This window comes from Diabrotica virgifera, chromosome 1, assembly GCF_917563875.1.
Source record: "Diabrotica virgifera virgifera chromosome 1, PGI_DIABVI_V3a".
Taxonomy (NCBI): domain Eukaryota; kingdom Metazoa; phylum Arthropoda; class Insecta; order Coleoptera; family Chrysomelidae; genus Diabrotica; species Diabrotica virgifera.
The window spans coordinates 256,410,631-256,698,988 of NC_065443.1; the positions used below are offsets into that span (position 1 = coordinate 256,410,631).

Genomic DNA, 288,358 nt, shown 5'->3' on the forward strand with positions numbered 1-288,358 from the left:
AACTGTATTTTGAGCGTAACTTGCTCACACTTGATGCCAGAATATTTTTTTATAGAAATGGACATAAAGATTTTTAAACTCTTTAAAAAAGTTGTAATGAGTTTTTTCCAAAAAGTGCTGCATTTTTTGGTTATTTTACGTTGAAATATATTTATTTGAAGTTTGGCGAATATGAACCTATTTTTCTTTAGCTATTACTTTGCTTCTACTAGGTCTATAGACTTCATGTATACACCATTTTTTTCACTTTTTTACAAGCTATACTGTTGCTAACAACAATTTTTTCCATAAAATACTTACTTTTTGAATTATTTCACTCTTATATATTTATAAGATTTATATATTTCAATTTCTTATATATTTCTTATATTTCTGATATATTTATATATTTCAATTTTATATTCACTCGCAAATAACTCAAAAAGTATTAACTTGGTGAAAAAACTGTATAGAATAAGTTGCTTAGAATTAGGCGTTTTATCGAATTTCGGACTTATTTTGAACGTATGTTTTTCACCCCCGAGAAGGGGTGAAACTCACACCCCTAGGACAAAAGCACACATCGGCACAATATCACTTGTTTTCTTTGACATGTTGGCTATGCGTATGCCAAATTTTATGTCAATCCAAACGGTTCTTTAAAATTTACAGCAAAAACCGTCAAATAATGTACTATTATCAGATTTGCAATTCTGGTATCACAAAACTTTTGTTTGCCTGTTTGTCCCAGCCAACTGTACTTTAAAGCTTGCTCATTGCTAATAATAAATTTTCCAACTCTTGATACAAAGTCTTAGGCTTTTGATCCTCCTACTTTAACAAGCTCCGATACCTAAAAAATATATTTTTAAGAGCATATTGTTAAGGTAAGCTGTTGAATTAGGTGACATGCACTTACTCTTGATAGCAAAGTTAATTTTTTTACTTTAATAATATAACAATCTAAATCTAAACCTACTGCATTATTAAAATCTGTGGAGTCTTCTAAATATCCCTCAAATAAAACCATATCTTCATCACAAGATATGGGAAATACCACTGAAGTCACTGATGTGAAAAAGCTTTTGTTTGGAGTTTGTCTTTTAGCTACCAGCTCTTGTCTTAATTGTTTTACTAACCTAACCTAACTTTTAAATTCGTAATTATAACCTATTTTTAAGAAAAATATTTTAAAGATGATGTTTAAAAGATATCTTAAATTTGGCGTTTTAAAGATATCTTAAATTTGGTGTTTTAAAGATATCTTTTAAAAGTCTCAAGACATTAAGACCATATTTGGTTGTAAATAAGATATCTTAAAGATGACCAATCTGTGCTGTATGGGCACAAGCTTAAAGATCTTCCTTACGATTTTTCTTTCCCAAACACGGTTCTTACGGTTCTCTTCTGCAATAATAATTTTGTGTATGTCCCTTTTCTTGACACTGACCCGAGAGTGCCTGGACTATTGATAGAGTAAATAGTAATACAATTTATTTGTGAATGTAAAATTTGTCTGCCTTATCACAATAGGATTTTAATTTTGCTTAATATTAATGGGTTTTAACTATCACCGTAAATATGGGTAATTGCATTAAATGCAATCGTAGCAAATTTTGCTATTGATACGATGTTTACTTGTCGAAAGTCAAATGCATACGTTAATAAGGTAAATCAATTTTTAGGTTCATCAAATTATATTTCGTATATGAATTTATATTTTGAGTTAAGAGGCTAAATCAGCGCGTCATCAATATTTTTTTTTCGAAAGTTCTGCGCACTTTCGACAGTGCGGCAACAGTGCGTCGGCAGTACGACAGTGACAGTGACACTATACTATCAAAAGCTAAGGCACAATAATATTGTGATAATAATTATTATATGTACTTATAGGCGCGCTAAATGTTGCCAAGTCAGTCAAGTTCGATTTCTACACTCACCGGCACAAAATTCCGCCACAAAAAATTTTTGATTAAGTTTGACAATTTATAACTTTATTATTTGTGCTCCGATTTTCAAGATTCTTGCACTAGTTTGTAGGTACATGTATTGATATCCTTTGTTATTATTCCGGTAACAAAAAAAAAATTTGCTTGTATGGCATAATACAGGGATGAATGAAGGCGTTGTATTTTCTCCTAACTTTAAAAAAGTCTGTGGAAAAATGGAAGAGCTGATTTTGTTTCATAATCCTGTTATATTATCCCGGAGTCATCACTAAAATTTTGTATTTTGTAGAATTATCCGAATCTTTTCCTGTAAGAGCTGTACCATTTTTTGTAAATAAAAACCCTGATTACTCATAAAATAGACGTTGGATTGATAAGATTAGAATGGCCCGCAGGCAGCTCAGATCTCAATCCTATTGAGCATTTATGAGATGAATTAAAAAAAGCTCTTCGCCGTCATCCTAGGCCTTTAGAAAATTTGGTACAGTTATGGTCCTGGTAGAGGAATATCGGGCTATTTCCCAGGCAAGGATAGCACATCTTTATTCGATGCCAAACAGACTGTGAGCATTCCTGGCTGCAAGAAGTGGACATACCCGCTATTAAATTGTTTTGTTTTGTTGTTAATTTTGTTTTGTTTGGTTAATTTTAGTGAGCTTGATCATTTTAATTAAATAAACCTTCAAAGCAAGTTTTTATTTACAGCTCTTACAATAAAAGAGATATTAGAATAATTCAAAAAACAAAATCTTAGTGATACCTCCAGGATAACACAAAAAGAGTATAGATTAAGAGAATAACAACAAACAACAGCAATACATGTATCTCCAAACTAATGCAAGAATCTTGAAAATCGGAGTACAAATAAAAGAGTTATAGATTGTCAAACTTAATCACAAAGGGTGACGGAATTTTGTGCCGGTGAGTGTAGTGTTACAGATGATCGTATTTTTTTGTTCTTTTAATGCTGGTACAGTTTCGTTTTGTAATATTTAGTTAATTATAGAGTAATTTGCACATACTAAAATATTTCTCAAATTTGGCTGTGTACCATCATTATTTACTATATTACGGATATAATATGTATGTACCAAATAACTTAACAAAATATTCAAAATCAAAGCGGCAATCTTGGAACGAGTTTTCCATGCGCTGATGTTGCCTTTTAAGTTCAAAACCCTATGAAATGGCTCAGACTTGCGTATTATAAATATACAGTTTAGTCCGCGAATCTTTACCCGTGCGTCATCATTGAAAGCATACGAAATAAGTCGATGAGAAGTCGAAAATTGAAATTTACTTAACTCAACAGCAAGTGACAGTAAGTGACTGGAACGAAAACTTGGTCTCGATACTCAGTCAGGAGTAAAACTAATACAGAAGAATTCGCCGTAAAACGAAAAAAAAACAATCCGTTCTACTTCAACCTTCAATGCAGCTCTTAATTATTATTGTATATTATTTTCGATGACATAAAGAACACGCATAGACACATATGTCGATGTCGAGAAAATGTTAAGTGGGTCACCACCGCTCGATGCTTATCATTCGACATTACGTCTAAAGGCTGTATGACACTATGCATTTTCTTGTATCATTTCTAATATCGGTTCTGATATTAGAAAGTTATATACATTTTCTTGTATCGTTTCTTGTACGTAGAATTGTGCCCTGTATGACACTATGCAAGTTCTTGTATCGAGATTTGTTTGTAATTCGGCACGTGATTGGTATCCATGGCCCCACAAGGGTGGGGCTGGTGCAACTCTGGTCACAGGGCCCGGGCTCCTGGGGGGCCCAGGCCTAGCCCTGTTTTTTTTTAATTGCAGAATATTTACAGGGGATCATAGATTAAAAACTCAAATAGGCCTATATAATTATTACAAAGTCAGAGTGTTGTGAAATAATTATTAATTCTAGGTTATTGGTTATTTACGATATAATTAGGAATTAGGTGCGTACCGTACATGCTAGTTACTGTTGTTTGTATATTAGTGTACAACAGCCTGCTCGGGCCCCACACACTCTCTCTACCTTCCCCTTCCCCCAGGCGCCTAGCTGCCCCGCCCCCACTTCCGCGGCCAGTCCATCTTTGTCTCTCCGCTTTGTTCTAAAAATAAACACTTCTCATCAGTTCGTCAGTTCGTCTGTTGACTCCGTTTGATATGGGCGGAATTGTTTAATTGTTGTGCTCTGCTCTACTATTACTATTGACAGGTTATATAGTTGAATGTATCTTTGTTTAAAATGTTCTTAAACAGTAAAATTGTGTTTGTTTACAATTAAAGCCGTCTTGGTTTTTATACCAGAATTCTCTCTCAAAAGAAAATCTAGTGTTGAAAATACGCCCGAGCAACTTCAGCAACAAGCTTCACAGGACTTCAAATCTTTTGTGGTCTTTCCTGTTTTGGATTTCATCATGACTGATTTGAAAACCAGATTTGCAAGCTGTGAAGAAATTTGTAACCTGTTTGCTCCAGTGTTAGGTTTCATGGATCTGGACAACGAGGAACTGAAACTTAAAACTGCCAATCTCGTTGCATATTACCCTTCAGACTTTGCTGATCCAGAAGCCCTATTTGAAGAAACTCTTCATATGAAGAATGTATTTGTAACAGTGTTCCAGTCAGAAAAGGACCCATTGAAGCTTCTAAACTCAATATATGAGAAAAACATCCAGCCCATTTTCTTGAACCTGTGCACAGCTATACGACTTTTCTGTACAATCCCAGTGACAGTTTCAACGGCTGAAAGGTCTTTTAGTAGGTTGTCTAATTCACTTAAAACTTGGCAACGAAGCACAACTGGCCAAACTCGTCTGAACCATCTGGCAATGTTGGCAATTGAGAATGAATTGGCCAAAACTGTTGACTTTTCTGATGTTATAAATGATTTTAGTGAAAAGAAAGCTAGGAAATCTATGATTAAATAGACTATCAAACATCAAAGTAAGCGTTTTCTTGTCAGTGTATTAAACACTTAAAAAACATTTTAATTGTTTAGCTCCTCACTTTCTTATAATCTCATTCTTAGTATTTTGTCAACTTGAATTTTATTCTTGGTCAGTAAGGGAAATCAATCTCAAAATGGAAATGTACTGTACTTTCAGTAAAATATAAATGATTTACTTTATGTTTGCAACAATTTTGTCAATAAAGTTTGGTTTTTAGATTAAAATAATAGCCTTAATTATTCCTTAATATCAATAATATCATCAGTTTAAATAACATTTGTAAACTAAAAAATTACCATGTAAATTGTTGAAACATAGCATAGCACGCGAACATAGGGGGGCCCGAGCCTGATCCTGGTTACAGGGCCCGCAATGGAATGTGGGGGCCATGTTGGTATCGCATTTTGTTTGCCACCCTGTGTCACGTTACAATTTGGTATGATAGTAATGCGTCTACAGCTGATTTTAAGGATTTTATAAAATTTATAAACTTTAAAAAACTTATAAATTTAACATTTTAATGTTAACCAGAATTTTCACGTTGACTGTTTGAGGTTGATTATTTGTGTTTTTATTTTGTTTTGATATTTCTGCTAAAATAGTTGCATTATAATTATCTTCAGTTTGATCCAAATTAGGAACTATTGTATTTTCCTCTATTAAAAAATTATGCAACACAATGAAAGCCAAAATTATAGGTTATAGTTTGAGCTTTACTAGAAACTAAATATATGGTTATTAGTAGAACAGTAGTCCATATATTAGGTATCAATAAAAGATTTATAAATAATACCTACAAAAACACAAATAAATTCATCTGGACATAAATCATTTACCATTTTCAGCCGCTATTATGACATTTAGATGTTTTACCAGCAGGTTTTACGTTTTTGCTCTTTGCGCAGAAATTGGCGCAGTTCTTGTACAAGAATCTGTGTCTGACACAAATTCTTGTATCGTTTTTGATATCGTTTCTTGTATATGTGTATGACACTATGCATTTTTTACATATCAGAAACGATACAAGAAAATGCATAGTGTCATATAGCCTTAACAAGGAATTTCGAGAATAGCAATCTCGATTACAAGGCCAAAAAATCGAGATAAATATGTAGAATGCAAGCTATGTCGAGTGAACTCGAGAATAAAGCCCAAGGTCATGATTTTAAAATGTGTGTATTTAGGAAATTTATTTGCAATAAATGTAAAAAGTAGGACATACTACAGCAGCATGTAAAGTTAGGAGAAATAATTTTGTAGAATAGGTACGTAGAAACCGATGATATCAATGCTGAAGACAATACCTCAGAGGTAGATGGTATGGTAGAGATGTTACACGTGGATGTTAATAGTGTTCCAGTGGTATTACCAAAAGGTAAAATTGAGGAACAAAAGGGAACAAAAGTCTATATAGGAAATCATGAATTAAGTTTTAGTAATTTTACCCAAATTAATGAACAATGTATAAATGAAATTGACTTTAAATCACAATTAAATGTTTTATTAAAAAAATAAAGATAACTACTAAAAATATGCTGGTTCGATTGAGTGAGAAATGAGGAGGTCCTTACAAAGTCGATATCAATTGGTCAAAGAAAGCAAGCTGGAATACTTCGGTCACGTTATAACACACCCTGAAAAATATATGAATTTTTACATCTGATCATTTAGGGAAACGTCCAACATAAACGTGGTCCTAGTAGTAGAAGAATATCATGAAAAATCTAAGACAATGGTACGTAAAATCGACTACATCGTTATTCAGAGATACCGTCGATAAACCAGGCTAGCGTATACTGTAGCCAAGAGCCAGGGCATGGAATTAGAAGAGGAAGATTTCAAACAGAGTTTTGCCTTAACTTCATTATCTAGCCAAATCAACTTATGCTATTGGAATCTATTTGAGATTTAGAAGTAAAATAAAGTAATCAGTTTTATTCGTATAGTCTTAAAATATGATATAAATATTTTTTATAATATAAAAATATAATAACATGTATTTCTGAGAGTTGTTGCAAACAAATTTAATATTTAGCTGTCAGTGGATTACACTGGTAAAGCTCATTCCAAATTTTCATCCTGTCAGCGTCTGGATTCACATCCATCTTTAGTTGTTTTCCAATATCTAAGAAATTCAACTGACCATTCTGTATCGGCTTCCATTCAATGTTTAGATTATTTCCTGGTGGTGTTGGATTTCCATATTTGGCAAAGTTTGTCCATAGTGTTACCATTCGATGTATATAAGTTTTATCTTCATCTCCAATGTCTGTTGTCAAAAGGTTTTTAAATAGGTATCCCAGTTCATCCCCGTGACAAGCTCCTAAAATGTGTATTGAATTTTCAGAATATTAGAACTAGATAAATACAAAAAAAGGAAAAAATTAAGAAATGAACAAAATATTTGCTTTATATGGTGGGTCAATAATAGTACGGGATCCGAATCTAGGTCGACACTCACCCATCTGTTTAGGGGATGAAACTTTTTTTAATTAAAGGACCCCCAACACTCCTTATGGAGAAGTGATTCCGGTCAAATTTAACGAAACTTTGGTCAATGATAGTCCTCAGTGAATAGATTAAAAAAGTCCATGGCACCTAGGTCTGAAAAACTATTATTCTCGAGATACAGCCTTCTGAAGTTCTTAAATTCAGGAGCTCGGTTTACGTTAAGTGACCCTAATTCACGGTCAAGTGAATAAAAGTATCTGTTACTGAACGAACACAGACTCCTTTTCTTCATACATATTTGCGTGTTGCATATGAATTCGTGGTCAAAAATAGATTCATTGTATTTCAGTCTTCAGAAAACCTCCGAAAAGTCCTCAGAAAACAGAAGAAGTGCGATGGAAAATGTGCTGCTAGAATGACATAACAATTATCATGTTTTCATGAATGCTTCTTCACACTTATCCAATAGCAGTATAGCTGCAGTTTCACCTTATCTTTGGAAAACTAGTGAACAGTGGCATATTTAGGGGGGAATAGGGGAATTCCTCCCGTAACACGGTACAGAATTAAAGAAAAACTTGTTGAGACATAATTATTACACGTTGAAATATGTTAGCATTCATACAACTTGCTACAGATAGAAAAATTCAACCGAATTAAGTCGACAGTTAGGAAAATAAAGGGAACTTATTGCACATGTTATTACTTATGTATTTTATGTAGGTTGAGTTTATCTATTTTATATATTTTGAGGTTGGTGTTTTACTGGAAGTCGCCCCCCTCTCCCAAGGCAAATTTTCTGCCACTGCTACTGAAGTATCCTGATAGGTGGTTAGTTAACAGGACAAATGATGCATCTAACCGAAATCGGCCAAATCTTAACGTACAGATAGTCGAAGATGACATAAACCCGAGCATTCAATAGAAAATTGTAATTAATATTTCGCTTTTACCTACTACCATGTATGTACTTTGTTCCTTCTTTTAATATTGAGATCAAATCCATTTTCTCTACTCATATCTGATATGCCGGAGATTATTCTTTGCAAATGATCTAAGCTATTTGCAAATACTACTTCTTCGTCGGCATATCTAACGATTTTTAGAGGAACTCTATTCTGCATGCGTGAAAACATGAGATGTCTTGTTCTCCTCTAGCAGCACTTATTGTGGTTGTTCCTCAATTTTCTGTAGGCGCTTCAGTAGCAGTGGCCGAACATTTGTATTGGGAGAAGGGGCGACTTCCAATAGAACACTAACCCCTAAATACATTTTTTTCTATTTAACCTCCCAATTTATTTACAATCTGTAAAACAAGTTACAATGAGTAAATGTTGTGACCACTAGTGTAGGTGACTTGGAGAAAATGATTCATTAATCATTTTCTTTACAAATATTTTACATGGATATAAAACTGTTTGTCTCTGGGAATTGCGGCACATATAAATAACTAAAATCGCGAGGGTAAATCACTAGGTGTATTTCGTCTAAGTCTTCGTCTGACTGGTTGTCTCATCAGGTTTCTGGCTAGTACATTTGGATGTTGTGTCAGTCGGTCTTCGTATTTCTGTGCAAAGTTAGTAATTTCTTCTTTTACTGTTGCAATTTCTAGATCGCGTCTAATAATATTATTTGCAACATACCATGGGGCATTTGTGATTATTCGAAGAACCTTCGACTGGAACCTCTCCAAGATTTCGATATTGGAGTTTGATGAGTACCCCAAAGTTAGATCCCGTAACTCCATATTGGCTTCAAAATTGCTTTGTAGACAAGTACTTTATTTTTCATCGAAAGTGATGATTTGTGACCAATCAGCCAGTAAAGGTTGTGTAATTTGAGACCAAGTTGTTTACGCTTCATAAAAATGTGTGTTCTCCAGTTTAACCTTGTGTGTTTAACCAGGTGCATTCCAAGGTATTTGACTGTTGCTTGCTGTTTTAGTTGATGGTTGTTGATATATACAGGCGGGCAGTGACATTTATGGTTTGTGAAGGTAATATGAACCGACTTTGTTTCATTTGTTTGAAAACGCCACCGTTTTAGCCAAGTTTGCATTTTGTTGAGGCTGGTTTGCAAAAGTTGAGAAGCTATCCGTGGGTCCTGATGTACTGACATCACTGCTGTGTCATCTGCGTATGTAGCTTTTGTGGTTTGAAAGTTTGTTGGTAAGTCCACTGTGTACAATAGGTATAACACTGGCCCCAGAACACTGCCCTGTGGAACTCCGGATTCAACTGGAAATAAAGACGTGCGCTCATCTCTATGTTGTACAAAAAAGTAACGGTTATGGAGGTAGAATTTAACAATTAGGAAGTAAGTGAGAGGAAGCATTTTTTTTAATTTGTATAGAAGGCCTGTGTGCCAGACTTTATCGAATGCTTGCGAGATGTCTAGAAAGGCGGCAGTGTAGTACATGTTGTCTTCCAATGCTCGATTAACAGTTCTGCATATCCGATGAACCTGTTCTATGGTTGCGTGTTGGGATCTGAATCCAAACTGGTGTGCAGGGATTAGTTCTCCTTAGGTACACCATTATTTCCTGGGTAGTTGTTTAATAATTTTACTGGTTATAAGATCGAAGCCTGGGGACTTTTTCGATTTAAGATTTTGTATTATTTTGATCACTTCATTTACCTTAAACTTTTCCGGTGGAAGTTCTAACTGGTATGGAAATCTAAAAATTGTTGGATGGATGCTTTAAAGTTTTGATTAATGTGAGCAAGGAAAGGTTGAGAGACGTCTGTGAGATATTTTGCAAACACTTCTGATTTTTCTTTATTGCTTTTGGCCCATTCGCCGTTTTCTGCGCGAATAGGAGGGTTGGTTGATTGAGTACGTTTAAACTTTTTCGTAGCCTTCCATAGAGAATAATCTGTACTTTTTTTTTGCTGATAGATTGCTAAGATATTCTTTAATCCCATCGTTTTTTTAGTTATTTCGGAGAGTTTTGAATTGAAGTGTAGCGTGGTTGAGTCTGGTTTTGTCCTGAGGCGCGTGCGTTCTTTGCCATGTTTTTCTTAAATTTCGTTTTTCTATGATTTTTTTTCTGATTATGCTTGGTAGCTCTTGTTTCATGAGCGTCGTGTTTTTTAGGGGTGTTGTTTGCCAGATTGCTTCCTGTATAATATCGTTAAAGTTTTGTACGGCTTCATCTATTTCATAGTTTGTTTTTAAAGGTATGTTTAGGTTTAGGCTGTCCTCAATCACCCGCCTAAACCTTTCCCAATCCGTATATTTGTTGTCCAGTTTCGGTGGTAGCTGTATCTCAACAAGTTCAGTACTTATCGTAATCAATACAGGCGAGTGATCCGAGGAAAGGTCAAAGCAAGATTCAATTTTTTGCGATCTTTTTGGAATTCCTTTTGTTACGCAAAAGTCAAGTGGATCTGGTATTTTGTTCATGTCGGTTGGCCAATAAGTAGCTTCACCACTGGAAATATATGAGTAGTTGTTACTATTCATAGCCGCTAGAAGCTGTCGTCCTTTTGGGGTGATTAATCTTGATCCCCAATATGTATGTTTAGAGTTGTAATCTCCTCCAGCCAGGAATGTGTTACCCAACGTTTTAAAAAATTCTTCAAATTGTTCTTTTTTTATCTTGTGTATTGGTGGGCAATAGACTGCAGAGATTGTTAGTGAGCCATGCCAATCTTTAATAACTATGTTAGTATCCTGCAAGTAGTCTTTTTTAAAGACATTAGTCTCGTAGTGTTTAATATTGTTTTTGATTATAATAGCAGGTCCACCATGGGCTGTACCATCTAGGTGTCTAGTATTGTAAGTTGTGTAGTTAGGTATTTTAAAGTAGCTTCTACTTGTGAAGTGAGTTTCTGATATTGAAATTATATCAATTTCGTGACTAATGATGAAGGTTTTTACCTCCAGACAATGTTTGGCAAGCCCGTTGGTGTTCCAAAGTACAATTTTTAATAACTTATTCATTTTGTTAAATTATTGACGACTATCGTTAGGATGTTTAGCAAGTGTGGACAGTTGTTCCGCAAATCCTTTAAACATCGATTTTAGTTCAGACAGGTCGTTAGCAGGAGTAGTGTGTTAAATTTGGTGCTTGTAAAGTATTCTGAGATGTGCTTGCTTGAGGTAGTTAGTTTGTTACTGCTTGTGAGTAGCTAATGCCGGGATTGATGGTTCTTCCAATATTACTCGTTAGTAGGGTTGTAGGTTGTTTTTGCCGTAGGGTTGGATATGTTTTTTTCTGCAGTTCCTTATATAATATAGTACATCTTTTATAATTTGCCGGATGGTTTCCTTCGCAAAGAATACACTGAACATCGTCAGATCTTTATTTTCTTGTACAGTGTTCAGTAGCATTATCTCCGGTGCATTTTACGCATCTGGGCCTATGTTGACAGTATTTTTTTGTATGCGCATATCTTTGACATCTACTGCACTGTGGGATTTCCCTCCTTGTGTATGGTGGTTCAAATTTAATTTTGTAGTTTAGGAAGTGTTCAACGTCGTAAATTGTTTTATTATTTTCTGCTGATTTTAAGTCAATGAAGAACATTGATAAAAGTTGCTTAGTTTTGTAATTTTTAATGTTCCACATATTTACTACTGAATGCCCCAGCTTTTCGATTTCTTCTTTTAATTCTGACAGATTGGCTGAGTAGTGCATGTTTTTTAATACGACTCTGAAGCTGTGTTCGTCACGAGGCCTAAATGTATGGAATTCTCTTTTTTTATCAGTTTAAGCTTTAGTTATTGTACTATAATTTTCTTTTTCTTTAGGTTGTATTTTAAGTTGATCGTGATTTAAAACTTTTATCCCTAAAAACATAATCAGAATCAGTTCCATCAGACTTATTTACTCATGAACATACCATGGGATACAAAATAGACGTCGGATTTTCCAAACACATCAAAGCTATCCCACACTACATGAGTAAAACAAAATTAAGGTATGTAAATAAATAGAAATACAAGTACTACAGTATTTGATGGAAAACATAAACACTCATACCAATAAGTATGGTCTAAAACTGAACATCAAAAAGACTAAATTCATGATTGTTACAAAGAAGCTATACACCAATATGAATTTAACCATAAATAATCAGCCAGTTGAAAGAGTTACGTCCTACAAATATTTAGGGGTTTGTTTCACTGATACTAATGACCATACAAGAGAAATCAAGGAGCGAATTGAGATAGCGAGACACTCGTTTGTCAAAATGAAAAAGTTTCTATGCAGCCGGGACATAAATATAAACTTAAGAACGAGAATGTTAAGGTGCTATGTTTTCTCCGTTCTGCTGTACGGCATGGAAGCTTGGACTCTGAAAAAGATAAACATCAAAAACATTGAGGCATTCGAGATGTGGTGTTACAGAAGAATGTGGAAAATACCATGGACAGAAAGAGTAACAAATCAAGATGTTTTGCTGAAGATGGGGAAGGAATGCGAAGTCATAAAAACCATACAAACGAAAAAACTGGAGTATCTAGGCCACATAATGAGAGGAGAAAAGTACTCTCTGCTAAGACTCGTAATCCAAGGAAAAATCTCGGGAAAAAGAAATGTGGGACGTAGGAGGATTTCTTGGTTGCGAAATTTAAGGGAGTGGTATGGGTGCAGCTCAATACAGTTGTTCAGAGCTGCGGCCAACAAAGTTAAGATTGCTGTGATGGTAGCCAACCTCCGATAGGAGACGGTACTGCAAGAAGAAGAAGAAATACATGGGAGCCTAGATACTAGAAGTGAAAATATTTCTACATTTAATATCGAAATCGTTATTAAAAAAAAACATTGAAATTTTCAGCAAAAAAACATATTTCAAAAAACTGAACAAAGTAGGTACATATAGGACTGAGTAGAAAAGTAAAATGTAGACATTTTTTTAAATCTCGATACCCTCTCTGTGACACAGTGGTAAGAGAGCCTACCTTTGGAGTCAGGGGTCGTGAGTTCGAATCTCATCAGGGTAATGAAATTTTTCATTTATTTAGCGAGTGAAAATAATTTCTATTCTTGTGGGATCGGTACTCACTGAAGGAACCGCAGACGTTCGGATACAATTAGCGTCTCTTTGTAAAGACCATGCCCCGCTAACTCTAATAAAAAACATGTAATCGTATTTATTTTCCTTCCGTTTAGTCAGAGGCGCTGATGTCGGCATTGTGATTGGTGGAACATGATTTTTGACAAATCCTGCGCTATCTGTATCTTTGTTCGTGTTCGTGTTCGTTCGTTCGTTGTCGTTCACTTATTTTATATGGTCGGTTATGTGATGTGTTTGGTGTTTGTGTTTAGTTTGTCACCACAAAAAGCTGATATTCAGTCGTGTTTTTTGATATTTTTGTTATTTCATAATCTAGTACCTTTTTAAAGGTAAGTTTTTCTGATTGTAGGTACTGTTTATCCAACAGTTTTAAAATACACATTTTATTTCGCGTTTTGTTGTTGGGTCTAATGGCCGATCAGCTGTTGTGTGCAGCCGATAAATTCAACAAGTAAACATATATTTAATCGAAATTAAATACTCATATTTCTATGTAAAATGTCAAATTATTGTATAAATAAATAATTAAGAAACAAAAGTTGTTTGTGTTTTACCTTTATTGTCCACTTGAATAAAATAATATTAAATATTGGAAGTACCGTATGGAGGCTATGGTGTACCTAACGTGGAGGCTAGATAACGCTACCCTTCCTATCCAATCAACAGCAAGAACGTTTAAAATTTCACACCTATCATGTCGAAGCTACAGACCACTTATGTGGAGGCCAGATTTGTAGTATCCTTCCAATTTCCCAGGTGCTGAAATACGTGACATATTTTTTGAAGGGTAAGATCGCATTCTACCAAATCACACAACACTTTTTTCTATGGTAAAGACCATAAAGTCGATTTTTCAAAGTACACACTACACTTGGTATGTGATTGCAAAATCTACTGTGCCATACTAATGGCCATTAAATATCGAGGCAATAAGCTAAATAAAAAATCTTGATATTTACGATAAAATACATTACCTGGACGTGTATCATTCACCATTTTCTTCAGCATGTTAAGGCCTGCGTCCAATGAAAATCTATAAAAATATACAGGGTTCTTTGACACTTTCGCTTGATTTTTTGCAGAAGTGATTATTCCAGCCGCAAACAAGGCATCCGTAGATAACTAAAAAATATAGTTGGTGTTATATTTTCTTCGGAGTAAGGTAAGCTATTTATTTTGTTTTTCTTTGTCATGATTATTATTATTATAGGAAAATGGAAGAAAAAACTACAACTTGCTAAAAAATGGGCTTTGTATGACAGAAGGCTCCCTCTTGCGGAAAAAGAACTTAAAACGTATATATGTTACAGTTTAAGTTGATTCTCAGTTAGAGTTGACTATTCCTAATTCGAGTCAACTCCAACTAAAACGACCAGTAAAAGTTGATTTGAAAAATTTAATTCAACTTTTACTATAGTGGAGTCAATGAAGGTGGATATGAGTTATTACCTCAGATTTCGTTGAACCTCCATCGATTTTCATAAAAATTGGTGAGTGGTTAAAGGATACCTCAAGGAACAAAGGTGACATAGTGCCAACTTGCGCTTTTTGCATTTTAGGGGTGAAATACACCCCTTTTTTTAAATTATTTTTTAGATTTCTGAAAGTGCAGTCACTGTAGTTTTCACTTCCTATTTTGTTGAACCTTCATCGATTTTCATGAAAATCGGTAAGTAGTTATAGGATACCTCAAGCAATAAATGATATATAGCATCAACTTGCGCTTTTGCATTTTAGGGGTGTAATACACCCCTACTTTTTAAATTGTAAAAAATGCAGATTTCCGCATTATGGCGCAAGTAATCTCGTTTAATTAAGAAAAATAAATATTTTTTTTTATATTTATGTGCATGAATTACATTTTTTTTTTATTTTTCAAACCTTATAGCAACCAAAAATCCGAAAATTAACAAGTCGAAAATCACGAAAACCTTATTCTTCTATATTTCTGAAAGTGTAGTCACTGAATGTTTTCACCCACGATTTCTTTGAACCTTCATCGATTTTCATGAAAATTGTTGATTAGTTAGAGGATACTTCAAAAAACAAAAGTGATATGGCACCAAGTTGCGCTTTCTGCATTTTAGGGGTGAAATCCACCTTTTTTTTTAATGATAAAAATGCAGATTTCAGCATTCTGGCTCAAGCAATCTCGTTTAATTAAGTAACATAAATATTTTTTTACATTTATGTGCATGATTTATAATTTTTATTAATTTTTTAAACCTTATAGCAACCAAAAATCAGAAAATTAGCAAATCGACAATCACGAAAAAAATTAATCTTTTATATTTCCAAAAAGGCAGTCACTGAAGGTTTTCACCCCTGATTTCGTTGAACCTCCATCAATTTTCATGAAAATTGGTAAGTAGTTAGAGGATACCTCAAGAAACAAAAATGATGTGGTACCAACTTGCGCTTTTATCCTGGGGGTGGATGTTACCCCTTCTCATGGGTGAACACTATTTTATTAAAAATAACCCCATAATTAGATAGAGGAGTAAATTCTAAGCAAACTTTCTTTTATCAAGTTTATAAATTTTTTATTTAAATAATATTTCATAATTTAATAAAATATTATTGGTACAGTAAAACCTGACAATAACGGCCACTAAAAATAGAAAACAATTGGCCGTTATAGAAATGTGGCCGCTAATGCTAGGTTTCCTTTTCCACAAATACATAAAATATAATTGAAAATTTATTTATTTTAGTAATTAAAGCAAATCTAATTAAATATAATTCTACAAACAAACGGAACATACTAAAACAAAATTCAATTTACTACAATATAAAACAATATCTATACGAAAAAACAACTACAAGAAAAACAGAATTTTTGTTTGTTTTACATTTTTTTAGATAAACGAAACATACTAAAACTAATTTAATATAGGTAATACATAATATAAAACAACATACTATAGCTGCTATGAAAAATACGCTTATCACTAAAGTATCGTCGTGTTTCCATGCTATATTCAACAAAACCAACTTGGTAGGGCCTTTAATTAGATATCGCAAATCACTTTGGCTGATTTTGTCTGCATATATATTATGTTTGAGGAATCCCTTTTTTTTTTGTGAGACTGGATATAGGACATTTCTCAAGTATGAATTCACATTCATGGTATATCGTTGCTATACAGGGATCATAATCTGTGCAATGTTATGGTACAGGCTACGTTAAATATGAAGTAAATGTGGAAGATATACACTGGTTATTCATTTCAATTTAATTTGATTGTTTTTTAATCGTTTACAATATTTAAAATAATTAAAAACATAAAGTTAGGGATTTCAAAAATAAATTCTAATGCTAAACTGCTAAAATTCTAAATGCTCACTGGCAGGGTGGGAAATAATAAAGTGCCATACAATAGCACTTCATTACAATGCTCATTACAGGCATTACAGGCCGCTCCGTTTGAGAAAACTCATACTCTCAAACTTTGAGAAAACACTCATTCAGTTTCGACCAACCCTGTATTAGCTAAAATTAAACGTTTTGCTAGATTACTAATTTTTAACAATAATAGATTATATTAAAAATCACTTGAACATAAATTGATTTTCTGATGTCAAATCACTACAATTATACAGGGGGTGAATATTGCTATGAAATTTGAAAATAAAAACGTAGTTATCTTTTAAACTACTTCGTATAACATCACAAAACCTGATATTTTAAGAAATAAAACATAGAGGAGAATCCAAAAATGTAAAAATATACAGGGTGTTCCATTAAACAAAAGATAATTTTGTTTGACCCTGTCAATATGGGTGGCACTGTATATTTGGAAATGTATTTAAATTCTGATATTATCTATGCCCCAATGTCACCTAAATAAACTTTTTTCGTATCTCCTACAACAAACGACTAATTGGACTTCCCACAACCTGTATACATAAAAAATCTCCGCTATAAAATTTTTTCAAAGAAAATGTTATTGGTTTTTTTAAAATAACTCCGTTAAATTTTGAAATATGAGATTTATTCAAAAACCATTACAAAGCTAAGTAAAAGTTCTATAACACTGTATTAAACATAATTTTCTAAATCCTTTATTTTTTTTAAATACAAGGTGAAAGGGCCCCGGTTACATGGTTCTCGTAGTAAAATTTAGGTTTTAAATGTTTCTATCTCGGTTATTTTTTGTCGTAAAAAAATATTAAAAAAAGAAAAAGCTTAAATAAAGTTAAAACTAAAATTTTGTTCCCTACCATTTTTTAAGTATATTGAGTATTTTTGGAGTTATTATCAAAATAAAATGAAATTCACTAAAATTTGATAAGTTCTAATTTTTTTTAATCGTATTTTTTTTTCAAAAATATGCATTCTAAACCGGTCAAAATTGTTGAAGTTATTACTCATGTTAAAATAAATAAAGTTTTTAATGGGTTACTATAAATTTTAATTTTTGTGGAAATGACGTATGTTTCATTTTTCATTCTTCCCTAAAAAATCTGAAAGGGTCCTCTTATTTCCATCATAACTTGCTTAATTTTGATGCTATCGACTTCTTATATAGCTTTTTGATAGTTACCTTTAAGTACTTTATTAAAATGTTTAATATCTATATTTAACAAAGTGCATCGTTTTCCTGTTATTTAAGCTTGAATACTAAGATTTGAGTACTCGCGGAAAAAAAAATATACATTCAATTGCATATAACTCACTTTGTATACGTAATAAAGGATTTTTCGAATAAGGAGCTTATTTATTTTTATATTATCTTTGATTTTGGTAATAACAACTTTTTTGAAGAAACTTATGGTTTTTGAGTTTTTTGTGAAAAACTGCTTTAAAACATGGATTTTTTTCAGGAAAAATCAAAACTTTTGATCTTTAATAACTCAAAAACTATTGATTTATTGAAATAACTTTATATAACAAATTTTACTTATAATTTGTCCCTCTATCGATTAGTGGTATTATTTTTAATAAAATAATTTCCACCCCCGAGAAGGGGTGGCATCCTCCCCCAGGGTAAAAGCGCAAGTTGGCACCATGTCACCTTTGTTTCTTGAGGTATCCTCTACATACTTACCAATTTTCATGAAAATCTATGGAGGTTCAACGAAATCGGAGGTGAAAACCTTCATTGACTCCACTACTAGTTTGAGTTAACTATTCCTGAATCGATTCAGTAAATGTTGATTATACGAGTATAATCTCACGTGCTTTTTTGATGACTGTGCTTCTCTTTGTTTTGACGTTGCAACTTCTTCGCATGATTTAAACATATTGGCCAGGAAATGAAGCTAAAAAAATGGCAAAAGCTCGCAATTTTTTCGTCCAGCATCGATTTGTACAAAAAATTTGGGATTAGGCTCATTTTACCCTCTAGTTCATTTTCTATATTGAGCCGTTGTACGCTTTTGGTTTTTTAAGGGTGATAACTTCCCCTAATTGTAAAAAAAATATGAAATAACATTTTAAACTTTAATATGGTCAACATTTGGTTTTTATTAGTTAAATAATGATTATTTATGCTTTAGAATATAATATCATATTTCAACTTTTAAAATCACCCTTGTTGGAGCTACATAATATAAAAAGTTTATTTATCCTAAAAAAATGATTTCGGGTTGCACCGATTTGCAAAAAAATTTGGGTGTAGGATCATCTCATCCCGTACTTTGTATGCTATATCATGCTCAAGGGCGTTTATTATTTTTAGGGGTGTAAAGTACCCCTTATGTTCAAAAATTATATAAAAACATTGTAAACTTTAATATGGGCATTAAAGTCTGATTCCGTTTTCAAAATGGGAAAAATGCAAAGTTTTTCCGTTATTTGGCATTGAATATTTCAAATTAGGCATTTGTCGAAAAAGCTAACCTTTAACATGCCATATCTCAGTTTGTATTGGTTGCAGAAAAATTATAAAACTGGATTTTGTTTGTGTTTTTAAAAGATAAAATGTTTAAAGCTACAGTTTTTTGATTAAATGTATATTTTTGAGTTATTCTCACCCCCTAAAAAGTCGATCTCTTCGTCGAAAAACTGTTACCTTCAACCGCGAATAACTCGAAAAATATTAGTTTTACGAGGAAAACGTAAAGATCATTTTTTTCTTAGAATTGCATTTTTTATGGATTTCCATGGTCAAAATGTAATGAAAAATTTCCGCCCCCGAGATGGGGGGCAACCACCCCTAAACTTTTAGCGTACAGAGACATGATATAGAAACTGATCCTTGGGCTATTCCCTACCTTCTGTGAAAATTTCAAGTAACTCCATGCTGGACGAAAAAATTCCAAAATGCTTCATTTCCTGGCCTTATATCCAATAACATTATTTAATTTCTAAAATCGGTTGTTTGTGTGAATCAACTTTTCCTAAATGGCATTGGGAAGAGTATACTTTAACTAGTTGTAGTCTATCTATTTTTACTAGTAAATGTTGAATAAAAATCTTAATTTTGTGTTTATAATAATCAACTTTTACTGAAACCAGCCGTTTGAGTTGACTCGAACTAGAAATAGTCAACTCCAACTGGATAATCAACTTGAACTGTAACATATACATATACAAAGACGAATCGAGTGAAGAGTGGCCAGGTGATTTTAGATGAAGGAAATATTGAAGCTGAGGATGGCTGTTTAGTCAACGGTTCTATATCTTATGAATAAATATTACAAGAAGTACAGAAGGAGATAGAAAGCAACGGGGAATTTAATCGACACAGAACCTACCGAGACACCTACAGAAAATCGTCATGCAATGCATGCAGTTTCACAAATTATTTTAAATCGATCCCTTTCTTTATCTTCAAGATACTTTGCAAAAGTATGGATGGCCCACATAGTCGGCGACTTTTACTGTTCCGACATTTTCTGATGGAAAGCGATTGTATAATGAGTCTTTCCATGTTTTCTGCGTTTGCTATCATAACATGTCCAAAGTATTCTAGTTGTTGGAGATGGACTTTACTGGAGAGTCTTTAACTAACTTTTAGCTCTTTTAAAATTGAATTATTTGTCCTACGATCTGTCCAAGGAATTCGTAACATTCGTCTCCATCAGAACATTTCAGTGGCGTCTATCTTTCTTCTTTTCGATTGTCTCAGGGTCCAAGATTCCCATCCGTAGATCAGTATTGGGAATATTAAGCAGTTGATCAACCTTATTTTTTAAAGCTTTTGAAATTCGACAGGTGTTCATTTTTACTTTATCGTACTACATACGTAGTATGAGTATAATAAATAAAGTTATAGGATGGTGCAAAAAAAAAATTTCAGGTTTCACTTTTTTTCGACGTTTTGAGTCCCCCTGAGTCTAAAAAGCAATTTAAAAAAACATGTCGGAAGTATGTACGTACGTACGTATGTCGCCACCGCCCAGCAAAAACTACTGGACCGATTTCGATGAAATTCGGTATGAGTAAGTTTAAGAGAATTTTGTCGAAAAACTAAGCCTTCGAAAAAAATCTCTCAAAGGGGGGCCGAAATAGGGGGGTTATTTGGGGCCCATTTTTGCAAATTTTGACCGAAACGAATGAAATTTAACTTAAAGTTAGCTCATCGACAGGTAAATAGAAATACGGAATTTGACATTTCCAAATTCAAAATGGCGGCCAGCATGGCTGGCCGCCCACCCGACACACAATCTAAAAACTTGTTTAAGGTAAATTTAATTTGAAAAAATATTTATATAGCCTAAAGATGGGGATATAACAAGAATATTATCGTTTTTCAGAAAAAGTTATGGGTTGCCTATATTTAAGGAGTCAAAATTTGACATAATTTTGAACTAGATTTTCTCAAAAATGGCTCAAAGGAATTTATTTATTTTTTGTCATATTTTTGATATCCTGTCGGTAAATTGAATAACATTAGTATGATTTCTTAACTCCTCATAGGAGGGGAGTTATGAATTTTTTATAAAGAAATATTCGAGTGCCCGTAACTTCCTCTGTAATAGAAACTAAAATTTGAAATTTGGCAGACATATATAGTACTTTATTGTCTATTATAACAATAAATTTTACCCACAATATGGCTTCCGGTTGAACCGGAAATGAAAAAAAAATCTTAAACCTTTAGATATTTTTACATATTTTGAAAGAATGCAAAATTACCTTTGTAATGATATAAAACTCTTTGCTGTAACTCAAAAACTCGAAAAGTTACAGAAAATAGAAATTTTGCTAGAATCTTTTGTGTGTCCTCTCTCACGCGATCATAGCAGAGAATAAAATGATTATTATAGGGCAGTCAATGAGAGTATTTGGCTCCGAATTTCATCCTACTACATCGATGTACTTGATATTTTCACAGTTAGTAGGGAATAGCTCAAGAGACAAAATCTACCCTATATATTATGGAGCTTTTATCTTGGAGCAATTCCCACCCCTTCAAGGGGGTGGAAAATTTGTTGGTCAAAATAAGCATGGAAGTGGCTAGAGAACCTATTTTTAAGTAAAAATTGATCTATACTTTTTTTTGAGAACTCAATACTTTTTGAGTTATGCGTAGTTAAAAATTGGCCATTTTCATTTAAAAATGACACGTTTTCGGACGGTTTTTTGTGAATACCTTAAAAACTATGCATCAAACTAAAAACACTATATAAATTTTTTTTAGATTATAAATAACAAAGAGATTCGTTCCTTCGTAAATTTTCTATAATACAAAAAGAGATATGGTAGGTAAAAAGAGTTTGTTTTTTGGTGCATGCTCAAAGTGCTCATGCTTTTGTAGTGTTTGAAAAGGCCTTTAAAACGAGCACCGTTAAATGTCTGTTACATTCAAACTAAGCGAGATATGGTGCAAAAAAATATATGAATAATGTACTTTAAGGAAAAATGAGAAGTACATACATTTAACCTCTCATCCACCAGAATTTAAAATGCATTGTTTTTCTTTTGCAATACCTCTTAATATAGTGTTATTTCTACTTTCAAAAAGTTGGACGGGTTTAAAATGAAAGGTTTTTGGAAAAAATAAGAACAAATTATAGAGGGCATTTTTAAATTCTCTTAAAATTCTTCCTTTTGCTCCATGCAATTCGAAAATAAAAATGTTCTATCCACGAGAAGTGGTGGGAACCGCCCCCATGGTAAAAGCGCCATAGTATATAGTATATAGGATAGACTTTGAATTAGGAGATTGGGCTACTCCCAAAATTTCATTAAAATCCATGCAGTAAAATGCAAATATTTTAAACTATTAATTTCTCAGAAAAACGAACTAATTTGAAATGAAAGTATGACTAATATTCTATTGATTTATGCAATAATCTATAGTGTGTCCCCGAAATATGGCATCGAACATTTTCTCAAATGCAGGAATTAATGATGCGTAGAACCATAAAATATTTTCAGGTATACAAGGTGTTTCTAAAATATCAAAATAACGAGTAACTTTGTTATTTTTTAGAATGCCAGTATCTAGTACGATAACGATAATAGATCGGTACGATAAAGTTCTCGGGCGGCCCTTCCGTCCAGCGTTTTTTGATTTTTCATTATCACATCTACGTTTAATCTCTACCTGTAATGGCCCTATGTGTGTGATCAATGATTTCAAATATAAATATGAGGTTACAACCTTAAACAGGTCAATTGTGGTTATGTGTGAATTATTGTTATGTAGACTATCCAATAGCATGATGTTTGTCTTTGATATGTTTAATTGCAGACCAAATATTTGACTTTCGTTTTCGACTGGGCGTATAAGATCAATCACCTCTGCTTGATTATTTGCAAGAACGGCTCTGTCTTCTGCGAAACATAGGTTGTTTCGCCTTTTATATCTTTGCCTTTTTCATCAAGATAGTATACAATACTTGTCTGACACCCCATTCTGGAAGAAATTCGTTTGAAAGTGTGTCAAGAACTTTAACTGATTCAGTAGTAGTAGTGTGTTCATATAGTTCAGTATGTTCATAGTGGTACGCCTACGAACTGGAAAGACTTGGATAAAATTAGTTTCCAAGCATACATTGGTCTTTTATTTTTAGCTCGAGTTTTTAAATCCCATGGTGAATCAACTGAAAGTTTGTGGAATAAAGAAACGAGTCATAGTATATTTCGATCAATACCGTCCCTTGAGGTATTTACAAAAAGTTCGCCAGTAATACGTTTTGATAACAAAACTACTAGACAGCATAGGAGACGTTATGATAAGCTTCTGCAATACGTGAAGTTTGGGAAAAATGAGTAGAAAATGTACCAAAATTTTTTACCTCTGATGAAAATGTTACCGTCGATGAGCAACTAGTTGCCTTTAGAGGCCGCTATCCCTTCAAGTATATTCAAGGCAAACCAGCGAAATACGGCACAAAAATTTAGGCTTTATGTACCTACTTATGAACAGTAAAACTTCTTATGCTCTAAAATTACAGATCTATACAGTAAAGCAGGTGCCGATCGAGAACGAAATCTGGAAATGCGTGTGGTGTGTGATTTGAGTAGTAGATTTGAAAGGCCACAATATTACTTTTGATAATTTTTTTACATCATAAAATTTAGGACAATTTCTTCTAAATAAAGTATAATGTCGGGGACTATAAGAAAAAATAAACCGGAGCATTCAGCAGAAATCGCGAATAAAGAAGTTCATAGTTCGTCTTTTTGCTTCACGCAAGATACCACCGTTGTTGACAATATTACTCAACATAAAAAAATGTTGTTCTTATGAGTACTCTGCATCATGCATCACTTTCATCAAATGAAAAAAGTATTGCATACTGATGCAATTTATTTGAAATTACGATTCCAATAAGGGAGCAGTGGATACTCTAGATTAGCTTGTTGGCACATATAAATGTAAGAAGAAGATAAATCGGTGGCCAATAAATGTTTTTTATAATGTGTTGGACATTTCTGCCTACAACGCGTTCGTTTTATGGACATCAATAAATCTCCAGTGGAATACCAATAAACTGGCAAAACGGCGAATTTTTCTTGAGGAATTGGGAAAAAGACTGGTGAAATCAGCCAGCGTTTCCAGAAAAAATATATACCAATAACTAAAGGTTCGTAAGAACTGGTAAAAATGACACGAGCAGTAACGAGTAGACAAGATGGAAATGCTAGTGAACCGTCTATCTGTATCTGTAAACGAGCACGCTCTAAAAACGATATCATGACTAATTTTTGATGTTATATTGATATATCATAAACATTTTGTAAAACCCATTCGTTGTATTACTGTCCCAGTTGTAAACTGAATTAAATTTTTGTAGATATTTGTTACTAGGCTTTTTTGTTAATGAAGGAAAAAAATACCTTTTAGTTTTGTTAATAAGGTTTAATTTACATTAAGAGGATCGGTACGTATTGTCGGCTGCAATGCTATTCAAGTGGGGATTCATTTTTTTCGAATCCTGAGAAAACTAATAAGTATTTTTGAAAAATTTAAACGCAGAATGAAAGATTACGTTATTAGCGAGGGCCGAAAGTCCCTGAGAACTTCTATAATGTTTATTTTAATAAGTTACAGTTTAATATCATTCAAAATAAACTTTTTATTTATTCTAAGGGACTTTCGGCCCTCGGTAATAATTTAGTCTTTCGTTCTGCGTTTAAATTTTTCAAAAATATTTATTGGTTTTTCGAAGGATTCGAAAAAAATGAACACAATGCCGTGGCAATATTTTCCAAATCTATCTTTGTCTTACAACGCACTCAGCCGAATATAATATTGTCAGCATATATTGTCAGTCAGACACTGACAATCAGTGACAATTTTAAATATTTGACATTGCATCGGGAATATGTTGAGTTATTGATTAAATATTATTGATATTGTGTATTTGATAAATAATTGATTTAAGACGTTAATAAAAAGTTATTTATTGTGTATTATTTGTGGAAGATCCAAGCGAAGAATACATCAGGATAATATATTCTGTGATCCAAGTATTTTGTTGTTAAAGATGTTCAAAATTGTAAGCGTTCCATAACAATATATTATTAAAAAATCACTTTAACACTTTTCCTCTTTTCTCGATTGAGTATTAGTCTTTGTTGTACAAATAAATTATTACAATCAATGAATACATAGTTAGTGAAAAAATTGTCACATTTATTAACTGAATTAATAATTTGCAATTATAAAAATAACAGTTATCCAAGAACATTCAAAATCCATCTCTATAAATGAATGATGACATTTTCAAGTATAATAGACTGACATTCTAGTAATGTTTACATATCCATACCAGTGTGAATTTTACTACCGTAATTTGCCGTGTAAAGACAGAAAAAGTAGGGATACACGTAAAATATTTGCGAATTATATACCCATAGCCTTAACAACATAATTGTTGTTTAATTAACCATAATTTTCTTCTTCTTCTTCTTCCTTTATTGGGTTATATCCCTCAGGATAATTCGCCCAGCTTACACCAGGGAAATACTCTTGTCTTGCTCTGGGCAGTCGAATATTTCCAAATATATATGTTAAAGCCTCAATTTTTTTTTTTTTAAATATATATTAGCAGGAACATCTTCGTATAGGGCCAGACAGTCCCTACAGGAAAGGCAATATTATACCATAAGGGTTAAGGCTTTTATCATTTGGAGGTCCAATATCTTTTTATATCTTTATCTTCTTAATTTTTTTAATTCAAATTTGGGAATTGATTAATTTATAAATTAAGTTTGGCTAAGTTAAGGAATTTAAGGATCAGGTTAATCCTACGTGGATTAAGGTTGGACATAAGTAGGCAAATTTCAATGGGAGTAGGGATATTTGTCTTGGCTAATTCTTTATATAGGTCAAAATTGGGTGACATATTTATAGGGCACTCAAAAATCAGATGATTTAAGGACCCAACTCGGCCACAGTCACAATATGGGTCATCTTTTACTCCTATCCTGAATAGGTGAACTGGAGTAGCACAATGACCTGTCCTCATTCTAATAATGGTGGTTATATGTCTTCTGTCTTGGTATGCAAAATTGTGGTACCAGGGGAGTTTATCTATCTGACCTACAATTTTAGAGTAAAATGAATTATTTCGATTTTTCCCCTGCCATTCTTGCTTCCACCGATTCCAGATGGAATGCTTGATATCTGGTAGAAAGTTGGAATAGTGAAGAGTGATACCAGCAGCTACATTTAAGGTTCTACCTATATTAGCTAGTTTATCAGCCACCATGTTCCCTTTAATATTCGAGTGTCCTGGAATCCATGCCAGACTAATATTAACGTTATTTTCTTTCGCTTCAATGATGCCTCTCTTGGTCATGAACGATGAATGTTCTGTTTCCATAGAATAGGTTGATCTGCCTATTTTCTGTAAGGCACTTTTAGAGTCCGAGCAGATGATTGCTTGTTTAATCCCATTTTTCAAAATAATTTGGAGGGCATGATTAATTGCGACAATCTCAGCCGTACATATTTGGGTATACTTAGGTAGTTTACTGGTATAAGAATAGTTGATCTCTCGGCTAAAGACACCAAAGCCTGCTGATCCTTCATCATCAACCGAGCCGTCCGTGAAGAATTTGGTGTGACTAGGTTTATTTAGAATTATTTTTTGGAGTTGAACTGAGGCAAGTTCATCTGAACGATTAGATTGGATATTTATGATTGGAATTGTTGATAATTGATGGTCTAGTTGAAAGTTATGGCATGGGTATAAGTCACTTAAATATAAGTTGGGATAAGTACTTTTAAATTTGTTTTTTAAAAGCACTAGAAATGGAATACTTCTGTTTTTCCAATGATTTTGGTTCCTTTGAATTGCCAAGTCTAACAGGTCGAGAGCGGAAATAATTGGGTTGCCAATTAACATTAAATTTTTTAATATAAATTTAGAGCTAAGCCATTCCCATCTAGATTTAAGCGAGATCTGACCACTTTCATTTAAGAGAGCATGAATTGGGGTAGATTTCATGCATCCAGTTATAATTCGGATACTTTTGTATTTTAGTTTCTCCAATCTTTTAATTAAGGAAGTTGGACAATCGAAAATTACCTGGCAGCCAAAGTCCAGATGGCTCTGAATCAGACCATTGTGTACAATTTGTAAGGTTTTTGGATCACTTCCCCAATAAGTCCCACAAAGAGCTCTCATCACATTCAGGCCACGATTTACTTTTAGTTCTATTGAGTTTACATATGAATTCCACTTTAAGTTTTTTTGAATATTTACCCCCAGGTATTTGACTGAATCCACCCAACCAATATTCTGGTTACAAAATATTACGTTAGGGGGAGAGATTTTCGTGTTTCCTTTTGTAAATAATATTGCAGAAGATTTGTTCTTAGACAGATTTAAATTGTGGTCTAGCAACCATGATTCCATCTGAATCAATAATTTATTTACATTAATTACCAATTCATTAATATCACTCCCTCTAATCAGAAGAACCAAATCGTCTGCATACTGAATTAGTTTGCATGAAGAGGGGATTAAATTATACAGGGAAAGACAATATAGGTTGAAGAGGATAGGGCTTAATGGGGAACCTTGGGGTAGTCCCAGACTTGATTTTCTTGGGCCATGGGTTTGTCCCAGTTTGTCTTTGACAAATAGCTCTCTATCATTTAGAAGGCAGAAAATCAAATTAGCCAGTTGGGTTGGAAGGTTATACTTTAATAATTTGGAATACAAGAGTGATATATTGACATTATCATAAGCAGAAGAGATATCTAGAAATATGCCAACAGTGTATTGATTTTGAGCGAAGCCTATTTGAATTGTTGAGGTGAGGTATGTAAGGCATTCCGTACAACCTCTACCCCTTCTAAATCCTAGTTGTAGTGGATTAAAAATCTTATTATGTTCCACAATCCACTCTATTCTATTCTTTATAAGAGTTTCGAGCATTTTGCCTACACATGAAGAAAGAGCTATTGGTCTAAAGTTTAACGGATTATTACAATCTTTATCTTTTTTGATTATAGGTAAAATTACTGATTGTTTCCACTGAACAGGAACTATATCCGTTCTAAGACTTTCATTGAAAAGTTGAATTAATAACAAAGATCCAACAACGGGAAGATTTTTTAACATTGAGTAGGAAATCTGATCCAAACCAGGAGCCGAGTCAGATTTAATTGGGAGGGAGTTCTGATACTCGTCGAGAGCAAATGGCGGTTCTAGGGCTTGAGGAGATCTAACCAATACTTTATTGACAGCGGAAAGGGGGGTTAAGCAACATAGAATTTCGTGGGATATAGGAGTAGAGGGCAATTGTGTATATATTGAAGGTTTCGAAGCCGATACCTTATTAATTTTCTCCCACACAACTTTTAGAGGAGTGTTTCTATTTAATTTACTGCAAAATAGTCTGAAACTATTTTTACGTTTTGATTTTAGGAATTTTCTTGATTTGGCTATATTCTTTTTAGCCTCGATATAGTTTTCCATTGAGGGGATATTTTTAAATTTTTTTAAGGCAGACACTCACGCAGAGACGACTTCAGCACATGAGTCATCCCACCATGGAATGTGGTATTTGGAATTATTAGGAGGGTGAAGCCAAAACCATAATTTTTTTTGTTAATAAAGTTTTATTGATCACCATTAGCTTAGTTTATTTCGATTAAGGAGCGTAAACCATAGTTGGGTCATATTGATCCGAACAGTACATTTGCATAGTTGACTCGAACGGGACAGCAGGGTTAAAGCAGAGCAATAATATTATTAATTAATGTATTTTTTGTATGGAAAAACAATGATGTATTTTGAATAGTTTTTTGACAGTTACATGACAGGGATGAAAGTCACATCTGAGAAAGGATCGTGTTAGCCCATAAGCAAAGCAATTAGGTACCTACCCATGTATCTAGTAGGGTGGCGCTGACTGTATATAAAATACTTACATTAATTCGTCCAACCGGATCAGCTTCTGGACGATAAAAATTTCTTAACTTTTCAACTAATCGTTTGACTTGTTGTGCATCTGTTAAATTTGTCTCGTATGGTAGTATCTGCTCAATAGGTATATCTTCTCCCTCTTTTGCCCCGTTCATTCCAAGTGCCGACAAGAAGTCTAGAAGAAGACCTTCACTGTCGGTGTAACCCATTATCACTGGCACATTGTTGTATTTCCCTGACTGGATGATGTCGATAGGTTTCTCTGTCAAAAATGCTGTTGGGTTGGGTTTTTCTATCACTGGGGTTATTAGACCGAAATCTACAAATAGCTTCTTAGACTAAAACATAAACTAAAAGTAAATTTAATAAAACTCATAATCAAACTATATCAAAAAGTAAGAAATTATCTACCTAGATACAATACAGTTAGTGAAATCAATAACTAATGCTCCACTCGAGTCAGATTCGACTTGGAAAATTAAGCTGCATATTTAAATCTAAAAGTTGCAATCTCAAATTTATGTGTTTTAGTGAGTCGCTCATTTAACGAGCATTGCCACACTATTGCCACCCATTACCTGCCTTGCCACACTAGGTGAAATACGGTATCCGCCAAAATAAACAGTACCGAAATTAAGATGGCTGTGAAATTGCGCATGCAAGTTGGATTTATCATTATTGGTATACTTGTCATTCTGTCTACTTGACATTACGTTACTGTTAAAGTCTTTATTATATATGGTTCCATCTACCGAAGAAACACTTTTTTCAGTAGAACATCATTTTCGCTCATACGTAGTTGGTGGACGGAATAAAGGCCCTTGTTTAAAACAACTGTCAGAAAGATATCAACAACATTATAACAAGGAATCCCTTAGTAAAGCTGTAATGCTAGCGGTTGATGAATAGCTTTAATGCTGGGAACGCCTTGTTAAAATTTTGTTGATATCTTTTGACACTTGTTTTAAACATGGGCCATTATTCCGTCCAACTCCGTATGAGCTAAAATAATGTTTTACTAAAAAAAAATTTTCTTCGGCAGAAAGAACCATAATGACAAAGATTTTAACAGTAACGTAATGATAAGTTGAGAGCTAATGACAATTATACCAAATATGATAAATGCAACTTGCATGGGCAATTTTATAGCAATCTTAATTTCGGTACTGTTTATTTTGGCGGATATCGTATATGAGTATTTAGCATGCTGGCCTAGAATATCTGCTTCATCAGACTATTCTACCATGTGATGAGCTGACAGCATTACGTTTCAGAATTCGTAGGGACAAAATGGACACGGACACAAGCAGGCATGTTCCAAGAGAGGACTCGGCACCGAGTAACTTTTCCTCAAATAGAACACACCAGCAGAGAGCAAGCCATGGTCCTGGACACTGTTTCTGCCCAAATGGGTCTTAATGATCAAAATCATGATCGTACAGCTGAAGCTTCAGCACAGCAAAGTAGCTTTTTGTAAAATTTACTCTTGCTGTGGAAAGATTTAGATTAAAAAGCTTCCAGAGAATACGATGAAAAATCGCAGTCAAAATCTCACCGTATGATGAGTCAGTTGTGGTGCAGCTGTCTGGTGATTTGCTGATTCAGTCAGTTGTAAATGAGTTAATGACAGAGCTGCAGCAGCTATGTCAAGTTCTTAGTTGATCTGAGTTTATTTATTTAGTGGAATCTTATTAACACGTGTCCTTCTTCTTCTTATTGTGCCGTCTTCTAAAGAAGGTTAGCGACCACATCTTTAAACGCTTTCCTATCCTTTGCTACGTGAAATATCTGTTCAACACTTCTTCTTTTTCTGCAAGTGCCATCTTCATTCCGAAGGTTGGCGATCATCAGGGCTATACGTATTTTTGAAACTGCTGACCGAAACAATTCGTTGTTGCTACAGTTATACCATTCCCGTAGATTCTTTAGCCAGGAGTTTCGTCTTCTTCCTATGTACCTCTTTTCTGCTATTTTCCCCTGCATAATTATCCGAAGCAGTTCATATCTTTCGCCCCTTGTAATGTGTCCCAAGTATTGCAGTTTTCGTTTTTTGATCGTAAATATGACTTCCTTTTCTTTATTCATTCTTCTCAAGACCTCGACGTTTGTGACTCTCTGCGTCCATGATATTCTCAAGATTCTGCGATACATCACAGTTCAAATGCCTCTAATTTTTTGGTATCAATCTTTTTCAGCGTCCGTGACTCCATTCCATAGAACAGCACAGAAAGAACGTAACATCTCATCAGGCGAAGTTTCATTTCAAGGCTCAAATCTCTTTCACAGAACACTCTCTTCATTTTAGTGAATATGGATCTGGCTTTTCTCTTCTTATTTTAATTTCTGCTGAGCTATCGCTGAGGTATCTTATATCTGATATGAGGTCTTATATCTGATATTACTCAGGCAAGATTTTTTCTTTCCTCCCAAGCCATTCCTTCCCCCTACTCTTTCTTCCATAATGACGTGTAGCAGAAAGCATTTATCATCATCATCATTTGACTCTACAACTCTATGTGAGTCTGGGCCGCGTTTACTATTTTCCTCCATTGTTGTCGGTGCTGAGTGGCTATTTCCCATTACTGTACTCCCATTCCCGTAGATTACTGGCTACTACGTCCTTATATCTCTTTCTTGGGCGAGCAACTGATCTTTTGCCATCGGGCCTTTTCCAGAATGAGGCGTGCAGAAGTATTTCATCACTCGATCTTAGCAAGTGGCCCGCTTATCTTATTCGGTTTGTTTATCATTATGTCTTCCTTTCCATTTTCCTGTTGTCTCTTCTCTGCAAGACGCATAAATAGTCCGCAGTATCTTTCTTTCAAGTACCAGTAGTTTTGTCGTTTCCCGCTGGTTCAGAGTCCATGTCTCGCTTCCATACGTTATTGTGGGACGAATCATTGTCTTATATACTTTTATTTTTGCTGGTCTCGAGAGTATTTTTAATTTAAGTATAGTCATTAATGAGTAATAGGTATGCCCCCTTTTCTGCAATGATCCTGGCTGCCAAGTCCTTTTCATATTTATTTTCAGATGTTATGATCAGGTACTTGAATTCTTTGACGACTTCAAAGTTGTGTTCATTAATTGTTACGTTTTGTCTAATCCTAATTTTGTCACAGAAAACATGGAAAGGCTCATTATACAATGAAAGGTGGAAGGCAGAAGATCACGAGGAAGATCTCCAACAAGATGGATCGATCAAATTACAGGAATATGCAAAAAACCTATGCATGAGTTAAAATAAGCGACCAGAGACAGAGATCTTTGGAGACGGACAATACACGACATCACGTCGACCACTACACTCCCTCCAGGGGGTCAGGATTGAAGAGATAGAGTCTAACCCTTGGGCTTGGGTTCTTCATAACCACCATGTACTTGGTCTTGTCCTCGTTTACCTTAAGACCAACTTCCTTAGCTCCGTCCTCGAATAGGGCAAAAACTTCTTTTGTATCTCTGGTGGATTGTGTAGTTGTGTCCACGTCATCCACAAAGGCCAATAGTATTTTTGATCCTTGGGCGGCAAACTCGTTTGTCAGTTGTGGTTGAGCTCTCCTTACTGCTTTACAGTGCGAAGTTAAACAGGAGGGGGGCGAGAGAATCTCCTTGTCTACGCCCGGTGTCAATGAGGAATTCCTCCGACGTGGTGCCGCCAATTCTGATCCGGGCGGAAGCGTTCTACGTGCTCAACTGTGCTAATCGTACCAGCTTTCCAGGTAATCCCATTTCTAACATGGTCTGCCACAATATTTCTCTGCTAACAGAATCGTAATCTTGTTTTTAAAGTTCACGAAGATTTGGTGTATGTCGCGGTTGAATTGCCAGTTTTTTTCCGACACCTGGCGTAGATCGAAGATCTGGTATAGGGTCGACCTTCCCGGTCTGAATCCGCTTTGGTAGTCGCCTATTGTTTCCTCTGCGTATGGAGTTAGTATTATAAACAGTATTTTGGATATAATTTTACGCAACGCAAGAGAGCATATTTATCATTTCGTATTGGGCTCAGATACGACGTTTTTCTTATTTTAATTATGCTCATAAGCTTTCTGCCATATCCAATTAATCTTAACACTTCTTTGTTTGAGACTTTTGGACACGAATGCTATGGTCCCATTTATATCTACAAAAAATTCCTTATTAACCCTTTGAAACGCTCCATGTAGGGAATGAGAAAATCCCCCCACAGCCTTTAATACCGCAGCCTGTAAACCACAGCTTATAGATAAAGAGTGTGACTTAGTAAAAAATAAAGACGTAAGCAAAGCCTTCGATAGAGTGTGGCATGAATGTCTGACAAAAAAAAATTCTGGATACAGCACAGCAGGGCCATGACGAAACTCATCTTCTCGTACCTAAGCGACCGGAGGTTCACAGTGTTGCATTTAAGATAAACTAAACTAACTAATGATATCAAAAAAACGGTAAATCGGGCAACATTGTAAGCATTCAATTTGAAATTTCCATATTGCAGGCTAGGCGTATCCCAGTTTTTGTGCAATTCGGACCATCCATTTAAGAGATAATTAGGGATTCCACACTTTTTTGTCTACTCTGTACAAGAATAAAAAACCGCTAAACGCCGTAAAAATGAGTGGCGCATAAAATATTCCATCTACAAAATATCTGATATGAATGTTACGTGGCGCGAAAATGGATTTTCATTTGATGCAAAACAAAATTCTAGTTTTATTTTAAAAGATTTTTCCATAATATTTGCTAAATTTGAAGTAAACGCGCCACAAAAGAGTAACTTTGATACAGTTTGAATTTTGAAACTCTTTTGTGGCGCGTTTACTTCAAATTTAGCAAATATTATGGAAAAATATTTTAAAATAAAACTAGAATTTTGTTTTGCATCAAATGAAAATCCATTTTCGCGCCACGTAACATTCATATCAGATATTTTGTAGATGGAATATTTTATGCGCCACTCATTTTTACGGCGTTTAGCGATTTTTTATTCTTGTATCAGGAGTTTTTCAAAGTTATTTATAAATTAAATGTATGAAGTTGAATGCAATGTTCCTCTATTACACGTCAAGCTTTATAAATGGTCACCTTTGTTGCATTATCTCCCAAATGATCTAGTGTCCATCGAATGTACACTAGATTTTTTTCTATTCGAAATACAGTACAACCTGCCATATCCGGATCAATGTGGCGACAGACCGATCTGGATATGAAAAAATCCGGATATCAAGACCACTACTTCTTTTACAGTCTCTGAAACGTTTTCTCCTTCATACATTCCAGTAATCAGCGCCGTCAGTAACTTTCGTCGATAGACACGTTTTATAGATTCTATAATACATTATTTTGCCATCTTTTAGTTCTTCTTTTAGTGCGTTGTCCAACAACAGGACTGCCTTTCTCGGTAGATTTCGGTAGATCCGGACGGCGCAGAACCGTCCGGATATGGGGAGGTCCGGATATGACAGGTCCGGATATGGCAGGTTGTACTGTAAATTGAAAAAAAATATATTGAGATGGCCGGTAAATGAAGTCGGATTGCCCGTTGCCAGATCAAATTTAGCGTCGTAACCACTACAACTACATAAACCATTTGGGGAATAATCGTTAATTGGATTATACATTTGTATCTTAATAACTTCTAAACGGCTTAACCGATTTTGATCAGTAAACATGAGTTTGAAACGTATTGACCAGTAGTATCTGATGGATCTAAGGTCAAGTATGATAACTGAAGCCATTACAGGAATTATTGAGCTTCAGAAACCGTTTTTCCTACAAGAAATAGATTTTATCATATTTATGAAGCGTATAACCTAAAAATTCGAATTTTCCCGGATATGAGGTATACACCGTTCGATTCGTCTTGAGTCCGTTCGAAGTTATTGGCGCAATTCGTAGGTTGATATGCTGAGTAATTGTCGAAAAACCCAAAGTTTAGTTTTTCAGTTTTTCGGCTATACTGAGCCGTGTGTATGTCTGATCCTGACGGCTTAAACACCATTTGAAAGCTTAAGTCAACACGATTGATTTGATGTATTTGCGGTTCTCCTACCTCTTCTTGATTCGAATATATATACCCCCAAAAAATATGCCGTTCTGTACCTACCAAGTCCTATTTATAGCTGGCTTATGGGTGGTCAAAAGTCACAAACTACACCGGTTCTAAATCGGCCCTGACCCCCTCTTTAAACACAGAGAAAAAATATCAAATCGGTTTAACTTTCAAACACACATACATACATATCCACAAACATTTTCCCTTTTTTAAATACAAATTGAGTAACATTTCTAAGCTCTATAACTTTTGAATGGCATAACCGATTTTCAAAATTAGACATGCGTTGGAAAGGTAATGATCAGTTCTATTAGAAGCCATAAAGGTTGGACTTAAATTTTTAAACTTTTTGGGAGTTTTGGGGACGAGAACGAAAAACAGACTCTAAATATGAAGGGCCTTAAAATCTACACCCTTGGACCAAAATGGATGGTTGACATATGAATGTGTGAATGGCACCCATTCATATGAATGACATATGAATGGGTGAGTCTTTTTCTGAACTTGAAGATGTGAGTTGGCACAATTTTCAATTCAGTCAGATTTAGAAAATTGAAAATTTCGTGTATATAATAGTGTCACGTGTAGGGGGGCGTATTTCTGCGCCACTGGCGAGAACTGCCGTTATCTGGTAATCTTTTCGATATAAAACTAACAGCTTCGATAACTAATAAATCGAAAACTATTAATTTTATCAAACAAATTTATAATGAACATTTTTTGCTTATAATTAATATTTTTACCAGCATTTGCGGTCAAAATATAAAAAAAAATTCCACCCTCGAGATGAGGTGGCAACCACCCCATGGTAAAAGCGTCTTTCGGCATCATATAAATTTTGATCCTTGGACTATCCACTACTTATTGTCAAATTTTCAAGCAAATCTATCCATTCTGTAAAAATTGCGAAGTGAAAAATTTCAGTTCCTGGACTAATTATTATACTTTTGGATCTCTATAACTTCTGAACGGCTTACCTGATGTTGATCACTAAACATGAATTTGAAACGTATTGACAAGTAGCATCTGATGCGTCCAAGATCGAGTATGATAACTGAACGTATTAGAGGAATTATTGAGCTTGAAAAACCGTTTTTCCCATAAGAAATAGATTTGATCATACTTATAAAGCCTATAACTTAAAAATTCGAATTCTGAATCGGCCCTCACACCCTCTTGAAACACAGAAAAACAAATTCAGATCGGTTTAACTTTTCCACACACATACATACATACATACATACATACATATCCACAAACATTTTCCATTTTTTAAATAAAAATTGAGTCATATTTCTGAGCTCGATAACTTTTGAATGGTATAACCAATTTTCAAAATTAAACATGCGTTGGAAAGGTAATGATCTGTGCTATCAGAAGCCGCAAAGATTGGGCTTAAACTTTTGAAATTTTTGGGAGTTTTGGGGACGAGAACGAAAAACAGGCTTTAAATGGGAAGGGCCGTAAAATCCACACCCTTGGACCAAAATGGAGAAGTAACATATGGATGGACGAGTCTTTTCCTAAACTTTAAGATGGGATTTGGCCCAATTTTTAATTCAGTCAGGTTTAGAAAATCGAAAATTTCGTGTATATATAGTGTCGCATGTAGGGGTGTTGTGCGCCACTGGTGAGAACTGCCGTTCTCTGTGGATATACATACTTACCTTAATATATTGATTTTGTTGATCGTACAGCTCCCTAACAGTCATACGCCTCAAGCTTTTCAAAATGTCAATATCAGGCAAGTTATGTAGTTTGGTAAACTCAGCAAACTCAGTTGCTGGGGAGTTTTTAAGAGTCCATGGATTTAAAGTCGACCCGCTCTGAAGTATGGCTTTATGAAATAAACCTTTGGCTGAAGGAGATAACAGCAAAAATTCAACAGATGCCCCTCCCGCACTTTCTCCAAATATGGTAATGTTATTGGGATCTCCATTGAAATTTCTTATGTTTCGCTGGACCCACTTTAAAGCCAGTACTTGATCTTTTAGACCTGCATTTCCAGGAACGTCCAGTGATTCGTCTTCTATACTAAGAAAACCCAGTAGACCAACTCGGTAAGTGATGCTTACGAGAACTATGTCTTCAGTCATAAGGTATTCTGGACCATACATCGTAGTTTCGTGAGATCCCATTATAAAACCTCCTCCATGAATGTACACCATCACAGGTTTCAGTTTGGATTCTTCATGGGGAAGCTAAAACAGAAAATATCAGATTTGTTAGAATTCAAAAATTTTGCAGTGATTAAATTAGCTAAAAAGTGTTGTTAAAGAGTTCTACAACTGATTCTCCAAGGGAAGTTAAATGATAAAAGTGGACCGGGAAGAAGACGCATTTCCTGGCTTCAAAATTTACGAAAGTGGTACAATACGACTACCACTGAACTGTTCCGGGCTGCGGTAAACAAAGTCAAGATAGCCATGATGATCGCCAACATCCGGAACGGATAGGCACTTTAAGAAGGAGAAAGAGTGCTTAGAAATATTTCTTGCTAACGTTGTCTCTACAGCTGTGGCAAAAATTATTAAACGCGATACTGCAAGTGACAGAGGCTTCGTCTTTTGACTGAGCCTGCTTTAGTCATCGATGTAATATGAAGTACATCTATTTTAAGTTAGTATTTAACAGTATAAGTAGAGATTTTTTATGATTATACAAACGTCATTTAAAAAAATTTGTGTGTGATATGCCTGGTTTGCGAATAATTGTAAAACAATGGAAGCTCAATAGAATAGAATGAAGGACAACTTACAGAACCTACATAATATATACAAGTATGGAACTGATTAAGACAGGGTCACTTATTGACCCCTATTCTCTTCAATTTATTCATGGATGAAATCATCAAAGTGTTAACAAAGGAAGAAGATACAGAACGAGAAACAAAGAATTATAAAATACTCTGTTACGCAGACGAAGCAATATTAGTTGCCTAAGATGAAATAGTCTGCAAACGGACTAGTTCACAGGTTTAACATAAGAGCAAAAGAATCTAATATGACAATCTTAACTCAGAAACTTTAAACAAAAGTAGTCAACAAAGAACCAATCAGATAAAATAGAGGCCTGGACAAAGGAATGAGAGATCAAGTACAAAAGGTAAATGGACTAGCAGGATGCCTTAATAACACTATATACCGAAAATGACATATTAACACTATGTAAATACTTACTTTCTTTGTAAATACATGAAGAGACAAGCAATCTTCTTCTCCAGTATATTCCTTCAGAACAATGTTCTTCTGGAATGGCGTTTTGTCTTCTGTGATAACTTGTTTTACCCCTTCCCATGGATCAACAGGTAATGGCGCCTAATAAAACAATAAAAAAATGTTAAACAATTAGGCTCAAACTTACCTTTTTGATGTGAAACATTTCTTGGGTGCTGTGAAGATGAAAAGAACGACTCGGCAAATATCATACGTAGAATGTAGAGTGTAGAGAAACCCGCCAGTTGTATTAATGTGCCTCTCATAATGTTCTATTTGCATCTTGTTTTGTTAAACAATGGCCTGTCCGCTTTCTAATGATGGTGGTAGCAACGAATATACTTACAGCTCCGAATATACAACGAATATCAGAGTATATATTCGTTGGTGGTAGTGTGTCTTCCATTTTTCTTTGTACTCTTTTGTAATTTTTCCTCTAATGACGGATTCTGGGAATCCAGGTGTACTTCCATTGGTACTCTTATTTATTAATTTAACAGCTTTGCTGGATTTAACTTCTTCTTCTTTTTTTTTATGTATCTGTATACGACTGTGTTTTTTAATGTTCCTCCAGTAAGCTGTCATTGAAACGCATTCGTGTTCTTACCAATGATCGTCTTCCTGTCAAGGAACCGCATTACACCGTCTTTAAAAACACCGCAATAAGAAGTTATTTATGCAATAAGCTTTCTTAGGACATATTTTCCATCCTATGTTAAGTGTATGCACCAAATAAAGATTTTATCAGTAATATTTTTGATCTTTTTACTGTTTATTTAGATTTTATCTCAAAACATTGTTTCTGGCGCTCTAGCCCTTTCTAATTTCCACTATTCAATTCATATATTTAATTTTCCGTATTTATTAAACTACAAATAAATACTTTTATCTACTCTATCTCATATTATGTATAAGTTTTTATTTTGTGAAAACTGTCATTATAGATAGCAGTGCGTGAAGGATTTGAAATGTGCGTGAAGTAACAATGTATTTTAAATGGGATTTACGTTTTCGCACTGTTTTTTGGCACACTCTTATATATTCAAATATCCTTAACTTTCGCGTTGTCATGGTGATGACATGTGAGCAATAAATTACAACAAAAGTTTTGACAGTTTTGTGGTTTGAAAGAAGTTAAAATTTTTAAATGTCAAAGTTCTAAAAATTGTGGAATAAAAATGAATTCCAGTGACAAAGAGTTACAGTTTTTTTATTTATTTATCGTAGATAAAATATTGTATGAAACTGTGCGTGAAGTATACCTAGCACTCGCTACGCTGTCGCTCGTGCTCTAAACATCGCGTGCGTTCGCAAAAAGCATACTTCACGAACTCTTTCATAAATAAATATTATCTACTCTATCTCATATTATGTATAAGTTTTTAGTTTGTGAAAACTGTCATTATAGATAACAGTACGTGAAGAGTGTGTGTGAAGTAACAATGTATTTTAAATGGGATATACTTTTTCTCACTGTTTTTTGGCATACTTTCATATAATCAAATATCCTTAACTTTCGCGTTGTCATGGTGATGACATGTGAGCAATAAATTACAACAAAATTTTGATAGTTTTGTGGTTTAAATTCAAGAAGTTTCAATTTTTAAATGTCAAAGTTCTAAAAATTGTAGAATAGAAATGTATTAAAGTGACGAAGAGTTGCAGTTTTCATTTGTTTATCGTGGATAAAATATTGTATGAAACTGTTCGTGAAGTACTTTTTGCGCATTTACGCGATGTATAGCACTCACACCGCTCATGCTTTAAACATCGCGTGCGTGCGCAAAAAGGATACTTCACGAACTGTTTCATAAATAACTATTTTCCTATAAATTTTTCATTTTAAAACCTAATACGACCTATGAATGAATTTCTCGACTATTACCAGTTTGTAGATGAAGCAAGGTCTCAAGCAGTAGACATAGTTACCTTATCTTTAAATCAAATCGCCCTTTATATTTATAACTGTTGTTACTGCCATTTTAAATACTTATTGAGTTATCTAAAGGACATTGATATTCTAAACAAATCGTAGATAAGTCTAATGTTTGATAGATCGTAGTATTAAGTTACAGATAATATATTTCAGTTTGTAGCAGATACACAATTATCCAATATAATTTAATTTATAATTGTACTATATGCACTTGTTGAATTGTAATTTACTTATTAGATCACCTCACTTTAATACTCCATTGAGTTTAACACTAGAAAGTCGCTGGGGCCAATTTGGCCCCTGTTGCGAGTTGAAGTTATTGTAGTTTTTTTATTTGATGCAATAATAATTTAGTATTTTATGACTTTTAATATTGTGATACAAAGCCTTATTTAACACAAAAAAATATTGTTTACTAAATTTATTAAATGGTGTTTCTAACAAATCTACCATAGGAGTCTGAAGGGGCCAAATTAGCCCTGTTTAATTATTATTGTTTTCTCGGAAATTCGGCGAGTCTTTCTTTTAAATTCCTGTCGGATGGGTAAAATTATATTTATTTATGTTTGTTGTTTGTTTATTGTAAATGGTTACCATTATATGGTACTAATCATCTACACAATAAAGATACAATTGTTGGTGAACATGTTGTTTTGCGGATAATGGAACATCAACTGGAAAAGGACAAACATGTTATGACAGATAACTACTTCACTTCGTTGACATTGGCCAAGTCATTCCAAAAGAAATCAACAAGTCTTGTGGGTACTTTGAATCGCAACAGAAAGAAAGATTTTTTAGCGTAAAGTGTGAAAATATATAATTGTATGTTAGGTACCCTTTACTTATATTCCAGAGCGACGAAAAAATAACACTTACTTAATACCAAGGAAAGAGTGACAAAAATGTCATGTTGTTGAGTTCATACATCAATCAGTGGGTGTTGCTGTCTATGGAAAAAAACTTCCTGAAACAGTAAGTTTTTATAAACAAACCATATAATATGGGGTTGGTGTAGTCAAATGACGCTTTTTTATACATACTACAAAAGTTGCTTCAAGACGATGGCCTATTCACATGTTTTATAACACTCTTGACTTAGGAGCAATAAATGCATGGATTATTTATAAAAAAGTTGCTGAAAGTAGAGTCTTCGTAAGTTTATTCGTCGGCGTGACGTGTGAAGAATTATGGGCTCCATACCTTGCCTCCCGAAATCTGGTACTACACCCAGCAACACCGGTTTTGCCAACAACCAGCACTGTTACTATCCAAAAACGAAAAAAATATCAGTTGACAATAATTATTTGGTAAAGGAAATCATACTTCCAATAAGTGCCAGGACAATGTGTGGCAAATGTCAAAAACTGCAAATTGTATGGCGTTCTAAATGTTTTTGATAGGCATCAAATGTGTTAAACAATGAAACTAAAACATAAAATCAGATTCTGTCGTCTAGAGTTGATATGATTTGTTTAAACTGAGTTTTTGCCGATTTAAAAACTTGGGGCCAAAATGATCCCTTCGGGCTTTGTAGGTAGATATGCTAAGCCAGACTTTCTAGTGTTAATTCTTATTTTCGGTATGTTCTCGGACCATGGTATTTTGACAAAAATAAATCGATTTTTAATCACAGCACCTAGAAACTTATAAGTTTTTGCATTATGTTCGACGACAGGAAAAAAGTGTACAATAGAAAAATGGGTGGAAATGCATAATTGCATTTTAAGGTGCATAAAATGCCTCTAAAAATGTATAAACATGCCAAAATCCGTTTATTAATGCCAGATTTTGTTACTTGAAGGTTTTTGGGATCGCTGAAAATGAATACGCCATCAGAATTGACCCCTGGACCCAGGGCCGTGCCGTGCTATGATGCGGTGAGGCAGTCGCATCAGGCGGCATCACAAGGGGGCGGCATAATCAGTAAAATCAAAATACAAATTGAGCCATTCAATAATTAAAAATACATATTGGACCAAGTGACAGCCGAAAATATTCAACCGCTTCTGACCTTATTTTGACAAATTTGTAAAATTTTTATTTAAAACTGCTAAGAGGACAATGATAGCGGGGTCAATATGAGAGGAATAAGAAAGGGTGTGCAAAACAGGATACTTGAAAAATATCCGAGAGCGTTTTACGTGCCTTGCGCATGCCGCTCTTTAAACTTAGTCATAAATGACTGCCTGCTTCTACAGAAACAACATTTTATATTATACAAGAACTGTACACTTTTTTCTGGCTCTACAAAGCGTTGGGAGATTCTAAAAAAACATGTTTAACAACTAACTCTAATAAAACCGTTGAGTGCTATTGAAAACTTTTTGATTTCAATTTTGTGAAAAATTATATGATGCCTTATTCGAAACAATAGAAGACGTAAACAAAGATTCAGAAACTAAAGTCAATGAGAATTAGTAAAAAGTATTAAAAATTATAATGCATTTGCCGTGTAGGTAGTTCTTTGGCATGATATTTTATTTAGTCTCAAAGATGTTGCACCATGTAGCAACATGTTGCAACTATACATTTTTCAGATTGTGTAAAAATATTGTCAGAAACTATAGAAAAAATGAAAAGTTACAGACATTCTGGCTATGACCAAATGAAAATTACTGCTACTGAAATTGCAGAAAATCTTGATACCTGTAAGTTCCGAATTTCCAGCTGAAAATTAAATTTGAGTTAGGAGAAAAAAGCGTCAATTTGATTACGAAAAATCTGTGGATCAGTGTTCAACAGAAGAAGATAAACTTAAAATAAATTTTTTCATCTATATTTTATATATTGCCATTAATTCTTTGATTGATCGATTTTCGCTTCTAGAAACTCATAATAAAATTTTTAAATTTTTATATATTTTCAAATTGAGGGAAATATATGATAAAATACTAGAAAAATATTGTATAAATTTTCATTCAATATTTTCAATAGAAAAATATATAATCGGATATAGAGGCAGATTATCTTTTAGCCCGGCCGCACATCAAAGAAACATGAAACGTAAATTACGTTTCATGGAAATAAACCACTGCTAAACAAATATATATCCGGCCATTTATGAGACTCTCCGAAAATAAAAATGTGTCATGAGCATGAATCACACTCGTTTCATTAGTAGGCGGACTTTGAGATTTTTTTAGCAGTGTTTTCTTTTCATGAAACATGTTTTTCGTTTCATGTTTCATGTTTTTCGTTTCATGTTTCTTTGGTGTGCGGCTTGGCTTAGAAGAATTTCATGGTATGTCCCAAATGATACCATACTCCATGAAACCTTTAGATGTTTCGAGCTATTTGTGCCAAAACAACCTAATTTTTTATACCTAAATGTAGTTATATCACTAAGAATTTTATTATTACTCTCTGTCTCGGTAGTTAGTGTGGAAAGGAGTTTTTCAAAATTAAAAATGATTAAACATTATTTACGAAGCTGCATAAGACAAACAAAACTAAAAATAAGCACTCATTTCTATTTCAATAGAGTCCTCTCTAGCTGCTACTTTAGACTACACCAATCTGATTGACGAATTTGCCAAAATTAAAGTCAGAAGGGTAAAATTCTAATTTTTGTAAATGTTAATTAAAGTTAACACATATTTCATTTAATTTAAAGTACCTTTGTTTTGTTTTTAACATAAAAGTTTACGTTCATTTTGTGTAGTTTCATTTAATAAAAATAAAATTTAAATTTCAATAATATTTAGGGGGCGGCATTTCGAAGACTTGCATCACATTGAAAAGATCTACCGCACGGCTCTGCCTGGACCACCTGGTGCCCAGGATAACCACTGCTAAGGTACATCATTTGGAGGTTCGAGTTTTATTGGTACTAAATTGATGCAAACATATTACTTGTAGGTTTTTAGAGTCGCTGAACACGAATACATCATAACCGACACCCAGAGCACTTGGTCGTGTCACTACTAAGGTATGTCATCTTCTGAAATGTCGAGGGTTTTCAGCATTATATTGATGCACATAGATTACTCGGGGCGTTTTTGAGGTTGCTGAAAACATTATGCCATCAGAGCCGACACCCGAAGCACCCGATGCAGGCGTGCATGTGAATAAAACGCGCTAGAAGTCACAGCAGTGTGAAAAAGTTTATTCATATCATATTTAGTCATATATATTTAGTCATATTTGTAAGTCCCCAGTTGTTTAACACCTGACGGAAATGGATGGATACTAAATATGGGTAAATTGGATTTTATTTGGTTTGAGAGAGATTGTTTGCAGCAATCAGTTTATGGTGCTATAGTTCATCAGCGAACCAAAGAGAATTTCAGAGATATTGCTGAAGATAAGCTTACATGTTCTTTTTATAACTGAAATATATTTTTTAGTTAATTCAATCTTCTGCTTCTTTGTGTGCCTCATCCGTTCAGGACAATGGCGATCATCACGGCCCATCTGAAGAGTTCTATTGTTGTTTTTACACTCCAGTACTTTAAATTTTTCAACCAGGATATGCATCATCTTCCCGGTTCTCTTCTTTCTTGCACTTTTCCTTATGGAACCAATCTCATCACGTTTTCTATTTCTTAGTATGTGACCAAAGTAGCTCATTTTTCTTTCCTTCATAGTGTTGAGTATTTCTTTTGCCTTTTTCATCTTTCTTAATGTCTCCGTGTTGTGTCCATGATATTTTTTACATTCTTCGATAACACCACATCTCAAAAATAGCAAGTTTTCTTCAGATGCGCCCGTGATTGTCCAGGCTTTGACTTCGTATAAAAGGACAGAGAATACGTAGCAACTCAATTAATTAATTACTTATTAATTTTTAAATAATTCTAAACACATATTACAACTATTTTCAGATCATATAGAAGAGGAATCTGAGTCTCGAGGGGAGTCTGACGAAGAAGAAAAAAATTAATATTTTAGCTCACATGAAGAGTTTGAAAAAGAAGTACAAGATTAGGACACAGAATTAATTTAGCTTATATTTTTTTACCTTTCTACCTATATATTTATAATAATATCTTTTTCTATCATATTTGCAAAATCTATCGTATAGTAGGTATTAGTTTCCTTTCATTAATAAAAAGTGATTAAAAAATCTAAAATATATAATAATTACTCCAACATTTTGAGGCACAACAACATGGGTATCGACAGGTCACGTGATTTGTCTCGAGCGAACGGACTCACTGTGATAGAGGACGCAAAAACTATCGGTATGCTTCTTTTCATGAGCATTTTTCAGTGCGTCACAAATGATAGAAAAAAAGGTAAGTCCGTGATAATTTACATTTTAGTGACATGACATTTTAGTTAAATCTGACAGTTGTCAAATTTTATTTGCAATTTGGCATAAAAACAAATCAATTGTCTTTATTGCATTTATAAAATGGTATTTTCTTTTATTTGTATAGTATTTTAAATTGTTCAGATTATATTCGTAGATGTATTATATAATTCGCTAATTATTTTATTTTCGATTATGGCGCCATCTATTGACAACTAGAATAAATGTTATAAATGTCACCGACGAAATATCACATACAATTTAATGCGTTAGAAAGAAATCGAAAAACTGTGACGCACTGGAAGATCCTCATGAGAAAAAGCATATACGCTCTTTCTCATACTGCTGCTTACCTATAGTGCGTTTCATTCTCATGCACGCGTAATTTGTTTGATCACCTGGCAGTTAGAAAATTTCACCAAAAAAAACCTGTCTTTTTTAGGATATTTATTTTAATTATTAAAATATACTCTGTCAAAATAACAATTGCACCCCCCTGTCCGGAAATAAAGTAAATAGTTCTGCATGTATAGTTAACTACTTTATACTGGTTAACCCTTAAACGCCCAAGGGTGGGTAAAAAATGTCCACCTAATGCGTATTCCCTTGTAACATATTTATTACGTGTTTAAAATTTTTTTAAAAATTATTGTTAAAAAGACAACGCTTTATCGAATATTAATTTGGTTCTACCGATATTTTTGAAAATAAAAGTAGCATCTTGAGTTTAATATGGGTGGGCATAAAAAGTACACCCTTGGTAGAACTTGTTACTAAAGGTTTCTATATAATTTCTCGTTGGTAGGAAGATAACCCATATAATTATCGACGTATAATTACATAATCTACATAATTATCCGCCAATGAGGAGGTTGAAAGGAAAAATGTGGAGAAAATCTGAATTACTGGCTTTTACTGGTATGTTAATTTTGATGTACCTTGTAATTTTGTTGTAAGGCTTGTAAATTGTTTATATTAATATTTTAGAAGATGCTGTGTTTATTAAGCATAAGTTTCTTAAATTTAATCCATTTCCAACAACTCTCAATAAATATATTAGCTATTTTCGAGGTGGACATTTTTTACCCGCCCTTGGGCGTACATGGAACCTAAAAAAGGTTGGGCGTTTAAGGGTTAATAGTATGTATTGCAAACTTATTTTTTGTACTTATACCGGGTGGAAGAAAAGAAATGTTTGTCTAATGTTAAATTTGAGACACACTGTAGGAAGGACAAGGTACAAGTGTGAGTATACATCGAAATCGTATTGTAGTCTTATGATTTGTGAATATTCTGTTTTTTGAATGTCCCTGATATCTTAAAATAGATATCCCTGATATCTTAGAAACAAAAAAATATACGGTTTTATTCTTTAGCATGTGTTTTAACTGAAACAAAAGTTTGAAACACTCTGTAGGGAGGAAATGATACAAAGGTTTTATTTTTTTAGTTTCTCTGGTATCTATAATAAATAACAAAAAAACTAGACCTTTATACTGTTTAATATGTGTTTTAACTGACGGTATGCGATACGTGAGCCATGTCGTATCATAGGCTAAGATGAAATTATTTGTTATATGCATATACAGTGGAACCCCGATAAGTCGGCCTCCGATAACCCGGAAGTCCGGATAACCCGGACCGATTTTCATCAGACAAAATAAACATTTTCTCAGTTTGACTCAGTTTTTTTACCAAGAAATGAACAATACTGTATACAACTGTACGTAATTTAGATGTATTGTCCATATTATGTATTTCATGTTTTCGCATTTATAATGGAGTTTACCTGTACGTATCCAGTATTTTATTAATTTTTACCATATTCTCCGACTAACTCGGGTTTTCCATAACCCGGATCGGTCGTGGTCCCGATTAATCCGACTTATCGAGGTTCCACTGTACTTAGTGAGAAAGGAACAAAGTGTTCAAATAAAGAAAATATGTGCAATGTATCTCTCACTATCTAAAGAGTGTCTACATAGACACCAAACCCGTACTTACTTTTAAGGAAACTCCACCCGAAACTATGACAGAGTTTCCATTAAACACTCTCGTCTCTCTTATTGCGCTGTGCATATCGCCCAATTGGTCGATAAATAACTCTTAAGGTGTCTACCAGAATTGTTAACGTTATATGCCTTTCTGTTTAAAGTTTTGTTAACTGTTTTTTTAATGTTAATTTAGTTTTGTTTCGGTTAAAACACGGCAGGTTAAAGAATAAAACCGTCTATTTTATTTGTTTCTAATTCTAACGATATTAGGGACATTTAAAAAATAAAATGTTCGCAAAATGTAAGACTACAATATTATTTCGATGTATATCCATACTTATACCTTGTCTTCCCTACAGGGGATCTCTTATCTTTTCTTATCTTTGACCCGGTATAAATTCACAAAAGAAGTTTTAGTAAACCTTTGCCCAACTGTGTAAATACCTACCAAAATAAAATCTACAATATTAAAAAAAAATGACGAAATCGGTTATACCGTTCACGAAAAAATTAACTATGAAAATGAGCATAATTTTCGGTGATGCATAACTTTTGAAACTATGAGTATTTAACTTACCTTAAACCGTAGGTCGCCTACTGGAGCTTTTCCGTATGGGATACATAAAAACGAATGAAACTTATCCCCATTGAGATCTGTCCTAGTGCCTCCAGAAATTTTTCCTTCCGCTAGTTGCACCACATGAGCCATGGTTCTGTAAGAATTAGATACTTCAATACAATTACTATTATATTTTGTTATGTAACCGCAGTCAAGGTTAAATAAATTGACAAAAACGTTTCTATTACTGTATTTAAAATTGATATGGCTGTTATTTGATTATTTTGTTTTGTTTTTATTTTACAAACACAGTCGCATCAACCTCTGCGGTTATTAGTCCATTTACTCACGGTAAAATATTGCAAAATCTCTGAATTTTAAGTAACTACTTGGATTGACATGAAATTTTGCATACACTTACTTAACATGTCAAATAAAAAAGTATATTGTACCGATGTGTGCTTTTGCCCTCGTGGTGAGGTTCACCCCTTCTCGGTGGTGAAAAAACATACGTTCAAAATGTGCTCGGAAATAGATACAATGCCTAATTCTAAGCAACTTTTCTACAGAGTTTTTTCATTAAGTCAATAGGTTTTGAGTTATTTGCGAGCGAATATGTTCACTATTAAACAAAAAAAAACACATTTTTAGATGGTTTTTATTGAAAAAAAATATTCTTAGCGAAGATATAGCTTATAAAAAAGTGAAAAAAATGGTGTAGGCCTAGTAGAAGCAGAGCTGCAGCTAATTAAAAATAGCTTATTATTCGTCAAATCTAAAATCAGATGAAGCAATTTTCGGGGAAAACTCAACAACTTTTTAAACGTGTTTAAAACATTTTTTACTTTCTTTTAAGGTTAGGTACACCATCAAAAATAAGCAAGTTAGGCTCAAAATAAAGATGGCCTCTTTTTTTGTTGAAAAAATCTTGAAAATCACCCCCTAATTAGCATCCCAGATGAAATCAATGGTTAGCGCTTTACAAGCTACTTTACTAAGTATAGTTTATAATAATATCTATGAGTTTCACCGATTCAAAGTGCTTATTCTTGAAGAGGCTGTAGTTAAAAGGGCTTGAACGAGTCATTTATCACGAGTGAATGCAAATTTTGAACAGCCATATCTTAACAAATTTTTGTCTTACAGAAAAAAAAAAGAAACAAAATATTCAGAAAAGCAAAGCGTACGTTTTTTTACTCCTTGAGATTTTTAGTATTACTAAAAATTTTTAAGGTATTTTGAAGAATAGGGAATTTTTTTCAAAATTAAAAAAAATACTTTAAAACCAATTTATTGTAATGAGCACTTTGAACCGATGAAACTTACAGACCATATAAAAAATACATAAGTAAAATAATTTGTGAAGCGGTAACGATTAATTATTTCATTTGGGATGCTAATCTTTACGATTATTTTTTACCAAAAGAAAAACTTTATTTTGAGCGTAACTTATTTACTTTTGATGCTAAAAACTTTTTTTGAAAACACAAATAAACTTTTTAAACAGTTTAAAAAGTCTGTGATGAGTTTTCCCAGAAATGCGCTTCATTTTTTGGCGATTTCACGTTGAAATATTCGATTTGGAATTTTTCATTAGGTACAACGCTGCTTCTACTAGGTCTACAATTAGTTTATCGAATTCCGGACTTCTTTTAAACGCATGTTTTTTCACCCCCGAGAAAACGTTAAAATAGCCCTCAGGACAAATGTACACATTAGCACAATATCATATTTTTTTTGACATGTTAGATATCTATATGCCAAATTTAATGTCAATTCAAGCGGTTCGTTAAAATTTACAGCAAAAACCCTGTGTAAATGGTCTATATTAGCGGCATGTTTACGTATACGTGAGATAATTTACTTAAAAATGATAAATTTTGTTTATAGTCTAAGATATGATAATAAGGTCGACGTGCACCGATCTGTTTTAGATAAAAATTATTTGATATGTAATTTAGCATGATAAAAATTACAAAAAACAAGGGGTGTCCGATTGGTCCAGTAAATGAACGAGAAATGCGGCAAAACCGTGTAATTTTAAGGGTCGACTCTGAATTGCATAAAAATTTGACTTTAGGTTCTACTTACCCTCACTTCAAAGTTGAACTTGTGCTGTTGGTTGCTTTTACTTAGGGGGTGAGTGCCACCCGTTCTCGGGGGTGAAAAAACGGGTGCGTTTAAAATAAGTCCGGAAATTGATAAATTGACTAATTCTAAACAACTTTTATTCTATATATTTTTTTATTTAAGTCAATACTTTTCGAGGTATTATTTTTCAACAAAATAAAACACGTTTTCAAGCGGTTTTTCGTCAATAACTCAAAAACTAAGTATTTTATCGAAAAAAAAAAAATTCCCATAAAAAATGTAGCATATAAACCAACGAAAAAGTTGTGTATTCCTAAAGTCCATAGACACAGCACAGGCAGAGTTGTAGCTCATGAAAAATAAGTTTTTATTCGTCAAACTCAAAAACTAAAAAACTTTTATTTTTCATAAAAGTTTATAACAATAAAACTAAGCGAGTATCGCTCAAAATAAAGTTGGCCCCCTTTTTTGTTAAACAAAAATTTTGAAAATATCTCCCTGTTTAACCCACCAAATATAATTATTCGTTATCAGTTAACAAAAACTTTATTTACCTATGTATTTTTTATATGATATGTAAGTTTTACTGGTTTAAAGTACTTATTTTTGAAAGGGTTATAGTTTAAAGTGCTTGAACGAGTCACTAATCACGAGTGTATGCTAATTTTGAACAGCCATACCTTAACCAATTTTTGTCTTACAGAAAAAGAAAATGAAACGATCATATTTATAGAAGCAAGACCTATATTTTTATTTTTTTATATTTTTCGTATCACTAGTACTTTTTAAATTATTTTGAAAAAAGAATTTTTTACTATAAAACCAAATTTCTTCAAAAATAAGCCCTTCTAACCAGTCAAAGTTACAAATCGTATAAACAATATACATATATACATAAAGTAAAAGGTAAAGCGGTAATGATTAATTTTATTTAGGGTGCTAAACTGGGGGATATTTTCACGATTTTTTTAACCAACAAAATGGGCCATTTTTATTTTGAGCGTAACTAGTTTAGTTTGGCTGCTAGAAATTTGATAAAAATAGTAATAAATCTGTTTTTACACTTTTAAATATTTTCATTAGTTTATTTCGAAAATTACTAAATTTTTGGGTTATTTCACGTTTAAACATTCGATTTGTAATTTGACGAATGCAAACGTATATTTGATGAGCTACAACTTTGCTATTGCTGGGTTTATAGACTTAATTAGTACACCATTTTTTCGTTTTTTATAGGCTACATTTTTGATAGGAATATTTTTTTCGATAAAATATTTACTTTTTTGAGTTATTTGCGAAAAACTGCCTGAAAATGTTTTATTTTGTCGAAAAATTAAAATTTTCAATTATATACGGCCATATATACGGAAACTAGGAAGTACCTAAATTTAAGTTCAAAGTTTATTATATCAGTTCTTGATACCTAAGTGTTTTGGACTTATTTCGTTTTATGTAAAATGTTGTTTTTTAGGTGTTAATGTCCGTCTTCCCATAATAGTCTGGGCAAATTATCGGAGAAAAGGCCATTTTTGGGAAAAGTTATTTACCAGCAATTTTGTTGCTGGAACCGAATCTTATGATTGTATATACTAATTATAGGTATACAAAGTCCGCAGATATTGTGCTGCTTTTTTTATAAACAAAATGGCGCCCGAAAATCGTGTTTTTTCATTTTTTGCTCTATGACTCCAAACATTTTAAGTTTACACCAAAAGCACCCAAATAAAAATTCAACGTAATTAAATTCTATATAGATACGTGTTTTTCCCGATTTAATTTGACGAAAATTTTCCTCGGAAAATGCGTATTTTTCCAACAAAATCTTTAATTTTCAACTAAAATATTAGATAAGTAATTGTTTATCATTAATTAAATAACTTGGTAATATAAAATTGGTGAATTTTTATTTGGGTGTTTTTGGTGTGTAAAGTTAAAATCTTTAAAGTTATAGAGCAAAAACTGAAAAAACACGATTTTCGGTCCCCATTTTGTTTTTAAAAAAAGTAGCACACTATTTGCGGACTTTGCATACCTATATTATTAATACATACAATCATAAGATTCGATTCCAGCAATAAAATTGCTTGCAAATAACTTTTCCTTGTATTTTGCTAATTAGCCCAAAGTATAAGGAACCTGCCTCATTAACGATTAAAAGATATATTTTAGAATAAAACATGGCAAAAATTCTTATCGCTGATAGACGAAGGTCTTTTGAGTCTTGATTTATATAAAAAACTATAGAACGAAAGGTGCTTAGAATTAGTCAATTATCCATTTCCAGACTTACTTTCAACGCGCGTTTTTCACCCCCTACAGGGGGTGAATGTAAAAGTAACCCCCCAAGTAAAAGCAACCAACGGCACAAATTCAACTTTGAAGTGGAGGGTAAGCAAATTTTCATGCAATTCGGAGTTGACCCTGAAAATTATACTCCAAAATCGTGCAAGCCGTTTCCGAGATAATTGAGGGTTTCCATACATAAAACTCACTCTGTATGTATTTAATTATGTAATTTAAATGTCTTTTGACCCATTGTGTGGCTAGGTCCATCTACTGATGCATAAATGCTCTCACTGATGATATTCCAATTTAAAAAAATAATAATAAAAAATATGTACCGTTTTACATTGGAAGTGTTTACTTCAATCGTAAGCTTTAATTACTATGGTGTACAGCCGATTTTAGGGATTTCCCATTTAAATTTTAATTCTTTAATTAATTGGATTGCATTCGAGTTTCTAAAGGCATTGTCGATTTTATGTTTTTGGGTTTCCATTGAACATACTTTCTCACTAGCTATATCTCAAAAGATGGTGTTATTGCCTCAGATATAGTTCGTTAGAAGAACGATGTAGATGTTAATGTAGAATTCCTCGTTGGACATACAAATTTCTCGTGGTATTTGATATTATCTATTTTCATTAAGTGGCTACACCAGCGCGTCATCAATATTTCATTTTCGAAAGTTCTGCGAACTTTCAACATTGTGCCAACAGTGCTTCGGCAGTACGACAGTGACAATGACAGTGACACTATACTATCAAAACCAAGGCACATTATTGTGATAACAATAAACAATAATTATTATACTCATAGGCGCGGTAAATGTTGCCAAGTCAGTCAAGTGCGTTTTCTTGTTATAGACAATCGATTTTTAGTAATTATTCCAATGTGACACAAAATCTAGGCATGGGATCAAAAAGTTTATTTAAAGAAAAGGTATTTTCTTGTTCTTCTTAATGGCGGTACAGGCTCGTTTTTGTAATATTTTATTTAATTATAGAGTAATTTCCACATATTGACATATTTTTAAATTGGGCTCTATGCCGCCATTCTTGATGAAAAAAGAATATGTTTTGGACCGACGAAAGAATTTTTAATCACCATTTGTTTATCCTTAACCGTGTAAGCGCGTTTGTTGCTCTCAAGCAACGTTGACCTTAAACTGCTAAATTTCCATATAAGTCGAATTTTACCACAGTAGGACGGTGTGGTATGCAAGCGACAAACGTTCGTCTGTGATTTGAGCAAGTGCGCCACCTGTATTAAAATAGTTTAACTTAGGAAACATAATTTCGAGTGTGAGATTTCAACAGCAGTGTCGTAGTGCCGACGTTGATAGTTAAATATAAACAAATCGGTATCTAAAAACATGTATTTTGCTGTAATATTTTCAGACTACATTTAGGAAAGGTTTATTTATGATCAACAAGATAAAGTTACTTTCTATATTGAGAAGTTTTAGCAAAAACTTCAACCAAAAAGTATGTTGCTTAGAATCAACGTTGAGGCTAAGTGGTAATGGTAAAAACATTAATTTTCTTTTCATAAATATGGATATTTCTCTTCTTACGTGTTATTAAAAAATAACGAGCTACGTAGTTCTTGTTAGGGCAGATGTATTAGATACAGAAAGTATATCCGATGATGGGGACATCGAAAGTAAGCATTTTGATAAGTGTTTAGTTGCAGATTGGGGAGTTGAATATTAAGAAATGCAAATAGGTAGAACTAAATATATGCAGTTGTTAATAGAAGAATCTGATATTGAGCAGGAAGAAATAGCTTTGGAAGAGCCACAACCCAAGAAAATGAAAATACCTTATGAATATTATACGAATATTTTAAAAAAAGTTTAAAATGGACATAGCTGAATCTTTTTACCAAACAGGTAAAATAATAAAGAAGGCGGCCTTCACTGAACAAGATGATCGAAAAAATTCTAACTTCTACGGATAGTAGACCATATATGACATCACGTAGAAAAGACAACGAAAGGACATTGATTTATCTATAGACTAAAAGGAAGATGCCGCTTTTGCAAGAATGGCTACGCGAGTTTACAAGAGTTTACAAAGTTACAAGAACTTTGTAAGTATTAAAGTTCAAGTTTGCTCATTTCTGTAGTTTTTCTTACATCTTGTAAACCCTAAAAAATTACTTTTGTTAGTGGTGATCCCTCGTTTGCACAATACAAAAATTTTAACCCCAAACTCTTAGTGTTGCTTTGGAGCAACGTTTCCATTATACTACTAATGGATAATGTTACTTGAGAGCAACATTTTCAAACTCCACTTTTTATACAAAAATTGCATATACCAACCCGACTGATGCTTCATAGTCGCCTAAAAAAAAGCACACACACGAATTTTTTGAATTTTATTTTAATGAATTTAAAATGTGAGGGTTACAGGGTGTACGGATCTCCTCCGCTTCAGGTTTTGCTAATTGCCTTCGATGACAAAGACTGGTGTTCATAAATGATTGGTATAATAATTTATTTACTGTGTATCTGAAATACTGCAGTTACTACAGTATTTACTGATTACTTTATTATTAATAATTACTTTGTTTATTATTAATAAAATATATACTCACAGATTTTGTCTCTTCGAGGCACAATAAACTAAAAACACTACAACATTGTGACCGATCAAAGATCAAATTATAGCGTGAATGATTATTCGAGATCAGTACCGGACCCCAATCTTATCTTATGACTCACTTTTTCTATTTACAAAATTATAATAATTTATAAGCTTGGCTATCATTGGCAATACACAAATAATACAGTCATGAAGAGTACTTAGAATGAAAAGTAATTATGTGAGAATAATTAAAGATAAGCTAAATGATGATTTTAAACACACATTGCAGAAGCTACTTCAAAGATCACAGAATTCCAACATTACCTTCTTTATATATTTTAGAAACTGTTTGCTTAATTCGTAAACATCTACATGTTTTTCCAGAAAGACGTAGACATGACTATTCCACCAGAAATTCTACTTTTGACATCTATTTACCGATCCCGTCCAGTGAGTTAATAAAGAAATCTATATTATATTCTGCAAAAAACTATACAACCATCTCCCTCTACAACTTAAATCTGCAACATCTTTCCCCAAGTTCCGTAAAATGACTAAAGCCTATTTATCTGAAAGACCATATTATTCAATAGCAGAGTTTCTTAACCAATAACTAAGAAATTACAGTATTGTTATGTATAAGTAGAATCTTAATCTATATTTGAGTGTCATATGCAGCAGCATAACTTATTAAATTTCTTATTAAATTTTTTAAGGTAGATTACGCAATTTGCAATTTTTTTTTAATTTTGCAATAGATTGTTACTGATTTTTATTTGACTTTATTATGTTTTATTTATATTGACGATTTGTATAATTTTAGTAAATTGTATTTGTTATTGTTTTTATTTATGATTCTTGTAAGCTTTGTCTATAAAATTGTTAAATTTTTCATGACAATAAAGCATATTTCTATTCTATTCTATTCTAAAAACAAACACTCCTAAGGTCAAGTATGTATAAGAGCGTAGGCGCAAAATTCCCGGCCAATGCTTTTTAAATTCATTCATTTTTTTTCGAATCATGAGGAAACTAATAAGTACTTTTGAAAAATTTAAACGCATAATGAAAGTTTACGTTATTACCGAGGGCCGAAAGTCCCTGAAAACTTCTATAATGTTAATTTTAATAAGTTACAGGTGTGAAAAAGAAGAGAATATTGAGTGTGATTTTTAATTTCAAATATATCATTCCAATGAAAATTTTCCCTTTTCCGAGGGACTTTCGGACCCCGGTAATAACGTAATCTCTCATTCTGAGTTTAAATATTTCAAAATTATTTATTAGTTTTTTCAGGATTCGACAAAAAACTAATGCATGTAAAAAGCATTGGCCCGAAATTTTGACCTACCCTCTTAACAAGTAATATACAATTAATATAGAGAGGTTCAAAGTTATGGAATAAATACATTTTTTCGAGAATAGACCACAGATAAAAATCCCGAATATTATTATTTTTAAAATATTCGATAATTATTTTAAATGGAAATAGGGGTCGTGTGGTAGCTCATTTGAAAGGTTTTTCATTTCTGTATTCAGTAATATAAACAATAACAACATTATTTACACAGTCTGGCCCAAAAAATATTTTTTGAATTAAATTAATTAACGCAAGAAAAAGAATGTATGTATTTAATTTAACTCATAATACATTTTACTGCTGGCAGAAAATATAAAAAAAAATTATTTCAAAATTTAACATTATTCTTCTTCTTGTGCTCCTCCTGTCGGAGATTATAAATCATCAAGGTTCTCCTGACCTTTGTGTTGGGATACACAGCATCTCAGTAAACATCTTCTTAAGACAAACTCTTTAATAATTAAATGCCCGTGGTAAAAACAAATATGTTTGTCTCCTGTTATCCTGGCAGGGTCGCCATATGGTGGCTCCTGGCTTCTGAGCCACCTTAGATAATTAGGGGTTGGTTACCCCCGACCATAAGGGTTGATGTAGTAAATAACTCTCACAGTTAATACATTTATTTATACGTGGAGTATTTAACGGTAAGTAGCTGGTGGTATATTATTTGCTTAATGTGATGTTACTCGCTGGAATCTCAACTACTAATTGATTTATCTGTTCCCCGTGAAAGTATAATTAAAGGTCGATTGTTTTGTTTTATGTTTTGGTAAGCAAAAGTGAGAGTGATTCAAAACTGCTGACTGCTAACAAACCTACATTGATTATTATTGCAACTTGACCTTGTATCAAATACTAGCATGTATCGATGTGGTAATCTAGGTTAATCGTATTTATTAAAAACAAACATATTTGTTTTTACCACGGGCATTTAATTATTAAAGAGTTTGTCTTAAGAAGATGTTTAGTGAGATGCTGTGTATCCCAACACACCTTGTTTACAGCTGATCTAAAGAGTTCATTAGTGGTGCAGCCACTCTCTCAAATTTCGCAATCATGACATTCTTCTACGGTCTGTATTCCGTTTTGCTTCTATTTTCCTTGTATTATATTTTGAAGAAATGCGTATTTATTTATGTCCTCTCATCAGGTGACCAAAATATTCGAGTTTTTTCATATCCTTCTTCTTCTTTACGTGTCATCTCCGCGACGAAGGTTGGCAAGAATCATCGCTATTCTCACTTTTGATACTACAGCCCGAAATGGTTCAGTTGAGCTGCATCCAAACCATTCTCTGAGATTTCTCACCCAGGACATTTTCCTCCTACCTGAATCTTTCCTTGGATAATTAATTTTAGGAGTTCATATCTGTCACCAAGTGTTATATGACCCAAGTACAGTGGAACCCCGATAAGTCGGCCCCCGATAACCCGGAACTCCGGCTAACCCGGACCGATTTTTATCAGACAAACATTTCAACAATAAAAATGTATTCATTCATTCATAATGCATTCATTTGGTGACGTCAATATACGAACGAAACGATTGATGAATCCGACATTACTGAAAATATCAGGGTGCAGATGGGACCCTGTCGCGCAATTCGCAGCAAATAAAATAGTCCTATGTTTTTGGCTTCATTTTATTTCGGTTATACATACGCATTTTCAAGGTTCACGAGGTTTTGTACCAACTCATATAATATAATATTTGAGAGATAATGGAACCGGATTGAACTACATATACCATAGTAAAAATGATTCATGGTAAATACACCACATTCATTGTCGAAAACAACAGGCATCTGTATTATCCTTTATTTTTTGAAACTGTCTGTGTTAGCATTGTTTAGAAAAGACTATTAAAATTCTTTTTTTAACAATGGGCTTAGTCATCACTGTTATTAAATAACATAACATCAGAGACGGTATTGTGTGTAGTAAAGTCGTATTATTGTTCGCTTCCGTTTTGTAATCGTTCGTAAATTTATTCAGATTTTGTGTTTGCGTGTCTTTTGTCTATAAGGGCAACAAAACGTAAAAATGTTGTAGTGACAATGGAAAAGAAACTAGAAGCATTAAGTAGAATTGATAAAGGTGAATCTTGCAGCATTATATTATGGTGTCGGTACATCTACAGTATCGGATTGGAAGAAAAATAGAACTAAAATCGAAGAATTTTTTTTTTTTAAATGATAACAAAAGACCGTTTAATCGGTGCAAAGCTAATAAAGCTAAGAATGAGACTTTTGACGACGCTTTGTATGTGTGGTTTTGTGTGGAATGCGAACGTGGTTTACCAGTGTATGTGTGACAATTATAACGGAATTTATCTGTAAGCATACCATATTTTATTAATTTTTACCATTTTCTCCGGCTAACCCGGATTTTCGATAACCCGGATCGGCCGCGGTCCCAATTAATCCGAGTTAACGGGGTTCCACTGTATTGAAGTTTTCTTAGTTTGATGGAATCCAGTATCTCCCTGCTGTTCTGTATTCGCCTTAGTACTTCCTCATTGGTTATTCTGTCTGTCCAGGAGATTCTCAGCATTCTTAGATACGTCTACATCTCAAATGCTTCCAATCTATTGAGGCATTGTTTATTGAGAGTTCATGTCTCCACACCATACAAAAGAACAGAAAATACATAACACTTTAATACTCGCTTTCTAAGATTTAGGCTGAGGTCTCTACTACATAATATCTGTTTCATATTAGTGAATGCACTTCTAGCCTTTTCTATTCTAATTCGGATTTCTTTGGTATAATCGTTTGCTTCACTAATTTTTGTCCCTAAATAGTTATAATTCTGAACTAGTTCTCTCGTCTTATTATTTACGTGTAGATGTATGTTTCTAATATTTTTCTTTGATATAACCATGAATTTCGTTTTCTTTATGTTTAGTAACAGACCAAATTCTTTACTCGTTGCAACAACTTTATCTAAAATTCTTTGTAGATCTGTAATAGTTTCTGCTATTAGTATTGTGTCATCGGCGTATCTAATTTCACATATGGGTCGGCCATTTATTTGTATGCCTGCTACTTCATCGTCTAATGCTTTTTTGACTTTTGATTTTTATTTTATTGGTGTTTAAATTATTTATTCTTATGACAGCTTCTTGTTCATAATACAGATTATTTATTATTCTTATATCCCGTGTGTCACTATTCTTGGTTCTCAGTAATTTATTAACGGATTATGTTTCACCGTATCGAATGCCTTGTTATAATCTAGGAAGCAGACATAGATGTCCTGGTTTACATCTAAACATCTCTGTATTAGCACATTTACTGCAAATAATGCTTATCTTAGTCTAAGATACGTTATAAGGTCGATTTCACCGATCTGTTTAATGGATAAAAATTATTGGATATGTAATTTAGCATGTTAACAGTTACAAAATACAAGGGTTGCCCGATCTAATCTTGTTCTAACTATAATTAATTAATATTTAAAAAATTACATTTTTTTTTATAAATTAAAAAAAGTTGATCTGGGCAGATATTATTTCAGATTTTTTAGGTCATTCTAAACAAAAAAAGTCTTTTGTAATTTTTCTCTGAAGTTGATCGTTTTCTAGTTATAAACAATTTAAAACTGAAAAAAGAACGAAATATGATGATTTTCCAGGCTCAAAAACGTAAGTATAAAATATCATTTTTGAAATTATGAAGTACCTAAATTCAAGTTTAAACCTTATTATATCAGTTCTTCATAAATCTTTTGGACTTATTTCATTCTGAAACATTGTTTTTTAGTTGTTAATGCCCGTCTCCCCATAAGAAACCTTCCTCATTAATAATTAAACAAATATGTTTTAGGACAGCGATTCTCAATCTGTGGTACATGTACACTTCGCGTCATATAAAACTGGTACACTTTTTTTTCCCAATGTAAACCTGTGTTCAGACTGACAATTATTGTTCGTGAATCACGTCGTTGTTGCCATCACAGATAACGGAATTGCACTAAATCTAAATACAAAAAAATATCGTTTACAATGTATATTTCGAATTGTAATACATATATTTAAATTCCACACTTGTTCACTGTAAAAGTTATTCATTTTGTATTAATTTCAAATTAAATTTTTAATTTTTCCAGTGTGTTTTATTTATTCTACACAACTTAATGCAATTTTGTCATACAATTTACGAGAAACCAATCACACCTCTCGATTTGACGTTAAACATAATAATTTAAAGTCGTGTCAAGATTTATTATCTATCAATATTTTTGAATTGAAATATTTTCATAAATTATAATGAAACACGAATCAATGTATGGATACTTAATTGAGATGACGGAAAATTACAATTGTTTTAATTTTTAGTACCACTGGTGGTACATTTCATTACTTGCGGTGGTAGGGTAGCAGCACAATTTTTGGCCACTTCACCGTTAGTGGCCACCTAAACCAATAATCTAATATAATAAGGTCCGAGTTTACCGCCTTTACGGAAATCGGAAGAATTTCGACTATGTTCGTTCTAACACGATGGCTCTACAATTTGCGACTTATTCTGATTTACAGGTTAGTTTCTACTTATTCTTGAAGTAGGTGACACTGTGTATTAGACCTTCTGTTAACGATATACGTAAGAAAACAGGTAAGTTTATTTAAGCTGTATTTAAGCCAAATATTAAAATTTTGTGATCAACGTATGATTTTAAGTTTTGGGTATGATTTCTATACGATTTCATCTGTTTTTAAACTCCTTATTTTATCTCGATACATTATTAAATTGGGTGGCCACAAATGGAACACTTATTTTTGTATTCACACCATTAATGGCCATTTGCTGGCTACTATTAGAACACTTCTGACCTATTTGTGGCCACAGCAACTGTTTAATAGTGGCTACTAATGGAACAGTTAAATCCAATTTTGGTCATATGACATAATTTACTGACTACTTTAAAAACACGCGTGTTCCCATAGTAGCCAGTTATACTCTACAGGGTGTTTTACTCGCAACGGACCGTTCGTTAACAAAATGATTTAAAAATATTTTGTAATAATCAAGGTATCCCAAAATGGGGTTGTAAAACAAAAATATAATTTTTTTATGGAGAACCCTGGAGTATGCATTTACTATACATTGACATTTATTTAAAACAAATAAGAAACCATACCGTTACCGGTAAAACATCATGTACATAAAAATATAACTAATAATTTATTTATAAATGTTTGTTATTATTACAGATAATGGCACGGAGTAAAAAGAAAATTGAAATCAAGAAAAAAAATAATAATGTACGACAACGACCAAAACGAACATTTTTTCAATACGAACCTCAGCAAGTAAAGAATGCATTGGAAGCTATTCGAGGTGGAATGAAAGTAAGTACAGCATGTAATTTGTATGAAGTACCCCGTTCCACAATACGCAATAAGTTAAGTGGAAGAGCTCCAGAAACATCAGGCAAAGTCGGAAGAAGTCCAGTTTTAGGGAAGATCATAGAAGATCGGCTGGTACACTGGATCAAAACTACAGCTAAAATGGGTTTTCCTATTTGTCGAGAAGGCCTTTATTTTTCAATAAAAAAATTGGTAGAAGACAGTCAACTAAAAACCCCTTTTAAATCAAATACTCCTGGGAGGAAGTGGTTTCATCTATTTATGCGTAGATTTCCAGAACTCTCATTAAGGCAGTCTGAATACATAAATAGAGCCAGATCATTAATTACTGAAGAAAAAATCCGAAACTGGTTCAAAGAAACTTTGGATTTACTTGGAGATGATAAGCATGTTTTGGATGATCCGGCAAGAATCTGTAATATGGATGAGACGTCTTTCTATTTATGTCCAAAAGGCGGTTTAATTTTAGCGGAGAAAGGTCTTCCAGTTTACAATACTTCATCCTGCTCGGACAAAGAAAATATAACCACTTTAATAACAGCAAATGCTTTAGGGAAAATGGCACCACCCCTTACACTTTTTAAATATGATCGGCTTCCTGAGAAGATCTGCAAAAATATTCCAAGAGACTGGGGAGTTGGAAAATCACCCAAAGGATGGATGACATCAAAGTGTTTTTACGAATACTTTTCAAATGTGTTTATTCCTTTTATTCACGAAAGTAATATTGCGTTGCCGATTATAGTTTTTTTGGACGGACATTCCTCGCATTTAAGTTTGCCTTTAAGTCGATTGTGCATTGAGAATAAAATTATAGTTGTGTGTTTACATCCAAATACGACACACATCCTTCAGCCGTTGGATGTCAGTTTCTTTTTTCCGTTAAAAAGTAAGTGGAAAACTGAAGTAAAAATGTACAGATTTCACAACGGCAGAGATGTCAAAAAACATGACATTCCACAACTCCTTCAAAAAATTATGGATGAAACTGATTTTACTAAATCTCTACAAAATGGGTTTAAAACATGTGGACTTTTTCCGTTTTCTGCTAATAACGTAGATTATTCTAAAATCACATTAAAGAAAGAACCCATAGTAGTCTCTAGCAAAACGAAAACTTGTCTGACACATTTAAAATATTTGGAGTCTAAAATTCATCCCGACGTTTTAAAACAATTCAAACAGTCCAAATACAATGCTTTTGATGAATCATTGTACAATAGATGGGTACAGTTTAAAAACGAAGAAGATTTATTACATGACCCTATTGAGAGTGTCAGCAAATTGTCGGCTGAGGAAATTCCTAACCATTATATGGTAGACAATTCCATTGTAATTGAAGTGGAAGATAATAATGTACTAACATCAACTCCAACAGTCTCTAATATTGTAGAATTTGACTTTCCAGAGTATAATAATCCTTCCTTTAAAGAAAGCAGTTTCATAGACAATGCTACAGAAATGTTAATAGATAAAGAGTTAGCAAAAAATTCTGATGTGGTTATGGACAATGAATCGATGGATCTATTGGAAAATAGCAGTGTTATTAATAAATTGACGGACTCGCCTATACCTTCAAATGTTGACTTAATGACTTTATCTGTTGGTACTAACATTGTCTATACTCCGAAAAGAAGGCCTGTAGACCTATTAAGTAACATTCTAATTTATCCCAGTGACGAAAACATTTCCAAGAAAACCAGAAAGCGTGAAATCTTACCTTCTGTGCTAACATGTAATACATGGTTGGAACTTGCGGTGGCTAAAGAAAAAGAAAAAGAACTTGAAATGGAAAAAAAAGAAAAAAAGAAGCAAGACAAAGAGGCGAAAAGAGCCTGTAAAGAAGAGAATCTAAAAAAAACTTCTAGGAAAAATGGAATTAAGATAAAATCTAAAGAGACTAAAAAAAACGAACTAATAAACAAAACAGTTTCCGTGAGTAATGTAAAGGCCCCTGAAGAAGTAAAACAAGTAATTGGAAACGGGTTAGAAAAGACCAATCTCACACAAGAATCAGGGGAGGAACCTGTCTGTGAGGAGGCCAAAAATATACAGAATGTAGTTGAAGAGAACCCTCTTGACATATGTACTGCGGAAAAAGTATCTACATACGTAATTGTACAGTACGAAAGTAAGTTTTTCCCAGGAATAATTACTGACGAAAAAAATGGCAAGGTTTTAATCAGCACAATGGAAAACTATGGGAATGATTGGAAGTGGCCACAAAAAAAGGATGAAATTTGGTATGAAAAGGATGAGGTAATGGAAGAAAATGTAAAAATTTAAAAAATGTAAAAATGTAAAGGATGAGGTAATAAAAATTTCTAAAACTTTTTGAAAAATTTCATTTTTTCAAAATAACATAAAAAGTATTAGTGATAAGAAAAATCTTAAATAGTAAAAAAATGTAGGTTTTGCTATTATAAATATGCTAGTTTCATTTTGTTTCTCCGTAAGACAAAAATTGGTTAAGATATGGCTGTTCAAAATTTGCATACACTCGTAATTAGTGACCCATTCAAGCTTTCTCAATTATAACCCTTTCAAAAATAAACCCTTTAAACCAGTGAGACTGATAGATCATATAAAAAATAGATAGGTAAGTAAATTGTTTGTAAAGCGGTAGCGATTAATTTCATTTGGGGAGCTAAACACGGCGAGATTTTCATGATTTTTTACAAAAAAAAGAGGGCCAACTTTATTTTGAGCGTAACTCGCTTATTTTTAATGGTAAAACTTTTGTTAACAAATTAAACAACGCTTTTTATAAACACTTTAAAAAAGTTTAAATGGGTTTTTCCCGAAAAATGCTTAATTTTTCGGTGATTTCACCTTAAATGATTCGATTTGGAATTAGACGAATAAGACCGTATTTTTCATGAGCTACAACTTTGTTTCTATTTGATTGATAGACTTTACTGATACACCATTTTTTTTGGGTTTTTTATAAGATACACTTTTGCTGAGGATATTTTTTTCGATAAAATATTTACTTTTTGAGTTATTTGCGAAAAACCGTCTGAAAACGTAGTATTTTTGTCGAAAAATCAACATTTTCAATGGCAAATAACTCGAAAAGTACTGACTTACGTAAAAAACTCTATAGCACAAAAGTTGCTTAAAATCAGTCAATTTATACATTTCCGGTCTTATCTTGAACGTATGTTTTTTCATCCCCGAGAAGGGGTGACTGTCACCCCCCAAGGTAAAAGCAACCAACGGCACAATTTCAACTTTGAAGTGAAGGGTAAGTAGAACCTAAATCCAAATTTTCATGCAATTCGTAGTTGCCCCTGAAAATTACACGGTATCGCCCAATTTCCTGTTCATTTACTGGGCTAATTCTCATGATTTGGGATTTACAATGTAGGTATATGTTACCGGCCAAACCCGATTTCAGTTTAAACTAGTTTGTCCTACGCTCGTAGGCCAAACTAGTTTATCCTGATATAATAAAGACTCACACTTCAGGATAAACTAGTACGGCCTAGTCTAAGCCAATTTAACCTAGTCGAAAGTAATTTAGCGAACATGTAAGGACTTTTACATGCGGGGAATTCCCAAATCACGTCCCAACAGGGATGGCAAAAAAAATTATACATCGATATATTGTATCATATCGTCACTCTCATTAGCAAAACTCGTAACTCCAAAACGACAAATTGTTCAGGAGGCGCAAAAATTTGAATATTGAATAAATTTTGCGATTCTGTCAAAACTAATTGAATATTTTAAAATAAAATAGTTTACCTGATTGTGGAGAATCATTTTTAAAATTTTCAAAAATTTGGTCAAAAGACAGATAAATTAATTTACAAACATATGGAGCATAATATTCACAAATTGAGTAAAAATGGAGTTACGAGTTTTGCTAATTAGGGTGACGATATGATACATCGAATGAAGATATTGATATATGCTATAAATCAATATATTCTTGTATAATTAAATAATATAAAAAATAATAAATAAAAGGATGAGGTTTTCAAAAAATTAAAAGAAAAGATACATTTACGAATAAAATGAAGTACGAATTAATATTGTTTTCGCCAATTTTAAAAAAATGTGAAAACGTTGAATTATCCACGTCTGTCTGTCTGTCCGTGAAATCAACTCCTCCGTCATTATACCAGGTAGAATGACAAATGAGGTATCAACTGAAAGCTTATAATCCAAGGATGGTACTAAAAGTGAGAAATTTGACCTAGGCTGTCTGTCCGTCCGACCGGGAATATAACTCAATATTATTGTTTGTTTGTTAATTTTAATAAAAATGATTATTTTTCCAAGAACAAAGTATTTTATTCAATTTATTATTTATATTAAGCCGTACCAGTTCGCTGAATTACATTCTTCTTCCTGGCTTTTTCCCATTATGAATTTGCCGTTTTCGTCTTACATAGCACTCTATTCTCCCAGTTGCCATTTCTGATTCTGAGGTCTCTATCTATCATAGCATTTCCTATGTGAGTTTTCCAACTCACAGCAAGTCTTCCTCTCCGTCTTCCTCCCAGCGGGTCCCAGTCTCGTAATCTTTTCGGTTACCTCTGCTCCGGCATTCTTTGTACATGTCCGTACCATTTCAGTGCCCTACTTTTACTACCACAACTTTTTTGTAATTGAGCTTCTTCTCTACGTGCTATCTCCGCGACGAAGGTTGGCAATCATCATTGCTATTCTCACTTTTGTCACTACAGCCCGAAAGAGTTCAGTTGAGCTGCATCCAAATCATTTTCTGAGATTTCAGAACAGGACATTTTTCTCCTAACTATGCTGCGCCTTCCTTGAATCTTTCCCTGCATAATTAATTTTAGGAGTTCATATCTGTCACCACGTGTTATATGACCCAAGTATTGAAGTTTTCGTATTTTGATGGAATCCAGTATCTCCCATCTGTTCTGTATTCTCCTTAGTGCTTCCTCATTGGTTATTCTGTCTGTCCAGGAGATTCTCAGCATTCTTTGATACGTCCACGTCTCAAATGCTTCCAATCTATTGAGGCATTTTTATTGAGAGTCCATGTCTCCACACCATACAAAAGAACAGAAAATACATAACATTTTAGTACTCGCTTTCTAAGATTTAGTCTGAGGTCTCTACTACATACTATTTGTTTCATATTAGTGAATGCACTTCTAGCCTTTTCTATTCTAATTCTAATTTCTTTGGTATAATCGTTTGTTTCACTAATGTTTGTCCCTAAATAGTAATAATTCTGAACTAGTTCTATCGTTTTATTATTTACGTGTAGATTAATGTTTCTAATATTTTTCTTTGATATGACCATGAATTTCGTTTTCTTTATGTTTAGTGAAAGACCAAATTCTTCGCTCGTTGCAACAACCTTATCTAAAATTCTTTGTAGATCTGTAATAGTTTCTGCTATTAGTATTGTGTCATCGGCGTATCTAATTTCACATATGGGTAGGCCATTTATTTTATTTTTTTTATCATTCTACTTCCATTCTGTTTTATATTTCCTCTGTTCTTATTCTATCTTACCTGGTAATTTGTAGACACCTTCTCATAAACTAAAATTCAACTGTTCGTATTCGATTTCGTATTATTGTTGTCACTGGCCATTCTTCCGCTCTTGTAGGGTAATATTCAGCAATATGGCCTGAAAAATCCTTTTTTGTTTTCCTTAGTTAAAGTCTTCCATATCACTCCATGGAGTTCTTTCGTGGCTTGTTTTCCCCGTACTATTTTCATTTCTATATCTTTTATACAAGTTTCATCTCGGTTTATCATTTACCCTAAATACCTAAAAGTCTAACAACTCTTAAAAATGTCTTCTAGACTTACATCTAAATCAGCAACCAATCCGCAATCAATTACTTTCGACTAGATTAAGTTGGTTTAGACTAGGCTAAACTAATTTATCCTGATATAAAAACATACACTTTAGGATTAACTAGTTTGGCCTAAAGTGTGTGTATTTATATCAGGATTATTGAACGTTGTTCATCTCTCTCTTAAGCCGGTTTTCTTGTGAAGGGGTTGTAGCTCAATAATCGAAATGCGCATGATTTAGGAGTTTATTCTGAGAATATACAAGGTATAGGAATTATGTCAGCGATACGATATATTTAAATTTTTTCAGCATGTTTTTGTTAAGTAAAATCAATTAAAGGGTTGTTTGGGGGTGAAGGGGATGAGGTCATCATTTTAAGAGCTCATGAATAGCTCGTAATTCTGCCGCAAAAATCGATTCAATATCCCTATTTTTAAGAATGCTGCCCCCCCCCCCCCACTAAAATATTAAATTCCTGGTCAGTGTAACGAGCTCAAAATTTTTATTTTGCGGAATATTAAAGCTCATAAATAGCTCATAAATCAGCGCTATTTGTTTTTTAATTTTTGCAAGTGGGGGGCAACAGGGGTATGCAAATGTAAAGCTGCTGGAAATATTTATAATTCCAAATGTCACAGCAGCTTGTCTGATTTTAACAAAGATTAAAATTTTTATTTCTGCAGTATTTGTAGTTTGTTTTACTTTCCTTACTTTTGTAAAATGCGTTTTTTTCTTAAATTGGAATAAGGTAGGTTCGCCAAATAAAGCCCGGTTCCTAATAAAGCCCACTCGCCCTTAATCCTCAGGATGGACAAATAATGGCAGTATGCTGCAATGTACAGACGCAGTAGAGGCATCTAGGTGCAAATTGTTACACTAAGTTGAGCAGCGACGCGAACTGTCGCTTTTATATGATCATTCGTTTACAGTGGTCAATGGGTAAATATTCAATCTAATATTGAGGTTAGTATGCTTTTGTAATTCAATACGATTATGAGTGCGATTTTTTTTATTCTGCATGACATTTGTGTACTTATTAGTTGTACTTTCATAGTACCTGAATTACCTTATGTTTATTAAAACGTAAATAATGGTAATGTCTAAAAAAGTTTGATCACCTACAGTATTCCTAATAAGGCCCGGGTGGGCCTTATTAAGACTACGGGTGAGTCTTGTTAAGACCACTACAATAACACGTTTTATAAGTTTTTAACTTTGTTTCAGAAAGAATACTAAAAAGCTTAAGATGCCTAGAGCTTTATGGACTGAAAAACAAATGGCTTTGGCCTTGCAAGCAGTTAAAAATGGGATGTCAGTAAGAACAGCCGCCATAGAATTTAATATTGCCCGTCGAACACTTAGGAATCATTTGCTTAGTGGACAAGCGGAAAAGAAACTTGGGCGCCCTTCATGTTTAACCCCCCAACAAGAATCTGAGTTGTGTGGAAGGATTTTTAGGCTAGCTGACGTTGGAATGCCTCTGACATCAACAGTGATAAGACGTTCTGTCCATGAATATTGCCAAAGAAATGGCATATCTGCACCTTTTATCGATAAAAACTTAGCTGGTCGAAAATGGCTCAAACTTTGTTTAAATCGACATCCCGAAATAGTTAAAAGAAAATCTCAATTCATGAATCCAGCTAGAGCCGCCAAATTAAACAGATTCATAGTCAATGACTATTTTGAAAAGCTACGCGAAGTTATGTTGAAGTTTGATATCCTGCAAAGCCCTCAACGCATTTTTAATATTGATGAGAAAGGTTGCCGCCTAAACCTTCATAAATCACAACAGGTATATGCTCGTAAAGGTGTCAAACGAGTTCATTTGATTTCGCAAGAGCACGCTGAGAATGTGTCAATCGTCGGTTGTGGAAATTCTATAGGACAAATAGTTCCACCTATGATCTTGTTCAAAGGAAAAAGAAAGAAGAATGAATGGTATGACAATCTTCCTGCTGGAACAGTTATTGAAATGACCGAGAAAGGAAGTATGACTACGCCAGTTTTCATTATGTGGGTACAACATTCTGCTAAGTACAAGCCAATAGGAAGAGTACTGCTTGTTTTTGATGGAGCATCGTCCCATTTGGATGCAGGTATTGTTGATGAAGCCGAGTCGCATGAAATTACGCTTTTTTGCCTGCCAAGTAATTGCACACATGAACTGCAACCTATGGACAAGGCGGTATTTAAAGCCTTCGAATTTTACTGGGACGACGAAGTTATCACCTACTGGACAAATAAACCAGATCGAACGATCAATAAATTTTCGTTTGGCACAATTTTCTCAAAAGTATGGCCAAAAGCAACTGCAGCATCAAATGTTATTTCAGGTTTTCGTGCTACGGGAATAGACCCGTATGATCCGAGTGTCATTCCTGACATAGCTTTTTGCCCATCAGAAATAAGAGAAAATAAATTATTCTCAGAAGATTCTGCTATTCCATCAGCTTCGACTTCCGCAACGAATAATCCTATTGGCAGCTCCACTCCAGACAGAAAAAAGAAAATAAAAACTCTAAAGGAAAAAAATACGCAAGATAGCTCTGAGAGTTCTTACGGTTCTGACAATGAATTTTCAGACAGCTCAGAAGAAGAAAACGAAATTTCAGTAAGTTTCAACGCAGTGTTAATAACACCAGAATTGGAAACTGGAAAACGCAAAGTTGCTAGAAAGAAATCCCTGAACTATCGAGCACAGGAAGTTACAAAATCATTGTTTGATGAAGCTGGTTTAAATGACCCTAAAAACCAATCAAGAAAAGGAAAAAACTTGGCAAACGGAAAAATAGTCAAAAAACAACTAAAAAAAGGAGAAGAGAAAAATAAACACTGCTCACTTGAAACCTCAAAAAACAAAGAAGAACGAAAAGATAGTTGGTATTGTTTCGTCTGCAATGAGGATGTCGTTAAGGATATGAGACTTTGTGACAGCTGCAAACGATATATTCATGAAGAGTGTGTAGGACTTTCAGCAGATGATAAAGTCTTAGTTTTCATATGTCCAGAGTGTTTGCAATAATTATTTTAAGTACCTATTATTTTTTACAAAATAAATGTCCTACATGTCACCTTTGTTTAATTTGATTAATGTATAGTTGCACCAATAGACCTTAAGCTTAAGACGTGGAACGTCAATGCGACATAAGCTGAACTGGGCTAAACTGGAGCTGAAGATCTGTTGGTGCAACCAGGCATAATTGTCACATTTAAAAAGTGGGCCTTATTAAGAACATGAAGTGGGCCTTAAACCCTTTCAGCACCAGTGGACGTACGACGTACGTCCACTTACTATACTTCAGGACGTACGACGTACGTCAAATTTATTTTATTACGTTTCAACTGTTTTTATTTGGATTTTTTGCTTACACTGAAAAAAACGTTTCAAAATAAATACTGTGGAACCTCGATAAGTCGGATTAATCGGGACCGCGGCCGATCCGGGTTAATGAAAATCCGGGTTAGCCGGAGAATATGGTAAAAATTAATAAAATACGGTACTCTTACACATAAACTTAATTATAATTGCCAAAAAAATGAAATACTTATGTCCAGTACATCTAAATTACGTACAGTTGTATACATTATTGTTTATTTCTTGGTAAAAAAACTCAGTCAAAGTGAAAACATTTTTATTTTATCTGATGAAAATCGATCCAGGTTAGCCGGACTTCCGGGTTATCGGAGGCCGATTTATCGGGGTTCCACTGTAAATAAATATTGAAAATTAGTATCTGTGTTCAATTATTTAGTTCAGTCACAGTTTAGTATATCGTGGGCCGACCCCTTTTCAAACAAACAATTTTGTCCAAAGATTAGACAGGTAGAAAAGACCGTTATATTTAGTAATAGTTAACCAGAATTAGTAAGTACATTTTGGGAAAACCTATTTTATGATTGATAAATACTGTGTCATTAGATTTCAGGTATATTTACCCAAAATTTGAAAAAAAAGTAAATAAACTTTCCAACAGGTAAACACTGAATTAGTTCCAGATAAGAATGTATATTTTGCAGGTACACAGTTTCTTGAGGATTAAATTAATAATCCGGAGGAAGGTTTATGTGTCTCTGCTGATAGGCTACTTATGGTTAAAATAAATAAATGAAATCGCAAAGATATTAGTTTTCGATTTAGTTTCAAACGGTAGTTCGAAGTGCAGTCTTCTTTGAAATTATTTTACATTATCTCGAAATATATTTCTCCTCATGAGTGACAGTGATTCAGACCCCGATTTTTTGTTCGACAATATTACGTCCGGCACTGAAAGTGAATATTTTGATAGTAGTGATGATGAGTTTTTATCAGACAATAGTGATGCTTCATCTGTTGGTAACAATCCACCTGCGTGGAATATGATAGGTGATCCATTTGGAGATATTCGACCTAATAATGTGCCAGAATTCCTTGGGATTCCAGGTCCAAATCCAGATGTGTTTCCTGACGAAGATGTATCTTTTACAAGGTGTGTAGATGCCTTTTTACCAGTTGACTTGTTTCATTTTATTGTGCAATGCACAAATTCTAAAGCACAATTATATTTTGCAAATCATCCGGAAGTCAATTTTAAAATTCATGGACTACAATGGCGCGATGTAACAGTAGAAGAAATGAAATTTTTTTTTGGATATATCCTAAATATGGGTTTGAATAAAAAAGCGCAGATATCAATGTATTGGAGTACGCGCGCTAATCTAAATACTCCGTGGTTTCGAGAGAAAGGTCTCAGTCGAAACCGATTTTTATCAATTTTAAAATTTTTACGATTTGCTGATCCAAATAACCTACAAGCAAATGATAGATTATGCCGTATTAGACCATTTCTAGAACGTTTAGAAAGACTATTTCAACATAACTACCAACCAAAGAAGAATGTTGTAGTCGACGAATCATTGATGTTGTACAAAGGCCGTTTACATTTTCGGCAATATATTAAATCAAAGCGGTCCAGATTCGGAGTAAAAGTTTTTAGCCTTTGTTCCTCAGATGGATACATGTACAGCTTTGAAATTTATACTGGCCAAGGCCAGCAGCAGTTTGCTCTTCCTGACGATATTGCTAATGCTAGATTATCCCTTTCAGAAAGAATTGTAGTTCATCTTGGTAGAAATTTGCTGAACTTGGGTTATTCTTTCTATACAGATAATTGGTACAGTAGCACTCGACTTGCTGAATATTTATTAGAAAGAGAAACGCTACTTACTGGTACAATACGTTCAGATAGAGGGGTTCCACATATTCTAAAAAATTCTCTACTCAATAGACACCAATCAGCATTTTCAAGAAAAAATAATATACTTATTTTAAAATATTTTGACACAAGGGATGTTTATGTTTTATCGACAGAGTTCACTGCAGAACTTACGGAAAGAGAGAGATATGTTGCAGGTGGGCAACGAGAATTTTTCATGAAACCCGCAGCAATTCAACAATACACTCACTGCATGCGAGGCGTCGATAAAATAGATCAATTACTTCATTCTTATAATTGCTGCCGAAAATCTTACGCCTGGTTTAAGAAATTAGGATTACATTTCCTTCAACGTGCAGTATTAAATTCACATTATGTTTACAAAGAATTAAGCGGCAGAAATATGTCATTATTGACCTATTTAAATTTTGTGATCGTGTATTTCGTGGAAGGGCGTTCAGAAGAGATTGAAAGATTGGACGCAAATGAGCCACTCTGTAGACGACGTCGAAGACAACATATTGTAGTTCCAGATGGACCTGTCGTTCATACTCCTTCGACATTTCTACCTACTGCTCGTCGTCAGCGTCCACAACGAAGATGCGTTTTATGTGTTTTTCAAATAGAATACGACGCGATACTAGATACTTTTGCAATTTGTGCCCTACTAAACCTGCTTTGTGCATGCCAAACTGTTTTAATAATTATAATCATGTTTTGTAAATGTCAAATAAAAGAAATTATGTATCACAAAAGTATAAATTATGTATCATATCAATAAAAAACTGTATTTCCCTTTCTGTGTTATTTTTACACCCCTGATATTGTTCAATAAAAAGTTACATCATTTTGAGCGTCCGGTTTGGGGTGAGATGGGGAGAAGTCGGTAAATTAGTAGTTTTTTACGTTTTTCGTCAATATTTCTAAAATTATGCTTTAGCGTATCTATATAAAAATGTTCTACATAAAATATAAAACAAAAAAGGTCCTATTCATAATTTTTATAAAATCAGGGTTTCCAGAGTTACGGAGGGTGAAAAGTGGAGGTTTTCGATACTTTTTATTTTTTTTGGGCAATTTATAATATTATTACTGATGAAAGGAATTTTCTTTAACACGATTTTGTTTTGTAAATAAAATTTGCTATTTCAGTGGCCGATGGTGATAAGCCCTTGAAGAAACGTCAACCTCACCACCTAAAATCATCATCAATTGCCAAAAAAATATAAAAAGTATCGAAAACCTCCACTTTTCACCCTCCGTAACTCTGGAACCGTTGATTTTATAACATTTATGCATAGGATCTTTTTTGTTTTAAAATTCATGTAGAACATTTTTGTATAGAACATTGTTTACGCTAAAGCGTAGTTTTAGAAATATTGACTAAAACGTAAAAAAACTACTAATTTACCGACTTCTCCCCCATCTTCCCCCCCCCATCTTCCCCCCCCCCTAAACCGGACGCTCAAAATGGTGTAACTTTTTACTGAACAATATGTGGACCATATAGAACAATTTGGTTTTGGAGGAAAAATTTTACTTTGGATGTCTGGGTTTGGCCTCTTTTTGGACCAATAATTATACCATACTACCTCCGTAACTTTGGAACTGTTCATTTTAGAAGGATTATGCAGAGAACCTTTTTTATTTCAAATTTAATGTGGAACATTTTTGTATAGAAGGTTGTTCATGCTAAACCGCATAGTTTTAGAAATATTGACGAAAACGTAAAAAAACTACTAATTTACCGACTTCTCCCCCATCTTCCCCCCCCCCCCCCTAAACCGGACGCTCAAAATGGTGTAACTTTTTACTGAACAATATATGGACCATATAGAACAATTTGGTGTTGGAGGATAACTTTCACTTTGGATGTCTGGGTTATGCCATCTTTTGAATCAATTGTATCATACTATTATAAAACAATACGCAATACGCCACTGAATCTCTAATCCAAATAAGTAAAACGTATGGGAAATCCTGGAGAATCCTGTACAGGTGCCATCTATCCGTGAGAAAAATTTGGCACAAATTAGTACATTTGGTTGCGTCTCTTTATACTTTTCACTCAACGGTATCATGCATTTTAATAGAAAATATCTTTTTTTGTACAAGTTAATACATTTTTCAGTGTAGGTTCGTTCCTATGACGTACAACGTACGGCCGTTGGTATACAAGCATGGAAACTTATGCCGTTTGTCCAAACTTAAAATCGCTGGGATTATTGACCTCAAAAAAATTAGTAGCTGGGGGTGAAAGGGTTAAGAACATGGTGTTCCTAATTAGGCCCAGAAGCAACCATTTTTTAAAGACTAAAAAGTAACAACTCATAAAACATTTGACAAAATGTAACAATCTTATATTAAATTTAAATATGTGATTTATCTTCTCTGTGGTTTTCAGATTTATATCGTGATTTTATTTATCAAAAAACAACTAACAAACATTAAGTGGGCCTTATTTGGTCAACTTACCTTATCTTTGAATCAGTTACGGCCTTGTCATTACCCAATTAAGCATTTAACCACGAGGCAGCAGGTAGAATGCGTTTTATGCGAGTAAAGCCCGAAATTTAAACTGCATATATATTTAAATTTTTGGGACTTACTATCGGATATTACCGATAACTCGCAGGTACTTCATACTTTACCCGGGTAATCCTAGGATTACCCGTTTACCTAACTTTACCCGTAACATATACATTGTAAATCATGATTTAGGAGTGTTCCTCGTAACACTTAACGTGTCTTGGTTTGTTTATTTCTAGTGCATCTTTATTGTGATTTTAGTATATTACACTAATAGGCCTGGATCCCGCGTACCATAAAAAAGTTGATTAATAGCAAGCTGAAAATTTGTTAATAGTTTAACGGTGTCTAGTCGGACAAACTTTGATGTACGGGAACATTGTAACAGGGGAAGTTTTAATTGTGGAACAGGTGAAAAATTTGGAACGTCAGACTACGAAAACGTCCCATGTATTTTGTCGGACAGAACATCCAATTGATTTGTTACCTTTCATTAAACTCTCATGCAAAAATAAGACTGCTACGTATCACCAACATAATTCCTGTCAATTGATATGTTCTACGTGTCGGACTTACTAAAATGCCCAGTTGCTGACAAATACCTGTCTGATTTTTGCATGAGAGTTTAGTAAAAGGGTAACAAATCAATTGGAAGTTATGTCTGACAAAATACATGGGACGTTTTCGTAGTCTGACGTTCCAAATGTTTAACCTGTTCCACAATTAAAACTTCCCCTGTTCCAAAGTTACCATACATCATAGTTTGTTCGACTAGATACCGTTAAGCTATTAACAAATTTTCAGCTTGCCATTAATCAACTTCTTTGGTACGCGGGATCCAGGCCTATAAATAAACAACTAGCAAATATTGGAAGGGTATTGTCAAATTCAGTTTTATCATGGTTTTATTTAACAAATTAAAAATTAAAAGAACAAGTTTTCAATCTAATAGCACACAAAATAACATCAAAAAGATTACTCAGCATCTCACCAGATTGAAAACAATGGACTAATAAAACTCAGTAAAACTCAAACTCAAGACTCAGTAAAAATTAAAAGTTTTTTACTGCTATTAGCAAAATTGGTTGCCTATATTAGGATCTAACAAAAAATAAAACTTACCTATCTTAGATATTATTTTTGGACGAAACCCGACAGTATTTTTTATTGCCAAACTTAATTATGACAAGAAAAATATTTATTACGACAGTTGTTAAAATTATAGTTAAAAATATTAAAGATAACAGCCAATGTGTAAAAACTTGTTTGGATATTCCTATTCTTCTCCACTATTTCGTTGCTGAAGACGTCAGTTGGACCATTTTTTAGATAAATCCATCTTGTATACAGAGTGGTTTAAATAAGTCCAAAGTAAATAGAACACTGAGAAGGATGAAAATTGAAAATTACATGATATAGTCCAGTAAATGACCGTTTTCGAGTGTAATTTTCAGGGTTAACTATGAATTGCATGAAAGACTAAAAGAAAGCACTATGCTTTCGTTTCAGGTAAGTGCCAGGAAAGTCTGTGAGCAAAAGTTATAGTGGTAAATTGAAAATTGCATTATGTGCCCAAGAAAAGTGCATCTGCAAAGTGAATAGAAAATGAAAAATTTGGAACTCCGAAGAGTTTTGAAGTCACTGAACATAAATTTAATAACGACGATTGTCCTTAGACTACTCGGTAGGGGATATATGCCTGAGACGGCATACTTTTTTAAATGTTTTGTAATCGATAATCGATAGAGTTAGACTTGTAATATAAATCAAAGTCAGTACTAGGAACATTTACATAAATATAACATTATTTTTGAACAAGGTACATAATATTATAGTTTTTTTTTTCTGAAGAAATAAATTTTAAAGTATTACATGTGCCATCTCACCCACATACATGTGGATGAGATGGCATACCCTTGAAATAAAGGCACTAATCTCGACATAAGTCACAAATAAATTTTTTGCAGTCTTGGTTATTTACACCGGCACATTCGGAATATGACCACTTGCCACAAATTTGGCATCTTAGTCAAGTTTCTCGAGAACGAGATAATGAAAAGAGACCATTCCAAAAAATGCAAGCAGCATCTTCCTCGTCACTTGTCTCAACATCGACGGAATTGATTTTGTCGGTTCGAATTCCTCTTAAAACGACCCATAACTGTAAAAGCAGCTTTAAATCAAGGCTATGCATGCAAGTCTCATGCTATGCAAGTCCGTCTTGCATGGCATACCTCTTGCCTCAAGGTGACCTTTTTACATCAAAGCTATTTCTGTGCAAATTTTGATACCACTTTCATTATTGTCAACAAAAGAAATATACTAAAACATTAACTTTAGATATTTCACTAGGAAATTTCAATCCAACATTAAATGTATTCAGGTATAAATCACAAATTATTATTACATCTAATCAATAACATTTAAATTTACACAATAAGGTTAAGTTTTCTTCTAAATTGTAAATTTTGTTATATAGGGCTTTTCATTCACAGTCATTTGTTTCGAGCTTCTGTCACATGTCGTATAATCCGTGTATATTAATATCATAAACAGATTATACAACCTATGACAGAAGCTCGAAACAAATGACAATCGATGAAAAGCCCTATTGGCAACATAAAATTTGACAACTTGCATCAAAATAGCATGAAAAATAGAACATGTTTTAATTTTTCGTCTAGCACAGGAATTGCATGGAAATAGCACGTGGGCATGCGCAGTTGCATGATCTCTCTTGCCTAGCATGAAAATAGCATAATGTAAAACTCTCTTAACGATAAACTCCAATCATATAACAAAATTAATGGAGTGTAAAAACGCATAAGGGTGAGATGGCATACCTATGCCATCTAATCCACCTACTTACAATGCCATCTCAGGCAACATTGCAATCAGACCGTTTTTTTAAACTAATTTGTCTTAATCCCATTTTTAAGATATAAATATATACAGACGTGCATCATCATCTCATTGTTTGATTTGCGTGTATAGATTAAATGCTATGTGGAAATGCTATCAATGAGAGTCCCCGTTTAGGATTTTGTCCTCTTCAGGGTTTGTAGTGAATGTATTGAGTTGAACAACGAAAAAGTGGCCGCAAAAGCAAACAGTCCGAAAACACACTGGGGCATGTGTCGTATCCTGGTGTTCCTGGGTTATGCCGGACGGTGGTGTCCAGAAGGCCAAAAAGACAACAGAGAAGAAAGTTTGATGGAGTTGTTGTTGGTTCCATAGATATTTACGTGTACTGTCCGTGCTTTGCCCTCGACCACCCCTCTAGAAACCATTGTACGCCAACTGGTAGAACCAGCGGCCCTCGTCGGCGGTCAAGAGGTGGTTTTTGAGCGCAGCGTGGACAGTGAGCGTTCGAGTGAAGAAAATAGTTGCGGCTATTTTCTTGGGACGAACAGGTATAATTGTGCAATGAAGTTGGGAAACCGCAAAAAACCAACTTCTCCCTGTTCGGGGTAGGGAAGAGGATGTGTTATAGGTGGGTGCGGTAGGCTAACGGGGTAACCTCGAGGATGTTTTCGTATTCTACCGGGAGTTCGTCAATGCATGTTTGCATTAGAGCGGATGGTGGATGAATCTTTTTGCGTTTGGGCTTTGCGCGGTAGAATACGTGGCCGGAAGATGAACAGGAACATTTGAGAGATTCTTGTGTGTCGGAGGGGGGGCCGTTGATTACTTTGGTTGTGAAGTTCCTGTTCAGAGAGTTTATTCTCTCACTGATTTTGGGGATGTTTGAGATGTTATGGATTTCGTTTGAGGGATATCTCCAGTGCTCGTAGTTGCATCTACGCAAGATTCTTCGTTCCACTCGCAACAACCTCTCTTTTTGTGCTCTAGCGCAAAGAGAGTAGAGGCATGATTTGTACTCAATGACGGGTCGAATATAGGTCTTGTAAGTGTGTCAGAGAGTCTTCTTGTGTGTCTTGCCAATTCGTCCAGAGAGAGGGTTGAGAAGTCTGGCTCTGTTCCTTACCCTATCTAAAGTTGCCTTTAGATCTGCGTCCCAGTTAAGGGTCCTGGTGAACAGTACTCCCAGGTAGGTCGCAGTCGGGCTAAGAACAAGCCTTTCTCCCAACAATCTCAGTGGATATTGGTCGTCTTCATTTCTTATGATTCTTCGTGACACAGAAGGGGCGCGAAACACAATTGTTGTTGTTTAGTTCGCGTTCAGCGTGACTCTCCACTTACAACACCAATCCCCGACCCCGTCCAACAGAGCCTGGGCTCTTCTGTGGATGAGTAATGGGTTGTATCGAGAGGTTGTCGTGAGTAGAGCCGTGTCGTCTGCATAGAGAAACAGCCGAGTGCCTGGGATATTTTGGTTTGTGATATCGCTGTTGTAGATGATGTACAACAATGGTACTAGGACTGAACCCTGGGGAACTTCAGCTTGTGGAGTGAAGGGGGTGGACTTTTGATCGCTTATTTTCACTCTGACAGTTCGGTTGTGGAGGTATGAGTGTACAATTTTGGTAAATTGTAATGGTAGCCCGATATCCAGAAGTTTCCGAACAAGTCCGTCGTGCCAGACCTGATCGAAAGCCTTCTGCACATCCAGGAATGTGGCTATGGCGAATGAACCATCGTTGATGGTTTGAGTAACTTTAGTTGTGAAATCTATTAATGCATGTTTAGTAGATTTACCAGACTGGAATCCGTATTGGAATTTTGGGATGATGTTGTGGTTTTCGAGAAAGTTATTGAGCCTTTCTTTTAGGATTAGCTCAAGAACTTTACCCAGAGTGTTTATTAAAGAGATTGGTCTGTAGGATTCCACGTCGGTTGGGGGTTTGCCTTTTTTCAAAAGCATGATGGTATTGGCCACTTTCCAAGGAGTAGGGAAGTGGCTGTTTTTGAGACATGCATTGAATATTTTAGTTAGAAGAGGGATGATACTCTCTGGAAGTTTTTTGAGGCACCTTCGGTTGATGCCATCAGGTCCGGGAGCGCTGTTTTTACCCATTTGGCAAAAGCTCTCCGTTTCCCTGTTTGTGAGGGGGTCCATGATAGGATCATAGACTGGAACGCGGTAGTTGAGGGTAACATTTACTATGTATTCTGTGTGGAGTTTAAATAAGCGATCAAAGTTCGGGTTGTCTGGAGTTTGAAAGTTGTTTTGAAGCGAATTTCTGAATGCTTCAGCTTTCCCGTCTGGGGAATTGACTATGTGATTGTTGACCAACAGATGATATGGTTGAGATAGTTTTTGTTTTGTTAGGACTTTGAATTTGTGCCAGAATTTACTTCCGTCTCTGTAGTCCAGTTTTGAGGTAGCATCTTCCCACCGGCGAGCCGTTAGGTCAGATATCTCTCTCTTTATCCTGGCGCAGATTCGGTTGTATTCTGTTTTGATTAGTGGATTTCTGTTGGCCTTGTATTGACGTAGAAGACGTCTTTTTTGTTGGATTTTGGCTATGATGTATTGTAGAAGTGCCGGAGATGTATGGGTTATTTGTTTAAGTGGGATTGCGTGCGTGATCGCCTCGGTGATGAGGTTCTCAATTTCTGTTGCAATGGTGTCGATACTATCGTTAGTATCGAGTTCGCCTAACATAGGGAGATTTTGCGTGATGAAATTTTGGAATTCAGTCCAGTTAGCGTGACGATAGTCTCTTATAGTTCTTGGAGGGTTGGGTTGTTTTGGAATTAGTATGTCGGTTTTGACAAGAATTGGTACGTGGTCTGACGTTATTGAGTCGCCTATGTGGCATCTATCCTCGAACCGATCCAGAATGTTACTGGTAACTAGGATGTGGTAGACAATAGAGGCCCCAGTGGCGTTCAGAAACGTGTATTCAGTGTTGGTGATTCGTGAGATAGGAAGGTCTAGTATAAAATCCGTGAGGCGGATGCCTTCTGGGTTTTGTCGGTGATCATATACAGACGTGATAGGCATAAGGTAAAAGAACATCACAAAATTTAAAAACTTAACTTAGGTGTAAAGACAGGCGAATTATAATGTGATACAAAAAAAAACCAATAAATATTTGGTCCTACTTGTTAAACATTCCAAAGGCTTCTGCTGTCAAAATAAAACTAGCATGCATCATAAGTTTAGCAATGTTGACAAATTCTAACTTGAGGAACTGAAAACTGTCACACTAGGCACCAAATTTGAAATAGTTTACGAAAAACGCGTGATATGCCGTCTCAGGAATATCTCCCCTATCCAGAGTGGACCTCGCCTCCTGGAGTTTCATGTTAATTTCAATCTAAATCAGATGACAGTCATTACTCGGAAGTAGGGATGGGAAAAACCTACCGGTTATAACCTAAAACCGGTTTTTTGGGTGAAGTCGAGTTCGCTCCGCTTCGTTCAGTTATAGGTTTGTTCGTAGAACGATCAGCAACCGTTGCCAACCATCAGACGCATGCGCGTTCGTAGTCTACGAACGCTAACTGTTAACTGCGCAACGCTAACTGTTCACTGCGCATGCGTCTGATGGTTGGCAACGGTTGCTGATCGATTGGATCGTACTACGAACAAACCTTATATTTTAGAATGGTACGAATTGGCTCCCGCATGAATGCGGGTAGTCTCTCATATAATCGCGTAAACATTAGACATTGTTGCCAAATCGTGTAATATTTATACTGCTTAGGAAATTTACATAGTGATATAGACTTTTTATAGGAAAATTATACTTTTAGACGAATACTTTTAGAGTTTGTTTTAGTTCAACATTGGCATATGTGGCAATTTTAACACAAATTATCGGTGTCGGCCGGTATGCGCTCGACCGTTTTGCGCTCTTACCTGAAATCGGCCGGTTTGCGCTCTACACTCTAATACCCGAAAGTTAAGTTAGGACCGAAGGGTTAGGTCTTCCTCCTTTCCCATAGATATTGCTAGGAAGGTACCTGTTTCTAACAAAAAGAGAAAATTTGAAAGAAGTGACAACGCTGGGTGATATTTTCGACATGTTTAGGTAAAATAAATTTTGTCTATGGGAGCCAATTCGGACTCTACCTTTTTTAGTTCAGGTAAAATTCTTACCATTGGGAGCGAACTCGACCCCGTCCGGTTTTTTACTTTGCAATAACCGGTTTTGTCGGTTGTTTTTTTGTCACGGTTATAACCGGTTGTGCAGAATGTGAAGTCATAGTTGTATTATTTATAATAAATGCTATACCTACACAAACAACCCTGTGGGATCACTTAAAAAAATGAAAAAAATAAAATAGTTTTGTGTATCTTGTATAAAATGTGACTTTTTTTTTGAAAGACAACAAAGGACCCCGCAGAAACCTTATGGGAAATGGCTCTCTGTCAAATGCTCTGAAATTTGGGTTGTGGTAGTCCTTGATGTGTAGAACAAAAGACTCAATGAGCGCGTAGCTCCAAAAAATCATGGTTTTAAGATATAAGCCTCTGAAATTATAGGTACAGTGAGGACGTTTGAGTTGGAATGAATTCATTTTCTCGAGAATGGGCGACTTTGGAGGTAAATTACGAATCAAGTGGATTTTTATTTTTAAATTATAAGTTTTTGACATATATCATTCTAGTGACGTCATCCATCTGGGCGTGATGACACGATCGATGATTTTTTTAAATAAGAATAGGGGTCGTGTGATAGCTCATTTGAAAGGTTATACAATTCTCTATTCACTAATATAAACATTAACATAATTATTTATACAGGGTGCCCAAAATTTTTTTTGAATTAAATTAATTGAAACAAAAAGAAGTATGTACATAATTTATTTAATTCGAAATGCATTTTACTGCTGTCGGAAAACAGAAAAAAATGTTAATTTGAAAAATAAACATTGTTTTTCGCATTAAATGGGAACATTAAATGTTCAAAATGCTAAGAGGCAGGTGGGTGGCAGCTTTAATATTGAATTTAACCGAAAAACTATATTTATTTATCCAATAAACATTTTTTTATGTTTTCGGACAACAGTAAAATGTATTTCGAATTAAATAAATTATAAACATTATTCTTTTTGTCTCAATTAATTTAATTCAAAAAAATTTTTGGGGCACCCTGTATAAATAATTATGTTAATGTTTATATTAGTGAATAGAGAATTGAATATCCTTTCAAATGAGCTATCACACGACAATTGCGTCATCACGCCCAGATGGATGACGTCACTAGTATGATATATGCCAAAAAATTATATTTTAAAAATAAAAAACGACCCGATTCGTAATTTACCTCCAGAGTCGCCCATTCTCGAGAAAATGAATTTATTCCAACTCAAACGTCCTCACTGTACCTATAACTTCAGCGGCCTATATCTTAAGACCATGACTTTTTGGAGCTACGCGCCCATTGAGTCTTTTGTTCTACACATCAAGGACTACCAGAACCCAAAGTTTTAGAGCATTTAACAGGGAGCCATTTCCCATAATAGACTAAGAGCCGCTATAGGTGAAATTTCTTAACCATTTTAGGCACGATGGGACCCTATAATTTAAATAGTAGAACCTAAAAGAAAACGTTTGAACACTGTGCCGTCACTTTTCAGTGGCACATGCGTCGACAGTGGCGCATCAAACTTTCCACTTATGGACGGGATACATAAATTAAAAGTTACCCTCCCTTACTAACAGAATTAATTTTTTTTTTATTTTTTTAAGTATTATGTGATTAACACATAAGAATCAGCGTAATTTTAAGCCACCACTCCCTTCTCTCTGCCCCCACCATCAAAAACTTTATTTTTCGATTTATTTTTTTTTGGTGGGATGCAATCAATTTTAAAATTTCAAAAAATTCACACGCATAGTTAAGGCTTTTATAAAACACGTCTATTTTTTATAGACCTGTAGGTTGAGTGTACATAACCTCAAAAATTTAAACATTTTTTTTTTTTTTTGAAAAAAGTATATAACTTTTTTTTTTGGGGATAGCTGCAGATCTAATTTTTTCTTAATCTTGTGTATTTTATCAAACACTATATTTTTATTTTTTTTTAGATTGTTCTGTAACGCCGGTCACCTTCAAAAATCCAAAAAACTGTTTTTAAGGGGGATTTTGGGGGGTTTTCCCTATTTTATAGACTTCATAATATATCAAATCAATTTCGATTGTATAGGTTATATGTAACTTAAAGTAAATAAGTCCTTTAGAATATTTAAAAATGGGAGAAACGCGTTCAAATCCAGTCCAAACAGTTTCTAAAATACAAAAGATGGAAGGGTTAAAATTCCGTGATCTTTGGAGTAACTTCTGCAATGTGTTATTCTTTTGAGGTCAACAAGATATCGTATTGCTCTTTTTTGTAATTTGAAAATAACATCGAATTGGGCAGCTGCACCAGAACCCCAAAAAGTAAGGCCATATCGAAGATGAGACTCGAACAAAGAAAAATATTGTTATTTTGGAAGATGCTAAATTGAGTTCATTCGAAACAGATCTTATGGCATAGCAAGCTGAAGATAGTTTCTTCCTTTACAAATCGATATATTCAAGGTTGCTGTCAAAAAAATACCAAGAAATTTTACAGAGAAGCAACAGTACTGATCTGGCTGTTAGAAGGTAGATGTTGAAGAGCTCCTTTATAAGATACTGCTACTGTTTTATCTACGTTAAACGAGAGTAAATTAGAGTCAGACCAGGTTTTAATTGTAAGTAGATCAGAAGTTATAGTAGCATGAAGAGTTGCAATATTTGAGTTGATCCAAGTGATAATGGTATCATCAGAAAAAAGAAAGATTTTTCCTTGGATTTTTAAACTAGTGATGTTATTAATAAAGATCATAAGCCTATCTGAACTTGAACCATATTCAATTAAAAGCCTGTTAAAAACACTCGAGTAATGAAAATAACATGAAAGTTCACGAAACGAGTTCCACCCATTTTTTGCCAAATAAAATGGCCGAAAAAATCTCTGCATTCTCTTGCTGAATACATTTTGATTTTTATTTTGACTGTTTACTTATTTTCGTTTGTCATTTTATTTAAATGGTCTCATGTAAATTTAAAAATATATACCGCTCTGTACAATAACAACTTATTAATCTTAACATCACAAACATCTACTTTTTATGATGTTTTTATTGGATTACCGACTACCGGGACCTATTTATTGGTAATGTAGTGTCATAAATCATAATCTCATTTTTTGTATAGTTATGCGATATTTGATTCATAACTATATAATGCAAAGGTTAACCACCAGCCATAAATAAAAATAAGTGTTGAGAGAGTCATCAATTCTCATTAAAAATTGCAAGTTTAATATGATTCTTAAGTTCAGATTATCATTTTTTGCCAATTTGTTTATCTTCATACAGGTTTTTCTTCGCAATGTCTAATTTTTAACAAGATTAACAAGCGAGATAGCTTATAATACACGATAAAAAAAACGAAGGTATTTAAAAGAATTTCAATATACCTTCAAAAATAAAGTAAGTTTCCCTGTCATGGTTAGTATATTCATAAACTTTTGAGTCTTTAGTTCTGGAATCTGCCCTCGCGGTCAAAACATCTTCCTTCTCAATATGTTGACCAGACAATATCCAAGAACACTTAACAATAAAAGTAGAAAATAGTTGTTCGGACAAATAATTCCCGAACAAATAATCCCGGCAAAAAGTCCCAAGAAAAAGAATTCCGGACAAAAAATCCCCACAAAAAATCCTCACCAATAATCCCCAGATAAATAATCCCCGGACAAAAAATCCCCACAAAAAATTTTGAAAAAATATTCCCCACAAATTTTTTTGAACACAATATCCCCACAAAAAATCCCGGACAAAAAATCCTAAATAAATATTGGCTGCCGAATAATTCTCTAAAAGTTTTCTCGACGCAAATGCTTTTCAGCCTCAGTGCAATAAAAGTAAAAAATAGGGGTTCGGCCAAATATTCCTCGGACAAAAAATCCCCACAAATTATCCCTGGAGATAAAATCCCCAGACAAAAAATCCCCACAAAAAATCCCCAAAAATAATCTCCCCAAATAATCCCCGGACAAATAACCCCCGAACAAACTCTCAAGAAAAAATTCCGGACAAATAACCCCCACAAATTTTTTGGACAAAATATCCTCACAAAAATTCCTGGACAAAAATCTCCAATAAATATTCTCCCGTCTTAGAAGTTTTCCCGTGAATGCAATCGACGCAAATGTTTTTCGGCCACTAGTCCATTCTTTCACGGTTTTTGCTCCAAATTTTAAAGAACCACTTGGATTGACATGAAATTTGGTATACGCATAGCTTACATGTCAAAGAAAAAAAGTGATATTGTGCCGACGTGTGCTTTTGCCCTGGGGGTGACTTTCACCCCCTCTTGGGGGTGAAAAAATATATGTCCAAAACAACTCCGGAAATGGGTAAACTGACTAATTCTAAGTAACTTTTGTTCTATAGAGCTTTTTCGCCAAGTCAACACTTTTCGAGTTATTTGCGAGTGAATATGTTCATTTTTCAACAAAATAACCACATTTTTAGACGGTTTTTCGCAAATAACTCAAAAAGTAAGTATTTTGTCGAAAAAACCGTTCTTAGCAAAAATATAGCCTATAAAAAAGTAAAAAAAATGGTGTACGCGTTAGGTCTCTGGATCTCGTAGAACCAGAGTTATAGCCAATGAAATATAGATTCATATTCACCAAATTTCAAATAGAATATTTCGACGTGAAATATCCAAAAAATTAAGCACTTTTTGGGGAAAATCCATTTTAACTTTTTTAAAGTGTTTAAAAAAAGCTTTATTTCTGTTTTCACGAAAAGTTCCTAGCATTAAATTTGAGCAAGTTACGCTCAAATTAAAGTTGGTCCCTTTTGTTTTTGCAAAAAAAAAATCGGGAAGACCACCCCCTAATTAGCAACTTAAATGAAATTAATCGTTGCCGCTCGATAAATTATTTTACTTATATTGTGTTTATATGATCTGTAAGTTTCATCGATTCAAAGTGTTTATTTTTGAAAAAATTTGGTTTCAAAGTAAAATTTTTAAAAATTTAAATTTTGAAAAATATGCTTTTTTTTCAAAATAACTTAAAAATTGTAGAGATACCAAAAGTCTCGAAATACAAAACAAGTCAGATTTGCTTTTCTGAATATCATGTATTTTTTTGTTTTTCTGTTAGACAAAAATTGATCAAGATTTGGTGTTTCTAAATTTGCATACATTCGTGATCAGTGACTCGTTCAACCCCTTTTAACTACAGCCGTTTCAATAATAAGGACTTTGAACCGATGAAACTTACAGATCATACAATATATACACAAGTCAAGAAACTTGTGAAGTCGTTACGATTAAGTTCATTTAAGATACTAATTAGGGGGTGATTTTCTCGATTTTTTTACCAAAACCAAAAGGGACTAACTTTATTTTGAGCGTAACTTGTTTTTTGATGCTAGAAATTTTTTTTATAAAACAAAAATGAAGCTTTTTTTAAACACTTTAAATAAGTTTAAATGAGTTTTCCCCGAAATGTGCTTCATTGTTGGTTATTTCACGTTAAAGTATTCCACTTGGAATTTGACGAATATGAACCTATATTTCATTAGCTATAACTGTGCTTCTACTAAATAAAAAAACGTGATATATTCACTATTTTTTTAAATTTTTTATAGGCTACATTTTTGCTAAGAATGGTTTTTCGACGAAATACTTACAATTTGAGTTATTTGCGAAAAACCGTCTAAAAGCGTGGTTATTTTGTTGAAAAAATGAACTATTCACTGCCAAATAACTCGAAAAGTATTGACTTAGTGAAAAAACTCTATAGAACAAAAGTTACTTTAAATTAGCCAGTTTACCCATTTCCTTTGGAAAGTTTTGTTTGGACGAATATTTTTTAACCCCCAAGAGGGGGTGATAACAGGAGCGTCATTTGAAATTTTGTTTGGGGGGGGGCAAGCACTATATATACAATGCATTATATATGATATTATGATGAATATTGATGTATTTTCTGTAAATTTCAGTCATTTTCAGGGCCAGGGGGGGGCAAATGCCCCCCCCCCCTGGAAGCCCAAATGACGCCCCTGGGTTATAACCACCCCCAGGGCAAAAGCACATATCGGCACAATATCACTTTTTTTCTTTGACTTGTTAGCTGTGTGTATGTCAAATTTCATGTCAATCCAAGCGGTTCTTTAAAATTTAAAGGTTTTGCAATATTTTACCGTTAATGAATGGACTACACAGTGTATGAAAGTTATAACAATTCCCATGAAACCGATTTTTGGCACGAAAATAAAGACTAGCAATGAAAATTTAAAAAAACATCATGGAGGATCTGTGTGCATCCATAAGAAATCTTTACAAGAATGTTTAGCTTTGTTAAAAAGACCAAGACAACAGGTTTTTGACCTATCTTTTGATAGTATTTAACGCAGGTTTTTGAAATGTTGCTTGCGTTGAATCGACGCTGATGACTAAAATATTTTTGACGTTCAATTTGCAAAAAGGAATTGGCTTTTTTCTTTACAATCAATATCATTTTCTGAACCAGCAGTTATTATCACGAATAGGTAATGTTTTGAACAGATGCACTTTTAGGCTATTGATTATGTTCAAAATAAGATAGCTGAAAGCAACTACAATGTTAACGGGATTTTATTGTCTCATGGTCAATGGACCTCTAGATTCGAAAAAACCGCGGAGTGCTACCATTTAAATGGGTGCGTTTTTGAGAAAGGGGTGAATTAGTCCCTATGCACAGAATGAATTAGGGTGAGTTCTATACACTTTTGGTACAAACACGTCTACAGAAAAATTGTTTCAGGTTAAATTTACTATTGAAATATCACATTTTAAAGTCAAAAATATTTTTTTTACAAAAATACAGGGTGTAACGAAAATAAAGGTCATAAATTTAATCACATATTCTGGGACCAAAAATAGTTTGATTGAACCTAACTTACCTTAGTACAAATGTGCATATAAAAAAAATTACAACCCTTTGAAGTTACAAAATGAAAATCGATTTTTTCCAATATATCGAAAACTATTAAAGATTTTTTATTGAAAATGGACATATGGCATTTTTCTGACAGTAGCATCTTAAGAAAAAATTATAGTGAAATTTGGACACCCTATAAAAATTTTATGGGGGTTTAGTTCCTTTAAACCCCCCCAAACTTTTGTGTACGTTCCAATTAAATTGTTATTGTAGTACCATTACTTAAACACAATATTTTTAAAACTTTTTTGGCTCTTAGTACTTTTTCGAAAATTCAGTTTTTATCGAGATATTTTGAATATTTGTCAAATCCACCACATATTTGTATATGGTTAAGTACGATTATGGAGACTAGGTAAAAATATGAAAATTTATGTATGATTTACATTTTTAGGTATATTTTGAACCGTATTAAAAAAGAAGCCATATCTCGATAAAAGTTGCCTTCTAGAAAAAATACAAAGAGGCAAAAAAGTTTTAAAAACATTTTGTTTAACTAATGGTATCGCAGTAATAGTTTAATTGGAGCGTACACAAACATTTGGGGGGTTTAAAGGAACAAAACCCCATAAAATTTTTATGTAAACATATTAAAAAAGAAGCCGCAACTCGATAAAAACTGCCTTATCGAAAAAATACTAAGAGCCAAAAAAGTTTTAAAAATATTAAATTTAACTAATGGTACCACAATAATAATTTAATTGGAACGTACAGAAAAGTTTGGGGGGGTTTAAGGGAACAAAACCCCCATAAAATTTTTATGGGGAGCACAAATTTCACTATAATTTTTCTTTAAGATGCTCCTGCCGTAAGAATGCCACATATCTATTTTCAATAAAAAATCTTTAATAGTTTTCGATATATTCGAAAAAATCGATTTTCATTTTGTAACTTCAAAGGGCTATAACTTTTTTTATGTGCATATTTATACTAAGGTAAGTTAAGTTAATTCGAACTATTTTTGGTCCCAGAATATGCGATTTAATTTATGACCTGTATTTTTGTTACACCCTGTATATTCAACAGAAAAGCAAGAAAAAAACACGACAGAAAGCAATTTTGTTTTTTGCCCCATAACTTTTTTTCACAGGGATGTAGGTATAGGCATTGCTTCAGCGAATAATAATTTCCATCCTTTCTCTTTAAAATGAAGTTTAGTAAAAGACTCTAGGATTTATAGTTTCCGAAATAGGATTTTCCAAAATTCGCCGATCGCAGCATTTTTGGCCCATTTTTCCCATTATTTCGCAAACATTGTTCTGTAACCTTTTTCTACGAATTTCTATTATGACTTTTTTTCTTGTACATTTAGATATATACATTGTGGAATAAAAAAAACTTATTTTCTTTACTTTAAAATGGTGTATTGCAAAAAGTTCTAATACTATTTTTAAACTAGATATCCGTAGGATATCCAAGGGTGTCCTTAGTTTAAAACAATTTTAAAATTTTTTAATTTTTTTTCAACAAGAAGAATATAATTACATATTATAACATAATTTTTAATTCCACATAACTTTTCTTAATAACACTTTTCGATATTGTGAAATATAAAAGTACTTTACTCTGAGCGAATTTCATATTTTTTAACATACCTCGTACACTATTATATTGACAAAATTTTATATCTGGTGATTGCATCTTAACTTTTAGACTATGCAGAGCTTATAAAGAATCATTTTTTTATTAAGTTAATATTAAAAAGTTTTCCATATGGTGGCCACAGAAAACAGTGGAGGCATGTTGTGAGTCGGTTAAAACCCACGAAGGGTTGTAACGCCACGGAGTAAGTAAGTAGGTAAGAGAAAACTTAGTGGGACCTATCGCATGGTATTTAGTCTAGGCGCCAAATAGAGGTCACCGTGTCCTTTTCAATTCTGATGGACAAACTCAACGGTTTCTTATGGATTTTTGGCTGCTGATTACGAATTTCGAGGGTGGATTTCAATCCGAGTGGTCAAAAAATTGTTAAAAACAATTTAATTATTTATAAATTGTTTATAAGGCTCTGGCTCATAAACTAAAAGAGATACAAAAGAATGTTTCAAATAAAATTTGTTCGTTAATAAAAAACGAAGAAAAAAACGTTTACTTAATTTAAATCCAATAATTAGAACTCAAGATATTTAAAAATTAGTGCATAATGCAAATTGCAAATTACAAAATAAGAATTTTTCGAAGCTTTATCGAACGTAACTCGGCTTCTGTGCATGCAAATGAGCCTTAGAAGGTATCATTTTAAAGCTTCATTAATAGGCTTCTAAACAGAGTTTGTTAAATTATTTAATCTTCATTTGCTTTAAAGTTATACCCATTTGAAGTAATAATTTTCTTAAAAAAATTGTACATTAATTTGTTTATAAGGGTTTCAAGCAAATTTAAGCTATAAACATTTATACTTTAATTATTAATAATGATAGAATAACTCAAAAGGGACATTTTGAGCTTACGAAAATGTTTGTAAGTTTATTTTTGGCCAAGATATCGATATTTTAATAGTGCGCTCTGAGGCGCAAGATCGGCTCACCGCGTAAAGGTTCACGCGCTAACTTCTCGATGCAAATTATAATTTCTATGTATATATACGTTATCTTCATTTTTCAATTTTGAAGATCCTAATAAAATTTTATCATATAATTCTTATAATTAAATCATACTGTACCTCGTATCACCTTTCATTCTACATATTTACTTTGTCTCCTATTTTTTGTACTAAATGAGAAAAAAAAAAACATTGAAAACTAATATTTCAGAAATAGAACTAAAAAGTAATTTGATATTATTTATTAATACTATTTCTACAAATTTTTTGTTTCATGCATCTGAATCGAGATATACAGGGCATCTCAGCTTTTTTACATCTGCGTAAATTCTTAGAGCAATTTTTACAGTTACATGTTGGTACTAAGCCTGTTTTTGTATGCAGTAAAACTAAAACTTTCTGGGGCTTCGGAGTCTAATTATCTATATGATATAGATATAATCTATGTCATATAGATACCGAGTGTATAGCGGATAGTGGATAGTATTCATATAAAGTGGATCTAGTTCTTTTGCAGCATCATCAAGGCACGTCAATTGTTTGTATGCCGCCACAACATAAATGCTCGTTTTATATGCAATGATGATACTGCAAAATAACTCGATCCATTTTTATATGGATATCACATATTGGCTCATTTGCATGCGTAGAAGCCGAGTTACGATCGATAAAGCGTCGAAAATTACTTGACTGTGAGCCGATGTTGCGCCTCATAGCCCAGCATTAAAATATCGATATCTTGACCAAAAATAAACATACGAACATTTTCTTAAGCTCAAATTATTTCTTATGAGTTGTTTCATCGTTATTGTTAATTAAAGTATAAATGTTTACAGCTCAAATTTACTTGAAACCCTTGTAAACAAATTAATGTACAATTTTTTTAAGAAAATTATATCTTCAAACGGGTATAACTTTAAAACAAATTAAGATAAAGTAATTTAACAAACTTTGTTTGGAAGCGTATTAATGAAGTTTTAAAATAAGACATTCTCAGGCTCATTTCCATGCGTAGAAGCCGAGTTACGATCGATAAAGCATCGAAAAATACTTATTTTGCAATTTGCAATTTGCATTGTGCACTAATTTTACAATATCTTGAGTTATACTTGTTGGATTTAAGTTTAGTAAAGGTTTTTTTTTTCGTTTTTTATCAACGAACAAATTTTATTTGAAACATTCTTTTTTATCTCTTTTAGTTTATGAGCCAGAGCCTTATAAACAATTTATAAACAATTAAATTATTTATAACAATTTTTTGACCACTCATATTGTAATTCACCCTCGAAATTCGTAATCAGCCGCCAAAAGTCCATAAGAAACCGTTGAGTTTGTCCATCAGAATTACACTTTTTGAAGAAAAATCATTACAACTTTTTTAAAGTATCTGTTTTTAAAAAAAAGTTTATAACATCAAAAGTAAGCAAGTTACGCTGAAAATAAAGTTGATCTCCTTTTAAAGTCCCCCTAATTAGCATCAAAAATGAAATTAATCCATTTTACTTCACTGTTGTTTTACTCGTGTATGTGTTGTTTATGTCTGTAAGTTTCATCGGTTCGAAGTGCTTATTTTTGAAGGGGCTGTAGTTAAAAGGACTTGAACTAGTCAATAATCACGAGTGTATGCAAATTTAGAACAGCCATATCTTAACAAATTTTTGCCTTCCAAAAAGACGCAAAAAATCCAAAATATTCATAACAGCAAAAACTACATTTTTTTAGAGTTGAGACTTCTGAGCTTCACCGATGAGGCATAAGGATGCTGAAATAGCTATATGAAGATGGTGGTCCAACTCTGAATTAAATATAAACAAAACCTGCCTTGATCTTTTTTATCTTTTACATTTTTTTACTCTTTGTGATTTTTGGTCACACTAATAAATTTTAAGTTATTTTAAAAAATATTTTTTTCAAAATTAAAAATTAAAACAGATTAATTTAAAACCATTTTTTTTTTTTAAATAAGCCCTTTGATGATACTTACAGATCATATAAACAATACATGAGCAAAGTAACTTGTGAAGCGGTAATGATTAATTTGATTTAAGATGGTAATTAGGGGGTGACTTTCCCGAGGTTTTGACCAAAAAAAAAGATCAACTTTATTTTTAGCGTAACTTGCTTACTTTTAATGCTATAAACTTTGTTTAATAACCGGTATACATATTTTTTTACTTTACTTTTTTATACTTTAAAAAAGTTGTAATGATTTTTCTCTAAAAAAAGCATGATTTTTTGATTACTTCACGTTGAAATAATTCACTTTGAAATATGACGGATCTGAACCTATTTTTTATTAGCTAGAACTTTGTTTCTACTGGGTCTAGAGATTTCATGCATACATCATTCGTTTCAATTTTTAATTTGCTATATTTTTGTTAAAATTCTTTTTTTTTTCAATAAAATACTTACTTTTTGAGTTATTTGTCAAAAACCGCCTAAAAACGTGTTTTTTTGTTGTTGAAAAATGAAGGTATTAACTCGAAAATAACTCGAAAGGTATTAACTTGGTGAAAAAATGCTATAGAACAAAAGGTACTTAGAATTAGACGTTTTATCCATTTCCGAACATATTTTAAACATATATTTTTTCACCCCTTATAAGGGGTGAAACTCACCCCAGGACAAAAGCACACAGAGGCCCAATATCATTTTTATTCTTTAACATGTTATCTATGTGTTTGCCAAATTTCATGTCAATCCAAGCGGTATGTTAAAATTTAAAGCAAAAACCGTGATTCAATGTATTATAAATTGCTAGCCGTTGCTAAGGGCAACCGACACAATAAATCATATTCGTAACGAAAATAAATCTCCACTACACTTTAAAAATAATTTTTAATGATTAAATGTAACTTTCGGTTAAAATAATTTTTATTTTAAGATAATATAAGTCTTTCTTTAGTCAATGATTGTGAAATAATTTCTTAATTGTTATAAATAAAGTCACTAAGATTTAAGAAAACAAAAACAATTATCTCGGCTTCAGTTGGTCGTAGAAAATTTTATTTGGTTTTTAATCTTTATTTTGTCTTTAGCAACAATAACCTGCGAGTTAGAAACTCATAGGATATACAGGGGCGGCTTCAGTTCTAAATGTTTATAACGAAATTTGCCCCCTTATTTTTAAACCCGAAATAAGAGGTTGAAAAATGTTGAAAAATACGCATTTATTTACATCAGAATGTGAAAATATAAGTCTTTAGAAGGAGAGTGGATTTTGGATTAACTCTGTACGATTTTTTTTTTCAAAAAGTTATAGCCTTGGACATTTGACCTCTTGGGATAAACAAATTATAATATCTAAGCAACAAGTTCACCAATCGGGCACTACAAATTTTGTTTAGGTTTAGTATTGAAAGATCTTCATTTTAAAGCCTTAAAAAATACATAAAAGTTATTTTTACAATAAATAAGGCAATTGCAAAAAACGGCACACTTGGACTTTCTCAGGATGTTTTTCAATAACGTATTAACTGAATTAAACATGCCATAGCTCAAATTGTAGGTTTTTTAATTTTCTACAATTTTCGATTTAAAAGTTTTTCTCTAAAATGAATATCCCAAGCTGCAAAATTAAAAATCTTTAAAAATTGCAAATTTAACAAATGAAAATCGTCATAAATAAAAAACCGCACAACATTTTTGGTTACATTTTAGTATAAGTTATTCCTGGCATCGTCCTTTACAACACCTGATAGGTTTCAAAAATTCCTGAATTATATCCTGAAATCGACCTATTTTTCACCCACAGCTTGAACTATCAGAGGTGTTCATTATAGCCCCACTGAAGACGTCTGGAGAAACAGAAACGTACGTATCGGGATGGTGCATCACCTCTAAACCGACATAAAACGTAAGCTGTTTTTAATAGTCTTTATTTTAAATACGATGGGTCATATTGTCCCTACGCGACTATTTATGTATTTTTTTTTGACTCGACTAGTTATGTGTTTTTTTTTATTTAATGTAATTATTTATTATTTAGACTGCTTTTTAAGTATATGCCAATTATTTTGGAACTTTTCTCGAATTATTTTTTAATGACTTGTTAATTGTTATTTTTATAGATGATGATTCATTTATAATAAAAAATATATCGTTTTAAATTATTAATTTTTTCCCAACTGTATTGTATGCATTCTGATATGTTGTAGACAGCTAAATAATTATCACTAAAATAAGTACAAGGATTTATTAACATGACTGACAGGTATTTTAGTACTTCTAATTAAGAATAAGACACATGAATAGGGTCTTTCGATCTTTAAGCAAAAATTTTAATAACAAATTAACAACATTTTTGTTTTTTTTGCTGATGTATATTTGATACAGCTTTTTATAAAGTATTGTTTCTAAATGCTAAACTAGAAAACCCGGCAATACCAATGGCCATGAACATGGAAAAGGGAAAGAGAGTTCGAAAAATATATAAAGAGGTAGGTACTATGAGGGAAATATAATATATTCAGGGTTATTACACCAAACCAGCAAAACTAAAACTAAATTACAAATTAAAGCAAAATCAGAATCAATTAGGGTTGCTTCCTGGTCCAGCACTTTCAGTTTCTTTAGGATTTCATATCATATCATGTCCCATCTAATCTTATTGATATCTAAATTTGCTAATCTAAATTTAAAATTTCTTCATCATCATCATCATACAACCTCTTCTGTCCACTGTTGGACATAGGTCTGTCCCATTCTTCGCCACTCTTCACGGTTCTGTGCTTCTTGTTGTCATTTCTTGGATATTCGGTTAATGTCGTCCATCCAGCGTGTTGGTGGTCGTCCTCTGCTGCGTTTGTCTTCTCTTGGGTAAAATTTCTTACTTTATTACAAATTGTTGTCTACAGATTGGTATGGTTATGGTGCTTAATTTGGCTGTTCCTTTGCTATTCTTTTTAAGATTATTTATAAATTTCAATGATTAAGATACTGAGGTTTTACCCATATATTTTTCAGTTGCTTTGCATTTTATATTCCCGTTTCATTTTTTCTCTTTGTCACAGTTTCCTTAACTTTGCTATTCCAGTAAATATACATTCTCCAATCTTTTGCAGTTGTAAAAAACCAGCTTTTGTAAGCTCTTTTTTAATACATGCATTTTTAATGCAAGATAATGCCAGACCATACACGGCTAGGATTGTATCACAGTATCTTGAAGATGTTGGTATTGAAAAAATGGACTGGCCTGCCCAAATTCCTGACCTGAATCCGATTGAGCATATATGGAGCCTTTTGAAAAGGCGTGTAAGACAACATACACCTTCTCCAACAACACGAAGAGCTTCGAATGGCCCTCATTGAGGAATGGGCTACTTTTCTCCAAATGTACATCCAAAATGTAATGAATTCTATGCCACACCGAATGATGAGTGTCATCCGGAACCGAGGTGGTAACACTCGTTATTGAAACTAGTGAAACTAGTGAAACTTGCCTTTTTTACTATTCAATTATTGTAATAACTGTAATTGTAGTGGTAAATCAAAAATTTTCAATACATTTATTATTTTCTTAAAATTTTCCTTGTTTTCCCTTTGTTACTAATAGGCTATTGATTATGTTCAAAATAAGAGAGCTAAAAGGACCTACAACGTTAACGAGATTTTATTGTCTCATATGGTCAACGTAACTCTAAATATGAAAAAACCGCGGAGTGCTACCATTTAAATGGGTGCGTTTTTGGGAAAGGGGTGAATTAGTCCCTAGGCACAAGGTGAATTAGGGTGAGTTCTACGCACTTTTGGTACAAACACGTCTACAAGAAAATTGTTCCGGATTATATTTACTATCGAAATGCCATATTTCAAATTCCAAAATATTTTTTTTTACAAAAATATACTCAAAAGAAAAGCAAGAAAAAACCACGAAAGGAAGAAATTTTGTTTTTTGCCCCATAACTTTTTTCCACAGAAATATATGTAGGTATAGGCATTGCTTCAGCGAAAAATAACTTCCATCCTTTCTATTTAAAATAACGTTTGGTAGAAGTCTCTAGGAGCTACAGTTTCCGAAACTGGATTTTTCAAAGTTCGCCGCTCACAGCATTTTTGGGCCATTTTCTCCATTATTTCGCAAACATTTATCTGTAACTTTTTTCTACGCATCTCTAGGTATATACAATGGTACATTTAGTAGGAAGAGAAGTCAATTGTCTTTAAAATGGTCTATTGTGAAAGGCCGTATGACTACTTTTAGGCAAGTTATGCTTTTTCAAGGATTTATACTTTTAATGATTATTGATATTTTTTATAATTATTTTTAAAAATTTTTATTATGACTCTTTTTCTTGTACATTTAGGTATATTCATTGTGAAATAAAAAAGCATATTTTCTTTACAAAATGCTGTATTGCAAAAAATTCTTATTTTTAAACAAGATAACCGTAGGATATCCAAGAGTATCCGTAAATTGAAAAAAAAATTAAAAGTTTTAATTTTTTTCAATTAGAAGAATACAACTGCATATTATAACTTAATTTTTAACTGCAAATAACTTTTCTTAATAACACTTTTCGATATTGTGAAATATAAAGTTACTTTACTCTTGAGCGAAACTCATATTTATTAACATACCTCGTACACTATTGATAAAATTTTATATCTAATTATTGCGTCTTAAGTTTTAGACTCTTTAGAGAATTTTATAAAGAATAACTTTTTTTTCATAAAGTTTATAATAAAAAAGTTTTCCATATGGTTCCAACTTAGTGGCACCTATTGCATAGGTCACATTTTGAAAAAGCATATCTTGTTTACAAATAGTCCTAGAATTGTTTGCAATACACCATTTTAAAGTAAAGAAAATAAGCTTTATTTTCTATTGCACAAAGTATATACCTAAATATACAATAAAAAAAGTTACAATGAGAAATTTAAAAATAATCGTAAAATATATCAAAAATTATTAAAAGTATAAAAACTTGAAAAACCATATCTTGTTCAAAAATAGTTATACAGCATTCTACGATCGACCATTTTAAAGGGTAATTGATTTCCCTTTCTATTAAATGTAACATTGAATATGCCTAAATCTGCGTAAAAAAAGTTACAGAACGATGTTTGCGAAGTAACAAAAAAAAAACTCCCAAAATCGCTCTGAATGGTGAATTTTGAAAAATTATATTTTGGAAACTGTATATCACAGAGACTTCTACTACCTATACGTCATTTTAAAGAGAAAGGATGCAAGTTTTTTTTCTCGTAAATAATTCCTACACCTATCTTCCCGTGGAAAAAAGTTATGGAGCAAAAAACAAAATTGCTATCTTTGGTGTTTTTTTCTTGCTTTTCTTTTGAATATATTCTTGTAAAAAAAAAAAGTATTTTTGACGTTGAAATGTGATACTTCGATAGTAAATTTAACCATTAACAATTTTCCTGTAGACATGCTTGCACCAAAAGTTCATAGAACACACCCCTATTCGCCCTGTGCCTAAGGACTAATTCACCTCTTTCTCAAAAACGCACCCGTGTAAATGGTAGCACTCCGCGGTTTTTTCATACTTAGGAGTCCACTGACTATATGAAACAATAAAACCGCGTTAACGTTGTAGACCAGGGCGCATCTGTAAAAATATTAGTACATTTGGACGTTGAGAGGTGACTCATATTTTTTTTGCAGAAGTTGCGTGAAAATGACTCATATAATAATATTTGAGTTATCCTCCCACTCAAAAAGGTCCGGAACATTGTTTAAATAATCAAAATGTCAAAAAATGAAGGAAAAATTCGATTGTTTTCTTCGTTTTTGATTATAACTTTGGAAGTATTCATTTCTGAGAAAAGTTGTATTGACCCAAAAGTTGCACAATTAAATTTTCTACAATATAGAATTCGTTAAAGATTTTAAAGATTGTCACCCTTGTTGCAAAATAGCAATAATTGCGAAAAAACCATAAAATAATAAGTATTCGCATTTTACGTTTTTCAACCATTTGTGCTATATTTAGGACCTTCATATTTTACCTAGAAAAATTTTATGACATAAGAAAACAATAACGTGAATTTGATTCAAATCGGTTAAATAGGTTTTGCAAAATAAATTATGCAATCCAGCTTTCGCAAAAATAATTAATTTTTTCAAAATATTGCACGACTGAATATAAAGCAGACAGCAAGTATAATTTTTTTTGCATATAGAACAATACGGTACCTTTCATTTGCAATTGGCAAAATTAAAATCGGTTAACCAATACGGCGTCAGGAATTTTTTTAAATCCACACTCTTTTGGGTGCTACGCGCAGGACAGTGGATAGTTTGCTCTGATTGGGCATTCCAATGACCTTTGATAATGATTGACAAATTTCTTTCAAAAACTTTCTTTGTTCATATTATATTTTAAGTTAGAGAATAAAAGTTTTATATTTTTAAACATATGCAACTGTTTAAACAATATTTCACAAACAATAATCAAATTAGTTTGATTTTTGCGGAATTAAAATATTAAAATACAACAAAATATAGTGTAAGAAAATAATATATTAGATAAAGATTGGCAGAAATTTTGGTAGAAATCAACTTGTGTGAATCGAACACCGTTGTCCTGCGCGTAGCACCAAAAATTAATGTATATTTAAAAAATTCCTGACGCCGTGGTAGTTAATGGATTTTAATTTTAAAAATTGCGAATGCAACGTACGGTATTCTTCTATACGTAAAACAAATTTCAACTTGCTATCTGCTTTATTTTCAGTCCTGCAACATTTTGAAAAAATAATTTTTTTTGCGAAAGCTGGATTGCAAAATTTATTTTGCAAAATCTATTGCACCTATATTAATGAAATTTACGGTATTGTTTTACTATATTATATAGTTTTTCTGGGTAAAATATAAAGGTCCTAAGTGTAGCACAAATGGTTAAAAAACGTAAAATTCAAATACTTATTTTTTTATGGTTTCTTTCGCAATCATTGCTATTTTGCAACAAGGGTGACAATTTTTAAAATTTTTAACCAATCCTATATTGTAGGAAATTTAATTATGCAACTTTTATATTAGTACAACTTTTCTCGACAGTGAATACTTTGAAAGTTATAATCAAAAAACCAAGAAAATAATCGAGTTTTTCCTTCATTTTTTGACATTTTGATTATTTAAACAATGTTCCGGACATTTTTGAGTAGGAGGATAACCCAATTATTATTACAGGAGTTAATCCCAAGAAATTTCTGCAAAAAAATATGAGTCACCTCCAAACGTCCATCTCAAAACAGATGCGCCCTGGACTATTGTAGTTCCTTTTTAAAATACATAATCAATAGCCTATAATGATATTGCTGGATTACGTTGGTTAATAAATATGTGTTTTTTATTTGGCAACAGCGCTGTCCTGCCAAACTTGACGGTAGCGAAAAACTAATACGGGGTGAGTCATGAGGAACTGTACATACTCCTACCTCGTATAGAGGCTCCTATGTGGAATATCAAATGACCATTAAAAAGTGTCTGCTCCCATTGTTTAATAATATACAGGGCGAGTTTCGCATTTTGACAGAAATTTGTATTCGTCATAATTTTTGAACGGTCAGATCGATGTGTCTCTTATTTTGGCCAATCGTTACACTATTACCACCTAATCAACTAATTTATTCAAACTAGAAAAAAATCAGGTCCGGCTTTAAAAAAATTAGTTCGTTTGGGCCTTAGAAAAAATTTCACCCTGTATACGCTTTTTGAAAACTCTAATATGAATTTTACAAAATTAGACAAATAGGCAATTAAAATGGCCTATTTATTTTTTTCCGCACACGATTACTTAATTTTTTATAAAAAAACAAATTTCACTATGAATTAAAAGTTTGGTAAAGTGAACCATAGATTTAAAAAAAAATAACTTTTATTACAAAAATTAATTTTTTTTGCACAAATAGGTAATTTATGTTACCATCCAATTAACTGATTTATTCAAACTAGAGAAAAATCAAGTCCGGATTTAAAAAATTAGTTCGTTTTGGTCTTAGAAAAAATTTCACCCTGTATACGCTTTTTGAAAACTCTAATATGAATTTTACAAATAAAACAAATAGGGAATTAAAATGGCATATTTATTTTTCCCCACACGATTACTTAATTTTTTATTAAAAAATCAAATTTGTTAAAATCGGAATTTTAACCTAAAAATGAAAAAAAATGAACTCACGGTTTAACTCGCTACAACTCTGTTCCATTTTAATATTTTTTTTTCTGAAATTTTTACAGCACATACCTCTTACCATTGTGAAGACTCTGAAAATTGTTGTAGACTTTCAGTCTTCTTCTTGTAAAAGTTGCAAACTTGTAAATCGCAAAAATTAGGTGGAAAAATTTAAAATTTATCGATTTGATCACGTCTATGTTAAACTATAGAGTCCAAAAGAAGTGTTATGGGAAGTTTTAGATCTAGACGTGTTATAGAAAAAAAAATTATGAAACTTTTAATTTTAAGAAAAACGTTGTTTTTGAAATTAATTTTTGTAAAAAAAGTTAATTTTTTTAAATCTATGCAAAAACCTTGCCAAACTTTTTATGCATAGTCAAATTTGATTTTTTAATAAAAAAATAAGTAATCGTGTGGGGAAAAAATAAATATGCCATTTTAATTGCCTATTTGTCTTATTTGTAAAATTCATATTAGAGTTTTCAAAAAACGTATACAAGGTGAAATTTTTTCCAAGACCCAAACAAACTAATTTTTTAAATCCGGGCCTGATTTTTTTCTAGTTTGAATAAATCAGTTGATTGGGTGATAAAATAAATTAAATATTTGTTCAAAAAAAATTCATTTTTGTAATAAAAGTTATTTTTTTTTAAATCTATGGTTCACTTTACCAAACTTTTAATTACTCATAGTCAAATTTGATTTTTTTTATAAAAAATTAAGTAATCGAGTGGATAAAAAGACAAATATGCCATTTTAATTTCCTATTTGTCTAATTTGTAAAAATCATATTAGAGTCTTCAAAAAGCGTATACAGGGTGAAATTTTTTCTAAGACCAAAACGAACTTATTTTTTAAATCCGGGCCTGATTTTTTTCTTGTTTGAATAAATCAGTTGATTGGTGGTAACATAAATTAAATATTTGTTCAAAAAAAATTAATTTTGGTAATTAAAGTTAATTTTGTTAAATATATGGTTCATTTTACCAAACTTTTAATTCATAATCAAAATTGATTTTTTTATAAAAAATTAAGCAATCGTGTGCGGAAAAAAATAAATATTTTGTTTTAATTGCCTATTTGTCTAATTTTTAAAATTCATATTAGAGTTTTCAAAAAGCTTATACAGGGTGAAATTTTTTCTAAGACCCAAACGAACCAATTCTTTTAAAGCCGGACCTGATTTTTTTCTAGTTTGAATAAATCAGTTGATTAGGTGACAATAGTGTAACGATTGACCAAAATAAGAGACACATCGATCTGACCGTTCAGAAATTATGACGAATACAAATTTCTGTCAAAATGCGAAACTCGCCCTGTATATTATTAAACAATGGGAGCAGACACTTTTTAACGGTCATTTGTTATTCCCCATAGGGGCCTCTATACGAGGTAGGAGTATGTACAGTTCCTCATGACTCACCCTGTATATGAGGAAAATTTTGTTGAATTTGTTTGCCGTTAAGTTTGTACCGGTGGGTTATGATGTCATTAAATCTATGACGTGCATTCCCAATTGTTTTACTTCTAGAATCACGATATTTTAAGTTTTATTTTGTTAGAATCCTACTTTTTGTGATACTGTACAATTTCGACCTTTTTCTTTAATTATTTGTCCAGAAAATTAGGAGAAATTTCTCAAATGACAGCATTCTAATAAAAATTAAAGTTTCGGAATGTAAAAAGTGGGTTTTGCAGAGACCGAAAAATTGCCAATTTTCAACTCGCACTTTAGACCGAACGGTTCGTCTGAAAAAAATTTAAATAGTGATGTTTGTAGAGAATTTTATTTATTTATTAAGCGCAACAGGCCTTGTACCCCTAGGGCTAAAATGTTTACATTTCTCATTTCATAAATAATAGAATAAATAACTTAATATAACTTACATAACTTATAAACTTATACATTTTATTTAATAACACTTCAGTCTTTTTATACACTCCTTCACCACCTCTCTTCATCTCCTTCTGTCCAATGCTAGTTCTTTCCATCTCTCAATGTTACTTTTCTTCAAGTCTTCATACACACTGTCCTTCCATCTTTTCCTTGGCCTGCCTTTCCTCCTCTTTTTTATTGGTCTTCGTGAGAGTACCATTTTTGGCATTCGTTTACTTCCCATTCTCTCGATGTGCCCCAAGTATCGTATTCTCTGTGCTTTGATCGTCGTCGTGATCGTTGACTCTTGATATAGTTCTTCCAATTCTTTATTGGTTCTTCTTCTCCACTGACCTTCTATTTTCACACCTCCATATATTGCTCTTTGCATTTTTCTCTCCCATCTTTCTAAAATGTCTGTTTCTGACTTTTTGGGCACCATGTTTCGCATGCGTATGTTACTGTAGGTCTGATAACAGTCTTATAAATTCTTATTTTTGTTTTTCTTGATACGTATTTGGATTTCAATAATGTGCGTAATGCTCCATATTTTTTATTTCCTTTAGCTATTCTTGCCTTTATCTCCCCTTCTTCATGACCATTTTCATCTATTTTGGCTCCCAGATAAATAATTTCTTTGGCTCTTTTGAACGAGTATGTTTTTTCTCCATCTATTTGTACTATGATGTTATTCTCTTTTTCTTTTTGGATCTCTCCCATTATCATATATTTTGTCTTTTCTTTATTTAGTTTAAGTCCGAATTTATTTTTGGCTTCTGTTATTTTGTTTTTCATTAACTTTTGTAGTTCTTTTTTTCTTGTTGCTAATAGCGTCAGATCATCTGCAAATGCTATGCATTGGTGGCCATTTTTAAATATCGTTTCTTGCATGTTTATTCTGCTTTTCCTGATTATTCCTTCCAATGTTAGATTTAATGACGTTGTTGATGGTGGGTCTCCTTGTCGTAATGCTTCCTTGGTTTCAAACTTTTTGGATGTATACCCTTTCCAAGCTATTTCGTTTGTTGTGTTTTCCATCGTCATCTTTATCATCCTGACAATTTTACTTGGTATCCCCAATTCTTTCATCAGCTCTTACATCTGCTGTCTATTTACTGTGTCGTAAGAATGCTTAAAGTCTATGAACAAAGCATATAGTATTGTTTTATGTTCGTAACAGGTAGTCTGTATTTCTTTTAAGGCAACTATTTGGTCAGTCGTTGATCTGTTGTTTCTAAAACCTGCCCGATATTCTCCCAGTATTTTTTCCAAATATTGACTTGCCTTTTTCTTATACTTTGTGCCAAGATTTTGTAAACTATTTCTAATAGTGCGATGCCTCTGTAGTTTTCGCATAGCATTCTATCACCTTTTTTATGCATAGTGCATATCCTTGCTATGCTCCACTCTTCTGGCATTTTTGCTGCTTCTCATATTCTTTTTATCAGGTCATATATCTCTTTCTGTAGTCTTTTCCCTCCTGATTTTATCATTTCGGCCGATATTTCTGTTATTCCTGGGCTTTTGTTATTTTTCAAGCTCTTTATTTCGTTCTTTATTTCTTGTTCTGTGGGTATTTCTATTGCTATCTGATCATCTTCAATTTCATGGTTTGTTTCCTTTTGTACTTCGCTCTTATTTAGCAGTTCTATGAAATAGTTTTTCCAGTTTCCCATTATTTTTTCCGGCTCATTTAGCAACATCCCTTTATCATCTCTCATATATGGGTTGTTTTTTTGATATCCTCTCTCCATTTTTTTTGCTTCCTTGTAGAATGATCTTATTTCTTTTTTTTTAATTTTTCTTCTATTTCTTTCAGTTTGTTTTCGTTGTATTCCCTCTTTTTGCTTCTACATTTTCTTTTCATGATTTTTCTCAATTCTCTGTATTCTTCTCTAGTGCTTTCTTCGTCATTTGTGAGATTTTTGAGTCTTACCTTTCTTATTTCTTCTGCTACACTTCTTGACATTCTTTATCATATCAATCTTTTGTTTTGTGTTTTCTTTTGATTTTCGCTAGGATTGCTTTACTTGTGTTCAAGATTGCTTCTTGTATATTTTCCCATTATTTGTCTGGGTTTGACGTTTCTTGTTCCCTGATTAGTCTGTTGGTTATTCCTTGTTCATACTTCTTCTGTGTGTTGTTATCTTTTAGTAGTCCTATGTTGAATTGTTTTCCAATTTTTTCTTTTGTTTTATTATTTTTCTTTATGTTATGCTCGATTTTGTATTCTGCTCCCACCAAGTAGTGGTCCGAGTTACAGTCCGCTCCTCTCATGCTCTTTACATTTATTACATTGTTTGCGTGTTTCTTCTCTATTAAAATATGGTCTATCTGATTTACTGTCTTTTTATCAGGGGAAATCCAAGTTCCTTTGTATATATCTTTTCGGCGTAATTGTGTGCTTCTTATCACCATTTGACTTTCTGTTGCAAAGCCTATTATTCTTTGGCCATTATCATTCGACACCTCATGCTTACTTTATTTCCCTATTATGTGCTCGTATATATTCTCTCTTCCGACTTGCAGTCTCCCATTATTATTTTGATGTCAAACCCTGGTAATTTATCATCATATTCTCTTTTAAATTGCTCGTAGAATTTATCTTTTTCTTCTTCTGTGGCATCTTCAATCGGTGCGTGTACATTTATTATACTTATGTTTCGTTTGACCCCTTTTAATCTTATTGTGCATAATCTATCTGATATTGGTTGGAATGCCATTACTCTTTCCTTCCATTTTCGCTGTATTATAAAACCTGTTCCTGACCTTCTGGTTTCTAACCCGCTTTTAAAAAATACCACGTCTTCTATTTCTACTATTTCTGTCTCCAATTGTTTTGTCTCTTGTAAAGATATTATTTCTACAGTATATCTTTTAATTCCTCTAATTAATTCTTTGAGTTTTCCTGTTTCGTATGTGCCTCTTCCATTCCATGTACCAAAGTTGACTTTAGTTTTCTTTTTGTTATTTTTACTTATTGCCTTGTCCATTGCCTGCGTCGTTTCCGTCTCATTTTTCTGTGTTGCAAACTGTATCTTGTAATTTTTCGGCTTTTCTTTTTTATTGCTGTCTTGATTTGTTTTATTTCCATAGTTCGTAATCCTCTTCTTTGCATTTTTCGTCGTCCTTTTTTTCCTTTCATTGCTGTTGCTTAGTTTTTTTGCTTTGGTCTCTACCACCAACGTTTGGTTCTTTCCATCCCAGCGCCATATTTCATGATCGGCATATATTTTTTTATACCCTACTTTCACTTTTCTCCCTTCCCGTCCTAGTTCTTGCGCTTTTTGTCTGACACTTTTCTGTACAATTCTGTCGTTCTTTTACCTTCTCGATTTCTCAATTTGGTTTTGTTTCGCATGATTTTCCTTTTTTCTTCTTCCTTTTCAAGCTCCACCAAACAAACTTTTTCTCCTAACTTCAGAGCCTTCTCTATTTGTACATCTACTTCTAATTCTGTCTGCATAAAATTTTTCATTGCATGCTTTAGGATATCTGGGCCATTTGTATCTATGTTCAAACCCTTTATAATTATATTTTTTCGCCTTTTTTGATTTTCTAAAATTTCAAGCTTTCCTTCTATTTGATAAATTGCTTGTTTTAGTTTCGTGTTTTCTTCTCTTAATGTTATATTCTCCTGTCGTAGCTCTCTTATTTCATCTCTATATTCTTTCTGCTCTCTACGCATCTCGCTAAGTTTTCTTGATTGTTCCTCGATTTTGAAACTTACTCCTGCCATCATTTCCATATTTTTTTGTACATTCTCCTCCATTTTCTCATTTCTGTTGGAGGGAGCTCTGCCTATTTTTCGACTTTTGTTAAAAGCCCGTTCCAATTCATCCTCTTTTCGTTTCTTGTCATTTTCGTCTGTCGTAGTACCGTCACTTTCCATTCGAAATAGCTCTTCGTATTTTTTATCTTCTCTGCTCATTGCAACTGGTTCGTTTCACTGCGATAAAGGTCTCGTTCGGACTATCTCCTCAGAAACTTAACCTTTTCCAGTGTAGAGAATTTTACGTACTTTAATTTTTAGAGCTACCCGCAATTACCCCGATTTGTTACCCTTAGAAAAATCGATGGTAAGACACTGTGGGACAGAGCTAAAACGACGGAGATGCAAGATGGAGAACATTGAGGACTGAGTAAGAAACAGAAAGGTACAATGGAACAATATACAATGGAATGATCACATAAGTCGAATAACAACAAATATAAGTAGCAAAGACGGCAAAAGGAGGTTCCCCAATAGAAAGGTCATTCAAAACACCATGAAAACTGTAGAACCACATCTAACTGGAGGCACATTGAATAATAGACAGTCATTTCTAGACAAAAAGAAGAAGTATAATGTAGGCTTTCACGGCCAGTATCTTGTAATTAACGTTCTTCAAGACCATGTTGTCCCATTTGCCCATTGTATTGGCGAAATTGTTTTTCTAATTCACCATAATGCACGACCGCACGTTGCAAAAATTATCTAGAGGAAGTTGAAATCGATGTTATATGATGGCCAACGAATACTGCCGATCTCTATCATATAGAGAATGTTTGGGAATTCCTTGGTAGACGTCTGCCGAATTCTCCTAATCAAACAGTCGACAGAAACTCTAAAGGCCGAACGCTTCAATTGGTAATAGTCCAGGGTTTAAGGTTTTTTCAATGACACTCGAGCAGCCAGGGTACTGAAGCGTTTTTTCGAAAGGTTATACCTATAAGAGCAAATTGTAACTATTTCCTGCGTAGGATCTGGCGGCCATTTTTATTTATAAACAATTAAGTGTCAAAAGTGGCATTCTTCCCTTTTTTTTCAAATTAAAAGGAAAACAGTGAAACTTATGGTTTTTTTAGTACACATATCTTTGAGATTATGGAAAAAGCTTTAAAATGACGTATTACAAAGACGTTATCATTTATTGTTAATATAATTACAAAGAAAGTTCGGAATTGAAAAAAAAATATTTTCGAATATCTATTGTAAAAATTAGTGTACAGCTTTGAAATTTCTGTCATATAAGGGTTCTTTGGTGCTTAATATGTGAGAAAAATTTCAAAGCGATTCATTCAATTGTTTAAATTTTATTCAAATTGTTTATCCCAGAAAGCTTTTTGTTTTCAATAACATAAGTCAGAAAAAAATGACGTTAGAACCATTCTACAGATGTCAAATGAAAGAGCATGAGCTATATTTTCAATTTGGTTTAAAAAAAAAACGAATAAAAAATGCATTTATTAGTAATAAATAATTATGCAAAATTATGGTAAATCTTTCCTTATAAACTTTTTATTTTGTTATATAAGAAATTATATATATTTATTACAATTTTTTATCAATTATGATATAAATAACATTACTTGGTAGTTGTGCACTTAAAACAGGGTAAAAAAGTTAATTTTTTTGGAAAAAGTTATTCAAAAATTTATAAGGAAAGATTTACGATACTTTTGCATAATTATTTATTATTAAGAAATACATGTTTTATTCGCTTTTTTTAAACCAAGTTGAAAATATAACTCATGCTCTTCCATTTGATACCTGTGTAATGTTTCTAACGTCTTTTTTTCTGACTTATGTTATTGCAAGAAAAGTGCTCTCTGAAATAAACAATTCGAATAAAATTTAAACAATTGAATGAATCGCTTTTAAATTTTTATCACATATTAAGCACCAAAGAACCCTCAATTGACAAAAATTTTAAACCTGTACACTAATTTTTGCAATAGTTATTGCGAACAAATTTTTTTTTGCAATTCCGACCTTTTTTCGCAATTATATTAACAATAAATGAGTATATCAAACTTTGTAATATGTCATTATAAAGCTTTTTCCATAATCTCAAAGATATTTGTACTAAAAAAATCATAAGTTTCACTGTTTTCCATTGATTTGAGAAAAAAGGGAAAAATGCCATTTGTTGACAGTTAATTGTGTATAAATAAAAATGGCCGCCAGATCCTACGCAGGAAATAGTTAAAATTTGTTCCTATAGGTAATACTTGTCGAAAAAACGCTTCAGTACCCTGGCTGCTGAAGTGTCACGAACAGGGTATATTTTTGTCTTATTACCCTGGCCTATAAGATAAGTAGGCCAGGGTAATAAGACAAAAATATACCCTGTTCGTGACACTTCAACAGCCAGGGTACTGAAGCGTTTGTTCGACAGGTAATACCTATAAGGACAAAAATAATAAGGTATTACTTCAAAGCGATTCATTCAATTATTTCAATTTTATTCAAATTGTTTATCCCAGATAGCTTTTTTGCAATAAGATAAGTCAGAAAAAAATAATGTTAAAACCATTCTCCAGGTGTCAAATTAAAGAGCATGAACTAAACTTTCAAACTGATTTAAAAAAGTGAATAAAAAATGCATTTATTAGTAATAAATAATTATGAAAAAGTATCGTCAATTTTTCTTTTTGTGAATCCTTTAAACTTTTTGAATAACTTTTTTCAAAAAAATCTATTTTTTACCGTTTTTGAGTGCATAACTACCAAGTACTGTTATTTATATGATAATTGATGAAAAATTTTAATAAATTTAAATAATTTATTGCATAAAAAAATATAAAGTTTATAAGGAAAAATAAACATACTTTTGCATAATTATTTATTACTAATAAATGCATTTTTTTTAAGTTTAGCTTATGCTCTTTCATTTGACACCTGTAGAATGGTTCTAATATTATTTTTTTTTACTCATGTTATTGCAAAATAAAGCTCTCTCGGATAAACAATTTGAATAAAATTTAAACAATTTAATAGATCGCTTTGAAATTTTTGTCTCAAGCACCAAAGAACCCTCATTTGACAAAAATTTCAAAGTCCTATACTAATTTTTACAATAGTTATTGCGAAATTAATTTATTTGAAATTTCGACCTTTGTTCGCAATTATATCAACAATAAATGAGTGTATTAAACTTTGTAATACGCCATTTTAAAGCTTTTTCCATATTTTCTCGAAGATGTTTGTACTAAGAAAACCATAAATCTTACTGTTTTCCATTACTTAGCAAAAAAAGGAAAAAAGACCGTTTTTGGCACTAAATTGTTTATAAATAAAAATGGCCGCCAGATCCTACGCAGGAAGTAGTTACAATTTGTTCTTATAGGTATTAGCTATCGAAAAAACGCTTCAGTACCCTGGCTGTTGAAGTGTCATGGAAAAAATCATATTACCCTGGACTAAAGTGTTGTATGAGCTTAATAATAATTTCAAGTCAGTTACATATATTTGATAATTATATAATTGATACTAATTATTTAATTATTAACGTTTAGGATCAGAAGTATCAATAATATAAATATTTCACGCATGTAATTTTTCAAATTACCATGCAAATGAAATTATATCCGGCATCATGACTTCGGCTTGATAGTTTTCAAGAATAAAAACAATTTTGACACTTGTTTACTACTTTTTATCTATTAGAATATGGAATCAGCTACAACAAAATAGTTATTTGGCAATGGCCTCCAAATTGACACTTCATTATTACAATAATAAGTATCTATTTGGAATTTGGCCCTGGAAGAAAACCCGGTAAACAAAGGCAGGCTATTCTATGTATATGTAATATTTCACTACTAGGTACTCACTACACTACCGTAGTAAGCCCTAAGGAAAACACCAGAGATAATGTCGAAAATTGATTAACAATTAGATACAATTATAACATTGAAATAATATGTAGGTAGTGCATTAAAATGTTACATTTAGGTTGCATTTCTTAGAGGAGTCAATTTTATTTTTTTAATGTATAGGGGGGTTCAGTAGAATAAGCTTAATTTCAAGTTTTTGGGGTCGCCACCCTTGTCCCCCGGCCGCCATATTGGAAAAAGGGGTGCAAAGGGTTTTCGCGCTGTATCTTCTAAACTAGCAATCCTACAGAAAATTTAAAAATCTACATTTATAGATATAAAATTTGTAGAAAATTAAATTTTCTACAATTTTATTTCTATTACTTTTTATCGTCAAGTGACCAACAAAAAAGTTATAAATAAAAATATGAGAAAATTTTGTAAGAAGTTTCCTTTTGGAAGTTATAACTTTTTTTCCGTTCATTTCACAATAAAATAACATCATCGCGATTTTGTAGAGAATTTTTCAATGAACAATTTTCGCTATAAAGTTGTTTAATTTTATTTATTATCTAGGTTTTACAGCGCTCCAATCTTGACCAGATTCTCGAATTTTCATAGGAATACAATAAAAAAATAGTATATTTTACAATAAGAGAGAAAAAAGACATATTTCTCACGAGCGCAGAAGTTTATTAGCACGAGCCGAGGTACGAGGCGAGTGCCGCAAATCAAGCGAGGGAGAAATATGTCGTTTTCTCACGTGTTGCACACTGTACTTTTTCTATGGATGCGTTTTTGTCAAGAGTTCAATCTTCAAAATTAAATAATTTAGGTGCTATTATGTAGATTATATGCCAAAATTGAAATAAAATACATATTATACACATATATAGGTATTTAATATTCTTAAAATTTATATATAAATTTATTTATTTAAAATTATAGTTACCAGTTACATTTGAACAGTTTTGAAAGTTAATTCCTCGTAAGTTTTGATTTGACACATTTTATTTGACAAAAATATTTGTGTTTGTATTGTGCATATTACCATGGAAACCGCGATTCTACGTATGGAACCCGTGAGAAAAAATATTTCTCACTGCAATGGTCGACTTTTCTCACACCCTGAGAAATTGTTCGTTTTGAATGTATGTAAGTAGTGAGAGAAGTTGCACATTGTATTGCATCCATATTCTATCTATATGTTATAGTCAAAGCCCGAATTTCAGGCACTCCTAGGTTTGACTAGGCAATCCTCAGGTCTGACTGACGGTCTTAGTCAAAGCCCGAAATAAATTACATTTCGGCCTTTGACTAGTCAAACCTAGGAGTGACTAAGTTGATCAGGCAAAGGTCGAAATTTAATTTTATGAAATCGGGGTTTGACTAGTCAAACCCCGATCAGCTATTGAAATGTAATTTGTTAGATTAGGTTTAATAAAACGTCATTTTTTAATATTAATGTTAATTATTTTTATATTGTCATAATTACAATAAAAAAAAATAGTATTTATTCTCACATGTTGAGGCATTATGGGCATTTAGAGAGTTGCACAATACGTTTGACCTTTTTCACTTACATAATTTTGAAGAGCATTTTTTATTGCAGTAGAATTTATAAAGCATTGTCCTCCAAATTTATAATCTTTTGTACCTACTAATTTCTCTTAAGACACAGCTTAACGTCTGGAGCATCTTAGAAATTAAGAAAATTCTCTTTGCATTCTCTTTTTTGATTTCTTGGAAAAAGTGTGTTTATTGTTCCGTATTTCATATCATCTCTATATAAGCCGTCAATTATTTTATTTTGTATGATACCCAAAATATTTCGAGCACCTCCTTTGGCTCTATCAAAGCTGGGGATAAGTAGGTGTTGTTAGAGTTTTTCCGATCGAAATTGGAGGAAACTTTTTTCACCTAATTGTTTCATAGCATTAGTTTGGGCATGAAGACCTTCAATCGCCTTTCCTTTATTTATTTAGATAGAACCAAAGGAGATGCTCGAAATATTTTGGGTATCATACAAGATAAAACAATTGACGGTTTGTATAGAGTTGGTATGAAATACGGAACAATGCACACAATTTTTTCAAGAAATAAAATAAGGGAATGCAAAGAGAATTTTCTTAATTTCGAAGATGTTCCAGACGTTAAGCTGTCTCTAAGAGAAATTCTTACAAAAGATCCTAAATTTGGAGGTCAAGGTTTTATAAAACGCTACTGCACTAAGAAATGCTCTTCAAAATTATGTAAGTGTAAAAGGTCTAACGTATTGAGCAACTCTAAATGCCATAATGCCTTAACATGTGAGAATAAACACAAATTTTTTAATTTTATTTACAACAACATAAAAATAATAAACACTAAAATTAAAAAATGACGTTTAATTAAACCTAATCTAACAAATTACGCCATTTTAATAGCTAATCGGGGTTTGACTAGTCAAACCCCGATTTCATACAACTAAATTTCTACCTTTGCCTGACCAACTTAGTCTCTCCTAGGTTTGACTAGTCAAAGGCCAAAACTGTAATTTACTTCGGGCTTTGACTAAGACCGTCAGTCAGACCTGAGGATTGCCTAGTCAAACCTAGGAGTGCCTGAAATTCGGGCTTTGACAATAACATATATATTAGTCGAGCGGCAGCAATCTGTATGCCGACCACGAAATTCAAATTTAAGGTGAATGACAAATTTCGGTCTATTTTTATGTTTTAGAGGTCGCTGAATCCGAATATGAACTTTATTTTTATCTAGATTTGGTGGAACATGTTCAAAAATCAAATTTTATACAAAAATGCCGAAAATCAGTTTTGATGATTTGTCAAATTTACCTCGCTGTATCTTTGGTCTCTAAATATTTCCTTTTAAAAATTTTACTGTTTAATCTCTGAAGTATGTAGATAACAATGGGATTTGTCCTAAATATTTAAACACATTAAAAAAGGAGTTGTTAGTTTTTAAACATTTTGTCATCATATTTCGTTAGTTTCATGTTTACTTAAAAAAGTTGAGTGACAAACTTTTTAGTTTATAATTTTAACCAACATAACAATAAAATATAATTCATGAAGAAGTTTTTTGGAAAATTTTAAGTCAAAATATACAATAGGAAAAAAGTTATGTTACTTCATAAACAAGCGGCACACCCCAAAAAACGCTTATATCTCGAGATCCTGACCACGGTGTGGTGAATGGCTAATTTTTATCATACTTTATGATTTTGATAACAAAAATTCGTTTTTTGCTCTTCTTAAGAATTTTGCAATATGCGGTTGCGTCATTCTTCTTCTGAACCGGCGAATTTGTCCTCAAACAACTCCTTGGGCCGTTTCTATATATGCTTCGGATTATAAGTTTTGTAGTCGGGAGAAAGGTCAAAACAGATTAATATTAGCATAGGAATGTTAAAATCATAATAAATTGTATCAATAAAAAATATATATAGATAGAAAAGTAAGCCTAACTTTCTTTTATTGTATCCCTATAAGCATTCGAGAATCTGGTCAAGTTTGGAGCGCTGTAACACCTATATAAATAAATAGAATTAAACAAATTTATAGTGGAAATTGTTCATTGATTTCCAAGATGGCGGCCGGAGGACAAGGGTGGCGACCGCAAAAACTTGATTAAGCTTCTACTGATCCCCCCTACACATTAAAGAAATAAAATTGACTCATCTAACAAATGCAAGGTACGGCTTAAAAAATGTAACATTTTAATGGAGTAATGATATATTCTAATATAAAGCAAAGTGTCTTCGAAACACACATAGTTTTCACTAGCGCTAAGAGGACACTGAGAGATATATTTTTTTCAACATGTTGTGCTAAAGAGCCAACAAGTCTATTATCGAACCAGCTCTTAAGAGGCTACAGTAGCGCGTCATCAAAACCGGAAAACGCAGTCCAAGATTGCAGCTTTTTGAATATTTTGTCAAGATTATTTGGCACACATATTCCTAATATAGTAAAGAATGGCGGTACAGAGCCCAATTTGAGAAATACACTCACCGGCACAAAATTCCGCCACCCAAAATTTTTGATTAAGTTTGAAAATCTGTAACTTTATTATTTGTACTCCGATTTTCAAAATTCTTGCATCAGTTTATAGGTACATATATTAGTGATGTTTTGTATTATTCCGGTAACAAAATTTTTTTGCTTAGATGTCATTATACGGGGGTGAATGGAAGCGTTGTATTTTCTCCTAACTTTAAAACATTCTGTGGAAAAATTGGAGGGCTGATTTTATTTCATGCTCCTTTTGTATTATCCTGGAAGTATCGCTAAGGTTTTGTTTTTTGAATTATCCGAATATCTCTTTTTCTTGTAAGAGTTGTAAGTAAAAATACTGCTTTGAAGTTTCTTTTAATTAAAAATATCAAACGCACTGAAATTAACAAAAGAAAACAAAATTAACAACAAAACAAAACAGTTCAATAGCGGGTATGTCTACCTCTTGCAGCAACGACTGCTCGCAATCTGTTTGGAATCGAATAAGAACGTGTTTGTCGAATAGCCCGATATTCCACTACTAAGGCCATAACTGCACCAAATTTTCTGGAGGCCTAGGATGACGGCGAATAGCATTTTTTAATTCATCTCATAAATACTCAATATGATTCAGATCTGGGCAGCATGCGGGCCATTCTAATTTATCAATCCAACCTATATTTTATGAGTAAATCAGTGTTTTTAGTTACAACAAATGGTACAGCTCTTACAAGAAAAGACCTTCTACCTATTGGTGTCGGGATTACAATAATAACTTAGATATTGTGTACAAATTTACGCCACTGTCTTCTATTTTGTGCCAATACTTTTGCTCCTTTCCAGGATTTGCCTCTCTTTTGTAGAACTTTTCCAATAGCTTGGTCCCATGTTTCTCTTGGTCTTCCTCTCTTCCTCTTGATATTTACTTTCGCTTCCCAAATCATTTTTACCGGTCTTCTATCGTCTAGTCTTTGTAAATGTCCCCACCAGCTGATTTGTCTTTTTTCTATGAATTCTAAGATTGATGCCACCTCCAGATCCTCCCTTATCTGCTCATTTCTTACCCTGTCAAGTCTTGTGACTCCTCTTGCTCTTCTTAGGTACTTCATTTCCGTCGCTTGTATTCTGCTCTTCTGCCTCTCTGTTAATGTCCACGATTCACAACCGAAGGTGAGTATGGGTCTATATATTGCCTTAAAAACTTTCATTTTTGTACTTTGCGCTATTTCCTTTTTTCCTATAAAAGTTGTGTTCATTGCATAATATGAATTTATTGCATTCCCTATACGTTTATCGATTTCTAAACCTTGTTGACCTGAATCTTCAATTTTTACACCCAGGTATTCGAAGCATTCAACTTGTTGTATATGTATACCATTGATCTGTATACTCACGTTTCCTTTAGTTTCTGCTACTACCATCACTTTTGTTTTTGTTATGTTTAGTTTCATGCCACTTTCTTCTAATATTTCACTCCACGTTTGTAAGTTTTCTTGTAGGTCCTTTTCTTTTGCTGCCATTATAACGATGTCATCTGCAAAAGCACACTCTGATATTTCGATCGGTTGTAAGTTTTTGTATCCTACAAATAGGTGTTTTGTTCTCTGACTACATTTTTTAATTATTTCGTCCATAAACAACGTAAACAATGTTGGACTTAGTCCTCCTCCCTGTCTTAGACCATCTTTTGTTATAAAATTTTCTGACTTGAGGTTTCTAGTTATAACACAATTCATCGTATTTTTATATAGACATTCAATATTTTTCTTTAGTTTGGTTGCTATTCCTCTTTGTTCTAGGAGCGACCATACTTTTTGCCGAGGAACAAGATCAAACGCTTTTTGTAAGTCGATAAACGCAAAATATGCTTTTCCTCTTCTGAGTTTCGTTTTCTCAATGATCTGTTTAATAGTGAAGATGTGATCTTGCACACTTCTTCCTTTTCTAAAGCCACTTTGAGTTGCTGCTAATGTTGTATCGATTATCTTTGTCAGCTTTTCTTACAATATCTAACATTTGTTCGTACAGTTTCATCGCCGAGCATAAGAGCATTATGCCTCTGTAGTTTTTGCATTCTTTTATATCTCCAGATTTAAATATGGGTAGTATCAACGAGATCTTCCATTCTTCTGGTATTCTTTCAGCTTTCCATATCTTGTTTATTAATTGTAATAATATGTGTTGTCCTTGTACTCCCATATATTTGAGCATCTCAGTTGTTATTTTATCATGCCCTGGTGACTTTCCATTTTTCATTTTTGCCAATCCTTGTGTAAATTCTTCCCATGTTATTGCAGTGTCTTGCGTTTCTTCTATGGTTTCTTCGGTATTTTTCACGTTAATGGTATAATGTGGTGTTTCGTTTTCAGTTGATAATAGTTCTCGACTAGTTAGGATAAACTAGTATGGCCTAGGCCAAACTAGTTTGTCCTATCGCGCGTATGCCAAACTAGTTTGTCCTAGGCCAAACTAGTTTATCCTGATATACAGACGCACACTTCAGGCCAAACTAGTTTATCCTGAAGTGTATGTTTTTATATCAGGATAAACTAGTTTAGCCTAGTCCAAACCAATTTAATCTGGTCGAAAGTAATTGATTACAGATTGGTTGGTGATTTAAACGTAAGTTTAGAAGACACTATTAAGAGTTGTAAGACTTTTAAGTATTTAGGGTAAATGATAAACCGAGATGGCACTAGTATGAAAGATATAGAAATGAAAATAGTACGGGGAAAACAAGCCACGAAAGCACTCCATGGAGTGATATTGAAGAACAATCTAACTAAAGAAAACAAAAAAGGATTTTTCAGGGCATAGTGCTGAATATTACCCTACAAGAGCGGAAGAATGACCAGTGACAACAATAATACGAAATAAAATACGAACAGTTGAATTGGAGTTTATGAGAAGCAGTCTACAAATTACCAGGTAGGATATAATAAGAACAGAGGAAATATGAAACAGAATAGAAGTAGAATGCTCAATTACAAAAAAGTTGTGGTAGTAAAAGTAGAGCTCTGAAATGGTACGGGCATGTACAAAGAATGTCGGAGCACAGGTGACCGAAAAGATTACTGGACTTGGACCCGCGGTGAGGAAGATGGAGAGGAAGACTTGCTGTGAGATGGAAAACTCACATAGGAAATGCTATGATAGATAGAGACCTCAGAGATGGCGACTGGGAGAATAGAGTGCTATGGAAGACGAAAACGGCAAACTCATAATGGGAAAAAGCCAAGAAGAAAGTAATTCAGCGAACTAGTACGGCTTAATATAAATAATAAATTAATTAAAATACTTTGTTCTTGTAAAAATAATCATTTTTATTAAAATTATAATTATTCGTAACAAACAACAATAATATTGAGTTATATTCGCGGCCGGACGGATAGACAGCCTACGTCAAATTTCTCACCTTTAGTACCATCCTTGCGTTATAAGCTTTCATTTGACACCTCATTTGTCATTCTACCTGGTATAATGTCGGAGGGGTGGAGTTTGCGGACAGACAGACGGACGGACGGACGGACGGACGGACAGACGGACGTGGATAGTTCAACGTTTTCACATTTGTTCAAAATTGGTGAGAACAATATTAATTCGTACTCGATTTTATTCGTAAGTGTATGTTTTCTTTTATTTTTGGAGAAAACCTTATCCTTCTATTTACTATTTTTTATATTATGTAATTATACAAGAATATATCGATTTATAGCATGTATCAATATCTTCATTCGATGTATCATATGATACAATATATCGATGTATAATTTTTTTGCCATCCCTGTTGTTGGGACGTGATTTGGGAATTTCCCGCATGTAAAAGTCCTTACATGTTCGCTAAATTACTTTCGACTAGGCTAAATTGGTTTAGACTACACCGAGAGAACAATTTATTTTCTCCTAAAACACCGATTTCTTTGAGCAATATTTCTTAAAAGTTAACATATCCTATTAACTTAAACATACCGGTTCACATATAAAGAAACGAGTCTTTTAAACACAACTCAATAATTTCTTACAGATAATTTCTTCAATACTAAGAAATGCATTAATGGCTACATTTAATTTTCTTATCCTAAAGTTTTTATTTCTTAAATTGAAAACTACAAATATTTTGCAGTATAAGAAATATAATGTTAAGTTAATGCATATTTATATTTGTGAACAAGAAATTTTCTTGCAATTAAATAAACATTTTAAACCACAAGAAATAATTCTTCAGAAATACCCTCTGTAGTAACTGTGGTTATAAAATAAAAACTTTGTCATTAATGCCGAAATTTTACTTGCAAAGAGATTTTCTTCCACAAAAGAATTGCGCAGATTAACTATTTATGATTTAGTCGTCAGTGTTTGTCAAGATGGCGTGATATGTTCATGTTCATATAGATGGATGTTGGATTTATTGGTGTTCTTTAAAAATTAACGGATATTTTGAAGGTACGTACATATATAGGTATTAAATAAAAGTAAATTGAGTAATTTAAGATGTAATAATAATATTGTTGCGTATCCGAATGGTTAAAAAAGAAATATAATAGTATCTTTATATGCTTTTTAGGTATAATGATGGACGACTCTGAAATAAAGGAGCTTATTATTCTAACTGGGAAATATGCCACAATTTAAAGCTGGGACAGAATGATATAATATATAGCTTCAGAACAATATTAAGAAAGGAGTTATTAACCAACTGCGGGACCTTCCAGAACTTCATACATGTAAGTACCTTTTTAAAAATGTGTATACTTATGTATCAACTATAATAGGTTTCTTGAATGTATCGTCTGCTATAAAAATATACAATATAACGCTATATCAAACATGGCGGGTGCAACGCTGAGGATTTTTTCTGTTAATTTATTTGAGATAAAGAAATCAGTTAGTCTAAAAGAAATATATGTTTATGGTTAAGAAATGTTATTGCCGAAAACCGTGAATTAGTTAATATGTATTAAATGACTTAGATGTAAACTAATAATACTTTCCCGTAATAAAATTTCTTAATGATTAGGTATGATGTGTCTTTTAGATTATAAAAATTAAGAAAATTACATATTATTATGTCTGCTTCAATGCTTTACATTGGTTGTATTTTCCCTCTTGTTTTAGCTAACAATGTTTATTGTGTGACTTAATATTATACAGATAAATAATTAATATTTCATTAACAAAAAGAAAAAAATAAACAAATATATGTAGGTTAAATAATGCCATACGTTTGAACTAAATATGATTGATTATTATTAGTATTAATAGTTCTTACGTGGGGCCGTGTATTTTTTTTTTTTGTATTTCCTAAATTTGTCAAAATAAATATCTTTATCTTTATAAAAAAATTTTTATTAAAGTAAGTTTACTCTTTCTACATAACGATTTTGTTTTAGTGAATTGCTGATATACAAAGTGCTATTAACAAAAGAAGGAACATTTGAGGAAGTTGGATTTGCCTCTCCATCCTTTTATTGTTGTGTAGAAGCCAGTTGTTTAAGGGTGGAGAAAATATTTGTATGTAATAATAACGTTTTATATCTTGTTTTATTAATAAATAATGATTTTACCTTAACACAACGATTTATTTCGCCGTATGTAATATCACTTTATTTTCAAGAAATATTAACTTAACTCTAAATATACGTTTATCTCTGCGAAATATATTTCTTAACATTAAATAAATAAATTATTAATAGTAAAATAATAATATTCCTTACTAAGAAATATTATTGCTCAGAAAGAACAGTTTGCTAATGTGTAGAAAATATATTTTTATGACTAATAAAATTAATTAACATCAAGTGTAATTTCTTTCTGATAAATGGGTTTGAAGTTTGCCAGAAAGTGATAGTTCAATAATGTTTAAGATATATTTCTTTGGCTCTAGTAGAATTTATTTGAAATATTTTAGAAAATTATATCTTACATACAAAGATATATTTCTTAGGCAATATGCCAAGTCGATCTTTCTTAAATATTAATAAAGTTTCTTTATGTCAAGAATTTTTTCTCTCGGTGTAGGCCGTACTAGTTTATCCTGAAGTGTGAGTCTTTATTATATCAGGATAAACTAGTTTGGCCTAGGCCAAGCTAGTAAGGCCTGAAGTGTGTGTATTTATATCAGCATAAACTAGTTTGGCCTACGTACGATAGGACAAACTAGTTTGGCCTAGGCCATACTAGTTTATCCTAACGCGGGATTTGGCCGGTAACATATATAGGTATATCGATATCTGTTCAGTGCAGTAGTGTATTATTTTAAGAATTCGTTAGTGTTTATTTATAATTAATTTTTTATATTTTTGTGTAATAGAACTAAGTTGTTGGACTATTTGAAAAAATAGATTATTGTTAATTATTGTGAGTTTTACTTATAGGTAAGTATATTTTACGTAAAAATATTTCGAATTCTAATGCGAGTATATAAAGTTTTAAGAGGATTTTTTAGTCTAAAAATATCATGAATAGTTTAAAAGTTAAATTTTAAAGGTCACCGCACACATCTTATGGAAAATATAATATCAGTCAAATGAAATAAAATTTATATGAATAGATGCATCCTGAAATTTCAATAATTTGATACCATTGCGCCAACTCTGTATTTTGATTAAAAAGAGCGTAAATTGATAAAAATAAATCTAAAATCAAATAGGAATGTACGTGTGTCAAAGAGAGAAAAAGATCTTGTGATTCGCTTACTCCATAAATCTTTCTGAGAGATTAAGGCACTGGCTTACTGTTATCTTTTCCTATTATTATTGATAATAAAGTAGGTATAATTTGGTTAGTTTTATCGCGTCTAATCGGCTTAAGCTAGTGGTGAATAGACTGTTTTCAATAGCATCTAGACTAATGTTATTTATGAATGCCAGTTTTATGGACTTCAAAATGCGATTTCGATAAACTTTAATTACAATTAACGCCCTAATTAAGCAAAATTCAGAGTTGGCGCAATGGTGTCAAATTATTGAAATTTCAGGACGCATCTATTCATGTAAATTTTATTTCATTTGAGTGACATTATATTTTCCATAAGGTGTGTGCGGTGTCCTTTAAATTTGGCTTTACAGAAGCGTACAGATTCACATGGAGATTATGGCAATGGTGTCAAATTATTGAAATTTCAGGACGCATCTATTCATGTAAATTTTATTTCGTTTGAGTGACATTATATTTTCCATAAGGTGTGTGCGGTGTCCTTTAAATTTTGTTTTACAGAAGCGTACAGATTCACATGGAGATTATGGCAAACCCACTGGAGTTCCTTAAATACATCTTTACGTGCAATCCAGCCCTCAGTATATAAGCCACTTTACACTGGCCCCACAGGACTCTCTAGACAAGACCTTAGAATTATAAGAAGAATCCGTATAGGCCACACCAAACTTACTCACGCCTTCCTGATGTCATCAGATATCCGGCCTATCTGTTTAACATGCCAGTGCCAACTTACCGTGAACCACATTATTACCGAATGTCATCAGTTCAGTGTAGTAAGACAACAGCTCAAACTCAAACCGCAGCTATGTGACATTCTAAGTGATACCAACCAGTTAGACAGAGTTCTTCAGTTTTTAAAAAAAATATCATTGTATCATAAACTTTAATTTTTTTTATGACATAACTTGTTAATGCTCTTTATTTATACCTCTTGTAATCTTGTTTGTAATCGTCCCGTGCGAGTGGCCATAGTTGCCGAGCACGTTAATGTAAATAAAAAAATTTTGCTTTGATCCGGCATTGGTCGCTAGGTAAGTTTGTACGCAGGTGGTCGCGCGTGAGATTTTCTCTCACATATCCAACTTTTGCCTTTCTTTTCAAAATAGAATCTTTAAAACAGGTTTTAAACTTTTTTTTATTAACTAATAATAAGAACATAATAATATAACATAATATACATAATAATATGAAAAGATACAAAAACAAGATTAACATTGAAAAATTATTTCAGGTTTTAAGTGGAAAAATAAAATTAATTTTTATACACAGTAGGTGGCGTCGGTGGTCGCGCGATGAGAGAATCTCTCACATGAAGCGCACTGACTCAACAATCTGGTGATACTAAGTCAACTGAGCTACTATATAATCGGACCAGTCTATTAGATTGTCGAAGGAGGATAGTTAGGAGACTAGAAGGAACTACAGCGCGTATAATTGTTCAGAAAAAAAGTTGTAACCAATTTTCTAAAACCGTGAGAAAAATCTCATATAGCGACCACTGTCGGGTTAATAAACCTTTCACCTATTTTCGGTTTATTTTTATAAATATTTATTTACTAATAATAAAATTGTTTTGTATTACTTCCATTTAGCGCGCCTATGAGATAATGCCACAATATTAGTTATGTCAAATAATCCCGACGCACTGTTGCCAAAGTTTCGCAGAACTTTCGAAAGAAGGTGTGCAACTATCTCCCGAAGTTATATTGATGACGCGGTACTGTTGGCTCTTAAGTATTTTGCTATTACCAGAGAACGGCAGTTCTCGCCAGTGGCGCACACCTACATCACCTACACACGACGCTATATATTATACACGAAATTTTCGATTGTCTAAATCTGACTGAATTGAAAATTGGGCCAACTCCCATCTTAAGAGGATGGGTACGTATTTTCGGCTGCAATTCTATTCAAATGGGGATTCATTTTTTTCGAATCCTGAGAAAACTAATAAGAATTTTTGAAAATTTTAAACGCAGAATGAAAGATTATGTTATTGGCGAGGGCCGAAAGTCCCTGAGAACTTCTATAATGTTTATTTTAATAAGTTACAGGGGTAAAAAACTAAGAGAAAATTTAGTGTGATATTTAATTTAAAATATCTCATTCAAAATAAAATTATTTTTTCTAAGGGACTTTCGGCCCTCGGTAATAATATAGTCTTTCATTCTGCGTTTAAATTTTTCAAAAATATTTATTGGTTTTTTCAGGATTCGAAAAAAATGAACACAATGTCCGTAGTAATATTTCCAAATCTATCTTTGTCATACAACGCACTCAGTCGAATAGAATATTGTCAGCATACTGTCAGTCAGACAGTGACAATCAGTGACAATTTTAAATATTTGACATGGCATCGGGAATATTTTGAGTTGTTAATTAAATAATAGTGATATATACGCTGTGAGCTCGTACGTAGAGGGGATATTTACAAATTCGCGAGCGCCAGTAGTGGCAAGTCTGTAAACCTTTACCGGAAATTTGACATAAATGTCAAAGTGATTAATTTAAAATTAAAAGTAAAAACATTAATTATAAAAAATATTAGTTGGTCAAAGCTGTGGTATATATTTTTACCTTAAATATAGACCAGGGTAGAAAAATAAAAACGGGAAAAAAATCAATACAGGTATTTGAAGGTGCTAAATCGTAGGGAGTATATAGTTAATTAAAAATACATACAGAGGTACTCGTAAATCGACCTCATTTTTTTATAAAAAAATGCCAAAGTCAGAAAATATTGTTTTTTGCCTATAGCATTTTTAGTATCATATTTACAGCAAAAGTTGTATTATGAAAGTTGTGTATCACAAAAAAACGATTAATTTAAATTTTTACAAGTTAAAATCCATCAAGAATTAACCGAGATAATTGCAAAAAACCACGTTTTTTGCACTATTTTGGAAATGTTAATAACTTTTACTAAATAGGTTGTAAGGAACTTATTGTACCTTAATCATAAGGCAATTAAGTGCCTTTATTAGTTTACAAAATCTCAAGAAGATCTGTTTGTTAGTTTACAAGTTATGTTAAATGTTTATCCCAGACATCGAATGTTTAAACAATCATTGTTGCCCAAGGAGTGTTTTCAGAGCTTTTTGGCAAAGTGCAATGACTACTTAAAGACTCAAAGTAATAAGAAAATTAAAAAAAATAATATATTTGTTTTTTAAATGTTGTTAAACAAGTCGATAAAAAAATGGTAGGTTTTTTCTTAATAAACAATTAGAATATCTTTGCCATTTTTTCTGATAAATAATTATAATTGGTTGTGTCAAAAATCTGGTAAAAAAATGCACATTAAAATGAAAAAAATAACTTTCTAGGACCAATAATAGCCAAGTTATACTTTTTTTTTTGAAAAATCACATCTCTATTGTTTATAAATATTAAGAGTTGAAATTTTTACAGCATGGTAATAAATATCTATATTTTATATGACAATTGATAAGTACCAAATATCTTCTATTTAAAACGAGTAATAACCCTGTAAAATCAAGTTATTCACGCTGACTGAGCTGGGACCGTGTGATATGGAAGAATGTCGGAGTTCAGTTTCTCTAGTCGAGATTTTGCTATAGCAAGTTCAATTTGGAGCGCTTGAAAATTTTTATAATATCTCAGCTTCCAGAGAACGTAGAGCCTTCAATTTTTTTTTAAATAGGGGTAACTCGACGAAAGAATAACAACTAGCTAATTTTCATTGACCGGAAAAATCGGAAAATTCTGGAAAATGGATTTTTTTATTCAACCTTCTATTTACAACGTTAACAGTAATATATTTTGATAAACATTTTCATAGAATATTATAAATTTGTGAATAAATATTAAAATATAATTATGGTATGTACCTATATATTTATTTATATACAGGGTTGTTCATTTTATTCGCCTCAGTGTTTGTACGGAAAACGACTTGATTTAAAAAAAATCTTCATAGAAATATACAAACACTACAATCTAAAAATAATATGAATTATACAGGGTGCTTCAAAAAAGAGTGGTATGTCAAAGATATATTTTTTATGGAACACCCTACACCTGATGAAATTTTTGAACTGCTCAAATTGAAACAATATGCTAGCTGCTAGCTAGACTATACCTAAGTACAGGGTGTTTTAATTCATTTAAATTTTTAGAAAAACGTAAAATTTTAGAGAAAAATAAATATTTACGAATCTAAGAATCGTTGACAATTATTTCTTGGATCTTCATAATTGACTATTTCGCATATTTAAACAGATGTTTATTGTAACAAAATTTATAATTACTTAGGTCCAATTTCACCAACAACAAATAAATCAATGAATGCTATTCGTCCAATAAAATGTATTAGATGTTTAAGTTTATATTTTGTTTCAATATAATTTTAATAATTTAACCCATTAACCGCCAAGCAAAGAAATACTGCAATAATATGTAATATATTTGATTAACTAGAGTAAAATAAACTTAAACATTCGTAAAAAAAATTTTTTACACTTTGATAATGGCAGGTGTCACAACAACAAAATGGTTCGTTTTCGAACCTTTGGCGGAAATGAGATATAAAAATTGAAATACACAATTTTATTTGTTGTGAAAAGTCTCAAAATATTTAGAGTGTAAATGGACCTGGAAGTTTTCATAAACAAAAATAATATGGTTAGAACATTGCCTACACCTTCTTCAGCTTCTTTGTCAAAAATGAAGTCGAACGGCCCTCTATCCTTTTTAGAAATGTTTTTAGATATTTGAAGTTTACACTTTCCAATCCTGTATCTTGCACTGTGCCAGTTGCATAAATTCGACGAATCGACATATTGTCTACTGTCTACAACACTACACATCCTCCCTTATGGAGCCCCCTCCTCCCCCACGCTAGATTATAACAAAACTGAATACCAGAATACCCGTCTTTCTAAAGGTACGTATCCACTATGTTCGTAATATTGGACCACCGAGGCACTGCCGCACGGTCTTTGGCGCACTGTTGCACGGTCCGGGAGCGCCAACCATCCACTATGTTCACGAACCTCTTGCACTCCGCGCTCCCTGCAACTGCTCCAATCGATACGGTATGCGTTCCTCTACATATAAACCGACACCAATTGGAACGCCGAGACGGAGCGCGCACTGTTGCACGGTCCGGGAGTGCCTACCATTCACTATGTTTACAAACCACTTGCGCTCCGCGCTCCCTGCAACTGTTCCCATCTACATGCATGCGCTCCTCTACATATAAACCGCCACCTATTGGACCGTTGAGGCGGAGCGCACACTGTTGCATCGTCCGAGAGCGCCAACCATCCACTATGTTCACGAACTTCTTGCGCTCCGCGCTCCTTGCAACTGCTCCAATCGATACGGTATGCGCTCCCTTACATATAAACCGCCCCAGATTGGAGCGCCTAGGCAGAGTGCGCAAAATTGCACAGCCCGGGAGCGCCAAACGTGTCCACTATGTGGAGCAGTTGCAGGAGCTCGGAGTGAAAGCATAGTGGATACGTGTTTTTACACATAATAAAGAAATATCCCAACAAATTACTGCCTGTGCATCACCTTGAACTTATTCCTGATCAGACAGGAATATATGTCGACTTCCGCCAATGGTTCGTTATCGAACCATTATTTTCAAACACGAGATTTGATGACTCAGAAATTATTTTTTTTGTATTTTTATAACAATTGGTGTACAAATAGGTTAAAAAAATAATGTTTTAATTTATTTGACCACAAAAGTGTTATGCCGATAAAATTACTACAGTAAAAATAAAGTTGCGTCGAAGGATTGAAAATGTCGGACATTTAGAAAATATTTTTGTGATGAAAGCATGAGTTTGGAAATTAAACAAAATTAAATTTAGTTACACTTATATCTTCTGGTTGCTTAAAAAATACAAAGATTTAAAAAAAATTAACGAATTGCCAAAAAAAATTCTACAAAAAAATGGTGCGTTTTCGCACCTTTGGCGCTAAATGGGTTAAAGTGAAACTGGCGAATTTACTTTCTTCTAAATATTTACAGTCAGATTAACTTGCCAATTTAGTCAAAGAGTAAGTATTTTTTTGATAAATAAATAAAATAAGTCTTATTTGACGTTAGTAAAATGGAGATATGTCAGTTTATTGGTCGAATAACTTTAATCATAGAATAAACTACTATTCGTCGTTGGTGAAACCGGCCATTGATCGTACATTTTAAGATTTAAAAACTAATTGGAAACAAAAACATTCTCAAATTAAGAAAAAATGTATATGTATAGATTATAATTATTGATCTTCGTTAATTATACACAGTTTATGTACAGATTTATTAATTTCTTAAACATTATCCCTAATTTTTTTAAACAAATCTTCTTCAACTTCACTTTTGTCATCTATAATATCTGTCAAAAGGTTGTAGCATCTTTTTTCATTAGTATCATATTTGCAATTTATGCAAAGCTCGGTACAATTGATTTATTTTAAGAAATTATGGATAATGTGGAAGAAATTGATGAACCTGTACAAAAACTGTGTAGAATTAACGAAGATCAATAATTATAATCTATACATTTTTTTTTCAATTTGAGAACGTTTTTGTTTTCAATTAATTTTTAAACCTGAAATTGTACGATCATGTAATTATAAATTTTGTTACAATAAAAATCTGCTTAAATATGCTAAATAGTCTATTATGAAGATCCAAAAAAAATTTGTCACCGATTCTTAGATTCGTAAATACCTGTTTATTTTTTTTTTCTAAAACATTACATTTTTTTTAAATTGAAATAAATCAAAACACCCTGCTCTTAGATATAGTCTAGCTTATTGTTTAAGGGCAAATTCAAAAATTTCATCAGGTGTAGGGTGTTCCATAGAAAATATGTCTTTGATATACCACTCTTTTTTAAAGCACCCTGTATAATTCATATTATTTTTAAATTGTAGTGTTAATGGCCCTGTATATTTCTATGAAGAATTTTTTTTAAATCAATTCGTTTTCCGTACAGACACCGAGGCGAATAAAATGAACAACCCTGTATATATACTATAATTATATTTTAATATTTATTCACAAATTTATAATTTTTTATGAAAATATTTATCAAAATGTATTAGTGCTAACGTTGTAAATGAATGTTGAATAAAAAATACATTTTCCAGAATTTTCCGATTTTTTCGGCCAATGAAAATTAGCTAGTTGGTATACTTTCGTCGAGTTACCCCAAAAAAAATTAAAGGCTCTACGTTGTCTGGAAGGTGAGATATTGTAAAATTTTTCAAGCGCTCCAAATTGAACTTTTTATAGCAAAATCTCAACGCGAGAAACTGGACTCCGACATTCTTCCATATCACACGGTCCCAGCTCAGTCAGCGTGAGTAACTTGAATTTAAAGGGTTATTACTCGTTTTATATAGAAGATAGTTCGTACTTATCAATTGTCATAAAATATAGATATTTATTACCATGCTCTAAAAATTTCAACTCTTAATATTTATAAACAATAGAGATGTGATTTTTCAAAAAAAAAGTATAACTTGGCTATTATAGGTCCTAGAAAGTTTTTTTTTTTTCATTTTAATGTACATTTTTTTACCAGCTTTTTGACACAACCAATTATAATTATTTATCAGAAAAAATGACAAAGATATTCTAATTGTTTATAAGGAAAAAACTTACCATTTTTGTATCGACTTATTTAACAAAATTTAAAAAATAAATATATTATTTTTTTTAACTTACTTAGTACTTTGAGTTTTTAAGTAGTCATTGCACTTTGCCAAAAAGCTCTGAAAACACTCCTTGGGCAACAATGATTGTTTAAATATTCGATGTCTGGGATAAACATTTAATATAACTTGTAAACTAACAAACAGATCTTCTTGAGATTTTGTAAACTATGCTAAACTAATATTTTCTGACTTTGGTCTTTGTTTATAAAAAAATGAGGTCGATTTACGAGTACCTCTGTATGTATTATTAATAAACTATATCCCCCTACGATTTAGCACCTTCAAATACCTGTATTGATTTTTACCCTGAAATCGCTCATATTTATTTTTCTACCCTGGTGTATTGTGGAGAAACACAAAACACAAAAACACATACTTAATATGTGTTTTTGTAGATACACATTAAAACTAGTTTTGGCCCTATAATGAGTTATGTTTTTGTTTATGTTTTCAGTTTTGTTGAATGTTTTTGTTTTTAATTAATTTTTAAATCTAAAAATGTACGATTAAATAATTATAAATATTATTACAATAAATATCTGTTCCAATATGCTGAATAGTCTATTATAAAGATCCAAGAAAAAATTTGTCACGGATTCTTAAATTCGTAGATATTCATTTTTTTTTCTTAAACCTTACATTCTTATAAAAATTGAAATAAATCAAAACACCATGTATTTACGTGTAGGAAACCCTTATAAAAATATAGCTTATTTTTTTAAGGAAAATTCAAAAATGGCTCACGAGTAGGGTGTTCCATAAGAGAAAATATAACTTTAATATACCCCTCTTTTTTGAAGCACCCTGTATAATTTTCATTAGTTTTAGATTGTAGTGTTAATTGCCCTGTAAATTGCTGTCAAGAATATTTTTTTAAATATCAAGTCGTTTTCCGTACAGAGACCGAGGCAAATACGATGAACCACCCTGTATATATATATAAAGATATATATACTGTACATTTATTATTTATTTACAAATTTATAATATGCTATGAAAATATTTATTGAAATATATTAGTGTTAACGTTGTAAATGAATGTTGAATAAAAAAGTCCATTTTCCAGAATTTCCCGATTTTTCCGGTGAATGGAAATTAGCTAGTCGTTATTATTTCGTCCAGTTACCCCAATTTAAAAAAAAATGAAGGCTCTACGTTCTCTGGAAGCGGAGTTATTGTAAAAATTTTCAAGTGCTCCAATTTGAACTTTCAATACCAAAATCTCGAAGCGCGAAAGCGGACTCAGAGATCCTTCCCCCATCACACGGTCCCAGTTAAGTCAGCTCGAGTACCTTCATTTTAAAGGGTTATTGTAATAATGTTTAAAATCTTATGAATTGTTGTAGTACTTTATTCAATAATCATACTTTATAATTATAAGTCATTGCTCTATTATCGTTACTTGACCTAACCCCTGCCATCAGGCCTCATGTCCCTTGTCCTGTGTCATCGCTCTGTCAACAATCACTTCAAGTGATCTATGATCACAGGACTTTACATTTGTGAGCTATTCAGTCTCATGACATCTTTCCCTTCCTATAAAGCAGAGAACTTACAACAATAAACTCAGAATAAAATATTATAAAATACTAATACTACCTACGACTAACAATAATATTAAGTGATTACAAAACTAGTACATCTCGAAATCATTATATCGAGTTGGGGGTTTAATTACTCTTTTACCTCTGGTAGGAAACTGATTCGGTACTTCACTCTCACAGGCCATTGATGTTGAAGGTTTGTTACTCTGATTATCATCAAGATCATCTTCTAATTTAATGTGATGTTTAGGCGTATTACTAGATGGTCTCAAGTGATATTTATTTCTTCTTACCAATGTTCCATTTTCTTTCTCAATAACATATGATCTTGGCTCTTGTAAACATTGCCTGACCACAGCAGGTTTCCATTGCCCATCTTCCCTTATAACAACGTTATCGCCTTCACTTAATTCTTCTCTTGCAGCTGTATTTCTATCATAGTAGTGCTTGTACAATTTTCTTTTGTCATCCAATTTATTCTTTTCACTTGTTAGGTCTACTTGTTCTGGTAAATATTTTTCATGTAAGACTGGAAGTTTGCTTCTAAGTCTACGACTATTCAAGAGTTGTGCTGGGGACTTGTCTGATCCTAACAGTGGTGTGTTCCTATATTCTAATAAAGCTAACTGAAGATCACCACACTTTCTGAGAATATTTTTAGCTATCTGAACAGCTCGTTCCGCCTGCCCATTTGATCTAGGATATCTAGGGCTAGATGTCACAAATTTAAAATTCCATTCTCTAGAGAATTCTCTACATTCCTTAGAGCCAAAAGGCATATTGTCAGATACAATTTCCAAAGGAATCCCATGAGTGGCAAACATGGTCTTAAATGATTTTATTATTGACTGGGATGTTTTGGACGGCAACAGAACAATTTCAATCCACTTTGTGAGATAATCCATTACAATTAAATAAGATGCTCCTCCGAACTCACAAATATCAGCCGCTAGCATTTGAAATGGAAGTTCTGGAATTTCTCTTAGTATTAATGGCTCTTTAACATTACTTCTGTGATATTTCTCACAATCAACACAATTTCTAACCAAATCCACTATGTCCTTATTCATATTTGGCCAGAACAACACTTGCCTTGCTCTTTGCTGTGTCTTTGTAACTCCAAAGTGTGTTTCATGAAGAAACTTTAACATCCTAGGCCTTAAAGAATCCGGAACTATAACTCTGTCCATATAAAATATCAAATCATTCAATATGTAGATGTCATGCCTAATACTAAAATAGTCTTTTACTACATAAGGTACCCTCGAAGAGCATGACGGCCACCCTTTTTCACAAAATTCTTTGATCAATTGAAGTTTTTTATCCTGTTTAGTTTCAGCTATAAATTCCTCTCTCCTTTCATCTGTTATATTTATTGTATGCACTATTTCTGTTACAAAAGCATCATCCTCTACCTTTTCCTTCACAAAATTACGAGATAACAAATCAGCTATTAGCATTTCCTTGCCTGGCATATATTCCACAGTTAAGTCATATTTTAATAATTTTACCTTCATACGTTGTAGTCTAGGAGAATCTACTTCAGCTATGCCTTTCTTCATTATCGAAATCAATGGCTTATGATCTGTGAATACCTTAACTTCTCTACCATAAATATAATTATGAAATTTAGTACAAGAAAATAGGATTGCATTTAGTTCCTTTTCAATCTGGCTAAATCTAGTTTCACAATCAGTTAAAGACCTAGAAGCAAAAGATACCGGTTTATGATTCTGCAGTAATACACATCCCACGCCATTTTGACTTGAATCTGTTTGAATTATTATTGACTTATTTTCATCAAAATTTGCAAGAACTGGTGGTGAGCAAATTAACTTTTTTATTAAATTTAATGCGTCTGTGTGACTTTTAGTCCACACCCAAAGTGTATTCTTTTTTAACAATTCTCTTAATGGGGCTGATACATCCGATAAGTTTGGTATAAAACTGCGATGATAATTGATCATGCCCAATATTTTTTGTAACTCTTTTTTATTATTGGGTTCTTTTAAATTAATAATAGCTTTTATTTTATCTAAGTCAGGTCTCATACCATTTTTATCAAATGTATTTCCCAAATATTTTACTTCAGACATTCTATATTGTATCTTATTAGAATTAAATTTTACCCCAATATTTCTAGCACGTTCCAATACTTCATTAAGGATTCTATCATGTTCTTTAAGACTATCAGCAAATATCAAAAGATCATCAAAATATATAAGACAGCCCTCAATATCACCAAAATTCTCTAAGTTAATTCTTTGAAAAAATTCGGGGGCAATATTTAGTCCAAATGGAAGTCTATCAAATTTCCAAATTCCAAAGGGAGTTCCAAATGCACAAACTCTACTGGACTCCTCATCTAGCTGAACTTGATAGAATCCCTCTTTAAAGTCTAAAACAGAAAAATAGCATTTGTTTTTTAACTTATTGCATATCTCTTCAATAGTAGGTATTAAGCAATATTCCTTTTCAAGCGCTTGGTTTAAATCTTTAGGATCCAAACAGATTCTTAACGTTTTATCAGGCTTTTCAACGATAACTAAATTGCTCAACCACTCAGTAGGACCCTCACATTTAGATATGATGCCACGTTTTTCTAAATCTAAAAGTGTGTTTTCTAATCTTTTTTTAATGGCTAAAGGGACCCTTCGTGGTGGTTTAGCTACAGGAACACAATTATCTTTAAGTTTTAGTTTACATTTTTGAGGACATTTGCCTAATCCAATGAATACATCACTATTTTGTTTAATAAAGGCACTTTTTGTTATGTTTAAATCTATGTTATCTACTCTTCGTATCAAATCTAAATCTAAGCATGATTTTAACCCTAAAATTGGTGTAAGGCTATCTTTAACTACAACAAATTCTAATAAATAATCAATATTTTTATATTTACAGACAAGTTTTATTGTACCAATAGGAACGACCTTAAAACCACCATATGTTTCAAGTATGACTTTAGTTTCTTTTAAATCATTAATTTTGCAAACTTTTTGAACAAAACCATTAGGCAAAATGTTAACCTGTGCCCCTGTATCTATTTTAAAAGGTATATCAACATTACTAATTTTTAAATTTTCGATCCAGTCTTTATTATTTTTATTCTTGATTTCATTAACAGTGATTGATGATATCATAAAATCACCTACCTCGTTATTTTCACTTTCTTCCACTTGTACTTCTCTCACTAACCTGCTATGATAACACACTTTATCGAAATGGTTATTTTTACCGCACTTTCTGCACTTTTTTCCATATGCTGGACACCTCCTTGGCCCATGGACTCTCCCACAGTTTCTGCAGCTATATTCATCTCTAGAATTTGCACTCCTGAATGTTTGGACTGAATTTTGCCCCTGCTTGGCTTTACTCCCAATTGATTCAATTTTAACCTTCTCCAAGCTGTTCTGAACTTCTTTTATTTGAGCTTGGGATATTTCATGCATTTTACATATTTCAATAGCTTTAGCCAGATCTAAATTAATGGTCTTTAACATGTTTTGTTGTGCATCCCTACTATTAGTGCCTAATACTATTCTATCTCTTACCATTGAAGATGCTTCTGCTCCAAACTCACAATTTTTTACTTTGTTTTTTAAATCTGTTAAAAAGTGGTCAAACGGCTCTCTTTCTTCTTGAATGCGGTTGTAAAACACATATCTTTCATAGACCACGTTTTTTCTAGGCGTGACATAAGACTCAAATGCTTCCAATACATCTGCTAGCTTGCCTTTTTGGGCCTCCGTTAATTCCAAAGTGTTATAGATTTCAATGCCTTCTTCTCCAATTAGATTGAGTAAAATTGCTACCTTAACGTCATCACTTTTACCACTTTTTCCAGAGGCCATCAGATATATTTCAAAACTTTGTCTGAATCTTTTAAAATTTTCGGCCACATTTCCTTCAAATGACAATGTATTTGGTAACCTCACTTCCATGATTTTGGTTTATTTTCCACTAGACTGCGCCATGTAATAATGTTTAAAATCTTATGAATTGTTGTAGTACTTTATTCAATAATCATACTTTATAATTATAAGTCATTGCTCTATTATCGTTACTTGACCTAACCCCTGCCATCAGGCCTCATGTCCCTTGTCCTGTGTCATCGCTCTGTCAACAATCACTTCAAGTGATCTATGATCACAGGACTTTACATTTGTGAGCTATTCAGTCTCATGACAGTTATTACTCATTTTAAATACAAGATATACTGTAGTTATTAATTGCAATGTAAAATATAGATGTCTATTATGATTTTTTGCAAATTTCGACTCTTAATATTTATAAACAATACAGATATGATTTTTCAAAAAAAAAGTATAAGTTGGGTATTATTGGTCATAGAAAGTTTATTTTTAGTTTTTAATGTGTGTTTTTTTACCACTTTTCTGATACAACTAATTATAATTATTTGTCGTGAAAAATAACAAAGTTATTCTAAATGTTTATAAGGAAAAAACTCGCTATTTATTAAACGACTTGTTTAAGAGCATTTAAATAATAAATGTATCATTTTTTTTTAATTTCTTAGTAGTTTGAGTTTTTAAAAACTCATTCCACTTGGCTGAAAAGCTCTGAAAATACCCATTGGGCAACAATAGATGTTTAAACATTCAATGTTTTGGATAAACAATTAACGTAACTCGTAAACTAACAAAACGATCTTCTTGATACTTTGCGCTCTAGTAAGGGCACATAATATCCTCATAATTAAGGTACAATATGTTCCTTAGGTCATATTTAGTAAAAGTTATTAACATTTACAAAATAGTGCAAAAAATGTGGTTTTTTGCAATTATCTCGGTTAATTATTTATCAATTTTAACTAATCAAAATTAAAATTAATTGTTTTTTTATGATACACAACTTTCATAATACAACTTTTGCTGTAAACATGATACAAAAAATGCTACAGGCAAAAAACCATATTTTCTGACTTTAGCCTTTGTTTATAAAAAACTGAGGTTGATTTGCGAGTACCTCTGTATGTATTTTTAATTAACTATGTCCCCCCTACGATTTAGCACCTTCAAATACCTGTATTGATTTTTACCCTGAAATCGCTCATTTTTATTTATCTGCCCTGGCGTAATATACTTACGTTTTAAATACTGAATTTAAGTTTTTTAATGTTCCGTAACATGTAATTATAAATTAATCTTAGCGCCATCTACACGATAATTGTGAAAGTATCAGATGTAAGAAATTCATATTTTATCAATAGAACGTCAAAATGATTAGCAAAATCTTAAAAAAATCGATTACAATTTAATTAATTTTTTGCGTTGTAAATATTAAGCGATAACAATTAAATAATAAATTTAAAAATTACCGGTAAAAGTTGAATTAGTAATCCGCCAGGAGCGCCACCAGCGAAGCTCAGGGCGTATAGCGTATTTGATAAATAATTGATTTAAGACGTGAACTTAATAAAAAGTTATTTATTGTGTATTATTTGTGAAAGATCCAAGCAGAGAATACATCAGGATAATATATTCTGTGATGCAAGTATTTTGTTGTTAAAGATGTTCAAAATTGTAAGCGTTTCATAGTAACAATATATTACTAAAAAATCACTTTAACACTTTTCCTTTTTTCTCGATTGAGTAGGTATTAGTTTTTGCTCTACATATAAATTATTACAATCACTGAATACATAGTTAGTGAAAAAATTATCACATTTATTAACTGAATTAATAATTTGCAATTATAAAAATAACAGTTATCTAAGAACATTCAAAAGCCTTCTCTTTAAATTAATGATGACATTTTCAAGTAGAATGGCATTCTAGTAATGTTTACATATCCATACCAGTGTGAATTTTACTACACGTAATTTGCCGTGTAAAGGCAGAAAAAGTAGGGATACCCGTAAAATATTTGCGAATTATGTACCGATGGCCTTAAAGTTCAGAAAAAGACTCACCCATTCATATGTCAACCATCCATTTTGGTCCAAGGGTGTGGATTTTACGGCCCTTCCTATTTAGGGTCTGTTTTTCGTTCTCGTCCCCAAAACTCCCAAAAACTTCGAAAATTTAACTCCGACCTTTGCGGCTTCTAATAGAAGCGATTATTACCTTTCCAACGCATGTCTAATTTTGAAAATCGGTTATATCGTTCAAAAGTTACCGAACTCAGAAATATGAGTCAATTTTTATTTAAAAAAGGGAACATTTTTGTGGATATGTATGTATGTATGTGTGTGGAAAAGTTAAACCGATCTGAATTTTTTTTCTAAGTTTGAAGAGGGGGTGAGGGCCGATTCAGAACCGGTGTAGTTTGTGAGTTTTGACTACCCATAAGCCAGCTATAGGACTTGGTAGGTACAAAACGGCATATTATTTGGCGGTGTATATCTTCGGCATGTTTTTCTGAGGGTATATATCTTCGGGTGAAGAAGAGACAGGAGAACAGTAAATACACCAGATCAATAGCGTTGATCTAAGCTTTCAAATGGTGTCTAAGCTGTCAGGATCAGACATACACACGGCTCAGTATAGCCGAAAAACTGAAAAACTAACCTTTGAAAATTTTGGTTTTTTCGACAATTACTCAAAATTTCGACTCTAGACGAATCCAACGGTGTATACCTTATATCCGGGAAAATTCGAATTTTTAAGTTATAGGCTTCATAAATATGATCAAATCTATTTATTATGGGAAAAACGGTTTTTAAAGCTCAATAGTTCCTGTAATAGTTTCAGTTATCATACTTGGCCTTAGATGCATAAGATAATACTTGTCAATACGTTTCAAACTCATGTTTAGTGAACAAAATCGGTTAAGCCGTTTAGAAGTTATTAAGCTACAAAAGTATAATCCAATTAACGATTATTCCCTAAATGGTTTGTTGTTGTAGTGGTTACGACGCTAATTTGATCTGGCAAAGGGCAATCCGAGTGCATTTACCGGCCATCCCAATATATTTTTCAATCTATTTCGAATAGAAAAAAATCTAGTGTACATAATTTGATGGACACTAGATCATTTGGGAGATAATGCAACAAAAGGCGACCATTTATAAAGCTTAATGTGTAATCGAGAAACATTGCATTCAACTTTATACATTTAATTTATAAATAACTTTGTAAATCTCCTGATACAAGAATAAAAACCGCTAAACGCCGTAAAAATGAGTGGCGCATACAATATTCCAGCTACAAAAGATCTGATATAAATATTACGTTGCACGAAAATGTATTTTCATTTTGATGCAAAACAAAATTCTAGTTTTATTTTAAAAGATTTTTTCATAATATTTGCTTTTGAAGTAAACGCGTCACAAAAGAGTTTCAAAATTCAAACTGTATCAAAGTTACTTTTTTGTGGCGCGTTTTACTTCAAATTGGGCAAATATTATGAAAAAATCTTTTAAAATAAAACTAGAATGTTGTTTTGCATCAAAATGAAAATACATTTTCGCGCCAGGTAATATTCATATCAGATCTTTTGTAGCTGGAATATTGTATGCGCCACTCATTTTTACGGCGTTTAGCCGTTTTTTATTCTTGTATTTATAATCGTAATATATTGTATGTTTTGAAATTAATTGAAACCATGGTTTTATTGATGTGATACATTTCGAGAAATAATCGTTTCATGTAGTTATTTTCTGTATCTAAATTTTGATATCAGATAAATTAAATGCGTAAAAATTTTTGGCTATTTTTATTTTGAGAATTCCTCTAAGCAGCTTGATTATATTCTTACTTAAGCCATTTACGTAAGGTAAAATCGAAAAGCCAAAAATATGTGTAAATATTTTAGTTGAAACGATAAGAAGAAGAGTCGCCGTGCCCAAGGACTATATAGCAGGAGGAAGTTACGGCATCCCTATTAACTAGGAACATAATATTGATGAAGTGAATTGGTGTCTTCAACTGGAAAATTATTGTGCTATTTTCAAACGAAAGTAGGATGTGTAAAATCAGATGATTAACGAATTCATTCGTGTACTTAGAGGGTGAGGAAGATAAGCAAGAACGGAAACTGCCAGATTTATTCATAAATATAAAAGAGAAAGGGTCATGTTCTGGGGACTAATTATGATCGGTAAAAAAAATCCTTTATTTTTCATCGAACCAACTTTAATAGCTCGCAGGTATGTTGATTTGGTTCTACAGGGTGTCTCATTAATAATTGTCCCTATAGTAACTGGAGAAATCTTAGTACAAAATACGAAGATTTAACCTAAAACACTTAAATAAAATGTGGTGCCTTACTGAGTTACAGGGTGTTTTATCTAAAAATTTAAAAATTATTTTTGCTCAGCATTTTAAAACTATTCGACGTATCTTTTTCATACTTGGCAGGAAATATAGGTACTGTACAGACTACTAAATTATGTTAAACAAACGTTTCTGGCTATTACCACAGGCGTACGACGAGGGAAAGTGAATGGTTGACCCTTTCCAAATTCTACACCACTGGCGAAATTGCTATTTTAGTTCAATTTTTGGATTCTCCAATACTTTCGGTAAAAATAATATACTCTTCATTCGTAACGATAAAGTTATTCGTTTTCGAGATCTTTGAAGTTAAAAATGAAACGACATGGTTATTTTGATTAATGTACTGTGTCGCTTCATTTTTAATTTCAAATATCTCGAAAACTAATCATTTTATCGTTACGAATACAGAGTATATTATTTGCATAAAAAGTATTGCAAAATCAAAAAATTGCACTAAAACAGCAATTACGTCAGTGGCGTAGAATTTGGGAAGGGTCAACCAGCCACTATCCCCTGTCGTACGCCTCTGGTAGAAGCTAGAAACGTTTATTTACCTTAATTTAGTACGGTGTACAGTACCTACACTTTCTGCCAAGTATGATAAGGATACGCCAAATAGTTTTAAAGTACTGGGTTCAAATAATTTTTAAATTTTAATCATATGAATCATACCATAAATTAATCAAAATAACTGCCCCGTTTCATATTTAACTTCAAATATCTCGAAAACTAATGACTTTATCGTTACCAATGAAGAGTATATTATTTACGTAGAAAGTATTGGAGAATCTAAAAATGGTACTAAAATAGTAATTCCTCCAGTGGCGTAGAATTTGAGAAGGGTCAACCATTCACCATCCCCTGTCGTACGCCTCTGGTAGTAGCTAGAAACGTTTGTTTATCATAATTTAGTAGGGTGTCAAGTAGTTGCACTTGCTGTCAAGTATGAAAAGGATACGTCGAATAGTTTTAAAATGCTGAGCAAAAATACTTTTTAAATTTTTAGATAAAACACCCTGTAACTCAGTAAGAAACCACATTTTATTTAAGTGTTTTAGGTTAAATCTTCGTATTTTGTGCTAAGGTTTCTCCAGTTACTATATGGACAATTATTAATGAAACACCCTGTATAACCTGTAGTTAGGCTCCTGAAAGATGCGATGGAAAAAAATTTAATTTAGCATTAATTAGCTTAAAATAATAAAAAATATCAGATGATTCCAGATAAGTTTGGTTGAGTATACAGGGTGTTTCATTGGGAAACGTAAATACTTTAATGGTGAATAGAGGTCACCGAGCCGAGTGTTTTATCGATTTTGCCCATTTATTTCCTAAGCCATAACTTTAGAATCACCTTGTATATTTTTTTGGTATTTGGTACACATATGTCTCATTCAAAACCCAAACGAACGACATACTAACCATAAGAAAAATCCAGGTCCGGATTAACAAAAAATTATAAAGTAATTGTGACCTTAAAAAAACACCCTGTATATTGAAATTTTGAAAATCTGTTTGCATATTTGAAAAGGGCACAAAAATGTAAGTTTGATGGTTCCCTTCAATTTTTCGGCCAGACAATTTTATGACTTTAATTTTGAAATTATATTGAATTTTTTAAGAACTTTGACATTAAAAAGCAGATATTATTAACTTTTAGTTATAAATTATTAAAGTTCATGAATAAATACTAATTTTAAAATTAATCAATACTTATTTACCACATTGGAACGACCCAATTACTAATTACAAGAAAAATTCAGGTCCGGATTAAGAAAAAAATATAAAGTAATTGTGACCTTGAAACAACACCCTGTATATTGAAATTTTGAAAATTTGTTTGTATATTTTAAAAGAGCATAAAAACTGCGTTAAAAGGTGCATGTCAAATTTTTGCACAGATAATTTAATTACGGCAATTTTGAAATGATATTAATTAATTCTGTCAAGCCCACAAGAAGCTACCAGAAAAATGAAGAACAATCCAAATGTACTTAGAAAATCGATTCGAAATATTTTAAAACGAGCAAGGAAATGCATCGAACAAAATGGCGGACATTTTGAGCAACTGTTATAGTTCAAATATTTTTAATTTATGTTAAATTGTTGAATTGTAACGAATTTTTGTTTTATTAGATATAGCAGTTTTTTTAATTCTTTACTAAATCATTAAAATATCCCAATTCTCGCAATTCTAATTTTTAAGATGTGCATATAGCTACAAATCCAGAGAATCTATGAAGCCAGCGTAGTAAATAAGTATTAAGTATTTTTAAAATAAGTATTGATTTATTAACATTAAATTATTATTAAAAGTTAACAATACCTGGTTTTTAATCTCAGAGTTCTTTAAAATTTCAATATAATTTCAAAATTAATGTAATTAAATTAACGGCGAAAAAATTAAAATAAGCTTTTAATCACAGTTTTCCATGCTCTTTTAAAATGCGCAGACAAATTTTTAAAATTTCAATATACAGGGTGTTGGCTCAAGGTCACAATTACTTTGTATTTTTTTCTTAATCCGGACCTGGATTTTTCTTGTCATTAGTAATTGGGTCGTTCCAATGTGGTAAATAAGTATTGATTATTTTTAGAATGAGTATTTATTCATTAACTTTAATAATTTATAACTAAAAGTTAATAATATCTGCTTTTTAATGTCAAAATTCTTAAAAAATTCAATATAATTTCAAAATTAAAGTCATAAAATTGTCTGGGCGAAAAATTGAAGCGAACCATTAAACTTACTTTTTTGTGCTCTTTTGAAATATCCAAACAGATTTTCAAAATTTCAATATACAGGGTGTTGTTTTAAGGTCACAATTACTTTATAATTTTTTGTTAATCCGGAACTGGATTTTTTTTGGTTAGTATGTCGGTCGTTTATGTTTTTAGTGAGACATATGTATACCAAATATCAAAAAAAATATACAGGGTGGTTCTAACGTTATGGCTTAGAAAAGAAATGGGAAAAATCGATAAAACACCCTGTAACTCGGTTATAAAAGTAGATAGGGCAAAAAATGTACTATATCTAGAACCGGCTCGGTGACCTCTATTCACCATTAAAGTATTTCCGTTTCCCAATGAAACACCCTGTATATGTTTTTATTATATTTCATTGCAAATATGCAAATCAGTTGTACAAGGTATTATTTTTTTAGTGGAATTATACAGGCGTATTTGCAAGGTATCTAAAACAACTGTTGAATCAGTCTACATCTTTTAACCATCGTTCAATATTTTTTAATTAAGACCTAAAAAAAATAAAATAGCAAGTAATCTTTTTATATTAAATTTTCGATTAGAATTTAATATATTCTACATTGTAAGTACAGTCCTAGACAAAAATTGTGGATGGATATTAATCAGACGTGACTTTTTTCTGTATACTGCTACTATTGGCTGTGAGTTTCGACGGTAGTGTTCTCTCGCGGTTTGAAACTTGTACTTTTCTGATGAAATTGGTTGATGAGAAAAACACAAATGTGAACTGAAGAAAATGTATGAACTGAAATATTATTGTAACCTGAACGAATACACAGAATTAATAGTAAAAGTAATTACAAGACTCCATTGAAAAAAAGAAGAAGTTTATATGAAATTTAGAGGTTACCTATGTTTTTATTGGCTCTGGGTTTCGTCGGTAGCGCTCGCTCGCGGTTTGAAACTTGTGCTTTTCTGATAAAATTGTTCAAATTCAATACACAAAACTGCCACTAACAGCGCTGGCGAAAACTGTCAAATCAACTCTACTCATCGGCTCACAGCGAATAACTTCATTATCATCAATCTTCATACTCATCGGCTCACAGCGAATAACTTCATTATCATCAATCAACCCTGATTTGTCCGTTTTTGAACACAATCCTCCTCCAGATATTTTCCTCTTCTTCTCTTCTATACCTCTGCTATTCAATTGGTCACAATTCTTTTGAGATCGTCGGTCTTTTGCGTTGAGGGGTCTTCCCCAGCTTTGTATGGCCATAGTCTCCACTCAAGCAATGTTTTTGTCAACCTGTCGTCCTTCATTCTTGCAAAATTACCCGTCCATCTCTATTTTTGTTTTGTAGTAAGTTTGATAACTTCTTTCACTCCAGTTCGACTACCAACTTCTTTGTTTCTTGTCTACTTCTTAAGCTTGTTCCAAGCATTGAATTTCCATCTTACGTTATGTCCTCAATTTTTCCGCAAATGTTTTGTGGGAGTAAAGGTTTCTGCTCCGTATGTGAGGACCGGTAGAACGCACCGGTTGAAAGCTTTCCTTTTTAAATTGATTGGGAAATTTGTTTTAAACGCATCTCTCATTTTTTAGAATGCAACCCAACCCAAACTTATTCTTGTGAATAATTCACATGTTAGTAATATAACTTACTACTACCATACCATATCTACACCTAGAGTAGGCAAATATAAATACAGCAGTCCCCCATAAAAAGCAGCTAATAGGACAAATACAGACGCGTTATCATAACAAAATCATTTATACGGAAATTATGAAGACTACCTAATTTATGTAAAGTAAACAATACCAGGAGGGACGTTCCATAACAAGAAATGAGATAGTAAGAAAAAAACATAAGCAGGAGACTGACAGACAGTCCGACACAAAAGACAAAAAATTCTCAAAAACGTCAGGTATTGAAATTACAACGTATGCAATACAATTCCACAAACAAAATTAAGCCAGTAAAATAAAGGTGTCATGGGCTACCTATCATGCATGGGCAGTCAAAGAATGCAAATGAAATCCCTATTTAGAGATTAAAGGGTTGGAGCCTGGAGGAGTATAAAGTGCCGGGTCCATTTAATGTAGGTAGTATGACTTATCAGTGGTAAACTATATTCCACGATAAGAGATAAAAGTGAACGACAGTTTGTGTTTCCCTTCGATTCGGAAGATATCCACCATCCCTAGACAGCTGTTTCTGTCTCTAGACGTCTTCAGTAGGGCTACGTGAACACCTTTGAACCAAGACGAAAATAAATTGTGTATTTAAGTGAAATTTCAAAAATAAAAAATATGAAAAAAAAAATTTAAGAAACGCTTTTTTTTAGTTACAAATGACTAAAATTAAAAATATTACAAAAAAATCAACTAAAAAGCAAAAAATAAAAAAAAATTAAAAAATCCAACGCATTCGTCAAAGAAAAGCGTGGCGCGTCTTCATCGAATAAACGGCTTTCGCCCCACGCTTTTCTTTAACGAATGTGTTGGATTTTATTAATTTTCTTTTGCTTTTTAGTTGATTTTTTTGTAATATTTTTAATTTTAGTCATTTGTAACTAAAGAAAAGCGTTTCTTAAAAAAATTTTCATATTTTTTTATTTTTTAGTTTTTAGTCTTACACTTTTCAAGCATTAAAATATATCGTCATGTTTATTAAAATATGTATAAAACATATTATATGATGTACAAACATGAAAAGTAGTCGGAATCGGCCAAAAATTTGAAACTTTATTGTTTATTTATGAGGCATAACGTAAACAATTAACGTAAAAAGTGAAATTATGTATAGTTCATATAATTAGCTACAATCTTTAAAAGTTTCAAGTTTCCTCATTGTAAAAAACAAGAGAATTTAAGCATTTTCCATTAAAATCGTTTTTATTTAAACAATTAATAAACATAAAAAATTTTTATTGACTATTGTTCCTGCGAATACATATGTCTGCAAATTTTTAGTCATTTGCATTGAAGAAAAGGCAGTCAAATTAACGTCCAAAGATTTGACCCAAACGATTGAACTAAAGAAAAGCGTTTAATTAATTTTATTAATACGCCAAAACGGATTATAATGTTAATTGTAGCACAAAACGTCTCTACCGGTGGTTTTTCCAAGACTACGATAAAAACACGAATTTTTTGAATTCGAGTTTTGGTTGGAGTTTTGTTTCGTATCGTATTGAAATTTGACACGAATAAGCGCCGATTTTTATATAAACCAATATATGATCGTTCAAAATTTTAAACTTTATTGTTTATTTATGAATCATAACGTAAACAATTAACGTAAAAAGTGAAATTATATATAGTTCATATCATTAGCTACATGTTTCAAGTTTCTACATTGTAAAAAACAAGAGAATTTAAGCATTTTCTATTAAAATCGTTTTTTTTTTATTTAAACAATTAATATGTCTGCAAATTTCCATTCATTTGCATTGAAGAAAAGGCAGTCAAAGTAACGTCTAAAGATTTGACGCCAACTATTGAACTAAAGAAAAGCGTTAATAAAAATCTCACACATTCGTTAAAAATATGAAAAAATCTAACACATTCGTTAAATAAAAGCGTGGGGCGCGTCTTCATCGAATAAACGGTTTGAGGCTAGATACTTACTTTCCGCCCCATGCTTTTCTTTAACGAATGTGTTATATATTTTCAATTTTTTAACGAATATGTGAGATTTTTGTATATTTAATCTGTCTAACAGTTTTTTTTTCGAATAATCCTTAGAGTTTGATTTTTTTTTTATTTTTTGCTTTTAAGTTGATTTTTTATATTTATAATTTTAGTCACTCGTAACAAAAAAAAGCGTTTTTTAAATTTTTTTTCATATTTTTTATTTTTTACTTTGTAGTTTTACACTTTTCAAATATTAAAATATATCGTCATGTTTAAAAAAAGGATGTATATGATAGACTATTTTTTGCATTTATTTCAACATTTCATACATACATTGTACATTTTCTGAAATTTCTTCATACATTTCTTAAATCAAAATCATTATTTAGACATATTACAGTTTTCGCAGTCTTTCCACCTCTTCTAATGCTGTACTATTGCACGGAGTAGAGAGTAGACCCTGCTAATTTCCACTCCATCCATTAAGGGTTCGAAACAAAATTTGAATAAATACGCCAAAACAAATTCTGATGTTAATTGTAGCACGAAACGTCTCTACCGGTGGTTTTTCTAAGACTACGTTAAAAACGCGAATTTTTTTGAATTCGAGTTTTGGTTGAAGTTTTGTTTCGTATCGTATTGAAATTTGACACGAATAAGCGCCGGTGTTTATATAAACAAAGATATGAGCGTACAAAATCGTCGCCACTTAGGATGTTTATGAACATGATGTACAAACATGGAAAGTAGTCGGAATCGGTAAAAATTTGAAACTTTATTGTTTATTTATGAAGCATAACGTAAACAATTAACGTAAAAAGTGAAATTATGTATAGCTCATATCATTAGCTACAATCCGTAAAAGTTTTAAGTTTCTACATTGTAAAAAACAAGAGAATTTAAGCATTTTCCATTAAAATCGTTTTTTATTTATTTAAAAAATAATTAATGAATATAAAAAAATGTATTGACTATTCGTGTATTATTCCCGCGAATGCATACGTCTGCAAATGTTCATTCATTTGCATTGAAGAAAAGGCAGTCAAATTAACGTCTAAAGATTTGACGCAAACTATTGAACTAAAGAATACCGTTAATAATTAAATTAGCTAATATAATAATAATAATGTAATAATAATAAAAAAGCTAATAATCAAAAATCCACTTAAATACGCAATTTACATATTTTCGTCTTGGTTCAGAGGTGTTCTAGCCCTATGAATCGCAGTTCTATTGGACGTAGCCATACTAAAGACGTCTAGAGACAGAAACAGCTGTCTAAGGAAGGTAAATATCCTTTGAATCGAAGGTAAACATAAACTGTCGTTCACTTTTATCTTTTATCTTTATCTTTACTCAGATTTTGAGTATTCTTTCTCCGAAAGGTAGTTCTTGAGGTTCTTGAGATCTTTCGAGTTTTTTCCTAGACGAGTAAGACGAAATGTGATTGTAGAATTCTTTTCGCTTACTTTATTGTGACAGTTAGAGGTAAAATATGTTACCAGAAAGTGGTTCCAAGAAAAGGTTCAGATTTAAATCATTATTTGTTATATTTTAATTTTATTTTAATAATGAATTTTGTATCTGGGACCTTTCTTTTTTTTTTCTATGTTGCACGAATTTGCGTTTTAAATTATCACTAGACATTCGACATCTAATGGTCCACTCTATTGTAAATCATAAGAAGTACGAAAGTAATTTACTGGACTGTGGTAATGAAAATACGAAGCAAGTAATTACTAAATTGAATTAAAAAAATCCTTTTTTATAGTATCTATTTAAAAAGTTATTTACAATAAATCCTTTTGATAGAATTCATGTGCACGTATATAGTCCGTTCTTTAACGGTAAAATATTGCAAAACCTCTAAATTTTAAAGAACCCCTTGGATTGACATGAATTTTGGCATACACATAGCTAACAAGTCAAAGAAAGAAAGTGATATTGTGCCGATATGTGCTTTTGCCCTGGGGGTGGTTTTCACCCCCTATCGGGGGTGAAAAAATATTGGTCCAAAGAAAGTCAGGAAATTGATAAACTGGCTAATTTTAAGTAACTTTTCCTCTATAGAGTTTTTTCACTAAGTCAATATTTTCGAGTTATTTGACAGTGAATATGTTCATTTTTTCAACAAAATAACCACGCTTTTCGACGGTTTTTCGCAAATAACTCAAACAGTAAGTATTTTGTCGAAAAAACATTCGTAGCAAAAATATAGCCTGTAAAAAATTTAAAAAAATGGTGTATATATCACGTCTCTACACCTAGTAATAGCAGAGTTATAGCTAATGAAAAATAGGTTCATATTCGTCAAATTCCAAATGGAATACTTTTACGTGAAATAACCAAAAATTAAGCACATTTCGGGGAAAATTCATTAAAACTTATTTAAAGTATTTAAAAAAAGCTTCATTTTTGTTTTATAAAAAAAATTTCTAACATCAAAATTAAACAAGTTGCGCTCAAAATAAAGTTAGTCCCTTTTGGTTTTTGTCAAAAATCGAGAAAATCACCCCCTAATTAGTATCTTAAATGAACTTAATCGTTACGACTTCACAAGTTTCTTGACTCGTGTATATATTGTTTATATGATCTGTAAGTTTCATCGGTTCAAAGTCCTTATTATTGAAAGGGCTGTAGTTAAAAGGGGTTGAACGAGTCACTGATCACGAATGTATGCAAATTTAGAAACACCAAATCTTAATCAATTTTTGTCTAACAGAAAAACAAAAAAATACATGATATTCAGAAAAGCAAATCTGACTTTTGTTTTTCGAGATTTTTGGTATCTCTAACAATTTTTAAGTTATTTTGAAAAAAAGCATATTTATCAAAATTTAAATTTTAAAAAATTTTACTTTGAAACCAAATTTTTTCAAAAATAAGCACTTTGACTCGATCAAACTTACAGATCATATAAACACAACATAAGTAAAATAATTTGTGGAGCGGTAACGATTAATTTCATTTAAGTTGCTAATTAGGGGGTGGTTTTCCCGATTTTTTTTGCAAAAACAAAATGAACCAACTTTATTTTGAGCATAACTTGCATAAATTTAATGCTAGAAACTTTTTGTAAAAACAGGAATAAAGCTTTTTTTAAACAGTTTCAAAAAGTTATAATGGGTTTTCCCCAAAAAGTGCTTAATTTTTTGGATATTTCACGTCGAAATATTCTATTTGAAATTTGGTGAATATGATTATATTTTTCATTGGCTATAACTCTGGTTCTACGGGATCCAGAGACCTAACGCATACACCATTTTTTTTACTTTTGTATGTGCTATATTTTTGCTAAGAACGCTTTTTTCGACAAAATACTTAATTTTTGAGTTATTTGCGAAAAACCGTCCAAAAATGTGCTTATTTTGTTGAAAAATGAACATATTCACTCGCAAATAACTCGAAACGTGTTGACTTAACGAAAAAGCTCTATAGAACAAAAGTTGCTTAAAATTAATCAGTTTACCCATTTCTTGTCTTATTTTGGACATATATTTTTTCACTCCCATGAGGGGGTGAAAGTCACCCCTAGGGCAAAAGCACACATCGGCACAATATCACTCTTTTTCTTTGGCATGTAAGCTATACATATGCCAAATTTCATGTCAAACCAAGCGGTTCTTTAAAATTTAGAGCAAAAACCGTGAAAGAATGGACTAATAAATTTACGCAGAAATGTATGTTTGTCTGGCAGTTTTACTTTTTGCTCTACAATAAACACAGTTCCATATTAACATCATGCAAATATATAGATTCTTGAAACATATTTTTTTACCTGCAAAATATTTGTTACAACCAGATTAGTTACTACCTAGAGTTTAGTATGATTCTAATCAGTGACAAATTAATAGAACGTTATACAGTCGAACCCGCTTATTGGAATCCCAAATATAGGAATATCCCGGTTTAAGGAATAGAAATTTGAGGTTCCGAAAAGTTTCTACCAGCTACCAATGATCGGTTATTAGAATATCCTGGTTATAGTAATATTCTGCTTGGCACGAAGGCTATTCCAATAAGCGGGTTCGACTGTAATACTGATCAAATTAATAATGCTAATATCCTAATAAGTTAAGTTTATCATAGTACTACGTAGTACTTGTTATTGAAAATAATGTGTTTGTGTATCAACAGCGACAATGATGACAAGCCTAAAGCTCGTCCTGAGGGTTGTACCTAAGTTTTAATTTTAGGATATTATACATATAAAATGCGTGAAGATAAATAACAATGTTGAGAATCGAAAAAACAGAAATGTATTCTTTTTCATCGTCTTTTCAAATCTTTGGAGAGTTTTCAAACAGATTTGGTTTAACGATTTTAGAAAATACGACTATTTCATTTCCTCAGGATTCTTTTAAGCCGGATTACTACAGTTAGACATAAAGAATAAAAAACCAAAAATATTTATAGTAGACGATGTTGTACATAGTTTTGGACACAATGTGTTAAGACTACACCCTTACCATTGAAAATACAATCCCATTGGTGAATATGCAATCCTTATATCGATGAATATGTTGGATGTAAGCGTTACAGTGATACAGCAGTTTTGGAAACATGGAAAGAAGCATTGAATACTACTACTCGTATACTATGAAATATAAATAATGGGAGAATTTGCTACTAACCTTCTCAGCGGATCGTTTAAAGCCTTCATCCCTAACCCAACATAGTCGTAAATTCCTGAAATATACTATAAAATGGATAATGAACGTAACTATGGCGTAGTCAACAGTTTCTCCTGACTACAAGCTAGTTGAAAACATTTATGCAAGTAACTTTGTATACACACACCCAAACTTATATGAAAACACCATGTATTTCAAAGAAATATTTATTTCTCTTGAAAAACTTACTTTTGCAGATAGTACAGCTCGGTACGGTATAGGTTATTTGCTCGAGTCACAAATTGAACGAAAATAAATAAACTAACTTTTGCGTCCAAAAACGAAAATATGCCTCATGTGGGGTTATACAACTTACAACGGGGAAAGATTATTGGTCTTGTGAAGCAAGTAATGTTTTCAGAGGGACATAGCTGCAGAGCTAGGCGTAACTTAGAACGTTCTGTCCAAAACCTATGCTAGGGAACAGGAACTAGGAAAGCTCAATAATAAAGCAAGGGCAAGTCGCCAAAAAGTAGGAAAGGCTTCACCCGATCGTGTAATTTTCAAATCAGCTAAAAGACACCCAACCATTTCTCTAATGCAGCTCCCAAGGCAACTTTTGAAAGATACAGTTGTAACTGCTTCAGTTGAAACGAGAAGAAGAAGAGTTCGTGATAAGAAGTATACAGCAGGAGACAGTTATGGGTTCCCGAGTTATACAAGCAACACAAGATTGACGCTTAAATTGGTGTCTTCACCACTAAAAATGGAACTTTGGGAATTGACAAAATGTGCTATTTTCAGAAAATGTCAGGATTTGTGTAAAACCAGATGACCCACGAAATCGTGTACTTAGAGGTCGAGGAAGACAAGCAAGAACGAAAACTGTCACATCTGTTCACAACTATACAAGTGGAAGTGGAATGTTCTGAAGAGGAATTGTGATCCGTAAAAAAAAACTCTTTTAATTTTCATCCAATCAATTTTAACTGCTTACAGGTATGTTGATAACCTGTAGTTAGGCACTGGAGAGGTGCAGCAGGAGAAAATTTAATTTTCATGCATGATAATAGACCTCCACATAAAATTAGAGTGACTAGAGACATCATTGAAGCACAAGGTATCCCTTGTTTGGAGTGGCTTGCTTGCTCACCCGAGCTTAACCCTATAGTGTATTTGTGGGATATGCTTAAAAGATAAATTATAGCTCGCCTGGATAATTCACAAAACACTGCATGGCTAGTACAGGCTGCTCTTGAAGAATGGAGCAACCTACCACAAAAAATTTTTGATAATTTGATTAGGAGCGTGTCCAAGCAAACTGAAGCTTGCATAAGGACTAGAGGTGATACAACTGACTACCAAAAAAAAAACAAAAAAATAAATAAAAACAATTTAAACATTATTCGTTTTACATTGAAATTTTTTATGCTATTGACTTTAAAACAACTAGTTTCAATTTGTTTTTTTAAATACGTTATTGTTTTATTTCATTGTTACCCATGGGCGCCCGCAGGATTTTTTTTCAGGGGGGGCAAAATAAAAAACTGTTGTATGTAATACTTATATTTTTAAAACGTTAAGAAAACAAAATATTGCAACTTCTTTTAGGAACAAATAACAAAACCACGAAAGCAACTCTTAAAAAATACAAAACAAAATATTATAATAAATGTTATTAATGCTAAAAGGTAATAAAAGTAAGACCTAAAAGTAATACAAAATAGCATGCAATTTTATTCTTAACTAAAAACCAGTCTTCTGTTATTTTGACAAAATTCGTCTAGTATTTTAGTGGAAAAATTGGAAATATTTAATAGACGATTTCGATGGATACTCAACAATGCTAGCCCAACAAGTCTATATTGTCCCATTGTAGCTCTTATCCACGTTTTAATCCTGCGTAAGGTGCTAAAACTCCGTTCAATTGTGCAGGTAGTACACGGCAAAGTAAGTAGAAGAATGCAGCTATCTTTGATAGCAGGAAAAAATTTACAGTGCTGAATAAGATCTTCAATGGTTATGTTCTCAGCTATTTGAGATTGAGATAAATACTCTCTCCAAATATTTAATTCGCTTTCCAAATTCTCAAGGTTGTATAGATTTCCTACCCTACCTTAATTGCGAAAGATTTAACATCTAAAGATTTTATATTTTTTGGTAAAATATTAAACAAAGAGAAGGCGACTTCATGTTCTTTAGAAAATCTTGTTTTTAAGGCAAGAATCAGATGATCTAAATATGGTATAAATATAGATTTTCTAAAATAATCTTCTGCTGAATCAGATTCATAGTTAGATCTATGAATTTGTAGACCGCAAATTCGTGGTTTTCCCACTTCTATGTTGAGGGTCTCACAGATAGATAATGCATAGGAAAAAATGTCTGCAAAATTTGAATCAACCTCTGAGCGCTGTTTTTCACAAGTCCTGGTAATTAAATTTATGTGGTGATGAACATCTACAAAATTAATTGAAATACCTTGTAGCGTATTTGCAATGGGCTCTAAAATATTTGAATATTTACTTGCCACAACTAGACAAATAACAAACGTAAAGAAATTTAAGGCAGCCCATAACTGAGCTGCTCTTTTTGTAGTAGAAGAGTTCATTAAAATTTGCCCAGTTTTTACATAAAAAAGTGTTTTAAATATTATTTTAAAATTTTCAGCAAAAATCCGCAAAGATTTATATTTAGCTGACCAACGAGTTTCACAAAACAAAGGTATATTGGGAATTAGGTTTCTTCTTAGAGTACTCTCTCTAAAAAATACTATTACGTCTTTAACAGTACCTATGGTATTTCGAATTTCAACTATTTTACTAATGTCGTTTATGACTAAATTTAACCTATGGGAGGCACAATGAAAATAGAATGCTTTTTTATACTTATCTTGTACTATCTTCTGAACCCCGTGAATTTCACCAGCCATTGTTGAGCATCCATCATAGCCCTGCCCTACAAGTTTGTCCATGTTTAAACCTGATGTTTCCAAAAAATCCAAAATAGAATAAGCTATGCTATCAGCGTTTAGTTTATCTAATTTCACAAAACCAAGAAACTCTTCTTTCACCGTAAAATTTTCATTTTCTTTGTATACATACCGTATACCAACAGATAACTGTTCATGTCCCGAAATGTCCGCAGTCTCATCAGCCATAACACTAAAATATTTGGAAGAATTTGCTTCTTCGACAATATTTTTTAATATTACATGTCCTGCCAATGAAATTATTTCATTTTGGATCCTGTGAGAAGTGTATTTAGAGTTACCACCTGCGTTCAACAAGTGATTCTCTAAAGTTGTATCACCAGCGTCTATCCTGAATTTTAAGAGATCCAAAAAATTTCCAGAATTTTTGCTGCTTTCTCTTAAAGGCATATCATGAGTTCCACAAAAAACTATTGTTTTTATAATTGGAAGAATTTTTTTTCTATTTTCCGCTACATTTATTTGCTTTCCCTCATCAATCAGAGACAATATATCTAGTTTTTTATTGGACATCACATCAATAAAATTTTTGGAACGGATAATTGAATCTTTATGCCAGGCAGAATTAGAATGGTTCTTGGCCTGCGTGTGGAAATCCCTGTATTTTATAAATGGCCTTGTTATAAATGCGCCTAAGGTACTACCGTGTGTCACAACAGGTGGGAAAACCACACAATACTTACAAAGGGCACCTTTAAGAACTTTGGAATAAACCAACCAGTCATATTGTTGAAGCCATTTGTGTACAAACGGCCGTTTATTTGGATCAACATCTTGCTTAAAATCATAGGTAGGGGACGGCGTATACGGACTTCTTAATATATCGTATTGGTATTTTTGTTTATCTTGAATCGACGAGGAATTTACAAAATTTCCAATGTCTTCTGATTGACCGTCTGGAAATATTCGGGCAATGGTTTCTTGTACATCAGGCTGATCTGCTGTCTCCGCTAAAGTATTTCTATTCTAAGAAGTGCTAGGCTCTGCTTCCTTTACTGCATGTTCATGTTCCCCTTCTTCTTCGCGTGCTATGTCACTACTTGTGCTAGGGATAGGGCTACGAGTTGAAGCCTTATTCTTTTTGGAATCGGTAACTTCCTCGAGGGCGGTTGTTTTTCTTTTAAAGAATGTTCGAATGTCCATTTTTTTCTAAAGAATAAACCAGCAAAACTATAGTCATGCAGTTTAAGGAAAATGTTAATAAATCAAATTACCTGATAAGGATTGTGTTTGTATTAAATGATAGAAACCGGAAACCGCCCGTAAGGCTAACACGATAATAATAAAATAAAATACACTGCGAATCTCAACGCAAAGAAAATAAACAACGGCTGTGAACTCTGAGCGGCTTGACGAAAACAGGTAGAATGGTGGTGCGTGGCCGGATTATCTATCACCATCACCACCACCACCATGTGATTGTGCTTGTGCTACGACGTTGCCGGTTGCATTCAAAAGGCGCGTAGGTTCGTAGGTATTCGACGTATTATATTTAATATCTTAGACCATGGTCTAAGTTTAATATAATATTATCTCCATAATTTTGTTTTTGGTTTATATACTTGTATAATATACCTTTTATGTCAACGTAAAGGTATTAACTTTTTAGGTTTGAGTACAGAAAAATATACAAAATAGTAAAATCTCAGGGGGGCCACGGCCCCCCCCCCTGGCCCCTCTCTGCGGGCGCCTATGTTTACCTATGTATTTGTTATTAAATTGCTTTAGAATAAATATTATTTCACTTCATGTGTTTGTTTTTTTAAATTTGCACGTAATAATAAGAAATATCAGATGATTCCATATAAGTTTGGGTGTGTGTAGTATGTAATAACTAGAGACTGGAAAATATGCACTAAAAAATGTCTAAAATATGCATGCAATATGCATTTTAAAACAAGCTGAATATGCACAATTAACATGCAAATATGCATTTATATATGCACTTATTTTTATATGAATAATTTTATGGTTTACGTTAAATACATAAATAAATAAAAAATAATAAAAATAAATAAATAGGTTTGAATTTAAACCAAATTGTATTATTATTTCTTAATATATTTTTTTAACTTCAGGTTTTGTGACAAATAAAACGGCAAAATATTTTATTTTGACCACAAGATAAATAAGAGTACAATAAAATAAATGTACATATTTTTATTGTTACAATATTGATTCATATTTTCTAAACTAATATTATAAAAAGAGTACAATAAAACAAATTTACATATTTTTATTGTTACAATAAATAATCATATATTGATTCATATTTTCTAAACTAATATTATGTCTTCTATCTGTTAATATTTGTTTATAGGCAGAAAAAGATCTCTCAACGTCACAAGATGTAATTGGGGCATATTTAAACTTTGCTATTAGAGACGGATCCATATTAATATTTTCATCGAAGTTTCCAAAATTGATTATATTATTTATTGAACGCAATAAAGTGAAACCCTCATTTTTGTTTAAAACGTCATCAAGTTTATCTTTAATTTTTACTCCAATTTCCCCATTCAGATTTGTTATTTTCTGTTTAACCGAATCAACAATAGACATACTATTGTGAAGACATAAATTTTGAGCCTCTAATTTTGTAATTGAACTTTCAATGATATCGAAATTCGATTTTATATACAACAATTGATTTTTAATAGACTTTTCTTTAAAAATATTTTGACAGTTATCAATAGCGGTACAAGTCGGATCAAAACTTGAAATAACGCTTTTGATGTCGTCGTAGTGTTCAGATAAAAATATAGCACTTTTAAGCCAAGTTCCCCATCTGGTTAATACTGGTTCTGGTGGTAAAGGAATATCGGGAAGCATCTCCCTATATACCTGTACACGTAGTGGTGCTTTCAGAAATACTTTTTTTACATTATTTATTAAGGTGTTTACATTGGGAAATTCAATTCTAACTTTCTCTGCAACTCTGTTTAGGCCGTGCGCCAAACATGTACAGTGAATTAAATTAGGGAAAAAGATTTTAAGATTGGATGCAGCTTTCATCATATATGAGGCGGCATCACTAAGCATTAATAATATTTTTTCAAATGGTACTTGATCAGGTAAAAAAAAATTTGTTAGGGATTCGTTAACAAATCTAGCTATTGTAGCATAGTTTGTTTTTTCCAAACATTTTACACTAATTAAGTATGAGTTTTTAAAATCGCCAGAGTCGTTAAGAACTCCAACAATTAGATTCGCAATTTGTCGACCCTTTGTATCCGTTGTTTCGTCGACGGAAATCCAAAGATATTCGGCTTTTAACTGATTTTTAATACTCGTCATCACATCTTTGTAACATGCACTGACATATTTTTTCCGAAGAGTTGAAGAACTTGGTATTTGAGCTGGTTTATCTTTAATCTTGCAATAAGTTTTTAAAAAGTTTTGACACGATTTATGTTCTAACTTGTGCAGAGGGATATTGCAGTTCAAAAAAAAATGGCATAAATCCTTTGCAAAGGTTTCTTGCCCAACTGACGTATTCTGAATCTGCAAACTGTTCTGTAGAATCTGCTGGCGAGGTTTATTATCATTTTTTGATAGCTTAGTTTGGTGAAGTGAAGTTTTTATGTGTTGAACTACTTGGAATTTCTTTTGACATGGAATCTGGAATATAATGATAATGATGTTTTAGATGTTTTCGTAAATAGATACCTACATTAAAATGATCAAACTTTTTAAACCTCCCCCAATTTTTTTTTATTTCTCAAAGTGAAATTGAAATCGTCAAACAATAAAGTACAGTCAGTGTACCGTAGTATACAGGGTGGGCCACTCTCAACACCTCGCTCTGTATAAGCCAAACCGTTGCGAACTTTAAAAAACAGTTTTTGAAGAAATGGGACGGTTTGTCATTTTAGAATAGACAGACACATAGATGTGCAAAGAAGTTTGATAAGTTTAAAAATCTATTGAAGTGGAGAACTTACCTTTTTATCACAAATGGTGCAAAACATACTTTCACTGTCGATAACTTTTAGATGATTGTTACTTCCAATCCAACTTCTGAGAAGACTTGATTTTTCCCTTGCTACTTTAGGCATTTTCACAATAATAATAAAATGATTTTTTTACACAGTATAGTCAATAACTTGCAATCACAAAAGTTGAATAATCGGCGATTGATTTAAGACTAACCATTCATAAAATAAAATAATCTATCCTACCCTTAAAATGCTTAAAATTTCGTTTTGGTTGGTTTTCCCAGAATAATTCATAGTTGGCCGACACCAGCAGAAAGTACAGGTAATATTTGTAATGTTATTCAAAATATAATCGGTATTTACTTAGGTAATTTGTAAATTCTGAGAAGTCTATAAATCTTAAATATCCGGATAATGATACCTGCAGCTATAAATAACGCCCATTATGTTTATGGGTACAACAACAAAGGAGCTTAACAGCAAAATATTTACTTTCACATTTTATTTTAATGGATGTTGATGTTACTAATATATACCTTATTTTTAAATGGGGTAGAGTAAATTCCCATCAAAATATGCATTTATATGCTCTTAAATCTCCAAATATGCAAGGCATATGCATTTATGAAAAACATGAGAAATATGCAGCATATATATGCATATGCATTTTGCATATAATCCAGTCTTTAGTAATAACATATATTTTAGGCAATATTTTTGTCTGTAACTTTATTTTGTATGCTAAATCGCTGTCAGTATCTTGTTTAAAATTAATAACAGGCTTTTTAAAGTTAAAGCTACCATGTATTTTATTTAAATGGTGTTAAGCTTGATTAAGATTGACACCAGAACATCTCAACGTTGTAATTAAATATTTAATTAAAATGAAGAAAAAAGTGTTGCAAAAACTGGGACAAAAAATAATACATCTATATTATGGACAATTTTGTAAAAAAACATTGCAAAAAACAAAGTATTTCTATTTCGAATACTTAAGAAAATCAGGTCGTATATTCTTCTCATCGTGATAAATTCTTTTTTGGTTGGATTGTTTTAGATATTTTTTTATTGATAATTATGATTTTATCTGTATGCCCATTTTATTTGATATTAGAGAGTTTTTAGTTCCCATTAAGTATGAAAAACGAAGTGGACCAAAGAAAAAAATTCGATTTTGCATTTCAGTGCAATTCGATGCCAGCTTTCTTTATTTGCCTCTTGTAAAAGCTCAAAATAATTAAAGATTTTCACGTGTGGTATGAAATAAGAAAATAATTAGATTAGCATAATATATTTATTTCAACAATATTGATATGTTTTTATTCTTCTGCTCCTTTTTGTGTAGACTGTCAGTTTTTTCAATGAGCCTCCAGTAAGTTGTCATTCCATCATGTTAAAGGTGTTCCTACTGATCGTCTTTCTATTGGGGGACCGTAGTGATGGCTATCTTGGATGATTGATAGTATGGTATAGTTAGACCCAAACCCAGACATCCAAAGTGAAAGTTATCCTCCACCACCAAATTGTTCTATATGGTCCACATAATATTCAGAAAAAAGTCACACCATTTTGAGCGTCGGGTTTGGGGGGGGAGAGGGGGGAGAAATCTGCAAATTCGTAGTTTTTTAAGTTTTTCGTCAATATTTCTAAAACTAAGCGGTTTAGCATGAACAACCTTCTAATTATTCTACATTAAATTTGAAATAAAAAAGCCCTATGCATATTCCTTCTAAAATGAACGGTTCCAAAGTTACGGAGGTAGAATAGTATGATTGGTCCAAAAAAAGGCCTAACCCAGACATCCAAAATAAAAGTTTTCCTTCAACACCAAATTGTTCCATATGGTCCACATATTGTTCAGTAAAAAGTTACACCATTTTGAGCGTCCGGTTTGGGGGGAAGATGGGGGAGAAATCGGTAAATTAGTAGTTTTTTAAGTTTTTCGTCAATATTTCTAAAACTATGCTTTAACGTAAGGAATGTTCTATATTAAAATGTTCTACATAAAATTTAAAACAAAAAAGGTTCTATACATAATTGTTATAAAATCAACTGTTCCAGAGTTACGGAGGGTGAAAAGTGGAGGTTTTCGATACTTTTTATATTTACCGATTTCTCCCCCCTCTCCCCCCCAAACCCGACGCTCAAAATCGTGTGACTTTTTTCTGAACATTATGTGGACCATATAGAACAATTTGGTGTTGGAGGATAACTTTCACTTTGGATGTCTGGGTTTTTGGTATAGTTATATCATAAATATTGCCCATAAAATATAAAAAGTATCGAAAACCTCGATATTTCACCCTCCGTAACGTTGGAACCGTTGATTTTATAACAATTATGTATAGAACATTTTTTATTTTAAATTTCACGTAGAACATTTTTGTATATAACGTTGTTTACGCTAAAGCATAGTTTTAGAAATATTAACAAAAAACTTAATAAAAACTATTAATTTACCGGCTTCTCTCCCATCTCCCTCCCAAACCGGACGCTCAAAATGGTGTAACTTTTTACTGAACAATATGTGGACCATATAGAACATTTTGGTGTTGGAGGAAAACTTTTACTTTGGATGTTTAGGTTAGGCCTTTTTTTGGACCAGTTATACTATACTACCTCTGTAACTTTGGAACCATTCATTTTAGAAAGAATATGCATGGGGACTTTTTTATTTCAAAGTTAATGTAGAACAATTTTGTATAGAGGGTTGTTCATGCTAAACTGCGTAGTTTTAGAAATATTGGCGAAAAACTTAAAAAACTACGAATTTACCGATTTCTCCCCTCCTCTCCCCCCCCCCAAACCCGACGCTCAAAATGGTGTGACTTTTTTCTGGACATTGTGTGGACCATATAGAACAATTTGATGTTGCAGGATAACTTTCACTTTGGATATCTGGGTTATGCCATCTTTTGGATCAACTATACTATACTATGAGGTAATATTTTTTGAATGTTATTTCAATTAGCTGGGGTAGTCCATCGGCTTATTAGGTTTCACTGGCGCCCAACGTGGCTCCCTTTGCCAAAAAGTATTCAAACAGTAGCAGGTGGCAAGGGGTAAATTAAATAGAATTAAGATGAGGAGAATAGTTAAAATTTTGATTACTAAACATGCATATATGTAAATTAAAAAGATATATTTAAAACTAAAATATCAGAACACATGGTTTGACATTGGGGTTAGGTTAGATATAAAAAAACGTTAGAAAGACTGTTAGATGTTGAACTGTGATTACAAAAAAAATAATAATGATTTCTTACCCCAAGAGAAAGATGATTTGGAATAAAAATGATTTATTTTTCACATTACATGCCTTTTATAAGATTACCGCCACCATTTTGAGAATTGAAATGACAGCGAGTAGGGATGAAGTGCCACTTTCATGACAGTGCGACATAGGCAGTGGCGGGCATGTTCCGTATTGAAAAACAGATACTTAGTAATAATATACAGAGTACCTTCAGTATGTTCAATTGATGATTTAAATGAAGATGATATAGTAAATAGAAGGTAATAAAAAAGGATAATAAAAGAGGATAATAAAAGAGGGCGCCAACGAGTTTTTAACGAAGAAAACTGGTAAAACAAATAGGAGAAAATTATTACTAATGAAACATTAAAGAAAATAAAGTAAAATAATTATTTAAAAATAAAATATCAAAGATGTGACGTTTATAACGTTACACTCTCGCCGTCCTTACTACTATTTTTGTTGTTATTTGGCTTATGTGGTCGTTCCATTCTACTCTTCTGTTTCTTACCCAGTTATTAATGTTCTTTACCTTGCATTTCCTTTCCTTTATGTATCTGTACTTTTAGTTCTGTCCCATATTATCTTACTATCAACTTTTCGAAGCGTTTTCATATCTGCTGGGTCTAGCATTTTTTTTTGTCCTCTCTGTGTCAGATCGTATTTTTGCCGCATATGTCATTATTGGTTTGATGACTGCTTTGTAAATTCTGCCTTTCATGTCTTTTCCGATATTTTAATTTCTCTATATTTTTTTATTCAGGAAACCTGAGACTCTATTTGCTGTATTCACTTAATGTTCCACTCCCTATCGCGCTTTCTGTAGATAGATACTGTGATTCCTAGATATTTAAACTCCTATTTTCTGACCCTCCAACTCTAACTTACATTTAACTAGATTTGTTGTTATAACCATGTATTTTCTTTCTTTGGGGAAATTAACTTCTTAAATTTTCTTGCGGTTATGTTAAATTGGTGCAGCGTCCATTGTAAATCATCTTCACTTTCAAAGTTTATAATCCGGTCAACTTAGAATCAAAATAGTTGGCAAATAAGAAAACTTGCCGGGAAGCCAAATTTTGGTGGAGAGCAAGGGTTCACCATAACAAATAAAGTTTTAAAAATCCTTATCGATCCCATGTGTGCAACAAAAGTTATTCGGAGTCAAAGTCAAAATTTGAGATTCTTTGTAGACTTTGTTTGAGATTCTTTGTCATTATTTGTATAAATAATCAGGATGCCTCCATGCGCTGAACTTGGACGGTCATACCTAGCAATAGTGAAATATTTTTCTGCAAAAAAGGCTCATTGACTTCAAGCCAGTGCTCAGTAACCGCAACTATCGGAGGAAATCCTAATTCCTCTAGAAATAGAAATAATTCATCAGTTTTATATCTTATAGAACGAATATTAATCAGAACCATGCTAAAGTTGTTATCACTAAAATAATTTGAGGATTCTAGTCCCTCAGAACACGTCGTGACATTTAAAAATTTCGTTTAGGAAAGACAGCAGAATAGTAATTTCGGTAACATTCCTTTGATTTTTGTAAATGGATAATTATTTCAGAAGTGAGAAAGGACCTAAAAGCAGCAAGATCAGCTTCCACCTCATCTGGACCAATTCCATAGACTTCGTTAAATTCTAGAAGAATTTTTCTTAGATCTTCCGTCTTGGTAGGAAGCCCTTCAGAAGACAAAAACAGTTTAACGCTTGTGTTGGTAAATCCATCGTAAAATACTGAAGCAGGTTAGTCGTCTAGATAAGCAAGATGAAGTTTAATGGCTTTTAAGATATCCTGCTCCCTTAATCTGGCTAGAAGATACCGACTATTAGAGTTACCGAGATACCGTAACTGATATCTTGTATAAAATAGAATAGAATAGAAATATGCTTTATTGTCACTGAAAATACAAATTTTATAGACAAAGCTTAATTAAAGTCAGAAAAAATAAATAAATAATATCTAATAACAATAACAAATACAATTTTCTGAAATTTGATAAATCGTCAATATAAAAAAAATATACATAAATACAAAATATAAGTTAATAAAGTAAAGAAAAAAAACAAAATCGATATATTTGCAACAATTTATAGAAATTGCAAAGTGAATATACAACAAAGTAAACTATTTATAGACATAGGAACTAATAAGTTTAAAAGCTGCTGCATGTGACACCCAAATATAGATAAGTTTGGTTACTTGTACATTACTGTAATTTCTTAGTTAGTCATTAAGAAACTCTTCTACTGAATAATATGGTCTTTTAGATAGATGAGCTTTTGTCATTTTACGGAACTTGGGGAAAGATGTTGCAGATTTGAGTTGTAAAGCAAGATGGTTGTATAGTTTTTTTGCGGAATATAATATAGATTTCTTTACTAACTCAGAGGACGGGATCGGTAAATAGACATCAAAATTTGAATTTCTGGTGGAGTAGTCATGACGAGGCCTTGCTGGAAAGACATGCATGTGTTTACGAATTAAGCAAACAGTTTCTAAAATATATAAAGATGTAAGGGTTAAAATGCTGTGATCTTTGAAGTAACTTCTGCAATGTGTTGTTCTTATGAGGCCAAACAGATACCTTATTGCTCTTTTTGTAATTTAAAAATAACATCTAACTGGGCAGCTGTACTAGAACCCCAAAAAGGAAGACCATATCGAAGATGAGACTTGAACAAAGAAAAATATGTTAGTTTAGAAGATGCTAAATTGAGTTCTTTCGAAACAGATCTTATAGCATAGCAGGCTGAGGCGAGTTTCTTACTTAACACATCGATATGAAGGGACCATTTGAGGTTGCTGTCTAAAAAAATACCAAGAAATTTTACAGAATCAACGGTAGAGATCTGGCTGTTATTAACAAGCAGGAGTTGAGGAGCACTTTTATAGGATAATGCTACTGTCTTATCCACGTTAAAAGAGAGTAAATTAGAGTCAGACCAGGTTTTTATCGTAAGCAAATCAGAAGTTATAGTTGCATGAAGAGATGCAATAGTTGAGTTGCTCCAAGTGATACTGGTATCATCAGCAAAAAGAAAAATTTTTCCATCGATTTTTAAGTTAGTGATGTCATTTATAAAGATAAGGAACAGTAGAGGACCCAATACTGAACCTTGTGGTACTCCACATACAATGTTTTTGAGACTAGAGTCAGTATCATTTGCTCTAACTATTTGTTTCCTATTATTCAAGTAAGATTGGAACCAATTCAAATAAATACCTCGAATCCCATAGAAATTTAGTTTTTTAATCAAAATGTCGTAATTTACACAATCAAAAGCTTTGGCATAGTCACAGAAAACAGTGGCAGTATAAAGATTATTGTTTAGTGCTTGGTAAACCTCATGAAACACAGAAAACAAGGCATCAGTGGTACATTTATTAGTTAAAAAGCCGAACTGATTTTGGGATAAGATGTTGTTATCAATGAGAAAGGACATGAGACGGGTTTTTATGAGTCTCTCAATAATTTTGAAAGTACCGGTAGTAAGGCAATAGGTCTATAGTTGCAAGCATTAGATTTTTCACCACCCTTATGAAGGGGAATAATAATGGCTATCTTTAGGCACTCTGGGAATTTGCCTCTTTCAAAGGAATCATTAATTAGTGAGACGAGGTTTTCCAACACATTTTCTGTGAGATTTGAGAAGATTTTTATGGATAGTTCATCAGTACTACAGGATGATTTGCTTTTGATACTATTGATAGTTTGGATCAGTTCAGTTATATCGATTGGTCTTAAAAATAATGAATTCGAGAACACTCCTGAATTGGGGAGATAGGAAATGGATCTTTTTGTGGTAAAATAGTAGAAGTTATATTTTTACTTACATTAACGAAATATTCGTTTAGATTTTCCGGGTCTGGAAGGGCAAATGTTTGAACTGCGTGAGTTCTATTTCGAAGATCGTTTATTATGGACCAAGTTTCTTTTGCAACACTTTTAGAGCTTTCCATACGATTTTGATAGTAGGCTTTTTTAGCTGATTTGATAAGTTTTAGATAGGTTACCCTGTACTTGGTGATATATTGAGTGACAGAGACGTTGGTAGCAAATTTCTTGATATACAATAGTGAGCGCATATTTTTGGCTGATATGCGAATACCTTTTGTAGCCCAGGGTTTGTGATGTTTTGGCTTAATTGAAATTAAAGGAAATGCCTTATTGAAGATAGAGACAAGCTTTTCTATAAAATCGTTGAAATTATAGTCCACGTCCGCAGAAGGAAAATGCCACTCAGAAGTTAAGCATAAATTTTGAAATTTATGAAAATTCCCAGCGGAAAAAATCCTACCTAAACGTCGGGTTTTCGAGGAGGGTTTGCTGAAGGTGTTAAACTTCGTAAATACTGCTTCATGATCTGATAATCCCGCATTAATAATTGTAGAGCAGACATCAAGGGGTGAGAAATCTGAGACAATATAGTCAATTATGGTAGATGAAGTTTTTGTAATCCTTGTAGGAGAATTAACGTGCATTGAGAGACCATATGATTCAAATATGTTGACCAAGGACATTTGGGTAGCACAAGCAGCATCATAATTAATGTTGAAGTCCCCGCATAGAATTTTTCTGCTTCTATGAGGCAAGTCATCTAACAAATTTAGCAGGTTCTGAAAAAATAGTTCCACAGGGGAGTCAGGTGATCTATAGATGCAAATAATGTAAATATTAAGATTTTTATTATAAACTAGGGAAAACTCAAAGAAGGCTTCATTTAACAGAAAGTCATATTTTGTAATCAGAGAAAAATCATTATTTCTAGAAAGAATTAGGGTGCCTCCATGAGCTGAACTTGGACGATCATACCTAGCAATTGTGGTATATTTTTCTACAAAAAAAGGCTCGTTGACTTCAAGCCAGTGCTCTGTAACCGCAACTATCGGGGGAAATGTAGTTTGTAATTGTGAAGACTTTATGTACTGGGCCTGAAGATGAGCCAGAAATTGTAAGCCTCGAAACCGGTTGCCCCATGATTGTATAACAACTATTAAACATACCTAGAAACTTTAAGATTGCGAGTATTGACTCAATTCCTATATCCAATAGTATAATGGACTCGCATTGGCAACCCTTTCATCATTTAAATTGTTCAATTGAAGCTTTTTCTTACGATATTGTGTTGTTTATATCTCTATTTGATGTTCCTACATTATTATACATGAGATATAATGGCTCTCATGACTTTCTAAGAGCTTGTTTTTAAGCGCTGGTTCTCCAACGTTTAGATATTCAGACTTTCCAAAATTTATTTTAAGCCCCACTTTTTGTATTCTTTCTCCCAATTTTGTTATAATGAATTAGGTATATTTGCATGTTCTCTAAATCAATAAAAATAGTGTGAACTATCATCAGCAAAGGTAGCTATTATGTTATGATCTAATTAAGGTGTATCACAAGTGTATAATAGGTACAGGACTGGTACCTTGTGGTAAACCTGCATTATTTTGTTTTAGTTCTGAGTAAGGCTTCTTCTTGCTTAACCCCAAAAACTCTATTTAAGATATATGATTCCACTATTCCTGCTTAATTTATATTTAAGTCCTTTGTGCTATACTTTATCAAATGCTTGTCCACGGGCCACGTAGAGGAAGACAGTGGAGCAAACCGTTCTGCTGCTCAATTTCCTTCAAATTGTTGATTGGCAAAATGATTCGACAAAAAATGCATTTGTATATCAGGGCAAAGGTATGATTTGGCTTGATTGGAACTTGAAATATGTTTATTGCTTTTACATGACTTTACATTAACCTTACTAATGTACTACAAGATTTTTCAATTTCAATAATAAAAAAAAATGTGTAGATAATAGAAACGCAAATGTAATTAATCTAAAGTTTTAGCAAATTACCTCGTCGAATTAAATAATTAAACAAATTGAAACAAATATTTTAGTAGATATAAAAAAACTAAATATTCTTTTAAAAAGGCAGAGAATAGTTTACTTAATTATTGTTAATGTATCCTCCTCAACTTTATAAATGATTGGCAACGTATTTCTATATTTTCCAATAAACTTTTAAAATATAATATATAATTAATAAAAAAATATGAAAAAATTTTTATAAAACGCTTTAAGAAAATTTTTATGGGGTGCACAAATTTCACTATCATTTTTTACTAAGATGTTTATGCCATGAGAATGCCACACGTCTATTTTCAATACAAAATCTCTAATAGTTTTCGAAATATTGAAAAAAATTGATTTTCATTTTTTAACTTCAAAGGGCTATAACTTTTTTATATGCACATTTGTACTAAGGTAAGATAGGTTCAGTCAACATATTTTTGACCCCAAAATCTGTGGTATAATTTATGACCAATCTTTTCGGGACACCCTATATAATTTATGCACTTCTGACCATAAATGTCGTTGTTTTATATATAATATCTATTAATTTCGGTAAATAAGTTGTGAAGACCAACAATAACAATACCTAATGAAACACAAACAATTTCCTCTGTTTTTTGCTAGAACCAAAACCAGGCCACCTGTGTATTTTTGTTCTTCTTTTAAGTGGTGTACCGGTATTAAATGATGCTGTGAACGGTATACATGTTATTTGTCGGCTTAGCATGAAAAATGCTCTTATACTCGATTACGTTTTGTTTAATTTTCTCTTTGATCAGAAATCCTATTCCTCCATATGTTTCGTCCTCCTTTCCTTGTAATAGAGGCGATTTCCTGATTCTAGTTCTATACACATTTCTCCTCTTCTTTTGACCTCTGACAATCCTACAATGTCCCATTTGATTTTACTTAATTCCTCTTCGAGTTCGTACAGTTTTTCATCTTAAGCCATGGATCTGATGTTATATTATGTTGCTATGTGTATTCTGTTACATTCCTTCTTTTTTCCGTTTTCTCTTATTTGTTCTTGTCGAGCTTTTGCTTCCCCCAAAATCCTTGAGGCTACGCGGTTTTCCGATGTGGGACTCCGGATTTCTCCTACCCACCTGGGGTCCATTTCCGCTTTGTTGTAAGTTCGACATTGTTAGTTTGGGGAAAATAGCCTTAAAATACCACGCTGGCTAGGCGGGTTGGTGAGTTGTAGAAATCACATTTCCTTGATTCCCTGTAACTGTTGTATAGTTATCCCGCTCATACTCGGTCACCAGAGCCTCGTCTGTTATGTAGCAGAGGGCACCAGGTAATTTTAGACTACCACTCGTGCAGGTGAGGTTGACTTTTGGATCGATTGATGTATTGTTGTTAAGTCCGATCCCTTACCTCCCAATAATATACTAACAAAGTCAATTAAAATTTAATACCTTTTTTTAATGTTATCAGGAAAATAATAGAAAAATACTTTTATTGGCTATAAAACTCGAAACCACTATTACTTTGGGCTAATTAGCAAAATACAAGGAAAAGATATTTACCAGCAATTTTATTGCTGGAATCGAATCTTATGATTGTATATATTAATAATATAGGTATTCAAAGTCCGTAGATAGTGTGCTACTTTTTTTATAAACAAAATGGCGCCCGAAAATCATGATTTTTCAATTTTTGCTCTATAACTCCAAAGATTTTAACTTTACACCAAAAACACTCAAATAAAAATTCACCGTAATTAAATTCTGCATAGAGACGTGTTTTTCCCGATTTACTTCGACGAAAATTTTCCCCGGAAAATGCGGGTTTTTCCAACAAAATCTTTAATTTTCAACTAAAATTTTAGATAAGTTTATCAATAAGTAAGTAGCTTGGTAATATAAACGCTCGTTTCGTAAGATTATAATTCCAGAAGACGATGGAAATTGAATGAAAAATTTAGCAACAATTGAATTGTTAATTAAAAATTTACGGTCGCTATAATAACCACAATAATTACGATACATATGTTGTTTATTTGGGTTTATATGACTGCGGACACTAAATTCATTCGCCAATTTTACTATTTTTTATTTTATTAGTCATTTTTTCGTATCTTATCCTAAAACTAATACTAATATAATAAACAATTCTACTAATAAATAATTATTTTTGTATTTTTTTTTAATAATTTTTTATATATATATATTTTTATTAATTTTTTTCCAAATGATGTTCTCAGAGTTCCACAGCAAAAACTGCAACATTCTTCTTTAGCCCTCTACTTCATTCGAAAGCTATTTTACTATGGACTGTCCAAGTTCGTCATTCATTTTTATCTACATATTTTTTTTATATTTTTTTAATTATTATATTTTTTTTTCTATTTTTTTTTATATATCTTTTTTTTATATTTTTTCTTTCTTTTTTTTTTTATTATTTTTTTATTTTTTTTATTTTTTTTTTTATTTTTATTTTATTATTTTTTTTTATATTTCTTTTCTTTTTTTTTTCTTTTCTTTTCTTTTCTTTTTCTTTTAACATATAACAATTTACAAGAAATACTTACTCTATATTTTACAATTACAATTTAAGCTTAATATCTAAAATATGTTTATACAATAGTCGGTATACCAACTCATTATTTTCTAATGTTAATAAATAATTTAAATTAATGGGATGGTGGACATCAGTCAAAGAATACAGTGAATTTAAAAACATATTAACTTTATTAGAGATAAGAGAACAGGTCAAAAATTTGTGTTGTAGATTGCCCAACTGTCCACAAATACATTGTGGACTATCAGCTATATTAATTTTAAATAAATATGATGGAGTAAGACAGTGGTCAAATCTCATTCTGCATATGGTTCTTATCATATCTTTTGTCGACTCCATTTTAGAAAACCAAGGTTTATCCGTTATATAGTTTCTGATTGATCTGTAGTGGTTTCCTGTATTTACGTTTTCATCAATATACCTTTCTTTCCATTCTTTCTTAATCTCTTTGAATAAATTTGATTCAATATCTTTTGGCGTACAAAGATAATGGGTTAATACTCCTTGTGTCACCGCGTTTTTAGCCAATTCATCTACCATTTCATTTCCAGTTATTCCACAGTGGCTTTTAACCCATGCCAACTTAACAGACTTTCCTTGTTGCTGAAGTTCTTTAATTTTATTTATGATATATAATTCAATGTAGTTCACTTTTGATTTAGGATTTATAGCACTAATTTTACTAAGAGAACTTTTACTGTCTCTAAAAATTATAAACTTTGAATGATTTATATTAGATAAATATTTTAGTGCTTCCATTATCGCTATTAATTCAGCTTTGTATATACTCATAATAGAATTTAGTTTAAACATTTTACTAATTTTATTACTGCTATCCCAATAGGCACATCCCACACCTTCAATATTTTTTGATGCATCTGTATATAGCATACAATAATCTTTGAACATTTGTGAACTGTCGGAGATAAACACTAATTTTCTTAAAGATATAGGCAACTTGCTATAGTCCCTTAAAAAGTATACCTGAACTTGTTCCATACTATTAAAGTCAATATTATAATTTGGGTTTATGTCATATTTATAAAGTTGTTTATCATATATTGTCATTTTTGAATATAAATCTACCATATTTAGAGTTTTCTTTTTTATCCAATATTTTTCTGTCAAGTCTGCTAAAAACAGTTGATGTATTTTGGAAATTAAACTTGCCTTTTTTTCATACAATCTAACTAAAAGGTTGATGCCAAGTTTTTTTCGTCTTATATCCATCGGCATTTCACAGCATTCAACTTGTAGATTATTTATCGGTGTACTTCTTAGGGCTCCTATACACAATCTAAGGGATTTATTAATGATTTTGTCTATTTTATTTAAATGACACTGTGATGCGTCACTGTATAATATTGATCCGTAGTCGAATATAGCTCTTATATTATTTTTAAATAACAACAAAGAAATATTTGGATCTGCTCCCCAACGTAAGTGTGATACGAATCGAAGAAGGTTTATTCCTTTTTCTGTTTTTTTAACTATATGGTCTATATGTTCTTTCCAGAGAAGCTGTCTATCCAGAGTAATACCCAAATATTTAACATAACTTTGTACAGGATAGGATATATTGTTTATTAAGATGTGATTGGGTATTTCTTTTCGTTTTCTTGTAAAAATACATAATTTGGTTTTGGAATCAGATATATTTAGTCCATGTAATTCACTCCATATTTTAATATGTTTATCTCCTTCTTCAATGGATTTGACTGCATTTTCTATTTTAATGTTTTCTTGATAAATAACTATATCATCTGCAAATTGTAAAATTTTTGTTGAGTTTAAATTTTTTTCTATATCAGAAGTGTAAATTAAATATAACAAAGGGCTTAATATTCCTCCTTGAGGTAAACCACCCATCGCTAGTCTTGGACCAAATGTGTTATTATTTACCGATATATAAATTTTTCTACAGTCATACAATTTTATTATTTTTTGACAGAAGCATTCTGGCAGACCTATTTGTATCATTTTGTTATATAGTATATTTAAATTAACGTTGTCGTATGCTGCTTCAACATCTAATAAAAGAGCGATTACTGAAGAATTTTTCGTAAACGCTAAATTTATATCTGTTACCAAATGACTCACAGCTTCCACAGTAGAATGATTTTTTCGAAATCCAAATTGTGTTTGTGATAATTTATTGTTTTTTTCTAGCCAACTTTCGAGCCTAAGTTTTATCATTCTTTCCAGTGTTTTTGTTATGCAGGAGCTCAATGAAATACCTCTATAAGATTCTGCTGAATCAGGATTCCGATTTGTTTTGAGAATAGGAATCACCCGGTACTCTCTCCAGTTATCTGGAATATCTTCTGATAACCATATTTGATTAAAAAAATTTAATAGTGTTTTTTTCCCTTTTTGATGTAAATTGGCCAACATAATATAATGTACATTATCTATACCTGGAGAAGTATTTTTCTTATTCTTAAGGCTTATTTCTAATTCACAGAAACTAAATGGAATTGAAAGTGGATGCATAGAGTTTTTTCTTTCCATTACATTAATTTTTGAAAATATATTATCTGGACATAATTTTCTTAAAAACTCCTCAACCCATTCTCCTTCAGTCACTGGATTTACTTGTGGTTTAAAAATGTTTTGTAATCGTTTGGCTTGATTCCACATATCTTTAATTGGTGTATTTTTGTTTAAAGTTTTACAAAAATTTCTCCATGCATTACGCTTACTCTCTAATACAACTTTTTTGGTTTTCGCTACACATTTATTATAATTTATATAATTTTGTATATTAGACTGTAGTTTAAACTTGCGTAAAGCTAGTTTTTGTTCTTCTATTACCTTTTTACAATTGTCATTCCACCAAGTTTTTCTAAATCGTGGATTAGTCCCTGTTCTCTTCTCCGGTATACATATCTTACAATATTCGTTTAATTTATTTAAAAATTGTTGGTAATTTAAATTATTATCTATTTCCATGAAATTATCAGTGATAGAAGAGAAAAGAGACCAATCCGCTTTATTTATGTTCCATTGGAATTTTGTATTTACACATTCCGCTTTATTAACATTAATATTTGACTTAATAATAATAGCAAAATGATTTGATCCTAATGTCTCGTCCACAACATCCCAATCGAAAAAATGACTAATATTTGCTGAGCATATTGTAAGATCTATTGCAGATTTATTATTGCTATTCGGTCTACGCATCAAAGTTTCTTTACCATTATTTAAAATTACAAGATTACAGTCCTCAATAGCTTCTAACAGATTTTTTCCTATAGTATCTACAGTACTACAACCCCAAACATAATTGTGGCTATTAAAATCACCACCAATTATAAAAGGCTTCTCTAGACTATTAAAAAACTTTTTCCATTCATTTAGAGTGATTTTAAGATTTGGTTTTACGTATATTGAATAAATGTTTAACTTTTTTCCGGATTGAATTTTAATTGATATGCTATTGCACATTATGTCATTAATTTGGTGAAAAGTAGGACTGTTGTAAAATTTTATTAATTTTTTCAAAAGGATGGCTACTCCACCATATCCATCATCTCTATCATTCCTAAAGACATTATAACCAGTAAAGTTAATAAAATTACTTTTTTTAACCAAGTTTCTGATATTAATCCTATATCTATTTTATTGTCATACAAGAATTTTTCTAAATAACCCTTATTTGTTTTAATTGATCTCGCATTCCACTGAAGAAATGAAACGTTAGCCATCACGAGGTAATAATAATTGTGAAATATTGTTTTTTAATAATTCCAACGTTTTTTGATCTAAATTGTGATTAATTTGATTTAATGTTGCTGAAATAAAGTTTACTATTATTTCTCCTATATTATTTTGATTATCTTTTTGTGTTTGTGTTGTGTTAGAATAAATGGGATTATTAAAATTATAACAAGGCTGACTTTGTATTCTTGGTGTTTGCAAAATTTTTCTGCGTGCTTCCATTGTTTCTTTATCTACACTACTAGAATCAATACTACTTGATCTTTTTCGTTTAGATATTGTATATTTATTTGAAGTATTTTCTTGGTCTTTACTTACTGTTGAATAACATTTTTATATTTATTATTAGCTTCATGATATGTTATATTTTCATTATTCATAACTTTTTTAATATATTCCTGTTTTTGTCTTTCTGTACAATCTGCTCCCTTGTCAGTAGCGCTGTGTTTTCCTTTGCACAATACACAAAGTAAATTATTCGGATTGGAACAATTAGATTTGTTGTGTTCTTCGCCACATCTTTCACACCTATCTTTTCCTCTACATTGGGCACTTATATGCCCAAATCTCAAACAGTTTAAACATTGGATTATTCTGGGTGTATAATTTTCCACCTCGTATATCATTTTTTCTATTATTACATTTTTTGGTATAGACTGACCTTTAAAAGTGACAATTACGGTTCCTGTTTTTACATAATTAGTATTACCATTATCTTGAATCACTTTCCGCATAATTCTTTTTACATGTAATACTTCGAATTTAATTCCAAATCTAGGTTTAATTAATGATAATAAATCATTATCTTCTATCTCTTTATCTACCAATTTTATAACACCTTTCTTTTGAGTAAAAAACGTTGGAATATATGCCTCATACTCTTTGCTTTTAAGAATTTGAGAATCAATTAATTTATTAGCACTAGCAAAATTATTTAGTTCTACCTTGATTTTATTTCTACCAACTACTGTAATTTGTGTGATATTATTTTCAATTTCAGGTACTGCACTTAAAATCAAACGGGCCGTGCCGATCCTGTGTAATCGACCAATGTTACCGTTTTTATTTTCTATGTGTACTATATAAGGTGCATTATCTCCAAATTGATATCTATGTTTTAATCTTAAATTTATTACTTTATTTAAATTTTGCTTACCTGACTTATCTGTTTGATTTAAATTTGTCAAAGTTTCATCGTTATTGCAACTAAATTTGTTACTTACCTCAATAGTACTACTTGTTTGGTTTTGTTTGTTTGTTACCTTATTATTTACTCTATTGTTATTTTTATTTAATTCCTCATATTCCATCATCCCATCTCCTTCCATTTCTACATAAAATTTACCTTTATCTGGAGGTTCGGGTGGTATACCTTCCATATTATTTGTTTCCTGAAATTTAACTTCTAGGCGCTAAATTTCACACTTTCTTACAGATCACTGGTTTAGTACTTCTTTATACTACTCGTAATACTCAAAAAGTTAAGAAAAAACCTTAAAAATTAATAATTTTTAGGAGAACTTCTAAATAAACTGCCTTTCCTACGATACATAAGAATAACTATTATTTTTGTATAAAAAGACACTGTACCTATCTAATGTGTTTACATAATTAAAATTAGACTATTTAAGCAGCCTCAGGAAAATTTTAAACTTATAAACAATTTTTTGGCTTAAAACCAAATAGAATATCTCGGGAACTATCAAATTAAATTAAATCATGAAAACGGTATTGGAAAAAAGCGGCAGGACGCTTCTTTTAAAAGAAAAACGTTTAATTGTGATGATTGGTTCCTAAGATACAACTGGTCAAATTTGACCGGCATTTACGGCAAAGATATCAATAATAGGATCATAATTTTCGAACCATCACCTTTTTATTTCAGTCCTCTTTCTCCACGCCAATTTTCATATCTTTAAAATACTCATAACATATATTATTATAATATAAACTATCGATATTGCGAGTGAAAATTGCCAAAAATAGCAAAATTCCAATCAAAAATTAGGTTGGAGGAAATGTAATCTCAAAGTTCAAAATCGGTATACGTTAAAAAAATGCATTTTCTCGGCTTCCCATGGAGCAATTTTCTTCATTCTTTTTTTGTTCCCAAGTAACTCGAGTAGAGCCATCTAACTAACGCATTATTAAATGTCAAACTTGCTTTTGTTTTGTTATAATAGATTAATTTATTTATAAGAAAAGAAAACTAAATATTTTTCCAGTTGTAGACATTTTTTAGATAAACTTACTACAAGTGTACCTTTTAACGTTAAAAACACAAATATTCTCATTTGAAAGCTGTATAAATATTTAAAAAATCTTTTTTTAAAGATTTAAAAGTTAAAAATTTTTGTTATAATAAATAAATTAATTTATTATAGCACAACAAAAGCAACTTTGACATTTAATAATGCGTTAGTTAGATGGCTCTACTCGAGTTACTTGGGAACAAAAAAAGAATGTCAATGAATAGGGCCATTGTAGATTTCCCGTATTCGTAGCTTTCTGCTTGTATTTCACGCAGCAGGAAAATTTGATCCACCGTGCTGCGTCCTCTTCTGAATCCACATTGATATTTTCCTATGTCGTTATCTATCTTTTGTGTTATCTTGTCTTTTATATATACTGCAAGTATTTTATATGCAACGTTTAGTAGGGCTATTCCCCTGTAATTATGGCATAAACTTTTGTCGACTTTTTTGTGAATTGGACACAGTGTGGCTTCAGTCCATTCTTTTGGTAAGAGTTCTTGTTCCCAAATTTCTTTTTTCAGCTTTTCCAAATGCTTAATTAGTACTGGTCCTCCATATTTAAACATTTCAGCTGTTACGTCATCCTTACCTGGGCTCTTGTTTTTCTTTAGTTGCTCTATTATTTCTTTTTCATTAGGCGGTCTTTCCTGTTTCCTTCTTGATCAATATTTTTATTCGGTTCTTCTTCTTCTTCTTCTGCATATTCTGTTGTGGTAATTTCATTTAGAAGCTCTTCGAAGTATTCTCTCCATCTGTTCAGTATTTCTTCGTCGCTTAATAAATTCCTTCCATTTTTGCTTTTGTAGTGTACAGGTTTTCTTTGGAACCCATTTTTCTCATTTTTTTACTCCTTGATATAAGTTTCTGACTTCTCCATTTTTATAGTTTTCTTCTATGCATTTCAATTTATCTTCGTTGTACTTTCTTTTTTTTGCTCTTATGATTCTTTTAGTTCGTTTTCTTTGTTCGTTGTATTTTATCTCCATCTCTAGTGTTTTCACTTGCATCATTTTGAGTCTTAACTTATTTCTTTCATCCAGTTCTATTTTACATTCTTCATTAAAGCATTCTTTGAATCCATCTTTTATATCTCTATTTCTTTTATATTTCTATAATAGAAATCATAAAAATTGCTTGTTATAAATTTCTTATCTTTTGGTGGAATACTTTCCGTACCGCGATTCACATTTTTTATGTTTACATATAAAATTCGACCGGTTCACATGCAGACTATCCTAATGTAGTAGTTGTTGGTGAACCAAACAATTAAAATCAGTTCCTCCTCTTGTAAGTGAATTTTTTCTATAAATACCGGAAGACAAGTTTGGAGATCTTAATCGAAAAAATTAGGTGGTGAAAACGGTTAACTCTTCTTTTAACTCTTGAAGTGGTATAATATAGAAGTGAGTAGTTTATACTTTATTAGAAAATATATATAAGAGTTTTAACATAGAAAAAAACATTTTGGTTTACTTCCGTGTTTTGATAATTTTTAGATAACTTTTCGAAAAAAAAAAACGGTACGCACCCCTTTTTTGCAAATATTTCTGTTATTTTTTTTTTTGCATTTATTAGGGCTTCGCTTTATTTTTAATGTAGAGTTTTATTTTACATTCTTCACTTTACTTCTATTATTTTCTTACGCAATAATAGTAGAGGATCCAATATAGTAACAACCTTCACCAATATAATGAATAAAAAATATTTAATATGTAATTTAGTATGTTAAAAAAACAAGGGTGTCCGATATAATTTTGTTCAAACTATATTTAATTAATTAAAAAATTACTTTTTTATAAATTCTTATTAGAAGATGTTTTGGATCATTCGAAATAAAAAAGGGATTTTGTAATTTGTCTCTAAGTTGATCGTTTACGAGTTTACAATTTAAAATTAAAAAAAAAACGAAAAATATCCATATTCATGATTCAAAAACATAGATAAAAATAGTACATTGTTTACCGGGTAGGAAAAGCTTAACATTCCTGGACGACTGTGAAGATTGCTAAGTCGAGGCGCAAGCCGATACTTAGCAACACAGAGTCCAGGAATGTGGCTTTTCCTACGAGGTAAACATACTATTTTTCCGCAAATCGTTTAAAATTCGACAGATATTGATTAATTTAAAAAAAAAACGCGATAATTTTATTCCCAAATAAATGGTGCTTTGAAATTCCTAATAAAATTACTTGGGTTACTATGGAAACGTATTGAGGTTGAATTGTCAAACTTGACGCTTATAAATTTAATTGCTGGTGTTCTCGAAAGTAAAATGATAAGTGATGATGAAATTTCCATTCCTGGGACTCCTCCAGAGCTGGTTGAGGCAGTGATTACTGCTTCATTAGAATTATTGCCAAAGAAATCAAGAGAAAAGTACGAAAATGCATACAGACGTTTTATGGATTATTAATAATTTTCTATCATTTATGTAGAACACTAACAACTGTACGGAAATATCATTTCCTGACAGTAAGGAAATGACATTTTCTTACAGTAAGGAAGTCCTGACTTTTTCTTCAAGAAATTTTGACATTTCTGTCAAAATTTCTTGAAGATCCTGGCGATTTGCGGAAAAAGTCATTTTTGAAAACTTTTCTATCAGTTCTTGATAAGTATTTTGAGTGTGTTTTATTTTAAAACATTGTTTTTATGTTTTTATTTGTTAATGCAGCCCGATCGCTAATCTTCCCATAAGGAACCGTCCTAATTAACAATTAAAAAAATTAGTTAAAAAAAAAATGGCAAAAATTCTTATCGTTACCAGATAAAATAAGGTTTGAACTTGAATTTATGTACTTGATGATTACAAAAATAATATATTTTACTTGTGTTTTTCAGCCTTGAATATCGTAATTTTTCGTTATTTTTTAATTTTTAATTTGTTTATAACTCAAAAAGCATCTTAAGAGAAACATAACAAAACACCTTTTTTGTTTCAAATTATTCAAAAAATCTAAAATAATATCTGCTGGGACAGAAAAAATTTTAGTAGAATTTATAAAAACATAATTTTTTAATTAGTTATAGTCTGGACAAAATTATATCGGACACCTCTTGTTTTTTTTTTATAATTTTTAACATTACTAATGTAATAATTACTAACAATTACAATGCAGCATTATGTACAATTTATTTAATGTTTCTATTGCTTTTCTTCCGTCTGTCATTCTTTTTTTTTTTTCAATTTTCATGTCGTCATTAGCATTATTATTATTATTGTAAATCCTCAATATTCTAATTGGTTTACTCTTTTCAAAGCCTATTTTCGTTTTTATTTTCATTTTTTCTCTCTGTAGAGATTTCTTTTTAAACATGTTATCATCCAGGTCTACGGTTAATCTCACTAATCTCAACAGAAATAATGTAGTGTTGCTTGCAATATACAATTATCTCAGTATCCAATTTATTCTGTCGTCGTAGGTTCAGGTTAAATACTGTAGACAGAGTCTTACCTGGACCCTCTGCATTATGTAAAAATGACCGTGAGAAAGTCCTAATAAGCAATCTAATCTAAAGCCTCTAATTAATAATCGTACTACAGTCTATAGTCATCAAAAAATGGCAAAACTACAGGTCCTAACGAAATTCCAAGTGAAATATAGAAACTTTTTTTAGAGGCCATATCATTTTTCACTATCATTTATGCCAGCGGACACATACCTAATGGTTAATCCAATTCATTATTCATAGCACTGCCTAAAAAGACTTCAGCAAAAGTCTGTGCTGATTACAGAACCATCAGTTTATTGAGCCATTTATTAAAAATATTTCTAAAGGTAATACCTGGCTATGTATACAGTGCACAGGAAAAAGTGTTACCCCCCTATTAACTTATTTATTATTTTTAGCATATAAGCAATACGCTTGAACAGGTCGATTGTTAAACTTATTATAGTATATTATAGCACCAATGTTTCGAACTTTACGTGAATCATCTTCAGGTGATAGGCATAACTTTGATTTTTTTAAATGGGAAAGTGCATCATGTGATACCTCATTTAAAAGCTTTTAAAATACTGATTAAAAAATGTTTAATACTTTAACACTTTTTAATAGTGTAGGCGCAAAAATTCGGCTCCAATGCTTTTTAAATGAATTCATTTTTTTCGAGTCCTTAGAAAACTGATAAGTATTTTTAAAAAATTTAAACGCAGGATAAAAGATAACAGCATTACCGGGGGGTCGAAGTCCCTGAGAACTTCTCTACTGTTTATTTTAATAAGTTACAGGGGTGAAAAAAAAGAGAAAATTTTATTGTGATTTTTAATGTCAAATTCTCATTCAAAAGAAATTTTTTGTGTATTCTAAGGGACTTTTAGCCCTCGATAATAATGTAGGTAATCTTTCATTCTGCGTTTAAATTTTTCAAAAAAACTTATTAGTTTTCTCACTATTCGAAAAAAAAAATACATTTAAAAAGAATTCGACCGAAATTTTGCGCCTACGCTCTCAAAAAGATTAAGGTATTATACATTTTTGTAATCAGTATTTTGAACTGAGGTATCACATTATGTACTTTCCTATTTAAAAAAGTCAAAGGTGTGAGTGTCACCTGAAGAGGGATCGCGTAAAGTTCGAAAAATTGATGCTCTAATGTACTATAATTAGTTTAAACATCGACCTGTACGAGCGTTTTGCTTATGTGCTAATAATATAGAAGTTAATGGCGGTACCACTTATTCCAGCGCACTGTATAATAAATGTGAGGAATACCTAAGTGACACATAGTTTAGTTTCTGCAAAGGGTTTTGGCAAGAGAGGCCTTGTTTGAGATGAACCAAAGATGTCGTGATATGTCTGTAGACGTATACTGCCGATTTATTAACTTTAAAAAGGCATTTTGTCATATTAAGCACTCTGTATTGATCAAATCTTAAGAGACTTTGGTTTGGATGGCAGAGACGTTCGCATAATTTCAAATTTGTATCGGAATCAAACAACACCAGTTTTATTACGGGTTATAGAGTCACAGATTCTTTATTAAAAGAGGAGTAAAAAGAGCTGACAATAATAAAAAAATAGTCAGAAATCAAATAGATTATATTATCATATATCAATAGAAGGCGTAAAATCCTACAATATCATCCAAAACCGAACAGGAGTAGACATATCCTCCGGTTTTTGTTTTTTTTTTTTTTCGATGAGTGAAACAAAAGACTCTAAAGAGCTATAGCTACAAGAAAATCATAGATACAAGGCAGCTCAAACAAGACTACAGGTATGCGAAAAACAAAAGAACAAACCAGAATTTAAGAAAAATCAAAGAAAATAATGCAGAAACTTTAACTACTTACCATAAATGGGCAAGCATTTAATATGTCATGGTCATGGTGAACCTTGAAGTAAACCCTCAAGCAATTTTGAAAAAAAAAAAAGAAAATCTTTGATGACAGTATGAATTATTGAACTTATGGAAGAACGAAGAAAACACAAAGCAAAAGGCCTAAATTAATACAAAGAAATTCATTGAAATATCAGAAAGACAATTCGAGAGACAAAAAAGAGGTGGTGGCTTCCGACAGATACAAGGAAATAGTTGATCTGGATAAAAAATATGATTGCTTTAATTTAAACAAAAAAAAATCAAACACATGACAGGCCCTATAAATAGCACAAGAACGAGTATCCTTAAAAATAATAAAGGGGATATTATTACTGATATGAAGAGGTGATGGTGTCACTTGTCACCAGATCATTACAGCCAACAACTATATAATTGTGAAAGAAAGTAACTGTCATTGGAAACCGCAGAGTATTATGCACATATTATGTGCAATCAAAAACACAAAAGACGGCTACAACACTTAACACTTACTGGATCAGATGAGGTGTCGGAAGTCCACAATATGAAAACTCAGCAAAATCACGAAAATTATAGAAATCATTAAGAAGAAAAAACTGGAGTACTTCGGATATTATAATGAGAGTCCAAATATATGTTGCTATAAAATATTATGCAAAGAAAAATAGCAGACAATCGTCTTTCAGGACGAAGAAAGACTTTAAGTTTGCGCTTGTCTATGAACAATCTGTGCATGAAATATGAACACAATCTGATCGATTATTGATCTATAATATTTCTTAATCTTTCTTTTGCAATCTGTCTTAAACATCCTTGGTAGTAGCTGTTTATTAAATTTTCACATGTGCAAAACTGTTTTATAATCGCCAGTATTCTATAGGTGGTGTCCAGTGGAATAATTCCGTAGTTACGGCGTATTATATTTTGTCTAGACTGGAAATACAAGAAGTTTTTTACGTAGTTCTCTTCTTCTACATCTTAGTACTTCTGAAGTGATGCTATTCTCTGCTGGGCTAGTTATTTATTTTTTCTATTCTCTTTTCTATTTTCTACCAGCCCGTTCCTTTATTTGCTACTCATTGGTGTCCTGTTAAGGGTTGAAATCTCTCGGATCCCCTCCATTTTCTTATGAACCAGTAGCTCATTAAAATGCCTATTCTTCTAAGTTTCAATAAAGTCAACATTATATAGAGCATGCTTCTTTACTTTTGTAAAAATATGTGTTTGATGGACACCGCATCATATTCTTTTTAACCTCTAGAAAAATTTTTGGTGTCCTTACTAAAAATATACCGGTTGGTATTGAAAAAGAAACGGGACTTGACACTTACATCACTAGAAATATAAATACATAAATCACCAATATTTCGATTTGAATATTTATGAAGCTGCTTTTAATGTTCTTTATAAATCTCTACATATTTAATTTATGAGAATGTCAATAGGTAATTGTAATAAAATGTTTAATACTCTTCTAAAAATTGAAGTGAATATCTAAACAATTCCTTAAAGTTGCACTTCGTATGATGAGATTGTTGGGAGGAGAATCGTTTATGCCCAATATTTCCGTCATTTTCAACTTTTCGACAAAAATTGTAGGAATGAAAATTGTTGCGAATACGATTTCCTACAATTCTTCAATTCTTCGAATTAAGAGGAAAAATAGTGGTGGAATGAAGGAGGGAAGCACAATTATTGAATTATACCTACCGTTTATTATTAATTTTATGAGATGAATGTACATAAACAAAAATGAAGAGAATTATGATTTTGTACAATTTTAATATTTTTCATTTTTTTGCTAAAATCAATATTAAAGTCATAGGTTTGATCCTGTTTATGGCTTGTTGGTGATGACGTCAATGTCTAGGGTTTGTTAATCGCTTGTTTCTCGTTAGGCTTGTCATGCATAGGGTCTTAAATGTTGATTGTTGCACATTATAATTCGCTTCATTTCTGTTTATGTACATTTATGTCAAGTAAAGTTAAAAATATCGAAATAATTCAATATTATACAGTCATTTTCACCTTTAACTCGGAAAATATCGACCATACGATAAATTTGCAAAGAAGGAATTGCAGGAAATCAGAATTGCAACAATTTAAGTCCATACCATTTTGTCGAAAATTTGAAAATCGCAGAGATATTGAATAAAAACAATAATGTTATGCCTTTTCACTATTTTCCCCCATAATTTGGAAAATATCGACTGCAAGAAAAAACTTTCAAAAAAGAAATTGTTGGAAATTGTAATTGTAAAAATCTAAGGCGTCCTTACCATTTTGTCAAAAAGTTTAAACTGGCCGAGATATTGAACAAACACAATTCCTATATTAGTGATGTAACGAATGTCATTTTTTGAACATTCGCGAATACGAATGCGAATGCGAATATCAGCTACCGACATTCGCAAATGCGGATGCTAACGCGAATATTCCGTTTTTTTAATTCGTTTCTATTTTTGTCATGTTTTATAAATTTATAATGAGAAATTAGTTGATATGTAGTGAAAATCAATCTGAATCTTAAGCGTTATTACATAATAATACGAAATAATAAAATAAAGTTAAGGCTGATAATGTGATTATACGAGGTTAAGTTACCTTTTCTTAATAAAAAAAAGATGAGACGCGAATAGATTTTGATTTTATTAATGTAATATTATCTTCAAATTTTTTTTTCTAAAATTCATATTCGCAAAAAATTCGCACAAATTTTGCGAATGAGAATACGAATGCGAATATGCAAAAATATGCGAATATTCGCGAATGCGAATGCGAATACGAATATTCGTTACATCACTATCCTATATAACCAATTCCCGGTCTTAAGCTCGCTGCTCGCTCCTTTATCGCATACGTACGACCTCAAATACTGATTTTAGCAAGAGATTAAAATTGTATAATAGTTATTTTCCTAACAAGTGCAGAAAGTCATTTTTTCCGCACGCGACTGCAGTTTGCCGAACGACGCGAAGCGGGAGTTCGGCAAGCAGTCGAGTGCGGAAAAGAGACTTTCTGCAAGAGTTAGGAACAATATTTTTTCTAAGAGTCTTTAAAAAATTACCAAATCTTAATCAATTAATTTAATTAATATGAAAATACATACACAAATTAATTCTTTGACAAGGTTGTCAAAATCAATCTTTCAATATAATTAGTTAGCATGACGACGATCTTGGTTTCCATGACGATAATTCAAAACGACTGTTATTGTTTACCGATTTTACTTTCGAATATTATGTCAAAATAATTTTATTTCATCGAATTGTCGCGTTAATTTCATTAAAACAGGAACACAATAAGATATATTGGAAATAAATTAGTAAATAATATTTAAATATTAGTTTATTGCATGTATTATAATTACTTTAAGGCCATATTAACATATCTAAATTAACACGCGTGCGGAAAAGTAAAAACCGCGTGCGGAAAAGTAAAAACCGCGTGCGGAAAAGTAACACGCGTATGGAAAAGTAACACGCGTGCGGAAAAGTGAAACTTTCTAAACTAAAATGCGTGCGCCAAAGTAGACATTTTTGCACGCTCGTAGAAAAAATATAATTCTCTCAATTTTTTTGCATATATATTCATGTCGTAAAGTTAACAATAAACGAGATAATTCAATAACTGTGCTTCCCTCCTTCCAATATTTTCCTCCTTAACTCAGAAAATATCGACCCCACAAAAAACTTTGTAACGAAAAATTGTAGGAAATCGTATTTGCAACAATTTCAGTTTTTTACCATTTTTGTCGAAAAGTTGAAAATAGCAGAGGAAAAATGGTAGGTACTAACTCCTTTTTAAGCAAAACTATCAGCAATCTCATTACCAAATAAATATTGAAATGCGGAAAAACGTTCATAACAGCCACGATTCCACGAACAAGATGCAATTATATCCTTCTTCTTCTTTCTCTATAGGGCTTTTCATTCACAGTCATTTGTTTCGAGCTTCTGTCATGTGTCACATACTATTAATATATCTACGTCATACGTTATTGGTATATACCAATGATACAAACCAAAGACGTATGGCGTAGATGTATCAATATTATGTGACACATGACAGAAGCTCGAAACAATTGACAGTGGATGAAAAGCCCTATAGGGCTTTTCATCGATTGTCATTTGTTTCGAGCTTCTGTCATGTGTCACATAATATTAATATATCTACGCCATACGTCTTTGGTTTGTATCATTGGCATATACCAATAACATACGACGTAGATATATTAATATTATTTGACACATGACAGAAGCTCGAAACAAATGACTGTGAATGAAAAGCCCTATATAAGCAATTTCTGCTTGTTCATTGGAGAATTGATACCTCCATGAAAGGTTGTCACTTCATCTTTATAGCGGTCGGCCGATACTTTTTCTACCGATTGGTGATTTATCTTTTGCTATTTTGACCAATTATAACCTGGGCATCCAATAAGAAGAAATTCAAAGGCAAGCAAAAAAGACAAGTCCAAAGCAATTACGAAAGTAGGAAAAATATGAAGAATAAAAAGGAACAATATTTTATGGTACTTTTTCGAAACCACTTCTTTTGACACATAATTGGAATTTTAACAACATTAGAATACTATTAGTGCGGCAGATTCGGGCAAATATTATAAGAATTGTGCATTTAATGATAGAAGCATATAATTTGGACCACATATACTACACATATTAAGGTTCAAAATTAGATAGGAGGCCATCTCAGATTTTGCCTTTTACAAAAATGGCGGGGATTCAAAATGCGAATACACATAATATGTGACTAATAGCACGATAACTTTTGAACGAGACTTCAGATTTCAACCAAATTTGGTATATAGGTTCTGTTTTTGATGTATAACATCGAGGTCTTGAACCGGAAGAATCGGTTTACCAGAAGTTGTGTTTTTCCTGTTTTTTTTTTGTAAAAATATGTTGTTTTTTTTTTTCAAATATTTCACCCTGTATGTATTAATTTTTCAAATAGTTAATATGGCCATTAACAAGAGCGTAAAAATATTTTTTAGGAAATATTTTTAACTTTTTAGTTATGTTAATTACCATTTATTAAGTGTAAAAGGTATCTTCACATGTACCTATATGCGGCAGATTCGTGCAAATATTATAAGAATTATTGTGCATTTAATGGTAGAAGCATATAATTTGGACCACATATACTACACATGCAGAGGTTCAAATTTAGATACGAGGCCATCTCAGTTTTTGTTCCTTTTACAAAAATGGCGGGCATTCAAAATGGCGACTATAGATATGTACTAATAGCACGATAACTTTTGAACGAGATGTCAGATTTCAACCAAATTTGGTATATAGGTTCTTTTTTTGATAACTAATATCAAGGTATTGAACCGGAAGAATCGGTTTACCAGAATTTGTGTTTTTACTATTTTTTTTTATGTAAAAATATGTTGTTTCTTTTTCAATTCTTTCACCCTGTATATATTAATTTTTCAAAAAGGTGATAGCGGCGTTGAAAAGAGCGTAAAAATATTTTTAGGATATATTTTGAACTCTTTAGTTGCATTAATTAGCATTTAATACATGAATAACGTATCTTCACATGTAGGTACCTATATGCGGCAGATTCGTGCAAATAATAATATAAGAATTATTGTGCATTTAATGTTAGAAGCATATAATTTGGACCACACATACTACACATACAAATATTCAACTTTAGATATGAGGCCATCTCAGATTTAGTCTTTTACAAAAATGGCGGGTATTCAAAATGAATCTGCCGCCCATAGGTACATGTGAACATACGTTATGCATTTATTTAATGGTAATTAACACAACTGAAAAGTTCAAAATATTTCCTAAAAAATATATTTACACTTTTTTCAATGGCGTTATTACCCTTTTTAAAAATTTATATATACAGGGTGAAAGAATTGAAAAAAACAACATATTATTACATAAAAAAAAACAGTAAAAACACAAATTCTGGTAAACCGATTCTTCCGGTTCAAGACCTCGACATTATTCATCAAAAAAAGAACCGATATAAGTACCAAATTTGGTTTAAATCTGATATTTCGTTCAAAAGTTATCGTGCTATTAGTCACATATGTATAGTCGCCATTTTGAATGCCCGCCATTTTTGTAAAAGGAACAAAAACTGAGATGGGCTCGTATCTAAATTTGAGCCTCTATATGTGTAGTATATGTGGTCCAAATGCTTTTACCATTAAATGCACAATAGTTCTTATAATATTTGCACGAATCTGCCGCATATAGGTACATGTGAAGATATATTTTGCATTTATTAAATGGTAATTAACATAACTAAAAAGTTAAAAATATTTCCTAAAAAAATTTTTACGCTCTTTTTAATGGCCGTATTAACTATTTGAAAAATGAATACATACAGGGTGAAAGAATTGAAAAAAAAAACAGCATATTTTTACATAAAAACCAGGAAAAACACAACTTATGGTAAACCTATTCTTCCGGTTCAAGACCTCGATCTTATACATTAAAAAAGAACCTATATACCAAATTTGGTTGAAATATGAAGTCTGGTTCAAAAGTTATTGTGCTATTAGTCACAATGTATAGTCGCCATTTTGAATCCCCGCCATTTTTGTAAAATACAAAATCTGAGATGGCCTCATATACAAGTTTGAACCTTTATATGTGCAGTATATGTGGTCCAAATTATATACTTCTATCATTAAATGCACAATTGTTTCACATATCGGCTGCACTATATTCATTATCTGATAAGTCATGGTAATGATACTGGATTATTCTGTGATATCTATGCATAGCCGCCAAAATCTTTCGTTACTAATAGCATTGCACATCATGAAAAAAGTTGTATAATAAAAGATCATCAAAAAATTCCGTCAAATTATCTTGACTATCATACATATACAAAATATATGTAGATATAAAGGGTGTCCCGAAACTATTGGTCATAAATTATACCGCAGATTCTGGGGTCAAAAATAGATTGATTGAACCTCACTCACCTATATACAATAGTGCACACAAAAAAAGTTACAGCCCTTTAAAGTTACAAAATGAAAATCGATTTTTTTCATATAGGTATCGAAAACTCTTAGAGATTTTTTATTGAAAATGAACATTTGGCATTCATACGGCAGTAAAAACTTAAAAAAAATTAATGTGAAATTTATACACCCCATAAAAATTTTATGGAGGTTTTGTTCCCTTCAACCCCTCCAAACTTCTGTGTACGTTCCAATTTAATTATTATTGTGGCACCTGTAGTTAAACACAATGTTTTTAAAACTTTTTTGTCTCTTAGTACTTTTCCGATAAGCCAGTGTTTATCGAGATATTTTGAATATTTGTCGAATCCACCACATATTTGTATTGTATATGGTTAAGTACGAATTAAAGACCTGTTAATAATCTGAAAGTTTATTTATAATTTACATTTTTAGGTATATTTTAAAAAAGAAGCCGCATCTCGATAAAAAGTGCCTTATCAAAAAAAGACTAAGAGGCAAAAAGGTTTTAAAAACACTGTATTTAATTAATGGTACCACAATAATAGTTTAACTGGATCTTACACAAATATTTGGGGGGTTTAAAGGAACAAAATCCCCATAAAATGTTTATGTAAATATATTAAAAAAGAAGCCGCAACTCGATAAAAACTGGCTTATCGAAAAAATACTAGGAGGCAAAAAAGGTTTAAAACCGTTGTGTTTAACTAAAGGTACCACAATAATGAACTAATTGGAACGTACACAAAAGTTTGGGGGGGTTTAAGGGAACAAAACCCCCATAAAATTTTTATGTGATGGACAAATTTCACTATAATTTTGTTTTAAGATGTTCCTGCCTTAAGAATGATACATGTCCATTTTCAATAAAAAATCTTTAATAGTTTTCGATATATTGAAAAAAATCGATTTTTATTTTGTAACTTCAAAGGGCTGTAACTTTTTTTATGAGCACATTTGTACTAAGGTAAGTTAGGTTCAATCGAACTATTCTTGACCCCAGAATGTGTGGTATAATTTATGACCAATCTTTTCGGGACACCCTGTATAAAACAACGCTTTTTTAATGAATGAATCATCCAAGATTTTTTTATGATTTGATGCGCTTAGTGATGCGACTGATAATTTTGAGCCCGAGGCAATATTTCGCTCTGAAGGATTTAATATTTTCGTAGATTTTATAATAAAATAGAAGATTTAATGCGGAAAATAAAACTCATCCGCTATTAGTAAAAAAATAACATTTTATGCACATGGACATTCCAAGATGAGGATGACGACAATATTTAAAAAAGTTGATATATTGATCGATTTTTGACGATTTTTATAAAAAAGACATCACTGAAGAATAATTGATAGCGGAAATTTTTCATTTTAAAACATTCTACAATGTTAATATTGGTAAATCGCAACTTTCTCCAGTATATTTACCAAATAAAATTAAACTTACAAGTTGGAATCAATATTTCCTAGTAACTTTGTGCATTGAGCATGATTTGGCAAAATCATGCGATTTTTCGAATCTTTGCCAATCAGAAAACTCGAAAAGCGCATCTATTGTAAATATTTTAATTATTTTAAATACAATCATAATTTAATAATTTTATATTGCAAACGTTAATCATTATTTATTAAGGGCATGAGCGCAAATATTTTACCGCTATCCCTACTTTTTCTACACGGCAATTACGCGTAGTAAAATTCTCACTGGTATGGGTATGTAACCATTACTTGACAAATGTCATCATTAACTTTAAAGAGATGGCTTTTGAATGTTCTTGGATAACTGTTACTTCTATAAATGCATCATTAATTCAGTTAATTAATATGATAATTTTTTCACCAACTGTGAAAATTGTTATGTTATTATTCAGTGATTGTAATAATTTAAATACTGTACAACAAAAACTAATACTCAATCGAGAAAAGAGGAAAAGTGATAAAGTGATTTTTTAATAATATATTGTTACTATGGAACGCTTAAAATTTTGAACATCTTTAACAACAAAATACTTGGATCACAGAATATATCCTGCTGTATTCTCTGCTTGGATCTTCCATAAATAATAAACAATAAATAACTTTTTATTAAGTTCACGTCTTAAATCAACTATTTATAAAATACAATATCAATATTATTTAATCAACAACTCAAAATATTCCCGACGCCATGTCAAATATTTAAAATTGTCACTGTTTTGTCACCATATTCCATTCGACTCAGTCCGTTGAATGACAAAAATAGCGAATGTTCGATTTGGAAAATATCACCACGGACATGGTGTCCATTTTTTCAAATCCTGAAAAAACTAATAAATATTTTTAAAACATTTAAACGCAGAATGAAAGACTAAATTATTATCGAGGGTAGAAAGTCCCTTAGAATAAATAAAAAGTTTCTTTTAAATGAGATATTTGAAATTAAAAAGCCCACTAAATTTTCTCTTTGTTTTTCACCCCTGTAACTTATTAAAATAAACATTACAGAAGTTTTCAGGGACTTTCGGCCCTCGGTAAGAACGTATTGTTTCATTCTGCATTTAAATTTTTCAAAAATACTTATTAGTTTTCTCAGGATTCGAAAAAAATGAATCCCATATAAATAGCATTGGAGCCGAAACTACGCATCCATCCCCTTAAGTAAATTGTAGTTGTAGGTATACCTACTTATTATTATTGCAATATATGCCGTACATACCGTAACGTTTCCCGTTTTTTTTTGCTCTTCTCTTTTTGCTGGAACCTGCTCTTCACTTTTTACCTGGGCCTACTCATCCCTCTCGGTGGCCCTGCATTATTATTCTCCATCATACTATAATAGTATGATGGAGAATAAGCATTAAAGCTGATTCGCTGTGATGAAATTAGCTAGCCTTAAATAAATGCATACCACACAAACACCTCAAAAATTCGAGAACCATAACGATCCTCATTATTATCAATGCTACTACTATTGACCGAACCCTTGCCAATTAGCCACTCCACTTTTCCTCGCGTCCTCGTCTACACCGCTTTTCCGCCTTAGTACACGAACACAGTGGAAGCGGTTTCCGCTTACGGCCAATCCGCGCGGACCCGCTTTTAAACGTTTTCAAAATGAATGCATGTTTTTAAATGTACATACACGTACATACATAGTTAAAGCAGGTTCGCGCGGGCCAACCACTTTAACCCGCCTTGTCGCTTTTACTCGAATGAGAATTTAGTTTTTTCCGCTTTTTATTATTGCTGCCGTTTTTTAAAAACCCCCTATTTGGGACACGAGGGAGAACGATATTTCACTTTTTTTCATTATCTTACTTTAAGTTTTAAAATAGATTATGATATTCTCCATAAATTATTCTTTCGCGATTAAGAAAATGTATACCAACTTTTTTTTCTTTTCAGTTTAGTCAAAACAGAATCAAAAGCAATCATATCGTTATCAGAAGACGAAATTTTGCTATAAGTTATAGACGCAAGTGATAAATTTGAACCATTTTTCTAGCTTTTACCCGTCTTCACTGTGTTATCATTCACGCGCGCGACAACCGCTCAAATTCGCGCGGTTTGCCCTTAAGCGGAAACCGTTTCCACTATGTTTGTCCCCTTGGTCTGCGCCTACCTTTAATTTTCACAGGTATTGAGAATAAGAGTCTTCTGGTGGGTAGTTTTCATCCACTTGTAACGGATATCCTGCTCATCTTAGCCACCCCATTTTTATGATAAATAATTTTCCTTGTTTTCAACGTTGTAATCTAATATACAAATGTTTCTGTATATTTTTTATATTATTCGGAAGCTTCTGATGTCGTTTTCGCAGATTGCACCAAATTCTTCTTAAGATATATCATTCGAATATAAGTACGTGATTTGAATTTACATATTTTAAAAGTCGTACATAATTCCGATTCATATGTTGTAAGTTTTTTGTAAATTATTATAATTTGTTTTCTTTTTGCTTAAGTTTCTGTTCTTTAGGTGTTTACCTAATTCAGAGTAACACCTGTTCGCTAGTACCTAACATCCTTTTTTTATTTTCCCGATTATGGAGTCATCCCCTTACTCGTAGATATAATAAAACCGCGATGCTATTATTCTGTCAAACTTAAAACATAAAGGCACAACAACATGTTAAGTTGCTAATAGACTGCATATTGCATAATGCAAATACACAAATACTGAGACTAAATAACGATTACTAACGATGAGTTAAATTGTTTTCAACCTTGAGAGATAAGATCATATGTTTATTTTATAACAATTATTGTATGTTGGCAACACCTTTCAAATGTGAACTAACGATAAAGCTTTTATTTTCTTTATCTAATAATTTTTCCAGTAAAAATGCTGAGCTCTTATTGTAGAGCGTGGTCAAAGCTTCGCGCGAAATCAGAAATGAATAAATATACCAGAAAAAATATTTTATTATTTATAGTATAATTTATAAGATTTATTTTACTTTTTTGTGTGAGGATGTTGAAATTTTTTGGCCTACGTTCAACGCTTCTTGCTTGTTGACATATCAGTCATCGAGGTTGGGGCAGTTATAGCAACTCAATGTATGTTCCATGTTCTGTAATATTCCATAATACCCACTTGGAGATTACGACACTTACATATCCTCGACGAGTGGGTAGGTAGTAATCTGCTATGGGATTTTAGTCTTTCATAATAGCTTTCGGCTTAAAAAAGACGGTGGTATTCATCAATTGTGTGCTTGGCTCGTTCTATAAATTCATTTGGTTTTCTGTGGCAATTAGGACAATTCTGTAGAGTTTTTATGTTAGACTGCATTCATGCAGCTTAATGCTTTAACTTTTATTTCATAGACTGTCGGACTGAATTTCAATCTGCTATTGGTGACAGTATTGGTAATATTGGTGTAAGAATATGGCTGTATAATAATACCATTTGAAGGACACGTCTTCTCATAATGGTATTTGTATGTTAGTGATCTGTTTAACGTAAGACCCAGCTGGATTGATTTCTCCGTTTGTTCGAGAGTGACAACATCCAATTGGACTTAAGATATGCTGTTTGATTGGTGTATGTGGAGATGGAAGAAGCTCACTTGGCTGAGTTCGAAGTGAGTTGTTTAGGTAGTAGTTCTTCCACTTCCTTAAAGGTTCTTCCTTGCACAATAATGGCCAGATCATCAGTATACATACTTCAACTTGTAGTACGTTGGCACGTACTACAAACTCACGTCCAGCTTCTGACTAGACATTTTGAACTTGAAGTTCTCCCTAAAAAAATATGTGGAATTATAATGGGGTGGTTCACCCACCCTAAACAATGGATCACCACATCTCATTCCTTTTCTAGAACGAATGATTACAATTACGACAAGCAGGCACCAGGGCCCTAGCAGTATTCTATCGCAGCTGCTGGACAGCAATCATGACCATATAGAAAGTGTTCTGTATATTTGGATGTTGGTTGATCATTTCTGTATATAACAAAGAAGATAGGGGCTAGGACGCCATCGAGGACAATACTTTGTCCCTTTCATCGGCTCTTTTTTAAACGCTTTTCTTTAGTTCAATCGTTTGGGTCAAATCTTTAGACGTTAACTTGACTATCTTTTCATCAATGCAAATGAATGAAAATTTGCAGACATATGCATTTTCGGGAACAATACACGAATATTTCGTGTATTGTTTAATATTTTTTTATATTTATTAATTAAGTATTTTCGATGGGAAATAAGCCACAATTTTACCAAAAAAATGAATTTATTAATGTTTCGATGCCCAATTTATTTAAAAAAATTATTAGAAGAATTTTTTACTAAGCAACAACATTTTTGTTTATTTAGTACTATTTTGTATTTTGACAACGACACCCGACTTGGGCGTCGAAACGTTAATAAATTCATTTTTTTGGTAAAATTGTGGCTTATTTCCCATCGAAAATACTTAATTATAAAAATGCCACAAGGAAATATAGCTTCAGAAAAACATTTATTAATTGTTTAAATAAAAAAAACGATTTTAATGAAAAATGCTTAAATTCTATTGTTTTTTACACTAAAGAAATATGAAACTTTTACAGATTGTAGCTAATTATATGAACTATACATAATTTCACTTTTACGTTTATTGTTTACGTTATTCTTCATAAATAAACAATAAAGTTTCAAATTTTTTGCCGATTCCGGCTACTTTTCATGTTTGTACAACTATGTTTTATACATATATTTTAATAAACATGACGATATATTTTGATGTTTGAAAAGTGTAAGACTAAAAAGTAAAAAATAAAAAAATATGAAAAAAAATTTTTAAGAAACTTTTTTAAGTTACGAGTGACTAAAATTAAAAATATTGTAAAAAAAAAATCCGAATATAGATTATTCGAAAAAAATTGTTAGACAGATTAAATATACAAAAATCTCACACATTCGTTAAAAAATTGAAAAAATCTAACACATTCGTTAAAGAAAAACGTGGGGCGAAAACCGTTTATTAGATGAAGACTCGCCAAACGCTTTTCTTAACGAATGTGTTAGATTTTTTCAATTTTTTAACGAATGTGTGAGATATTTGTATATAATATAAAGGAAAAGATTCCTCTCATTGGCTGTATACCATAATAAAAACTTACTAATGAAGTAAAAACCTCACATGTAGGTAGGTGGTATATAATTTATTAAAAATTTTTTTTTCTAAAAATGATCCAAGATGGATAAAATCACAAACGTTTTCGGACCAATCAGTCCATCATCAGGTGGTAGAAACCTAAAATAAGCAAACCACTGTATTAAAAAAGCCAAGATGCAATTTGACTGTCTGAAAGTTAGGAAAATTACAACATGTGGTTACTTACTTCAGATCCAAAGTAGTTGGAACTAGCTACATATTTGGGTCAAAAGACCTTAATGTAATAATAAATATGCCATTTAGGCTACAAAAATGTCGACAATAAGTCGATGTCACAAGAAATTAAATTGCAACGGTATTACAAAGTGGTCTTCATCTTGGCCTCAAACTGACAGACTAAAATATGACATTGAACGGATATTGACAAGACCTTCTAGGGAATTTTATGTGTATGTAGTTATATTGTATTTTAGAAATGCAAAAAATATAAAAAATATTTTTACTTAACTGAATGAATTTAATTGGATATTAAATAAATATATATATTTGTATATATAATCTGTCTAACAATTTTTTTCTACTAATCCTTCGAGTTTGATTTTTTTTTATTTTTTTTTAGTTTTAGTTGATTTTTTATAATATTTTTAATTTTAGTCACTAATAACTAAAGAAAAGCGTTCTTTAAAAAAATTTTTTTCATATTTTTTTATTTTTTCTCTCTAGTTTAAATGGAATCGTCAATTTTGTAGCAAGGATTTTTTAATTTTTAGTAGGTGATAATATTTTAATTATTGTGTCGTAGAATTCTATTAGCAGCCTTTTGTACTTCAGTGTATCATAGGCGGAGTTTAGGTCGACCAAGTTCTATTATTTGTTTACTTTCTTATATTTCTTGTATGTGTTATGTGAGTTTAAGAGTGCGTGATTTGCTGGACCAGAGCCGGCTTATTTAGGTATGGGATTTGGGTCTACCATGCTCCCTTAGGGATTGTTGATTGTCTACGTCATCATCATCATTCTCTTTGCCTTATTCCTATGCGGGGTCGGCTTCCCTAATTGCACTTCTCCACACAATTCTATCTTGGGTCATATCAATGTTAATCCCATTTACCAACATGTCCTGCCTTATCGTCCCCTCCCAACTCTTCTTTGGTGTTCCTCTCCTACTCCTTCCAGGAATCTGCACTTCAGCTATTCTTCATATTGGGTGATTAACGTCTCGATGTTGAACATGATTAAACAAACCTACCTCTGGTCTCTCATTTTGGCATCAATTGGTGCCATACTTAGACTTCCCCTGATATACCCATTTCTAATTTTATCCTTTTTTCCCACTCCACTCATCCATCTAAGAATTATCATTTCCTCCACATGCATTCGTTGTTCCTCTTTCTTTTTCACTGTACAACATTTAGTTCCGTACATCATAGCCGGTCTTATGGCTGTTTTATAGAATTTTCCCTTCAGCTTCATTGGAATTTTTCTGTCAAACAACACACCACTCGCTTCCTTCCACTTCATCCATCCAGCCTTAACACTAGAAGCACCAACATTTTTGCATACCTAGAAGCACCGGAGCGGTCAAGATGACGGGTATTAGAATTTTCTATCGCCAGACGTTTTCGTATCGTTTTTAATTGAAAAAAAAACTATATTGAGTTAATACTTACTAACAAAAGACATTTAGTTAATTTAAATAAATTATTTAATTATTTAAGCACGATTTATGTAGTAACAAAATTTTTTAATTTGGCTTGTACAAGACCTACACACAAATATTTTACATAGGTATATGACTTTCACATGTTTTATTTTAGTTTTAGTTCCCAGTTTTCCACTTCTTCTTCTTCAGGTGCTATCTCTGCTACGGAGGTTGGCAATCATCATAGCTATTTTAATTTTTAAGTCAGTAGCTCTGAATAGTTGTTTTGAGCTGCATCCAAACCTCAGCCATGAAATTCGTCTTCTTCCGATGCTTCGTCTGCTATTTACCCCTCCTTGCATTATGAGTCATAGGATGCCATACTTCTCGCTCCGCATCATATGTCCGAGATATTGTAGCTTTTGTCACTGTCAACGCTTATTATTTGATTGAGGTGTACCTCTGATTTGTTTCCGTTGGTGTTGTCCTGCCCTTAGTCAGATGATCTTGTCTCAATTCTTCTGCTAACTGAAGTAGGAAAGTTTGCCCAAATATTTGACAACCAGTAACTTCCTTATACAGAATCCAAGCATTTATTCCCACCATGTCTAAGATATTAAAAAAGCCTGCAACGGCAATCTCCTTGAAGCTGATTTGGTTGAGCACTGTATGGCCATCTGATCTACAACGTCTACTCCGTATTTTGTATGGTTGTAGTAGGTAATGGTTTTAGGTGTCTCCTATTTGTCTATGCCTATTTCAATATTGTTTGAGTATAGAAAATTCAGCGCTAGAACATTTTTGATTATTTTTCTCTGGTACACCTGGTTTCCCTGGTTAGCTCAAGTCTTCGTGTATGAAAATTCTTGCTCGGTTTATTGTTCCAGTATTGCTGATAGCCTTCTTTGGTAATACTTTTTATGTATCGTGACATTTCTTCCCTTATTCATAAATGGGCCCATTAGACGGCTAATTACATGTTCCCCTAGTAGTTGATTGTCTGGTCGTTGTTCATCTTTCCGTAGGTAAGGAACTCCGTGCAATAAATATTTGGACTAGACATTAGCTGTAAGCCAGAATTTGATTCCAAACTTATCGGGTTTATACGCCATGTACTAAGTAAAGTGGCATCTTGCCTTTGTGGGAAAAAGCTGTTCGTCGATAGATATATTTTAGCCAGTTGTAGGTGTAACAAAATATACAATTCTCTATAAATAGGTTTCATATTGCTGACGCAAGTGCAAATTTATCTGTTGACCATCGCTCAGATCTGGTACTTCTCCTCAGTAATAAGGACCGCATTTTTTCTAGGTAGACATCAACATATTCAACAAGTAATTACACTAAGTACCTACCTGCAAAAGAGAACTTGTAATCCTTAAATAGATGTAGCAAAGTCCTAACTTTTTAAGTTTATAGAATAACTATGAATAAGTAGTAATACAGAGGGTCAAAAATAGAAAGCAGTCAAAATGACCGCCTTGGTGCTTCTAGGTATATATTATTACATCTCAAAAAGTAATTACACTAAGTACCTGTAAAGGAGGAATTACAGTGGGTGATCATATTATTCGAGCCACCTAGTAAAATTCAATGTTTTAGAGGAAGGGTATATAATTGAGCTGTATCATATATTAATCCATTTGTTTCCATTTGGCTGTCTTGTTACACTTTATGAAAGTGCAATAAATAGTCTGACAATAGTGGCAACACGCACGTGTGGCATTGCATGACTCAGATGCCATTGTTTGTTAGTGCTGCCCAGCCTAGCTTGCAACTCGTGTGCCTATTATTTTGTATTCTTGGAGTTTAGAGTTATAATAAACTTTGTGAGTTTCCATTGCTCTCTAGTGATATTCTAACAGTCCTATACTATATTTTGTGAATTTAGTAAAAATTTCGCGTTCGTTACACTAGTGGTACCACAACATCATGGGAAATCCAAAGACATCTCACCAAGGAAAATAAAAACTTTAATATTCAATACTAATCACTCCAACAGAAACATAGCATCCATTTCTAAAGTTTCAAAGGCAACGTGGACCGTATAAAGAAAAAACTTACATACCATTATTAAACAAAAGTAAAATTTTCTGAGGTGGCTCTAATAATATGGTCACCCACTGTATAATCCTCAATTAGATCTAGGAAAAGTCCTAAATTATCAACTTTCTAAAAAAACTAGGTATAAGTAATACAGAGGGTCAAAAATAGAAAGCAGTCAAAATGACCGCTCTGGTGCTTCTAATGCTAATTCTACTGCATGCATCTCCATCTATTTTCCATTACTCCGTAATATCAATCCTAGGTACTTAAAACTATTGCTTTTCACAATCATTCCTGCAGAGCTTTTCGTCACTGTTTTAGTTTTTGTTCTAAGTCTCTTTCACTATTTCCTGTTAACACTACATCATCAGCATACATTAAGCACCATGGGATGTTACCCTGTAGTTTCGCTGTTATCTGGTCCAAAACTAATGAGAATAAGTAAGGACTAACCACCGAGCCTTGGTGCAATCCTACGTTCACATGAAATTTATCAGTCTCTCCCACACCTGTCCTAACACTAGTCGTTATTGCTTCATACATATCTCTCACAAGGTGTCTACGTCCTTCGGGACAATAAACGCACTCCCAAAGACTTCTTTAAAAGTAGGTTCGTTTATTGCCCAAAATACAATAGAAAAATATAAAACGTCAGAGTTAATAAATATACATTTAAATTATTAATTTAATAATTTCCTCATTTTAAAATCATAATTTTAATACATACATTTTTTGTTAATAAGGTAGACATGAAAGGAATGCAAGGCAAAATTGCTATAGTAACAGGAGCCAGTTCTGGTATTGGAGCAGGGATTGTTGAAAAATTGGTTGAAGAAGGATTAACTGTAAGTAACAATTTAAAGATTATATTCATGCTATAAGCTAATGTTAAAATATTAGATAATATTATCGTACAGTATTCACAATCCACAGCAACGTACCATACGGTGGAACGAAAAAAATGTTTTTATAATTTTAATGTGTAATAGTGATAGAAAGTTGCCTATAGCCATTTTTAAGCCACAAATAATAGTTATTTTCCTAACAAGTGCAGAAAGTCATTCTTTTCCGCACGCGACTGCAGTTTGCCGAACGACGCGAAGCGGGAGTTCGGCAAGCAGTCGAGTGCGGAAAAGAGACTTTCTGCAAGAGTTAGGAACAATATTTTTTCTAAGAGTCTTTAAAAAATTACCAAATCTTAATCAATTAATTTAATTAATATGAAAATACATACACAAATTATTTCCTTGACAAGGTTGTCAAAACCAAACTTTCAATATAATTAGTTAGCATGACGACGATCTTGGTTTCCATGACGATGATTCAAAACGACTGATATTGTCTACCGATTTGACTTTCGAATATTATGTCAAAATAATTTTATTTCATCGAATTGTCGCGTTAATTTCATTAAAACAGGAACACAATGAGATATATTTGAAATAAATTGGTAAATAATATCTAAATATTAGTTTATTGCATGTATTATAATTACTTTAAGGCCACATTAACATATCTAAATTAACACGCGTGCGGAAAAGCAAAAACCGCGTGCGGAAAAGTAACACGCGTGCGGAAAAGTAACACGCGTGCGGAAAAGTAACACGCGTGCGGAAAAGTGAAACATTCTAAACTAAAAGGCGTGCGCTAAAGTAGACATTTTTGCACGCTCGTAGAAAATAGCTATTTGTATAACAAGGGAGGAAAGTGCTACTTTTCCTCCCGAGAATGAAGTTTACTGCCCGACGCGTAGCGGAGGGCAGTAATCATTCAAGGGAGGAAAAGGCACTTTACTCCCATGTTATACATATGGTTTTTCCACCTTCCTCAAATTAATAACCAGTCATTTTTTGACTTGCAATTTTAATAATTTTAATAAAATTTATTAAAACTAAAACTAGCAAGTAGGTACAATATAACTGTGTCAACTGTCAAATATAAGTCAAATTTTATTAATCTAAACATTGTTAAATCAAAATACCAATTTACTGTTTTTTACCATTCTGCAAAATACAGGGTGTTTTATAAATAAACGTTAAAATGTATAGATACTTACGTAATAGAAAATAGATATTGTACAGGGCGTCAATAAGTTATATTTCATGAATAAAATACCATGACGTCACTTTTACTTTTCCTCCCTAGGGAGGAAAAATATTTTCCTCCCTAGGGAGGAAAAGTACAACTTTGCTCCCTACAATCAGGTCCGGAAAAGTATACTTTCGATAGAGGTAGGTGGAAAAATATTTTTCGAAACCAAATATTTTTAGAGGTGCCGCAAAAGGGTTTAAAATTAGAATTTTTAGTTAAATTTTGCGAATTTTGATGATTTTGGTTCGGTAAAAAAATAGCTATTGTAATGTCTTAATTCCTATTTTAAATGATAAATACACACTCTAAAACTACTCTTTAAAGATAATTTTAGTTTTAACTTACAACAATCCAATATTTTTTTTTATTAAAGTATGCAAAGTTTGAACTAGAATTCCACATTTAAAGAAATATTTAATAGTAAATATTTATTTCATTCCTTAATATAATTTAACATTCTAACTATAGTAGAAGAGAACCTTTCAATAGTAGAGGAACCTGGATCAACCTTTAGGGCTAGGGCATATAACTCCTACTTCCGGAACACGTGAAGCTATAAAAGATAGTAGGTATAATGGAGCATTTTCAAGGTGACAATCCTGTGAACATTTCCAATCGGATGCGATGGAACTGCCACCAACACCGGTGTTAACAATAATTGTGTAATTGCTTTAATAGAAAAAAACTTAAATAAACCGCTGCAGTGGTTGGCAGAACTGCCACCATCACCGGTGTTAACAATAATTGTGTAATTGCTTTAATAGAAAAAAACTTAAATAAACCGCTGCAGTGGCTGATTTGTTTGTTCCACACCAATGAATTGCCTTTGCGTCATCTGTTTTGCACATTGGATGGAAAAACTAAACGCCTTAATGAATTTGGAAGGGTTTGAGGCAAAGAACTTGAAATCTACAACCAGCTTCTTGTGGTTAATTTCGATCCCATGCAAAACAACCTCCTTATTATATAGATTAAAAATAATCTAAGCACAGATCAAAAATATTTACTTGAAATGCTCAAAGCAATCTCCAGTGGTGTATGTCCTTCTGATATTTCTTTAAACCTCCTAAGGAATTAGCTCATTCACGATGGCTTACGTTGGCCAATCCTATTCTTCGGTTATATGTTTCAACAGAGAATCCTTCAGATAATCTGAAAACTTTAACTATGTATGTTATGAGGGTGTATGCTCCAGTCTGGTTTCATATTAAACTGAAGCCATCTTGTGTAATAGTATAGTATAGTTGATCTAAAAGATGGCATAACCCAGACATCCAAAGTGAAAGTTATCCTTCAACACCAAATTGTTCTATATGGTCCACACAATGTCCAGAAAAAAGTCACACCATTTTGAGCGTCGGGTTTGGGGGGAGAGGGGGGAGAAATCGGTAAATTCGTAGTTTTTTAAGTTTTTCGCCAATATTTCTAAAACTATGCAGTTTAGCATGAACAACCTTCTATACAAAATTTTCTACAATGAATTTGAAATAAAAAAGGCCCTATGCATAATCTTTCTAAAATGAATGGTTCCAAAGTTACGGAGGTAGTATAGTATAACTGGTCCAAAAAAAGGCCTAACCCAAACATCCAAAGTAAAAGTTTTCCTCCAACACGAAAATGTTCTATATGGTCCACATATTGTTCAGTAAAAAGTTACACCATTTTGAGCGTCCGGTTTGGGAGGGAGATGGGAGAGAAGCCGGTAAATTAGTAGTTTTTTTTAAGTTTTTCGTCAATATTTCTAAAACTATGCTTTAGCGTAAACAATGTTATATAAAAAATGTTCGACGTGAAATTTAAAACAAAAAATGTTGTATACATAATTGTTATCAAATCAACGGTTCCAGAGTTACGGAGGGTGAAAAGTCGAGGTTTTCGATACTTTTTATATTTTTTGGACAATATTTATGATATAACTGTACCAAAAACCCAGACATCCAAAGTGAAAGTTATCCTCCAACACCAAATTGTTCTATATGGTCCACATAATGTTCAGAAAAAAGTCACACCATTTTGAGCATCGGGTTTGGGGGGGGGAGAGGGGAGAAATCGGTAAATATAAAAAGTATCGAAAACCTCCACTTTTCACCCTCCGTAACTCTGGAACCGTTAATTTTATAACAATTATGTATATAACTTTTTTGATTTATATTTTATGTAGAAAATTTTTCTATAGAACATTCCTTACGCTAAAGCACAGTTTTAGAAATATTGACGAAAAACCTAAAAAACCTACTAATTTACCGACTTCTCCCCATCTCCCCCCCCCCCAAACCGGACGCTTAAAATGGTGTAACTTTTTACTGAACAATATGTGGACCATATAGAACAATTTGGTGTTGAAGGAAAACTTTTACTTTTGATGTCTGGGTTAGGCCTTTTTTTGGACCAATTATACTATACTACCTCCGTAACTTTGGAACCGTTCATTTTAGAAGGGTTATGCATAGGGCCTTTTTTATTTCAAATTTAATGTAGAACAATTTTGTGTAGAGGGTTGTTCATGCTAAACCGCTTAGTTTTAGAAATATTGACGAAAAACGTAAAAAACTACGAATTTGCAAATTTCTCCCCCCTCTCCCCCCCCCCTAAACCCGACGCTCAAAATGGTGTGACTTTTTTCTGAACATTATGTGGACCATATAGAACAATTTGGTGTTGGAGGATAACTTTCACTTTGGATGTCTGGGTTTGGGTCTAACTATACCATACTATAAATGGATCAAAACATCTATTGAGACTCATCAAATTTTCACGTTATCTTTGTGAGGAAAAACTCCAAATAAATGATCCAGTAATTCAGAGGAACGGTTACTTCTTTCGCCCAGAAAATGTGCTTCTCTCCATGTTATACGACAAGAGAAAACACATAAGAGAGCTAGGTCTGCGGCGAGTTTTGAAGGCAAGATCGGAAGTGTTAAAAATGGTGTAAGGAAATTTGTTATCCAGAATCTTAACTTTAATGCCAATGACCACATTGATATAATTAACTGGACGGAAAAAGAAAAAATTGCTGAGCCTCCTATGACAAATCACATAACTGACGAGAACTTAGTGATGCAAGAGACCCTAGATGTCAGGTACAGTGTGTCGATTTTCCGTGTTTTCCCTGTCATACACAGGCAGTGGAAAGAGTCATAAAGCTCGTGACTGAGTTATCTCTTAGTGTCTGTGGTATTGAAGCAAGAAATGGCTTTGTTAGAACAAAGATTGCTTCCCAAAAGATTATGCCCAAGTTTGAGACAAAAAAACAATTTATTTAAATATCAAGAGGAACACTGTAACTAAGAAACCTTATAGAAATCTGTACATATAGCAATGTTAACTGTTATTAGAAACAATATTTCACTAAGAAATGTTAGCTATGGCACCAGGTTAGATATTATAAAATACTTGAAATTTGCTGTATTTTTTTGTTAAAAATCTATATTTTCAAAGCTCTTGCGGCACCTCAAGATGTAAACGTAGAACAAAAATATTTTGTAGTTTTATTGTAGACATTAAAAGGCAACTTTCGAGCGCTATTATAAAGTTCTTAAAAAATATAATTTTTTTCGTATCCTTTCGTTCCACCCTAACGTACAACCACACAAGATTCAAGATTCGCTAGTTATTATTGCAATTAGTGTTTTATGCATATAGGTTATATAACTTAATTTACAAAGGTTTATTGATAAAGGTATAATTTAAGGTTTCATCATCATCATCAGTGGCATCACAACTTGTTATCAGCCAAAACCTTCTCCAGAAAAATTGTCCATACACTCTTGTCTCTGAAAACTCTTCTCCATGCTTTAACTCCAGTAGATTTAAAGTCGATCTCTTAATGTCTTGATACCTAAATCTTTGTCTTCCTACGGCTCGTTGTCCAATCGGCCCTCTTTGGTCACAAACTTTTCTGGTTGTTGCACCGTCCTCTCGCCTGATTACATATATGTTATATCCATCTAAGGCGTGCTACCTTAATGGATACCCGAAACTTCTATACATTGTAACGCCTGCATCACAAACCTTGATCTTTTATTTTTTCTCTTTTTAATTTTTATTTTTTTCTGGTTTCTTCTCTCAAAACGTTTAAGCAGTTCTTGGTCTTTTTGTGTAAGTAACAACTTTTCTTTTTAAAAATGTATAAACATTCTCAATTTTTTTGCAAAACGAAAATGCAGCAGCTGCATAATACTCTGGTTAAAGCGGAGAGTGCAGGAAGAGTCTATACCGGTTTCGGAGATCTTTTTCCCCTCATCAGTAAACCCATATCCTCTTCTCTCCGCTTTAACCATTTACCACAGCTTAGGGCCTTCCCGAATTGCAAAGAAAGAAATGTCACGGATGAACTAGGGCCATCTACCGGAAAACAAACTAAGTTATCAATCGAAGCAGCGCAGAAAACGACAATAAATATCGCCTCCGTACCACCAGATTGACAACAGGTGGAATACTTTCTTTGGTTACACCTCCTGAGACTTTTACAATTTATAAGTCATACAGGTGCCGAGAAAATTAAGATGAGAGAATTTTAAATAATTCACAACTCATCTACTCAGCATGGTAAAGCTCCAACAAGAAAGATTCCTTAATACTCAAAAGAGTAAATGAATTAAAAATGTATAAACATTCTCAATTTCTTTGCAAAACGAAAATGCAGCAGCTGCATAATACTCTGGTTAAAGCGGAGAGTGCAGGAAGAGTCTATACCGGTTTCGGAGATCTTTTTTTCCCCTCATCAGTAAACCCATATCCTCTTCTCTCCGCTTTAACCATTTACCACAGCTTAGGGCCTTCCCGAATTGCAAAAAAAAGAATTGACATTTCTTTCAAGAATTGACTCAGAATTATTAAATTGTGAGGTATTATAGTACTAAAAGGGACTCTTACTTTAAGTCGATAGAATACACCGTTTTCTAGAAAAATCGATTTGAAAATTTTTCGTTCTTTGAATTAAAAAAAAAAGTTTCGAAAAAAACTATTTAGAAAGATGAAAACTGGTACATTTATTTATATTCCAGAGATCAATCGATTGCATTAATGGCGAATTTCTAGTACCGGTCATAGGCGTCTGTTTTGGGTAGGTCAACAGTTATTTTATAGCATAACTTTATTGTCTTTAATTTTTAAATATTTTTCACACTAGATTATTTAACTATGAGATATTCGAGTACGAAAAGTTATTCTTGCTTTAAGTTGGTAAAATACATCGATTTTTTTTAATTTCTTTCAATTTTTTTTTTTTCAAATTCCCAAAACTAAAAACTTTCAAATCGATTTTTCTAGAAAATGGTGTGTCCTACCGACTTAAAGTAAGAGTACCTTTTATTACTAGAATACCTCACAATTTAATAATCCAGTATCAAAAATGCTTAAAAGTTGAAGACAAAAAAGTTATGCGATAAAATTACCGTTACCCTACCCAAAACGAACGCCTATGACCGGTACTAGAAATTTGCCATAGATGGAATCGATTTATTTCTGGAAAGTAACTATGTATACAAATTTTCATTTTTCTAAATAGAAGCGTTCTAGACGTATTTAAGAAAATCTAGTTACATGGCGCCATCTTCAAAAAGCTCTAGCTCCCTTAGGAAGCATTTTCGGACTAGGTGAATTGGGTTAAAATGTCTTAAAATTATGTGAGGAATCTCCTGTCTTCGTTTGTCGGTAGAGTTTCTGGACACCCTGTATATTTTTTTCGGCGAGTAAAAAACGGGAAACTGATGCATTTTATAACATAAACTTATTAAACATTTGTCAAAGTACTTAAAAATATCTATTAAATGAGCCCCCGAACATGTTGATAGCGTTAAAATTTATGCTCCAAAATTTTTCAAAATTTATCTTTTAAAAAAGTTTCCAAAAAATGTTATTGTTTTTTTTTTAATAACTCCGTTCGTGTTTACGATATCAGGTTCATCTAAAAACTGTTTCAAAGTTAATTCCAAGTGCTATTTAAGCACGTTGAGTCTAATCTTTTAAACCCCTTACTTTTTTAAAAATAAAAGGTTAAATGACCCCGGTTGCATGGTTCCCACCACAAAATTTAAGATTTAAACGTTTCTATCTCGGTTATTTTTTACCCTATAGAAATAGTAGAACAGGTAAAAGATTTGGCACAGAAAAAACTAACATTGGGTTATATATATTTTTTACGTATATTAAGTATTTTTGGAGTTATTATCAAAAGAATATGAGAATTACAATAATTTTAAAAACTATGATTTTTTTTTAAATTATATCTTTTTTTCAAAAATATGCATTCTAAACTAGTCAAAATTATCAAAAACATTACTTATGCTAATATAAAGAAGTTTTTGTAAGGATTACTATAAATTTTAGTTTTTGTGGAAATGGCGTAGGTATGTTTTATTTTTCACTTTTTCCTAAAAAACTCGAAACGGTTCTTTTATTTTCATTATAACTTGCTTAATTTTGACGCTATTACCTTGTTATGAAGCTCATTTGATAGGTATTCTGAGGTACTTTGGCAAATGTTTAGCTGGAATATTTTATATATTGCATCGTTTTCCCGTTATTTAAGCTTGAATACTTAGATTTGAGTACTCGTCGAAAAAAATACACATTCAATTGCCAATAACTCACTTTGAACTAACATTAGTTTAGGTCTTTATGTGAGGAATGTATTCAATTTTTATTATCTTCAATTTTGGTAATAATAACTTTTTTGTAAAAGCTTATAGTTTTTGATTTATACGTGAAAAACCGATTTAAAGCATTTTTTTACAAAAAAATAAAATCTTTGATCTTTAATAACGCAAAAAGCATTGATTTATTTTGATGACTTGATATGACATATTTTTTGCTAAAAATTTATCCGTCTGTCCATTTATGAGGTTATTTTTAATAAAATAATTTTCACCCCTTAAAAATGGGTGGCAACTGCCTCTGTTTATATGAGCAGATCTGGAATGTTCATATATTATTCAAAGTGCTTATTTTTTAAACAAATTGGTTGTAAAGTAGAATTTTTGATTTTGAAAAAAATGCTTTTTTTCAAAATAACTTAAAAATTATTACAGATACCAAAATTCTCAAACCATAAAAAAGTAACTTTTTCTTAAGGGGCCTCATAGCTTTGGTTGCCTAGTGGCCTCAAGATTCTTAATCCGGCACTGCCGCCACAAAAGAGTTTCAAAATTCAAACTGTATCAAAGTTACTCTTTTGTGGCGCGTTTACTCCAAATTTAGCAAATATTATGGAAAAATCTTTTAAAATAAAACTAGAATTTTGTTTTGCATCAAAATGAAAATACATTTTCGCGCCACGTAATATTAATTCATATCAGATTTTTGTAGCTGGAATATTGTACGCGCCACTCATTTTTACGGCGTTTAGCGGTTTTATATTCTTGTAATAAATATATACATAAGTGTACAACAGAATTATATTATATTCTATAATAGTAGGTAATAAAGTACAGTAAATAGGTTCTTACCCGAAAGTATTTTAGTAAAACGATTCTCTTTAGGTAAACCACAAACGGCACTTAAAACTGTCCGCTCTCCATTTTGTAAGAAAGGCACGCGATTTGGCTAACGTTCAATATTATGGTGCCGTTGTCGGGTAGATAATCAAAAGATGCCGTTTCTTATTCCGGGCAATGACCCTTATACCTACTACCAATTTCAAGAAGCTTCCTATTGACAAACGGATGTATGATACTACATAACTATGTGGGTGTCAGGACTATTATATTAAATAATACCTACATGTTAATATGTATATCACGAAATTTCTCTTCAGAGAAATATAATCTCTTTAGATTCTTTATATTCAAGAATATTATAGATAGGTATATTATTTTATTATAGAAAAAGAAGATATATGTAAATATTTTACCAGTAAGCTAACAGCTGCTGACCTTACAGGTCTTAGTCAATAGTATATAAGTTGCTATAGTCTCTTCTTTGCCTGTTTGCATCCACTCCTGGACAAAGGCCTCCCCATGAGCTTTCCACTCTTATCTGTCATCGTTTTTCTGGTTTTCTTCTACTAAGACTGTGTTTGCGACCCGTGTTGAGCTGCCCCCCCCCCCCCCCACTTGCAAAAATTAAAAAACAAATATGTAGCGCTGATTTATGAGTTATTTATGAGCTCTCATATTCCGCAAATTAAAAATTTTGAGCTCGTTACCCTGGGCAGGAATTAATTATTTTAGTGGGGGCCTGAGTCAGCCCCCGCCCACTACTTAAAAATAGCAATATTGAATCGACCTTTGCGGCAGAATTACGAGCTATTTATGAGCTCTCGAAGTGACATAGTTTAGATTTTTGAGCTCATCCCCTTCACCCACAAACAACCCTTTAATTGATTTAACTTAAGAGAAAGATGCTGGGAAAAATTAAAATACATCGTATCGCGGATATAATTCGTATAGCTTATATATTCTAACAATAAACTTTTAAATCAAGCGCATTTCGATTATTGAGCTACAACCCCTTCGCAAGAAAACCACCCCATCTTCCCGGCTTAAGAGAGAGTTGTACTTAAAAAGATTTAAATTCATTACTTGGCGACTACATATCGTTTAATAATTTATGGGCACCCAAAATACGCGCATTTAGATTATTAAGTTGTAATCTCTTTTGTATAGTGCAGTCACTGAATGTAAAAATCAACTATTACCTTCAATTTCGGTGAACCTTCATCAATTTTCACGAAAATTGTTGAGTGGTTAGAGGATACCTCCAGAAATAAAAATGACATGGTGCCACCTTGCGCTTTTACCCCGAGAGTTCATACCACCCCTTCTCGGGGGTGAAAATTATTTTATTAAAAATAACTGCACAAATCGATCGAAAGACAAATTATAAGCAAAATTTGTTATATAAAGTTATTAAAATAAATCAATACTTTTTGAGTTATTAAAGAACAAACATTTTAATTTTTCGTAAAAAATGCCTGTTTTAAAGCGGATTTTCGTAAATCACTCAAAAACTGTAAGATTTTTACGAAAAAGTAATCGTTACGAAAATTGAAGCTAATAAAACATTCAATAAATTCCTTACTTGAAAAATTTTAATATTAATAATTCAAAGTGAGTTACATATTATAGGCAATTAAATGTATATTTTTTTATGTAAGCGAGTACTCAAATCTAAGTAGGTATTCAAGCAACTTTATATAACAAATTTTGCTTATAATTTATCCTTCGATCGAGTTTTGAAGTTATTTTTAATAAAATAATTTTCACACCCGAGAAGGGGTGGTATCCACCCTCAGGGTAAAAGCGCAAGGTGGCACCATGTCACCTTTATTTCTTGAGTTATCCTCTACCCACTCACCCATTTTCGTGAAAATTGATTAAGGTTCACCGATTTAATAATAGTTGATTTACCTTCAGTGACTGCACTATACAAAAGAAATTGCAATTTAAAGATCTAAATTCTCGTATTTTGGGGCTCATAAATTAATAAACGATATGTAGTCGCCAAATAATGAATTTAAATCATTTTAAGTACAACTCTCTCTTAAGCCGGGAAGATGGGGTGGTTTTCTTGAGAAGGAATTGTTGCTCAATAATCGAAATGCGCGTAATTTAAAATTTTATTCTTAGAATATACAGGGTGTAAGAAAAATACAGGTCATAAATTAAATCACATATTCGGGTACCAAAAATAGTTCGAATGAACCTAACTTACCTTAGTACAAATATGCACATAAAAAAAGTTACAGCCCTTTGAAGTTACAAAATGAAAATCGATTTTTTCAAATATATCGAAAACTATTTGAGATTTTTTATTGAAAATGAACATGTGGCATTCTTATGGCAGAAACATCCTAAAGAAAAATTACAGTGAAATTTTTGCACCCCATAAAAATTTTATGGGGGTTTTGTTCCCTTAAACTCCCCAAACTTTTGTGTACGTTCCAATTAAATTATGATTGTGGTACCATTAGTTAAATTCAATATTTCTAAAACTTTTTTGGCTCTCAGTATTTTTTTGATAAGGCACTTTTTATCGAGTTGCGCCTTCTTTTTTAATATGTTTACATAAAAATTTTATGGGGGTTTTGTTCCTTTAAACCCCCCAAATGTTTGTGTACGTTCCAATTAGACTATTACTGCGATACCATTAGCTAAACACAGTGTTTTTAAAACTTTTTTGCCTCTTTGTATTTTTTCGATAAGGCACATTTTATAGAGATGTGGCTTCTTTTTTAATATGGTTCAAAATATACCTAAAAATGTAAATTATAAATAAATTTTATACTTTCACCAAATCTCCATAATCGTACTTAACCATATACAAATATGTGGTGGATTTGACAAGTATTCAAAATATCTCGATAAAAACTCGTCTTTTCGAAAAAGTACTAAGAGGCAAAAAAGTTTTTTAAACATTGTGTTTAACTAATGGTTCTACAATAATTATTAAATTGGAACGTACACAAAAGTTTGGGGGGTTTAAAGGACCAAAACCCCCTTTAAATTTTTATGAAGTGTCTAATTTTCACTATAATTTTTTACACAATACTAATAGCAGAAACTATTACCAATCTACAAAGAATTTTAGATAAGGTTGTTGCAACGAGTGAAGAATTTGGTCTGTCACTAAACATAAAGAAAACAAAATTCATGGTTAAATCAAAGAAAAATATTAGAAACATCAATCTACACGTAAATAATAAGACGATAGAACGAATTCAGAATTAAAACTATTCAGGAACAAACACAGGGCCACCGTAACCGGGCGTGCAACGCGTGCGACGCACGCGGGCGCATCCCCAAAAGGGCGCCAAACCGAAGGTTTGGCAAATAAGAAATATTTATTTTAACGAGATATTCATTTTTTATACAATTTTAACATTACATTTTTAACGAACATCTGGAGAAATTTCAAAAATAAAAAAAATATTGTGTTATTATAGTGAAAAAATAATTAAAATCTTATTTTATATTTCGGTATCGGAATACCTATTTTGCAGTACTTATTCGTAAATAGTAAAAATTTGTTTACAGGTCAAAACTTGTTGGGTTGTAATATTCTGTCCAGATTTGAAACTTGCGTAGATTTTTGATTTTAAAATAATTTCATAAAAATTTGGCATTGAGGTTTTTTGAGACAAGGAATTCAAATTTTGAAAAATAAATTTTGGCGGTAAATAGGTTAGATTTTGGGTTAAATAGATTTTTTAATAATTTACTAAAAACACCCAATTTGATAAATAAACCTTGTTATAAAAATGCAAAGATTGTAATATAAAAATAATATGTACCTTTATATTTATTTCTAAACTACCGTTTTTAAGTAGGTACCTATGTATTTTGTATAACACCAGCAGCAAAAAGCTCATTTTGGCGCCCACCAAATAGGAGCGTCCGCCTGCAGTGCATCACTTTCAGGCCCGATATCGCCGGCCCTGTGTGGCTCAATGGTAAGAGAGCCGACCTTTGGATCCAAGGGTTCTGAGTTGTGAATCCCAGCTGAGTATAAAAAATGTTTCTTTATTAAAAATCAGTTAATATAAATAGTTTCTATCCTTATGGGATAGGTGAAGGGAGTGCAGACGTTCGGATCCAATTAGCGTCTCTTAAAGACAATGAAGTCGACTTTACTCAAGTACCAAGACATTTACTTAACACACACACACTACACATTACACTATAATCTGAATGTGAAATCAACTGTACCATCCCAATGGCCAAAAAAATTACGGAGATGAAAACGTTGTTGAAGGAATAATTACCCAAGCGGGAAAACTGACAGCTGATGAACAACGTTTTCCTTCGTTAAATATCGTGAGATGAAAATATAAACCAAAATTTTTCGATTATGAACATAGAAAAAAACATTTCATGATCCACAAACCGCGTTTATATTATATTTTTTTTTAGAATAATTGGTCAAATTCGTTAAATAGTAGATTTGATGCAATGTTTTATTATGATAATGTTTTTGGTTTTTTGAGTGATATTTTTAAATTAAGTACCATGATATTTTAAAACATTGTCTTGCTCTTCAACAAAAGATTGATCAATTAAAGATTAATGCGACTGATTTATTTAGCGAGATAAAAGCTTTATAATTAGGTTCTTTAATTGCCTAACTCATCAGATCCACTTGATATTCTTCAATATATATTTGAAAATATAACTTCATCTTTAGCAAATATCACTGTTTCATGAAGAATCATCCCTCATTTTACCGGTGTCTGTTGCTTCTGGTGAGAGATCGTTTTCAAAATTCAAGTTAATTAAAAATTGTTTGAGCTGTACTATGGTACAGGAAAGATTATCCGGTTTGGTAATATTAACAATCGAGCAAGAGCTCGTCAATAAAATTGACTTAAACACCCATTTAATTCAAGTTAGATTTAAGGGCGTTGGCGCAAAATTTCGCGCCAATGTGTTTTAATAAATGCATTAATTTTTTCGAATCCTGAGATAACTAAATATGTAAGAAATTTTTGAAAAATCTAAACGCAGAATGAAAGAGGGCCGAAAGTCCTTGAAAACTTCTATATTGTTTATTTTAATAAATTACAGGAGTGAAGAAAAAGAGAAAATTTAGTGTAATTTTTAATTTCAAATATCTCATTCAAAAGTACTTTTTGGTCATTCTAAGGGACTTACAGCCCTCGGTAATAATGTAATCTTTCATTCTGCGTTTAAATTTTTCAAAAATACCTATTAGTTATTTTAGGATTCGAGAAAAATTAATGCATTTAAAACACATTGGCCCGAAATTTTACGCCTACATCCTTCACTATTATACATAATATTAACGTTTTATTTGTTTTTTGCCATTATCAGGAAATTAGTTACAAGAAAAATAAAATTAGAGTTCTTGCAATTTCTGTTGTTTTATTAAGAGTAAAAAATAAAAAATTATAGATTTATTTCATAATTGGATAAAGGTAGATTTAAAGGGCGGCAAAATATATCCAGCACGCGGGCGCCGCTCAACCTTGCGGGGGCCCTGAACAAACATTAGATCTAATGAAACAAACGAGTATACCAAAGAAATCCGAATTAGGATAGAGAAGGCTAGAAATGCATTCACTAATATAAAACGAAATATTATGTAGTAGAGCCCTCAGCCTAAATCTTAGAGAGCGAGTACTAAAATGTTATGCATTTTCTGTTCTTTTGTATGGTGCGGAGACACGGACTCTTAATATACAATGTCTCTATAGATTGGAAGCATTTGAAATGTGGACATATCGAAGAATGCTGAGAATCTCCTGGAAGGACAGAGTAACCAATGAGGAGGTACTAAGAAGAATACAGAACAACAGGGAGATACTGGATTCCATCAAAATAAGGAACCTTCAATACTTCGGTCATATAACACGTGGTGACAGATATGAATTCCGAAAATTAATTATGCAGTGAAAGATTCAAGGAAGTTTGTTGGGTGCTTAAGTTTGAGCTTTATACATAAGGTATGAGAAGAGTATGATCCAGTCCGCATATAGCCCCTGGATATGATCTAATGATCTAACTGTTTGGATTGATGATTTCCAGCGAATAATACTGAGGACAAAATCGATTTGATTTTTAGACCTATCTCCAGCACTTTTTCAAATGTAACATCAACGTACATGGTGGTTAAATCGAGTATTCGTAATATAGTTCAGAGAAATAAGGAAAAAAAATATCCTGTTGGTAACACAACCCCCTCCAGGCTGAAACCAAATTTTTTGAGTAGTATGGACATCTATAATAATACCCTATATGTTTCCTGCAGCCGATTTTGATGATATACTGATGTGATCTTGATTATTGATATGAGATAATATTCTTATATGTCACTTAATTTAATCAATGTATTAATACTAATCTAATTAATTAACCAGATCACATATCAATATGTTTTCAATCTCAGGGCGAATTATAAATTAATTACTTACTTCCGTGGCTTCTAAATATTTCTTAATGGTTCCTAATCGGGATAGAAAAGAAAAGAGTAAAAAAAAAATACACATATGGGTTACAATTATAATCAAAATATTTTTTATTTTATTTAAAAGGTAATCAATGCTTGATATTTGCTATTTCTTATTATTCTTAAACATAACATTTACAAATGGGAATCTTATTTCCTTTTGGTTTTCTATTGAAAGTTTTTATTAACATTTAACTATTAGGAGTTATTAGGAACAACTCTATTTAAGTTTGATGAAGCTTTTCTGATATTATTGATTATGTTATTCAATTTTTTTATGTGGAATTTAATACGAAAAACCCATACATTCATGTCCAAACAAATGAGACTGACCTTTTCCTGGTGAACTGAAAATGTCCTCACACAAAACCCTTTCCTGCTATCCTTGGCTGCGATCAAACCTCGTCCTGGCTTCCAGTGATGTTCTCCTTTGAAAAACTAGCTCGAATAGCTCTCGTTCCTGCTTTTGTCGTGATGCTGTGTTCTACCTTTTTCGAAACTGCTATCAGCTACCGGGACACTCTGGGCTCAAGGAGGTTCTTTTACTCTCGACCTGGCCTACTTCTCGTTCCACGATAGATACTCCACACTCACGGAACTACACCGGCTATCTCACTCCTCGAACACTACCGTCTACTACTCGACTTCACTTCTCGACAGCTCAAAACATTCTGATCTCACTTTGTCATCCATTCACCTACTTTCTAAATATCCCTTCCAGATTCACAAATCAATCTTCCACCACCAACTCTCATTCACAGTATTCCCCAAAACCAATTTTTAATCTTTCTAAATATGCTTAATGGATTTCAAAAGAAAATATTTAATTCCCATTCTAACTTACTTTCTATTATTTACAAATTTTAATGACCTATTCTCTCTTTCAAATGAGTCTTATTCAGCATAGGCTAATGATCGAAACCTTCCGCGAAAAACGATAATGAACTATCATCTATTTCACTGAGTTTTATTTAGCATAGGCTAATGATCGACCTTCCGAGAAGAACGATAATGGTACGCGTCATTCACTTTGTTTATCTAAGCACATTGTTCCGAGTTTCGTACGCTTATTCTAATCACTTCTTAAAATTAAATATAACAATTTGTTGTATACGGGTTGTTCTAAATTTATATGCCCGTGGTTGAGAAAATTGAAAATATTTTATATTAAAGTGAATTTTGTTTATAATTATCAAATTTTAATTTTTATATCAAATAGAAATATAACAAATCCCCGCCTTGTATTCGATAAAATTTATCTGCATTTTTAAATAAATTTTCTCGAGGCAAAACCAACTCCCTGTATATTTCCTTACTTTAATCTATGTCTTATACCCTAACTTACTATCTACTTCATGTAATTCTGTCTTTTATTCGTGATATTTGTATACATCGTGAATATTATAAATTCCTCGGATCTTTTCCGAGTTCCTGTGCCTCAACTCATAACTATTTATTCCATTTTCATTATTCACGATGTACGGGCCTTCGAAAACAGGCATCAACTTTGCGCAAATGCCACCAGGAAGATTTGATACTCGTAATGCCCTCACGAGTACGTTTTCACCCTTTTGGAAAGTCACTGGTCTTCTTTTTCTATTTTGTTCCTGTCTTTGGATATATTTTTCGTTGCTTCGCCGTAATCTTCTCTGTACGGTTTCAATCACCTGTTGATATTCTTTTGGCTCTTGGTCTTCCCATGGCCTTATCGGCAGTACACCCTTCATGATGTATTCTGGGGTCTCCTTTGTTACTGTGCTCGGAATTGTATTTAGATACCTTTCTATTTCCGCCATTTTCCTGTCCCAGTGGCGATGTTGACCATCTGTTGCAATGCGAAGAAATTTCGTCACTTCCTGTATGAGTCGTTCCGAAGGATTACTCTGTGGATGCCTGATGCTGACAAAATTTGTCTCTATTCCTCGTTCTCGAAGTTGTCCTTTGAAACGATCATTTCGGAAATACGTTGCATTGTCCAGTAGGATCTTTTTTGGTGTTCCTACTATGGCTATAAAATTGTCGATTTTTCTTAATATTTCCTCCCCCTTTGTGGTGCGGCAACTATATAATTTTACGTATTTTGAAAACACATCCACCATTACCAGAATATGTTTGTTCCTTTTAGTGGTCATAATTAGATCGCTTAACATATCTATTGCTACAATGTCTAGTTTGTTTCGGGCTTCAATATTTTTGGCAACATTTTCGTTTTTGAAATTCCGACTCTTATATTTTTGACATACATCGCACTTCTGGGTAATTTCCTTTGCAATGCGGTAATCCTGTCGGCTGATGTAATTTTCCCTAAAAACGAGCCAAACTTTTCTGCTACCGATATGCCCATTGTCCTCATGTAATTTCTTTATTATCTTTTCGGCCAATGTCTGTGTCACTAAATATAGTTCCTTTCCGTCTATTCTCTTAAAATATATGTCATTTTCTACTTCCGCTCTTCTTTTCTCTCTTTCCTCTAGGTCTTCTTGGTTTGTCCTTATCTCATTTAACGAATATATCCCTTCTTCTTGTATTAATCTATTTAGTCCCACCTGTAGAGTAATTGTTTCCTTTTTTCCCGTGTCCTCATCCCGTGTTAGAGCGTCGGCTATTATGTTGTCTTTTCCTTTTATATATCGGAACTCAAAATCATACTCCTGTAATAATAGAATGCCTCTATGTATTCTATTATTTACTAATCTATTCTTCATGATATGTACTAAAGCTGCATGGTCTGTTTCGATTGTGAATTTTGCTCCCAATAAGTAAAACCTCAATTTGTTTACGCAATATAGTACACTGGCAAACTCCAATTCTGTAACACTATATTTTCTCTCATGTGTTTTAGTCACTCGCGATATAAAACATATCGGCACTTCTTGGTCGTTTTGTATTTGAGACAGCACTCCTGCAAATTTTTGTATGGACGCATCAGTTCGGAGTGTAAAAGGTAAATTGTAAATGGGGTGGTATATTTTCGTTCCTTTTGCGAATTCTCGTTTTAATGTTTCGAAAGCTTCCTCCTGTTCTTCTTTCCAATTCCATTTTATTCCTTTTTTAAGCAACTTTATCAGAGGGATTTCCTTTTGGCTCAAATCGGGAATCAGTTTTTTAAAATAATTAATCGTGCCAAGAAAACCTCTCAATGTTTTCAAATTCGTTGGTCTTGGGTATTCATCTATGAGCTTGACTCTGTCTTCGGCTAATCTTACTGTTTTGGTGTCCAATTGAAAACCCAAATAAATGACTTCTTTTTGAAAAAATTGACATTTTTCAATGTTTAATTTCAATCCCGCTGTGTCCAATTCTTCCAGAATTATTTCTATGTGTTTCAGATGACTCTGAGTATCTTGTGAAAAAATTAATAAATCATCGATATAATGAACTATGAAATCTTCGTGGCGATTCAAAATGGTATGTAGAGCTCGGACGAGTGCAGCACAAGCACTCTGCAATCCAAACGGCACTACCTTAAACCGGTAGACAATACCATCAATAGAAAAAGCGGTGTAGTTTCTACACTTTTCAGCTAACGGTATCAACCAAAAACTGTGTTTTAAGTCAATTTTCGAAAATATGTGTGACCCGGTGATTCTTCCAAAAATGGCCTCGATGTTTAGAGGTGATTCATATTGTGATACAGTGTGCTGGTTGATATTCCTGGCATCTAAACATAATCTCAATTCTCCACTGCTTTTCTTTACTATCACAATCGGGTTAACATACGGTGAATCACATCTTTCGATGATTTGATCTTCCAACATTTTATTTATTTCTTCTTTCACCTCTTGTCGATACTTGTATGGAATTGGGTAAGTCTTTGATCGAAAATTTCCCAAGTTTTTCACCTCAAATGAATGTTCGTACTTTTTAGCCACTCTGTTTTCCTCATTGATCAAATTTTCGTAGTTTCTTAACATCAACCGCAATTCTTTTTCTTTCCCTTCTCCACATATCAATTTTCTGTCTTTTTTCTCAGATTCTTCACACATGTTTACCGTGCATTCTGCATCCTCGTTTGCATATACCTCCTCTTCAAATACCACTGTTTCAATCATATTCTTTTCACTTTCATTTTTTAGCTTTATTTCTTCTTCTCCTGAGCCCGTCTCTTCTTTTGAGGAATCCCAGGTTTCCTTTGTTTCTGATACTCTCAAATTTTCTTCTTCTGGGCTCAACTCTTCTTTTGAGGAGCCACAGGTTTCATTTTCTTTTATCTTTTTCTGACCTTTTCTCCTTTTTCTTCTTTGTCCTTGCTTCGCTGCCAAATTCATTTCCACTGTTTGTTCTTTACCTGATTCGTCCGTATTTTGTTTCTCATGTTCCTTGTCCTGTTCTTTTTCTTTTTCTTCTGTTAGTTTCATCGTATTATTTTTAAAATCTATCACTACATGTTTTTCTGCCAATTCGTCCACTCCTACTATCATGTCATGTGACATGTTTGGCATTATTACACATTGTAGTGCATACATATTCTTGCCCAGTCGTACCATTACTCGTATGCCTTCATTTATAGTTGCCAATGTCCGTTTGTTTGCGCCCACTAAATTTACCCTAGGTATTTTATAAATTAAATTTGTTAAGTTAACTTCTTCTATTAGTTTTCTGTTGACCAATGTTATTTCAGATCCAGTGTCTATCATAACTTTAATTGGTTTCTCGTTGATAAATCCATCCACAAATTTTAAATTAATTCCATTTTTCTTTTCGTTGTTTCCTGCCAATTTAATAAACTCCTTGGGGTGACAAAAGATTCCTGTTTGATTTTTGGTTTTTAGTGAGCGCCGTCGTGAAAAGACGCCGGTTGCTCATCGTTGTTTATATTTTCGTCATAATGTCTCTCTCCGTCATATTCATCTGTCTGGGTATTATTTACTTCTCTTCTATTTTCTCTTGGTCTGTCGGATCTGTTTCGGTTTTCTCGATATCCCTGTTCATTTTGTCTACCATTATTTCTGTTTTCTTGATTTGAGCGTGTGGTGTTTCTATTCTGGTATTCTCGATTTCTGTCCTCATTCCATTGCCTATTTCTTTGTTCATAATTTCCTCTTCCGTTGTCTCTATTTTCGTTTTCCCTTCTGGGATTAAAATCTCGTCTTGTATAGTCCCTCCTATTTTGATTTCTATCTCTGTAATCTTGTGTTTCTCGGGGCCTGTAATCTTCTCGCGACCTTCTTGATTTTCTTTCTCTTAGACGTGATTCTCTTATTTGTAGGAATTGGCATAAACTATCTATGTCTTTGTAATTTTGCAATGTGATATGGTCTTCCAGCGTTTCCTCGAAATGTCTTGCAATCAGTTCGACTAATTGTTCCGATGAGTAATTATATTGTAAATGTTTTGCATTATTGTAAATTTGCAAAGCATATGTCCTTTCTGATACACCCATCCTATCATTGTATTTCCCATTTTGCAATTCCTTGTTAATTTCCAATTGTTGGACTTTTCCCCAGAAATAATTCAAAAATTTTTGTTCAAATTGTTGCCAATTGCCGAATTCTTCTTCTTTACTATCGAACCATAGGCTTGCTTCATATTTGAGATGGTTTCTGATAGTTTCTTTTGCTGTTTCGAAATTTCCGATGTGCTGTATTTTCTTTTTCAGGCTATTTATGAACGGCACTGGGTGTAATCTTCTTACGTCCCCGCCAAACCTTATCTTCACGTCATCTGTGCTATGTATAACCATTTCTCTTCTTTCTCCGACATTTTGTTGAGTATTGATTTCCGCAATCTTTCTTTCCACTTCTTCTATGTCTGCTTGAATAGCGTTTTGCAACTTGTTTTCCAAACTTTCCATTTCTTTTTTCTGGCAATTCGTTATCTCCTTTATTTTATTTTGAATTTTCATTTCTTGTTCTTTCATCTCGTTTTTCATTGTTGTCAAACATCCTTTTACTTCCTTTTCATACTTTCCTATGCGTTCCTCCATTTTATTGTTGTTCTCTTCTATTGCTTGTTTTGTTTCCTTCTGATTTTCTTGCATTATTCTTTTTGTTTCCTCTATTGCTTGTTTTGTTTCTCTTTGATTGTCATCCAGTTTTTGTTGTGTTTCATCCATTTTTTGTTGTGTTTCATCCATTTTTTGATCCACTTTATCCATTTTCTTTGATGTTTCTTCCATGGCTTGTTTCGTTTCACGTTGATTTTCATCCAGTTTTTGTTCCATTCTTTGTGACTGGAGTTGCATCATTTGTAATATTTTATCTATTCCTGATAATTCTTGCTGTTCTGATGCCATGATTGTCGTGTCTAAAATGTCTTCTTGGTCTGAATTATTCTCTTGATTTGAATGTTCTTTTTGTTTTTTTGTGGTCTTTGCTTTGGCTTCTTGTCACACACATTTGTTTTCAAGAAGTACTGTCCCCGCCAAATATGAAATTTTACTAGTATGTTACCAAGACGACTTTTTCTCACCCAAATATTATAAATTGTCAATAAATATAGGAAATGTAATATCGTAAAAATAAAATATTAAATCAGTTATGTAAAATTTGTACCTAAAGAGATCTAAAATTTTATGTTATCAAATGTAAGTATCTCACTTTTTACCACAGGCATATAAATTTTCAAATACCGGCTTTATTCTTTCTATCCTTCAAATTTGCCACTAGAAATACTTTATAATGCTTTCCACGTTGGACGACAGTTGATGTGATCTTGATTATTGATATGAGATAATAGTCTTATATGTCACTTAATTTAATCAATGTATTAATACTAATCTAATTAATTAACCAGATCACATATCAATATGTTTTCAATCTCAGGGCGAATTATAAATTAATTACTTACTTCCGTGGCTTCTAAATATTTCTTAATGGTTCCTAATCGGGATAGAAAAGAAAAGAGTAAAAAAAAAAATACACATATGGGTTACAATTATAATCAAAATATTTTTTATTTTATTTAAAAGGTAATCAATGCTTGATATTTGCTATTTCTTATTATTCTTAAACATAACATTTACAAATGGGAATCTTATTTCCTTTTGGTTTTCTATTGAAAGTTTTTATTAACATTTAACTATTAGGAGTTATTAGGAACAACTCTATTTAAGTTTGATGAAGCTTTTGTGATATTATTGATTATGTTATTCAATTTTTTTATGTGGAATTTAATACGAAAAACCCATACATTCATGTCCAAACAAATGAGACTGACCTTTTCCTGGTGAACTGAAAATGTCCTCACACAAAACCCTTTCCTGCTATCCTTGGCTGCGATCAAACCTCGTCCTGGCTTCCAGTGATGTTCTCCTTTGAAAAACTAGCTCGAATAGCTCTCGTTCCTGCTTTTGTCGTGATGCTGTGTTCTACCTTTTTCGAAACTGCTATCAGCTACCGGGACACTCTGGGCTCAAGTAGGTTCTTTTACTCTCGACCTGGCCTACTTCTCGTTCCACGATAGATACTCCACACTCACGGAACTACACCGGCTATCTCACTCCTCGAACACTACCGTCTACTACTCGACTTCACTTCTCGACAGCTCAAAACATTCTGATCTCACTTTGTCATCCATTCACCTACTTTCTAAATATCCCTTCCAGATTCACAAATCAATCTTCCACCACCAACTCTCATTCACACTATTCCCCAAAACCAATTTTTAATCTTTCTAAATATGCTTAATGGATTTCAAAAGAAAATATTTAATTCCCATTCTAACTTACTTTCTATTATTTACAAATTTTAATGACCTATTCTCTCTTTCAAATGAGTCTTATTCAGCATACGCTAATGATCGAAACCTTCCGCGAAAAACGATAATGAACTATCATCTATTTCACTGAGTTTTATTTAGCATAGGCTAATGATCGACCTTCCGAGAAGAACGATAATGGTACGCGTCATTCACTTTGTTTATCTAAGCACATTGTTCCGAGTTTCGTACGCTTATTCTAATCACTTCTTAAAATTAAATATAACAATTTGTTGTATACAGGTTGTTCTAAATTTATATGCCCGTGGTTGAGAAAATTGAAAATATTTTATATTAAAGTGAATTTTGTTTATAATTATCAAATTTTAATTTTTATATCAAATAGAAATATAACAATACATAGTTATTAACAAGTGAAGATCAAAAAACAGTAAATTTTCGCTTTTTTCGTGTATTACCAAAAAGTTAAGCATTTTAAACAAATTTGAGAGCAAAAACTCATAAATAGTATAAGAAACTTCAATATGGCTTTCGCTGAATATGTCTATCCTTATTGGTTGCTTAGAAAATTGCAAAATAAATCATAAATTTTGAGTTTTTACAAATATTCCTAACTTATGTAAAAATTAACTCAGAACCTTCTTATTACACAAAATGCTGAGACTTTTGGTGTTTAAATCATACCCTGAATTTCAAAGCAGTCGGTCAAATAGTTTAAAAGATATTTAATTTGTTTTTCCCAAATTATTTTTTTTTGCAACACTAGGAGTCAGAAAATGATGAAGTTACAGTAATACTTTGGATAGTTTATGAAAGAAGAAGATTTACACTAGTAATTTAATTTAAAAAATGACAAAAGATAATTCTAAATATTGCAAAATTATTTTGCAAAGACATGTGAATTAAAAAAAAAGGGGGGGCTAACTTCGTTCCTAACTGTTCTAGGACAATTGTTTTTCTTTCTAAATGTGTATAAAAATTCTTCTTCTTAACGTGCCCTATCAAGTCCCCTTGACGTTGGCGATTAACATGGCGAAACTGTCTCTGTCTCGAGCTATTCTAAATAGGTGTTCTGCTTTCTTTATTCCTGTCCACTCCCGGATATTCTTCAACCAAGAGGCCTGCTTTCTACCAATTCCTCTGCGTCCTTCGATTTTACCCATCATAAAAAGTTGAAGAATATTATACCGGTCTCCCCTTACTACGTGTCCAAAATAGGCCATCTTTCTATATTTGATATTATCAAGCAGCTCGCGGGTAGCATTTGCTCTCTTAAGGACTGCCACATTTGTCAGCATAGCCGTCCATGGTATTTTCAGTATACGTCTCTGCAGCCACATTTCAAAGGCCTCCAAACGGTTAATGGTGGATATTTTTATTGTCCATGCTTCGACACCATACAAGAGGACTGACCAAATGTAGCATTTAATCATGCGCTTTCGAAGTTGAAGTTGCAAGGTATCATTACAGAAGAATGACCTCATTTTTAGAAATGTCGTGCGGGCTATCTCGATTCTACATTTTATCTCTTTATTTGGATCTAGTTGTTCAGTAATATGGCAACCAAGATATTTAAAACTGGGTACTCTTTGAATTATATGACCATCAACATATAACCGTGGATCTTGATGGGCCAAACGGCTAAATACCATGTATTTTGTTTTTGAACAGTTTATATTTAGGCCAAACTCTCTTCCCACTGTGTCAATGGCATTTAAAAGGTGTTGTAATCCATTTATATCATCACTTAAAATAACTGTATCGTCTGCATATCTGATTGTATTTATCAGAATTCCATTAACTTTCACACCCCAATCCAAATTATGCAGCGCTTCCTTAAATATTCTATCTGAATATAAATTGAATAACAGTGGGGACAGTATACAACCCTGTCTGACACCTCTTTGTATTTTGCATATTTCTGTTGATTTTCGATTTATGCAAGCTGTCGCTGTTTGACGCCAGTATAATTTTTCTATGATTCGTACATCTTGACTATCAACTCCTTTATCCTTTAATATTTTAATTAATTTGTGATGTTGTACTCGATCAAAGGCCTTCTCATAGTCAATAAATACAGCAAAGACATCTTTCCTTTGATCTCGGCATTTCTGCAATAACACATTTAGAGCAAAGAGTGCGTCCCGGGTTCCCAGTCCATTTCTGAAGCCAAATTGTGTTTCATCCTGGTCTTCTTCACATTTATCTCTGATTCTACTGTGAATGATACGTAGAAAGATTTTCAAAGTGTGGCTCATAAGACTTATCATTCTATAATCGCTACAGTTTTTTGGACGTTGTTTTTTTGGTAGGGTTATGAATTCGGACTTTAACCAATCTTCAGGGATATCACCAGTCGAATAAACATCATTGAAAAGTTTGACTAGTATTCCAATAAAAATTCAGTCTTTCTAAATATGAAAAATAATTTTTCTACGGGTAACGATTAAAATGTTATTCTAATTGTTTGTAAGTAAGCAAAGAATCGACATGTTCTTGCAAAATAATTTGACACTGTTTAAAATTACTTTTTGTCATTTTTTTTAAATTAAGTTAATAGTATAAATTTTCTTCTTTCATAAACTGTCGGAAGTAATACTGTAACCTCATAATTTTCTGACTTATAGTGTTGCAAAAAAATAAATTTGGGACAAACAAAATAAATAACTTTTAAACTATTTAACCAATTGCTTTGAAATTTAAAATATAATTTAAGCACAAGAGGTCTCAGCATTTCGTGTAATAAGAAGGTTTTAACTTAATTTTTACATAAGTTATGAACATTTATAAAATCTCATATGACTTATTTTGCAATTTTCTAAGCAACAAATAAGGATAGACATATTCAGCGAACGCCATATTGAAGTTTTTTATATGATTTATGAGTTTCTTATTCTCAAATTTGTTTAGAATGCTTCACTTTTTAGTAATAGACGAAAAAACGAAAATTCACCATCGCGAAAAATATGATATACATAGTTTATACCTATGTGTATCATCAAAATCGGCTGCAGGAAACATATAGATTATTATTATAGACGTCCATTGATACTACTCAAAAAAAAATTTTTCGGCCTGGAGGGGGATGTGTCACAAGAAAAATCTTATTTCTCTGGACTAATAGAGGTTGACATACGAATGTGAATAAAAAAATGTCATACCAACCTTTCAAAACTAAAAACTGCTCACACACTTTTAAATAGGATGTGTGATACCAGCTCAAAACAAATATTTTTTTTTTTTTTATTGAAAATTTACCGCATCCACCAAGAGGTGATTAGCGGGAATACAGTGTAGGAGTACAGTTCCAATAACTTACAATCTATAATATAATTCTATGAGTTTTAAATAATTATCGATATTATTATCTATAATTACAGTATGTATCTTAAATTAAGAATACAGTGTAGGTATAACTTCAGTAATTTAGATTCTATAATATAGCCCTATACATTTTAAATAGTTTGCGATATTGTCATAGTAACCATCTGTGCCTAAAAGTTTGTTGATGTTGTTAGGAATATTGAATCTAATTCGTTCATTTGTAAAAAGTGGACAGTCAATTAAAAAAATGTTTTACATTATTTATTTCGTCACAAATTTCATATTTAGGGGGATCGTCTCTTGTAAACAGGTGAGAGTGCGTGTATCTTGTGTGACCTATACGCAGACGTGTGATAACAGTTTGAAGTTTTCGGGCTCGTATTCTCGATAGCCGCGGGTAAACATTATCTTTGATTGTTCTTAAAGATGTCTGTGAATATTTCCATTCTTGGTTCCATTTACACGTGATTAGATTTCTAAAGTACGACTTTATGTCACTCGCGAGATTTCGACACTCCGTTACCTCTGTTTCGACACTTTCCGACACTTTACGGGCGCACTGATCTGCTGCTTCGTTTTCATCGATACCAATATAAGATGGGATCCATATGAAGGTAATGCGTCTGGAATTTTCTTGAGCCTCTTCTAGTTCAGATTTTACCATTTTCTCTAGGGGGTTTTTAGGATGCACATGATTTAAAGTTTGTAAAGCACCGAGTGAATCACTTAGGATCAAGCATTTTGGTATTTTGTTTTTGTTGACATGTTCAAGGGCTGATTGGATGATTTGAAGCATGGGTAAACGATGGAAGAGTCCATCAATATTCCACTGTAATATAGAGTTGAAAATTAGGCATCGGAGGAAGATAATTCACTGTCAGTGATATCTTTACCTAGATAGTGATTCAATTTATTTTTAAGTCGGGTGAAGCGATGTTTCGTAGTTTTGTCTGATAGGTATGGGTAAGATATGGTTAATAGGTTTATTAAACCGGGGAGATCGGTTGTGTATTCCTGGATAATTTCTATAGGTGAATTGTTACCTTGGGTATTTTCAATTAGCATTATTAGCTGATCATAGTTTAATGGGAGTGTTGTGGAATTTTTATTCATGAAAAATTTAAGTGCGTCAGGAGTAGGTGCTGTGCGTTTAGGTTTTTTGGGCTTTTGGATGTTGGTTTGACGTGGTGTTTGAAGGAGAGCAAACGTTGGATTATTAGTATTCAGATTTTCGATGGGAGGGGATAACGTTTCGTCAATACTTCTTTTCACAGATGTACTGGATGATTCTCCTATGATTCCGAGTGAAGCTTGTTGATCCATTACTTCAGAGGTTTTTTCACATGGATTTTTAGTGGGAATGTTCTCTTCGGTGGGAATTATTTTGCTCGCTTCAGAAGTTGGCAGTAGGGTTTGAGGAGTAGAAGAAATTGAAGAAGGTTTTTGAATATTTATGTTGTTTGGATCACCGTCTTCAGCTTGATGTGATTCAGTATGGGAGAAAAGTTGTGTGTTCTGTTGCTGTGGCGTAGATTCGGTGGTGGTGGTTAGGTCATATGAGATAGTAGAGTTTTGAGATAACACATTGTCTGTCACAAGTTGTGTATGCTGTTGCTGTGGCGTTGATTCGGTAGTGGGAGTTGGGTCATGAGAAAGAGTAGAATTTTGTGATAACACATTGTCAGATGAAGTATTGGGGCAATTTGACGCAACGTGTCCAGCCTGTTTGCATACGAAACATTCCATCTTGTCCGTTGAAAGAAAAATTCTATTATCATTGCCTTCAAATGAAATTAATAAGGAGGTGTGAAGCTCGAAATTATCAGAGGGTGAAAAGACATACACTTGGCGGCGGAAATTGAGGATGTGGGAATATTCATCACCTGGAATTCCTGCTCTAAGGAAAGACACTGGGGAGGCTATTTGAAGACCAAGACTCTTGATTGCATTTTCTGCAAGTTGGTGGGGAATATAAGGAGAGATATTCGAGATTAATATTCTTTTTGTCGGGGAGACAAGTTTCCTAATACTTAAAATTAGGGATCCGATTTGGATAGTTGGGTGGGACTTCAGAAGTTGATCAACGAGATTTGGGTTGGCTAGATATATGCAGATTCTATTATTTGAGATTCTGGAAGCAAAGGAAATATTTTTTGGTCCGATGACATCACCAATAGCTTTAACGTAATCTAGAAGTTTAAGGTTTTCTTCTGCGTGAAGGACTATGGCTTGCTCTTTTTTGGGTAGGGATGGTGGTTTCGGCGAAGATTTTGCAGCGTTTACGTACGAAATTGATGTAGTAGCTTGAGTATTTGTAGCACTTTGAAGGGCCATGGTTGAGGTAGAAACTGTAGGATTACTGTGTATGTTTGTACTTGTCATGCAGATACAGACAATAGCTTCGTGTTATATTTTTTCTTTAAATGGTTCTGGTATCAGAATTGCATTCAAAGCCATTATGCTGGATGGTCAGCAAGAACCAGCAAACTGGTGAAACCAGCCGCTGGTATGCACTTTTTATAAATTAAATACAATTTATAATGGTTTAATAATATAAAGAAAGCAATACGTACAAATTTTGTCCAGAAATCACTTTTTAAAATACACTATTAAATCGAAATCAAATACACTAATTACTACTGATAAGGTAAACTAGATTTTAATTATACTTGGCACAGGTCTTAGTCGTATGAATGCTAGAACAAGACTTCCAACAAATATTTTTATTCCCTATTAAATACGTTATTTGAAAGCTTTCAAAATATATGTGTATTTCTAAGCATTATTAAAAATATAGAATTAATTATCTAGGATACATTCAAGGAGGAGTAAAATAAAGAAATTGGAGAGGAAGAAAATGCTCGTGGATAAAAATATAAGAGATTGGAGAGGCGTGGATACATTTTTGCTACTAAAAGATCGCATATCTTTTGGCAATAATTTACTATAAAAATATTTTGATGTTTTTGCAGCTTTTATTCTTCATTTTCATTTCGATTCAACATCGCCAAATTAAACGTTTATTATTTTTAATGATTTTTTTATCCACAGTAATTTTACTACACAATAACATGGATTAGTTTTTTCACCATTTACAAGCATCATCAAAAGAATAACAGACAGTACCTACTTATTAATTATTATTTTCGCCACCAGACCATTAAATCCAAACCAAATACAAAAGACACAAAAATATTCAGGTAAATTATAATTTATACCAATGGTTATGCAACTATTATCATCTAGAATCTAAATGATTATAATTTAAGGTATCCTTCGAAGCACTATGGATAATAACCGGTGTCAAAAGCACAATGGAGTATAAAGTTGATTGACGGGAAGAGCAATGGGTTCTAATTATCTAAACATTTTTATCAGGAAAAAAATTAATTTAGGAACAAAAAATAGAATATAATTAATATACCAGAAATTGGCAGGTACCGAATATTAAAAAGGTCAATAATAACATCTAGTCGACAGTGTTGTTTTCGCTGTTCTATCATGATAGTTTTTTAACGGTAGATGACCCCTAGCATCAGGGGCGTAACAGAGGCCCCCGCAGCGTGAAGCTTGCGGGGGGGCCCAATCGAGCAAGGGCCCCATCTTGTCGTCTGATATTACATATGCAAAAATCTGTTATAGGTACATATTTGATTTTACTTTGTGTGTTTAAATTTAAAAACGTAAATTTTTAAATAGGCGTATTCGGCAAGTGAATCATATCATATCTAGAAACTTAATCCTTTCCAGTCTCACGAACTTTTATGGGTGACGACAATAAACTATATTGCTTTGTACATGACTATTGAAAGATTTTAGAATTGCAATTTGCCGAATTTTAGGACAATAGTTCTAAATCTAGAAATGGGTTTCTCTTTAATATTTACCTACCTTTAGTATTTCGATACAATTATCCAGAGGCGTAACATAGGCCCCCGTAGCATAAAGCTTACGGAGGGCCCCAATATGTCAAGAGCCCCATCTTGTTATCTAATATATGTAAAAATGTGTTGCTATATTATTTGCATACATACCTACGTTTTTAAGCAGTGCAGTATTGAAAATAAGTTGTCCATCCGAATTAATAAAATTGTAGATCTATATATTCGCTGATAGTAGATAGTGCACGAAGGAAGTTGTTTATCTTATAGAATAATACTAATGTAATCATTTAGTAATTTTTGTTCTATTTTATTCTATAACAATAAAGATGAAAAATGTAAGCCGTCGTAAACAATGCATGAATACACCAATAGCTCAGTACATGACAGTTTTGGAGTGAAATTATCAGCGTCACGGTCGCGATGGACGTATTTGCTTGACAATTTGAATTTAGGTTCTAGTTACACTCCACTTCAAAGTTGGATTTATGCCGTTGGTTGCTTCTACGTCGGGGGGTGACACCCCTCCTTGGAGTGAAAAACATACGTTCAAAATAAGTCCGGAAATGACTAATTATAAGCAACTTTTGTTCTATAGTGTTTCTTTATCTATGTTAATACTTTTCAAGTCATTTGCGAGTGAAAATGTTTATTTTTCAACAAAGAAACAAGGTTATCAGACGGGTTTTTTGCAAATAACTCAAAAATAAATATTTATCGAATTAAATATTAGGTATTGAAAAAATATTTGTGGCAAAAAGTAGCTTATAAGATACAAAAAAAATGTAGGTACTTATTCATGAAGTCTATCGACAAAGCACAGTTGAAGCTCATGAAAATTTATTCTTATTTGTCCAATTCCAAATCGAATGTTTCAACCTGAAATAACCAAAAAATAAAGCAATTTTCGGCAAAAGCTTATTAAAACTTTTTTTAAATGTTTAAAAAAAAAGCTTTATTTTTATTTTTCATAAAAGTTCCTAGCACCAAAACTGTACGAGTTACGCTCAAAATAAAGCTGGCCCCTTTTTTTGGTAAAAAAATCGTGAAAATCTGCCCCTATTTCGCACCCCAAATAAAATTTATCATTAGCGCTTCACCATTTACTTTAAATATTTATTGTTTATATGATCTGTAAGTTCGACCGGTTCAAAGTTCTTATTTTTGAAAAAATTTGGTTTCATATTAAAAAAAGTTTTTGGAAAAAGGCCTTTTTTTCTCAAAATAACTTAAATAGTATTAGTGATACGAAAAATCTGAAAGAGTAAAGAAATGTAGGTCCTGCTTTTATAAATATTTTGGCTTTATTTTGTTTTCTTTAAGACAAAAATTGGTTAAGATATGGCTGTCTAAAATTTTCATATACTCGTGATTAGTGACTCGTTCAAGCCCTTTCAACTAAAACCCTTTTAAAAATAAGCACTCTGAACCGGTGAAACTCTAATGAGTTTCCCTGAAAAGTATTTCATTTTTGGTTATGTCACGTTAAAATAATCGATTTGGAATTTGACGAATAAGAACAACCTTTCATGAGCTACAACTTTTCTTTTACTGAGTCGATAGACTTCATTTTTGTTTCATTTTTTTTATAAGTTAGATACATTTTTGCTAACAATATTCTTTTCGATCGAATGCTGACTCTTTTAACTATTTGCGAAAAATCGCCTAAACAGTTAATTGTTTTTACTCATAAATAACTCGAAAAGTCTTGAGTTGACCAATTCGGTGGTGACAGTGAAAATTACACGGTATCTCCTTATTTTACGTTGATTTACTGGGCTGTAACACATACAGGGTGAGTCATGAGGAACTGTACATACTCCTACCTCGTATAGAGGCTCCTATGGGGAATAACAAATGGCCATTAAAAAGTGTCTGCTCCCCTTGTTTAATAATATACAGGGCGAGGTTCGCATTTTGACAGAAATTTATATTCGTCATAATTTTTGAACGGTTCGGTCGATGTGTCTCTTATTTTGGTCAATCGTTACACTATTACCACCTAATCAACTGATTTATTCAAACTAAAAAAAAAACAGGTCCGGCTTTAAAAAAATAGTTCGTTTCAGTCTTAGAAAAAAATTTTACCCTGTATATGCTTTTTGAAAACTCTAATATGAATTTTACAAATTAGACAAATAGGCAATTAAAATGGCATATTTATTTTTTTCCCCACACGATTACTTATTTTTTTATAAAAAAATCAAATTTGACTATGAACTAAAAGTTTGGTAAAGTAAACCACAGATTTAAAAAAATTAACTTTTATTACAAAAATTAACTTTTTTTAACAAATATTTGATTTATGTTACCACCAAATCAACTGATTTATTCAAACTAGAAAAAAATCAGGTCCGGCTTTAAAAAATTAGTTCGTTTGGGTTTTAGAAAAAATTTCACCCTGTATACGCTTTTTAAAAACTCTAATATGAATTTTACAAATTAGACAAATAGGCAATTAAAATGGCATATTTATTTTTTCCCCACATGATTACTTAATTTTTTATAAAAAAAATCAAATTTGACTATGAATAATAATTAAAAGTTTGGTAAAGTGAACCATAGATTTAAAAAATTTACTTCTATTACAAAAATTAATTTTTTTTTAACAAATATTTAATTTATGTTACCACCCAATCAACTGATTTATTCAAACTAGAAAAAAATCAGGGCCGGATTTAAAAAATTATTTCGTTTTGGTCTTAGCAAAAATTTCACCCTGTATACGCTTTTTGAAAACTCTAATATGAATTTTACAAATTAGATAAATAGGCAATTAAAATGGCATATTTATTTTTTTCCCCACACGATTACTTAATTTTTTATTAAAAAATCAAATTTGTCAAAATCGGAATTTTAACCTAAAAATGAAAAAAAAAAAAGATGAAATCACGGTTTAACTCGCTACAACGTTCCATTTAAAATTTTTTTTCTGAAATTTTTACAGCACATATCTCTTACCATTGTGAAGACTATGACAATTGTTGTAGACTTTCAGTCTTCTTATCGTAAAAGTTATGAATTTTTAAAAATAAAAGGTGCAGATTCGTGAATTGCAAAGTTAAATCGCAAAAATTAAGTGAAAAAATTTAAAATTTATCTATTTGATCACGTCTATGTTAAACTATAGAGTCCAAAGAAAAGTGTTATGGGGAGTTTTAGATCTAGACGTGTTATAGAAAAAGAAATGATGAAACTTTAAATTTTAAGAAAAACGTTGTTTAATTTTTTTTATTTTTATGGTAAAATTGCGATTTTGACAAAATTGATTTTTTAATAAAAAAATTAAGTAATCGTGTGGAGAAAAAAATAAATATGCCATTTTAATTGCCTATTTGTCTAATTTGTAAAATTCATATTAGAGTTTTCAAGAAGCGTATACAGGGTGAAATTTTTTCTCAGACCCAAACGAACTAATTTTTTAAAGCCGGACCTGATTTTTTTCTAGTTTGAATAAATCAGTTGATTTGGTGGTAACATAAATCAAATATTTGTTTTAAAAAATTAATTTTTGTAATAAAAGTTAATTTTTTTAAATCTATGGTTCACTTTACCAAATTTTTAATTCATAGTCAAATTTGATTTTTTTATAAAAAATTAAGTAATCGTGTGGGGATAAAAATAAACATGTCATTTTAATTGCCTGTATGTCTAATTTGTAAAATTAATATTAGAGTTTTCAAAAAGCATATACAGGGTGAAATTTTTTCTAAGACCCAAACGAACTAATTTTTTAAAGCCGGGCATGATTTTTTTCTAGTTTGAATAAATCAGTTGATTAGGTGGTAATAGTGTAACGATTGACCAAAATATGAGACACATCGATCTGACCGTTCAAAAATTATGACGAATATAAATTTCTGTCAAAATGCGAAACTCGCCCTGTATATTATTAAACAATGGGAGCAGAAACTTTTTAATGGTCATTTGTTATTTCCCATAGGGGCCTCTATACGAGGTAGGAGTATGTACAGTTCCTCATGACTCACGCTGTATAGGTATTTGTTACACATGTCACATTTAGTAATTTTTTAAAGGGGCCCCATTTCCAATTCTGCGGGGGGGCCCGACGGAGTTTGTTACGCCACTGCCTAGCATCAGCAGTGGTTTAGTTCAAACTTGATAATAGGATCCATGGAAGATGGTTTCAAAAATGGTTTTAGTACACCATAATCTTAGATTAGATTATGTGAAATAGTTAAGGCCATTCAGCCTCTCCTCCCTTCGACATGTAGGTACAGATCTTTTGTACAAACCTAAATCTAATTAAACTCTAGGATGCCAATACTTCTGGTGAAGTTGATTATCCTCCTAGGTCACTTGTTTCCTATATCAGAGGGCCCTAGAGTGACCTCTTCTAGGAATTTTAGTCGTTTGCAGAACAGTGCTATTAGCCCAGTCGGGATAGCATTTGACCTTGCATTACGAGCTGCCCCAAATTTTATTTTTATAATCTTTAGGGGGGTCAATAGTAGTATAAATTTAAAATCTCGACTGAATTTGACCTTTGCGTTAACCGCCATCTTGATTTAAAACGTGAACGGTTTTTGTTCAATATCTCCGCCATTTTCAACTTTTCGACAAAAAGTGTAGAAACTGAAATTGTTGCAAATACGATTTTCTAGAATTTTGTTTATTATAACTCTTTTCGTGCGGTCGATATTTTCCGAGTTATGGAGAAAAAAATAGTGACAGTTAAAGCATAATTATTGATTTATTGAATTATCTCGTTTATTATTAGTTTTACAACAAATTTGAACCTATACAAAAATGAAGAAAAGTAAATTTTGCACAATTTTAATTTCTTTCATTTTTTTTTTGATAAATCAATATTTAAGGTAATACGTACGCGGTAAATGCGCGAGCGTAACACCTGATTGATTTTATAGCAACTGTTTTTGTTCAATATCTCAGCCTTTTTAAATTTTTGGACAAAAAGTGTAAGGACTGAAATTGTTGCAATTACTTACTACAATTTTTCGAGAGAACCAGTGGCGGGTCTACGAGGGGGGATGAGAAAATTCTCCCCAACAAGGTCCAAAATTAAAAAAAAATTATTGTTGAAATATTTAAATAATATGTTAGCTGACATGAAACTTAATAATCAACAGACAAATTCTCAAACCCGCTAGTTAATAAAACTAAGTGAACTTAATGGATGTAAGTTATTATTTATGTCTTTTATGTACTTACATAATTTGGTTGGTGTTTCATTGAAAGTTTCAAAAATTCAAAATTCAAAAATTGTATAAAATATAATCCTCTTTATTTTTGTTTATGTACAGTTATGTCGTAAAGTTAAAAATAAATTAGACAATTCAATAATTATGCTTCCCCTCCGCTTCCACTATTTTCCCCCTTAACTTGGAGAATATTGATCGCATAAAAAAATTGTGGAAAAGAAATTGTAGGAAATTGCGTCTCCAACAATTTTAGTTCCCATCATTTTTGTCGAAAAGTTGAAAATGGCTAATGCAACGGCGGAATTCAGTCGAGATTTTAAATTTACACTACTATTGATCTTTCCTAAAGGATAGAATTATAAAATTTGGGGCAGCTCAAAAACAATATTCAATTTAGTAATTATGCTCCCCTCACCACTTTTTACTATTTTCCCACTTAACTTCGGAGAATATTGACCGCATGAAAAAAATTGTTAAAAAGAAATTGTACGAAATCATATTTGGGACAATTTTAGTTGAAAATGGCGTAAATATTGAACACAAACAATTGCTACAAAATCAATCAGGTATTACGCTCGCGCCATTATCTCATACGTACTACCTTAAATATTAACTTTAGCAAAAAAATTTAATATATTAAAATTGTGTAGAATTTAATTCTCTCTATTTTTGTATAGAAACATTTTTGTCGTAAAACTAATAATAAACGAGATAATTCAATAATTATGCTCTAACTGTCACTATTTTCCTCCATAACTCGGAAAATATCGACGACACGAAAAAATTGTATAAATAGAAATGATAGAAAATCACATTTTCAACAATTTTGGTTGTTATACTTTTTGTCGAAAAGTTGAAAATGGCGGTTCTCGTTTAAAATCAAGATGGCAGCTAACGCAACAGCGCAATTCAGTCGAGATTTTAAATGTACACTACTATTGACCCCCCCTTTAACAGATAACAACAATGATTTACAGAACGTAGTAATGCAACGCCTTAATGAACGCTGTCATGAATACGGACTGAAGATGAATTTAAAGAAAACTAAATGCATGATCATAACTAAATCAGCACACGTAAACATCCAATTAACTATTGAAGATACTGTGATTGAGAGTGTGGATAACTACAAATACTTAGGAACATGGATAACATCAAATGTAGACCAAACCAAAGAAATTAAAATACGTATTGAAATAGCACGTGCATCATTCATTAAACTTAAAAAGTTTCTTTGTTGTCGGGATATAAGGTTAGAACTACGCCTAAGGATGCTTTGATGTTACGTGTTCTCTACTCTTCTTTATGGCTTGGAAGCGTGGACGTTGAAACAAGTCCATTTGAATAAGTTGGCCGCCTTTGAATTTTGGTGTTACAGAAGAATCCTACGATAATCATGGATTCAAAGAATGTCGAACGTGGAAATAACTAGAAGGATAGGAAATCAACCGGAAATAATACTAACTATCAAAAGACGAAAACTTGAGTACTTGGGATATGTGATGAGAGGGCAAAAATACTCATTATTACAGCTTATTATGCAAGGCAAAATCCGAGGAAAGCGAAATGTGGGAAGACGAAGAACATCCTGGCTTAACAACTTACGGGAAGGGTTCGAATGCAGTAGTGCAGAGCTATTTAGAGCGGCAGTCAACAGGGTCCGCATTGCCATGATGATGTCCAACCTTCGATAGAAGATGGAACTTAAAGAAGAAGATGACTCCCTCTAAAGATTAGAAAACTAAAATTTGGGGCAGCTCCTAATGCAAGGTTAGGCCTGTTATTCGTCTAACCCGACTGGACTATAATGCAGTTGCATAGTATGTATATCATGTTCTTACGCTTTTTTGTCGTTGTCATAGAAACAACGTTCTCCCTATCTGTCTCCCTCTGTCGTTTTGTTCTCCCTATCTGATTTTCCCATTTTGTTGACATGATATCTCAGAGGGCAGTGACCAAATGACCAGTGAGAAAGCCAATAACCATTTCTATATTTTTTTACTCGTTTCGAGAAGGCGGTTTTGTTGCAGTAGGCGATACTTTTATGGGGCTTTCCTGGTGAGTTAGATCAATACATAGTTGTAGTTTATTTACTTTTCAGGTCAGAAGTTCCTCTCTAGTGTAGCTTTTCAATAGTTCACAGAAGGGTTCTGGACCTTGGATGGAGTGGGATATTAGCCCCTTCTTTTGCGAGGCTATCAGTTCCTTATTTTTTGCAGTACCCTTGTGATCTGGAACCCATATCAAAGTTACTTTGTTGCGTTCCTGCAGCTTCTTGAGGGATTGTTTATAGTCCCAAACCAACTTTGATTCACAAGTGAATGATACCATAAGCTTATGCATGTATGTTTTAATTCAGCCTTCTTGTGATATTCAAATTGATTTTGGGGTTCATGCCTTTAGAAATTATCTGTAGTGCACATTTCCTACATTTTTCGTTATTTAGACGTAATCTGGGGCAGATACAGACATAGTATTCATGGTCGTATATCTGCTCGTTTCCTCATTTTTCTTTAAATGTTCAGAAGAGGAATAAATAAGCAACCATCTAGAATCTAGATCGTGGGGTTTCAATTGTGTATTAATAAAACGACACCTTAATTGTATAACCATAAAACGACACTTGAGGTGCCAAATTGTTCAATAAGAAATTTATAGGGACAATAATTATACAGGGTGTCCCGAAAAGACTGGTCATAAATTATACCGCACATTCTGGGGTCAAAAATAGTTCGATTGAACCTAATTTACCTTAGTACAAATATGCTCATAAAAAAAGTTGCAGTCCTTTGAAGTTACAAAATGAAAATCGATTTTTTTTTTCAATATATCGAAAGCTACTAGAGATTATTTTATTGAAAATGTACATGTTGTATTCTCATGGCAGGAACATTTTGAAACAAAATTATAGTAAAATTTTTCCTCCCCATAAAAATTTGATGTGGGTTTTGTCCCCTTAAACCCCCGCAAACTTTTGTGTACGTTCCAATTAATTAATTTTTGTGTTAAACCATTAGTTAAACACAAAACTTTTTTCCTGTTAATCTTTTTTGATAAGTCACCCTTTATCGAGATGTGGCTTCTTTTTCAAAATATACCTAATAATGTAAATTATAAAAATTTTTTAGATTATTCAGGTCTCTATAATCATACTTGACCCTATTAGATACAAATATGAAAATCAAATATGTATATACATAATTATATACAGGGTGTCCCGAAAAGATTGGTCATAAATTATACCACAGATTCTGGGTTCAAAAATAAGTTGATTAAACCTTACTTACCTATAGACAATAGTGCACACATAAAAAGTTACAGCCCTTTGAAGTTACAAAATGAAAATCGATTTTTTTTTCATATATCGAAAACTCCTAAAGATTTTTTATTGAAAATGGACATGTGGCATTGTTATGGCAGCAACATCTTAAAAAAAAATTAAAGTGAAATTTGTGCACCCCATAAAAATTTTATGGGGTTTTGTTCCCTTAAACCCGCCCAAACTTTTGTGAACGTTCGAATTAAATTATTATTGTATTACTATTAGTTAAAAACAATGTTTTTAAAACTTTTTTGCCTCTTTGTACTTTTTCGGTAAGCTAGTGTTTATCGAGATATTTTGAATATTTGTCGAATCCACCACATATTTGTATATGGTTAAGTACGATTATAGAGACCTGTTAATATTCTGAAAATTTATTTATAATTTACATTTTTATGTATATTTTGAAAAAGAAGCCACATCTCGATAAAAGGTGACTTATCAAAAAAATACTAAGAGACAAAAAAGTTTTAGAAACACTGTGTTTAACTAATGGTACTACAATAATAGTTTAATTGGAACGTACACAGACATTTGGGGGGTTTAAAGGAGCAAAACCCACAGAAAATCTTTATGTAAATATATTAAAAAAGAAGCCGCATCTCGATAAAAACTGGCTTATCGAAAAAATACTAAAAGACAAAAAAGTTTTAAAAACGTTGTGTTTAACTAACGGTACCACAATAATGAATTAATTGGGACGTACACAAAAGTTTGGGGGGTTTAAGGGAACAAAACCCCCATAATATTTTATGGGGTGGACAAATTTCACTATAATTTTGTTTTAAGATGTTTCTGACATAAGAATCATACATGTCCGTATTCAATAAAAAATCTCTAATAGTTTTCGATATATTGAAAAAAATCGATTTTCATTTTGTAACTCAATCGAACTATTTTTGACCCCAGAATGTGCGGTATAATTTATGACCAATCTTTATGGGACACCCTGTATAATATAATATTCGACAAATATTCAAAATATCTCGATAAACACTGGCTTATCGAAAAAGTACTAAGAGGCAAAAAAGTTTTAAAAACATTGTGTTTAACTAATGGTGCCACAATAATAATTTAATTGGAACGTACACAAAAGTTTGATGGGGAATAAAGGAGCAAAACCCCATAAAATTTTTATGGGGTGCACAGATTTCACTTTAATTTTCTTTAAGATGTTGCTGCCATAAGAATGCCACATGTCCATTTTCAATGAAAAATCTCTAAGAGATTTCGATATATGAAAAAAAAATCGATTTTCATTTTGTAACTTCAAAGGGTTGTAACTTTTTTTGTGTGCACTATTGTATATAGGTAAGTCAGGTTCAATCAACCTATTTTTGACCCCAGAATCTGTGGCAAATTTATAACCAATATTTTCGGGACCCAACTAATCTTATCACTGGTCAAGAAAAATTAACTTTTTGACCTGGATATAGAACATGGAGTTCGTTATGTAGAATATAAAATTAGAATGCCGAAAATAAACTTTTTTTACATCACCCACACTTTATTTGCTACAAAGACTTGAACATTGTAGGTAAATATATCAATTTTTGTAGGTTCTTAAGAGTGCGCTTGCTTTAAAATATTCTAACGGATGTTTCACAGTCATACTTATTCTCTTATAGCATTACGCTCTAATTACTATTTTCCGCTAATTTTAATTCTTATTTTTTAATAACCTTTCGCAAAACGAAATGACAAAATTCACATGTAAATACAGGGCAGATGTTAAACGAAACGTTGAACAGATTGTATAAGATTAATGTTTCTTTCAAAGAAACATTTCTTAATTGATTACGATGTCCCAGCCTCCTAATGTCAAAAATTCTTGAAATCCATAAAGCTTGTCGATTTATGGCTGTCTCTGTTTTATCTAAGAAACCGCAGATCATTTGACATAACAGTTGGGGGTTCGTTTCGAGCCGGTCAGTTACCCTTCGTTGTTTATTTATTTTTATTACATTTATTTCAATTAAATTCCGCAACTCACCCATCGGAATACTCTGGAGTATCACCGTTTAATGTCCAGCAGCAGGGCCGGAGATAACGGGCCTGCAACGGATGCACTGCAGGCGGGCGCCCCTGTTTGTGGGGCGCCAAAATGAGCATCTTTTCTGCTGGTGTTACACAAAATCATAGAAAAATTAAGTTTTTTAAAATTTTGCATGCAATAGAATTTTATTCACGGCTCCAGTATGCGTAGTGTATGGCGAACACTCATTTTCAAAATGCTATGGATTTTAAAATTTAAAATCCAAATTTAAAATTAAAAATTTAAATAAGGAAAATAATTGTTTTAGATAATAAGAATTAAATAAGATATTTACATCCTAATTACATTTTGTACCATTACCAGAAGATAAAATATCTAAATATAGGTACCTAATTAAACCGACGGGCGCCTTAGCTAGTATTGCAGGCGGGCGCCTTATACCCGAGCGCCGGCACTGTCCAGCAGTAATTGACCAGCAGACTAGGACTCAATTTACTTTGGTAACTTGAAAGTAGCTTTTCCATGGGTGCAACGTCTTGGTAGAACCGTTAAGTTCAAGGTATTTAGGAGGTGAATTTTAAGAGACACGTTACATCCAATGTACGAATTAATTAATTTAGTGACAGGATCTGTAGTAAATCAGTGACACAGTAACAGGATCTCTGCAATTGTCAGCTTTGATATTGCCCGTAAAATTGGACGCAATTATTTTAAAAGCTCTCCATGCTCTTGCTCTAAGTTCATTCAACAAATTGTCAAGTTCGCCATCTCTCTTTACTTGTCGCATTTATGGTCCCATGAAGATAGCCTTTTTAATTTTTGCCTTAGTAGCTTTTCGGAAAATCTTTTTTATATAGGTACAAGAACCACAAGAAATGGTTAACAGGGAAAGCAAAAAGATGGGACTAACAATGTATATAGATAAAACCAAACACATGGTGATCTCCAAACCCCTGTTGACTATATACATCTGACTTTAGAGGGTAAACCGTTAGAAAGGGTCCGCGAGTATAAATACCTCGGAGCAATAATTATAGAGGGTGTTTCATTAATAATTGTCCATATAGTAACTGGAGAAACCTTAGCACAAAATACGAAGATTTAACCCAAAACACTTAAATAAAATGTGGTTCCTTACTGAGTTACAGGGTGTTTTATCTAAAAATTTAAAAACTATTTTTGCTCAGCATTTTAAAACTATTCGACTTATCCTTTTCATACTTGGCAGAAAGTGTGACTACTATACACCTTACTAAATTATGATAAACAAACGTTTCTAGCTACTACCAGAGGCGTACGACAGGGGATAGTAAATGGTTGACCCTTCTCAAATTCTACGCCACTGGTGGAATTACTATTTTAGTGCCATTTTTAGATTCTCCAATACTTTCTACGTAAATAATATACTCCACATTGGTAACGATAAAGTCATTAGTTTTCTAGATATTTGAAGTTAAATATGAAACGGCACAGTTATTTTGATTAATTTTATATGATTGATATGATTAAAATTTAAAAATTATTTGTACCCAGTACTCTAAAACTATTTGGCGTATCCTTATAATACTTTCCAGAAAGTGTAGGTACTGTACACCCTACTAAATTAAGATAAATATACGTTTATAGCTACTACCAGAGGCGCACGACAGGGGATAGTGGCTGGTTGACCCTTCCCAAATTCTACGCCACTGACGAAATTGCTATTTTAGTGTTATTTTTGGATTTTTCAATACTTTTTATGTAAATAATGTAATTCTCATTCGTAACGATAAAATGATTAGTTTTCGAGATATTTGAAATTAAAAATGAAGGGACACAATACATTAATCAAAATAACCGTGTCTTTTCATTTTTAACTTCAAAGATCTCGAAAACTAATGACTTTATCGTTACGAATGAAGAGTATATTATTTTCATGGAAAGTATTGGAGAATCCAAAAATTGAACTAAAATAGCAATTGCGCTAGTGGCGTAGAATTTGGAAAGGGTCAACCATTCACTTTCCCCCGTCGTACGCCTCTGGTAATAGACAGAAACGTTTGTTTAACATAATTTAGTAGTTTGTACAGTACCTATACTTCCTGCCAAGTATGAAAAGGATACGTCAGATAGTTTTAAAATGCTGAGCAAAAATAATTTTTAAATTTTTAGATAAAACACCCTGTAACTCAGTAAGGAACCACATTTTATTTAAGTGTTTTAGATTCAATCTTCGTATTTTGTGCTAAGGATTCTCCAGTTACTATATGGACAATTATTGATGAAACACCCTGTACATTCACAGTTAGATCAAGATGAGGAAATAAAGGTCAGAATAGAAATAGCTCTAAAAGGATTTATAAAATACAGGTCAATGTTTACAAAAAAAGAAATTGAGTATGGCTATCAGATTGAGGTTCGTCGAATGTTATGTTTGGTAGTAACTCCTATGTGGGGTAGAAGCTTGGACTCTGAAAGCCCAATCAAAAAAAAATTGGAGGTATTCGAAATGTGGATATATAGGCTTATTCAGAAAATTCATTGAGCCGCAAGAGTCTCAAACGAAGAAGTGTTAAGACGAATTGGACAGGGCAGAAAGGTTGTGAAAAAACATATCGCATCTGGGCCACATACTTCGAAACGATAAATACTCTCTGCTACATGCCATCGTGCAAGGAAGAGTAGAAGGAAGAAAAAAAATCATGGCTGAGGAATATCAGAGATTGGACTAACCTAAGTGTTGAACAGATATTTCACATTGCAAAAGATCAGGCAAATAGTAGAAAAGTCTATTGAATATGGAAAACCAGCATACATGTGCTTTGTAGATTTAAAAACTGCTTTTGACAGGGTGAGGCGAAATGATATCTTAAATTTATTACAAGCTGAACAAATAGACCACCAGATAATAAGGCTAATTAAGGAAATTAACAAGAACAACAAGACCAGAGTTATAATGTCAACAGGAGAAACAGAACGCATAGAACTAAAAGGAGGAATCCGCCAAGGAGACTCGCTCAGCCCATTGTTATTCAATATGATGATGAATCAAATAATTCACGAAGTCAGAAAACGACATGGATACCACATGGGAGCGCATAAAATCACGATACTATGCTATGCCGATGATGCAGTACTAATTGCTGATAACGAGGATGACCTACAAAGGCAGCTCCACACTTTCAATCTCACAGCAAATAAATTTAATATGAGAATATCGGTAGAAAAAACTAAATGTATAGTGATAAGTACAGAGCCGCGTAGATGCAAGTTAGAAATAGACGGCAAAATTGTAGAACAAGTAATGAAATTCAATTACCTAGGAGTAGAGATCACTAGTGACAGGAATATAAGAACAGAGACCACAACACAAGCAACAAAAGGGGCAAGAGTAAGTGGTTGCCTCCGAGAAACCATATGGAGAAACAAATATATGACCACGGAAAGCAAAATAAAAGTATACAATACAACAGTAAGACCTATCCTAACATATGCAGCGGAGACAAGGATCGATACAAGAAAGACGAAACAACAAATCAACAATATCGAAATGAAAGTATTAAGATCAATAGCGGGCATATCATTAAGAGACAGACAAAGCAACAGCAGTATACGAGAACGTTGCAAAATTCAAAATATTAACAGGTGGATAAAAACAAGAAAGAAAAACTGGAACGAACATGTAAATCGAATGGAACCAGATAGATTAGCGAACATCTGTAAAAACAACAAGCCGTATAGCAGAAGACCCGTTGTAAGGCCGCCGAAAAGGTGGAAAGACAATGCACAGTCAACAACAACTGAAACGGAATAAGAGGCAGACAAACAGGAGTAATCCTAGTCGCGCGAAGAAGAAGAAGAAGAAGAAGAAGCAAAAGATAGGGAATAGGGAAGCAAAATAGAATAGAAGTAGGTTGAATGCTCGATTATATGGGATATATAGGAATAAAAGGCAGGTTTCGAACATCTAGTTCATTAAATCTGGCCCAAGTATACTTTCGCTAACTTAGCATCATCAGGGGCATTTCGTCAAATTAGGAAGATATCCCAGCAAAGTGCAACATTAGCAAGAATTTTTTTAAATTTTGAAACTGATAAATACATATAACACACACTGGATAAAGGACAAACAGATCAAAATTAATTAAATAAAAATTATGCTACATCTTAGCAAGTCAAAATGAATGAACAATCATGGGGAGTAATCATAGAACAACAATAGGGAAACGTTTAAAGAAGTGATCGCCAACCTTCCTTAGAAGACGGCACAAGAAGAAGAAGAAGGTACAAGAACCCTCGTTCGTTACGAGCTAATACTTTAACAAAATTTTTATTAAGCTCAATTTTATGTGCAGTGGCGGAAGAAGTACTTTTTTGGCATCAAACCATGGTTCGTTAATATTTTTTTACACCCTAAGAGTCCATTATTAGTTAGTTAGTCCATTAGTCCCGGAGTTGATAAATCATTATAATTTTTAAGGTATCTTTCGAAGAGCTGTGGATAATAGCCGGTGTCAAAATCACAATGGAATAAAGTTGATTGACGGGAAGAACAATGGGTTTTAATTATCTAAACATTGTATCAGAAAAAAAATTAATTTAAGAACAAAGAATATAATATATTAATAATATAATATAAATTGGCAGGTACGGAATATTAAAAAGGTCAAGAATTATATCTACATAGTCGATAGATGACTTGCCGATATTTTATCCATAAGTTTTTTTAACAGTAGCTGACCCCTTACCTACGTCAGCAGACAGTACACACTTGATGATTATGTGTATAAAAAAAGACATTTACCGTAAATGTGAAACTAAAATAGAAATACAAGTTGGTTTCCTAAATGGTATACTATAAATTATAAATTTAAGCTTGCTATCTCTGTTTAGGATAGTTACAGATTATATACAGTCCAACCCGCTTATTAGAATACCGGTTATAGGAATATCCCGGTTTAAGGAATAGAAATTTGAAGCCCCGAAACGTTTTTACTAGCCACTAATGATCGGTTATTAGAATATACCCGTTATAGGAATACTTTTGCTTGGCACGAAGGCTATTCCAATAAGCGGGTTCGACTGTAATAGAGTAGGGCCATTTCCGATCGCTCACTAAGGGTTCGTTATATGTTCAGAAAAGTTGTAACAATCAATCAACCATCTAGAATCTAGATCGTTGGATGCCAATTTACGTGACAATAAAACGACAATCAATAATTGTGTAACCACACAATTACTAACTGTGTAATGTGTAACTATAAACGACACTTCCTGAGATGCCAGTATTATTGCTAAGCCTTTGCTTACGCTGAGAATATAGAACACTGAATATTTGTAATAAATAAAAACTTGCGCCAAGAAGAAGATAAATAAATTAAATTGCCTTTGTGAACTTCTTCTTGATGTGCCTATTCGTGGCGAATGTTGGCGATCATCATGGCAATCTTCACTTTATCTGCAGCAACGCGCAAAAGCTGCACAGATGTTGTGTTGAACCAGATTCTGATGTTCTTTAACCAGGATGTTCTTCTTCTTCCTGGACCTCGCTTTCAAAATATTTTTCCTTGCAGGATGGCTTGAAGGAGGGCATATCTGGATTAATTTCGCATAATGTGTCCAAAGTATTCCAACTTTCGAGATGTGATGGTGGTTAGTACTTCTCGGTTCTTCACCATTCTTCTAAGGACCTCCTCATTTGTGACCCGATCAGTCCATGGGATTTTAAGAATTCTTCGATACATCCGCATCTCAAATGCTTCCAGTTTTCGACACATATCTTCGTTGAAGGTCATAAACACCAATGATTCAACACCATAAAAAAGAACAGAGAAGATGTAGCATCTCAGCATTCTTACTTTTATACCAAGAGAAAGGTTGTGGCTCTTGAAAAAGGCCCTCATACGATTGAAGATTGATCTAGCTTTTCCGATGCGCGCTCTTATCTCTTGGTTGTTGGTCCATTCTTCATTTATTATGGTGCCGAGGTAGTTGCAATGCCTCACTCTTTCTACAGGGGTTTGGTTGATGTAGAGTTGATGACCTTCTGTTATCTTTTTCTTGCTTACGATCATAAGCTTTGTCTTCTTTACGTTTATATTGAGTCCATATTGTTTACTGTAATACGTGATTTTGTTCATGAGGACTTGTAGTTCTTCAAGGTTGTCCGCAAATACTATGGTGTCATCTGCATACCTAATGTTATTTAGCCGGTACCCGTTTAGTAGAATACCTTTTTCAGTTTCGTGCAAAGCTTCGATAAATATTCTTTCAGAGTAAAGATTAAAAATTAGGGGAGAAAAAATGCAGCCTTGCCTCAATCCACGCATGATTTTCACATATTCGGTGTGTTCACCGTCAGCTCTGAGGTTTGCAGTCTGATTCCAGTAAAGGTTTTTAATTATTTTCATATCTTGGTTATTAATTTGATCCTGCTTCTTTTAGTATTTGCATCATCTGGGCGTGTTGTACTCTATCAAACGCTTTCTCGTAATCAACCAGGCATGCGTATACGTCGCAATTGATGAACTGTTGTTTGTGAACTAAATTTGTATTTCTTTTTCTTCTCATTTTTATATAGGGGAAAGGAGGGTAAGATCGAAGGATAGGGCAAGATGGAAATTACCTATAAAACCCGAACTGCGCAATGAAGCGCCCGGATCCACACTCACACAGATGCAGGCGAACCTCTTCCATTTACAAACGACGGCTCAATCAGTTCCGGTCAGCTAATGAGTGTACACGCTTCCTTCTTATTTTCGCAGTTAAATATTACGCAATTATTGAATTTTTGTGATACGATTATTTAAACAAGGTGTATAATATCCACAGAGAACGGCAGTTCTCACCAGTGGCGCACAACACCCCTACATGCGACACTATATATACACGAAATTTTCGATTTTCTAAACCTGATCCACAGAGAACGGCAGTTCTCACCAGTGGCGCACAACACCCCTACATGCGACACTATATATATACACGAAATTTTCGATTTTCTAAACCTGTCTGAATTTAAACTTGGGCCAAACCCCATCTTAAAGTTTAGGAAAAGACTCGTCCATTCATATGTCAACCATCAATTTTGGTCCAAGGGTGTGGATTTTACGGCCCTTCCCATTTAATGCCTGTTTTTCGTTCTCGTCCCCAAAACTCCCAAAAATTTCAAAAATTTAAGCCCGACCTTTGCGGCTTCTGATAGCACAGATAATTACCTTTCCAACGCATGTTAAATTTTGAAAATCGGTTATACCATTCAAAAGTTATCGAGCTCAGAAATATGACTCAATTTTTATTTAAAAAATGGAAAATGTTTGTGGATATGTATGTATGTATGTGGAAAAGTTACACCGATCTGAATAATTTTTTCTGTGTTTCAAGAATGTGTGAGGGCCGATTCAGAACCGGTCTAATTTTTGACTTCTGACTACCCTTAAGCCAGCTAGAGGGCTAGGTAGATACAAAATAGCATATTTTTTGGGCGTATATATCTTAGGTTTAACAAAAGACAGGAAAACCGCAAATACACCAAATCAATAGGGTTGAGTTAAGCTTTTAAATGGCGCATAAGCGATCAAGCTGAGACATACACACTGCTCACCATAGCCAAAAAACTGAAAAATTAAACTTTGAAAATTTTGGTTTTTCGACAATTACTCAAAATTTCAACCTACGAATTGCGCCAATAACTGAGCGTTTGTAGAAGGACTCAGGACGCGTCTAACGGTGTATACCTCATATTTGGGAAAATTCGAATTTTTAAGTTATAGGCTTGATAAGTATGATCAAATCTATTTCTTATGGGAAAAACGGGTTTTCAAGCTCAATAATTCCTGTAATACGTTCAGTTATCACACTCGATCTTGGATGCATCAGATACTACTTGTCAATACTTTTCAAATTCATGTTTGGTGATCAACATCAGGTAAGCCGTTCAGAAGTTATAGAGCTCCAAATGTATAATTAGTCCAGGAACTGTAATTTTTCACTTAGCAATTTTTACAGAATGGATAGATTTGTTTGAAAATTTGACAATAAGTAGTGGATAGTCCAAGGATCAAAATCTATATGATGCAGAAATACGCTTTTACCATGGGGTGTGACAACCAACCTCATCTCGAGGGTGGAAATTTTTTATTATATTTTGACCGCAAATGCTGGTAAAAATATTAATTATAAGCAAAAAATGTTCATTATAAATTTTTTTCATAAAATTAATAGTTTTCGATTTAGTGGTTATCGAAGCTGTTAGTTTTATATCGAATAAATTACCAGAGACCGGCAGTTCCCGCCAGTGGCTCAGAAATACACCCCCCTACACGCGACACTATTATTTGCACGAAATTTTCAATTTTCTAAATCTGACTGAATTGAAAATTGTGCCAACTCCTTTCTTCAAGTTAAGAAAAAGACTCACCCATTCATATGTCAACCATCCATTTTATTCCAAGGGTATCGATTTTACGGCCCTTCCTATTTAGGATCTGTTTTTCGTTCTGGTCCCCAAAACTCCCAAAAATTTCGAAAATTTAAGTCCGACCTTTGCGGCTTCTAACAATACTGATCATTACCTTTGCAACTCATGTCTAATTTTGAACATTACCAGAGAACGGCAGTTCTCGCCAGTGGCGCACACCCACACCGCCCTACACGCGACACTATATTATACACGAAATTTTCGATTTTCTAAATCTGACTGAATTGAAAATTGGGCCAACTCACATCTTAAAGTTCAGAAAAAGACTCACCGATTTATATGTCAATCATCGATTTTGGTCCAAGGGTGTAGATTTTACGGCCCTTCCTATTTAGGGTCTGTTTTTCGTTCTCGTCCCCAAAATTCCCAAAAATTTTAAAAATTAAGTCCAACCTTTGCGGCTTCTAATAGAACTGATCATTACCTTTCCAACGCATGTCTAATTTTGAAAATCGGTTATACCATTCAAAAGTTATAGAGCTTAGAAATGTGACTCAATTTTTATTTAAAAAAGAGAAAATGTTTGTGGATATGTATGTATGTGTGTTTAAAAGTTAAACTCATTTGATATTTTTTCTCTGTGTTTGAAGAGGGGGTCAGGGCCGATTTAGAACCGGTGTAGTTTGTGACTTTTGACCACCCATAAGCCAGCTATAGGACTTGGTAGGTACAAAACAGCATATTTTTTTGGGGTATATATCTTCGGTTCAAGAAGAGACAGGAAAACCGCAAATACACCAAATCCATAGAGTTGAGTTAAGCTTTTAAATGGTGTCTAAGCTGTCAGGATCAGACATACGCACGGCTCAGTATCGCCGAAAAACTGAAAAACTAAACTTTGAAAATTTTGGTTTTTCGACAATTACTCAACATTTCAACCTACGAATTGCGCCAATAACTTAGCGTTTGTAGAAAAACTCAAGACGAATCTAACGGTGTATACCTTATATCCGGAAAAGTTCGAATTTTTAGGTTATAGGCTTCATAAGTATGATAAAATCTATTTCCTGTGGGAAAAACGGTTTCTTAAGATCAATAATTCCTGTAATAGCTTCAGTTATCATACTTGACCTTAGATCCATCAGATACTACTGGTCAATACGTTTCAAACTCATGTTTACTGATCAAAATCGGTTAAGCCGTTTAGAAGTTATTAAGCTATAAAAGTATAATCCAATTAACGATTATTCCCGAAATGGTTTATGTAGTTGTAGTGGTTACGACGCTAAATTTGATCTGGCAACGGGCAATCCGATTTCATTTACCGGCCATCTCAATATTTTTGTTTCAATCTGTTTCGAATAGAAAAAAATATAGTGTACATTCGATAGATACTAGATTATTTGGGATATAATGCAACAAAGGTGACCATTTATAAAGCTTGACGTGTAATAGGTAGTGTGACCAACTCCAATTCAATCGAGCTAGGGAAAAAGCTGAAAAAAATACTTAAAATCCGGGACTTTTCAATGAAAATCGGGCCATGTTTTTCAAATATAGAACTTTAATATCATCATTTTATTGATAATTTAACATTTTTATGTTGACAATGATATTTTTGTTGGGATTAAGCAACAATTGATTGTAATTATAACTACATTTTTCTTAGTTTTTGATGTTTCGACTCCCAATCCGGAAATCGTTCTTAAAAAAGGAAATTTTTTATGTTGTACTAGTATTACAAAGAGCACTGAACGCTAGAATGCTGGAAAAAAGACCGGTTGGAAAGCCAAGAAAGGGCTGGGAAGACACAGTAAACAGCGACGCACAAGCACTTTTAGGAGTCCGTGTATGGAGAAGAGCAGCCACATACAAACAACAATGGTGGAGGCAAAAAATAAAGGAGGCCAAGGCTCAATATGGGCTGTAGCGTCGTAGAAGAAAAAAAATTAGTACATATTACATTCCAGACATTGTCGACTTTTTTGCGTCCCACCAATTCAATTTAATGTGAATTCTTAAAAGAATAACGCATTCAAAATTTCAAAATAAAATTTTACCAAAACGTTGAAAATTCGGATGGCCCAGAAGCCTTGTCCGGGACAGCGGGACACGACTTCGTAATTCAACACTAGTAATAGGGGAACATTGCATTCAACTTCATACATTTAATTTATAAATAACTTTGAAAAACTCCTGATACAAGAATAAAAAACCGCTAAACGCCGTAAAAATGAGTGGCGCATAAAATATTCCAGCTACAAAAGATCTGATATGAATATTACGTGGCGCGAAAATGGATTTTCATTTGATGCAAAACAAAATTCTAGTTTTATTTTAAAAGATTTTTCCATAATATTTGCTAAATTTGAAGTAAACGCGCCACAAAAGAGTTTTAAAATGCAAACTGTATCAAAGTTACTCTTTTGTGGCGCGTTTACTTCAAATTTAGCAAATATTATGGAAAAATCTTTTAAAATAAAACTAGAATTTTGTTTTGCATCAAATGAAAATCCATTTTCGCGCCACGTAATATTCATATCAGATCTTTTGTAGCTGGAATATTTTATGCGCCACTCATTTTTACGGCGTTTAGCGGTTTTTTATTCTTGTTACTATTATGCATTTATACAAAGTATCTATTAGGTACAGGTTATCTGAATTGATATTTAAATAAGAGAAATAATAAAGCATTTTTAAAATATTGATATTATTATTGGAAAGTGGCATATGGGCAAGATGGAAAATTGCAATTTAGGGCAAGTTGGAAGATAATAGTTAGGCAAAAAAAAGAGCAAGGAAATAGGAACCTGCGAGAATAAAAGAAAAGGTAAAGGAAAAGGGATCAAAACAGAAAAAGTTAAAAATATTGAACATTTAGAACAGTCTTCACAAAATGATGTGTTCTGTGTATGTGGTGAACGTTATGTGGAACCGCCCACAGAGGACTGGGTACAATGTCCTGTATGTAATCATGTAATGGTTGGACACATGAATTGTGTACCGACACAGAAGATGGCAGTTTTATGTGTGTAAACTGTAAAATGTAGTGCTTTCCTCTACATTCCATCTTGCCCGAACAAGCTTTCCATCCTGCCCTCAGGGTAAGGGCAAGATGGAATTTTTGACATTATTTTTTAATTACTCATAAAAAAATTCTACTTATTATTAATAATGTTTAATGGCTGACTTTTGTAACTGTATAAGGTCTCTTTCAAGAATGATTAAAATGAAAGTTTTGTACATATTACGTTGTTTTATTTTTTTACACATTATAAAGTTAAGCCTTCCGTCTTGCCCTCCCTTCCCCTAGAGATGACTCTGTCTGTTTTTAATATGCCTCCAGTAAGTTGTCGTTCCATCGTCTTCTTGGTCTTCCCACTGATCATCTTCCTATTGCAAAATCGTATCTTGCCATCTTTACTAATATATTTGTTAATTTGTTGTCATTCAGCTTACATGATCGTTCCATTCTGCTCTTTTATTTCTTACCAACGCCCTGATATTCTTCACTTTACATATCCGTCGTATATTCTTCTATGTACTTCTAGCTCTGTCCCATAGGGTCTTACACAGAGGCGGCTCTAACCCATGTAGCGCCCGTGTGCAGTCGATGCTCTGGCGCCCTTTGGTAGACGCGCAGTCAAAATGGAATAGTCAAATAGGTACCTACCTATTCCTAGTACTAGTATATAGGGTATTAGAGGATATTAGGTACACTTATATTGTAAACAAAAATCCAGATGTAAATAGTCCAATATTAAATGATGTCGGGAGCCAATAGGTATTCACGTCGTCAGAACAACCTACCCAAAAGCGCCCCTGCAGACTGCAGACTTTTTATCTGCAGATATAGTTTGCCTCCAAACTAATTTTTCGGCCAAATATCGGCCGACAGTTTAATCAGTGTGAGCTAACTAGGACTTGCGCACACACGACGATTGTTTATCGGTCGATAGTTTAATTCTCTCTTAGTTTTGGTATCCAATACTTGTGCCGTGCGAATATTTTTTTAACATTTTGCGAGAAAATATCATCGTCTAATTCACAATCGTTAATTGTAGAAACCTGCATGGCCCAATTAGCATGACTAGTTCATTGAAGGTGACTAAGATCATCCGATAAAAGGCGAAAAACTTTTTTGGGTAATCAAGTAATTTAGAATAAATACATTGTGTAGAATTTTCCACTTAATAATCTGTCACTGAGAATTGATTATCGCATCATCAACAGCTATTCCATCCATCGCCAGAAGAAAGCCTTTCTTAGGTGTATCCATTCATTTTAGTTTGTTGTTTTGTTGCATCCATTCGTGACCAGCCATTCACTTGATGTCATCAGTCCATCTTGTTTGAAGTCTGCCTCTACTTATTTTGCTAGTCGTTGGTCGACATTTAAGAATTTGCTTCGTCCAACGGTTCTTTTCCATTCTTTCTATGTGTCCTGCCAGTTCCATTTTAACATGACAATCTTCTGGATCACGTCTGTTACTTTTAAGCGTCGCGTCGTCTTTTTTCTTTCACTGTAAATTGGATGCACTCAATACTCTCGGAATCTCTTCTTGGATTTCCTCCTTCATTATATGAGAGCGATAATAACATTTCTAGATAATTTTTTCATTGTGCGACTACTAACTTCAACAGTCAAATAAGAACTTTAATACTAAATCGTTCGAGAATAGTCGGTCGGCTGTTGATAGCGTGCGCCCTCTTCACCAACCCGACTGTTTAGTTGGCTCGGTATGCGCACCAACAGCCCATCCCGACTAAACTATCGGCCGATAAAAAGTCTGCAGTATGCGGGACTCCGCTTACTGCAGTGTTTTATCCGTCCAGTGTTTTAATTTTTGAAGGAACGAAAAAGTGTCATTATTTTGCTTTAAAAGTTCGAAGCGTTCGTCAAATTTAGTAGTTCCGGTATCTAATAGGTAATAGTAAAAGTTTACTTTAAAATGTATTTTCGCGTCAGTTACTGATTCATCTTCCGCCCCCTATTAAAAAAATTATATTTTATATTGAAACAAAGTAAAGGACCCGCTCTTTGGTGCTCGGCGCCCCTAACATCCCGGCGCCCGTGTGCACCGCACACCCTGCACAATAGGTAAAGCCGCCTCTGGTCTTACAAGAGATTTTTCTAACGGTTGTTATCTCTGCTGTTTCTAACATTCTTTTTGTCCTGTCTGTGTTAAGCGTATTTCTGCCGCATCTGTCATTATTGATCTCATGATTGTTTTGTAAATTCTGTCTTTCATTTCTTTCCTGATATTTTTATTTCTCCATATTGTTTCATTCAGGCAACCTGTGGCTCTGTTTTCTCTATTCCCTTGATATTCCACTTCGGTTTCGAGCTTTCTGTAGCTAGATAGTGCGATTTATCCATATTAAAACTCCATCTCTTGTTCCATTATAGTTAGCGAGTTATATAATGGTCCTTGCAGGGACAGTGTGACAAATGAATGGATGAGCAGATACAACAATGAATTAGAGACTCTCTTCGGGCAGGGAAACATCGTGAGATACATAAAAGCCAATAGACTAAGATGGCCAGGCCACGTGGTACGGAATGATGACAACAGTGTGTTTTGAGAAAGACCAGACGGTAAATGATCAGCGGGAGAGCCTAGAAAAAGGTGAAAAGATGCAGTCAGAGAGAAGGTGGAAATGGAGACATGGAGAAGGTGGAAATGAGATCATGGGAAATAGTAGCACAGGATCGAGTGTAAAATCCAAAGATGATGATGGTGACTTGTTCCATTATCTGACCATTCAGATCTTATTCGTTTTAAAGTAATAGTATAAGAACTGTGAGACATTTTTGAGTAGGTATTTTAGGCAACCTGAAAATTTTTCAGGTGACTTTTCTATGATAGCCTAATACAAAAATGCCGGTCTGGCTGGAGGGTAGCGGTTATTTTCCCCAAAAATCCCCCCCAAAGTTAAAAAAAGGGCAAAAATTGATATTACAAAAAATACCATTGACGTGACTTTAAAGTAAATTTAAATATTCAAATATAAAGAAAATAAACAGACCAGGCGATTTGAGGGCGATTTTAACTCTGCAAGATACTTGCATGGGCGTCCCAGGATTATTTTCAGGGGATGCATCTGAACTTCACAAGATTTCATCTGAATCTGTACATACTATTAACGAGTATAAAATATACAACTATACATGCATAGCTATGTACACTCCTTCCGGGCAGGGAGGTGCAATTGTTATTTTGACAGGGTATTTTTTAATATTAAAAATAAATATTCTAAAAAAGACAGGTTTTTTTTGGTGAAATTTTCCAACTGCCATGTGATCAAACAAATTACGGGTGCATATAAATGAAAAGCGCTATAGGTAAGCACCAGTGTGAGAAAGAGCGTATACCGATAGCTGTTTGCGTCCTCTGTTCTAACTGAGCGAGTCCGTTCGCTCGAGAAAAATCACGTGACCTAGCGATAACCATGTTGTTGTAACTTTTTCTTAATTAAAGGAAAATAATACGTACTATACAATACAGTGATGAGCAAGCTAATAACCGGCAAAATAGCTCAAAAGGTTGAAAACATAACACATTGCGAAACAAAAAGAGTTTCATCTCTTTTTGTTTCGAGATGTATTATGTTTTCCATCTTTTGAGATGTTTTGCCGGTTATTAGCGCGCTCATCACTGTAGATTTTGCAAATATGATAGAAAAAAAAACAAATGTATTATTATAAATATATAGGTAGAAAAGTATTAAACTATAGACTAAATTAATTCTGTGTCTTGTACTTCTTCTTCAAACTCCTCATCTGAGCTTAAATATTCATTCTCTTCTTCTTTGTTAGACTCCCCTCAAGACTCAGATTCGTCTTCTACCTAATCTGTAAATAGTTTTAATATGTATTTAGAGTTAATTAAAAGATTATTAGTGATTAATTAATTGAGTTGCTACGTATTCTTTCTTTTAAAACCAATACTTAATAATTTTCCTTATATAACCAATCACATCAGGTTTTTTATTTCTTAGTATATGACCAAAGTAGCTAATTTTTTTCCTTCATAGTGTTGAGTATTTCTTGTCTAATTTTCATCTTTCTTAATGTTTCCGCGTTTGTTACGTGTTGTGTACATTATTTTTTTACATTATTCGATAACACCATATCTCAACAATGGCAAGTCTTTCTTCAGATGCGCCCGTGGTTGTGCAGGCTTCGACTCCGTACAAAATGACAGAGAATACGTAGCAAATCAATTAATTAATCAGTAATTAATTTTTAATAAATTCTAAATGCATATTACAACTATCTACAGTTCATGTAGAAGAAGAATCTGAGTCTCGAGGGGAGTCTGACGAAGAAGAAAATAATGAATATTTAAGCTCAGATGAGGAGTTTGAAGAAGAAGTACAAGATTCGGACACAGAATTTATTTAGTTTATAGTTTTATAATTTTCTACCTATATATTTATAATAATAAATTTGTCATTTCCTATCATATTTGCAAAATCTATTGTATAGTACGTATTATTTTCCTTTAATTAAGGAAAAGTTACTTAAAAAACTATAATATATAACAATTACTCTAACGTTTCGAGGCACAACAACATGGGTATCACCAGGTCACGTGAGTTTTCTCGAGCGAACGGACTCACTTCGCTAGAACAGAGGACGCAAACAGCTATCGGTATACGCTCTTTCTCACACTGCTGCTTACCTATAGCGCTTTTCATTTATATGAACCCGTAATTTGTTTGATCACATGGCAGTTGAAAAATTTCACCAAAAAGCTGCCTTTTTTAGAATATTTATTTTTAATATTAAAAAATACCCTGTCAAAATAACAATTGTACCTCCCTGTCCAGAAGGAATATACATAGCTATGCATGTATAGTTGTATATTTTATACTTGTTAATAGTATGTACAGATTCAGATAAAATCTTCTGAAGTTAATATGCATCCCCTGAAAATAATCCTGGGACGCCCATGCAAGTATCTTGCAGAGCTAAAATCGCCCTCAAATCGCCTGGCTTGTTTATTTTCCTAATATTTGAATATTTAAATTTACTTTAAAGTCACGTCAATGATATTTTTTGTAATAACAATTTTTACCCTTTTTTAACTTTGGGGGGGATTTTTGGGGAAAATAACCGCTACCCTCCAGCCAGACCGGCATTTTTGTATTAGGCTATTATGGAAGAGTCACCTGAAAAATTTTCAGCTTGCCTAAAATACCTACTCAAAAATGTCTCACAGCTCTTGGACCATAATAACTAGAGCTCGGGAAATTGCAAAATGCATATTAAGTGCATATTTTGGATAAATTTTATAAGTGCATATGCAATTGTTAAAATTGCATATTATCAGACGTTTTTGCCTCAAACGATACTAACAGAAAATATTTTAAAGAGAAATGAGAAATCTCATATCTAAACAATAAATCTGATTATTTCATTCATAGGAGATTCTGACCAATAGAAAGCTACAGAAATCTGAATTAAATCGATAATTTTTGATAATCTCCCGTCGTTAAGTATATTACGTCAGATGCCCTTCGTTGCTACGAAAAAATACATTCAGTGACATTAATGACAATTAATGTTTTAAAAATTATAAAAGTGATGACTTTCAATCGTCAAATATTTATAAAAACTATGTGTTTAATGGTACTTACATAAATAAATTACAATAAAATTTTGGTTTTGAACAGTTTTATTCATGAAATAATCGCAACAAATAGCACTCGACCTCTGAAATTAATATAGGATTTTTGCTCTCGTGACACTTTGACATAATTTCACTCGCCTTCGGCTCGTGAAATTAAAACTGTCAAAGTGTCACTCGGGAAAAATTCGATAATTTCAGAGCTCTTGTGCAATTACTACTGAAAATTCTAGTTAAACCCTTTTTGTGCTAATATCTTTAAACTATGCATTTTACAATTTATAAGGCAAGGATACGACGAATAAAGGAGACGAAGGGGACTCTACAATATTCAGTCACATTTTGTTAGTGAAAAAATTTAGTTATAATTAAGTAGAGACCGACCGATTAATCGGCTTCGGCATCGGCTTCGGCCAACTTCGGCCAATATTTAAACCTTCGGCCAAAATTCGGCTTCGGCCAAAACGAAGCCGAAGGTTTCGCCGAAGGTGGAATAATAAAATGCTCTGAGTATACTTTACTATATAAATAATCTCTAAACAATATGCTTCGGCGAGCCTTTGATACTTTGAATAATATTTACACCCTATTTTATACCCTAATAAACTAAAACGTTTTACAAACTTTCAGGTAGTAGGTAGGATATAAATTTTAACAATAGGCCAAGATGTCCAAAAGATCTTCATTTGAATATTTCTCAGGTAGTAAAATTCTGAGAAACTATAATAATTTTATTGTATTCGTTAAAACTCAAGATTACTGGTGTTTTGACTACCTAAATACTAATGGCAAAACATCGACCATCGACTATCCCTACTATAAATGCAAATATTTAATCACCTTCGGCTTCAGCTTCGGCCGAAGGTATCCTTCAGGCTGAACTTCGGCATCGGCTTCGGCTTAGTGCAGCTTCGGCAGCTCTATTGTTAAGTGATGCTGCGCCATACGAGTATGACCAAAGGTGGACAGCATTTAAAAATATTTTTTGAAATTTATTTATTTAGCACACACTAAATAGAGTAGGTAACAGAAAGTGTAAGGACAGAATTTCCAATGGTCAAGAATATTTTTAAAAGCCCTTCTGCGAGTACGGGTGTATAGAGATCATTTACCTAATGTGCCTTTACCACCTGAACCTGTGATTAATATATGGGGAACATGGATACATTCTCTAAATTCCATAACCGATAATTTTGAGGGAATTAGTGACGTCATTTATAGTTTAGATGTAGATAACTCAGCTGCTATAAAAATGTGTGGATGTTTTAAAAAAACCGTTATTAAAAAGTAATTTGACACATAACCAAAGCAATTTTGTAAATATTAATGAACCAATTACTAGATTAGAAAAGCGAAACATTTTCATTAGACCAAAGTATGGAAATTATCAATTCATTAAATGAAAAAATTAAACACCTTGGGGAAACAAATAAAATGTATCAAAAATTCTGCACGGTGTTAAAGAAAAATGAGGGATATCAAAATTATAAATAATATTATTAAGATAATATAAGGGAATATAATTCAAATAAATAATATTATTAGGATGGGGAAATGTAAAGATACTTTAATTTTATAGGTAGAACCTTCAATTGTACAAAATTTTAAGTTTGCTCTTTTAACTTCATGTGTGAAGTAGAAAGAAGTTTTTCCGTGTATAAACAATTATTAAGAGTTTTTCTATAGAAAATTTAGAAAAATATTTAATAATGTATAGTTGTAATTGTAATAATAATATAATAAAGAATGATGATGATAAATATAAAAAATAAATGAATATAGATAGTAATGATGTAGGTAATAGAAATTTCAGTAAATATTTTTTGACTTTAGCATAAAATAAATAATTAAATACCTTCAAAGCAAGGATTACTGCGATTATTATTTATATGCAATAAATGCACAAAAGCATATTTCAATGCATATTTCAATGCATATTTCAACTGTTTTTTGTGCATATTTGCATGCATATTTTAGGGTTTTTCAGTGCATATTTCCCGAGCTCTAGTAATAACCATACATTTTGCGTTTGGAGGGCAAATTAACATATTGAATTTTCTGGCTGTTATGATAAATTGGGGCGCCATACGTTGTTAATAATCTTCACTTTAAAGATCAATATTCCGTCGTCTGCAAAGTAGATTTTTTTAGTTACTACTTTTTTAATATTTTATCCAAGATCATGTTGAACAATAGAGGACTCAGAGAATCCCACTGTCTTATCCCACTGCCAGCTTTAATTGGCTCAATTAGTTCTTCTTCTACTTTTACTTTTGTTGTGATGTTCTGGTAGATATTTTCCATCGTTTTTATTGCCTAGAGGTATCTCTCTTGCGTACAATAATTGAATAAGGTCCTTTAATTTGACTCTGATCTAGCCTAGATCTTCCCGACCTAAAACTTTGTGGTTCTTCTACTAGTGTTATAATTTCATTTAGTTTGTTTGTTGTCACTTTGGTTGTTAAATTCAGTGTTGTGTTAATTCCTCTGTAATTCTCGAGTCCGATTTGTCTCCCTTTTTGAAGAGTTTTTTACTAGGATGCCTGATCTCCATTCTTGTGGTATTCTGTTGTGTTCGCATCGCAAGCCCAAAAACGTTTTGAATTTATGTATGTATTTTTATGTAAATTTTGAGTGTCCTTTAAATGGAAATAATTGTTCGTCAACTATTATGTTATCATATGGCTTATAATTTTATTACAAGTTCCTGTTCAGTTTTGTCCAAAAATCACGAATAAGGCTTTTCATCGATTGTCATTTGTTTTGAGCTTTTTTCATATATTTTATAATCTGTGTACCTATAATATTAATATACACGGATTATACGACATATGACAGAAGCTCGAAACAAATGACTGTGAATGAAAAGCCCTATTGTGACGAGTTTACATGTTTATCATCACGAAAAAGAGGTAAGAAATCCGTTTTCCACATTTTAGTTATGTAAATGTTCCCTATTAGATTTATGCACACCAGAGGCAAGATGGATTCCCAAAAATGCTTCAAATTTTTCTTAATTAAATGGTATGAAAACCGTTGATCGTGGTTGTAGAACCTTTGTACTTTTGAATTGGTTTATTGTTATAATTTTCCATTTCTTTTTTGCATCTTCGAATTGCCTCTTAGAATTTTGTCATATATTTCATTGGACATTGTATGCAGAAATTTATTGCTCTAAGGTGTGTTTTTTAGTCATATAAAGATTAAAACTACACATTGGTACATATAAATTCTTACTTATACTTCCAAGGGATTTGTTAAGTCTTATTTACTCAATCCTAACACATTAATTGTATTTAGTATGTGTATGTCCATATGTCTTGGAGGGATAAAGCAGTCCATTACATTAAACGATGCGGTAGAAATTAAACACTGTGATGAATGAAGATAGCTCAAGATGGAACTCTCGATAAGATACATACAGATACTCGATAAGATAAATGACCAAAAAATATCTAAAGCGAATAAACAGCTAATATACAATACCATACTTAAATGGTGATCTCATATGGTAGTTGAAGTTTAGCCAATTAAACAAAGAACAGATAAATGTTACTAAGGACAGAAATAGACTTCTGGAGAAGAGCAGCAGGCAAATTAAGAAGAAATCGGATACCAAATCGTCGCCTTAGTACTATAACTTGATAACTCCAAAATTTATGTTTTTGAGATAACTAGTTCACAAGATGTATTTTATTTGCCTCCATATTGTGAAAAAACTTGATAACTCTCTCCAAACGGGTTAAGTATTTATTTATGATTGACGAAATTTAAAAAAACTCAAATGCCTCTAATATTCGGTGCTAAAACTTGACAAGATAAGTTATCAAGTTATTATTTAATCGAAATAATCGTGAATACGACATACACTGAATGCTACAACTAGCTAACTCTAGTTATCTAGTTGTAGCACGTGTTTTTCCAAAACCATTGAGCTTACCACATAATTGCTATCTGTTTATTCGGTTCATGTTAATGCAAAAATTCGAGAATTGTTAGCAGATATAGCAACCCCCATGGCAGAGGGCTAATTTTCACCAAAATAATGCTTAACATATTAGGTTTTTTAAAAATTTCACTTAGATGCAACTTGGCACGACATGCGACATTACCAAATGTTAACATTATCGTAGTGCTAAAAGTTGATAACTTTAATTTTTCCTATTATTTTCCATATTGGAAAACAAATTTTCACCGTATTCATAAATAGATCAGTAACCAAAAAGTTAAGGAACAGTATTTTAGAGCTGCAGAGTGAATTCCGTATTTGCCAACGTCATGGTAGCAGCACAAATAGCTTTAAATTCTTTAAACCCGTTTATCTCAGAACTACTAATTTCGAGTTATCAAGTTATAGTATTAAGGCGACGAAATGAGAGAATACGAGAAATGATGGGAGTCACGCATACAATAATTGATGACATAAAAAAACAACTAATATGGTTCGGCCATGTACAGAGAATGCCAGATCACAGAATCCCTAAACAGATTTTGACGTGGGACAACACAAGGGAGAAGGAAAAGAGGAAGGCCGATAAAAATGCTGGAGGGAGGGAATTGAAAAAGAATTAGAGGAAGTTTTGTATTTTCATTCGGATATTCGGATGTTATTTTCTGATATGTTGGCTTAAGAAGATATGTTAACACTGCTGCCTCTGAAATAAAAAACTGGTGGAGAAAATACAAATTTGATTTAAAAGTTACAATAATTAACAATACGAGCTACCGATTTACAAACTAGTGTGTATTACAACAGATTTTGCACCCTTCATGACTGGCGCTAGCAATGGATGTGTTGCTTTATGTCGAGCTGACGATGACTTTCTATCGTTTCTTTCATTGCATTGCATCATTCACCAGCAAGTTTTGTGTTCCAAAATTTTAAATATGGACGACGCCATGAACATGGCTACAAAAATTGAGAATTCAATTAGAGCGCAAAGCATACAATGACGTCTTTTTAAAGCGCAATTAGAAGCTAGCGACTCTTGGGACACATTGATTTACTTTTACATACAGATGAGAGGTGGTTGAACCATTGAAAATTTTTTGATAGGTTCCAGGAGTTACTTTAAAAAAGAATTTCTTTTCTAGAAGAACGAGGAGATGACACTCATCTACTTCAAAACGAAAAATGGTGATCTGGCATTCGTATCAGATATAGCAAATCATTTACGTTCTTAATTTGGAACTACTTTAGGGTAAAAATAAAACAATTATCGACATGATGAACGCAGTACATTCGCAGTGATGAGAAGAGAAAGGATTTAAACAACTTTATATCGTTGAAAAAAAGGTAGGTAACCTCTCATTTGAATTATGCTTATTACGAGACGAAGCTGCAAGAAGTTCACATCGAGTTTGAAAGACGCTTTGCTGATTTTAAAAAAGTGACAGATATTGTCACATTCATGTCTAAACTATTTTCTTATGAAGAGATGGAAAAAATTCCTACCGAAATATACATTACTTTCAATATGGAGATCATTTCCGTCCAGAATGAGGTGCTGAAAATAATTTAGGATGTATACATTTATACATACACCTTAAATACAGAGCGACCGATAAAAAATTTTGGTCCATCATATCGTCTGACAAATGACAAATATCCGTTTTTGAGACAAGTAGCTCTGCAGCTCACAGCATTCATTGGATCAACATAGTTTTGTGAGTCTGCATTTTCCCAAATAAATGTAGTGAAATCAATGAAAGTTAGTGAAGGTAGACTAACTGACGAATATCGCTCATCACTTGCGTTTGGCCCTCGGTAATTACGTGACATGATATGAAAAACTTGTGGATGTAGTGGTATGCGTCAACATCCAAATTAATTACAATTCTCTGTAGTTACAACTTTTTATCAAATAGAAGCGTGCAATGAAGTTTTTTGTTTTCAAAATTGTTTCTTTTTTACTAGCAGTCGATCGCTGGACGCTTAAAGTTTATGTGGTAGATCCCACGCAATATAAGTCTGAGCACCACTGCTGTATAGCAACTAGTAGTAGTCATTTTTATCTAGCATATCACATATTAAAAAAACCTCCAGTATTCATTTAGTTAAAGTCCATTTTGCTTGGCAATACGACAATTTTGAAATTGGTCACGTTTATACACGCATGCGAATTTGAGTTTGAATTTGTAACAATATAGGTAATAACTGAAAAATAAGACCATTATCAATTACCAGAGAAGGTTCCCATTATTTTCAGTCTGGTAGGGTGTGGAATGACATTTTTGAATGTTGTTTTATACGCTATTAGATTGAAAACTTAGTTTTTTGAAAAATAAGAGTTTAAATTAAAACAAAAAAACGTAGAAAAAAATGTAGAATATAACTGTGCGTCATAATTTAAAAAATTCGCCGAATTGTTTTTTGCAGCGACTTAAACGGAACACACATGTTTTATAACCATATTGTATATATCATAACCATGCATTTGCATTAAGAGGACCCACATAAATCTGCTAAATTAAGTAATTAAACTTCTAGCGAAATCTAATAAAAATTAATCAAGCAATAAATTATTCAAAAATCTAATAAAAAAATAAAAATAGAAAAATCAATTAAATTGCAACTAAAAATTTAAGCTATGTGGACAAATAATCTGAGAATTATATAGACTGGAATTATAAAAAAGTTCATACAGAGTGTATCAGTTAAATGGAATGAATACGAATACAAATAAATGAATAGGGCTGTTCCGCGTAAACGGGTCTGACGTCACGAGTCACGACCCACGTCTACCTGCTAGATTTCTATGAGTCGACAACAAAGCCGCTAGGATATTTCGAAATTATTTACAAATTCATTCACATTTACTTAAAACTCTCATGTAGAAGTTGATTGTAAATAAAAGTTCAAAAAAAGGTTGTTTTGGGGATTGTATTAATTCCATTTTAATCATATTATTTAATTGGAAATTCCAAGGTATTTGTGTTCTTGTATAGTTCCATAATAAGTATATTTAGTTTCAAACTGAAATTGATCATTCTGAGTGCTACTTTATAAAGTAGTGTTTTTAAATGTATAATATGACTGACAAGGGTTTTTCAAAAAGTCAATCTGACAATCTACAGTAGTTGATGTCTTCATGGTGGCAAATTTTATAAAAAGCAGTGAAAGTTATTCTATTGAGAAATGCGAGGAGGCAAATAAGTAGGTACCTATTATAAGTATTATTAATAAACACGTTTAAATTGTTTATAACAATAGTTTTTAGTTACTCTGACTTTTATTACTAAAAGTTTTGTTTATTTTTAAGTTATTTTTATTTTCTTTCTTCTTTGTTATAAATTTAAAACATTTATAAATTAAAGGTTTTAGTTTTGTTTATTACAAAATATTACGACCAGAAGTACATATATTTGGAACATTTAATAACCAATAGACAACCAAATAACCAATGTTACAATGTACAATGCAAAAGTACAGTTGCAAATAATGTTTCTATTTGAAAAAAAAGTGTTGATTTTGCCTACCAGATACACACTTTAAAAATAATTCAAAATTTACTTATATTTGGATAGAATAGGACGCAGATCTTATCAAAAGTTTGATTAGTATAGCACAAGGCTTTTGGAGTGTAAATATTTTCCCGCATCTATTTGGATCTGATAATTATTAAAAATAAATGGAATAAAAATTTGATAAAATAAAGTTTCATCCATAAATATTTTTTATTTCTTTATGTGAGAATGAAATTCATATTTTAAACTAAATATACATTTATATATTATAATAAAACATTCCTTCTTTTTCTTTTTATAAGTAATTTTTTAGTAGTATCTATGTACTTACATTTTTTAAGAAATGTGATATTAATGTAGGTATTTAATTTTGTTCAAACTTTATAATATAATTTGGCATTTGAGATACCTATGTTGTAAAATAAAAATGTATTTCCGTAAGCTAAAAATAATATTATGAAATCATGAAAATCTTTACAAGATATTATCTGCAGAGTGCACGTCTGGCACTAGGCAGTAGCCAAACGAGAACAGTGGTAAATATCATGGTTGGTGACGTCAGACCCAAGCGCGCGCTTTAAAAGTTGTTTGAAACGGTAATTTCGGGCGCGGAATTATAACCAGTTGTTGTACGTACACTATTAATTGTTAAGACGTAATATTTTAAATTTATCATTTTTAAGCATAAATTAACAATTTTATGCAAAAATATTTTTATGTGCAAGTTCCCTATTCCCAAAGCATGAGCAAAAATTTTAAATGATTAAATAATGAAGCTATAACAATATAATCGAATAAAGTTTATTTATAAATCTACATTAACTTATATACAACAACAAAAACTACAGTTAAACAATAACAATGCTTACTTCTAATGTCTGATTAGTGATTAAAATAAGTAAGAGTGAACACTATATTTAAGATTTTAGAAGTTAGCTGCATAATAATTGCAAACTGACTTAATGAAGTCTAATTTAGTAATGTTTTGATTAACGTAATATTCATTTAGCCTATTTTCAATAAAATCAACTTTTCTTTTTGCCGTTTTATCAAGTTTTCTTTCGAATCTATGTGCAGTTCTAATTTTTACATATACTTCTGCTTAAAAATTCTAAAAAATGGCTGTAAATTTAAATATTTCAGGATGTGATTTATAAAAACATTCGTTAAATTTCGAGTGAAATTATTCACATGCGTTTGTAGTAAATATAAGAGGTGATGAATTTGAAGCCCACATGTGAGGTGGAAATGTTGAACATTCCGTTAAATAATTATCAACTAGGTAATGACAAAATTGCAAAACTCTGTCATCTTCTGCCATAATATTAAAAATTTCATCAGAAAAAAGTCACCAACATCATTTGGATCTAAATAAGGAATGCCAAAAAACAATTTTAAATATTTTCCAATAACAGTTTGATTTTTATATTCCGAGGACAAACCTAAATTTTCAATTTTTCGGTACTAACTTTGTTTTAAATGAAATTTGCAACAAAAAATAATAATATCGGGCCACACTAACTTGGCTGCATTTTGAATCGCTCTTTCAAAATCAGAAATTATTCGCTTGGTTTGAAATTTACATTCAAATCTGTACATATTGTTATTAATGTGTCAAAAGTACTTTTGAACGATTGCTGTGATTTATTTGGTAACAAACAAAATACTAGAAAGAACATAAAAACCATTTTTGTAGGAACGTATAGTAAAAATCTAACAAAAATATTTAGAACAGTATTGAAAAGTTCCATCTACATGCAAAGAATCTACATTATACAAAAAGTAAAGATTTGTGAAACAACTAAAAATTGCGGAATTAATTTTCGTAGATAATAAAAAGTTTTCGCCTGTATTTGTTTTTAAATTGAAGTTCACTAACACTTCTTCATGTGAGTTGTGCAATGATTGTGTGGATTTTCATCTTGCTGCATAGATATTTCTTCGAACGCAAGAAATGTCTTTCGTGGTCAGTGGTACATTGCTGAAATTTTCCTTCCTCAATTCCTTGTGGACAATCTTTAAAGGTCTTTCACGTATATCTTCTACAGCTTTTCTCTTTGTAGAATTACTAAAAATGTGCCGGTCAACGTGGATATCTGGAGCATGATTATGCTCCACCGATGCTTTTTCAAGAATACCGTAATTTTCATCACCTTTCTTTGTGTACACTTTTTGTTGACACCCTTTTTTATGCATCGTCATCTAACTTTTCCATCTATGGAGACATGGGCCTTTGAATATTTATATTCATTAATTTTTAATTAAAGTTCTGCCCTTTGACTAAACATAGTCGTCGGATTCGCCATTTAAAAGTTAAACACTAACGGACAAAATCGGACACTATATCGTAATACTTGCAACTGAAGTGAATAACTGAAAATATTTATATTCTTACTTTCAACACTATAATCAAATTTGGAATTTCCGCTCATTAAGATGTATCCACAACTTTCTCGGCAATGGGGCGAGATTGGGATTAATGGGCCCAGGTAGTTCGGGGGGCAGTTAGATAACGCCGTACCCCAGTGGCAAGTCAAGGTGGCGGCGCGAGCTGCCCTAAAAATAGGGAAAACTAATTATAACATTACGACGTTCAACATGTTAAAATAAAAAAAGTAAAAAATGTATTGAAAAATTCTTTATAAAAGATTTTAGAAAAAAGAAAATTTGTTTAAAATCCCTCAAAGGGCCACATCTAAATCACAGAACGTTTTCGATCTACATAGATCATCATCAATGCTGATGCAGGCATCATCTGCTGATCCATCAAAAATACATGGGTAGAAACCGTTTAAATGTTAACAAAATATGTTAGAGTTACATTATTATTAATGAATCCAAGTGATAGATAAAAATCCGTATGGATATGACCTTTGGTATCGTATGATTCCTCACAAGGAACGTGAGTTACTTGTTTGAAATACAATTATGTCCTTACATTACGGACGGTTACAGACGGTTACGGAGGTAACGTTTTGTGATTTATACATGGCCCTTTGAGGGTTTTTTAATAAATACCTTTTATAAAGGATTTTTCAATAAATTTTTTTTGGTTAATGGTATACAGCTACAGAAAAATTTTCCTTTATGGACATTTATAATTTTTTTCATTGCATATGAGTAAGACAAACTCTGAAATGGTTTTGATAACTGTCTCATTATCAAAACCTAAATGGGAGATAAATAATGAGTGGTGAGCAATGAGAGAATTTTTAATATTTTTAATATCTGGGAAATAATTGGAAATAAAATATTTCGGAATGAAGATAGGTTTAGGATATTGTACATAACGCATATCTAGAATGTTCTGAACAATTCAAAAATTGGACAATATGTGGGAGATATTTTATTTAAAATAAACAAGTTGGTACACTGTTACGTGACATAGTATGTATAAAAAGTTTTCGTTAAAAAAATTCACAACTATTAGGTACACTTAACTAACAAAAAATACTAAAAATTTATTTTTAATGGAATTTACTCTATTTGGCGGATATATACTGGTTATTTAGATCATCAGTGAATTGTTGTTTATTTTCTATTATTTTAATTATCATTTTTCATGTTGTTGCACGTTGTTATTATTAATTTAAATATTGTAAATTCATATAGTCAATGCTTTAATTATTTTTAGGTTGTTGGTCTAGCTCGGAGAGTAGACATGATGGACCAACTCCAAAAGAAGTTGACAGATAAAGCTGGTAAATTCTATCCGCTAGAATGCGATCTAAGCCTTGAATCAAATATTCTAAAATGTTTCGATTATGTATCTAAAAATTTAGGACCGATATATGTATTAATAAATAACGCAGGTTGTTTAACCAAGCAAAATTTATGTGACGGAACAACTGAAGTTTGGAAAAAAATAATTGATGTAAACCTACTTGGTATGTATATGAATTCTAGCTATTTTTAACCGCTTTTCTTTAGTTCAATCGTTTGGATTAAATATTTAAACGTTAATTTGACTGCCTTTTCGTCAATACAAATGACTAAAAATTTGCAGACATACGCATTCGCGGGAACAATACACAAAGAGTCAATAAAAAAAAATTTATGTTTATTAATTGTTTAAATAAAAAAAACCATTTTAATGGAAAATGCTTAAATTCTCTTGTTTTTACAATGTAGTAACTTGAAACTTTTACAGATGGTAGCTAATTATATGAACTATACATAATTTCACTTTTACGTTAATTGTTTACGTTATGCTTCATAAATAAACAAGAAAGTTTCAAATTTTTTGCCGTTTCCGGCTACTTTTCATGTTTGTACATCATGTTTATAAACATCCTAAGCGGCGAAGGAATGGTCATATCTTTGTTTATATAAACATCGGCGCTTATTCGTGTCAAATTTCAATTCGATACGAAACAAAACTTCAACCAGAACTCCAATTCAAAAAATTAGTGTTTTTAACGTAGTCTTAGAAAAACCACCGGTAGAGACGTTCGCTACAATTAACATTAGAATTCGTAATTCGCGAGAAATTAACAGGGTCTACACCGTGCAATAATAAAGCATTAGAAGAGATGGAAAGACTGAGAAAACTGTAATAGGTGTAAATAATGATTTTGATTTAAGAAATGTATGAAGAAATTATAGGAAATGTACAATGTATGTAGTATGTATCAAGTATCCCGAAATAACCAAAGTACGTGCCTCCTAGCGGCGAGATACGGGCAACAATACATTGGCTTATAGGGCAGTCCTTACAGTAGGGATCCTGGCCTATACAGAAAAATGCATGCGGGTGTGGGGTAATACTGCACTTTGGTTGCATTGGTGGTGTATTGGCTAAACGTGCAGGGCAGGGTATGGTGCTGATAGAAAAGGCATTCAGGCATCAAATATCCAAACAAAATCTTTTCAGGCCATAATAATGAAAAGACCTTCTCCAATGATATAAAAAAAACTTATACTGAAATGATGGCATCTCCTGAGGTAAAATGTGCCGGAAGTAAAATGAGCCTCCGTTCGGAGTTCCGGGTGAGGACTATCTCAGGGGGAACACCACTGCAGGTTAGAAAAATCAGGATAGGGTCGTGGAATCTTGGTAGTCTTACAGGTAAGAGTCTGGAGTTAGTGGATGCGCTCAAACGAAGAAGAGTTCAAATTGCTTGTATTCAAGAAACTAGGTGGAAAGGACAAAGGGCGAAAGAACTAGGTGAAGGATACAAATTGTGGTATGTAGGGAGTAGTAACACTAGAAATGGAGTTGGTATAATTGCTGATAGTGAAATGAAAGATAACGTAGTAGAAGTTGTAAGAACGAGTGATAGAATGATGTCAGTGAAATTTGTAATTGATAAAGAGGTATTGAATGTTGTGTGTGTGTATGCTCCCCAAACAGGTCTGGGTGAGAATGAAAGAAGAGCTTTCTATGATCAATTAGGAGACGTACTGAGTGATATTCCAGCAGAGGAGAAAGTTATAATATGAGGTGATTTCAATGCACATGTGGGCCAAACCAAGACAGGATATGAAACAATACATGTGGGATTAGGCTTTGGAACTAGAAATGAAGCTGGAGATGACATGCTTGAATTAGCAACAGCATTGGATATGGCGATTGTTAACACATTCTTTAAAAAGAGAGAAACTCAACTTATTACCTACAAAAGTGGACAACATCAATCCCAAATAGACTACTTCATGATAAGGAAAGAAGAAATACGTGAATGCAAGGACTGCAAGGTAATAGTTACTGAGACAGTAAGCCAACAACATAAGCTGCTTGTTATGGACATCGAAGTAAAAAGCGAAACTAAACAAAAATATCGGAGAGGACCACAAAAAATCAAGTGGTGGCTGCTGAAAGATGAGAAAGAAGGTCTATTCAGGAGAAGAATAGTAGAAAAAATATGGTGGAACATGAAAGGAAGCCCTAATACAATTTGGAGAAAAATGGCCAGTAGTATTAGAGATACTGCTATTGAAATACTTGGGAAAACGTCAGGAAAAAAGTTTGAGGATAAAAGACTTGGTAGTGGTCAAACGAAGTACAAGGAAAAATAAAAGAGAAGAGAAAATTATATAAAAAGTGGCAAGAAACCAGATCCGACACAGATCTTCAAAAATATATGGTGGCGAAAAAGGAAGCGAAAGTAGCAGTAGCAAAAGCCAAAGCAGAAGCGTATTCAAACCTATATGATCAACTTGATACCAGGGAAGGCGAAACGAAGATATATAAAATAGCCAAACAGAGAGCAAAGAAAGCAAAAGATTTTAATCAGATTAGATGTATCCAAGATGAAAATAATAAAATACTAGTTCACGAAAGGGATATCAAAAAGAGATGGAGAAAGTACTTTGACAGCTTATTAAATGAAGAATTTGACAGACAGCCTGTAGAGTCAACGGAGACAGTAGCAGCAATGGTCACCAAAATAACCAACGAGGAAGTGGCTCAAGCGCTTCAAAAAATAAAGAAAGGAAAAGCGGTAGGACCAGATGATATTCCTGGGGAAGTATGGAGAGCATTGGGAGAGACAGGAGCAAGGTGGCTAGCAGGTCTATTTAATAGAATTATGGAAGTCGGACAAATGCCAGACGAATGGAGAAGCAGTATACTGTGGTACCTGTTTACAAAAACAAGGAAGATATACAACAATGTACAAACTACAGGGCTATAAAACTGCTTAGCCACACCATGAAAATATGGGAAAGAGTAATTGACAGACGGATACGTGAAGAGACCGAAATATCCGAGAATCAATTTGGCTTTATGCAGGGTAGATCAACAACAGATGCAATTTTCATTATAAGACAGTTGATGGAAAAATACAGGAGTAAATAAACAAACGCTCATATGGTATTCATTGATCTTGAGAAAGCATATGATAGAGTTCCTCGAGAGATTCTGTGGTGGGCACTCAATAAGAAAGGAGTCCCTGGTGAATATGTAAAGATTGTGAGGGATATGTATGAGGGAGTAACGACTAGTGTTAGGACAGGTGTGGAAGAGACTGATAAATTTCATGTGAAAGTAGGATTGCACCAAGGCTCTGTGCTTAGTCCGTATTTATTCTCATTAGTTTTGGACCAGATAACAGCGAAACTACAGGGTAACATTCCATGGTGCTTAATGTCTGCTGATGATGTCGTGTTAGTAGGAAATAGTGAAAGAGACTTAGAACAAAAACTGGAACAGTGGAGAAAAGCTCTGGAGGAAAAAGGTTTAAAACTTAGTAGGACAAAAACAGAGTATTTGGAATGTTCATTTAAAGATGGAGCTACTACAAATAAAATGGTACCTTTGGATGGTGAAATGATTGTGAAAAGCAATAGTTTTAAGTACCTAGGATCGGTATTACATAGTAATGGAGAAATAGATGGAGATGCATGCAGTAGAATTCGGGCTGGATGGATGAAGTGGAAAGAAGCGAGTGGTGTGTTGTGTGACAGAAAAATTCCAATGAAGCTGAAGGAAAAATTCTATAAAACAGCCATAAGACCGGCTATGATGTACGGAACTGAATGTTGGGCAGTGAAAAAGAAAGAGGAACAACGAATGCATGTGGCGGAAATGAGAATGCTTAGATGGATGAGTGGAGTGACAAAGAAGGATAAACTTAAAAATGAGTATATTAGGGGAAGTCTAGGTGTGGCAACAATTGATGCCAAAATGAGAGAGCATAGATTAAGATGGTTTGGTCATGTTCAACGTCGAGACGTTAATCACCCAATACGAAGAATAGCTGAAGTGCAGATTCCTGGAAGGAGTAGGAGAGGAAGACCAAAGAAGACCTGGGGGGAGGCGATAAGGCAGGATATGTTGGTAAAGGGGATTAACATTGATATGACCCAAGATAGAATTGTGTGGAGAAATGCAATTAGGGAAGCCGACCCCGCATAGGGATAAGGCAAAGAGAATGATGATGATGATGATGTACAATGTATGTATGAAATGTTGAAATAAATGCAAAAAATGTGTCTATTATATACATCCTTTTTTTAAACATGACGATATATTTTCATGTTTGAAAAGTGCAAGACTAAAAAGTCAAAATAAAAAATTATGAAAAAAAATTTAAGAAACGCTTTTCTTTAGTTACGAGTGACTAAAATTATAAATATAAAAAATCAACTAGACTAAAAAGCAAAAAATAAAAAAAAATCAAACTCGAAGGATTATTTGAAAAAACTATTAGACAGATTAAATATACAAAAATCTCACACATTCGTTAAAAAATTGAAAAAAACCAAACACATTCGTTAAAGAAAAACGTGGAGCGCGTCTTCATCGAATAAACGGTTTGAGGATAGATACTTTTTTACTTTTCGCGCCCCACGCTTTTCTTTAACTAATGTGTTACATTTTTTAAATTTTTCAACAAATTTGTGAGATTTTTGTATATTTAATCTGTCTAATAGTTTTTTTCCAATAATCCTTCGAGTTTGAATTTTTTTTATTTTTTGCTTTTTAGTTGATTTTTTTGTAATATTTTTAATTTTATTCACTCGTAACTAAAGAAAAGCGTTTCTTAAAAAAATTTTTCATATTTTTTTTATATATATGTGTCACATATTATCAATTGTTAATTAAAAAAATATGGAAGAAATATCTGACAGGTCTATAACATATTTTATGATGTTGTTAAATGTAGCTTTCAAGTGCCTTAACAACTTCCGGTACCGTGTGATTGGTACCATCAATCGAGTTATCTAAACACTTCTAAGTTTATTTCCCAGCCCACTGAACTGTCGAGCTATTATAAAAACAGTTATTACGTTGTTTAATATTCTGCTATGTATATGGAATAGAGGCATGGACTCTCACTGAAATAATGCGAAAAATAATTGAAGCTATCGAAATATGAGCGCACAGCCGAATGCTGAGGATATAGTGGATGGACAGAGTGACAAATGAGGCAGTGCTAGAGCGTCTAGATAAAGAAACACAGGTTCTGGATAGGTACCATTAAAAGGAGAAATTTGAAATACTTTGTCTACATGATGGGAAATCCTAAATATTAATTACTGCATTTAACTATTCAGGGAAAAATAGAAGGAAAAGGTGGTCATAGACTACGAAGCACATCCTGGCTCAAGAACCTAAGCCAGTGGTATGGAGCCAGGCACCACGGCACTTTTGGGCCCGCTGTGGACAAAGTAAAATTCACGCAACTAATAGCCAATGTTTTTGGAGAACAATGAAGAAAAACAGCACTTGATTAAAATTTTTCAGGAGAGCAAACGAGAAACGTTAATATTGATTACACTAAATATTATATCTTCTTGATCTGCCTATCCGTGACGAATATTGGCGATCTTCATGGCAATCTTTACCTTATTTGCAGCAGCGCGGAAAAGCTGCACAGATGTTGTGTTGAACCAGATTCTAAGGTTCTTTAACCAGGATGATCTTCTTCTTCCTGGACCTCGCTTTCCAAATATTTTCCCCTATCTATACCCCTTTTTATTTCGCATACCTCTATATTTGGTAGTACCCCTGATCCCATGTTTTTATTTTTCTTTTCGACGTTCTCCTTTATTAGTTCATTAGGCTGAACGCCATTAATGGGAAAAGACCAAAAAGAAATCACAACTAGAGAAAACATACTGAAACGAATAGAAGAATTTTACACGGAACTCTACAGAACACATCAATAAGACGATGAAATGAGACCAACACGGAAATTAATAAAAAATGTTGGATCGGAAATAATGCCAAAAGTAACAATTTCAGAGGTAACTTCAGCATTGGAAAACATGAAAAGAAATAAAGCTGCAGGAAAAGTTAGAAGAAGGAGCTCATTGCAATTGTAGCTAAGCTTATAGACAGTTGTTTACACCAGGGCAAAGTCCCTAAAAGCTGGAACAACTCTAAAATAATCTTATTACACAAGAAAGGTGATCATCGACAGTTTGAAAACTACAGGCCCATCAGTCTACTGTCACACCTGTTTAAAATACTCACCAAAGTCATAACTACTCGACTAACAAGGAAATTAGATGAATACCAACCATATGAATAGGCAGGTTTTAGAAAAGGCTATTCAACTTCCGATCACCCGTTAACCACAAAAATATTTATAGAAAAATGTAACGAATACAAGTTTTCAGTTTTTACAGCATTTGTGGACTACGAAAAAGCTTTTGACACTATAGAACACACGGCCGTAATAAAGGCAATGCAAAATTGTAGAATAGACAGCAAATACAGTCGGAAAAATAAAAGAATGCCCATGGACAATCACATCAATCACTTATTTTGTATTTGTTGTCTTTTTCTATAAATAACAAACGTTTGTTATAGAAAAAGACAGCAAATGCAAAATAAGTGATTGATGTGATTGTTCATGGGTATTCTTTCATTTTTCCGACTGTATATTAACTTAATAAAAGAAACTATGAACCAAGCTACAGCTATATACTACCTAAATGAAAATGAATACACGAACCCTGTAGCATTAAACAGGGGAGTCAAACAGGGAGACACTGTATCACCCAAACTGTTCCCCTTAGTTTGGGAGGATGTGTTTAAAAATCTTAATTGGAAATATAAGGGAGGAGACATCAATGGCTGCTACCTCAGTAATCTACGATTTGCGGATGACATAATTCTGATAGCTACTACTGACCTACAAGAACTGCTAAAATAGGACTGAAAATGAATTTAAACAAAACAAAATCATGCACTCCGAAGAAGCCGTGACAATAATAAACGACAAAGTTATAGAAAAAGTTGAAAAATATAATATATACTTAGGACAAAAAATAATACTAAATAGGGAAATTCAAACGGAAGAAATAAAAAGAAGAAGAAAGTTAGGATGGGCAGCATTCGGCAAACTGAACTATATACTCAGAAATCAGCAAATTCAACGACATCTTAGATCTAAAGTTTTTGATGCATGCATTATTCCGATATTAACATATGGGGCACAAACAAGGACAATCACAAAAAAGAATATGAACATACTCAGAGTTACTTAACACGCGATGGAAAGAGCAATGCTTGGCATATTACTTAAGGACAGGAAAACAAACACATGGATAAGACAGAAAACCAAAGTCACCGATGTGGTACAAAAATCATTAAAATTGAAATGGGAATACGCTGGACATGTAGCTAGGAGCGATCTAAACAAATGGCACAGAACAATTCTAACCTGGAGACCATACCAACACAAAAGACCCAGAGGCAGACCTTCTATGAGATGGACAGATGATCTGAAACGAACTGCCGGGAAAAATTTGCTACAAGTAGCGTACAACAAAAAACAATGGAAAGGAAGACTTGAAGAGGCTTATGTTCAGATGTGGACGTGAATGGCTAGACGAAGAAGAAGAAGAAGGCTGAGTTTTCGAGTTGTATGAGGTTTTATAGAACGGTTAAACTGACTTTTATATTTTATATTAGTCCTTCTTTTCCTTATTATTGGTGTCTTTAATTTTAATAATATTCTGAACACTCACTGTTCGTCTTAGACATTTTAAGCCTCTATTGTTTTCTATGACTTGCTCTACTAAGTTCCCTTCCAGTTTTTAATGTCATATTTTAGTTCTTTTCCAATTGTTTATTTAGTTCTACGTATTATTGAGTATCTGTAGTCAACATTGATGTAATCAATAAAATACAAAAGTGTCACAGATAGTAATGGAGAGGTCAATGTTGAATATATCCCTCAAAGACAGAGTTGCAAATAAAATAGTTACGAGAAAAACTGGTGTTACGGACGCAGTTAAAAGAATTACAACGCTGAAATGGAACTGGGCGGAACATACTGCCAGTTTCAAAGATGGATGATAGTGGCTTAGTTTCGTCACTTATTTTGTCTTCTTTGGGTCTTATTTTCTTTGCGAATTGTAAATAATAATTTAAATATGATTTAATAAGAAATGTGGTGTTTGTATTATTTCGATATAATGAAAGTTGTATACAGGGTGAGGCAAATAAAGGGCCTATTAGAAATATCTCGAGAACTAAAGGCAACAGAATCATGAAAATTGGAATAAAGGGGTTTTGAAGGATGATCTATTAAATGAAAATATTTTCATCTCTTTGCAACTTCCGGTTATACCGGAAGTTGCTTATAACTTCGTTTTTTTAAATGGGACACCCTGTATATTTTTACATTTTTGGATTCTCTTCGATGTCTTCTTTCGTAAAATATGAGGTTTTGTAATATTATACAGGGTATTTTAAAAGATAATTACGTTTTTTTATTAATTTCGTAGCAAAATTAACACTCTGTAGAATTGTAGTAGTTTGACATCTAAAACTCTACTTACGTTCAAATGATTTTTAATATACTCTACTATTGTTAAGAGTCATTAGTATAGCTAAATTTTTAATTTTAGTATACAGGGTTGGTCGAAACTCGGAATGAGTATTTTCTGAGTTTTCTTAAATGGAACACCCTGTATTTTAGTATTGTAATGAAATGATATTTTATGGTACTTTTTTATTTCTTAAGCATTCCCTATACCTAACTGCTTTAATTTGTGCTTAATTGTTAATCGCACCAACAATCTTAACTAAGTAGGTATTTCGATAGCTAAACCATTATTGGTAATTTTAAGGACCAGTCTGGATTAATATGTATTTATTTCTGAAAAATTATTTGGGATTGAGTATTTTCACGGCCAACCTAATAAAATTTTACGTATTTTTTGTTGCAATTAATGTTTAGCTTGAATCACCAATAACTCACAAATTAAAGCAGTTAGGTATAGGGAATGCTTAAGAAATAAAAAGGTACTATAAAATATCATTTCACTACAATACAAAAATACAGGGTGTTCCATTTAAGAAATCTCAGAAAATACTCATTCCGAGTTTCGACCAACCCTGTATATTAAAATTAAAAATTTAGCTATACTAATGATTCTTAACAATAGTAGAGTATATTAAAAATCATTTGAACGTAAGTCGAGTTTTAGATGTCAAACTACTACAATTCTACAGGGTGTGAATGTTGCTACGAAATTAATAAAAAAACGTAATTATCTTTTAAAATACCCTGTATAATATTACAAAACCTTATATTTTAAGAAAAAAGACATCGAAGAGAATCCAAAAATGTAAAAATATACAGGGTGTCCCATTTAAAAAAAATCAAAGTTATAAGCAACTTCCGGTATAACCGGAAGTTGGAAAGAGATGAAGATATTTTCATTTAATAGATCATCCTTCAAAACCCCTTTATTCCAATGTTCATGATTCTGTTGCCTTTAGTTCTCGAGATATTTCTAATAGGCCAGTTATCTGCCTCACCCTATATAGTCGAGTAAATAAAGCTGCAAAAAAGGCAAAACCTCGCAATTTTTTCGTCCAGCATCGATTTGTACAAAAATTAGGGATTAGGCTCATTTCACTCTCTAGTTCATTTTCTATATTGAGCCGTTGTACGCTTTTGTTTTTTTTTTAAGGGTGAAAACCACCCCTAATTGTAAAAAATTATAAAATAACATTTTAAACTTTAATATTGTCAACATTTGCATCTTATTAGTTACATAAGGATTGTTTTGTGCTTTAAGATATAATATCACAATATTTCAACCCGTAAATCCACCCTTGTTGGAGCTATATATAAAAAGTTTACTTATTCTAAAAGAATAATTTCGGCTTGCATCAATTTACATAAAAATTTGGGGTTAGGATCATCTTACCCTGTACTTCATATTCTATATCATGCTCAAGGGCGTTGATTATTTTTAGGGGTGTAAACTACCCTTATTTTCAAAAATTATATAAAAACATTGTAAACTTTAATACAGGTAAAATTTGGTTTTGACTGGTTAAATAATGATGATATAATATCATAATATTTCAACCCTTAAAAACCACCCTAAATAACATTGCAATTTTTATAAGTAACAATTTAATAGATCTATACAGAAAAAAAAGTAGTATTAAAGAATTACAAAAACATTTATTTACACAAAAATACGAATTTACAAATATATAAAAATACACATACAAATAGTTTTTCGTACTTTCGGGCCTAAAGTGACAACTTCACTCCCTTGTGACAGGTACTAAAGTGTCACATTTAATCCCTCCGGGATTAAATATTGACGAAACTCCCGGAACGATTAAATCACAAACAAACGAATTTAACCTGCTCAGACGTGAGAATTCTTGACTTCTTTGGCTTAAATCCCTCATTTCTTCTCTTCAAAAAAGCTAATAATTTTGGAAATTTACTTATATCAATATCTTCTCTAATGTTAATAACCGATTTCAGCATTGAGTAATTCAGAGAGTTGAGGCACAAACCGCTTTTGATTTATCATCGAAGTAGACTAACAGCGCATTTTCAGTAGGTTGTCTCACATTTTTTAAGCGGCACCACTTTTTAAAAGCATCGTACTGCTGCTCGTATAGTTTTCTAGATTTCGGTGGTAACAATTCTTCACCTACTTCGGCTGCTCTTTTATCAATATCAGATACACCTTCTTCACTCATGATACCAATAATTATCAATAACAATGTTTCTTTACAATGACACTAGTAATGACAATGTTTCTAAATTATAACTGTCACAACGCAATGTTACTATGGTAACTTATTTTAAAGACAGTTTATTAAATGAGTTGAAGAGAGAAAAAACTGATTGAAATTATTGAAATAATTAATAAAATCATACCGGAAGTACGAAAAGTATCGTATATACCTTGCGACTGAAGTACATTTAATCCTTCAGGTAAATTATGGCCCTCCCTGCGGTCGGGCCATAAACTTTACCTTCAGGATTAAATGTACTACTTCAGTCCCGCGGTATATAATGTACTATTTTAGTCATCCAGTATACAAATTGGCTCTGTGGTATTATATAGGTACATTGAAAATGCTCTATAAGGGGACTATTCGAATTTTTCGAAAAAATAATAGTTTTATAAACATAGCTCCTTCATTTTTGACGATAAAAATTTTTGCAATAACAGTTTTGTAGAATTTTTGAAGAGTAATAAGACTGTGTGAATTAAATTCCGTAAGATCCCTTAATTTTTAATTGAGGTGGGTTTAAAAGGCTCGAATAAGGGGATGTTTGCTCGTAAATAGATGTTTTAAACAGCTATATCTCGCTAACTGTTCACTGTAATGAAAATCTATGCATAAAGAAATTTTAGCTATTAAAAAAGCTATAATTTAGTAATCTATCATTTTTTTCGTATCTCCAGTATTTTCGGAGATCTTTTGAAGAAAATGATAAAAAATGCAAAATTGCAATAGTTAAATCAATTTTTCTTTAAACTCCAATTTTTCTAAAATTAGGCCTTTTAAATAGGTCAAACTTCTTGGATGTATTGATAATAAATGGATGAAATAAATATAAAAGGAATTACAAAAAGGTGAAGACCAATTTTTAGTCACAAGGGTAGTTAGGGGGTTGTTTTCACTGTTTTTTTTTTTTCGTAGAGAAAAACAGGTACCGACTTTTTTTTTGATCATAAGTTGCTCAATTTTTATGCTAGAAACTTTTTTTCTTATTTTTTTTTTTTGAAAGATCTTACTGTATACTTGAAAAAATATCTTGAAAGTTTTCCTGGAAAAATGCAAAGTTTTCCCGTTATTTGGCTTTGATTATTTCAAATTATGCATTTGACGAAAAAAGTTAACCTTTAACATGCCGTATCTCGGTTTGTATTGGTCGTAAAAATATTATAGAAAAACAGTTTCGTTTGTGTTACTAAAAGATACAATTTTGATATCTACAGTTTTTTTGATTAAATGCATATTTTTCGAGTTATTCTCAAAAAACCCTCTAAAAAAGTCGATTTTTCCGTCGAAAAACTGTTACTTTCAACCACGAATAACTCGAAAAATATTAGTTTTACGAAGAAAATGTAAAAAACATTTTTTCTTAAAATCACTTTTTACATCGATTTACATGGTTAAAATGTAATAAAAAATTCCCACCCCCGAGATGGGGTGACAACTACCCCCAAGGTTTTAGCGTACAGCAGCATGATATAGAAAATGATCTTTGGACTATTTCCTACCTTCTGCGAAAATTTCAAGTAAATCCATGCTGGACGAAAAAATTGCGAGCCAAAATGCTTCATTTCCTCGACTAATAGTTTAATATAATAGCAACATAGACAAGGCGGAAACGGCGGGTTCGTTGGGAAAAATATTCCCATGAGATATTTTTGCATAATCACATTCGTGAGACATCCCAGAATAAGGTTCAAGAAGTCGCCCACATGAAAAGTGGGCCAATTTTTTTTTAACAATTTTTTTTTAATCAAATTGCAAAAATCAATATTTGTGGCCCGGACTATTTTTTTTTAGGTTTTTTGGACCATTCTGGACAAAAAAGCTCTCTTATAATTTTTCTCTAAAGTTGATCTTTTTCGAGTTATAAGCAATTTAAAATTTGAAAAACGCGAAAATGGCCATTTTTAAGACTTAATAACTCGGTTAAAAATTATTATTATGAAAGTCAGAAAGTGACTAAATCAAAGTTTAAAGTCGCCGCTACATGATCCTGAAGAAATCTGTGTCATTAATTCACTACTAAGCTGTTATGTTTAATTAATATCAATGAGCGGTTAGATCGTATTGACGCCGCTGGAAATGTGAGTGCGAGTAAGATGCACAATTGGACTGCTGGAATGGCTTCTCTCTCGCACTCAGAATTTACAGCGGCCGCACAAGTGCACGGCGCTTATTATAATTACTTAAAAATAACAGCTTAGTAATAAAATAATGACAAAAATTTCTTCAGGAGCTTGTAGGGGAGGCTTTAAACTTTGATTTGTCATATATTGACTTTCATAATAATAACTTTTAACCGAGTTATTAAGCCTTGAAAACCGACATTTTTCGTTTTTTTTTTAATTTTAAATTGCTTATAAGTCGAAAACGATTAACTTTAGAGAAAAATTATAAGAGACCTTTTTTGTCCAGAATGGTCCAAAAAATTAAAGAAAAAATTGTTGTGGCCAAAAATATTGATTCTTGCAATTTGGTTAAAAAAAATTGTTAAAAAAAATTGGCCCACTTTTCACGTGGGCGACTTCTTGAACCTTATTCTGGGATATCTCACGAATGTGATTATGCAAAAAAATCTCATGGGAATATTTTTCCCTTCGAACCCGCCGTTTTCGCCTTGTCTAACATACATAAATCAATACTTATATAGTTTGATTGTTCGATAATATTTTCTTATATGTATGTAGATTATTATCAAATATTTTTTTGTACAGCAACTTTATTGTTACATATGTTTTGTTAGGTTTATGTATAGCCACAAGAGAAGCCATCAAAAGTATGAAAGAAAATGAAATCGATGGCCACATCATTCATATCAATAGCATTACGGGTCATTGGAACGTAAGGATCGACGACATCAATGTCTATCCTGCTACTAAATATGCCGTAACCTCACTAGCTCAAACTTTAAGGAGAGAGCTATCAAAGTCAAAAACTAAAATAAAAGTGACGGTACGTAGTAAAAGTTTATATGATAGACCTGGATCCCGCGTACCAAAAAAAAGTTGATTAATAGCAAGCTGAAATTTTGTTACTCCCTTAACGGTGTCTAGTCGGACAAACTTTGATGTATGGGAACACTGTAACAGGGGAAGTTTTAATTGTGGAACAGTTTTAAAATATGGAACGTCAGATTACGAAAACGCCCCATGTATTTTGTCGGACAGAACTTCCAATTGATTTGTTATCCTTTCATCACACCCTCATCCCAAAATCAGACTGCTATTACTAACCGACAAGATTCCTGTCATTTGACATGTTCTTCATATTCCACCCATTAAAATGCCCAGTTGGTGATAAACACCAGTCTGATTTTTGCATGAGAGTTTAATGAAATGGTAACAAATCAATTGGAAGTTCTATCCGACCAAATTCATGGAACGTTTTCGTAGTCTGACGTTCCAAATTTTTAACCTGTTCCACAATTAAACCTTCCCCTGTTCCAGCGTCAGGGCCGCCGCTACCATGTGTGCAAAGTGTGCATCGCACACAGGCGGCCAACAATAGGGGCGGCCAACAATAGGGGCGGCCAAAGCAGGCCACTGATGATACTACTTTTTTTAATACGCAAATAAGTTCAAATAATTAAATAGTAATGTTTCAGATAATCCTAATTCTAAAGTCTAATATTCCAAACAATAATAATTATTATTATTACGTGATAATACTAAAATGCGATTTATTTAACATTTATAGTGTTTTTTTTTCGCGAATCTAAATATTTTTCTATTATATTAGATTGTAGCCCAGATATAACGCACGTAGAACAAATAAATAAGAATAAATTATTGTAGTAAGATGTGTTTCAACTTCAACGCCAGTTCGGATATTTTTTCTCCTGAAACTGGCGTAACTGGACAAGGTCTCTTTGAATTTATAGAGAATAAACTTGAAGAATTAAATATAAATATTATGGATAATATGCGCGGTAGACACATTGGATTGCAGAAAATCCTCGAGAGAAATATCCTCGATCATTTTTTATTCCCTTTTCTGCACATAGTTTAAATCTGGTGGTGAATGATGCAGTAAAATTAAGTTTTGAGTGGGTGGTTTTTTTTAATACTGTAGGTACAGGAACTATATGTATTTTTTCTTCTTCGAATATTTGAATGAAAATTTTATTAAAGCACCTTCCAAAGTGGACATTAAAAGCATTGTTGGACATGCGATGGGAGAGTCTGATCGATGTAATCGCACCATTAAAAACCCAGATAAGTAAAATATATAATGCTTTAGAATTTAGAAGAATTGCAAAACGATAACAAAAGGGATATGAATTTGGAAATTCAATGGATAAACATATTCAATTGTGAGAAAGTGTGTAAAGCCCTTACAGACATAAACAGCTCGGAGACTGACATTAGTGCAACCGATGTATATGAAGAAATTAAAGCTATTCAACCATATCTTACCGCAGAAAAACGTGCTGGTAATATTCTTGAATACATTTACGAAATAATATTATATCAACATTTCCTAACTCTACCCTTTACTGTAGCTAAGGGTGAGCGGTCGTTTCAAAACTTAAAATTATTAAAAATTATTTGCGATTTTCAATGAAGCAAGATAGACTTTCTGCTTTAGCAATGTTATGTATCGAACATGAAGTGTGTGCGACATTGGATATTAAAAACAAAGACATCGTCAAAATTTTTCCCGAAACGGAAGCTAGAAAAGTTTGTTTTTAGTTTATTTATGTGTTTAGGTATGTTATATTATTCACGGTTTGTTTTAATTAAATGGAAGTTTAAATTAGGATTTAGGTACAAAATCATTATAATGGGCATTAGATCATGGATATTACTCAAATTATTCAAGTATTTATCTATTTACAACTTATTATTGTTATGCATCTTCTGCACATTTCTTTAAATACTAGTATGTACATATTTCTAACGTGTTGGAAGGGGGCGGCAAATATTAAGTTGCACACGGGCGGCCAACATCTCAGCGGCGGCCCTGTCCAGCGATCTCATACATCAAAGTTTTTCCGACTAGACACCGTTAACCTATTAACAAATTTTGAGCTTGCTATTAATCAACTTTTTTGGTACGCAGGATCCAGGTCTATGACTTTTTTAAAACGGTTCTGAAACCATTTTCTGGTGGTAGTTTAACTTCTTCTTCTTTAAGTACCGTACCCATATTTAGGTGTGGGTAGCTTCTATGACAATTTGCCGATATCGTTCTCGATCTTGCGCGGCATGTAATAGTTGATCTGCTGATAAGCCAGTCCATTGACGAAGGTTTCGGAGCCATGAATATTCTTTCCTACCAATTCCACTTTTTCCGTCGATCTGTCTGTTGAGTATTAACTGCAGCATCCTGTATCTGCTACCTCTCATTATATGCCTGAGATATTAAATTTTTCTCTTTTTTATCATCTTGATTAAGGGGCTATCCTAGTGTAAAAGTAAGAAATTTATATACTTTTTTTTTTAGGAATTTCTAAAATAAAAAGTACTGTACGAATTGTTTTGAAAATTTGCATGAGCATTTATTATACAACGAAGTATATCTAAAACAGTTTTCATAAAAAAATATTGAAAATTAAACGATTTATTGGGACTAGTAGAGATCCTGAAACATAAAATTTCAAAGTAGTTATTGAAACATAAGTTATTTCCTATACCATCAACTAGGATTTTTGAAAAATATTAAAATTTGGAAAAATGACGAAGTGTTGAAATTTTTTTTTTGAAATTAGCTAAAACATTTTCATTTCCAAAAACCTCCAAATTGACATTTTTTATCCGATCAAAAAACCCCTAGTTGATGGTATAGAAAATAACTGATATTTCAATAATAACTTTGAAACTTTATGTTTCAGGATCAATTAGTCCCAATCACTGCAGCAGTGAAGTTATGCTTCTTTTCATGAGCATTTTTCAGTGAGTCACAAATCATAGAAAAAAAGGTAAGTCCGTGATAATATACATTTTAGTGACATGACATTTTAGTTAAATCTGACAGTTGTCAAATTTTATTTGCAATTTGGAAATCAATTGTGTTTATTGCGTTTATAAAATGGTATTTTCTTAGATTTGTATAGTCTTTTAAATTGTTCAGATTATATTCGTAGATATATTATATAATTCGCAAATTATTTTATTCTCGATTATGGCGCCATCTATTGACAACTAGAATAAATGTTATAAATGCCACCGACGAAATGTAATCAACAAAGTGCGTTTTTTTCTGTCACATACAATTTAATGCGTTAGAAAGAAATCGAAAAACTGTGACGCACTGAAAGATCCTCATGAGAAAAAGCATATGTTTTTATTTTCACGGTGACAGTAGATGGCGCATAAATACTTTAATTTTCAATATTTTTGTATGACAATTGTTTTGCATGTACTTCGTTTTATAGTAAATGCTTGTGCAAATTTTCAAAACAATTGGTACAGTACTTTTTATTTTAGAAATTCCCACAAAAGTATATGAATTTCGAACTTTTACACTAGGATAGCCCTTTAAGTCACCTTCGCCTTGACCTACTTTGTTTAAGACTTCTCTGTTTGAAATGCGTTGAACGTTGAACCCAAGATATTCTGAGTATTTTACGATATGACCACATCTCGAAGGCTTCTAATTTATTCATCATGTTCACCTGCATGATCCAGATTTCACATCCATATAGTAATACAGGATACACATAGCATTTTAGGAACTTTATTCTTAGTTGTAAATTCAGCTGAGAGTTGCTCAGAATAGATCTAAGTTTCATAAATACTCCTCTTGCAATTTCTATACGAGTTTTATCTCTTTTTATTGCACAACGTATTATGTTTCCGTCTTTTCCGTAATTTTTCCAGTTATTAGCGCACTCATCACTGTATAAAATATGGTTGTTTTATACTGGGAGACGAAATAATCGTATACCCTCCAACAGCTCGTTTATTTTAAAGATGAAACACCTAGATTTAGTCCAGGGCCCATCTGTTTTGAGATGGACGTTGAGAGGTGACTCAAATTTTTTTGCAGAAATTGCTTGAAAATAACTCAAATAATAATATTTCAGTTATCCTCCCTCTCAAAAAGGTCCGGAACATTCTTTAAATAATTAAAATGTCAAAAAATGAAGGAAAAATTCGATTTTTTTCTTCGTTTTTTGATTATAACTTTAAAAGTATTCATTTTCCAGAAAAGATGTACTGACATAAAAGTTGCGCAATTAAATTTCCTACAATATAGAATTAGCTAAAAGTTGAAAAAATAGTCACCCTTGTTGCAAAATAGCAATAATTGCGAAAAAAAAAACATACAAAAACAAGTATTCGCATTTTACGTTTTTCAACCATTTATGCTAGACTTATGACCTTCATATTTCAACCAGAAAAACTTTATGATACAGTAAAACAATACTGTAAATTTTATTAAGATCGGTTCAATAGATTTTGCAAAATAAATTTTGCAATCCAGCTTTCGCAAAAACAATTCATTTTTTCAAAATGTTACAGGACTGAAAATAAAGCAGATAGCAAGTTGAAATTTTTTTTGCGTATAGAAGTGTACTGTACCTTTTATTTGCAATTTGCAAAATTAAAATTGATTAGCTACCACGGCGTCAGGAATTTTTTTAAATAAACATTAATTATTGGTGCTACGCGCAGGACAGCGGTGTTCGATTCACATGAAGTTGATTTCCACCAAAATTTCTTCCAATCTTCATCTAATATATTATTTTCGTACTTCCGGGCCTAAAGTGACAACTTCACTCCCTTGTGACAGGTACTAAAGTGTCACATTTAATCCCTCCGGGATTAAATATTGACGAAACTCCCGGAACGATTAAATCACAAACAAACGAATTTAAGGGATATTTTATTGAAAAATATAATTAATTAGAATGGTAATTAACGTTAATATTCAAATTAATATTGTGACAGTTCGTCATATTGACCAGTCTTTCCTGGGTTAATGCAGCAGGTAACTGACGAGTAACAGATAGGTCCTTTTCATATTGAACTGGTGTTTGTTTCGAAGATCCTGCGGAAACAGGAAGCGAGAATGAGGACTGTGGCATAACTATAGTGGACGAATCGGCGACTTGACCAAATATTTTATCTGAAATTTTTTGTTTATTTTTAATAGACGATTCAATATATCCCTCGGCCACGTTGGAGGATTTCCATCCTCCATGTCTCTTCAGCACGTCTATTGTTGCTCCCGAATCAGCTAACAAAGACGCAGATGTGCGTCTAAAACAATGTCCCGTATAAGACGTCGCATTTTCTAATTTCAAGAAAGCTGCTATTTGCCGTGGAATTGTACCAAACATGTTTTTTCCTACTACTCGCGTAGTACATTCTTTGTTGATGTATTGAACAAAAAATTTTGAATGAGTTGTCCCTGTCTTTCGCAATGCCACATATTTCCGAAATATCGCCACAAAACTGATGGCACTGTTTTCTGAATTTTTGATCACAAAATTTCGGTCAATTTTATTTTTGGTGTTTCTAATCGCAATTAGGAAGGAATCGCCCAAATCTCTCACATCGTCGATTTCTAAATCAACCAACTCTTTTCCACGACAAGCTCCCGCAACGCCCAAAATAAGTGCAACCTACAAAAAAATTGATTTCTTAAAATTTCTGAATATAAACAAATTTCCAAATTTACCTTAAGCATTAAATATTTATCATCCGGAGCCTCCCGTAAGAACTGATCTACCTGCTCAGACGTGAGAATTCTTGACTTCTTTGGCTTAAATCCCTCATTTCTTCTCTTCAAAAAAGCTAATAATTTTGGAAATTTACTTATATCAATATCTTCTCTAATGTTAATAACCGATTTCAGCATTGAGTAATGTGCCCAGAGAGTTGAGGCACAAACCGCTTTTGATTTATCATCGAAGTAGACTAACAGCGCATTTTCAGTAGGTTGTCTCACATTTTTTAAGCGGCACCACTTTTTAAAAGCATCGTACTGCTGCTCGTATAGTTTTCTAGATTTCGGTGGTAACAATTCTTCACCTACTTCGGCTGCTCTTTTATCAATATCAGATACACCTTCTTCACTCATGATACCAATAATTATCAATAACAATGTTTCTTTACAATGACACTAGTAATGACAATGTTTCTAAATTATAACTGTCACAACGCAATGTTACTATGGTAACTTATTTTAAAGACAGTTTATTAAATGAGTTGAAGAGAGAAAAAACTGATTGAAATTATTGAAATAATTAATAAAATCATACCGGAAGTACGAAAAGTATCGTATATACCTTGCGACTGAAGTACATTTAATCCTTCAGGTAAATTATGGCCCTCCCTGCGGTCGGGCCATAAACTTTACCTTCAGGATTAAATGTACTACTTCAGTCCCGCGGTATATAATGTACTATTTCTTACTCTATATTTTGTTGTATTTTAATATTTTAATTCCACAAAAATCAAACTAATTTTATTATTGTTTGTGAAATATTGTTTAAACAATTGTATATGTTTAAAAATAATAAACTTTTATTCCCAAGTTAAAACATATGAACAAAGAAAGTTTTTGCTAAAAAAAGTGTTATTTCAAAGGATAGAGTATGGGTTTTTATTTTGCAATAAACAAATTTATTTATTTATATCGAAATGTAATAAAAATTAAAATGTATCAATAATTATCAAAGGTCGTTGGAATGCCCAATCAGAGCAAACTATCCGGTGTCCTGCGCGCAACACCAATAATTAATGTTTATTTTAAAAAAATTCCTGACGCCGTGGTGGTTAATAGATTTTAGTTTTGCAAATTGAAAATAAAAGGTACGGTACACTTCTATAAGCAAAAAAAAATTCAACTTGCTATCTGCTTTATTTTCAGTCCTGTAACAGTTTGAAAAAATGAATTTTTTTTGCGAAAGCTGGATTGCAAAATTTATTTTGCAAAATCTATTGAACCGATCTTAATGAAATTTACAGTACTGTTTAACTGTATCATATAGTTTTTCTGGGTGAAATTTAAAGGTCCTAAGTTTAGCATAAATGGTTGAAAAACGTAAAATGCGAATACTTGTTGTTGTATAGTTTTTTTCCCAATTATTGCTATTTTGCAACAAGGGTGACTATTTTTTAAATTTTCAACCAACTCTATATTGTATGAAATTTAATTACACAACTTTTATGTCAATACAACTTTTCTCGGAAATGAATACTCTTAAAGTTATAATCAAAAAACGAAGAAAAAAATCGAATTTTTCCTTAATTTCTTGACATTTTGATTATTTAAACAATGTTCCGGACCTTTTTGAGAGGGAGGATAACTCAAATATTATTATTTGCGTTATTTTCAAGCAATTTCTGCAAAAAAATTTGAGTCACCTCTCAACGTCCAAATGTACTAATATTTTTACAGATGCGCCCTGGTCTAATTTTTATACTTCTA

At 32.5% G+C, this 288,358-nt stretch overlaps 2 protein-coding genes across 5 annotated transcripts in view; one reads left to right on the forward strand and one right to left on the reverse strand.

Annotated features, from left to right (window-relative positions):
- Nucleotides 1–6,796: 6,796 nt before the first annotated feature.
- LOC114330901 (juvenile hormone esterase) lies at nt 6,797–150,627 on the reverse strand. 3 transcript variants are annotated; one of them, XM_050649026.1, is made up of 7 exons: nt 150,567–150,627; nt 48,155–48,290; nt 38,355–38,492; nt 36,843–37,376; nt 29,150–29,482; nt 14,333–14,480; nt 6,797–7,204 (listed from the first exon to the last, which is right to left on the reverse strand). In XM_050649026.1, exons 1-7 carry the CDS (start codon nt 150,593–150,595, stop codon nt 6,906–6,908), a joined length of 1,617 nt encoding a protein of 538 aa, XP_050504983.1. In that variant the 5' UTR covers nt 150,596–150,627; the 3' UTR covers nt 6,797–6,905. The 3 variants fall into 3 exon arrangements, with proteins under 3 accessions (XP_050504983.1, XP_050504992.1, XP_050504985.1); XM_050649035.1 differs by lacking the exon at nt 150,567–150,627 and adding an exon at nt 65,548–65,569 and having other exon boundaries at nt 48,155–48,292; XM_050649028.1 differs by lacking the exon at nt 150,567–150,627 and adding an exon at nt 55,109–55,231.
- A 25,704-nt stretch (nt 150,628–176,331) lies between these two features.
- Nucleotides 176,332–288,358, forward strand: part of LOC114330903 (farnesol dehydrogenase-like) — a 131,048-nt gene continuing 19,021 nt past the window's right edge. Inside the window, exons 1-4 of one of the 2 annotated variants that reach the window (XM_028280338.2) lie at nt 176,332–176,500; nt 198,409–198,510; nt 267,158–267,410; nt 280,719–280,927. In XM_028280338.2, the coding sequence (XP_028136139.1) occupies nt 198,415–198,510; nt 267,158–267,410; nt 280,719–280,927 (558 nt within the window). In that variant the 5' untranslated portion in view covers nt 176,332–176,500; nt 198,409–198,414. The remainder of the gene's footprint in view (nt 176,501–198,408; nt 198,511–267,157; nt 267,411–280,718; nt 280,928–288,358) is intronic. The other variant, XM_028280339.2, reaches the window with a different exon arrangement.

Excerpts from the sequence above, each read along its gene's own strand:
- LOC114330901 (XM_050649026.1), bottom strand. The coding sequence starts at position 150,595 with ATGAAGGCTTTAAACGATCCGCTGAGAAG. Across the intron at positions 48,291-150,566 it reads TTAAACGATCCGCTGAGAAG|AACCATGGCTCATGTGGTGC; the intron begins GTTAGTAGCAAA and ends TAATTCTTACAG. Across the intron at positions 29,483-36,842 it reads AACAAAATCAATATATTAAG|TCTAAGAAGCTATTTGTAGA; the intron begins GTAAGTATGTAT and ends TTTATGTTTTAG.